The sequence below is a fragment of the Tinamus guttatus genome, unplaced genomic scaffold (assembly GCF_059628265.1).
Source record: "Tinamus guttatus ecotype Peru unplaced genomic scaffold, ASM5962826v1 Tinamus_guttatus_pri_ptg000522l, whole genome shotgun sequence".
In the NCBI taxonomy this organism is placed as follows: Eukaryota; Metazoa; Chordata; class Aves; order Tinamiformes; family Tinamidae; genus Tinamus; species Tinamus guttatus.
The window spans coordinates 1,835,479-2,123,836 of record NW_028289056.1 but is presented as its reverse complement, the minus strand read 5'-3'; the positions used below and the strand labels follow the sequence as shown (position 1 = coordinate 2,123,836).

The following is a 288,358-nucleotide window of genomic DNA, read 5'->3' as shown; positions in this document are numbered from 1 at the left end:
TTCCCTTTCCCTTCTCTGGCTGCTAAGAAGATTTCTGCTCTGCCAATATACCTTGGTAGTTACAAAAATAATATTTTGAATATATTTGCTGCCACTATTATTCACTTTAACCATAAATGTTGATAATTCCTTGATGTGACAGTTTTGCCATTTCCAGTTCAGCTGAAAGGAACTACGTGCTCGGAAAGTGCAGCTCTCCTTGTACCTTTGCCCTTTTGCTCCACCTGCAGCGTGGTGGGCAAAACAAATAGAAATATATATATATATCACACACAGAAATATATAGATCAGATATAGCAATATCTATTATGATAATACATAATTATCAAAGCAAGGTCATAAAATTATAACCTTGTATTACACTGCAGTTTTATACTATATTATTTATTTACCTGTATTTTACAGCAGCATCATTCCTCAGGACTGTGATTACCCGCAGCAGTTTCGGGGACGTGGGGCACTACGGGAGGCCGCTTCCCAAGGAAGACGTTGCGATACCCCGTCAGGGTCAGCATCAGCCCTTGCTCCTGTCAACGTCTGCGCTTGCACAACGGAGCAGGTTTGGCCTCAGCTACTGAGCGCTGCTGCAGAGCAACCGGAGCCGCTTCATTAGTGCCACTCGTTAGTGCTCAGCGCTAATCACCGTGTGGCCTCCAGGCTGTGTTAGAGGCCTTATGGCCTTCCTGCCCCGTGGCCCTTTTGGTTTGGTCCTGGAAGAGTCTCTAGCAGCTCCGTGGGAGTTCTCAGGAACCCGCTCGCCCCTTTGGTCTCCAATGAGCTGGGACCATCCGCAAACTGCTCGTGCTCCTCAAGCCGTCCGGGCCGCCAGGCCACGTGCACCAAGGAAGATCCCAGCAGCTGCCTCCCTCTCTCTTACAAATCCCCTGGCTTTTGGAGCAGCATTTGGCTCTTTTCACTGTGTTGCTCTCCCTCCCTCCCCGTGGATTGGCTGCCCCTGCTCCCACCTCGGCTCGTGCGTGTGGATGAACCACGAGCGGGAGCACATGGAGCCTGGCCCCCACGCGGCTCCGTGGTGACGCTGAGCCCGCCGTGCTCCCCGCTTTTGTCACCCGTCCCACATACCCCCAGACATGGGCAGCGCAGGCGGTTTGGTGACCCCGGTGTTTCCAGCCTGCTCCCGGGTTTCCCCATACACGCTGCAGTGCTTTGCAGGCCCTGGCATTATTTTCATACTTCTGCTATCCAAAGACGAGTTAAAATGGTTATTTTTGCAGAAATACGGAACATATGCGTATGGAAAACGAGTGCCAAGTTCATTATTATCAGTGTTATTACAGCGAACACCTAATAGCTCACCCTAGCAGAGTGCTCGCAGGGAAACGCTCGCGCTGATTATAAAGCGCTAAATCTCCCCAAGTGACGCGAATGACAAGTGAACACCTACGGACACACGCGTGACAGCCACAGCAATAAACAATGAATTAACCGCGTCTGACATATGAGGAGGAATTATTGCTTTGAAATCTTTTTCTTTCCTGCCTGCTGCAACTAATTTTTTTGATTTCTGCTATCACTAGACCATTAAGAGAAAAACAAACCCCCAAAACCTCAAAAAACCCACTTGAGATGTTTCAGTAACAGGGCAGCAAGTTGCCATCAGTTGTTACGCAGCTTCTGCAGCAAAGATGGTGCTCGGGCTGCCGCGTCGCTGCCGGCGCAGGGAGGGAGCCCGGCCTCGCCGCCCTCCTGCAGGACTGGTTTCCTTGTGGAAACAGGCACCTTCCGGAGAGCAAAACTGCTCCGGTCACTCCGGGACAGCGCGTCCCAGCAGCAGATGTTCAGCTTGGTGCACTGGCCTCTCCCCGTGGGTGCTGTGCTTGCATTATCCCCGTGCTCGTGCATGATGCTCTTCATCGAGTGCTCCATTCCCAAGCCAGATCTAGGACTGTTCTCACTCCTAGCAAAGTCTGTAAATTGGAAGTATTTAAACACAATAAGATAAGTTTGCTTCAAATATAAATGCAAAGGTGTAGATTCTAGAGACCCGGGTGGCCTGAGCACCTGGGGACATGTGGAGATAAAACCATGCCACCCAGCAGGCCCGAGCCTTCCTTCAGACCAGCAGGAACTGCAAGCACAGATATCTTAAAAAAAAACCCCAAAACGCCATGATTTCTTGCTTGGAAAAATGTTTACTGAATTATAGAATAATAATGAATGATTTGTTCCTAAGCTGCTCTGGCAAGTAAGCAGCTTGCATCCCTCCCTCATTAGTAACAACTAATTACCTTGTGCAGCTCTCATGAATAATCAGTTAGACTAGAACCTGCCTTCCACCCCAAAGTTTAGTGAGAAATAGAGTCAAGAACATAGTCAGGAAGAACATGATCATGTTAGTTATGGCCAAGTATCTCGGGACAGGGTTAAAGGCCTCATCAAAGATGAGATCACTGGAGGAAACAAATCTTTTCCAAGATTTCCAAGATTCACATCTGAACAGGGCAATGAACCTGTGCAGGACATATATTTGTCCTACATTTTCTCACATATGTAAGAACAAATCTATGAGAATTTTTACTGATGACTAACTCTGAAATTGAGCCTGTTTTATCCCTGGGGAAAAAAAAAGAAAAAAGAAAAACCCACTTCACAGACAGATTAACAATCACATTAACAGCTTGTGCTGTGCCTATGCAAGCACTGCACCCTTGTGACGAAAACTGTCCCGCAGCTCATGGTGCTGCTGTGACACCCACGATGCCCGGAGACGTGGACAGGCTTTGGCAGCCATCTGCTCAGGTTTTCCTCAAACAAAATTTCTAGCAACAAACAGACAAACAAACAAACAAACCCTGTTTGTTTCCCTAGTGCAAAGTGGGGCTGAACACCTCCAGCCCTCAAGCTCCGCTGCTCTCTGGGCAGCTCAGAAGGGCACGGACCAGCTCGGATGCAAGCAGGAATGCTGGCCTTGCAGAGCATCCTCCATCTGTGCAAGCCTTAGGTGGTCAAGGGACAATCCCATACGAACTCGTCCTGGGAAAACTGGCCATTTCCTGCCGCTCAACCACCTCCATGCAGGGTGGAGCAATTGCTTTTAAAGCAGCCACCCCCATTCTGGCGTCAAAAACAAACCCCAAGGGAGACATTTGCAGGTGCATGGACATCTCGTGCTGCCTTCCCCCTGCAAAAGAGGGAGGAAGGACTTGGCTAAACCCTGAGGACGTGGGTGTTTAAAGACCCTCCTGTAGCAAAGCTCTTCATGCTCCTCTTCATGCTGCTGTGACTGGCAGCACGAGGCCAGATCCCCGCCATGCATCCGCTCTGCCCAAGCCCGGCACTAACCATCCCTGCTTCCAATAAAACAGGTCCATCCGCAGAACTCCCAGAAATCTAGCCCCTTTCATGTGTGTCTTCCAATAATAGCATCACATACCCAGAATTATCAGCGCATTTGAAGTTCTGGACTTCATTTCCTCTGCAAGCTGTGTTTCTCTGTACTTCAGTAAGAATCAATTCTGCAGCTTTTAGTCACACAGTAAATCCCACTTACTTCTGTAAAGTATCCTAAAGTGGTTTCTAAAAGTAAAAAATCTGATAGATATTTTTAAAAAAGGTATTTTAAAATCTGCTTTTTCTGTTTCTTAGCACTGACACATTGGCAGAAGGCTGCGTCGTGATTACTTAATGCCTTCAGGCATCTTGACAGCCCAAACGCAGTGTCACTGTCCAGAAATCCCGGAAACATCCCGTACCCACAGCTCACAGACCTGCTCCTGCTGCAATTACAGCTGCCATCTAAGCTGCTCCCACGATGAGCAGGACACGGATTTGTCTGGGGGAAGAGATCCAGAAACAAGATTCTTGGAAAGAGAAAAACATGACAGCAAATGGAGAAGCTAATCTAGAGACACCCATTTTTTGCAAAACTCCTGAAAACATAAAGGGGCAAGAAGTAATAAAAGATGGAATATAGATTTAGAGAGAATTCAAGAATTTATACCAAGGAAAATGGACGGGGCATCCCTGAGCTGTCTTCTTCTTTCTAGGAAATACACTAACCTGTTGTATAAGTGCTTTGTAAAACACCTCACAGTTTTGTTATATTTTAGCTGGTAATAATTATTTTATTACCTTGAGATAATATGGTAAATAATTAGCATTGTATTTATCCACTGGCCAAAATTCTTCAAAGGCAGGTGAAATAAAGGGAAAAAGTATTAAACTAAGAGGAAAAAGTAGCCAAAATCGGGAGCTCTGTCCCTGTGGAGCCGGGACACCCCAGGGGTCCCCGCGGCCGTGACGGTCCCGGAGCTCTGGAGCAGCATCCGCGGCGGCTGGAGGCGGCTCCTCCTGGCGCGCGGGTTATTAAACCTCAGCCACTATCCACTGCAGTCCCTCTCTTTCATCAGCTCTTCTCTCCAATATTGAATTTCTTATTCTTTGGGGAAAATGGTGCACTGTTTAATAAGAAGAGCAGGTTGCTTGGGTACACCTGAGTATTGATGATTGACTCTTAGGCTTTTTTTTTTTTTTTAATAATTCAGCTGCAAGACAGGCCCAGGGTACCCAAAACACGCTGAAAGAATGCCCCAGAGAGGAAAACTAAGTTTGAAGATTTTCCTGTTTGAAGTTGGAGACCAAGAGACTGACTGCACAGCAAACCAGCTAGGGAACAAGCTCATGTTTCTATCTGGAAAAGAGGTGATTTCACCTGGGACTTGGTTCATTTGCTGACCGTGAATTAAACCAGAGAACAAAGACAAGTGAGCAAGTAATAATATCCAAGATGCTTGCTGCAAGTGGCGAGGAGAAAGGCACCAGCCGGCTCCAAGCCTGGCTTTGCCCAGAGCCCAGGCAGCCCTGAACAGGGACCGTGTTTAACATGCCGTATTTGAACACCCAGAGCATCTTCCAGAGCAAGCAAATTTTCTCCAGGAACTTAATTATAAGCAGAAGTTAATAGGAACAGGAAGCCTTAGCATGTCCATGCCCGGAGGAGAAACAAGAAGCCATTCTTGCCCATGCTGTGTCCTTGCTGACCGCTGAGCTGGCTGGGAGCTGAACCCGCCGGGCGCCAGGAGTCAGCACGGAGCAGTGCTCCTGTCTAAGGGCTCCCAGGAACGGGCAGGGAATGGCTGAGCGCGCAGGGTGTGCAGGAACAGACCTTTCTCACCACTACAGGCTTTCCTGGACATTGGACAGCCTTTCTTGCAAGCTGATCAGGCAATAGGGGAAGATGATCTGGAAGACATAAATAATATTTTTAACCTAGAAAAACTCAGTTGAATGAATTACATTTTTACAGGGTGACTTATGTTGTATATCTCCACATTTTCCAGTGCAATAGAAAATAAGATCCTAACAATAACATCTGGAAAAAGTGCTGTCATGCTCTTTGGGCTGAAGTTCATTTATGGATTACACAACTTACAACTCATCACACGAACCAGAAGTGAAGATGGATCTCCTGCTCTCCCTAGGCTTCCTCTGCCCTGGGATCTATGGCTATTTTACCAGAAAAGCTGACCTGGTTGTGGCCTCTCATTCTTTTTGTTGGGGAATTGGGGTATCTTCCGGTGAAGTTCCTTCCTGCGATAGGATCGGATGAAGCGCCGTTGCACTTCCAGCCTTCCCGAAGCGCACCGGGTGAGCAGGCCGGTCTCTGCACGGGCTCTTCCCACAAGGGCTGAGCAGCCCTTGGAGAGGCAGCTCTCTGCACACTGCAAGACCCTTCAGTAAACACTGAGGAGAGCTTCTAAAATCGCAGCTGAAGCGAAGGGTGTCCTTCCACCCTCCAGAGCGCTAAACACGGCAGCTCGGGCGTCCCAGGGCAGGTCAGAGCTGCACTGCGAGGAGCCTCCTCTTAAACACTGGGAGATGCCCCTGGCCCAGATACGCAGAATCAGGAGGACATGGGGTTTTCAGGCACTTCTGGAGATTGGTAGCAACCCTTCTGCCCAAGCAGGTCAGCTGGAGCAGGCTGTCCAAGACCAAGTACAGGCGGCCTTCAAATATCCCCATCCTTATTTTCTTCCATCTTAAAGAACGCAACTGGGTGGATAATCCTAAAGTATTAAGGGAAAATGAATGCTTTTATTTTTTTCCCCCGATAATAACTGTCTGGAAGAGAACAGTCTTTCAAGGAAAGGAAAAATCTGAAGGACATTTCTGAATTGTTTGAGGAAGCTTTGAAGAAAACCACTGACCTTTTATGTGCTGACCCTTACTGCCCAGTCTTGTAGCTTTGCCTTTCTGGCAAGCTGTCTGTAAACAAACATTTTGAACCTTTGCATTCCGCTCTTCTCACCCCTGCTCAGGCTTCATCTAGGGCAGGGCAGCTTTCGTCAGATGTTTGATTTGGGCTACTTTCCACGTGAGTAGTTAAAGAGTACAAGACATTTGGGACTGATGCAGAAATGGCCTTAAATTAAAAGTCGTGCTAGAATGGTTGAGCAGATCAGCCCAAGGAGTTCAAACTCCAAGAAAGAGAGAAGAAAGCAGTGCTCAAGTAGATGAGAAAAGGGAGAGGCTGGTTGGATGCAATGCAAAGCTGCATTTGGGAAATGCAGAATAGAGTCAGCGACAAAATGAGTTGTCAAATAGGAAGGAATTATTTTATACTCCTTTGTTATAATGCAAGCACACTATTAGATACTGATGGCGTGAGATCATGTAGGGAAAAAAAAAAGAAGTATTTTCTGCCATTTTAAGGAATGAATAGAGTAGATGTAATCATAGGTTACAGGAAGGAGAAAAAAAAACAAATAAACATTCCTTCTATTGTCAGTGGCTGGGAAAGATAATGTTGCTTCATAACAGCAATATGGTAAAATACTTTGTATCCATGAAGGCTAAAAATGCTCAGCATATTCCCTGACTATTGCTGGTTTTTAACAAATTGATATTTGGAGAGTCCTGAAAAGATATGAAAAAAAAACATGCCCAAACAAAACAGATAATGCTATGGCACTGGCAAAAAAAAAGGACTAATTCAGGAAAACATAGGTCAGTTAGTCTGCCTCATATGTACGCTAAAAAAAAAACATTCTGGTTACTCAGCAACTTTGCCCAGTCCATTCTCTGAAAATTAGCTCCCTGTCAATTAAAAAGCACCAAAGCAAAAAGCAGCCCAAACCTGGAAAGTCAGTGTCACCATGGCCACCATTCGCCTTACCTGTCTGGAAGTCCTAATTAACACCTGAGATGTACAAAATCCCCAAAAAGTGTTTTGCAGAGCAGCTCCTGCAGCTTTCTCACAGACCAAGTTCTGTCCTGGGCTGTTTATTAAGAAAGGGCTCAGAGGGAACAAATAGTTTGAAGAAGAAATCTGACAGATGAGGTTCAAAGATGATAGTAAAAACGTTGCTGCTTTCCTGGAAGCACTGGAGAGCAATGAGAACACTTGCCCAGCATGGCTGAGACGCTGCCAAAGCTGAATTGGTCCTAGCAGGACATGAAGTGGTGAGTTCTCCTTCGGGCATCAGGGTACCGGGAACGCTTTTGAACTAGAACTTCTGCCTGCTCCCATTTCTTTGGCCTCGTCCTTACATGCAGGTGGCTGCCGTGCAAGCAGAGCCTCTTTGAGGCCACCGCAGGGCAGGCGCCACTGCACCATCACCTCGTGCTGGTTCTTCTCCATGGGACCCTGCTGCTCCATCCTGCTGGGATCTGCTGCTTCAAGCCAGCGGTGCTCAGGGACCACCCGTCCGGCCTTGGCTGCAAGACACCTCATCCTGTCGTGAGCAGAGACAAGCAGACCTGGCTCTGCGGTTGGCCAGGAGAAATCCCCAGGCACCTGCAGACTTCACCTGGGACATGGCCACGTCCTGCAAGCAGCGCTGCCAGCTCATCGCGAGCCGCCTTCCATTGACCGTCCACAGCCCAATCACAATCCCGGCGGGAAGCTGGGCAGCCGGGACGGCCGCGGAGCTCCTGCCCTGCTGGTGTCCCCAGCGCGTGCCGTGCCCTGCGCCGTGCCCCACACTGTGCCCCACACGGTGCCCTGCGCCCTGCCCCATGCCGTGCCCTGTCCTGTGCCCCGTGCCGTGCCCTGCCCCGTGCCCTGCCCCGTGCCACGCGCCGTGCCCTGTCCCGTGCCACACGTGCAGGCTCGTCCCCAGCACTCGGCTGCCGGCTCCCCTCACCCAGCCGTCGTGGCGACTCGCCAGCGGGAACCGTGGCCGAACCCGGTGAAGGCTTCAGCCCATCACCATCATCAGCCTCCTCCAGCCGCCAGCCATCCCGCCCGCTCCAGGATCAGGGAAAGGCGGCGGTGCGCAGAGACGGGAATATTTGTTAACTAGAAGTCACTTTGTCAGTCGTGATCTTATGCTGACAGCTTGGTGCGTGAAAAGCAATTTTAGTTCCAATCAAAAAGAATACAATAACAAGTTTAACATTTGGAAAACTCATTACTGGAAACTTTATTAAACTTTAGGCTAACAAGCCTGATTTACTGCTTGAAAGAGCAATTTTTTTGTTTAAAAATGCAGATATAAAAAGATTTATAGTATCTAAACCAATTATGATAGTGAAATGCAGCATTAGGTATTCTAGTCTCTTTTTTTTTCCCCATGTCTCTTCTTTTTCACATATCAGTGCATCTAACTAAGCACAATGTCATTACTGCAGAGCGCTTAGCAGAGATGCTGTTATGGGGACTGAATTAAGCACGCCCTGGGAGTCGTTCTCTCTCAGGATGACACAAGCCGCCTGTTCCTCCCATACTCCAGAAGTACAACACATAAGTCACCAGAACAGAAATTCTGAAATTTCATTTCAGATTAGAGAAAAAAATAAAAAAGGAAAAACTGAACAAGAATAAAACAAGCAACAAAGATGTGAAAAAAAGAGAAAAATACAGTTCCTGCATCCCATACAAGACCTGATGCACAAAATAGCCTGCAGATCACTTTCCCTACAGGGATCAGAAAATCCCGTCTTGATTTAGTGATTGGCTTAAAAGCTGAGTCTTTATCTGCCCCCATTTGCCCTATCCACTTCTCTGTTTCATGCTAACCATTTCCATCCAAATTCAAGTCTTGTGTGCTGTGCTAGGAAGATACGTTCTGCTCTATAACACTGAAAAACTATTGCCATACTTTAGACCAGGGAAATATGGAAATGCATTTATGAACCCAATTTATCTTGCAGGCCACTAGAGCAGATGACTACATTAGCAGTGCAGTTCACTGCGCAGCTTGTCACTCATTCACGTCAATAAGGAATATATACATTTTTCCACCCAAACAGGTACAAAAATATGGTTGTGCAAACACAGCCTATGCTCTAGAAGAGTCAGGGCTCTTAAACATAATTAATTGAGGAATATACTTAAATGTCTACGTTCTAAAGATGCGTTCTTTGAGTCCCCTACTTCAGCAGATGCTTCTTTTTAAAGACTTGCTCTAATTGGCTCTGGAAGCCTTCAAGAGGAGCTGTATTTTGGTAGGGTGCTGCTGAGCACCAAGAGGCTCTGTATGGGACTTCCCAGTACTCCCATGCTTAGGCCACCAGCATCTGCTGTTGGGCATTTGAGAACTAACAACCTCAGCAGGAGAAAAGCTACTCCTCCCTTTTAAAGTCCATTTACAGGTAGAAACATCTAGCTCCAGCTCCAGCCCTGCTATGAGCCCACCTGCTCTTTCCCGAGGTCTTTTCTGCTCTTTGGGGGAAACGAGGTCGTTGCTGCTGCTCTCAGCTCCACAGAGCTCACCTGTGGGGCAGGGGTGCTTCAGTCACAGTCAGGAGCAGGTTCTTGCTGCAAAGTCAGGTTTGCTCCTTACAAGGAGGAATCTGTGGTGCTAAAGCTTCCAGCTTCCCCTCGGTGTGCAGCTGTGTCCTCACCAGGTAGGGATCACCAGGTGTAACCTCGCTATGCTAACTGCAAATGCTGGGTTATGAGTGTGTAGCTGTATGGAGTAACATGGACTTTTGCTCCCCTGAGAAACCACTTGTCCATCTCCTGAAAGGCAGACTTGCACGCTCTTGTCTGGTTGCTTGCTTATTTTTTTTTAAGCTATAGAGTTAATCGGTTTTGTTTTAGGCAGTAAAAATATCCTTATTTTTCAAATCATTAGGTAATAGATAATCTTTTTTTTTTCCTCTTGTACATATTGAAGAGACAGATCACTGATACAAAGGGCAACAGAGCTGAAGTGGGAACTCTTACTCCTACTGCTGCCAGGAGAAGCATCTTAGTCATTTTGTCAGCACATTTAAACAATAGGTGTTAAAAGGAGCTTCTCCAAAGTCAAAACACGCTATAGCTCAGATTGGCAGAAATTAGATAGTTTATTTAAGTAATTATATGATAATATCTTGGTGGAAAGAGGAATTATCTTTTAATTAACTAAGTTCAAAGTGCTTACACAACAAGGAGAGATGGGTTTCCTTAATCATACAAGTACTGTTTTTCAGATAAACTGCATCAATCAAGTTAGAGCTGTGGCTGGGTTGACCTGCTGTCCTGCCGCTGGGTCCATGGCCCTGTGCCCTTATGGTTGGACTTGGTGATCCTGAAGGTCTTTTCCAGCCATAATGATTCTATAACTGCCTTACTGTCAGTCTGGGGGCATGGTGCTTTTCTGTGGTCATATACCAAACTGTCATCGTGCAAGTGCTGTATTTACCAGGTTGACTTGAAGCAATACTGAAACAGCAGCTGCTTTAACTGCATTAAAACCTTTTCCTAAATCCTGCAGGTTTCAACATTCCTTGGGATGAGTCTGGGTACAAATCGAACCTTCCCCGAGGTCACCGGCCAGCATTTTATTTTACTGGACAAATTCTGCCTCCCTTTGAGTGCATGGACTTCTGCCTTCAGTGCAGTGCTGTGGCTCATGAAGGCTCTGTGAAGTATAATATATGTCAGATATGTAAAAAGCAAGCAGTAAGTAAGGGGAGATGTAAGAAGCGAGAGTCATAGGTACCTTAAGCTTCAGCATCCGTGTTTTCTGCGGATCCAGGTAGCGCTGTGGGCGATGGAGCAGGCAGTGAGCAGCTCTGCACGGAGATGTCCCCTGACATCAGCTTGGAGATCGCCGCCTATGCGGCATGGTCCCCAAAACCAGCGGTACCCAACTCCTGGGCCCCTTCTCCCTCCCATTTATTTTGATAAAAACTTAATTACAGCAAGATAAGTTACTTATTCTCTTTAAACAACATTATTAGGGGAAATAAGGTTTCATCTTAATTGGTGTTCTGAAGGTTATCATATAGTATATTTTTACTAGTTTAAATTATAAGAATTAAATATTCATGAAGGTCTATTGTTTGGCTCCACTGCATTTGTTTCCTGTAGTATAACTCATTCAACAATACCATATAAATGGTGTAAGTATTTTTTAATTGCTGCAATATAGTTTACAGATTTCCTCCCATATGGCTGATTGAAACAGAAGACGAAGCAAAATATCAGCCAGGGATATTTACTTAATAAACCGTGTGCTTGAGCAAGACCTCATGCTCTGCAGAATGTCATTCTTGCACTGTGTCGTTCGTGTCCAACATGAGCCCCCACGTCGTAGCATCGTCACAGCACGTCCAAGTCATTTCCTTGCTTGCGTTACAAAGTCCTTTCAGTTTACCCAGGAACTTGAGTGTGGTGCCAGCAGCGTGCGAATTGCACAGTGTCCCTGTGCCCAGCCCTGATCTTGCTCTTCCTTTTGCCACCTGCCATGGGTTTCCCCTTACCCAGTCTGTCTGAGGTGACGGATGTTTCAGTTCAATTTTTCCTGTTGTTCCAATTGTTCCCATTCCTATTCCAACTTCCTGAAGAGGTTGTTCTTTTTCAAGAGGCCATGCGCTGGAGCTGGGTTGGCGAGCGCGAGTGAGCGGCTGTTCCCAGGGCTGCTCCCGGGATGTAGCGAGGAGCGCGGGCGCCCAAGGGGCTGCTGCGATGCAGCGCCAACAGGAACCCCAAATCTGTGCGGGAACAGGCAGGGTGCTGTGTGCGCCTCTGCCCAGGCGCCTCCCCGGGACGTGGGCTGGCTACTCCTGCACTTTATTTTGATAATACAGATGATTGCTTCATCCTCTGCTCATGCTAATGATACATATTGACTTTTGCATATTGCAAATTATGCATGAAACGATCCATTTCTCTCTGCTGTAAAGAGTGTAGAAATGTTACAGGAAAATTATTGCTTTACTCCACAGCTTGCTTGGAAGAGCGAGTCCTAGAGACGCTCCCTTTTCATTCAGTGAAAAACAAGGCAACGATTCCTAGTCTGAGAGGTAAAGTCCAGGATTATCTTACTGATATAAATCTGCCTGTTTATCAAACAAGAGGTTTCTGGACAGCACAGCCTGAAGAATATTTCTGAACTTTAGCACTTACAAATGCCCCAAATAGACAATGTTGTTGTACAGATAACTAAAGTATAAGAAGTTGTGCAAAATTTGGGAAAAGAGCCAGTGTATTCTTGTCATTATTGGTCCTCTGCTGTTGTTGTTTACTGCCAAAACCTCTATCAAAATGAGGAAAATTAAGAATTCCCATCCTACAAGCTATTCTGAAATTTCCACTTTTTTTTTTTTTTTCATCTTCAGTCTGCAGAAGGGTCAGCATAAAACATATATCAATATAAAGCAGATGTGGAGTTAATACCCTCAGAAAATACTAAGAGATGTAAATCAGTCACCTTTTTGGAGGTTGTGCTGCATATATTTCAGTACATCCATTCAAAATGCTCGATTTCAGTGAGTTTTAATTGTTTTTAATGCAAGTCTTGGAGGTTTTCCTTCCGTGGCTCTCCTTAGTTGAGTTTTATTGGGTTTTGTGTGGCTAGGGGCACCTGCAATTTCTATTTCTAATGGGGATGCGTTCTCACGGGTGCTGCGGTGGCTAGCGGGAGCTATTGCCATGATGCTGGAATACCGTGGCTGCCATCTCCATCTCCAGCTGTTGGTCCTTCCTCTCCGTGTCTGGCCCAGGGCTGTGCAGGACGACGGGGTGTCATGCAGAATGTGCTGCACGAGTCTTGGTCCCTCCTGTGTGATGAGTGTGACCTACCTGGAGGAAAGGAAAAAATCTTTCTTCTCTTTTTTCTTCCTTCATTCTAATTGATTTGGGATTAGCCGTGACAGTTTCATCTTAAAGCCACATCAGTTATTTTTCCATGTAAATCCCATGTCAATACATAGTTACTTCTCTTCCTAAAAGGAATTAAATGCTGCGTTTTTTCTCCCTTTCTATCTCTCTGCATTCCCCATACTCAGCACAAATGCGTGTTCCTTAACCAGGATTTGTTCAGCAGCCAAAGGAAGGAATTTGGCAAGGTTGAGACCGGAGCCCCCTCTCACCCCTATTGCTCCCGTGGGCTGGCCCAGGGAGGGACGTATCCTGACGGCGCCGGCGATGCAGGTCACTGCAGCCTCCGGACGTGCCGCTGCTGGCTGTCCCCGTTCCTGTCCCCAACCTGGGACAGCAGCAGCGCTTGGGGGCCAGGGAAAGGGAGGGTTTGGGATGGCTGGAGCCGTCCTTGGCGCCAGTTCGGGAGGAGGCTGGGGATGGTGGATGTGGATGCGCTTTGCACGGTGACCCCAGGTCTGCCCGGCGCTCCTGCTGCAGGAGCCCGATGGTGCTGGACGGGCTCATCCTGCAGCGCCTGCTGAGCGCCCTTGGGTGCGAGACCTGGCAGAAGCCGGGCTGGGCGCCGCTTGGTTCCCAGCACATGGCACCTGCCAACAGGAAAGGAGAAGGGAAATATCATCTTGGTGGTGGGCGAAAATAGAAGAACTCGGGGTGTGCGACCAAAGCGGAGGCTCCTGGGGGACCACGGCAGGACGTCACGGTGGGGCTGTCCACTGTGCACAGACCTCACAGCACCGCGTGGGAGACACCAGGCAGGGAGCGACATCCAAGGGAGGGAGCTGGGAAGGGCTTAATACCATAATTAGCCCCAATAATTAATATCTGCTCCAAAAAGGAGCTGTTTAAGAGCCTGCCATCCTAGAAACCATGAATCTGTGCTTGTCCTTAGTCTTTAAATAATAGGCTATATTTCTATGCCATTTTAGCATAGCATGTTTCCTTTTTTTCTTCAAGTTTTTCCAAAGAATCCATTATTTCAGTAGTTCTTTCACATATTTCATTAACATTGTCTTTTATTAAAATCTTTTTGCAATGATTAGAATTGTAAATGCATGTTTAAAGAGAAACTAAAGAGATTAAATGAATGTTAATAGAATTTAAGACACTCCATTAGCAACTTTATGCTGTATTTGTAAAATTCATGAAGTAACACGTTTAATTACATATACTTATGAAACCCCAGTCTGAGGGCCTATCAGTGAATTAACATCAACATTATATGTTTAGTTTAAGTGGGAACAATACATCAATCTTCATGTTTTCTGGTGTAGCTCGTTCATCAGCGCTGCTGACGTTATGCAGAGCTGTTTATCAGATCAGGAGGGAACGATCGTTTGCCAAGGTGATAGGGAGAGAAAGCGGATCTGGCTGCCTCTGCCCCGGCTGGCCTTTGCGCCTGTCCTTGGTGGTTCTTGCTTTGGTGTCTCCCTGTGCCCAGCGTGGTCCAAAGGGCAAAAGGGGCCGTGGCAGAGCCGTTTGGGAGCCGGAGGAGCAGGGAGGCGCAGGAACCTCCCTGGCCCACGGAGGGAGCGCGGAGCCGTGTGCACTGTCCCTTGCCAAGGGAATAACAGGGTCTTCCTTCCCTCCCAGGCTTAATGTCCTCACATGAAAGGGAGGTAGAAGGGTGAGAAAAAGCATTTGCAGAAGATGAGGTGGATCCTGCCATGCTTTTATTAGGGAAGGCTTTAAAAATTGCATGGTCAAATGGCACCAATCTACCGAGAAGACGGTTCAACCCTTGGCTGCAGCAATAGCAGCAGAGCCACAACCCGTCCTGTTGCTCCTCACAGCTGGGTGAATTTTGACTCTGCTCGAGTGCCGGTGGCGATGCCATCGCTCCATGTGCAGGACGGCACGGGAGAGCCCTTGCTGCATCCGTGCTCCGGTGCTGTGTGCGCGGCCTGGTGCTGCAACGGGCCAGCCGCAGGGCCAGGGGATGGGACGGGGGCTCCGTGCTCGGCTCCCAGCACGGATGTGCCGGCAGCAGAGCCGCACTAGGGGTGTTTGTCACCTCTTCCTGGGACAACTCACCCCGTCCTGGGGTGTCCTGTTCCTGGGACAACTCACCCCGTTCCCGCTGCAAACTGCACACACGAGATGCACGAGGACGAGGTGGGGTAGCGCCTAGCGGGTGCGCGGCGCTCATCAGACCTCCTGCATGTTGCATTTCTTTCTTTTTTACCTTCCCAAGCGCTATGGCTGTGGCAAAAGGCCAACTCCTCTGGCTGTGCAGTGTGAGCCGCTGCTTCGATGTTTACTTTGCACTTTATTCCAAGTTTCCTGTCTCATTGTTGATGTCTAGTTTGAGGATTTCTCACCTGCAGAAAGCAAGTTTGCTCTCCCCACAGTTCATTTTGATCATTTAGAAATACGCTGATGCTGACCTGCAGCAGAGGCCTGTCCTTTAGCATGGGATACTTGCTCTGAAATGTGGGCTAGTATATATTTTTATTTTCCTTTAGAGCAGGATCACGTAAACATGCCCAGCTGAGGTAAAGTCTAACCACACAGAAACAAATACAAGTTCAGTGCTAAAAATGAAGCTTCTCTAACTTAAATAAAACAAACAAAAAAAGCACTGAGGAATTTAAGAGGTCCCTCAGGTGCTAGCAGTGCTACTTAAAACACGCGCAGTAAATAAACCATTATTATTTATTGATGTACAACGGCACAGTGTTTCCAGGGCTCATATTTTCGGCTGGCCCTAGGTGTGCAGTTCCTCAGTGTTAATTGCCCTGCTCTGCCTGCTTTCCCAGCTCTGGGCCCACCAGGCTCAGCTAATGGCTCCGCGGGGCCGTGCCAGGTTGTTGCTGCAGTGCTGGGCTCTGCCTGGGCCGGGACAGCACAGGGAGCACCACCAATAACGACAGCACCGCCAGTGCCACCAATAACGACAGCACCGCCAGCGCCGCTCGTAATGACAGCACTGCCAGGGACACCAATAACGACAGCACCGCCAGCGCCGCTCGTAATGACAGCACCGCCAGCGCCACCAATAACGACAGCACTGCCAACGCCACCAATAATGACAGCATCGCCAGCGCCACTAACCATTCACCACGCGCCGTGTCCCCGGGGCTCCCCTCGCCCATCCGCGGCCCCGCGGCAGAGCTGGTCGAGCCACGGGCTGGACCGGCAAAGAGGAGGCTCCTGGCTGGGGATTGTCAAAAACTGGGGCGGTCCCTGCTTGGACTCGAAGCCGAGTTGGAGTTTCCATGAGCTGTTCTCCAGAGTCGTTCACCTCTGGATTAGCTTGCCACATCCGTTCCCAAACGTTCTTGTGATTTTTCTGCTGTCTTTGCCTGTTGAGCTCCCATTTTGCAATGATGTAATCCTTTGGTTTTGCTGTTGAAGAGCTTTTAGAGTGAAAATCAACATCTTGGCCAGGTAGAAATAATCCATGATTTAGTGCCTACGGACTTATTAATATAACTGCTTCCCCTCTGCTGTTCCTGTTAATCTGATGTATTTTTTAGAGCTCTACCCTACAGAGCTCACCAAAGGCAGGTCTGTCCCTGTTAAAAGACATTTAGTAAAGGCCAGTGGACATTATGTTGTTATTTAAACAGGGTTTATTAAGTACGTATTTAAAAAGAAATTGTTGAGGGTAAGTCAATGGGAAGACTAGCTCCCCTGGGGCCTGGGTCACAATTGCATAAATGCAGATACGAATGCCTCGCTTTAATACCTTTGTGTGAAATTAGGATTTGTTTTTATTTCTTGTCCCCCTGCTCCTGCTGCTTGGTCTCCAGCTGATGTCCTAATCCTCTCTTTGTCACTTAATTGCTGGCTGCTAGAATCACTTTGATTTTGATTTCATTTGAGCAAGAAAGCAGGAACATGTTCCTTGGGAAGAAATAGGCGTCTCGGTCGTGTTGAGTGGCCGTGCGGCTGTGGCTATTGCAGCCCTGCTCCACAGTCACTGCTGCCACCAGGAAGGTGTCTGGTCTCCCAGGAACCCGGCTCTTCCCGAGATGATCCAGGCTGGGGTGGAGGCCGAGCCCCCGCCTTGCCCAGGAGCTGGTGCAGGGGCTGGAATAATGAAAGGTCAAAGGGTCCTAACTGCCAATGTCCCCAAGAAGATGAGAGGACATCCCCAGGGTTTCTGGGTGGTGGGAAGGGTGTGCTGTGGCTCGGTGGGTAGCCCGTGGGAGTTACACCGAGGGTAAGATGTGGCACCTGCACGTGTGAGATGTGACACCTGCACGTGTAAAATGTGACCCCTGCACGTGTAAGATGTGGCACCTGCACATGTAAGATGTGATGCCTGCATGTGTAAGATGTGACACCTGCCCCTCCTTGTGTCCTGCCTTGCACTTGTAGTGCTGCTTTCCCGCGGCATCAACCCAGCTCCGTGTGGAGATACAGAACGACTTGCACGGGAAGGCAGGCGGATGCACAAACTCGGTGATGTTTTATCTGCCCGTGAGACATCTGGAGGGGCTGGGTTCTTCGGACAAGGCTTGTCAGCTCTGCAGCCCCTGCCTCCCGTCGGGAGCCTTGGCAAAGGCCGCTGGATGCCAGGGCTGCTGGCGGGGCTGGAGCCCCGTGCCGGCTGCTCCGCAGAGCTCTGCGTGTCCTGTCGGCTGCAACAGGGCTCAGCCGGGGCTGTTCCCCTCCGTATGGGCCTGGGATGAGCACTGCGTCTGTACCCTTCCTCCTCAAAATACTGACAAGAAGGGAAGAAACACATGTCCTAATTAGGAAAATGCCTCATTTGGAAAATGAGCTGCTGCTGAGGTGACTTTTGGAATTTTGTCCAGTGCTGACTCCTTAAAGACATCTAATTAGTCCTTATTCTCTTCTCTTCACTGCCATGAACCTGTAGGTTCATTTTTGCATCAGTACCTTTTTTCAAGTAGTGTAAACATAATCTCCCCTCTGTTTACAAAAAGAAAAAAAAATTAAACATAATGCCATTTAAAATTAATATTTTACAGATAAGCTTATAGCTGAAGGGGCTTTATTTTTACAAGATTTGTTTTCTTCTATTTTAAAGGGCAGCAAGGATATCAAGTGTTTTCTAATACCATCAAAAAAAGCTGTCCAGTTTAATTGACGTTTTTTAATAGGATTAACTTGATACTTCAGAAAGATGAAAGATTGAGAGGGCTGGGAAGGGGAGGCTGAGTTTTATGAACATGATGAAACACAGGCAGAAACAGCAGTGGACTTCAAATGTCCTGGTGTTCTCTTCTAACACGTCCTGAACAGGCTCTCAAGACAGTAATTCAGACTCAATCTCATTTTGTCTTGAACCTATATGAAATGGAGAATGACAATCATTACGAATTTTGCTGAGCTTGGAGAGATTCTGAGGCTAAGAAAACTGGTGTAATATTAAAAATGCTGAAGCCATCACATTCGCTCGAGTGATCTGAAGAGTGTAGAGGTGAAAGTCCAGCACATAAGGAGAAACATAGTCGGGAGGTTGGATAAATTGTTTTATTTTATGGCACAAATAGCAATCTTTTGGACTAACACTTGCAATTTAAATACAGGACTAAGAATGAATATCCTTCAGTATTAGACCAGGGCTACTTGCTGTGAATGATGGCATCATTTTTATATTTGTGTGAAATAGCATTCTCATACAGTGCCCAAAGATTTTTAAGTTATGAAGATGCGATGGTGCAAGGCAGAGCAGCTTTGTGGTTGGTGTGGATGAGTTTGTTTTGTTAAACAGTATGAAACAATTCTAAAGTCCCTTGTAGATGGGATAAATGACTCAACTCTTAGTAGGTCACCCTATGTGTACTTGTACCATACCCTTTCTATGGAGATTTTTCTCCTCAAGTGTAGAAAAACACCTTTTATCATTAAAGGTTTCTGCAAGTCCCAATTCCCTTGTTCTCGGAAGCGAAGCCTGACCTGTTCCAAGCGCAACGTGAGCCCAGCAAGGTGGCACGAGCACCTCCAGGGTGACCATCTGCAACCAGATGCGGGTCTTGGGCGCCTTGGACGTGGGCGAAGGGCCGTGTTTGCCTGGGGAAGTGCTCGGAGCGCTCGTGTCGAGCGGTGACCTTGAAGCGCTCAGCGGCGCGCACCGAAACGCTCCTCTCCGCTCCTCTCCGCTCCGCTCCACTCCGAGGACGCGCACTGAAACTCGAGTTCCTCCTCGCCCGCGCGGCGACGCGGTCCAGCACCCCCGTTCCACCCCGCGCGTCCCGCTGCATCGCTGCCTCCGAGCGCTTCCAGCCGTGTTCACGGAGCTGCTCTCTGCGGACGGTTTCACGAGGAGGATTTCCTCGTGCAGGAAAAGCTCACCTCTTTCTCTGTAAGCACCAGGGTGGATGTTTCCTTTGCTGAATAACGACTGAATTTAGCTGTTTTATTTCTTAGTTTATTAGCAATGAAACTTCCTTTCTCTAGTTTAGTGTGAAATGACAGCTCATAGAGCCTCCCTCTGGAGCTGTAATAAAGAAAATGGAGAAATATTTCCTCTAGATCCCATGAAAAATAGGGCTCATCTGAAACTTGTCCATCCCACAAGATCCTGTTGGCTTGTCTTATGGAGCTTTTATTGGTATATTTAGTAAAAACTGTCATTTCTGTATGAAAGTTACAGCTGTTTGGAAACATGCAGAAAGCCCTACTGAGAATGGAAGCCCTAATCCTCCCACCGGTGTCAAGCAAGGAAGGAGGCTGTGGATGCTCAGCAGGTTTGAAGAGGCATTTTAAAATCCCGATGGCGCTAAAAAGGGAAGAACGATGGAGCAGAAAATAAAAAGCAGTGACCAGCGGGGATGCCTGACCCTGGTGGGTCTGCGTCATGCCCACGCCAGGACCCTCTCCGTGCCACCATCGTCCTCCAGCCCCTTGGTGTCCTGTGCGGAGCCCCCGGCCCAGATGGGGCTCCCGCTCCTCTCCCAAGCACTGGCTTTGGCCACGGTTTGCATGGGAAGCCAGCAACGCTAAATGCTGCTTAGAACCCATTTCCTACAATGATGTTTAAACCCTGATGGTTTAAAGGGAATAAGTCATCCTTTGAAACCTGAAGACAACTCATAACAATTAGCATTCGTACAGAGCTTTATTTTGTTCCTTGAGAAAAATCTGCCTAAAATGAGTCTACTTAGTATTCTTTTTTTATGTTCTCAGCTAGAAACCATGTTTTATAGACTATAATCCAAATTTAACCCTCATTAGTAAATTCTGGTGAAGTGATGATACGAATGAGCTTGAGCTGCGTTTGATGCATGTCCCAGTGAAAGCAATGCTGTTTATGTGTAAAGATTTTGAAAATATGCCTCTGTACTCAATTTCACTGCTTCTAGCAGTCTGGAAGGAAATAAATATTTATTTAGCCCACTCAGGGTCCGTGGTCGTGCTGTGTCCTGCCGGCGTGTCTCTGGCCAAACCAGCAGCAGAGAATGGGCATGCAGCTGAGATGCACTTAGGATTTTGTGCACTGAAATATTCCTTACGGAGCGCTCAGTGCAGGATATGTTACTGGCAGTGCAAGTTTGCAGGGATCGCGATATTGTCCATAAAAGGTCTCTGACTTGAGGGTGACAAGGACATCCTTGGAAAACGGGCAGCCGTTTCAGCCTCCCCCCTGCTGCTGCTGCTGCTCTGCAGGGTTTTCCATGAACAGGGAGTTTGGCAGTGGCTGCTGCTCTGCTCTGCCTCGTTTCTTTTCACGTTGAAATGCTGGATATGGTGATTCTTCAAACTTTCAAGAAGACTACCCTGTAAATTATGTAATTTTAGTTTTTATCCTTTTGCTTTGCCTGAGAGTAATATTAGCAAATACTACTGAGATAAGTGCATTTTCAGAATTTGCGGGCTGTAATTTCAATTTCCTCTTTACTTTTATGTCCTATTTTATCAGCAAGGCTGGGATTTCTGCCCAATGTCAGTCCACCATTGTTTTGAATAGCAGCAAATTTTCATCACTCTTTGTGTCTGCTTTTGCTTTGTTTTTCAAGTGTTTCCCTCTGATTAGTATTATGTCCAATACTCTTCAAATGCGTTTTTTTTTTATGATTTAAATGTTAGCGATAAATAGGGATAAGGAGGTGCATATTACTTACTATATGCAGCTCTGTCAAGAACTGGAAATGAGAGGCATTGATAGATTCATTGTCATAAAAATGTAGCCATTAGTAAATGGTTGTGCTATTCAATTTTGCTTTTATTCTTTCTCTGTTGAATTTTTCTATACGTATAACAGTTGCAGAAATATTTTAATCCCATTTTCTTCCTCTTTTCAATCATAGGTTTGTGTACTCACTTATTTTGCATCTTTAAAAATATATTATCTGGTGACAAAGAAAGGTTAGTGAGTGAAGCACAAGATCCTAGGCTCCCAGAGAGATCTCACCAGGTGAAGAGAAATAGTGTTATGTAAGGAGAATATGCAATATGTAAGGAGAAGCTGCCTCTAGGAAGGAGAGGATGGATAGCACTGATAGCTGCTGTGTCTTGAGCTTCGGAGGTTCTGGAGAGCAGAAAACTGAGTGTTGACGGCACTGCTGTCTGACCGTGACCAGGACGTCTCTGGGTAGCATTGCCAGCCCCCAAAGTGAAGATTAAACCCTCAAAGTGAGAGGGCATGGCCTGGCCACAGCTATGCCTGTGCACTGGTTCTCTCCAGCAGCAATGAACATCTTAGTTTTTCCTCTCTGGATCCATCAGGCTGACTAGGATGAATCCCATTGAGTGGCGGTGCAATGCGGTGGAAGAGGCTGTGGAAGGACGGGGTCCCGCGCTCTCCCACGCTCGGTACAGCCGTGGTTTTGGCAGCCTTGACTATCTCATGACCGAAGCCTACCTTGGCTCTGGCGCCAGGCCTGCCATGATCTGCTCTGCAACAAACTGCATCTGAAAACTCCTTATTTTTGCTCAAAACAAAGGTCAGGTTCCTGTTGCTTTGGCTGCATCACCCTCTCTTTGCATCTTATTTTTGTATTATTATTTTCGTCAAATATAAGGCCTTGATATTTTCTTCAAAAATTCTGCTTGCTTTAGCCCTGTCTCCTATGCCCACAAGACAACAGCAGTCCCAGCTCAGCTGGCACTGCCTTCTCTTTGCCATCCTGCTCGTGAGAGGAGCTGCAGGTTGGGACCTGCAGAGCCTCTGTGCTGTTTTCTTGGAAAACAGCTTCTTCATGTCACTTAAGCTTTCTTAAACTTCATTCTTGTCTAAAAGGGTCTTCCAGGTTGTCCAGGAACCTAACACTTTATCAGCTTGTGCGTCCCGACCACCTATCAGAGCACAGCCACGTCTGCAGGGTCACTGCAAACTCACGGCAAACCTCAGCGTCTGACAGAGTTCTGCCAGGGAAGTTCAAGGTCAGTGACAGGAACATAAAAACAAGGATTTAAGCAATAGACAGTCGGGAGATGCAGCAGGGACAGGCCATTAACGCGCCATGCTGACGTCCTGCTGTAGGGACAGGTGGTTAAAAACAGCCGTGGGGCAAATAACAGGTCTTGGGTAGTGCTGGGTGCTTCAGTGACTGCCAGGTGTCCGGCAAGTAAGTGCTGTTCATCTGCAAAAATGTCACAAAGTCAGGTAACTATTCACCCTTTGTGTAACCAAAACCTACCTGTTTTGTAATCTTGCGTTTTTCTGAATGCTCTTTTCCCTGGCCTCAGGCAGAGAATAGCAAGCTTTATGCCAAAACTCATGTTATTTTTCTTTTAATATTCTCACTTCTCGGGCTAGCATACAAACATATATATGTTTATATATATAGAATCTATTTTTCTCCTTGTCACCTCCCGGCTGTGCTCCTGCTGTCACAGCTGCTACCCTGAGCCGATCGCCATCACTCCCCGGGATGGTCAAGGATGCTGTGAGACATCATAAAAACTTTGGTAAAGAGGAAAGAACACACCCACAAGCTGCCTCTTGCTGCCCAGGCATTAAGCTCTTGCTTTGGGGGACGTTTATTTTACAAACTCAGGAGATGCCTGACCTCACCGAGCACCCACTGAGTAAGGGCAGGGACTTCTGTCCTTATTGAGCCATGCAAAAGGCAGGCAAAGAAACCTCTAGTTTTGTTGTTGTTGTTTGTTTGTTTTTTAATACTGGGTGGGTTATAAAGATTGTCTTTTTCCAGCTTTGGGTTTGCTTCTCTGGTTGCTCTTCAGGCTGGCTATCGCTCTGTTTGGGAAACTTTCAGTGCTCCAGGAACCCGTCCCCAGGGCAGCTGGCCCCGGCAGCGTCGCCGGACTCGGAACTCGCTGCCTTCCCATGGGAATCCTCCTGCCCGGGCGCTCGCTGGATCACGGCCGGGATCTGCGGGCACCATCTGCTGCAGCCCCATGACTCGGGCTGCCTGTTAATGCTCAGTGTTCTGCTGCGCCATTAATTTACCTGAACACAAATCTATGTGCTAATTATCAGCACTGCCCATTTATTACAGCTTTTTTTATTATTTTTATGTCACTTTAATGTTAATTGTTCTTCCTGATAGGACATGGTTGTTGAACAAATGTTAAATAAATGACACAGGTCTGTGTTCGATAAATGCATTTTTAATTCTTTTCCTGTTTTTTTATCTACTAATGCAAACATACTGCTTAAGATCAATCTGAGTCTTTAATAGCTTCTCGTGGCCAAGTGTCAAAAAACTTATCAAAGACCTTAAAATAAATGAGCGGTGCTGTTGTATCCCTGGTGCTCCTTGCCCTGCACAGCGCAAATTGGGGTAGGACGGTTGCAACAGAGCTGCTGGGGCAGAGTCGAGCTCGTCTTGCTGTAAGAACTGCCCTTTCCCGTCACAGGGACACTGCTTGCCTTTGTTTTTGGAGCAGCTCTATTGCTTAGGAACTGCCCTTTTTGTGCCTTGTAACCATGACCCGGTCCCCAAAGCGAAGCCTCAAAGACTCCAAGTTTCTTCCACCGCCAATTTTAGACTCTGGAGGGCGAGAAAATAACCATGTAGGCAAAAGATTACTAGGCAATTACTTCTAATTGTTGCTATTTCTACCTGCTCAGAAAAACAGGAAACAGGTTTTACATGTGAGCGATTGCTTTAATAAACTCAGCTGAAGCTTCACCATATTGGAAGATGGGTGCTGTTTACACAGGGAAATCCAAAAAGCGTTAATGCAAAATGCCTGACCTTGATATAACACTATCTATTTCTGGTATTGTAATTCATTACAATTGCAAACACCTCTAATTCAGCAGCGCAGTCATTTTGCTGGGCTCCCACGTGTGCACTTTGCAGGAAAGCTACTGCAGGTTGGCTTTCCCTTTTGCATGGGGAATTAATTAGCATTTGTTCTTATGAACATATATTTGGGTGAGGGGGAATGGTAGTTTGGACTCGTAGCAGGTCTTTGGGAGTCCTGATTCCGTTCTCTGCTCTCTCCCTCAAAAGACGGGCTGTTCAAGATAAGTTATCTCTATGTGTATGCACATAAATGCATACGTATATCTAAAAATATAAATATGTATGTATGTATATATAAATGTCCTTTCCTGTGTGCTTTGTTTTCCCTCGGTAGCCCAGACGCGCAGAGCGGGAGCGATCCTGGCAGTGGGGGAGATGCAAAGATCCTCGTGCTGCTGCTCCGCTGCTGGCACTGCTGCTCCATGAGCACATGCAGCGAAAGCGCCAGGTCTCAGCGCATGGGCAGGTTCCAGGCCATGGAGCATCCTCCGCTACTCTGGTCGTGCAGGGCCGCTCTATCCCGGACACCCGGCAGATCCCTGGGTACCACCTCCCGGTGTCTCCCGGCTCAGCCCTCCCTCAGCTCCCGCTGGGATGCGAGAGGCAGGGAGATGAGCAAGAGCATCCTTGACCTTGGTGTTGCTCTACGCACCATTAACCGCCAGGACGGATGGACAAGGAGCTCCTGTGGCTCCTCACTTCACTCCTCCGTATCCGTGCATGGAATCTCTGCTCTCCTGCGCATTCCCCAGCCGTGCGACACGATTCCGCTCGGCCGAAGCACGGCAAAGGTCGCCCTTCCCACACAGCTCCTCGCTTTAGCAGTCGCTGCCCTTTATCCTCATGCATTTTCACAATGTGCTTGTAACAGAGGTGCAAAATGCTACCTTCTCCCTTCAGATCCTGTGCGAGAATCGTGAGTCTGCTGCTTTAAAAACACAGTGTTGAAGTAATAGGTAACCTTTGGAAATCTCTCTGGCAGAGTATCGTACACCTTTACATCTCATGATTACGTGTGTTTTTGCAGAGATGTGCGGGCCTGTGCTCTGTTCTTAGGCTGCAGACGTTCCCCCGTCCCGGTGTGGTGCCTGCTCTGGGTCACTGCAGCCTGGAGCAGCCTGGGCAGTTGGAGCAGAGCTGGATACGAGCATCGTCTGCCAGAGAAAACCTGCCTTGATAAAGCAACAAGGATGGACAGGTTGGGTGCGTGCAGAATACAGCGAAAATCAGCACGAGTCTTCACCCCCATTCTGCTCCACCATCCCTAGTGCTAGGAAGAATGGTGGGTAAGAAGAGTCAGTCCCTTCTGCTGTGTCCGTTTCCACTGTATCCCGGCTCTGTAAGGCAGCTGGGAAGCGCGCAGGCGAAGAGGCGCATCCATAAACCTGGCGACGGATGAGGACAAACCCCTCCAGCCCACAGGAGCTCAGGCCAGTGACAAAACGGCTCAAGACAAGGAGCGACTGCCCCAAATCTGGTGAATTTTCGTTGTGGGGGGAGCAAGGGCAGCGGTGTTGGCTGTTCCTTGAGAATTGCAGGTGTTCGACTCATGCAGGGAGCAGTGCTGAAGCTGCTGCCTTTAGAAATCAAGAATCAGAAGCAGCTTTAGCTGCTTTCCCCGGGCTTGCTCGCTCGGTTTTCACTGGTTTTGCTTTTCTCCCATATTCCCTGGTGCAGCAGCCGCCGCGGCACCTCGTGCCCGAGCGCAGGCCCGTGCGGAGCCGGCGCTGTGGGAACGGGCCGTCTCCGCTGCGGTCCCACGTCGGCTGTCCCGGAGTTCACTGCTCCTCTCTTACCTGCCAGTTTATTTTTTTTTCCTCTCTTCTTCGCTTCTTTTTTCCTCTGGAAACTGAAACGCAGCCCTGAGTCCTGCTCTGCTGGACTGGGCAGTCCTGGGGAGCCGTGTCCGCTCCGTGTGCAGGGGACGGTGGCAGCGCCGACCTCTTTGCTTGGCTCTGCGCATTCCTGGGTCACAACCAGCACCAACGTGGGTGTCGAGTGAAGGGGAAAAAAAGGAGCAAAGAGGTGGGCCAGCTCTATCTCCAGTGTCCTTGTTTTCCCGGAATGTTGTTGCAGATATACTTCACTAATGGACACATCCCTGTGCAGCCCTCCGCAGGCTTCCAAGATCCCTCCTGGAGCTTGCTGGGACAGGGGGCTGCACTCACGCTCCCCTCGTGGCACGCTGGCAGCTCTCTCCTGCGGCTCCGTCACTCTGGCATGGTCAAAACGCTGGAAACGGCTGGCGCCGTGTGGAGAGTGTGCGGGAAGCGGAGCCTCTCCCGCCGCGGGGAGCGGACGCGGGTGAATCCCCCGGGGCGGGAGCAGCGACGTCCCTGGCAGCGCTACCATCGCCCGGGGCCTCCATCCACATGTGTGTGCCCAGGTCCTGCCACGTCCCCTCGCGGGAGGGCTCAGGGCACTCGGTGCTGCAGTCTGGGAGACAGCAGGGAGCTCGGAGCTGGAATTCAGGCCTGAGCCTCACAGCAAAGGCGGCCCTGGGGCTCGGGAATAACCAGCGTCTGCTGCTGCAGCCTCCAACCTTAGGTTGTGATAAGAAACCATTATCCTACTGTCCACCCCCGAGCAGCAGAAGAGACACTCCTTTTCTGCTCATCCTCCCAGGAAGACCCAAGTAACACAAATTTAGTCATTGATGTCAAAGTTAGTTTACTATTTCCAGAGAAAACACAGGAGAGTTCACTATCCGGGTCGCTGTACGAATCAGATTGCATGTCAAGTACAGCACGCGATGCAGCAGAGCAGCGGTTCTGCTGAGCCTGCGTGCCTGAGACAGATCGAAAGTTGGATATTTTGAGGTTTATTATTTGAAATAAGCCCACGAGCTTGCACAGTGTTATAGTTTGAAAACATGATTAATTTTAAAATGAACTGCCTTCTTGGAACACACAGAAAATTTCAAAAAAAGTAGTAAAAAGAACACTTAACAAATGCAATTAATCTGGATTGACTTGGCAGGGAAGAGTTGCCATTGATAAATTCAACAAAAACTCATTAAAACAAAATTCAGGCGGAAAATAAAAGATGTTACATAACGCAAGTAGTGCTGATTAAAAACTTTAGCCCCAAGAAGTCAAGGCCTACGTAGGTAAATCATGGGCATGTGTGCAAACTCAGGAGAGCTTATTCCTTAACAGAATCCAGGCCTAGACATGAGCAGGTTTTCCAGGGAAGCATTCCCTTTTGAGGGCCCTCTGGCTCCTGAGTCTCCTTCTCCATGGAGAAAAGGGCATGCTGAAAAGCAGATCTGTCCATTATCAGCAATTATTCTGGGTAGATTGTGAAGCGGTTTTGTTTTGCAGTCATTTTTAACAGCTCCGCTTTTCCTGCCCTGCCTGAAGCCATTTTTGGGCTGGTTTGCCAGTGGAATGGGCCAGCAGCACCTGACTCATTTGCAGCCTGATGGTCGCAGGGAAATATTGGCCTACTTAATCCCACTGAACCTGGGAACTGCCTTCCGAGAGGACCTGGAAGGAGAAGCAGGAGGGAGGGCTCCGAGATCTCGTGTGCTCTGCCTTCCCAGCCGCTCTCACGGGGGCAGTCGGACAATTAGAGCAAATTAGACCATCAGGAGGGATCATTTCCAATGCAGCCGTAATTCACAGGGATTGCAGCACTTCTGGGGAACGGAAAAGCTGCATCCAGCACAATTGCATGCGCGAGGCAGAATAAGGCTGGAAAAGATGTTCTCCCCATCCCATGGGAACGTGTCCTTTACCTCCTTGCCTCCCAGAGAGCGTCCTGCAGCAGCCACATGGACCCTGACACCTTCCCTCGATTGTGCGAATGCAGGGGAAGCTCAGGGCAAGGGCCAACTGCACTGCTTTAAGTTTTCTTTATTTTTTTAAGCTGGCTTTTCAATTGAGTAATTTATTCCTTTCCTGTACAAAGAAATAGAAAGTCCTGCCTGGCATGAAAGACCTTAATTGAGTTTCTGGGCCCTATGGCAGGAGCAGCCTCGCACCTGTGACGTCCCGGCTTTGCGGGGCTCCTCAGCAGGGCCTCTCCATGCCCAGGGCAAGGCATCCCGAGGGAAATCCTGGATCTGCGGCGCCGGCTTCGCCTGTGAAGCACCGCGCTTCAGTTTAGCTTTTAATTAACCCAGCTGCTTTGCCACGTTGCTCGTTTCGTGCCTGCAGCCGCAGCAAGAGGCCCCATCGCATCTCCGCGTGGAGTCCTGGAGCGCGGCCGCGGCGGCCGCGTCTTTGTGCTCCGTGCTCACATAATGCTCTTCGAGCACATCTATTATTTAAAAAGAAGCACTCAAGGCAATTTCAGTGCTGGGTTGCAGCGGGGGGAGCCAGGTGGTCATCCAGTGCCTCTTATTGACAGCATTTAAGGCATGATGGCTTTAAACGGTGGGGCAGTGCCTGGCAAGTACTGAGTCCTGACGCTAGTGAGATTAAAATGGAGCTGATGAGAATGACTCAGAAAACACTGCAGAGAAAGAAGCATTGATAGGAAAAAGTGGATGTCAGAGAGCTACAGGATAAATGCTGGGGTCCCTGTGGCTCCTCAACCGGTGTTTGAATGTGTTGCTTTTGCTCCCCGTGCCGTTGCAGCGCCGGTGCTCCCAGCTCTGCTTGGTTATTGCTGCAGTGGGGAGTAAAGACTGAATTCAAGCAGTGCAAACAGCCCGGTGCTGGTGTTCCCAGCAGCGGGAGCCTACGGCAACGCTGTGCTTTGGAGTCCATCGCTTCCTCGAACGAGCCCTGCTGCCCGGAGCTCCAAGGACACCCGAGCGCGGTGTCTTGTCATGGAATCCCGGGGACAGAGCCGGAGCCGCGGGGCTGCTCTCGCTGCGGAGTTTGCTGCGGAGCAGCTCTGCGCTGCCGCTCCGTGATGCTGACGGGCAGCGCTGGGGCCGGGCCGTCCCTTCCCGGCCTTTCCCCGAGGGGACGCGGCCCGCGGGGCCACGGGATGGAGGGGACGTGGAGGGCAGGTCGGAGCGCGTGCTCGGAGCCGCGGTGCCGCAGGGGGAGCGCGGGCGCACGCGGCGGGACGGTGCTCACGGTTAGCGAGCCCGGCCGCAGCCGTCGTTCCGGTTTAGGGATGCTCTGCCTTTGCTTTTCAGCTCACTGCACCCAGTCCCAAGAATCAATAAGAACTATCGGCAATGTTTTAGGGACTGAAAAATGTCATTGCGACACGGAGCAGCCACTCATCCCGGTGGGGCAGCATTATTTTTACTAATATTGCTATTTAATCTTGGATGTTACAGCGATGCGCTGCTCTAAGCAGCTCGTGTGCTGGCTTTGCAGGTGGGTGAGCACACGGAGGCACAAAGAGCTCCGCACATCCCTCATCCCGGAGCCTGCTCCAGCCTTGGTCCTTAGGAGCTCTCCCCGCACCCTCACCTAGGTTCAAGAGTCTATGTATACTTATATATATGCATATATATGTATGAGAGCACAGCTAAAGCCACACAGTCATTTTTGTCTTTTTTTTCCACTAAAATCCAAAGGAAACTGTCTTCCAAAGCACAATCTCAGGGTAGTTCTTCATTTCTCTCTTGGCTTAGACCACAAGAGCAAAATGATGGAATGATGTAAAAGGTATCAAGTGCCAATTACTTTTCCTGCTAGAGATGTATGACTCCATTATCCATTTCCTCTCTTGAACTGAACAACTTGCAAGACTGTTATTTTTTTTTTCTATCTGCTTAGGCCAGAGTTGCAGCTGGTTCAATATTTCTGTGTTGAAGTGTCTGGTATTAAATATATATATATATGAAATTGAAGTATTTTGTCAGATGGAAAGTCCTAAAGACTCCTACTCCTGATTTGCCCAGTCTGCAATCATACTTGCTACTGTTCTCTGAGTCAAACCAGTCTTTAGTTTAGTGCCAAGGACGAGAGCACAGGCTGCAGACTGGGATTCGCTTGCAGCCGCGCCGGCCGCTGCATCCAAGGGACTCTGCATCTGCATCATTAACAGCCATCATTTCCATTCTGGACCATGAGCAATCAAACTGAAGGAGCCCATTTATCTTCTGCAAACATTCTGATATGCATGTGTTAATTACATTTGAAAAGAAAATAATAATAAAACATCTGCTTAGCACAAAGAGCCTCTTTCTGCAGGAGCACCATCATAAATCTGCCATTCTACCTCTAATTTTATTAGATTTCAGTGTGTTAGCTTCAGGACTGCATCTGCAAATAAGAGCTGGGTGTGAATATCTAAATGCTTCTTAAGTACAAAGACAGCAGAACAGGAATGAGGGGTCTCTTAATTCTGAATTCACTAAATCATGCTTGAAAAACATGTTTAGAAAGCTATGTCATATCCCACTGCAGCTCTATGGCTTTTTGTTATAGTCCAGGGGAAGATTCCCCCAAAGTTTTGGCCAACTCTTTCCGGAAATTGCACGAGGAAATACATTTTATTTTATTTTATTTTATTTTATTTTATTTTATTTTATTTTATTTTATTTTATTTTATTTTATTTTATTTTATTTTATTTTATTTTATTTTATTTTATTTTATTTTATTTTACATTGTTTCTTTATTCTCTTTTTCCAGTTTGCTTCTCTCCAAGGGAGATGTAAAGCCCTTGCCTTTTGCCTGGGGACTCAGTTCCAGTGCGCTGAGGGTGTCTGTTCCTATTAGAAATGGTGCAACACATAGAAATTACATGCAACATTTCATCAAGATCTTCTGGCTAGAGCAGGATGTCCCTGTTGTTTATTGCGTTGCTTTCCTTTATTTATTTTTGGTGCGGTGCCACGCACAGATAGAGTGATCCTGAAGGAATTATGACTCATGGAGATTAGGCAATAACACAACTCCAAGAGCCATCTTGCAGAGCGCTTCTGCATCCACGTTCCAGCGAGCCGTGTCGCTGTTTGTGCTGCTGCACGGCCTCGCGCGCGCGGAGCTCTCGCTGCCGCGGGGGTTTGGGCCCGCGGGTTTCGGTGACGGCAATCGCGGTCCCGAGGGTCCCTGCTCCCAAAGCACCGTCCTGCGGGCGCCGCTCTGCCCTGCGGGGCGCTGCGGCTCCGGAGATCCCGGGATCCGCGTGCCCCGGAGCGCCCGCAGCGGGATCCCCCGCGCTGCCCGTGGCCGCTGCCGCGCGCGGCTCCGCACGGCGCCGCTCCCTGGAGCGCGGGAACGTGTCCGATCCACTGGGAAATCACACAGCAATTTGTTCAGTGGTTTAGCTGCTGAGTTTTTGTCCAAAAAGATTTCTGCTTAGCGAATGTTTTTGTTATTCCAGTAATTGTTTTTTTTTTTGGTAATTGAAAATAAAAAAGAACCCAACTCGAAAGAGTTAAATGGTAACATGAGCAAGCGGGATTATTGCCTCACAAAGGGAAAGGAGTGTCCAGTGACCATCCTCGTTCAGGAAACTCGTCTGCCAGGCGAGTTTTAGCCTTTCTGAATAAATGCACGTTTGCCTTTAGCAGGAACTCCATCCTGCAGCCGGGGACCGCTGGTCACGGAGCGCTCCAGAGGCGATGGGGGCTCCCGCGGGAGGGCTGGACACGATCCCCCTCCAGAACCGCATCCTGCCTTCCCGCTGGCCGCACGCATGGAGGGACGGGGTCCAGCCGAGCTCGGCAGCCGTGTCCCCTTGTCCCGCACATGCCCGTCTGCACCAGATTCCATGGTGGCCGTATTGGATCTGTTTGGTTTCGGCTGTGGTGCTTGGGAGGAAAGCCATTCCTGCTGGTTTTGGTGTTTGGGAGGAAAGCCATTCCTGCTGGTTTTCGTTTGGATTGTTTTGGGGCTCAGGGTGAAAACTTTCTTCCTTCACAAGTGGTGCTTCCAAAGGGACAGTTTGGGGGCTGAACTGTGTCTAATTTGGGGGGTTTCCAGTGCCCATTTGGTTTTTCAATCCCAGAACTGATAATTAATGAACCGCAGGGACAGAGATGGTGCAGGTGCCTGACGCTGGGGCCTCGTGTCCTCCCGTGACTTGCTGGAGCATCTCAGCAGCATCTCAGAAACACTCCGCTGGACATGGGGTTATCCCCATACTATTTTTTCTCCCCAAATATTCATCAGCTGGACAGGAGAGGGGGAAAAATCAACCTGACGACCTCGGCGCTGGGCTACATCCAAGTGTGATATGGGGCAAGCGGAGATGCATCCTTCACTGGTGGGTATCTCTGACCGTCTTTTCCTGTGGCAGTATCTGCAGAAGGCCCCAGGCTTTGATGTGATCAGTGATCAACAGGAAGGCAAATGGTAAAGACTCTAATTATTGGTAGACCAAAGCCCAGGCTGATTTGTGGAGAGAATTGCCATGGGAATCGCACTTAAGTTGGAGGAAAGTCATGGCTATTTGAGGAGTTACAGGAATTCACATTTAGACAGCATCTCTGGGGAGGAAAGGAAGGATAGGTGAGGCTTTGTGTCCCGAAGATCTTATTTTGACTTTCTGAATAAAATTTGATTATTTCTTCTCTCTGCCTCTGCTTTTCTTGAACTACTGGGAAATATTTCTGAAATACCCAAGCAGTACTAGAACCATCCCCTCATCTGCCAAAAAAAGAAAGTGAAAGCCAGCAAGCATTTAATGCATCAATGGAAAGTATTCCCCAGCTGCAGGTTGTTTTTATTATTTTTATTATTATTAGATCTATTCAGCCTTCCCAAGACTTGAAGGTGAATCCAGCTGACAGGGAAACCTGCCTCTGAGGACTGCAGCTTCCTCACCCTTGGGTCTGTTCTCGTGGCCTCTACATGGTGTGTCAGGCCGCTTGCCGTGCAAAGAAATTATGTGACAGATTTAGGCCAGGATCCACCACCACCAAATGGAAATAAAATCAGCCCTTAATGTTTTCCTGCTCCTAAGCCGAGCACACGACTGCTGCCCAGTGACTGTGAATAACTAGCAGGACCTGCCTCAGCCTTTGCAAAATATTAGCCCATTCAACTGCCTAAAATGTATAAAAACTATTTATTTATTTGATACAGACAGACATTGATCACGTGCAAATGGCAGAGCAGAGGTGCCCAGCTCTGGCGCACAGCGGAGCAGCAGAGCACCGAGCAGAGCTCCTGGGAGCGGAATCTGAACATGTCCCACGTCCCAGGGCCTTTCCATGCCTGCCCTTCCCCAGGAATTTCCCCACATGCAGCATCTAAGATGTTCCTGGCTATTGTTCCCATCCTGTTGAGGTCAGGAGCTGCAGGCCGATGTTCTAGCGAGCATGAGGACAGCTCCAGCTCCACGTGAGACAGAACATTTATATGAGGATGTCCCGTGTGGATTCACCCCCGCAGCCGGAGGTGGGGTTGGCTTTGCCACGCAGCCCGGCTCTCCCGCGGGACAGACTCTGGACCGCGCGGAGGAGGCGACTGTGGAGCGTGTGGGTGTGCGAGACGCGGCTGTGCGGGACCATGGAGCACGCGGGTGTGCGAGACGCGGCTGTGCGGGACTGCACAGTGTGTGGGTGTGTGAGAGGTGGCTGTGCAGGACCATGGAGCGTGTGGGTGTGCAAGATATGGCTGCGCAGGACTGCACAGCATGGGGGTGTGCGAGACGCGGCTGTATGGGACCGCAGCGCGTGTGGGTGTGCAGGACGCGGCTGTATGGGACCGCGGAGCGCGTGGGTGTGCGAGACGCGGCTGTGCGGGGAGCGGGGGTGCAGCAACCCCAGGAAACACCCTGTCTGCTGGGACCGGTATTCCTGAGGGAATGGGAGAAGAAATGAACAGGGAGAAAGTCTGATCCGAAACAGATGCTTTAAAGCCGAGGAGGGTCGGCGCTGCCGGCCAGACCTCTCGCCCTCTGCAAACACAGGAGTTAGGCCGTTCGTGTCCCTCCAGGCCTTCCTTTGCTTGGAGAACCATCCCCACTGCCAGGGGGATCTACCGGGAGCGGGAATGCTTCTGCACATGCATTCTCTGAGCACTTGACTCCTCACTAAGGCAATTTTCTGAATCTTTATTGCACTTTGATTCTGGTTATCAAAGAGAAAGACTCATGGTAGTCTTGAATAAACAAGTTGCATACTTTTTTATTTCATATATTAATTGCTATGCAGACCACAAGCACTTCAGTGATGTGAGACTTCTCGCATAAGCGTATTTGCACAAAAACTGATATCTGGACTACCTATCTGCATGACTAAGTTTTAAATACTTTTTTTTTGAATATATTTGCATAAGTTCAAATATTAAATGTTTCAAGTACAAATATGTTTTGCAACAAAATTAAGGTGGCTGCTAAAGGTCTTGCTGGATTTTGGAATCTTTCCACCCAGATTAGCCCACATCACTGCGCTCCAGTGTAGGCAACTGGGGCTGCACTGGACACTCGTCCTCCGTCCTGCTCAGACACCTGCTGCTGTCCTCGGGGGCCCTTTCTGTCTGTCAGGAGGAGAAAATCAGGCTCAATTGCAATTGCCTATTTAATATACTCTTAATAATGGTTATTTTATTATGTTGTTGTATTTAGTTTTGCCTTTCAGCATCTAGCCCGTTGTTCCCATCTCTTGCACCCCTGCTCTGCCCTCACCAGAGGTGCAGGAAGCAGAGGAGGAGGAAAGGGGTGTTAGAGGAGAGCAGGGACCGGGAGCACGGGAGCAACTCCGCCCCGCCAGGTCCTGCAGCCCCAGGGACGGCGCTTTCCAAAAGGCACCAGAGCTGAGCCGGGACAGGCAGTGCCATGGGGGTGCCAGGAGGAGCCACCACCGGCTCCTTTGGAGCATCTTTTGTCAAAGCAGAAGGAAACTGAAAAAACAAACAAACAAACTACAAAACAGCAATGCTTCCACAGCAATGCAGAGAAATGTGTTTGTTTGGCAGTATTTTATGAATGAAATAGGGGCATGTGAATGGGGGGGTGTCCTTTGCCTGCCCCATCGTGCAGGATCCGGTGTGTGACTGGAAACGGTGGGGTTCCTGCAGAAACGTGGCCCTCGTGGGGAAGGACAAGCTGAGCACGGGGGTGCTCGAACCCGGGATGAGACTGAACCTGAGCCTGAACCTGAACCTGATCCTGAGCCTGAACCTGAGCCTGGGCCTGAGCCTGAGCCTGAACCTGAGCCTGAGCCTGAAAGCGACTGCTGCTAGCTCTGGCTGACCCTTGGTGCGGGGCTGGAGACGCGGCCGGTGGGATGGGAATCGAGGAGGGGACTCTAGGAGGGACAACCTTGTCCGTGGGCACCACGTGGGGCTTCATCCCCACCCCAGAGCCGTGAGCATCTGCTGCCTCCCTTCAGAGGGGGGAACTGCAGCCCGAGCCCCACTTTGTGCTTTGGGGGAGGATCTTGTTTGCTTGCTGCTTATTTGAATCCGTGTGACAGAAGCTGCTTTCTGGTGCTGGGTTTCATTTCTTTCTTTTTCTGGTACTTAGCAGCAAAAGTAGTGAAAATACAAAACAGTTTGTCCAAGCTTAGCACAGAGCCCACAGCGCCATGGGGTCAGTGTGCACCCCAGCTCAGTCCCCACATATGCACATGCACAACCACATCCATATCCATATCCATATCCGTATCCATATCCATATCCATATCCGTATCCACATTGTGGCGATGGGGACGGTGCAGGGTTCGTGGTCTGCAGGGTTCCAAAGACAGGCAGGAGCCGCAGCGGTCGTGGTGGCCCGGGGACAGGATCATTAGGAGACGATGCCCTGCTCCGGGCTCTGCTGCTGTCCATGTTCAGCAGCAAAGCCCAGACATGGGTGAGGCTCCCGGGACTGGGACGTGCCCAAGTCACAGAGTGCTGGGTTCGCTCCACCGTGCTGCGTGCCCGCTCGCCCCTCCAAGCTTCGGCATGAAAGACAAGCTTTTGGGGCGCACTGTGGTTCCAGACGCTGCACTCGCCATCTCTCTTCGTCAGGAGCCGTCGACACCTAAAATCGCAACGTTGGATCATGGCTCCAGGGCACCCGTTTCCCCAGGAAGATATCTCGGCGCTTGCTGGTTGATGACAGGATTGATTCCCCAGCTAGGAGCTGTGCTCCTGCTAACGTGATTAACACTCTGAACAGCTTGCAGTGTTCTGCTTTAGCCAAATTTACCTTTTGCTTTGTGGCAAGATTCATGTACAATTTTAATTAGACATTATATCATTACAATAGATTTGTTTTCCATCAAAAGACTGATTTCTGCACTGCAGTTGGCGTAGGCTGGGAACGCAGATCTCTAGCAATAGTTTTATGAGTAAATGCTACTACATCTTTTAACTTGAAAGCTTACATATGTGTAAACATAATCATGAGGATTTTCTAACTGATTTTCATATTCTGAGAGCAATGACAGTGTCTTAATGTATGCTGAATGGCTTGTTTTTAATTATTCACTTAGCTCTAATATCCCTACATTACTCTATCATCCTATTTAAATAAAATATGCAGAGGGGAAAGCAAAGATCCCTCAAAATAAAACCAAGTAACAAAAATTTGCATGCATTTGTTATTAAAGTGCTGGTAGCATCCTCCCATGCAAGTCCCGCCCTGGTGTTTTACGGGGCCCTGCGGAACGGCGCTGCCCGCGGCGTGGCAGAACGGGCGCTGCGCAGCCGTGCATGGCCCTGCGCTGCTGCACGTCCTGCTCTCGTCGCCCACCTCCCTTTGCACTCCTAAAACCCGGCTTTTCCCCCGACATTCCCCGCGCTTTGCGCTCTCTGCTTGGCTCCCCCTGTTCCACTGGTGCTTTGCGCAGAAGCATTTACCTCCATGCAAATGCCTTGCACATACAGTCCTGCAGCCCTGCTATTTACATCTGTTGCGTGCGCATCCCGGAATGGCACATTTTCCTCCAGCTTCTGTCGTTGCACGGCACAGCACATTTGGGCTTCTGAATAATTCATCACAATCCAATCTTGGTTATAAACTCTCGTTGCTTTTGAGCTCAGCGCTCAGATTGCAAACTGCGGGCAACAGTTTTGTTTCTTCCTGAAGAAGAAGAACAACAAAAAAGATGAATGCCTTATGAATAAATAAGTTGAGAACTTAGTGAATATTGTGTTTTTAGTGTATAGCTATAACAATGTAAAGCGAATGTCGTTAAAATCCCTGACACCCAACTTGCCTGGTTCCTCCCCACGGGAGATGGGGCAGCGGCACCGGCTCCATGGGCACCTTGTGCCGGGACACGGGTCCGGGCTCAGCCCTGGGCTCAGCCCTGGGCTTGGGCCCTTCCTGCAGTGCAGGGGGACGGGGACTCGTGCGCAGCTCCGCGCAGCTCCCGCGCTCGCAGTTCCCTGGGTGGGAGATCTTAATTTCATTGAATAGCTAGAGGTGCATCCCTCTAACAATTATTTATATAGTTATATGCAAAAGGCATATATTTGTGTTTGTGTTTGTGTATATATACTTTCTTTCTAAGATAGTAAAACATGGATCATTTTATAAAAAAGAGTTTTCTGTTATTATTTTTGCAGATGAGCAGCTCTGCTTTTCCTGCCTGCCAAGGCTGATATAGCACAGCTTGGCGGGTCTGATAGTTTGGGGGTCTGGGATTTTTTCCCTGAGACAACAGGATATTTTTTCCGCTACCCAGGATGATTTCCTGGCATGGAGCAGGAACTCGTGTCCAGGAACTGAACTGTGAAACACCAGCAACACGTTTCAGGACTCAGAGGCTTATTTTTCTTACACGAACATGAGGAGAACTGAAATATGCAACAATGCTGCCATAGTTGCATATATATAAATTTATCAAATTTTGATGCATCTGATCAGTTTTTAGAAGAGAGAACCTGTCCTTGAGTCCCTTTCTTGCCCTGCAAGCCCCACTCTCCGTTTCAGGACGATTTCCCCCGTTCTGCCTGTGCTCATCACAGAGTCAGGGGAAGGGAGCGAGTGAGAAACGTCTGGGCAAATTTCAGCACCCACCTGGCCAAGTTCCCGATACAGCTGAAGTGCAACACAGCTACAGAGACACGCTGAAACTGCGGGGTGTCAGGGTATTCTGTTTCCAGTTTCAAATTCGTATAAGTTTGTTTTTCTCCCCCTGTTTGCTTATTTGCTTTTTGGAGGGAGTTGGGTGGGGAGGCAGCTCTAGCATATAGACAGAGTTTTGTAAATACGAAAGTGAAAGATATGCCGATACTTGCAACCTGAGAGGAGTAATTTTCTTAAAAATAAATGACATTTAAGGCATCCCCCCCATTTTGCTGGTTGTTTTTCTCCTCCTAAGAGCAATGGGAGCCGCGTCCCGAGCGCCGGCCGCGGGTGCCGGCAGCGCGTGCAGGAGCAGAGCAGCTTCCCGGCCTCGCGCGGGGAACCGGATCAGCGGCCGGAGCGGCTCGAGGAGCCTCTGTGCAGGGCCTGGGCTTTGCATTTCACAGGCAGGACATCGCGCATCGCCCGCTGGGATGCTGCTCTTTTCCTTCCTTTCTTTTTAATTGTATACTTTAAAAAGTCTAAGTAAAATTAAAACAAACATAGCCATGAGATGAGGACTAGCTGATTCTGTGTGTCCAGAAATGTGTGCATTTCCCCTGGAACAGCAGCTGGTTAAAATGTAGGGCAGTATCTCCCCTTCCCGAGCCCTTAGACCATTGCAATGCTGCGACCGCTGCTAACGACCACTGTTATCAGCAAGCTGGGAATCTATTAGGGGATTTATCAGTAAGCTGCTCCTGAGCTGTCGGCTCAGCCCGTTTGCCAGGAGCTGCGTGCCAGAGGACAGGACCTGCACTGTTTGCCATACAGAGCACCAAGCCAGACTGCTTTCTAATTGATGTACAGCTACAGGGAAACCTTAATAACAATAAAAACAGTAGCAATACTCATCGTCACCACCATAGCCCAAGTCTAGTGAAGGATGTAGAGCTGCACGCACTAGTGTGGAAAGGAGCCAGCTGGTGCTTTGCAATCTGTCCGTCATGCTCGCGCTGCAGAAAGTCGTAGGGGGGATCCTGAGCGTGTGTTTTGCAGGAAAATCCTAGCAGGGAACCCAGCGAGCTGTGTCCTCACCTGGTGCAAACACTGCTGTTCTGCTGTGCCCCAGACGGGGAAGCAGCAGCAATGCCAGGCTGGATGGGTAAGGCTGCTCTTGTGTTATGTTGTTTCCTGAAGTATTGCAATTTGAAGTATTATCTCCATGCCCATTACAAACAAAAATGTGTCTCACTTTGATCACTTTGTTTACTTTAGAATTTGGTCTAGTTTATATCACCTTTTGAATGAAAATGAAGGTGCAGAGAAGCTGATGAGCTGCTTTACTGCAGCGAGAGATATCCGCATCCTTGTGTTTGGAGCTACCACAGAGAATGACATCCCACATCCAAATATTTTTATCGCACTGACTAGTCTGAAATAGATCAGTGTAGGATAATAATGATTTATTTTTTTGCAGGGTACACATAAAAGACAGCGTACAACCAACTTTCACTCTGTTATCTCTGCCATTCCTGTTGCGAACAGTCTGTGACAAACAGAAAACTGGAGTTGGGAAATTGTCATTTTAATCCAGAAGTTTTTTCTCCGCGTTGTGCTCGCTCCGCGCTGGGAAGCGGCGTTCCCAGCTGCAGGAATCAGCAGCTCTCTGCCCTGCAGCAGCGGGGGCCTCGTCCTGCACTGCGCAGCTCGCGGGGCATCGTCTCCCTGCTGCAGTTTGCTCCTGGGCTAATACTCAGCCTTTTTTGCTTGTGATTCAGTGTGACATCTGCACGCCTGATCCTCCAGTCCTACCTTTGTACCTAAATAACCGTATATAATGGCGATTTGTCTCATTTCCCATCTCTTTTCCTCTTTTCGACGTCTAATTTTCCCCACACCAGCCCATTTTCTCCACGTTGACAGGTCCTCCACTAGTTGCGTGGTCCAAAGGCAGCTCCAGCCAGGGCCACCTGCACGTCCCTGCCGAGCCAGTAGGTTTGGGGACAGCTCAGAAAATGCCCCTTCCACGTCTCTGTCCCCTCCCTGGGGGACCCGTCCCTGCTCCAGCGGCTGGTGCCAAAGCAGGGGGAAGGTGCAGGGGGTCTGGCAATAACCCTGGCATGACACGCACCTCCTTTGCGCTCAGAAAGCCCCAAATTCCCTTACTTCTTATTTTTATGGCTCTTCCAGCATGCTTTTCCCCTTGACAAGAAGCCCAGGTAGTTGGACATACGGCGCGACAAGGTCACGCACAGAATCATCAAAATGTTACAGAAACGACTGTTGTTAGATTTTAATTTTGTCCCCGGCAGAAGTTGATATTAGAAAGAATCATTTATGAAAGTTCAAGCCTATGACATTTCTAATCAGATTTAGAGATCAAAGACCCTTTTCTTTTTGAGACTTGGCTCTTGCATTAAAATGTTAACTTCTCAGAAAATGTTTTACCATTGTGTGTGAAATACGCTGTTGTAGCTTCACAAGTGTGGAACATTTCTTAGAAAAATGCTCTAGGAAATGATTGATTTTCTTTTGCAGGGGAGTTCAGCTTATTTTAGCGAGCTACTGGGTCATCTGGAAAACAAAGTTCTGGGAAAATGACAGGTCAAAAGGACGGATGGAGACTGCAACAGTGCGGAGCGCAGCAGCTCCTCTTCACAGGCAGCCCCAAGTGGGAATTCTTTTTATATATCTCACTATTATTAAAATATCAAGTACCCTTAGCTGCCAATTAGGTAGCCTCCATGCCACAAGGGCAAATTATTTTAATTATAGGATTGTTGCACATTCAGAGATAATTTCTTTGAAAAATAAAAGAAGCCAAAATTCAGGCATTGTAGGGGAAAAAAAAAAAAAGGCTAGTTGCTTTGAGCTGAGGATTTGCAGTGAGGCGGAGGGCGGCTTGGGGAAGTGTCCCAGGTCTGGCAAGAAGCAGCAGATTCCAGTTAGATGCTGGTTAGACTGAGTCACCGTGCTCTTCATATGGGCACATTCCCCAAAAGCCGCGCTTTGCCGTAGGGGGGGCAGAGAAGACTGAAAGGGGCAAAGGCAGCAGGGAGAGGGCAAAATCCTGCAGGCCTGGAGAGCAGACACAACAAAACGTGCAGGTTCTTGGCACGTTTTGTGGCTCTGGAGGACAAATTCTGTGTCGTGGACAATGACATCACGCTCGCTTGTGAACCTGCACTCGTGGTTGACCGGGGCATCCCGGAGAGCAGCTTCAGCCCTCAGAGACAACTGCCGAGCTTCAGGAAAAAGCAGGAAAGGGGATACTGCGTCCTGCAGAATATATCCAGACTGCAGAGTCTCCAAGCGGCTTCTTACGACTTTTAATATGACAAGATGTTCTCACCAGAAAATTGTGTCCTTTATAATCCACCTCCTTTTCTGCACAGAGGAAACAAGAATTGTACAGAAGTCTTATCCAAATCTGTTGAATGAAGCCAGAAGAATTTTACAGATCCATTGAAATATGTCTCCTTTTAGAAAATGAATTGAAGTTTTATCTAGAAGAAAGTATTTAGCTGATATCTTTTGGCCAGTAATGCATTTTGAAGGTCGCACCAGCCACTGATGTCTCCAGGGACTCTGTCTTATTTTTTTATTAAATTCTTCATCGTTCTGGTAAATACCTTAGAGCTTGTTACAGCTGAAGACATCTTTAGAATACAATAACACAGTGAATGGCAGCAACGTGCCCGTTCCTGCATTTCTCCATCTCCCACTCAGCCGGGTCTTTCTCAGAGAGCTCCATGCTGGAGAACGTTCCACCTGGGGCTGACTGGCCACTGCGCACAGAACTGCAGAATATTGACCAATTCTGGCTGCGAAACGCCGTCTGTGCACAGAGAGGTGCCAGGCCTGCTGCCCGCTGACCCTGCTGCTTGCTCCAGGCTGGTTCCATCCTCACGGTCTCCCCTGCAGCTTCCCTGTCTCCCTGCCCCGGGAAACGGAGGCTCCAGCCTTGCTGCTTGCTCTGTGCAGGACTCGGCTGCTCACGTTTCCAATAGGAGGAAATTTCCCACCTCCCGGCCCTAATTCACGTTTTCCTCACCAAGGGCGTTAGTGTGAGCCCACTGGTGATATCTCAATGTCACTGCCAGGGGACAAGGCAGGGAGGCCACCTCCTATCTCCAGGGAGCGTGTGCATGTGCGTTTGTATGTATGTATACATACATATGTTTGCATGTGTATGTATGTGTGTGCATATGCGTGTAAGTGTGGCATAAATGCACAGTTTCCTGGAGCAGTATTTTGCCTTTTCCTGAGGCATAAGGACGCACCTGGCTCAGCTATTGAATTTTTCTCTTCAAAACGACAAAGACTAAAATAGGAGCTTGGCAAGGCATTAGAGACTTTGATCAAACGTACTAAGCAGTGTTAGTAATAGTAAATATTTTCCAGAAGAACCAGCAATTTATTTCACTCTTAAAAAAAAATCAATTTTTAATTTTCAAACATTTACATTTTAAATTTGTCGAAATGAAGTATTGAAAACTATTAACCATATAAAGATAGGGCAACCTGAAATTGCATTTTTCACTAAAAAAGTAAAGTTGATTTATTTCTGCTTTATTGTAATTACTATTATTATATTCACATAGCTTTCCAGCCACAGCATGAGGGAAAAATCAATTATCTGCATAACCTTGCTGGAACCCACGTGTTTTCCTGCATTCCCGGTTTCCCAGCGCTCCCCTCCCCAGCAATGTGTGGGTGAGAAGGGGGACGGATGCTCTTGCTGCTCACATTTACCTGGCGCAGGAGGAATAAGGGCAAACCCATTCATCTGTCCAAAGTCTCAGCCTTTCCGCGGGCAGCGAGAGTAATGATGTTGGAAAAGGTCAGCGGGGTGGCTGGAAAGCCGCGCGCCGGGGCGCGGAGCTGCCGGCGGCTCCGTGATGCAGGGATGCGGAGCAGACACGGTCGGGAACAGCCTGCAGCTGCATCCCGTGGGAGTCCCCGAGCCGGAACGGCTCCTTCCCACCCCGGAACCGGCCGGGGAAGGAGGCACCGCGCTGGTGGCCGGAGGCACCGCGCTGGTGGCCGGATCGAGCCATGTGCCAGGTCCGTGTCTGCCCGGCGGCCCCGGGACATCTCCCCCGGACACCGCGGGACCCCTGGAGCTGTCCGGGGCTCTCGATGGATCCAGCGTTTTGCTCTGCTCCTACTTTTTCCTCTTCCAGGTGCCAGCGGGCTGTGGGGAAGGGCTACAATGGGGATGCTGCTGGGACGGAGCCTCTGCCGCTGCCTTGGGATGCGCAGCCCGGAGTGCTAGGAGTGTCGCTTTCATAGGGCAACGAATTGGTTTGTGTCCGTGGTGGTTCCATGGTGCTCCCAGGGCAGAACGGGGACTGATCATCCAGACAAGCATCCCCATGAGAGAAGCATCCCCTGAGTCCTTCCTGCCCGTGCCAAGCGGGTGCTGATTCATCCAGGAGGACCTGGATTTCAAAGGAAAATATTATCAGGCATCAGGGTGGTTAGCTTTCAGTTAAAAATAAAGCTTTCCCCCTTCCCTTTGTTCCTCAGGCATTCAGTCAGAACAGTCTATCTTAATCCATCTGCCAGGTACTAATGGCTCTTCTTTCTGAGAAGTGATAAAAGAGGATTCAAAGGCTCCGATACCCCGACACCCGCAGCGGGAACAGCCGCACAACCACCTCACAAGAAAAGCACTAGGAAAGAGGCTTTTCCTACTGTTAATTAAGTAGAATCTGACTGCGGGTAGTTTTTTCTTTTTTCTTCTTCTTTTTTTTTTTTTCCAAATTAAAAAGAAATCATATCTGGTGGAATTATAGGTAGGAAGATTTGCCTCACCAGTGCTGTGCCAGGGTGGCATTACCACACTCATGGTGTTTTCGTGGTGGTCTTACACCCATCTGTGATGGGACCCGGTCCTTTTACTGAGTCCTAGGGAGTGAGTTCCTCATTGCTAATCCGGTCCTGCCCACAGCACCATCCATCTGCTCTTGTCTTGCAAATGAACTAGCAGCAGCTGAAACGACTAGAGTGCAAGTGAAACACCACTTACTCTTGAGGGCATTTTTGCAGCATTTGCCACCCAGTGTTGCAGCATTTGCCACCCAGTGTGTCCATGTCAGGTGCTGTTTGGTGAAATCCTACAGTGGCAAGAACCAGCGTGCGAAGAACCGACTGCAAATTACAAACTCCTTCCTTAGGACAAATGTGGTGGATTACGGCTAAAAATGACCCCAGTATTGACACCCTCGCTAGCTTGTTTTCATTGCTAATCCAAATTGAATATGAGTACAGAGATACATCCTGTATATGTTTCCACTGAAATTAGTTTAGAATTCAAACAAATAGTTGAATGTTGCATTATTATATTTGCACAGTGCTAATCTGGAATAATAGACTTGACTGGAGAATTGCAGAGGCTTCTAAACATGCACTGTTGCATAAATTGAGTGACTCGTGGCTGTTTTGCAGCCCAGTGAAGAATCCGAGGAGAGTTGGCTACACTAGAGGAGCAGCCGAATCCCTGTGCCCTTCCCTGCACCCTTCCCTGCGAGCTCTGCTTGTCACGGCCCTCCACGTCCCCTTTAAGTGCTGGGTTAAACGCATCCAAAGGACACATCTTCTGCACAAGGTCCCACATTTTAGGTGCAATGCTACAGCACTGAGCAGGGAGAACAATGGAACCAGCTTTTGACTTCGCAGTGCCCAGACTGAGGAGCTTTTCCTGGGCAGGTCGTGGATAAGCAATGCCTCGGAACTCCCTGGATAGAAAGGATGTGTGGTGGGAACAGCAGGCAAGGACGGCGGGTTTGGGTTTGAAGCAGCTCCCACGCATTTGGCAATGATGCTCTAAAATTTGTCTGTGCAAGAGTGGTAGATTTATTGGATGTTAAGCTGAGATAGAACATGTTTTTATTAATTATGATTAATAGCATATGCATTCTTAATTTTTTTATTATGGAAGTTAGCAAATAATATTGGTTATTGTGCTGGGTCTCATTAAAAGGACAAGATAAATGATATTTCCTCTTTGCTTTCTTCCTCCTTGTTTCCTCCCCCCCCAAAAAAAAAGGAAAAAAAGAGTCTTTTCAGACCTTGTTTTTAGTCTCCTGGTATATCTTTTCCTCTTCTTTTATGAAAGTGCCTAGTAATCTAGACCGCTGTTATTCACGAGGAAAGAGTGGCAATGGTGAATATCTGAGCTACAGAAACAATTGTTTTCAACACTTTTAAACGAGGATGTTCCCGTCTATTTGAGGTGCGTTTTTCCTGCTGAGGCGGCGCGGAGGCGAGGAGCAGCATCAGTATCTCCAGGTGCGGGGGCAGGGGGGCGCGTGGCCGCCCCGTGGGCTCCTCTCCCGCCAGGGCCACGGGAGCGGAGGGGCCGGGAGCCCTGGGCCAGCCCGGGCCCTCGAGGCGCTCCGGGACCGGCCCTGCTCCATGCATGATTCCAAGGCCGGAGCCAGGCGAGCGGGGCTGAGTGCTGGTGATGCTGCGGGATGCGAGCAAGGGCTTGAGCGAGGGGTGCAGAACCGACACCGATGAGACCGAAAGGGCTGCAGAACATGAGCAGTGGCAATCCTGGACACCGTGAAAACCGTTGCATCGGGTAGGACACACCAGGAGTCTCTTTCTCTCGTGTTACAAGTGCAATATGAGCAATGCATGTGATACGGTACAATCTAACGGGCAGTTGGGTTGCAGGGAGGGCAGTGCTTTGCCGTGAGCACATGCAGCTGCAGGAGGTTTGGGTGCAAAGGCTTTAATCAAAGATCTGGGCTCTTCCCTTTGCAAACAAATTAGAGACAAGAAACTGCAGAAGTGTCCCCGTTTCCCTGGATGAATGACCTGTGCTTAGACACGGTGGAGTGAGCAGTAAGTACATAGCAGTACTGATTTCTTCATTATATTCACTTCTCCTAGGGAAATTGCCGCTTGGAGATGATGCTGGTAATGATGATGGAGAGGGCTGCCAGATTATCCTCATTACAAAACCTCTCTGCAGGCTGATGGTTTGGATGGTTTTGGAGAAGGATCTCAGCAAGTTTCTGGTGTTTGCTTGTCCCAGTGCAGGAGAACAATTGCAGAATGATGCAACGGATGCAGCTCTGCTTGCAGAAGAGCCTTTTGAGCATTTCTGTATTGATTTTGTCTCGTTGTTTTGCTTGCAGAGATGTCTTGGAGAGCAGGGGTGCCGTTTTGAGCGTGCTGGGAGCACGGGGACGTGCTGCAAACAGGGCCGCGAGCTCTGCCCGGCCGGCAGCTCCCGGCACCGCGGCCCGGCAGCAGCACCAGACCCTTCCTTGCCAAAGAAAGGAGTTGGGGCATGGAAATTAAATCCAGAAAAGACAAAAAAATCTTCTTTCACTCCTCAGAATGAACTGCTGCATTACTAAAATCCACTGAACAGTGCTAATTACAGATGTTTAAGAATTTGACATGCAGTGCAGTTTTTGTTTTGGGTTAGACCAATTGTTTGAACCAAAAACATCCTCTTCTGAATTTTCGATTAACCCGGGAGCAGGAGGGGAGTAGAAGACAGAAGAGGCTCCTTGGGGCCTCTCCAGTCTCCTGCCTTTGCGCTGACTCCTGGAAAACTCCTGACGAGGGTGGAGCGAGGGCAGGGCAGGACAGGGATCTCCCACTGAGCCGGTGCACAAGCGCCTCAGTCAGGTCCCCTCTGCTCAATGGCTCTGCTCTCTTATCTGGCCATGCAGGTCCACTTAATGGGCCAGAAATTGTTAATTTATTTTTTTCTTTTCCTTTGTCGTATTTTATAAACCTGGAAACACATAATCAAGCTACCATGATGTTAAGTGCAAACTTCTGTATATCTGGCTGCATTTAATTTTAAAACACAACAGAAAATGAGACTGAATCATGTGATTAGTATCTTTGGCCTGAAATTACTGAGAGACATGAAAGAGGAAAATTTATGAGAATAGTGAGCCAAAATGACAATGACACAGAAATGTAAATGCATTTCAGTGTCACAAAATTTGAGTGTTGAAATCCCATATCAATAGAACCTGGGGAGTCAATGCTTCCAAGCTTTAGATTGAAATATTTAACATTTTCCCATGGTTTTAACAAAATAAGAGATTTTTAATTATAAATTCAGATTTGGTTTGAAATTTTCTTTGTAGAAATAAAGTAGAAGAACCAAAAGTCAAAAATCTCCAAAACATTATTTTCATATATAAAATATATCTAACGTATCATGCATGAACGCATGGTTATATATCACACGAATTACATTAGTATGGTATACAAGCATGTATCCTTTCACCGTGTACTTCTATCATGATAGTGTATACACCATCATGTATTATGCTAATGTTTATTATATGTCTTCTGGACTCGCATCCTCCCCAGGGGCTGCTCCCATGGGGGCGAGCGGCGCAGTGCGCTGTGGCCTGCGTTCCCACGTGAAGTAATCCTCCTAAATCAGCGGGAACAGAGAGCTGCGACTAGAAAGGGAATGAAGGGCCCCTGAAGTCGCAGTCTCTCGGCGCACCAGGAGGCACGGACAAGCCGGATGCACCGCTGGGGATGGGTCGCACGGTGCCTCCCTCCTGGGAGCTCTCCCCGCGCCGGGACGCGCTCCGTGCCCTCGCGCTGCGGCTCGCAGGGCAGCGACGATGCCGGTGCTGCCCCTGGTGCAGTGAGGAGCTCCGGCCCCCGCGGCTGCACAAGCCCTCCCGGCACGTCCGGGTTTCCAGGGCTGTGAGGCACAGGCGGCATCGTCGCTGTCCTACACCGGGACGGAATTCCGCCGTCCTCCCACAGCCTCTCAATTGCTTTCTCCCATACAGGTGGAGCTCCCTTCGGGACAGCCTTGGGATGTTTCACCCAAAACACCCGGGGTTCCAGGTGGAAAGGGCAGCGTGCGATGCACGCCACAACCCTTGATGTTTACTTGAGTTTAAACAGACCCCTAGGACTGTGCTATTCCCTTGGGAATAGCAAAGGGGACACACTTCTCCCACCCCTCCAACTCTTCCTTCCCTTATCCAGCTTCCCTCGCCAGCTCCGCATCCCGGCAGAGTGGGCACCGACCCATCGCATCCGCAGCTCCCAAGGTAACACAGGCATCGCTCTGCTCTCGGTGGGCTGGTTTTGCTCCTCAACAAGGACTTTCCAGCCCTCTTTTCCACATGCCTCCCAGTTTTAAGAGGGATCGTGCCGCGGCCGCGGGGCTGTCGGCAGCGCGGTCCTCGGGAGCGGCGTTATCAATGCTGCAAGGCTCGCAGTGGGGCAGCCTAACCTGAACAGACGTGTTTATCTTTATTATCGCACTGCTGTCTCTTCATTAACTTCCAGATATCTTCATGTTGCCAGGGTGGCTGCTGTCACATCTCGTGAGCCGTCGTATTAATCTTACCCAGAGCTGCCCAGCATCGCTCTGCCCTATGGCTCTCTCTGAGGTTCTCTGTTATTTCTGTAATCAGGTCAATATTACAATTCTGCATAAACACACGAGTAATGTTTGTGGCAAATGCTCATGAATTTATTATGATGGAAATTCTCCTCTTTTATATGCATGGCAATTCCCTGACCTATTATTCCACATTTTGGATGTATGGAAGGAGAAGCGTAGGCGGTTCTACATAATTTACTCCTCACTGAAAAATGCCCAGGCCAGGCCCGGTGCTGGAGCTGATCCCCTAAATGCAACGGGGTTGTGTGAACCCAGCTGCTACCTTGGCCACTGGGTTTCCCTTGGTCTCAGACTGACCAAAACGTGAATAAAAACGGCTCGCTGCAGGGGAAGGCTGGGGGAGGAAGCACTAAGGGGCTGCACCAGAGTGCGGGTCTCCATGCGGGAGCCATCCCGGTGCGAATCACCAACAGCCTTGAGGCAAACGTCTCTTGCAAAGCCCTAAATAGGGCATTTATTATCTCCGGGTTGTGGAGGCTATCTATAGCCTTTTATTAATGAAGTTACATAATGCGGGCCTGTCCCTGGAGGCATGATGTGCTGCTCCGTGCCTCGTCACAGAAGACATGGAAAGGGCTGCTGCGGTCTCATGGAATTACCTCCTGCATTTCCCTCTGTTATCCTTTCCTTTTTGCAGGGTTTTATGTTCTCGTTTGCTTGTTTTCCCTGCTACACGTCTCTGCTTTTGTGGCCAAATAATCATATCTCTGAGAAGCCCAAAATAACTGTGCATAATTACGATCTTGTTCTGCTGACTTTAGTTTATGGAATAATTGCTACAACCCAGGATAGAAAATAACCTCATAAATAAATTAAAAAGTGAGACCGTGGAATCTATTAATGTGTGCATTAAAGAGTGCTCTGCAGACGGAGTGACTTCCCTCGGGGCACGGGGCACGGGGCACGGGGCACATTGGAAATCGCTGCGGGAAGCACTTGGCAGGGATGCAGCCGGCCAGAGCACGGGCAAGACTGCTCAAATCACCGAATCCCACCGCGCTTTGAACTTAGTCGGGACAGAAACAACAGTTAAAGCTTTGGTGCTGGAATTTCTTAATTAAATCCTTACGCAAAGGCTGGAAAGAAAAGAGAGAAGCTGCTGGCTGCGTTCTGCTGGTAACAAGCCCTTCCTCTGCCAGCGAGCAAAGCCCAGTACTTCCATTCAGGGCATCCCAGAAATTAAGAAATATTCAAGAAAGGCAGAAATTAAAAAAAATAATAATAATAAAAGATAATCCTAGGTCTAAGATGACGGGAGCCGTTTGCCTGGGCCGGGGGGGAGTCTCCAGCACCAAAAGCCCCTGTGAGCAGATTCAGCCGACCAGGAGCTTCTCCATGCCAGGACACGAGAGGGGCAGCGACGACCCTGCAAACTCCCGTCTTCTAAAATTTATATTGAAACACCCTAACTCATTAAAATGTTTGGAAATGTATCGTGTGAAGCAATACAAATATTTGGTTCAGATCAGCTGGAGCATTGGTTTCAACCATTCCAAGACATGCTCCTTCATTTCTTGTGACTTTTCCTTGGATGGAGATTGCTGCTGGATGGGGGGATTGTTTTTGCACTAGAGCATTACTGTTCTTTTAACCTTCAAATGTAAAGGAAAGAGTTTTGCCTTAAAAAAAAAAACTATTTTTAAATTTCAGCATTAAATCATAATCTGTTTTTACAGGCAGTACTACTGCTTTTAGTAGCTGCTTGATTCCATTATTTTCATGAGGAGGTGAGCGGCACAGCCGCGCACGGAGACGGTGGTGACACACGGATGAGTCACTTCCTTGGGCTGCTCTTCTCCCTGGGGCTCGGCAGCATCTCCGGCTCGCGGGAATGCCAAGGAAAACGGAGCCGTGGAGGGGGCTGCCGGGTCCCACGTCCCGCACGGCCTCCTCACGGGGCCGTCCCAGCGCCCGTGGGGTCCTGCCCGTGCGATTAAAGAGGATCGTTGAGTCTCTTTCATGAGAGAGGTGTCAAACAGTAAACACGGGAAGAATAACAGCATATCTAGGAAACAAGGCAGACGGCAGGGCCACATACCTGTGCAATTCACTGCAGGAGGCTGTGTGATGAGTTTGGCCTCGGACAAGGAGGAATCGATTTTGATGCGGTGCACCAAATCATCATTTGAAAGGGGAATTCTCTGTTTTATTTAACACAAAAATGGTTATACACTACAGGGAGAGAAGTGTGTAAAAGCTCAGTGAAAAGTTTCACGCTATGGTGAAAAGTGTCATACAAAGAAGTATAAATATCAATATCAGCTTGGGAAGACTTTGACAGGCACTGGCTGCGAATCCCACGCTGTCGGGATTTCGGCCCTCATTCCGGCTGGTCGAGCAGAGGTGGCCACAGCTTTCATTCCTGTTCCCGCAGGGTCGCTGCTGACGTGCCCGTGCACGGCATTCCCAGGACAGCAGCCTGGAGCGGCCGGAGCGGCGGGAGCATCTCCAGCAGCTCCGCAGGGGAGGCTCCGGAGACGCCCAGAGCGCCTATCCCACACAGCGAAGGCGATTCGCGACGTGCCAAGCTCCGCTCACTCCATTCAGGATTAAAAAACCTGCCAAAAAATCTTCAGAAGTCTGCACAGAGACTAGCACACCCACACTTGTGCAGACATCTCCTCCTTTCCATCTCTTTTCTGCATTTGCCAGAAGAGGTAAAGAGAAGGCAGTGAAGGAAACATGCAAAAAATGAATTGATGATGAGTGAAACTTTTCATTTTTTCATAATTAAAAGCATGACATGAAAATGTGAAATGTCAAAAGAATCAACTTCAAAGCTGTATAAACTGAAACCAGCACTTTGATTTGAATATTGCTTTATGGAGAAAGACATACGAAAAGAGCTTTCTGTGTAAATATTAGAATTACAAATCACAACTTTTATGATTAAAATCATACTTTGAGTGCTATAAAATGTCATACAGCTTTCAATACTAGGACCTTGCAAAGCGGCAGAAATGCTGGATACTTTTGTTGCATGATGATGTTGGAGATTTCTCCTGTTAATGCTTTGTCCTGACTCTGACTTCTGTGTTTCCAGGCTATTGGAGGTCTTTTTTTTTCTTTCCTTTTCTGGGTATCTTTTTGCAATATACAACTGTGTGATATTCTTGTACAGAAATACCATTTAAGTAATATGCATACCTGACTGACCAGATCAGAAAATGCTTTGGGAACCTCAGAACAAGCTCTTCCATCCCCTTTTGCAAGAAGGATGCGGTTAAAGACGGATTTCTGCAGAATGGGATTTGGGATGTTTCTCCTTATGTTAGCAGCTCTGAGATAGCTTCTCAAACCAGGATCTACGAAATAATTCTTTACATGAAATGAAGAGTTTTCCTCAATACTGGTCTCTGTTATTGCATAGGTTTTGTTCTTGGCTTGCTTCTCTGTCTTCCAAAATGGGAAAGAATTCAAAATCTTGCCAACTTCCTTACAATATTTGGATAAATTTCAAAACCAAATGCACGTTGAATTTCATTGAGTTCTGCAAAGATTTGGAAAATTAGGAATAAAACACTTTTATATAAGGTTAACTCCATTGGTACACCCTTTTTTCCCTCAAGGATAGCTTCCTACATGGTCCTGATATTCCTCACCAGGAAGGGGAAGCAGGAGAAGGGCTTTGGGAATTTCCCACTAAAGAAATAAGTGGACTAAGGAGCTGTTAGCGTTGGCTTCTTTGGGATCACGGTTGCTTGGCTAAGGTAATGCCCTTTCCTTGCAGATGGGGAAAAATAAATAAAAGTGCGTGCTGAGGACGCGCAGCGCTCGCCGTGCCCGGGGCGGGCACAGGACAGGATGCAGCAGCCCGGGCTGCTTCGCACGGGCTCTGCGGGATGCAGGGCCCGGCCTTGGAACCTCTTCCTTTTTCCCTTGGGTTATGCTCATATCCACAAGATTTAGGCAATTCCTCCTCAAAGCTATGGCCTGCTCAAGGATCCAAATATAAAGTAAAATTAATTGCTGGCATATTTCAAATGACAAGTGAGAAAACAGAATGAAAATTGGAGCTTCTTATTAAGGAGAACACAGTTATTTTTAAAGGAAATATTTTCTCTTTTCTTACTATTATTGCTGAAATTCATAACAGGTGCCAGTGGGGTTGCATTGCACATATTCAAGATTCATCATTTTTATCCTGTTTGAAGTAGCATTCATTACAATAGCACAGTGAGCACATTTCCAAATGCGTCTCAGGAGCTTTGAGTAAAAGCGTCTAAATTATCCCCTCAGCTCCAGGAACTGCTCCGTGGTCGGGAGCTGAGGACGGCTGCAGTGAGCACTGCCCTTCCCGCAGTGCTGGAGCAGGACAGGTCCCGGGCGCAGGGACGTGGTCCAGACCGGCTCCTCCATCTCCAGCCCTGCAATAAGAACCTCCCTGCCCATGGTCCATGTTGCAAACTGTGTCCTAGGCACTTTGCTTTGTTGTCTTTGAATATTTGTTCCTGCTTGAGCAGGGGGTATGGGCTTGATGCTGTCTGGAGGCCCCTTCCAACCTCAGTCATTCAGTGATGTGTTTCATTGATTTTCCTCTGGCGTGGATAGCAGAGGTTGAAACAAGGCAAAATATAATTCTGCTTTTTGCTCAAGAAATGGATCAATCCCCATCTCCTGCCATTCACCTGCGGCCGCTCAGGATGTGACACAAGGTGCATTTGGAGCTCCGCGCGGTCTCCCGCGCCGGGATGCGGGATGCTCCTTGGTTCCCGCTCCCGGGCGCGCAGGGGCTCTCACGGCGATGCCGTTGCCTCCTCGCGGATCTGCACGGACAGGGGCCCTGCTCCGGGCTGCTCCGGGCACCGCGGCCTCGGCTGCCGGGTTGGCAGCGCGCTGGAGCTCGCGGGAGGAGCGCGGCCGTCCTGGGGCGTGAACCTCCCTGCACGGGGGACACGGGGACACGCGTGGGCACCGGACACCTCCCTGCACACAAGGACACGCTGCGGGGGCCACCAGGGCGCCAGGTCCTTCAGGACCCGCTCCACAGCCTGCGTCACGCAGCCCATCCCGGCGCTCATCCAGCCACGATCTAGAACGAGCTGAACTGCTCGTCAGAAAAAATGAGCAAAGCCTCGACAGAGTTCAGAATGCCATCGTCACACTTAGCAGATGCCTCTTACTGCTGTCACTGCCACTTCACTAAATGTTATAGGTTTTCTCATTAAATATTGTTTGGGAAAATAGAATTATAAACCACCAAAACACTATTAAGACAAATTAAATAAAAAGCACTGCTAACACTTCTGTGCTTTAACTGCTGTAAAGATAATTAGCAGGATAGATATTTTTAGCCTCGGATATTTTAATAATTTGTAGATATTGTCTCTGAGTAGCTGATTTAAAAAAGACTTCTGCAAAGGTGTCCTGTGAGGTGACACCATTTCCCGCAGCAGTAAATAAGATCCACAAAATCCACAGAAATCCACGAGGTCCACAGAACCGGGATGCTGCCGGCTTTGCTGAACACTCCAAATACCCGGGAAAGGAGCCAGGGAAGATTCTGCCGGTGCCTGTGGGCTGTTTCTTTGGCTCAGCTTTGGGTTAGGTTCCAAAGTGCTTTCTGGCCTCGTAAATAAATGGGGGAAACGTGGAAGTGGTTGGTCCTGTTGCAGGATCCTGGCCCCCTTGGCTCCCAGGCTGCGGCTGCACTCGGGGCCACCTCCCGCACGGGCACGTTTCCAAGAGCTCCGATCGCCTCCTGTTGCTCCCGGAGGCTCCAGCTCCTTCTCCGGGTGCTCAGGACGCACAGAGCCTCGTCCTGCTGGAGCAAACGGCCTCGGGAAAACACATCTCACCTGGAATGGGGCGGAAATGAGGAACAACATCTGCTTCTCTGCGAAATCCCGTCTCAGGCACAAATTTAGCAGGATTTTTCAATTGCTTTTTCAACACCTCCCGCACTCCTTTGAGATCAGCGAATTACGGCAGGAAGCAAGTGCATTTTTTTGCTTTTTGGAGACTCTGCAGCCCTGATATTTCAAAAGTGAGTGCTGTACTCAGGGAACTAGAGCAAATCTTGTTCTCGAGCGTATACATCCCCACCATTTTCCATTGTAAGGTACAATACAAATACAAATACAAAGGCATAATACAAATGACAATATAAATGCACAAATATTTATTAAAAAAAAAAAAGTCTAAAAGTAGGGAATGACTTGCTGGCATGCATGTATTTTTCTGGCCCTGTCTTTCCTGGCTGGTGCTCCCAGGACTTTCAAGGGCTGGAGGGTTTTCCAAGGCAGTGAAACACATGCCATGAGGCATCTCCCATGCCAGGGGTCTCCTTCCCCAAGAGACTCATTTTTTCCCATTCTGGGCCCTAAATTTATGGCCATTGTTGCCCGAGAACTGCAGTATTAAGATAATATGACAAAGGAATCTTTTTTTTTTTTTTTTTTACATTATAGTGAGCTGCCCTCTTAGCTCTGCAGCTAATTAGAGTTGTTTTTAGAAAGGTCATAAGCCAGATTTGAGCAAAGGACAAAGCTCCTTAAGTGGAATATGATGAAAACAACTTAATATAAGTGATACTTAAAGGATTTTCTGGGTTCATAAAGTTTCTCTCATTAGTTGACATATATGCATAAATACAGTTTAATTAGTACAATACATATAATGCACAAATAACTATCTGAAGGGAAAAACCATTTTGTCCTATTTTATTAACTTATACCTATGTTTTCAGCACTACCTACTTAGTGATAAATTTAAGCCTTATTAAAATAAATTGGATGTTATCACTGATTTCAGTTGAGACAAAATTTCACCTTTTGCATATAATGCAATTAGTTTGTGCATCTTTTTGTCCTGAATACGTGTAATTATTTTTGAGGATATTTATATTTTTAATTTCCGGACTCTCCCATGGCTCTGAGTTCCTTGTTTAATTATGCATTATGCTGAAGAAAAGTTCTACCAATTAAACTCTGTTTTTAGTTTAAACCTTCCACGAGGCCATTTGCTGGGTGACCCCTGGTCCGCGTGATGGGAGGATCGGTGACCAATTGCTCCCCAGCCGTTATTTTTCCGTGCTGTTCACCTCGGCCTTGGTGCACCGGAAGGTGTTTTGTATTTGCAGACACACACAGTGTTTGTCCGGCTGCTGGAGATGTCCCTGCAAGGACCGCGTCTCCCAGCGCTGCGTCCTGGTTTGTTTGGGCCACCCTGTCCCTTGCACTGCACCGTTAGCCGAGGCACAAACACAACGTGCGGCAACAGCCACGTGTTGAGTCTGCCGAGAGGGACTTGTCCTGCTGTGAAATGTTTATTCCTCAGTACCTGGACATGCTTTGATTTGGTTTGTGTTGCTAGGGAATAGATTTAGCTGCAGTGAAAAAGCAGCTTTATTCAATAGCAATCTCAACATGAAGAGATATTGCAAACTAATTACTGTCGGGTAGTTATGTGGTAATTATACTGGTATAATTGATGAACCTTTCCAGTGTAGAAAAATCCTTACTCCTAATAGCAAAAGGAAATTAATTCTGGTTTTTGTGTCTTCAAAAATGGTTTGTTGTCCAGTCAAAATACATAAGCAAACAGTCTGATACATACAGCGAGGCCGGATGCTTTTTCCTCTCCATTGCAACCAGTTGGTGCTGCATCCCGCACATCCCTCCAGGCCGTGGTCCTGGGCTTCCCGGCAGCTCCCTGCGGATGCGCTCCCGCTGCGGAGGAGCGCCCTGAAAATTCCCTGCTATGAACGGAGGCCGGAGTGCGCCAGGCTGCCCCGCTGCGGATCCGGGTGCTCTGCCTCCTCGTCACGTTCCCGCAGCGCATCCTCACATCCAAAGGGTGCAACTTTGCAAATCCTGCTTGTGAGACATGAAAGACACTACCAGCTGCCGTTGGATTCTGCTAATACACAATTACAAAGTATAGGAAAAGTACTTGCAGATTCAGACCCAAGATCTGAATAATAATAATAATAAAGCCTTTCTCTTATCCATCAGTTTTGTCTCATTCTCTAAGCCACAGTAATTGCAAGGATTAAGACCTTACTTTCTTCAGGCCGTTTGCAAGGAGCAGGTATGCAGATGGCAGGGGCCTTATCTCCGCTTGCACCAAGTGCACCGCGGTTCACTGGCGGCTTCGTGAATCCAGTGGGAGGAATCCAGAATTTCTACTGAGGAAAATAAAGAAAATAAATAAATAAATTCTCCACCTTTTGCAAAGCTGCAATATCTAAAACTATTTCACTTGGGATCCTGGAAACCACGTGGCTCAGACATTTGAAATATGGATTTCCCACTGGTTTCAAGCTTCTAAAAATGATGCGAAATTAAGGAACATTCTTTTAAGCAATTTTAATTTGTTTTGACTTTAATAATAGATTAATAATAGAAATAATAGAAATAATAGAAATATTTACTTTGCATCATCACTTATTTTATTTTAGGGAGTATGCATCACTAGTGTAGGGAGAAAAAAGAGAATTTACATTTTCAAAGTAACTTTTGGAAATGAGTTTAAATATTCATGCAATTTCCTAGAAATTTTGAAATTAAATCTATTTGTCATACTAGTAAAAAAAACACTAAGCCAGGGAAAAGGTCAATGTCATTTTATTATAGACACAACTTTCCTTTTTCTGTATTACTCTCATATCGAATCAGTCATAAGCAAGAGAACTAATAGTGCAATTCCAAGGGAAATTAATTAAGCACATACAATATTAGAAGTATCTTTTGCACAATCAATAATATTGCGTACATATTGTATATAGCCCTGAATTATTACCATCATTTTGAATACAATTAAAACCATTCATTGTTGAGTTTCTAGCAAAACTGTACAAAACTCTTACAATAGCCATTCATGTGTCACACTGCAGAAAAGCTGAGAGAAGACAGATTAAAGGAGAATAAATTGTTAATGCTTCCCCTAAACAGAGCAGATAGATAATACTTTTTTTTTTCCTTAACAGTGATAAACCTGAGGTCTTGCTGCTTCTTTCCACGTCACTGTTCGGCTGCAAATAATTGATGACAAATTGTTTATTCTGCATAAGTGTGTACAATTATACTGCTTGCTCCTGCAAATGTATCCCTGTTAAATTTTATGAAGAATGAACAGACAACAATTATTTAATCAAATAAAAAGGAGAGTTGTCAGGACTACAATTATTGAATCAAATAAAAAGGAGAGTTTTAGCATTATTTCTGACCCTTTTTCTCCTTTTTTGGGAGAATAAATTTTATAATGAGAAGAAACGGGCACCTGTGCTCCCCCTCCACAATACAATGATGGAAAGCAGCTAAAATATCTTAACTCAAGAAAATATTTGTCCAAATGAAAGGGATTTGTTTATCAGTAGGATAATGCTGCAGGCTGATGTGCCACAGGCTTCCCTGTGCAGCTGCTCCTTCGGATGTACACAAAAAGCACTAATCTTTTCCTCACTCATTATTAAACATTAAAAGTGCAGCGGAGAAAGAGAGACCCAAGAGTCCCCTTGCTGCCAGCATTAAAATAGCACCTTGGAGCAACAAGACTGCCAAAAATGGCTAGGAAAATAACAGAAAAAAAAAAAAGGAAAAAAAAGAGAAATAAAAAAGAAACTGATTTCAAATTCAGATTAGTTTCTCTAGTTGATTCAAACGTGTTTCTTTGGTTTTAATCAGGAACAGGTCTAAGCTCCCTGCTCGCCGCGCGCCGTGCACGGGCTCCTGCCGCAGCCTCCTGCGCATCCCGGCACGACCCTCTCTGGTCCCTCTTTGCGTGACCCTCGTGGGAACGGGCGCTGCGCACCGGGAATCCCCACGGCTCCGATCCCCCTCTCCCGCTTCCCGCTTGGCCGCTGCCGGACTCGAGGCCGCTGGGGCTGCAGGACGGGGCCTCCGCGGCTTTGGGCTCGCTGAGTATCCTCACGGACAGGCGGGATCATGCCCGGACACCTCGGCACCGTCTCCCTGCCCGACCCTCCGCTTCCAGGAGCTCCTCACAGCTGTCAGCACAAGTTCACTCAGTCCTAAATCATTTTCAGATTTTGTATTAATTTTTTAATCATCTGGATATGAATGATTAATATGTGTTTAACAGCTCATGAAATATTTATCCTGTTTCCCTATGCTAGGCTCTCCATCTTCCCTTGTTATCACTAGTGGGAATGAAAAATGTCTCCAAGTCTGCAGGGTGAAGCTGCGCGCGGGAGCCGCGTGCTCGGGGTACGGCCGCCCCGACCCAAACCCACGGTTCTTTCCATGATGTCCGGAGCTATTTTGATCATCACAGAGTGCGCTCAGGACAGGCCACGTTCAAAGCCAGGCTGGATCCGTGCGGAACGGCTTAGCCCGGGGCTCACTCCTTCCCGCTCGCGATACGGAAACGGCACCGGCGACTTCCCGAAAGGTGTGATTTAGCAGCACAAGTCCCGCTGCTCTTTAATCTGTTAGCAAACAGCCTCGCTACTCCCTTTTGAGTGTGGAGCACAGGCCCATAATACTAGTAAGAGCACCCATAGGTATTTCCTTTGGCTTTGCAAAAAATATGTGAAATACATCTGGAAACTGAAGCACCAAAAGTTCCACAGGAACTTAAGGAAAAATTTCTTCCAAGTGAGGGTGACGGAGCCCTGGAACAGGCTGCCCAGAGAGGTTGTGGAGTCTCCTTCTCTGGAGATCTTCAAACCCGCTTGGACGCAGTCCTGTGCCACGTGCTCTAGGTGACCCTGCGTGTGCAGGGGTTGGACTGGGTGACCTCGAGAGGTCCCTGCCAACCTTCAGCACTCTGTGATTCTGTGATTTGATTTTCAAAACAAATTTGTTTCATTCTCCCTATTTCTAGCATTTTTTTTACTTTATTTCAATTATTTTTTCTTTTTAAGACTAAGAATGTGGTCTGTGAAGGATAAGAAGGAAAAAGACATATATTCATAAATAAGTGTAAAAAACTATGGAAACATGAAACACAGCTGTGAAAAACGTGTCAGCTGAAATATTTGGCTGTTCATGTAAAAACAAATACTTCCCAAAGGGAAAAAAAAAAGGGATTTATCAACAAATATGTGTTGTGTTTACTCAACAGCACTGCCAGTTTTTTGGTTTTTACCATTTCACTCAGGCCAGACACGTCCTTCTGTTTGTCAGCACCGTCAGCCAGTCCAATTAATATTCATCAGGGCCACGTGGATGACAAATGACTCTGCATGCGGCAGGGATTTCGTTATCTTTGGCCACTCGGAGTGACAATTACTGCTATTAAAAGGCCGTAATTGCATTAAGTGGCAGGAGCACCTTGTGCTGAGCCCGTTGTGTCCGGTTTCTATCGCGAGGATTTCTCCCCTGCGCCAATGCACATCACCCAAACACTAATTTCCTGGGGACCTTCACTTGCCTCACTCCCTTGTACCAAAAATAACTGACGAGCTCATTTAGTTTTGGCCGATGAGTCTCTGTATGAATATTTATAATATTGCAAATTATGGATGCTGAAAAGTTCCAGACTCTCAAAACACTGTGGCAAAACCCCTGGGGAATAAAAACTGCCTCTTTTTTTTTGTCCTATTTCAAGACAGTTTCACACATCCTGAGTTCCCAATGTGAAGTCTAGCACTGAATGTTTAAACAGCTTAAAAGGCTTTCTGATGCTTTGTGCTTGATGAACACAAAGTCACATGCCAAAAAGGGAATGTTTCAAGAGGAATTCCCTATGAATTTATGCAGCAAAACACACTTATTAAAGTTCTTGGGTCATATATGCCTTGCATGTGCTTTCCTTTTCCAAATACATGAGAAAATACATTACCAGAACTAACAGAGTCAACTACATAAAAACATTAACTCTGCTTTTCCCTTCCAAACACCTCTGTTCACCAGCGAGATCACGGCTGGGCCCTCCCATGGGACCTCCACGAGGTCCATAGGGACCTCTCTGCACAGGGAAACGAAGCTCCCGACCTGGTGCAAGGCCTGGAAGGTGCAGGCAGCGCATGCCCAGGCTGCTCCCGCCTGCAAAGAGCCCAGCTGTGCAGGAGGGCCCAGGCAAGCCCTGCTTTAGGCATAGGAATAGGCAGGGAGGTCTGTAACGGGGATGTCTCTGTCCTTCCTGCAGCAGCGGAGTGGGCAAATACAGCAAAGGAGGAGCAAGAAAAGCCGGGGGCTGCAGTGTGAAAACCGTCGGCTCCGGGGGATCCCTCTCCTTGGTCTGCTGAGGGGGAGGTTGCTGGAAGGCCTGAAGGAGCGTCCAGAAGAACCGAGTTCTGGGGTTTCTCCTGAGAGCAGGGCTGTTGTGCAGGTTGCACCGCCACAGCCTCTCAGTGCTCACAAACCCTGTGGTTTCCTCCCAAAAAGATCTCAGCAGAGAGCAGAGATGTGCACGCTCTTCTTCGACTCAACAGTGTTTTATCCAGTCCAGTGCATAGCGCATTAATGGTGGATCAGCCAATTGGAGGCTGCTTTTAGTGCTTGAACATAACAGCCAGGATATGGAAAACGGTTGAATTAAAGCCTTTTTCTTTATAGGTCACTTGGAAGGAATAAGCTTTAAAAATAAAAAAGGAAGAGAGGGGCTGCCTGGCTCTGTGATTCTCATATCGGAAGTGGAGAGAAAAACGTGGCAAATTTTCAAAGCAGTATATGCAAGTTATATTCATAAATCCTGTTAACAAATAATAGGATTTGTGCACCGAGCCCTATGTATTTCTCAGAGAAAAATTACAAAGCAAAGCATGCTCTGACACAACTCATTTCATAATCTAAGCTTGTATGGTGGGCCCTGCCTTTTCGGAATGCTTTACGCTATAGTAATGTTGGTGATTTTGCTAGAAGTGCTCTAGGGAGAAAAAGAGCATATTGCTTTAGGAAACATGCTGGCTTTTATGATTCTTAAAGCTCTTGTAGGGCAGTAAGAGAGCCTCATTCAGGGGACGCAAGCTCCCCTGAACGCAAGTGTCACATCATAGATCCTGTCCCTGGTGGAGGTGCCGCCGTGGGAGGCGCTGTGGATTGGGCTCCCACTGAAAGTCCATGTTATGTGTTTGCCACCTGCCCGCCTCGTTTTGAGGCAGAAAAGGGAAGACCTTGAACGTGCCTTAGAGCAGGGCCCAGAGCCCACCCTGGCGCTCTGCAGAGGACACGCAGGGCGTCCCGCGGGGTCCTGGGGCTCCCTCCCGCCTCCTCCATGAGCTACGGGAGCAGAGCCAGGGAAGATGCTGGGATGTGATGCCGCTCTCCTGCCCCAGACCTAAAGCTGCCCAGGACCGGCTGCACCGCGGAGACGGAGCAGACCTGGCTGCAGGCACCACGGGCACCACGGGCACCGCTCCGCGCTCTGCTCCGGGCACCGCGGGCACCGCTCCAGGCTCCGCTCCGGGCACCGCGGGCACCGCGGGCACCAGCGCTCCTCGGCCAAGGCTGCCTCGCTGCCTTCTCCCCTCTCTTCTTTCTTGGTGCCTAACTGCCTGATCTGTAGCTCCAAATAAGCATCAATAGGACTGTACTACAACAAATTGTTTTTAATTCTCTTTAAAAAAAAAAGATCAGAAAGTGCTATTGAATATGACACTTCTAATTATATAATGTAAATTAGCTTTCTATTGGAGCTCGCAAGCTGGTAGCCAACCCATTAATGCTGCTTCAGATTCATTTTCTGCTAAGGACATAATCTTTTTATTCTCTGAGAACATCAGGAAAATGTTTTTCCTACCTTCGTGGTTAGGCTTCATATCCTTAATGCTGTTCCTTGACACCCTTTTTGGAGAGACCCTGGTTCTATAGCGTTAGATGCACTGCGAGATGTGCTCTATGAGAGCCGTTCTACACAGCAGGGTATTACTCTAATTTGCAGTATGTCCTGTCATATTGGCTGTATATTAATGTATTAAATGCTCTTTCCCCAGTCGCAACTGGGAATTTTTTAATGTAACGGAAGAAGCCAGCGCTGCCAAGCGTGCCGGGATCATCCCCAAGCCCTTGCATGAATCCCTAGCTTTGGAAATCTGCCCCGAACGTGTAATCACTGCAATAGTCCTGCACTTCATCTCAAAAGTGTTATTTTAATTAAAACGATTTCAGAAATGTTGCTGTTTCTGCTAGGTTGTCTTTGCTGCCCTCAGCAGTGTCTCCTTGTGTTGGTTGTGCTTGAAGATCTGGCGCCGCTGGAGCTCCGTTACAGGGAAATCCTGCGGACAAGCGCCCTCTAATCACCAGGAAAACAGAGCAAGAGGGGACAGGACTATAACGGAGGGAAGAAATCTCCAAATAACTGTACTTTTAAAGCGTCTGTGAGTACACCGACATAGTGCTTCACTGAGTGTGCACAAGGCACGGCACGCTGAGCTGCTAACGAGGTAGCAATCTGGCTGCTTTGGAAGTGCTGGCTATGCTTTGTGCCCGCGAGAATGAATGAAAACTGATGAGGGAAGTTCCACAAAACTTCAGCGTGAGAATTGCAGGAGCTGCTGTGCCTGGGTTAGCAGGGAGGTCCTGTAGTTGAGGCTCATTCTGAGATGCACACGCGTCTTCACAACGCTGAAAAATGAATAGTTTACAGTGGGTATCTGGGACAATCCATGTGTTTTATATTTGCTTGAATGATATATGTAGCACCAGGAAAGAATGAGAAATTGTGATTGATGAGGGAAAAAAAAAAAAAAACAGAATCAGAAAAATAGAAGGAGATACAAGATACAAGCAAAACCAGCGCACACAGTCCTTGAGTAACTTCCTTGTGGAAGGGGAGACCGGGAGCACTTGGAGCACAAGGCAGGGAGGAGAACTAGTTTCTCTGGCTATTTACACCAGCTCCTGTTTTTCCTAAAGATACAGCAAAAGGCAAGTCCATTTTCCCTGTCTGAGCTTGAACTTCATGCATATTTTAATTTACCACATTTCTACTGTCTCGTATTTGCATTCTAAGTTTATTTGAGTGGACGTCTCATACGATATTCTCCCAAAACAAATCTTGACACATTTGGTTGTTTGCCCCGCTGTGGAATACAGCTGCTGTTATCCAGTTTGTCCTGTCTCCTGCAAGCAAGCAATGCTTTCTATTTATTTGTGTTTGAAAAGAAAGTGAAATGAGTACTTCTGAAGAATGGAAATTTTGCTTTTGACTATTAAGGAAGCAGACTAAAAGAAATCACATATGCTGAATAAATCAGTGATTATGAGTTACACACGAGTGTTCCTTGGTATTGGCGCCCAGGTGAAAGGAACAGGACAGCTTTATGTGGCTCCACTGTTTCATTTGCAACCTGAACCAAGGACTTCCAAACAATAAGGGAATGTTCATGCTGGAAGATGAAGGTGGGTCTGGACCAGAACCTCAATACAGAGCATTGCAGCGGGCAACAGTTGTGTCTTCATGATGAAGCCAAAGCAAAGGCACCAGGGGCACAGGGCTGGCACCACGTGGGAGGACATTTCTTCTGCCCTTGGAGGTGCAGGAGCTGGAAAAGCAGATGAGCAAATCAAGGCAACTTAAAGTCACCTTTGCACCCTCAGCATGCTCGTATCAGTCAGGTACTGCTGTGAGTCAGTTCAGCATGTGAAACAGATAATATTCATTGGCTTTGGCCTTGGATCAAGTAAGCGCATTGGGTCCTTACAGCTTCTGGATTGATGAGGCAGCCTCGAAAATGGAGGCTGTTTCTGGCAAGGGGGAGCAGAACGCTGCTGGCAAGAACACATTAACTTGACTGTGTTGCATTTTACGAGGTAACAAAGAGCGTCTTGGTTCTGTGCCTTGAAAGTAAATAGAACAATATTTCAGTCCTCCTTATTCAGTTGTCCAAATGCACATAACCGATTTTTGCAGATAGGGATTTATGTTCCCTTGTCAGCATCTAATAAAGGAGAGCAATTGAGCCTGCCATGTATTCCAGCACTGCTGCCTTCACCGCGGCATCCCCGTGCGCGGAGCCGATTCCCGTCGCGGCTCCGTCCGAGCGGACACGTCGCGCCGGACGCGGCTATCGCTGCTCCTCTCCCCGGAGCATCCGCGGCCACGCGCTATTACGGGCCGCAAAGGCTCCTGATCTGAGACAACCTTCACTTCATTCCTGTGAGTCTCCGTGCATCTTTTGCAGTCTAAAAGCTGGTTCCGCTTGGGGCATTCGCTATCGCTCAGCAGCTGGGTTGCAATTTAATAACCTCAGAGACAGAAAGACCTGTCTCTGAAATGGTCCATTAAGCAGCTTTTGCTTGTTTTCAGTGTGGATCTTTGTTTTCAGTTGGTGCCCGTGCTCAGCCCTGGACCACCGAGACTCTCTTCTCGCTCTCAGGCTCTCCTGTTCCCAGCCCCATTGCAGGCTCCAGGCAGCACGCTGCCAGGGCAGCACGTGTGGATCAGAAATGCCAAAATTTCTCACAGAGCAGAGAGATACCCTGCTCTGACACACAGCAGTCCCCATCGCTTTAGTTCTGTGCCCTGTACGAGGAGAAACGCGGCTGTCCCACTGCCAGTGGACACCATGCTCCAGTGGTACGGCTTTTAAAGATGATTTTTTCATGTTTTATTCAGCTAGAAATTTTATTTTGGCTAGTAGGTTCTTGAGAGGAAATATAAATCGACCCAGGCTCGTGCTGGCCGGTCCGTTCTCGCGAGAGTCTCCATGAAGAATTGCTCTGCTGAGCGCGCGGAACCCCCCGCTCTCCCTGGCCTCCAGCTCTCCGTCTGCTTTACGGCTATTTTGCTCCGGTCTAATGCTAATGGAACTGCACTAATTTCGGCAGATCAGCCCCAAAAGGCAAGCGAGAGCGATGCCGCCGGGGCCCTGCTCATTTGTCACTGGCCTTAAAGGCTGAGCCAGTGAGAAAAGGAATAGTTGTGTCTACCAGCGTTGGAGAGAGGATTCTAAGAATGATTTTATTTCCATTCTTTTCTCTTTTTTTTTTTTTTGGAGAAAAGTTTCAAAGTAGTTAAAAAACGCTAAGTTGCCTGATAGTTTTATTGAAATATTTCAATTTAATCTATTGTGCTTTCTTTAGAAAATTAAAAAATCCTTATGTTTTACCCTTCCGATATCTTCACCCTACTTTCCTGATGGAAATATTTTGGACTTTCATTTTTAAACTTGCAAAATGAAACTCGGGTTGAAATATTGAAACACTTCCCTGTGCACATACTTATTTTCTTTCTTGGCATAAAAATAATAAAAAAGTAGCTCACTCCAACAGAAATAACCAACATCCCTGTATAACAAGCAGGGTTGGGTTAATGCCTCTCAGAGGAACATGATGAAATGACAACTTTTGTGATTTGTCCCCACATAGGGTCGGAGTCTGAAACCCGTGCCATAAGTGAAAGAAAAAACCACCGCTTTAGAATAACAGATGTTAAAAAGTCCCTGGTAAAACAGCTTCAGTGTGAAACCTCTGCTTTTCCATCATTATTCACCAAGAGAAAAGGCAGACAGAGACCAGGGCCTAGGTCTGCACAAAGAAGTCTAAAAAGATGTGAGTATTTCCTACATTTAAGTTGCTCCAATAAAATGAAATCCCAATCTTTTTCCATTTTATTGACTTTTTTGAGGATGTGCTATAAGTAGAATTGCACGCTGGAGGAGAACCCAGGGGGCTGGTGTTTATATAAACTCTGGAAGATTCTCTTGTGTGCAGAATCGACTGAATTCGAATGAAAAGCTGAAGGTCTGTGACATTCACAACTAAAGGATTACTCACATCATGCTGCCAGTATTTTGAACCAAAGTGTCTTCTCACATCCAGGGGTATATTCCAGGGCCAGTAACTTCAGTGCACAGAACATCTGGCTCAAAAAATAAAACAAAACAAAACAAAACAAAACAAAACAAAACAAAACAAAACAAAACAAAACAAAATAAAATAAAATAAAATAAAATAAAATAAAATAAAATAAAATAAAATAAAATAAAATAAAATAAAATAAAAGCAACAAGGCACTTTTATGGTGACAATTTGATACTACTGAATGTATTATTGTATTTTCTGGTTCATAAGACATTTATTTGTTTTTTATTCTTCATTTTACAAATCTCAGTTGAATTTTTATAAATATAACATGCAGAATTATGAATCTTATATTTACATTTACAAGTCTAAACATCAAAGAGAGCATTACATTGAACAGAAACATGGCAAGCTCAGTATTTTTCTATGGGAGGCAATGAGCTGTGTGTAAACTGATTTTAGCCCAGGTTCCCCGTGGATGAACCCGTTCAGGCAGGGATCTAAAGCGCTTCCTCCTGCCAGCATGGGCTCAGACTCAGTGTAAGCCAATCTGTGACTTATTTTTGAAGTTTTGCATGAGTGCTTTCTAGAAGGACTTTGGCAAGGGGTAAGCAATGCCTGGTGACCTGTGACACTCCTGATGCGCACGAGTGAGAGGCCGCCCTTCATGAGCACCCACAGCAGGCAGCGTTCCTCCCCAACCTCCTGGATGGGGCCACCAGGAGCTGTGGAGCGACGTGGAGCTGCTGGTGCCCAAACGTGGCACCTCGTGGGCTGCTTTGCAAGGGGTTGCGTTGTGCTGGGTCTAGCTCGCTCTCATGGGCTGCATCCTTGTCGTGGAGAGCTCATCGCTCTCCCTGTGGAGCACATCTCTGTCCTGTGCCTTCCAAAGGAAGAGGCTCACGGGATCGAGGAGCAGAGTGATGGGAAATAAAACACGAGAGGAACAGGCACAACGCTTACTCCTGATACTAACCGTAAAGCTGGACCCACTGATGGATAAAAATGTCAAATTTCTACAGTTACAGGATTAATGCTTGCCTATACCCTTCCTTTTTTTTTCTCTCTCCTAGTTGTCCTTTCAGCTCCAATAGTTTTTCTTTCCTTTGCCTCGGAATTATTCCTGATGTGTTTGCAGGTGTCGATTTTATCCTTAATCCGCTCTTTTTGGCTTGCTAAACAAGTCAAAACCTGTTTGTTGCCCCTTTCAAGACACACAGCGCATTCCCTTGGCAGCTCGTACTCTCGACGTCAGCTCCCCTGAGCTTCTTTCTTGCACATGTTGGTGCATTATTTCAGGATGAATTTTCTGCAATGTTTTGGGCAGGAGAGCTACGCTGGAATATTTCCTGACTGCCAGTTGCTACCGTTCTAGAAAATGCCTTTTCTATTTACAAATGGCTTAGGTTAATCTTCTCTCAAACTGTTGAGGAGCCCTGCGGTGCTACCTGGTGAGCACTATTTGCTGTAAAGATGTCTGAAATCAGCAGATTTGGGAACGCGCTGCTGCAGGGCGGCCTGTGCTGTGCGGTACCGCCAGGGCCCTCGCGTGGCCCCTTGTTGGTGTCACCCGGCTCTGGAGTCACCGTGGCCGCTTGCCCGCGCCGTGGCCACCACCCGGGCTCCCCCTCCGCCACCGGGACAGATCCCCCCCCTTGTCTCACCCGCTCGTTTTCTGCCGTGACAAACTGCCCGCAGGGAAGGGCTCTCCGGTCCTGCCGACAGCATGAGGAATTTAGACCTCTGCAGCTAACTCTGAAATGCCTAAAATGAAATAAGGTTAATTTTACCTCTTCTCCCCGCACCCCACCCCAAATCCCGGGAATGCTGCAGGTTGGGAAGTTGGCTAGTGCTGAGTTTCAGCATGGAACCTGCCCGTGTGTCCCGGCGAGAGACCCCTGGCCCTGGGCTAAGCAAGTGGTTCTTCTCAAAGCCACTTCCTTATTGCTCTATGAAAGAGGGGAAGATGCTTTTGAGTCTTCCTTCACTGCTGGCTTGTCTGTGCAGTTCTTCGGGGCACAGTTCTTCAGGGAAAGGTCTGCTTCTTTATTTTTCTGAAAATTAATTTATTTTTTAGGTCCAGAGAATCACAGGGATTACTAGAATCTTTTTTCTGGTCTCTACCTAGACAAGTGGAAGTCTATTCCCTTACAAAGGTTTATTTCTGTTTTTATAGCAACTAGGAAAAAAAGATACAGCCCCAGGTGTAGGACTTAAAAGCTCAATAATAACAGGTAATATTTTACAAATAATGAAAAAACTTTTTTTTTCTTCTTTTTCCCTGCACTGGCCTGTTGGCTCCACAACAGACTGAGGCTGAACTTCTATTCTTATTCAACTGATGTCTCCTTTAGGATGAGTAATATGAAGCTTCAGATGCAAAACTGCCTGCACACGAGTGGGCAATCTGCACCTCGCAGCGAGGCTGAGGCTGGAGGAGCCTCTGGAGATGGTCTCGCCACCTCCCTGCTCAGCGCAGCTCCAGACCCAAGGGTCAACGCTACATCAGCTTGCTCAGGACCATGGCTGGCCAGACTGTGAACATCTCCGGGGATGGGGACTCCACAATTCTCTTGGGAAGCTTTTCCAGTGTTCAACCTCCTCCACAGTACGAAAACAGCAAAAACAGCAACAAACTTATGTCAGACAGAACTTCCTAGGCTTCAGTTGGTGCCAGTTGCCTTTCGCTGGACACCCTGAGCAGAGTCTGCTCTAGTGCTGTTTATACCCTCCCTTCGGATACCCCCATGCACTGATGGGATCCCCCGGAGTCTCCAGCTCCCTCAGCCTCACCCCATAGGAGAGATGCTCTGGTCCCCCAGCCATCTCTGCAGCCCCACGCTGGCCTCTCCCCAGTAGCTCCATGTTCTCTGGTTGTGGGGAGCTCAGCACTGGACCCAGCACTGCAGCTGTGGCCTCAGCAGGGCTGAGCAGAGGGGCAGGATCCTCTCCCTCGATCTGCTGGCAGTGCTGCCCAATGCACCCAGGAGATCATTGGCCTCCTAGGACACAAAGACTCATTCCTGGCTCGTGGTCGCCTTGGTGTCCTTGCATGGTGTCCATGCTGCATGGCAGGAAGTTTGAGGTTTTCTCACAAAATGCCTAATATTGTCAGAGAAATGTAGAATTAAAATGAATATCTCTCTGGTTGGCAAACCGGCACTGGTGTTGGTCAGAAATTCTTTACAATGCTATTTGTGTCTTGAAAATAATGAATTCAGAAAGGAGCTAGAAGGAAAATAAAATTGAGAGTTTTGAAGGCTGGTTTCCAGCCCTCATTCTCCTGCCTTTATCTCGCAAGTAAAGACTGCACACAGGTGTCAAATGAGAAGGCTGCTCATAATTACACTCCTTAAACACTTAATAACATTTTCTTAAATTAATATATTCCCCATCTGTGTAGCATTTAAGACATTCAGCTCATAATATTGCCTAGTTTATCAGTGTCAAATGACACATACTCAATCCATTGGAGAATATTATCAACAGATAGAGGCTTAACATGCATTATTGCTCATTCAACTAATGAGTGTGATTCGAGCTAGTACTTATAATTAATAACAGAACTAAAATACCAGTTATAATGGTGATGCTAATTTAGCTTTGCACAGAAAAGCTCTGCGGATATAAAAAGAAAGGAGAAAACAAGAAGTCTAAAGCAAAGTCACTGCAGAGGAGCCCAGCACCGTGCAGCACTTGGTGGCTTTGCAGCCCTGGGACTTTGGGAGGCACCGGGGCTGCTCCTGAAAGGGCAGAGAGAGGCAGAACAGTTTTGGGGGGCAGGACAGGAGACAGAAGCGGATTCAGCAGTTGAGTTTTTATTACCAGGCTTGAAAGAAACTGGAACAATGAGTTAATCTGTGCTGAGAAGCTGGGAGGACCTGCTGGCTCCATTCCCGGCGGGTCTTGCAGAGGGACCTGCCGCTCTTTCCTAGATCCGTAAGGTCAAGAGGCACCAGGACCCTCCTGAGCAGCCGTGTTGGGAGCGGTGGCAGTGGGAGACACCTGGACAAGGTGCTGCCATGGGGCAGACCGTGGGGTGGCCAGGGCCGGGCGTGGGGACAGTTTCCCCATCCGGAGAGCCCCAGCGCGGCGGCAGTGCCAGGCGCGGAGCACGGAGCAGGGAACACGGAGCGCGGAGCACGGAGCAGGGAACACGGAGCGCGGAGCCGTGCCCACTGTTAACCCCTGTTTCCAGCCAGCCCTGCAGGAGGGACGCGCTGCGCTCGAAGCCAAGGACCCAGCATGGACCTTCCCTTGGGACTGCCCACGCTGGGAGCTGTCCGCGTGTGTCAGACGAGGGAGCGGGGCTGGCTGCGGAATAATCAGAGCTTGCTCTTATCTCTCTCACTGTTGGTTTGCCTTGGATCTTCAGCGAAATGGTACCTAAAAGCATTTGTGTCTTAATTATTTACATCACTCCTTGTAATTAAAATGCATGCCCATTCTGCTGCAGAATTTCTACTCTAACTAGCTCAGTGCCTCCCTAAATAAAAGCATGTCATTAAAATACTATCTTTTCTTTTTCTGCATGATCTGGCCTCCTTGTCATTGGTGCAATGTTACTGGAGATATAAATGCCAGAAGTTCACTTGGTCATAACCGTTTGCTGGGATATTGGACTGTACTTCAAGTCTCCAGTCCTTCAGTTGAGATTAATTTGTCTCCGAGAAGATGCTGTGCTTGCATGTTCAAGCCAGCTGGGAATAAATTTATTTGATTCTATTTAGTTTCCCCTTTCATTTTTTTTCCTAAATCAGATGTGAAGGATTTGCAGCTAAAAGGGATCAAGCGGAAGCGCGCTGCAGCAGCCCTGCACCGGCCTGCGGGCTCCCTCGGACAGAGAGGCGACGTGGCTGCCGCTTCCCATCTCTGCTCTTGTAAAACATCCTCTTGGCCTTCCCACAAACATTAACATTTAATGGGATCCATAGCTCAGTGTATGAAACAGAGATAGTCAATTTAACTAGATTTTAAAAAGGAAGCGCGGAGGCTGGGAACCTGTGCAGCACTGACCAGCCACTTCCATGGCTTCTGGGTAAGATTTAAACACTTGGAAGAGAGAGCTCCATGGGAAATTAAAACTGGAAGAGCAAGTCCAGAGTATTTTGAGATTAGTTAAAAAAGACCTTTATTTATTGGTGAGGCAAAGGGACAGCTCTGCTCAGCTAATGTTCTCAGCAGAGAAATTCATTAGGTCCTGGTTTCTTCAACGACCAGACCTTCCACGCCAGGGAATGGGCTGCAGTTCCTCTCCTGTGAAAACCTGGAGGAAGTGAATTTGGCTGCAGAGAAGGCAATGGATGAATATTCAGTCTCACATGCAAGGCAGAAGCCTTTATGGAGACTTATGTCATGGACCCAGGAGGGCCTACAGCATGGACCAAGGAGGTCCTATGCCATGGACTGCTGGGCATGGTGGTGCTAGCCCTGTCACTCCGTGGGGAATGCTGAGGAACCCATAGGCTCCGCAGGAAGCACCCTATGGCAGAAAGCACCTGGAAGAGCTGCTTTAGAAACCGCTCAAAGACCAGTGGAGGAAGAGGGACTTTGTAAGAGACACTCTTGCACCAGGTGCTGACGAAGATGCATCATGTTCAGAGCACAGCAGTTCTCATCCTTCATGGGTTAAGTGCCTGCCTTGAAATTTTGCAGACTTTGCATATAAAACTCCCTATTTTTTTCTGTAGAGAAGCCTGAGGAAGGAGAACAACCAGGTGGGAATGGCTCGGGCGCTGCAGATGCTGCTGTGGGATGGGGGTGTATTCCAGCTCGAGGTTCCTCCTACGCGATTCCCCGTGCCTCCACCGCGCACCGCGCTACCCTGGCCCGCGGGAGAGCTGCGGATGCTGCTGCTGCTGCCGTGTGTCCGTGCCCAGCGGTGCTTCCCGTCCGGGACACCCTGGGAAGCGCGGGCCGAAGCGCAGCGCCTGGCGAGCGGAGCCTCCCACAGCGCCACGGTGGAGCTGCTGCGATAAAAGGAGCATTTTTATAACATCCTTTTTAGTTCAGAAACAATGAAGGGAAGCAAAAGCATCTCAAATATGAAATATCACCAAACACTTTTCCCCTCAGCAGCATTTCTGTCCTCTTTTCCTGCTGGGAGCCCATGTGGGGCATTGAGGAGGGCTGGGGTGATGACGAGGAAGGCCCATGGACCCGTTCATGTGGACACTCCAGGTGCCTGGACTCTGACCTCGTTTGCAGTTGACAACATGAGACAAAATAAATCAGAGGAAAAAAGTCAAGGGAGATGAAAACCAGAGCACCTCCTTCTGCTGGGATGTAGTGCCAGGTGCAGGAGGCTGGACCAGGCACCTCCAAAGGTTCCTTCTCACCTGCGTTACTTCGTGTTCCTGCAGTTTCCAGCAATTCCTTCCCAAATGCCGTAGCTCTGCTGGGAGCCTCTGCTTCCCGAGCCCCTGCTGAGCACAGGGTAAATTGAGGAAGGTTCTTCCTCCCCAAGAAACCACTGGAAATTAACATGAAGCCACTGGATAAAACTGTTTTCCATGCAGGGCAGTTTCAGTGCAATACTTAGAAATTCCCAGCTTTTGGCATGTCTATTTGTTTAAACTGTCACGAGACTTTAAGAAACTTGCCAACCTAGCTGTAGGGAAGAAGCAGAGGAAAATGAGAAGAAGCAGCAAAGAAAAAGATTAAGAAAACAGACAGCCATAAGTCCCTCACGGCGTATTGCAAACTAAATTGGAGGGAAGAGGAGCATAGGAAGCGGGGTCCTGCAAGGTCTGCATTTCAGCCTCTCCCCTCCCGTTGTCTGTGGCCTGGGGCAACTCCTCTTCTTCTCTCTGTGGCAGGATATTTAGTGACCTGGTATTGGCGGGGTCTATAGAATTACCAAATTCAGGTAATTCAGGTACTGCTTTTAGGAAAAAAGTACACAGCAATCAATTTGTTATGTTATTCTCAGTAGTCTGCAAGGCAATAGAAATATTTCCAAATGAAGAATTAAAAATGAAGGTGACTGGTAGAAAATATAGCATTGCTTTGGAAAAGATAGATCATGCCGACATAACCCAATAGATTTTCTTGACGAGACAACTGATATCCTGCACAAAAGCCCATACATGTCAGTAAAGCATTTTATTATTAATGCTAGCTTAAAAGGGGATCTAGGTGGGTCTGAACCGAGGCTGAGAGGAGACATCAGTAGCTGGCATTGCAGGGAGTGGTGTTTCTCCATAGATCTTGAAGATGATCCTGGCATTTCCAGGGGTGATACAAGACCATAACTAAGTTAAACTTGCTGATGACATAGAACTATTACACCCCAGTCAGCAAAGAGTAATTCTGGTGCAATGGTGACTTTGAGAATGGCTGTAATAAATATGGGTGTCATCCAGCAGCACAAACACGGAGCTTTGCATTGATGACTCAAAGCTGAGACCTCTCCTGTGACCTGGAGGTCCTCAGAAAAGCGACAGATGGGGGGACCTTGGGGTTCCAGTAGGTAAAGGGGCTGTAACCATGGGCAGGGATGTACAAGCAGCAGTGCTCGTCTGGCACCTTGCTCTGCTCAGCGGCGGGCGTTAGGACAGTCTCCTGTCTCCACCATCCCTGTGTTTTATTTGAAATTCCAAGAGCACTTGCAGTATCTTTCTCCCTTAGCATGGCTTTTAGTGCATAATAAATAGCATAGTCAGTGATTACCGTTTGAACCCAGCGACTACTAGTGTAACACAGCTTACAAATTTAATTAAAATGGAGGCTTCGTGCGGGAATTAATAGAGACTTGTCAAGAATATGCATAATGTCAGTTACTTCAAGCTAATGCTTCGCATGCGAGATGGAGTACAGGGCTCACTGTATTGTTTATTGACAGTGCAAGATAGCGAGAAGTGCTTCTGCTTTATGCATTAACACAACTAAGACAGTAAATTCTCAGAGGGGCAGTGATCCTGATGCATGATTCCCACTTACAGAAGCCGATTATAGTGTCCTCTCTCCTCCTGGTTTGAAGGCACAAGCAGAATACCTTCCACGCCAAACGATAGGCCAAATGGTCTACTTTTCTTCTTTGCTCGAGCTCTGCTCTTCCACCACCATTGCTCCCAAGAGGCAAGGGTTGCATCCCCCAGCTTGTTGGCTGCCCTTTCCTGCCTCTCCAAAACGCCCAACCTTCCTATTTCTGTGCAAAATGCCCCCATTCTCTCTCCAGATGGGTGTAAGTGCCCTGATTGCTGCTCGTGGCTGCTTGTGCGGTCACGGCTCCAGGTCTTGAGAGACCCGTGAGAGCTTGCACAATGTGGGCACGACTCGCGGCAGCGAGGTAAAGCTTGGAAAACAAGGGCAATGATCACTACAAAGAGCAACAACAACCATTTTTTCCTAAGAGAATTAACTGAAAAGACATATGGTTTTAAAAGAGAAGACAAGGAGAATATGATAAAAGCTGATTAAAACATGAAGGGTTTGATAAGATGTATCAGAGACAAAAAGACAATTCATGAAATTCAAATCATATTTTTCACAGTCTACAGTTAGCTGGTGAGACCTGCTGCTACATCAGATTGTTCAGGCCAAGAGCCCGGTGCAATACTAGGCCAAACCACAGTTTCTATAGTTACAGCTACACTTTTCTGAAGAACGACGTCTCATTTATCAGGAATTAAGACAGCCACCAGCAAGAAGCATCTTGAGCGCAGCCCAACTCGGGTGGCAGAGCACAGCTGACCTGACTTGTGAGCTCATTGCACTTCTCTCTGGAGCAGCTCCTTGGGGCTTTTTTCCCACCTTGTTTCACCTCCAAGGACACATTACCTCTGCTCTAGCCACAGCCTCTTCTCTGGACAGTTTCCCATAGTAGACAGTGGAGCTTGTGGGGAAAAAAAAAAAGACATAAAAAGGAGGAAAATGGTGGTATCAGTATCTTCACCCTGGTTGTTCAGCCTCTAGAAGGGAGTTTCAAGTAACTTGATTTATCCAGCGGCCCTTGATGTGTCCCCTGGCTCAGTGCTGGCCCCAGGCCTGCTCAGCCTCTCCTCAGCAGCCTCGATGAAGGAGACACAAACTGAAACACAGGAATTTCCGTCGGACCATGAGGAAAACTTCATGACTGTAGCAGGGACTGAGCATTGGAGCAGGTTGCCCAGAGAGGCTGTGGACTCTCCATCCTTGGAGACATTCAAAAGCCATCTGGACATGGTCCTGGGCAATAAGACGTAGGTGACGCTGCTGCAGCAGGGCCTTTGGACCAGATCATCTCCAGAGGTCCTGCCAACCCCAGCCCTGCTGTGGTTCTGTGAGATTAATAAATAGCAGTGGGAGATAAATCCCCCTTCAGCTCAGGGAGTTGTAGAGACTTGTAAGACTGCTAATGCCTGTGGCCCTCTTTTCATCTTATTATTTTATGGTTTACTGAAAAAGACCAAACATATGAGGGGAACAGCTCTGTGTAATACTAAACAAAGGCTTTTTCCATTAGTATTTAGAGGAGGTTAACACACTTGACATGTTTAAGAAGAACTGTCCAGGGACTTCCATTAATTCATTTGACATGAGCTTGTTTGATGAATGTTGCAGCTGTACCTCCGGACTGTGTTGTTTTAAGACAGCATGTAAAAAAACAAATCAATGGCTTTTCCCATTTTTCTGCTGTCTGTGCTGCGAAGTGCCTGGTCTGTGAGAGGTTCTCGAGGAGGCTCCGCAGAGCGCGGTGACAGCAGCCCATCCGTCTCGGCCCTGCCTGGCCTTCTGCGCCCGGCCTGCCCGCCGATACTGCCGCCCTGCATCGATTTTTCTCCTCAGACTTGAGTAGCCGTGACGGGATATGCAGCGTGCTGCGTGTTGGCTGAGCCCACCTCGTTAGCTGGTGCTAACACGCGACTATGGCACGGGAATCACCTGGGTCACAGCTCTCGGTTTACTACGTGCTGCACTGAAATGCTGTTACCCAGGTGGAATAGTGCTCCTTTGTGGAGATACGGTGACTGTGTGCTCTAATATACATGGGTATTTTTATAAGTGGAGACTACTAATGCAGCTGGGGAGGTTACTAGTAATAAAATAAATACTTACCTATTTATCTATAGATACAGACACTATATGCTCAATATGGAGTAGACTATCTCAGGGTGAGGAAAATTATCAGTGTTACCGACCATCCGGAGCATCCTCCCGCCTGGGCTGTGCCCGGGGCTGGCAGAGGAGTAAAGCTGGCTCTTTTTCCTGATGCAGCTCCCCGGCTGCAGAGCGCCAGGTCTGCAGGAGCGGCCGTGGAGCAGCCCTCCAGCTCCAGCCTCGGGGCTCTGCCCAGGCCCCGCGCTTGGGCTCTCCTGGCAACACGGTTCTCTCGAGGCTTTCTCAGGTGAATCCACATGTGTCTATGGCTTTACACCCTAAAGCAAGTCCTCCCTACCCTGTTTCCAGCGCCCCTTCTGCTTCACAGAGATTGGAGGCTCCTTGGCCTTGCCCGTTGCTTCCTCTTTGCTCAGAGCTGCAGGATACTCCATTTACACCTTAAATCTTCAGCAATAAGGGCTCGCAACAGCTAATAGATGCAACACTGACTCTAAAATGATTGGTTTTAACCTTCGACTGCTCAGGTGGAGACACACACCTTGATAAGGTTAGTTAAAAACCCACCGTGTTATTGCCTTAGTTGCCCGCTCAAAAGCAAAGCTGCCTTTGAGCGTTCTTCAGAACCCGGCTCTGATTGCGTCCACCAAGATCCTCCATCTTGCATGTAATCAGTTTTTGTAATATATAATCAGTTTCTAAATATATATATAATCAGTTTTTGAAAGAGGTCTAGCATCCAAAAGGTGTGACGCTGATGCCGTGTCCTTCCAATACAGCTAACTCTGAGGCTGGAGATCCATCCCATGGGCTGCAGAAAGCTGGCGTGCGCTTGACGTGGTGTTGACGGAGAACCTGTTTTTCCATGTTCAGCGGTCGGAAGCCCAGGAGACACCAGAAGAGCAGCCTGGGGAGCAGGCAGCACCGTTGCCAGCAAGGAAGGGAACCTGCCTTTCCACATCCATCACTGCGGTTCACAGCTCTGCTGCTGTGACAATTCAATGCCCTTTGGCTGTGGGTGACACATCTCTAACCTGTGCACAGCCTTGCTCACGCTGTTGGTAGCCACTTAATCATAGGAGGGGAGTGTTAGGAATTTGATGAGCCAACAGAGCTCTTCAAAGTTGAGAGGTTTTTTTGGCCCCTCTCTGTTATGAGTTGCACACCCAAAGAGCACTGACAGGAATGTCCCCTGGTGGGGCAGGAACGTTTAATGTCACAGCAGGCAAAGGAAGCTGATGAGACTGAGCCTGCAGCCTGCGCAGGGTTAGACACAGAGGGGTGCGCAGAGGTGCTGCATCCATGGGATGAGCGTTTCGCCCAGTGCACTGCCATGTCCCCCCTCTCCTGGATGCATCCTGCAGCTCTCCTCACCTGACACAAGAAAGAGAAAAAGATATGTGCTAAAATACCTGTGGGCTGAGCGCTGGCCATTGCATGTTCCTCCATTGCATCTTTCTAATATCACCCCCTTTGCCTCAAAAAAGCAAGTTAAAAAGGGACAAACAACATGATCGTAAGGTTGCTCAGTTTGCTGCTCGCTTCTCTCCTGCTGCTTCTCTCTTCTTTTTCATCTGTTCCAGCACTGCCGGCCTAGGAGAATGGCTACATTATCCAGTAGGAACGTGCACACAAGCACGGGGGGAGCAGAGCGTGGAGCTGCACCCGGGTGAGGAGCTGCACCCGGGTGAGGAGCTGCACCTGGGTGAGGAGCTGCACCTCCATGGGCTTCATCTGGTCAGGCCCCAGCGAGAGCCTGGCACAGTACTGCAAAGGACTGCAAAAATTAGAAGACTGAAAACTTAATGAAAGGAGATGGAGAGAAATGGGAGAAAGAGTCACTGCTAGATAGCTGGGAACCTAAGGCTTTCAGTCAGTAACCATACCCAGAATTAAGAAGATTCCAGCTTGCAGGGAAACAAACTTCAGAACTAGTGACAGGGAATGAGTATTCACCGACTGTAGGTTACTTGTGCTGGGAGAAGGGGACCACAAAATGAACTGTTTATCTGGGAAAAAAGTGCAAAGACCTATGGGGGGAATTGCAACATGCATGGAAAACCATTCCGCACTCCCGTCTTCATCCATCTGTCTGGCATGTGGCTACACCTGCAGTGTCCCTGGCACACGGTGGCACCCACGGTGTGTCCCTGGCACACGGTGACACCTGCAGTGTCCCTGGCACATTGCGACACCTGTGGTGTGTCACTGGCACATGGTGACACCCGTGGTATGTCACTGGCACATGGTGGCACCTGCAGTGTCCCTGGCACACGGTGACACCCGTGGTGTGTCACTGGCACATGGTGACACCCGTGGTATGTCACTGTCACATGGTGGCAACTGCAGTGTCCCTGGGACACGGTGACACCCGTGGTGTGTCCCTGGCACATGGTGATACCTGCAGTGTCCCTGGCACATCACAACACCTGTGGTGTGTCACTGGCACATGGCGACACCCGTGGTATGTCACTGTCACATGGTGGCACCTGCAGTGTCCCTGGCACACGGTGACACCCGTGGTGTGTCCCTGGCACATGGTGATACCTGCAGTGTCCCTGGCACATCACGACACCTGTGGTGTGTCACTGGCACATGGTGACACCCGTGGTATGTCACTGTCACATGGTGGCACCTGCAGTGTCCCTGGCACACGGTGACACCTGCGGGTGTCCCTGGCAGGCCCTGGCCACGGCAGTGGCTCCCACCCAGGCTCTGGCACCTCTGTCACGCAGGAGCGGGCAGGCACCGCGGCTGCAGTTTGCGTTTCGTGGTTACACCCTTAGCTCACTGAAACGCAGCCGTGTTTCAGACACGCTCTGGCCACGCAGCCAAGCGGGCGGATGGCAGCGGGAGGCTCCTCGCTGGGACGCAGCAGCGCCCGCCCCGGCACAACCGGCAATCTGAGCTGCTGCCCTCTCAAAAACACACATGTGCGTAGCAACGGCCAAAACACGTCGTGTTTTTGCTCTTCCTCGTGAGAAACTAACTCGTTAATGCAAATTTGTTTGGCATCTGTGGTTTAGCTTGCCATAGGCAAAGGAAAGGAGTCAGGTTCAATCCAAGTTTAATTGCTACAAATGCCATTCTGGGACCCCAGGAAAACAAGGTGATTCATGCCTGCTATTAAGCTTCCCAAGTGATCACAAGCCTAAATATATGAAATAGACACAAAAAAAAGGAAAAACAGGGAGCTTTAAAGCAAATACTTGTAAGCCTTACTTATAACACAATAAACCCAAAGCCATTCTGGTTATTTTACAAGGTAAATGAGACCATGATTTATCCCTACTTAATTTATAGCAGAGACTTCCCTCGGTCTCAGAGACTCGCTCTCCTACAACCATTCCCCTTACTCGAGTCTGAGACTTCAGCCCACACTCACCTGCAGGCGACAGAGCAGCCCGGGAAAAAAGGAAGGATGAAAGAGAGAGAGAAAACAAGGAAAGGGGAAAGAAGGAAGGAAAAGAGAACAAAAAGAAAATAAGAAAAAAAAAGGGTGAGAGAGAAGGAGAGAGAAAGAAGAAGAAAGAAAGGAAAAAACAGTGAGAGAGAAACAGAAAGAAAGAGAGGAAGAGAGAAGAAGGAAGGAAGGAAGGAAGGAAGGAAGGAAGGAAGGAAGGAAGGAAGGAAGGAAGGAAGGAAGGAAGGAAGGAAGGAAGGAAGGAAGGAAGGAAGGAAGGAAGGAAGGAAGGAAGGAAGGAAGGAAGGAAGGAAGGAAGGAAGGAAGGAAGGAAGGAAGGAAGGAAGGAAGACAGGCATCCAACCACGCAGCTCAAACCAGACATAAAACAAAAAGAAATAAAACCTATACAGTCACACAAATTTTAAGCAAAATTCACCACTGACTCCAAATAACAAGAAACAGTTCAACCTAAATAATGGAAAATCAATGAGGATAAGAAACAGTCTGGGAGCTAGTGCCGGGAAAGTGGTGCCTGACATGAAAAGGGACTAAAGGCCCGAAGTCACCTTTACTTAGAGATGGATGTGAAAAATGAAAGAAACGATACTTGCTTTTTCTTGGCACATACTTTGAGATAAATGTGAGATTTTTTCCCTGTATCAGTAGAAAGTGAGAAAGGACAAGGGAGCTGCAGTGAAACCTCTCTTCTCCATGATTTATGTAACATGTACGTACCCCTTCGAACGAACACGGTAAGAAAGGCTAAAAGTTGATAGAATGAACAAAGACAGTAAAGGATATAGCTCTGACTAGCAAGAGGTGGTGTTCAAATAGAAGGGCTAAAAATGAAAATTTTGTCGCAAAAATAACTCATTTCAAATTTGGCTTCATTTCAACTTATAATAAAACCTGGAGAATAAAATTAATTCTCCACAATTCTCCACGATTAAAAATAGCTTTCTTGCACAAAAACATTTTGAGTTACCACTTCTACCGCATAGTATATTCTGCAATATTTTTAAATGAAACAAGGAAACTGAAACCCTTGTTCCCAAGCCTCGGAAGTGGCCGTTTCCCTGATGCAGGAAGCATGTTTGCTTTGTTCTTCTGTCTTTTGGTGTTTTTAGAAACCCGAACTTGGTGCAATGGACATTATTTCCCTAAGACTTTGTAATTCATTTGTATTTCCATTTCATTTCATTTTATTTCAATTGTATTTTTCAAAAGGTGTTTGTGAATGCTGGGAATAATGGCATACAAGGCTGTTTCTCCATCAGAAGGCTCAGAAATGACTTTTTGCAGTCTCTGTAGTGAGAAAAGTTGATTATTCTCTCTCTAAACAGAATGTTTGGTCATTGGGGATTTTTTTCAGAATAAAAAGTTAAGCCTTGACTTCACTTCTTGAATACTGCATCTTACATTGCAAGAGACAGCAAGGACAAGAATTATTTGTTTCTTTTTTCCCTATTCCTGTAGAGCCGGGCCCCAAAAGCACAGGGCAGCACAGGAAGGCAACCGAGAACAGATCCAAGGCGGGATGAAAAGCGCCCCGAGGAACCAGCTTGCCCATGGCAGGATCAGCGCCAGCGCCGGGGCCGACACCTCGCTCCAACTGAGGATTAGCTACTGGGAAACAAGGGCCTGATCCTAAAAAGCACAGGGGATAAAAGCAACGGTACGGACCGTGGGCCTTCTAAACAGCTCACGGCCAAGGCCGGGCTTTGCCGGGTGAGCGAGAGCCAGCGCGGGACGGGCCCGGGCACAGCCCGCGTGGAGCCTGCGTGGAGCCCGCGCGAGGATGGACGTCTGCACCCGCTGGGAATCGGAACACGTTTCGGACACGGAAACCCTGCGCTGCCTGCGACACTGCTTGAAATATCTCGATGGCTCCTTCACGCGTATTCATAAACAACTTACATCTTCCAAACATGATCAGAAGCACATGGTAATCTTTTTAGGAGTGGCATTATAGAAACAGGCATAATAGAAAACCCTCCTCTTCCAAGCTTACATCACATTCAAACACACGAAGCTGCAGAAAGAACCAGCAGTGATGGGGGTGAGGGGATTGGGAAGCATGTCCACAGTTTGCTGCTGTTTGCACTCCACAGATGTCTGCCTGTTGTGGCGACGTCTGCTGACGGGATGTCGCCGCGCGGAAGGCAGGCTGCGATCAGCTTTCCCGGCGGAACGCGTGCCAAGAGCATCCTGACGAGTCCTGCCACGAGCTGGCGTGAGTCAGGAGCACCCGGATCCTTCCACAGCGCCAAGCTACCGAGCTGCCGCGTGGCAGCAAACAAGCCCAAAGCAGAGGACACCCCACAACGGCGGCAAGAGCTGCTTCCCGAGGAGAAGAAGAGCTGGGCCAACAGAGGAGCCGTTTTGCTCTGGCTCATGGAAGAGCTCCGCAGGAAGAAGATTTCCCTTTGAAGAGCAGGAGATCCTCAAAAGTGCCTCTGCCAAACAAGAGTATCTACCCATGGATTAAGGAAACATCCGTAAGGTCTGGAAGGACACAGCTCATTTCTGTGTAGTAACTAGCAAATCACTGAGGAATGAAGAAACTCGTATTGAACTCGACCATTTGAAAGCCTGGGCTCCATTTCCCTTCTCCTAGCTAAATCAGCTCAGAAAGGCTTTGATTAGTTTTTACTTAAAGCTCTCATCATTTTGCTTCCACAAAGTTAGAAATACTTGTCAAGGAAAATGTAATTTCACTTTTCCAGTTTAAAATACTGATCCATTATGAAATGTCAATCTGCTACACTATCAAATAAAACTAAAATAGAAAATCATCAAATTTTGTTCATTCATAATAAAATCTTCTAAATCCTCGGAGTTACATTTTCTTGGGATGTTAATTTTATAAACTTCTAAGAAGATCCTGACCAGCCTGAGACTGTAATCATCACAAGAAGTTATTTACCAAGCAGGAATGCGGCACCCACTGGGATCCCTGCGGATGGGCCAGGTGGGACCGTCCCTGCTGCTCACCCGGCCGCTGTCCCGGCACCCCCTGGACGGGGCTGGTGCCCCAAGCACCGCCTGGGCAGGAGCCTTGGATGCAGTTTGCCAAAATTAATGGGGTGCTGCTGCCACCCCAACACTCCTGTGCAGCCTGTGCCAGTATCTCACAGTGCTACATTTCTAATCTCTTCTTTAGAATTACAAAAATATTACTTTGGTCCTTTTTACAGTAACCTTTGAACTACATCAAATTCAGGGTGACCTCTGCTGGGGCTGTCTCATTTAAACCTGTAAACATTCTGCAAACTCAATGTCAGAAATAGTTAAGTTGCATGGCCTCGGTGATGTTGAATCGTGGCTAACGCTTTGACTAACAGTCTCCTTTCACAGAATCACAGACTCACAGGATGGTTGAGGTTGGCAGGGACCTCTAGGGATCACCCAGTCCAACCCCTGCTCCAGCAGGGACACCCAGAGCAGGGGCACAGGGCGGCATCCAGACGGGTTTGGAAGATCTCCAGGGAAGGAGCCTCCACAGCCTCTCTGGGCAGCCTGTTCCAGGGCTCTGGCACCCTCACAGCAGAGAAGTTCTTCCTCACATGGAGATGGAACTGCCTGTGGTTCAGCTTGTACCCATGACCCCTTGTCCTGTCACCGGCCACTACTGAGAAGAGTCTGGCCCCATCCTCCCTACATTCCCCCCGCAGGTATTTGTACATGTTGGTCAGATCCCCTCTCAACCTTCTCCAGGCTGACCAGGCCCCGCTCGCTCAGTCCTTCCTCGCACGACGGCTGCTCCAGGCCCTTCACCCTCTCCGTGGCCCTGCGCTGGCCCCTCTCCAGCAGCTCCACATCCCCCCGCTCCCTGTCTCTAAAGCAGCTCCAGGGAAGCAGAGCTGGCGCTGCGAGGGAGGGACAGGCTGGCGCGGGCTGCGTCACCCCGCGCGGCTCCGAGGGACGCGATGGCATGGACGGACGGACGGATGGACGGACGGACATCATCCCACGGGGGGCTGCTCTGCGCTGCCGGACAAAGCGCGGACACGGCCCGAAGGGCACCGTGCCCGTCTGGGCACCGGCATCGAGGGCAAGGAGAGAGGAGGGCGCAGACTCAGCGAGCAACAGCAGAGCCTCCCGCCTCAGGGGCAGCCAAGCCAGCCTAGCTATAACGGTACAGGAAGAAACTGCAGCACAAAGAGGTAAAACGGAGGGCTTTGACACTGTGTTTTATCTAAAATCCATGCACGCTATTTACAGTACTTGTATTCTTTATATTACAGAACCATATTTAAAAAGTAACATTAATTTTGTGTTGTAAAAAGCCGATTGCTCAATAGAGCTAGTTGCAATCACACACTAGATGCCCTTACTTCTTCAATCTCTGTAGGAAAAGCAGGCCGGGTCTCTTAGAGGAGACGTGTTGCTGTCACCGCTCTGCATTCCTTGCTCCAGAGATCCCGCTGGAGCCCGAACCTCCCTCCCTGTGTTGAGCAAACTGCAGCCCTGCCGGCAGCACGTTCTGGAATGCTGCTCCCAGGCATTCCGGGATGCTGCTGGGGAAACACACCTGGAGAAGGAGGAAAATAATACTGACACAAGGCTGGAGCACCCTGGCACTGAGTCTCTTATTGAACCGCCTGGCAGACAGAAGTTATTCTTTTACATCTAGGTAGCAAAGTTAACAGTCGCTGCCCTGTTCCTACAGGGCAGGTCAGCAGGTCCCTGCGTTGGTTCAGAAGGGCCAAGGGGAGCATCAGGGCTCCTTGCTGCTCAACTCTCCTCTTCCCTGGTCAGTTTTGGTTAACTGGAATTTCCTCCAAGCAAGACAATTTCAGCCAACTCTCCTATACTGTTCATTTTATACTCTTTCTTTTTTTTTAAGCAAAAAGTGAGAAAATATCAAAAAGCCTCAATGCAACATTGAACAATATTGAGGAAAAGAATTCTTTACCGAGAAACAGTTTGTAGTGAAGCCACAGTAACCTGCTCAGCCTGCTCCCGAGTTCCCAGCCTGAGTTCCTGGGCGGCCAATCTGACTGCCATACTAGTTCATATTGCTGCCCTCTTATACTAGTATGACTAGTCACACTGGTAAAACACGAAGCAGCTGTTTCTTGATTCAAAGGGCATCTCCCAGCTGTGCCATAAGCCAGCACCATGGAAGTGCTCTTCATCTTGTGTGGATTTTCTTTTGTCCTTGGTGAGATGAACAAGGTGGGTAGCAAAGACAGCAGAAAACAAATAAACCTCTGGCAAAATGCACGCACACTCCAAGACAGAGAGAGCACAGAAGATCATGCACAATATGATGTGCGTATTCAGGGTTTCGATATGCCTGGCCTTAAAACAGCACGAATAGTATCTCAGTGTCATGGAAAGAAGGAAACTTCCATGCGAAGTGACTGGGGATATTGCATGGCACTGGGGACACGGAGCAAAACCTGAAAGAGACGGAGCTGCTGTCTGTATCGGCGTGGGAGGAACAGACAGCAGGGTGACACTGTGGGAAAAGACACGACGAAAAACGTAGGCCTGAAGATAAAAAATAAGCATTTCATAAATAGCAGGAGTGTTGCAAATGAGTATACCTCTAGTTCTGAGTTCCTGAAGAAGAGGAATTAGTTTTTGCAAATGGAAAGTTGCTAAATTCTTCATTAAATTAATAATGGTTTTATCTACACTCTTTCACTTGAGAACATCATTTATCCTGACACTCTCCTTTAGCCATAATCGTTCATTTGAAAGACTTTCATATAATTGTCTCAGGAATGAACAGAATTTTAGCAACAGGCTTGATCATATTTTGAGAAGCTGCTGTTCAGCACTGTTTTCCTTCCTCTTCCACTGGACGGGCATTAGCAGTGTTGATTTAACTCAGGATTTTTACTAGAATGAGCCTCGTGGGACTCTTGAGAAGCTCTGTGCTTCACACAGTAAACACGGGACTTAGAATGGAATTACATTTTCTCTAAACATAATTGCCACATCAGGAGCTGACTTTGGATCTGTTTCTGAGTGGACGAGGCTGTGGGGCCCAGTGGACCCTTTGGAAGCTCATCAGAGATCACCAGAGCTCACCAAGCTCTCCAATGCTCACCAAACTCACCAACGTTCAGCAATGCTCACCAATGCTCGCCAATGCTCACCAAGGCCACCAATGCTCACCAATGCTCACTGATGCTCACCAATGCTCACCAATGCTCACCAAGCTCACCAATGCTCGCCAATGCTCACCAAGGCCACCAATGCTCACCAATGCTCACCGATGCTCACCAATGCTCACCAAGCTCACCAATGCTCACCAATGCTCACCAACGTTCACCAAGGCTCACCAATGCTCACCAATGCTCACCAATGCTCACCAAGGTCACCAAAGCTCACCAAGCTCACCAACGCTCACCAAGGTCACCAATGCTCACCAACGTTCACCAACGCTCACCAAGGTCACCAACGCTCACCAAGGTCACCAACGCTCACCAACGTTCACCAACGCTCACCAAGGTCACCAACGCTCACCAACGCTCACCAGAGCTCACCAGAGGCCGCCTCCCAGCGCGCTCGAGTTGCACACGTGCCCCAAGCAGCAGGAACGCTCCCCAGCAGCCGTGCGGGGGGACGCAGAGATGGGCAGCGCTAAGAGCAATGAAACGGTAGGAGCAGCAGAGGACATTAAACCGGCTTTGAAAGATTAACCCCGGCCTTGTTGTGGTCCCTGGAAAATCAGACTAACCACAAGTGTCAAGGTTTAGCTCCAGAAACACAATTAGCAGGGAAAACAGGACTTTCACCAAATGGCATTATGATGGATTAAGGAGAGATTACTGCTTTGCATATAACAGCTTTCAAGAAAATAACCTTACAAAAAATAAAAAAAACTAAGAAATTAACTTGTTTTCCACTGAAAGGAGATTTGTTTGCCTTCACTGCCATCTGCCAACTGTCGCCTATTTCATAAGCAGGAAAGTTAAAACAATAATACAAACCACATTACTCAGAGCAACTTCGTTGTGGCCCTTGCCATGCAGGTGCTCCCGATGGCCCGCGAGCCGCCAGCCCTCGTCGCTCTGCACGGGGCTCGATGAACCCGCGCGTTGCAGCCTGGCGCCGTTTCCTGCTGCGCTGGTGAAGGGCACAGAGCGCCCGCAGGGCCGCGCGCTGGGACCACGCACACTCGTCACACGTGTGAGCAGAAGGTGCGGGCGCCAACCTGCCTTTCCTCAGCAGGGCATCACACAAACCCCCTGCTTAAGGTTATTAATTTTCTCACAATATGACTCTCAAATGCTGGATAAGAGAGAATTCATATTCCAGGCAGTGCATTCATTCTAATTATGTTTACCTTCCCAGTCCTTCTAAATCAGACTTGATTGCATTTAATAAGGGTTTTAAATGTGTCTTAATAATGTTTGGAATTAATACTGGTGTGTGAGTGTCTGAGGATGGCAGATCCCCAGGAGACCCTCCGAAATCTTGTTGTGATAAATAATCCAAAGCAACCACCTGTGATATTTTGCATCTTTCCTATCGATTTTCTATGCTGACAGTTTTTTTTTTAATGTGTCCGCATAGCAGAATAGTCCTGGCAGCGGCAGGTAGGAAGAGCAGTGGGCAGTTGAAGCTCCTGGCAGTTCTTCATTTCCAGGGATCTCTCACACGTCCTCCCCAGCAGCAGGCTCCGAGCTCCGAGCTCCTGGCATGGCCCCTCTCCTCAGCCTGCCCACGGACACGGCCCTGGGCTCACTGCAGGCACTCGGGCTCGTCCGAGCAAGCGTCCCGCCGGGATCCTCGGAACAAGGAGCCTTTCCGACGGAAACCGCAGGGAAAGGGTTTGCAGGCAGCAGAGTGCTGAGAGCCCTAACGAGGCTGTATCAGTGCACGGGCACGCGAGCTGCTTGGGCCTGGTTAGGAGTAGGGAGGGGATCAAGGCTCAAGGAACACGATTCTGTCCTCAAGGCATCTAAAGGAAACAACATGCAACCACCAAGAACCATTGGGTCAAACGGGAGTCTTGGCAGGTAAGTCACCCTCTCCAAGTACCTGTATCACTAACACCATACTAGGTTGAAATTGCCTCCACAACGATGCTGGAATTTGGCTATGGATGTACCAGAACCATGACCAAGGAGAATTAGAGATGGGCTGCTTATTTGGAAGGAGTTTGGCCAGACAAAGACCAGGTACAAAGGGTGCAAAAAGGCAGAAGTGTGGATTCAAAAAAATAAAGAGTAACGGATGAGCTGAGGTGGAGAACAAAGCACAGGGCATCTGCCCGTGAGCGGTGCCCTGAGAGCCTGTTCCCAGCACAGGGGATGGAGGATCCGATCCCAGAGCCTGCCGCAGGGGTGCAGTGAAGAGGGGATGGGGGGACCCAGACCTGCCCTTGCTGCCCAGCGTGCAGAAAAGGCGGCAGAACTGCAGCTCCGCAGCAGGTTTGTATATTTGATCTGGGTTTTCTTTGTAGCAACACAACCATGCACCAATACTAATAAGCAATGGAATTGTAACTCTGTATTACCTGCTGTGATATAATTGTGCAGTAATTTTGCTAATAGTAGTGGCATGTTTATTAACCATCCAGGTATGGGGAGTTTCTTAAGCAATATTCTGCTTGCTTAGCAAAAATGTGCTGCCTATCCCCAGCCTAGATCACTCCGGGCTCCTTCCATAGTCCCCTGGGGAGAGAAACGCATGATTCATCCCAAAGCCCACGTGTGTCCAAACTGGGCGAGCTGGCCGGGCTCGGAGGGGCCTGTTCCTAGGAGCTGAGGGAGGGCTGGGCAAGGAGGGGGAGCCGCGGGTGGGAATGGAGTGCGGGAGGCTGGGACACGTTGACTGCCAGGACACAGCTCCGGGAAACCCCACAGATTTCTAACAAAAGCAGCCAGCGCTACCCCTGCTCCCAGCAAGGCCTCCATGACGGCCGGGCAGCCGGTGTCTAGCTGGAAAACTGAATTATCCCCCTTGGATGAAGGAGGTATTCAGGAATAGGTCAGTGTTATTGATGCCCGTTCATCATCATCACCCGAAATGAAGGAAAAGGAGCCGGTATCCTTGCTGGGAGGGGCGCAGGCAAAACGCTTCCGAGAGCTGCAAAACGGGAGGCGCCGGGTGGCGGCGGGAGGAGCCGTCCCGGGCGGCCCTGCTGGGCTGCACGTGGCCACCAGCGCTTTGCTCCATCGGGACCCCGCTCCCCACAGACCGCGCTGAGCCCGCGTTGCCCTCTCTGATCTCCCACCCAGCAGGGCCCGTGCCCAGTGTCCATGGCTGGTGCCTGGCAAGCGGCTCCTGCGGTTCCTCCCCTGCACAGGGAGGCTGCGCTCATCGGCGCCGTCCTCGACACAAACTGGTGGGCAAATCCGCAATTCCCGCTGCAGGAATCCAGCCCAGTTTACACAAGCTTCGCTCTGGCAAAGCAAAACACACCACGGTTTGTTTCCACGCAAGCTGGAGATAGCCAGATGATTGAATGAAAATCCAGGGATTTAAGCAGAAATGTTTGCAACCTCCGGATGTGTGCGGGTAGGTAAATAGCCAACACATCCACAACACATCCTTTAGTCTGCATCCTTGTTTCTTTCCATTTCAAAGTTTTTAAGTTGCCAGAAGTAATTAAGAAAAACATGTTGTCACTTCCAACATCCTGTCATCACATTGCTAATATAGGCAAGAGATGCTGAATAGGAAAAAGTGATTTAAAAATGCCAGGATAACTGAAATTCTATGAAACTCAGGTTGCCTATTAAGCTTTAATGATTATTTAGAGTTATAAATTCACAGAATACTTTAGTTGGGAAGGGTCCCCTGCAGGTCCAGCCCTCCCTCAGAGCCAGGCCAGCCAAGAGCAGGTTGCTCAGGACCTTGTCCGCTTTTATTATGAATTACTGACTGCTGCAGTCCCCAAAGGCACATTGCGCCGTGCTGTTTATTCTGTCTGTAACGCAAACAAAAACCCCTTGCCTTCCGTTAGCTGCTCCGCGAGCAGCAACAAAACCATCTGGGAAGTCAGTTGTATAGCTACCTATTATTATTATTAGTCATACATTAATTACTTACAGTGGCTTATAAATAACAGAAAGGCTATAAATATCTAAAATGTAATTACCAAAAAACACAGCAGGCCCCAGCGAGGGCCAGGTCTGTGTTTATAACTGTCGTTATATAACTCAGCCAGCGCTCGGGATCTCACTGAACCGAGAGGTGGTAACAAATCCCATATTCCACCATGACACTGTTCCAGGACAGCGGGAATGCGGGGATGTGCTGTGGGCCAGGCAGCATCAGGCAGGACCTGCAGCGCTGTGAGAGAGATCCGGAACGGAAAGAAACCCCACGGGAAATACAAGCGGGGGGATTTTTGGAGCTCACTTAGCTGACAGTGTTGATATGACAACGGGATGTTCTCCAAAAGCGGGACTCTCCCGCGGCTGGCACCGGATACCCGTAAATCCCGGTGACGCGGAGGCGGGGAGCAGATAGGACAAGAGCTCCGTCACCGTCAGGACGGCTCTGCTCCCGCGGCCCTGCCGAGCGCTGCAGCCGCGGCCTGGGCTGCTCGTCCTGCTGCGCCGGGCAGGTCCCGCAGCCGCGCTCCCACTGCAGACCCTGCCGCGTGCAAATGCGCACGGTTACCCTGCGTGTCACTGGGCAGGTCTCGCAGCCGCGCTCCTACCGCAGACCTCACCGCGTGCAAATGCGCACGGTTACCCTGGGTGTCACGGGCAGGTCCCGCAGCCGCGCTCCTACCGCAGACCCTGCCGCGTGCAAATGCGCACGGTTACCCTGTGTGTCACGGGCAGGTCCCGCAGCCGCGCTCCTACCGCAGACCTCGCCGCGTGCAAATGCGCACGGTCACCCTGGGTGTCACTGGGCAGGTCCCGCAGCCGCGCTCCTACCGCAGACCTCACCGCGTGCAAATGCGCACGGTTACCCTGGGTGTCACGGGCAGGTCCCGCAGCCGCGCTCCTACCGCAGACCTCGCCGCGTGCAAATGCGCACGGTTACCCTGTGTGTCACGGGCAGGTCCCGCAGCCGCGCTCCTACCGCAGACCTCGCCGCGTGCAAATGCGCACGGTCACCCTGGGTGTCACTGGGCAGGTCCCGCAGCCGCGCTCCTACCGCAGACCTCGCCGCGTGCAAATGCGCACGGTTACCCTGGGTGTCACTGGGCAGGTCCCGCAGCCGCGCTCCCACTGCAGACCCTGCCACGTGCAAATGCGCACGGTTACCCTGTGTGTCACTGGGCAGGTCCCGCAGCCGCGCTCCTACCGCAGATCTCACTGCGTGCAAATGCGCACGGTTACCCTGCGTGTCACTGGGCAGGTCCTGCAGCCGCGCTCCTACCGCAGACCCTGCCGCGTGCAAATGCGCACGGTTACCCTGTGTGTCACTGGGCAGGTCCTGCAGCCGCGCTCCTACCGCAGACCCTGCCACGTGCAAATGCGCACGGTTACCCTGGGTGTCACTGCCCTGCCAGCCAGGTTCCACCCGCGCTTAGAGGAATCTATCGCTGTGTTTTTGCCAACAAATTCATTTGCAATTTATTAAAACGTGTAGGAAGATACTCTTGATGGTAACATTAAGGAACAGAAAATAGTAGGTGTTGTTAAAATGTAAGCTTGTGTCTGTAGAACGCAAACTTAGATTTTGGAAAACTCAGTATTTTTTATAAGAAAATCCCCACATTTAAAATATATTTTTCCTATTTAGTGCTAAAAAATGTATTTTTAACAATTCCATTAAATTAACAAATGAACCAATGTGTTTGCAGACCAAAATACCTAAGTCTGTTTTGACTAGTTAAGAACATCATACTGATAAACATTTTTGACACCATTTTTAGATTTTGTCTATACTCATTCTGTGTAATATTAATGATTTTAAAATTAGATGGTGCATCATTCTTTTCTCATAAAAAGTACTGTTTTTCACTTATTTTTCCCTGAGGAGTTTTGTCTATATTGACACATTCCCAGCACATGCAGTGTGATGAAACAGCATTTTCCAAAAGGTTAAATCAGATCCTATTGGAAAAATTTCAGGCAGCTCCTCTGATGAATCAGAAATGGAGATGCAAAGTATTTTCAGAGAGGGGAGGAGCACTTTGTAACAGCTTTTCATCTTCTGAGAGGCAGATTTCTGAGCAGTTTATTCTTTATTTTCCTCCCAGTGCTCACGTTCCCCCCCCCCATATTTTTATTTTGAATGCCCCCAGAGCTGCTGAATTTGAAGTGGTTTGACAGCCTGGCAGCCCTCCTGCAGACAACTTCTTCCTGCTCCAATGTGTGGACGTGGCGGCTCCCTTTTCCACATGTGCGGATGTGGCGGATCCCTGTTCCCTGTGTGTGGACATGACGGATCCCTGTTCCCATGTGCGGATGTGGCAGCTCCCTGTTCCCCGTGTGTGGACGTGGCGGCTCCCTGTTCCCATGTGCGGATGTGACGGATCCCTGTTCCCATGGGTGGATGTGGCAGCTCCCTGTTCCCCATGTGTGGACATGACGGATCCCTGTTCCCCGTGTGTGGACATGACGGATCCCTGTTCCCCGTGTGCGGATGTGGCGGCTCCCTCCACTTCTCTAATGCCAAACGTTCCCTCTGCTGTGGCTTGGGGCTGGACTCACTGAAAATACCCATTTTTGAGGGGATTTTGACGGGAGCCCTGTCACAGCGGACACAACGCGGACAGACTCGGCTTCCCTGCGCCTCATCAGAGCTCCCTCTGTCTCGGAGGCTGGTTACTGGCAGCCTTTATTTCTTCCCCTTGCATATGGAAACGAAGCTGGAGCTGCTGGAGCCCCTGCCTGGCCCTGGGCCCTGCTGGGGCCTGCAATGGGAGCCGTGAGCGCGGCAGGGACACCCTGCCTGCCCGCTCGCCCTCCTCGCGGAGACGCCCCGACGTTGCTGCGCCCTGCGACTGCGACATCCCCACATGTAATTCCCCTTGTAGAGGGCCCATCTCCAAAATGGAAAACTTAAGAGAAACTAATAATTTTCACTTCACACATATCTGCATATAAAGAACGTCAGCTTCCAGCAAGGGTGAAAAGCCACTGAGAGAGCAGCCGAGTTTTGAGAACGGAAAGCTGGCAGAAACCTGACCTCCTTCACAAGAACTAGGATTTTGCCACCAGCTGGTACTTGGCATTTCAACAATAAATTTCACTCTTCTCAGCGCAGGAGGAAGGGCGAGGGCTCGAGGCGACGCTGACGCGCTCCGGGCATTCCCGGTGCGGCCTTTGGCCGGCCATCCCTCCTGCCGCTTCCGAGCGGATAACGAGAGCTGCAGCAGGGAACACATCTGGGATACGGTTGGGGATGCAGCGGGCAGCAGGGCGGACACGCAATGCTTCACTGTGCTACTCGGGGCAATTTATTGTCCTTATGTTAGAGGAGTTGAGGGATGGGAGGCCACGACGCCTCTCTCGCCAGCGCCCTGTCCAGCTTTGCTTCCCAGCAGGACACAAGGTGCTTCTGAAGAGAAATGGGCTTTCTGCTGCTTTTCTCTCCCCCAATTCTCTTCTATAGGAGTAGCTTCTCTTTGGGATTTATTGCATGTCTCTAGATTAATCTTCCCTTTCGTGGTGACAACGCAGGGCTGTGCGCACCACAGTCAAACCAAATAGAAACTAAATGTCTAGCAGAAAACAGATACTTCACCGTAAGTGTTTCTCCCATTAGGACAAGCTCAAAGAACAGACAGCACAAAAAGGATGCGTAAGTTGTGCTATACACCAGCAAGAAGGTGCTTAGAATCCATAACGATAAAGTAAAAATGCACAGGGACTAGAACAGTGCAGAGCTTCGTGCAGTGAGGGACCCTGCTCTCTCCGACAGCTTGGAGAAAACCATTCCCTAGCAGAAGAAAAGAGCTGGGAGTGTTGAAATCAAAGTACTGAAAAATAAAAGAATAAAGACATTAGCCAGGATTCTTTATTTAGCTATGAAAGCTCTGTGGCAACATGGGAAAAAAAAAAAAGGAATAATGTTTTTCATATACACTCTAATGGACAGCTGTCATTCTTGACGGGTATTTTCAAATGAAAACAATGACAGGTATCATTCTTCAGCACTTATAGCGTGACACCCAGCAGATAACAGAATGTAACAGTATTGCAATTATTGAGTTTTCTAACAATGTCCAGCACTAAAAACTATCCCTCTACTGAAATGTAAAACTAAATCCTGCGAATAATGGGAGTTGCAGTCACTGAGGTTCATAACAAAGACAGCTTTTATCAGTTATTATTCTTTTCATTAATCCAAATATATGATCTTCAGTTTTATTTATCCCTGATAATAAGGGGTATTTATCTTTCCAGAGCACTAATCACACGATATAATGTAGTTGCCCTAGGAAATGCGACCTGATCTGTCTGGGTTACTTAAAAGCATAATTCAGTATGTATACATGTAACATTTATCAGATATTTTTGGCACACATGCACGAGGAAGTATCACTCATTTGCAGTTTGCTGTCATAAAGTGAACAAAACACTCTCTTTCAAAACCAGTAGAAAATAAAAGATGAACTTACAGGCAGAAACATTACTCCAGCACTTGGGAAAAACAGTCCGATCACGTTTGTCAATACGAAAATAGGGAACTTTACTAATTTCTACCTACAGATACTTTTTTTTTTTTTCAGCCAATGCTGCTTATACAACATGCAAATCCAGAAAGAGAAGCTCATACCTAAGCAGTGACACTTCTCACCAGGTGCTTTATTTCCTCCTGCTTTGTCAGCGGCAGGAAATTGCAGGAAGTATCCAGGGAACTTGAAACCTACCTATTCCAAATTAGGCTCACAAAAATGGCTTCAGAAATATTAAAATGCTGCTTTACAACAAAGCTCTTCAGCAAATAACCCAAGCAGCACACTATAGAAGTATTTCTGGCCCTCACCTCCTCCAAGCTCAATACCTGCATTCAGTGCTCCCCATCTTTTCCCCTGCACTACCTCTATCCCCTTACTTATTCCATCCCCTATTCCATTCTAGGAATTCCTTCTTCAAGGAAATTTATGAAATGGCTACATGGCCAAGGAGCACGCGGCACGCGGATGCCCAGAGCACGGTCCTGCCGCAGGGACACGCGGCACACGGGTGTCCTGGCCCGGGATGGTCGTGGCTAAGGACAGTCCTCTGGAGAGCACTGGTGAACATCAGCACCTCCAGGTCATGGTTCTGATGGGGTCAAAGTGACCAACTGTCAGAGCAGACCATTGACTGGAAAGCAAAGCAAAACGGAGGAGAATTAACGACCTGAGACATCACCGAGCCTGTAGGACACCCCAGGACTGTATTTTTGAAAGGTATCAACTTGTTACCCTGAGGCTGTTAGCAGTCGGGTAGAGCACGCTGGGTTCAGCATGGAGGATACGCATTAAACGCAAGAATTTGTGATTCCCAGACAGAATACTGGTAATTGCAGCTTTCATTCAGCAACTATGAATAGCAGAAAGGTTGACTAACCCGTATTTATTATGACTTAACCTGAATTCACGCAAACTATTCAAGACCATAAATAAGTTATGCGTATTTCTTGTCCATTTGTGGGCAATTTTAGAACGTATATAAAACACAGTATCAATAGCTGCCCCTCCTGCCCTCCGCTTTCGACGACAAACGTGCACGGGGGAAGCTGATCGGATTCCCAGAGCCCAATGTCTGCATTATCATTAATAAGAAATGCACCTCCAAGATCCAATTTCTGACTCAGTTCAATACAGAAGTGCATTAGACCATTAGGTTCAGAGCGTGGATGGAGCCATGATTTGTACGTTGAATACCAACTGGAGAACAGCAGATTTATCATATAGGATATTATCTTTAGGCAGTAGTCTTTTTTTTTTTTTTTCCCTTGAATGTCCTTCCTGTATAAAGCTCTCATTTTCAACTGTCCATGCATCTAATGAATGGTTTCCTTTGGGATATTTTCTTCAAACTAGCTGCAAATTGCTGATGTGTACAATCAATATTGATGTCTTTCTAAGAAGACTTGTCTTTAGAGGTTTCCTAGAAATACATCATGCTCCCTGGCATTTATTAAAGCCTTTTTTTTAATTAAATCAGTGAGTTGCAGAGCAACAGAATAATTAACAAAAGGACATGGTCATAGTCCATAGTATGTGAAATTTTATTACTCAGTCATTTTTGCAACGTCCATTTTGGGGTATTTTTTCAGCCCCTCTCACTCGTCCGCCCTGTGTCTCCAACATGTGCCACCCTCCTGGGGTCTCGTCCGTGCTGGCAGTCGTGTTCTGCACGTTGGAAGCTTTGGCATGTCTTGGAATGCAGGAGTGACGTGGAGCAGCCCAGGGGCTGAGCACGGGACATGGGGCGCAGCTTGCCCGAGGCCGGGCCACCTCCGAGCTAGGGGTGCGAGGAGGGGACCGAGCGGGAGGCGCGACCTGCTCCCACCAGCACTTGTGTCAGCGCCGCTAGGAGCTCAGTGCTAGCTAGAGCTGGGCGTGCGTTTTTGTAAACACAACCCATTTCCCTTTTTTTTCCATATATTTTTCTCAGAATTTGGCAATAATCTATTAATTAGCAGGAAAGCCAGTGACATCTACACAAAAATTGCTTGTCCCACCTGATCACCCGGGCATGCTGAGCTTTCTGCACAGGTAAAATCAAAGCTGTTCCCAAACGCGACCTATGACAAACACGGGTGGTCATTAAGGGAAAGTATTAACAGAGCAGGTCACCGATTCCATCAATTGCTCTTGACATTATTCACTTCTTGACAAAATTAAATGTTCTATGGAAAGCACATGTTCCTACAGGAACACAGAGCTTAACAAAAAAGAAATATATATATATATATATACACACATTATCTTGACACTTCAGCCAGGGAAAAATATATGCTTAAAACTGACTCAGTACATTATTTCTAAATAACTAAAGCTTACCAAAAAATAAACATTTCAAGTTCTGAAAGTTCAAGTTTAGGATTGAATTCTATTTTCTTTTTTTTTAGTTCCTCATCTTTCCTACTTTGAAGTGTACATCTCTTCAAAATGAATCACAAAATAATTTCTTTAAAATTAAGAAAATGAAGTCTCCAAAGGTTTAGGGTGCACTTTACAAATGATCATGCAAATACTGTAAGCACTTTTTTTACAAGCATGTTTTTAGAGTACCATTTTTCATTGTCCTCTAGCTCTATTTCTGCTAATGTACGCACATAGTTTACCTCCATAGTTCCATTTCTGCTTTTCCTATATTATGGAACATATTTTTTACCAAAAAAGTGACCTTTACCTGTAACCAAAACATCAGCTACAGTAGAAAGAATGCTGAAATTAGAAAAAATCCTCTAGTTAGTAAGACAACAGTCATGCAAGAAGTACAACACACTTTAGCTGCATACATTTTCATCTGGAGAAAGGCTGTTCCTCAGGTTTACTTACACCTAGATGTGACACATTTTTGGTTCCAGGTAAAAGGATGTGAATGACTTCTCACTGGCATTTGCTACAGAGTTTTGTCTGGAATGAGACAGAAATTCAGTCAATATGAAAAAAAAAACCCAAAACCCAGAAACTTATTTCAATAATATCTTGCAAACCTGAGGCAAATAAATTGCATCAGGAACTTCCCTATGAGGATAGGAATGATATAAACTGTGTTACTTGTCCTGAGAGCCAAGAGTAGATCTTCAACGTTCCGTATTTATGAAGGCTTTTAAGCCCGGTGCTAATATTTGACACCGCGAATAAGCAGCGCTCGGGGGAGCCGCATCCCCGAGGGCTCCTCGGGGTTACGAGTCGCCGTTCGCAGCCCCGAGTCCCGCTGCGACGGCGCCAGCACCGCCTCGGCGGGGCCCTGGGGCCGCCCCGGCTTCACCGAGCAGAAGCACGAGCCAAATGGGCGAAGGTGGAAGGGAAAAAACTCCAAAGCGCCGTTTCCGCCGCCGCCGCCTCCCGCGGGCTCCACGTTGAGCCCCGCCGGTGGCCGCGGAGACGCGCGGGGCGGCCCGCGAGGAGCCGGCGGGGGCGGCGGTCGGGGCCGTCGGGGCTGTCGGGGCCGTCGGGGCTGTCGGGGCTGTCGGGGCTGTCGGGGCTGTCGGGGTCGTCGGGGCGGTCGGGGCGGTCGGGGCCGTCGGGGCCGTCGGGGCTGTCGGGGCTGTCGGGGCCGTCGGGGCCGTCGCCCCCTCTCCCCCGCGGCCCCCGCGTTCGCCCCCGTTTGCGCCCCTCACCCGGCTGCGCTGCCGCCAGGGTGGAACGAGCGGCTCCTTCCCCTCCCCAGGCGCCGTTCGCAGCCCATTCGCAGCCCATTCGCGGCCCATTCGCACCCCGTTTGCAGCCCGTTCCCGGCCCGTTCCCGTTCCCGGCCCGCGGCCCGTTCGCAGCCCAGGCCGGGTGTCCAGGTGCCAGCAAAGAGGAGAGCTCGGAATTCCCGGTGTCCCTGCGCTGTTTGCCCTGTGCTGGTAGCGGCGGTTGGGCCACACGAAATGAGAGCTGTGGCCCAGCTGGGTGCCACCCGGGGCGCGGATCCTGCGCGGAGCTGGTGCTGACGGGGAGCTCGGGCTGGAGCTGAGAGCTGAGGGACCGCGGCGGGTCGGGGAGCGCGGCCGGACCGGACCGGGCCGCGGCGCGGGGAGGGGATCCCGAGCGGGTCCCGGCGCTCCGGGCATCGGGGAGACCCCCCGGCTGCCCCGCTGTCCCGCTGCCGGTCCCCGGGGCTCCCCAAAACTGCCTAGAGCCGATCCGAGCTGGCGGGGAAAAATCCCTCCTCCACAGAACGGAATACGCCAGCGATTTCATCCTGTATTTCTCTTCATGTTATTTGTAGATGCTGGGAGAATTTAAGGTTTGGGGGGGTCTCCTGAATTTCCATACAGAGTAATTTGCTATTTCTACTGTAAAATGCCTGTGTTGGAGCAAAATCAGTTGGCAAAACTTAGCTGTGGAGCTACTATATTAAAGTAAATGGAATGTCTAATCCCAAGTGTGGTTAATGCCTCTTCCTCGTGAGCGGAAAAGCTGGGGAGAAGCTACTAAAATCATGATTCTCCAGCCTAAAAACTTGTAAGACATGAATTTACCTAGATAAAATGTGTCATAAGTAAAGTTTAAAAAGTGATTTCAGGGCAATCACGCAGTTGGCATTATGAAAAAAAAAAAAAAGTAAATGATTTTGCATGAATCACAGATCTTGGTGCATACGCACGCGTTGGCTTTCCAGGTCATTCTGCTTTTATTTTTTATTTAGAGTCAGGAACGGGGGATTTACTTGCTCTGCGTGGAAGGGCAACTTCAGGCAGGGAAGAGAAGTGCAGAGGACTCGGTGATTGCTCGGATGTGTCGTGTCTTCGGCGGGTGTTTGTCTGGGGAGCGATCCTGGCCGCTAGCGCGTTAGAGATCACGTGTTGCTCCGTTTCTGAGAGGGAAGCGATGCCAGGACACGGTGCCAGAGCCACTATGTGGGTTCTCATGCAGAGGGGTCCGCTCTGCGGTAACCCCGCTTAGGTTTCAGCTTAGGTTTCCATCAAAAACAAAATAAATAAATGAAGAAGGATGGACGAAGCTGATGTGGGTTGATAAGCTCCACTTTACCTTGCCTTACCAACTAGGCCGCCTGTTTTCAGCTCTAAAAGTATGGCCTGCGAAACAGGATAATAAAGCAGAGTGTGCAGGGGCTCACCTGCACCAATGCCCCTTTCCCGCATCCGCGCTCACGCTGGAGATGCAGCCGCAGTGGCGCCAAGTGCAGCTGCGCGGGCGGAGGGCAGGAGCGGGCGCCGCGGGCGCTGTGGGTGCTACGGGCGCTGCAGGCCCTGCTGTGGGGTCTGTGGGCGCTTCGGGCACCGTGGGCACCGTGGGTGCTGCAGGCACTGCAGGCACTATAGGCATTGTGGGCGCTGCAGGTGCTGCGGATGCTACGGGCGCTGCAGGCCCTGCTGAGGGGGCTGTGGGCGCTTTGGGCACTGTGGGCACCGTGGGTGCTGTGGGCGCTGTGGGCACTGCAGGTGCTGCTGCAGGTGCTGCAGGCACGCGGGGCTGGCGGTGTCGCAGTTCCACAGCCCTCGCTGCCGCCCCGGCCCCGCAGCAGAGATGCCCAAGTCCCCGCCGCAGCAGGGAGGTCCCTCCGGGAGCGCGGTCACCCCTTGACCGCGGCGTCCTCAAGCCGAGCTGAGCGCAGTCTGCCGTTCCCCCATGCTCGTGCAAGGCCTGTGCACGCCCTTCGTCCTCCCATCCTTCGTCCTCCCGTCCGTGCCGATCCCGTGCCGCCCGGCTCCCCCCGGCCGTGCAGCTCCCTCCTCCCTGACCTGCAGCCACCACTTCCCGTTAGTTTCCCACCCCGCTGCAGCCGTGGGGCTCTCGGAAGGGCCCGAGCTGCCCGTGGTCATGAGGAGCCAGCCGGCCCGCGCGGTGCACGAGCCCCCGTCGCCCCGCGGCACTCGGCCCTTCCCGCCCGCGCGGGAGGCTGCAGCGCGGCCCCTTCCCGCCCGCGCGGCGCCGCCGGCCCGGTCGCCGCTCGAGGCGGGGGCTGCGCGCACCGGTAGGGCCTGGCGCTGCCCCCGCCAGCGCCGCTGCCGTTAATGGGTTCACTGCAAAATCAAACAGCTGGGCAAACACCGCAGCGCTGGAGCAGACCAGCACTGCGCCCTGTCACTTCTCTGCAGCTGAAACACAGGAATCTCCTGAAGAACTACAAGTAAGATGAAACAGAGGCTTTATTTCAGACTTGGGCAGCGTTCCAGAGCTTATACATTATTCATTTCTGCATAACCTAAGAACTGAGTATCAGGGAGCAGCACTGGGGAAGGCGACGGCACCCGGGGAAGCGAGTGCCTCCCTGTGACACCTGGGCACCTTCGGGAGAGCCCGAGGGCCTCGGCGCGAAACCGGCCCTTGGGGTGAAATAGGCCCCGTTTTGAGACCATTCAGGGTGTCCTGGTGTCTTCTCCATGCGGGCCAGGGGCAAGGTATGAGCGAAGTCGACAGATCCAGCACGTCGAATGCACTGGTTGGGTTAAATAACCAGCACACATGTGTACATGCACACGCATGCACACCTGGCAGGAGGGCTCTGCTGCTTGCACGCAGTTTGCCCAGCACTAAATCCTTCTGGAACAAAGTGCAGGGAGGGACCCCAGGATTTCCTGCCCTTTCAGCCTGGATCTTTCTCCGAGCTCCGTCCCCTGCCCTGCACCCTTGGTGACGCGGGCATGCGGGGCTTGGCAGATGGCTTTTTACAGGGCAAAGAGGAAAAACAGAAGGAAAAATGTCTTCAAACCTCCTGCAAATCTTCTGTGATGCTACTGTGAAATACATCCTAACATTGCTGTGTCAAATGAAACATTTTTCATTATCAGATCCTACTCAGTGTGTGCTAAAATCCTGCACCCTCCTCGTGCGCTGAGATGTCACTTGGGTGTGGAGGTGTGGACGTGCACCGTTCCACGTATTTCTGCCATGGATTTATTTGGAATTACTGGTGGTTTCTCGTGCCCGCGCGCCGCAGGGGCGCCCGCGGCTCCACGGCCCGGCGCGGTGCCCGGCGCAGCCTCCCGGCCCTCGTCAGGCTGTTTCCAGGCTCTGGGCGCCTTCCTGGGCACAATCCGGGGGCAGCGCTTCGACACGAAATGAAAAATCGGGAAAGGAAAACAGGGGTTCTCATCCAAAAGCAGCATAAAAAGACCTAAACAAACCCATAAATAGTCACAAACATTGATTTGCTGAAGATGTCAGTTGTTACTTCGAAAATGAAAAGCAGAAAAGGAAACGACTGGCAGTTAAAATCATCCTGTCGCAGAGCCAATGCTCAGAAGATGAATTCGAGCTGTATTCTGCAATTTCACCAGTGCGCACTGTGCACTCTAAAGGGTATCTGCTTGAATAATGATAAAGCAATTAAAATACCCTAACGATTTTACTATGTCTAAATATTGCAGAATGGCTACAGTAAATAAAGTTAAGGTGATCTTTCAGCATGGCTTATTTTATTATATATATAAAAATATGGATTTTGGTGCTGGGAGCTCACATAAAGGTTAGCTCTTGAAGCTCCAGCCCGTTCAATGAAACTGTGAGTCCACGCTGCAGCGAAGCGCTGGGAAGCGGGGAAGGAGGGTAGCTCAAAGTCAGGCAGGAGACAGGAACAGGCAGGAGCAGCCGCAGGAGCGTCGTGAGAGCCATGGGCTGCACGGGGGCCGTGCGCAGGGTGACGGAGACACCCTGCCCGGCGGCGCTGGCACCAGCACTGGCACCGGCACCGGCACCGGCACCAGCAGGGCCCTGCGGGGTGATGGAGACACCCTGCCCGGCTGCACCGGCACCAGCACCGGCACCGACACCGGCACCAGCAGGGCCCTGCGGGGTGATGGAGACACCCTGCCCGGCTGCACCGGCACCAGCACCGGCACCGACACCGGCACCGGCACCGGCAGGGCCCTGCGGGGTGATGGAGATGCCCTGCCCGGCTGCGCTGGCACCGGCACCAGCCGCAGCTCCCGCGCACGGAGCGGCGCATCCCGCCCTGACGGACACGCGGGGCTGCGGGTGCAGGGGAGGCCCCGCGAGGTGGCCCCTGTCCTTCCCAAGGACCCCGGTGGGGCCGCGCGGGTCCCCGCTCTGTGCCCAGCTCTGGGAACGCTCCATGTCCAGCCTTACCAGGCATCTGGAGCCGCTCCCGGAGCCGGAGCGAGCCCCAGGAATGGCGGGATGCGGCAGTAAAGTCATTGTGCACCCTCCCCAGCGCCTGGCACGTCCCAGGGTCCTTGTGCCTTTGCTGGCAGGAATGGCAGTCCTGCAGGTCGGGTTTCGTGCCTCTTTCTGGAGCTTCCCAGCGTTTCGGTCCCATTTAGGTGGTGCATTGGAGCCCTGCGTGCCGGGCGGCCTCGCGCTGTGGTGCAGGACCCCATCCTCGGTGCAGGACCCCATCCTGTGGAGCGGATATCACACCAAGCGCGCGCCCTGCTCCGAGCGCCGTCATGGACCCACGGCTCCGGCTCACCCGGCTGCGGCCTCCTCCTGACGGGACCTTTCCTTGCAGAATGCGGTCACCTCCAAGGCAAGGGGAGCTACAGTGTCGTCAGTGACAAAGCGCCTCCTGCGTCCCGCAAGGAGCCAGATGACACACAGAGCATCTCCAGGCCCCAGAGAGGGATGGATAATAAATAACGAACTAGAGAGCGTGCAGCCCCGCGCCGCACACCCGGGAATGGGGCAGTCAATGGACACGGAGGAGCAGCAGCAGCAGCCCTGGAGCAGCCGCCTCGCGGGGGGCTCTGCGGAGCCGGCGCTGCCTCCATCCGCAAGGGAAGTCGGGACACGGGTGTCAAACTACCCAACGTTGATCATTCCTGAGAAACACACGACGAAGGAAAAAAGTGATTCTCCTTCCTATTCCCGGCTCGAAGAGCGGTCGCGAGCGCCTCTGGCATGGGAGCAGCTGGTGACGGTGCACGGGGAGCAGGAGCAGGACGCGGTTCTTCTTGCTGCTCCCATGGGGACGGTCCTGGAGACGGGGAGGCCAGAGCCGGCTGCACACCAACAACGCTGCCCTGGGGTAAAATACCTCCCCAAACACTGGGCTGTTTCCCCTTACGCTTGAGACGGTCCCAGAGGTTTTGCACAGCCCAGCCCATTGCGTGCGACAGTAAATGCTAAACGTGTCCTGAACGTGTCCTGAAACAGGTCCCTGTGTTTATTCCTCACTGCCCGCCTCTGAGGGGCTCTACCGGTTTGTGTTAAGAATTAGAAGTCTCGCAGCATCCACCTCCTCCCTCTGAAGACACATTCACTTCCCTAATGGCTTTTTGCTCGGGAGGGATTTAATCTTGACCTTTTCATGTCACTTTATCTCATGAGCCGCTTTGTCTGCTTGACATTCCCCGCCGCCCTCCTCCTGCCACCTGCAGCCACACGATTATTTCATCTTTTTGTTTGTTTGCTTTGCAAGAAGAGCTCCCCATCTCGTGCTGACTAGCTGGTTTTAAGCACAGACGGGAGCAGCTCACCCTTTCCTCCATCAAATGCTTTCTTCTCGCAGCGCGATGACCTGACACAAACGTAAGCACAATAACCAGGAGGACTCTGCTGTTTTCCTTTGAAAGATGCAGCCTCCATCCCTGGGAAGGCAGGATGTCCCGGCTGGAGCACGGCACAGCCCCGGGCCCCGTGCGGGCTCTTCCATCCCTGGGAAGGGAGGATGTCCCGGCTGGAGCCCCGGGCCCCGTGCGGGCCCTTCCCCGGGCAGTGCAGGACGGGGCAGGGGCAGCCCCGCGCCCCCTCCTTAGATTCGCTAAACAACCTGCGGGTGCTTCTCGTGCCCCGGCTCTCCACTAGAAACGTGAGATAACTGTGGGACACAAGTCCTGCCATTTCCTGGAATATTTTCATATGTCCCTTTTTGAGGATACATCTCTCTCTCTCTCTCCTTTTTTTTTTTTTTTTTTTTTTTTTGCAAATAGCACAGTCATTAATAAAAAAAGCCCCCTGACAGTCCAGAGTTATACAAAATCCTTTCAAATCACGATTTCAACAGCAAAGCGAGTCCCTTGATTCACCCAGGTCACTGAGGGGAAATCCTGCTGTTTCGTAGCTCTAAGCAGCAGGCGATGTCCAGCCTTGGCCATTGCGGAGCTGGAACCGGGTCCAAGGTGCGGGACTGCGGAGGCTGCTCCGGAGAGCGGCCGGTGCCTTCCCGCCCGCTCCAGCCGGGATTGGGAGAGCGCGGAGCCGGAGCCGGGCGGCCTCGCTCCATGCGGCGCCGCTGGGAAGAGCTTCCTCCTCCTTCACGCTGCTCACGCACCTCCGACGGGGGTGCCCGTGGCACGGGGGAAAACGTTCCCCAAAAAAACAAGGAAATAAACATACCAACAGAAGATAAATGTGTGGATTTTTTTATTTTAATGCAAGCTTAAATATAAAAGCTTAAAAATACTTAGAAATACCTAAAATGCTTAAAAATACTAAAACTGCTTAAATCTGAGTGTTTCTTTGCAGAGAGCACTGGCAGCATGGGAGCTGACTGACGATCCCTGGGCTCCCACCCATTCCCGGGTCCCTTCAACACCTCCCACTGGAGAGCAGCGGCTCCCAGCCCCATCCCGGGCCTTTTCCCTGCTGTTCCCAGAGCTCCGAGCGACATGCGCCTTGGCACCCCACACACACACTTTTTTTCTCCTTTTAAGCCTGAATTTTCAGGACTGCTGGACGCAATGGAGCTGGCCCAAAATTAGTTTTTCTCTAATTTCTCGAGCAATTCTCTCCCAACATTATATGAACATATGCATATATATGTTAACACAAACAGTGAAATACGGCGGTGCAGCCTCCACACAGGTCCCCGTCCCTCTTCCAGCAGATGCCTTCACCCATTTATCACGGCGCTCTGTAGTCTGGCAGCACTGCTGATACATCAGCAAGTAACAGAAAGCAAATATTGATATTCAGAGAGCCAAGAACAGGCCATTTGTGGCTCCTGCCACACTCCTCCCCACTGCGTGCGCGATGCTGCCTTTACCCGGTGCACGCAGCCTTAGAGACACAAGTGCGGAAGCAAAACGAGTCCCATGCCTTGGAAACACTCCCATTTCCCTGGAGCCACAGCTTTACCAGTTACACCAAATACACCAATCCCAACAGGATCCGTGCTGCGCGCCGCAGGTACCAGCCGTCCCGTTTGGGTGTTGCTTTGCTTCCAAGCCTCCTCCTGAGCATTTCCGAGCTGCCCTGCACACAGTCTAAGGCAGTGGTGGTTCAGGACTGCTGGCGGCAGCACCTGGTGCCAGGGCAAGGACAGCGCCAAGGACTTGTGCTAAAGGAGATGAGGCTCAGGTGGGGCTCATGCATTCCTGCAAATGGTGCAAAAACACCCCGAGGAGCTGGGTGGGGAGGGAGCACCAGCTGCAGGGGGGTTTTTAAGCAGGGTGCAAGGCCCTTGGTGTCCTGCCCACGGGCTGTAGCAGGAGCCCTGCTCCAGGGCGGTCCAGCCCCCGCTGCAGTCACACTCAAGGTATCGGGAAGCTGCTTTGGCCAAGGGGCGCCCAGGAGGGGTAGCTGGGGGTGGAGAGGTTCCCCAAAGGGGCTGGTTTTAGGGGGGTCCTGCAGGCTTTTCCTTGCTCTGCTGTGAGCCTGTCCCATGAGCTGTGTCCTGGGTGAATGCAAGCTGCAGTGAAATACCCAGTGAAATGTGGGTATAGAGGGGAGGGCAGGGTGTCTGTATGGGGTGAACTGACCCGTATGGGAAAATAACAGCGTTCACTTGAGCCAGGCGGTAGTTACTGGGACAGGAATAAAAAAATCCCCAGCTAGCGCATGGAGGAGGATGAGGAGGGAGCTGGGGTCACCGCACCACCTCTGCACGGGCTGTGGGGCTGCGTCCAGGTTTCGGTAGTGTGAAGCTGATGCTTGGACAGTTGTCCTCAGATTTTAGCATTACAGGTGGAAAAGCTCTGCGCTGTGCAGAGCGTGCAGCAGTGCGAGGGGAAGCAGTTGAGCGGACCCGACGTGCCCTTTGGAAGTTCTTTAGTGCCCTTATCTTGATGCTGTGGGCGAGGGAGGGTAGAGGAGCCGTTCCAGCGCCAGCGGGACCCGTGCTGGTCCGTGTTGGTCCGTGCAGGGCGGGATGGAGGCGGCTGCAGGGGAGGACATGGACGAGCCGCACTGCAGGGCTTGGGGAAACAGTGACTCGGGCCAAGCTCCTGCCTCGTGTTTGGCAGATGGTTTCCTTAGCGTTAAAGGAAATAATTCGTTATTCTTTAGTGGAAAGCAGGTGCCAGCTCTGGTGTTATGGAAGTCCATGCTCATCTATGTGTTTGTTCATATAATGCTTGGCTGCTATCATTCTTCTGCCTTTTAAATGGTCCTGCCCGCGGCAGGCATCTGTATGAGATGACATTAGCCTGTCTCATCAGTAAGAGACAGGGCAAAGGTGTCTCAGAGCGGGGGAAGCCACCAGGAAGACCAGGTGAACTCGGAGCTGTTGTGCCCTGGCAGACGGGTTTTGTAAAGAGCCTGTTTGTCCCTGGTGCAACCGCTCCGTTCGGAGCCGGTGGGACCGCCCGGTCGCTCTCCCCTCCGTGCACGGCCTGCCCTGCACGCGCCGCGGTGGGGAAGGAGGGTCTCCCTGCTCAGCGCTGCCTCCCGTTTGCCCCAGCTCTTCATGACTAAAGCTGCTGCTTGTGCGGACGGTGCCTCCGAGCTGCACCGTGCACTGGGTCCCAAGCGGGGCCCCATGTTATGTAACATGAAATTTGGATGCTAAAAGCTAATCTGGAAGCAAGACACGTGCTGGCACATGCAGCTTGGGCCGCTGTCTCCGGAACACTGAGTGGCTGCGGATGCTTTTAGCCAAGACAGCAGGCGGTCCCGCTGCACCCGAGCATGCATTATTTGGGAGACAGCCCATCCACGGACTCTCCTGGTGCTCACCACGCTGCAGGGCCATTGCAAGCACCTGCCTCCGCGCTCCTGCGCCTGAACATCAGGGATGTTTAATTAGAAGGAGATGCTTTAACCAGCATCATCTCTCTGCTTCATTTGGGTGCTTCTGCGAGCGCCTGTCGAGCCCCGAGCTGCGTCTGCACCCGCTGGAGCCAGCGAGGCCCCAGGGACGGCGGCTGCTGCAGCACTGGGGGTTCCCACCTGCGTGGTGCTCAGTGCCGCTCTGGGCTCAGGTGTGCAGCTTGCAAGGGAGAACATCGCCAGGAACCCCCCATTAACCCAGGAGTCCCCAGAGGAACCTGGAACAGGCTGGTGTTTTCTCTAGGCGAAGGTCCTAGACCTCTGCTCCCAGAGCAAAGATGCTCCATCTCTTTTGTTTGCTCTGAAATGAGCAGTCTAAGGCAGGAAAAGAAAAGATCCCAAGGGCAACCCAGCTGTGGAAAGAGCACTTATGGTGAATGTGCCATTGGTTTTACCCTCCCTTGCTTTAATGCCAGGATGCTGTTTGTAGGTCGTGCCTGCAAACACAGGTAAGAGCTTGTGAGAGGAAGAGGGCACTTCCTTGTGGAAAAAAAAGGTTCCACAGCCTCCGGCAGCTGTGAAATATGAGAAAAGTCGAGATTTTCCAGCATTAAGCAGAGATTGCCTTGTGCAGGCAGAACTGCCATGCTAGAAACATCCTGAGCCTCTCCAAGGGAGAGCAAATGCCCAGAGGAGGGTTCCTGAGCAGGCATTTTGGAGGTGGCAGTAGCATGTTGCTGTGGTAGGTGTTCTTTGTGCATTATTTCTTTTCTTGTCCAAGGAATCACTATAATAAAGATGAACTAGGCTGTGTTGCACTGAATTTGGGCCAGAATTTTCCTGTCTCTTGCTGTCAGCCAGTTCTGCAGCTCTGGAGAAGCTGCCTGGTGTCCTGTCCCTTCTCGTGATCCTCCTGGTTCTGCTCAGCAGTCTAATGTGAGCTGTCGTGAGGCTACTTTCCTTCAGCTTTTATATAGGTTTAGTGCAAAAAGCAGAGTGCTGGCATGATGCTCATAGTGGATAAATCTGCTCAGGAACATAATCCATTTATTTTTAAACCAGTGATTAGTGATGTTTCCAACTTCCTTCCTAGACTTAATGATGTATTGGTCCCTGGAGCGCCGAGTGTGCTCCATGACGTGGATTTGTGTTCGTATTGGGGACACTGCTCTAGAAACATTGAGCTGCAGGTATTGCATTTACTGGCTCCTTTTCAGAGGAGGGCTGAGCGGGAAAGGCTGAGGCCAGATTTGCTTTTCTAATGGCAGGAAGCTATTTCTGGTATTGTTGTTTTTTCCCATGCAGAATTTCATTGATGTCTTTAACCAAGGAATCAGATATTGGAAAGGAGCCGTTAACATTACCAGTATCAATGAGCAAATGAGTAAATCTGGCTTTAAGATTTCTCCTGGGGTTGCAGATGCACTGAACTGATCTGCAGAGCGTAGCACATCTATAACTTTGCGAGAGATCAGCAGCATTGATCTTCAGAACGGCAGATGAGGCTGTGGAGAGGCACCCATGCATCGGCACCCTCCGTCCCTGTTTCTTCAGGGCTGTTTGTTGTCTGTGGGATTTTTCCTTCCCCTTATTTTGCCAAAACATCACGGAACCAGGCGTCTCTGGCTGCTGACTCTCACGCTGCCGGTGCTGGCACGTTTGGACCGTCTCCTGCTCGCAGCTCCTCGTGCCGGTGCCGTGTTCACCCGTGTCCTCCTCTCCACTGTGCTGAGTGCCCTAGAGCTGTCCTTGCTGCAGGGAAGGCAGCAGCCTTGGCACCGGGGATGTGTGAGTCTGGTGGGGTTTTTTTGTTTGTATTTTGTTTACTTATTTTTACTTTTTGGTAGTGTTGTAGCACATCTGCTTCTTTGCACCATCGCTGCAGCGCTCTGTGTCTCGATGCCCAGGGTGCTGCAGGCCTGGAGCGGTGCAGGCTGCAGTACAGCCCTGTGACACCAGGGATGAGTTAAGCACAGACACGATCGCTTTGCTGTGAGGAACTCGGGGAAAATTAGATGAAAGTGGCACCACCTATTTGTGCGTCTAAGGTTAGAAGCCGAGTGGGTAAGGCTGTTGGGAGAAGCTCTGTTCTGGAGCTGGTCCTGGCCATCCGTCTCCTTTCCGCAGGCTCTGCCCGCCGGCTCTGGCACAGCCCCGTTCCCAGCCCTGCTGGAGAGCAGAGCGTCTCTGACGGGCGACCCTCACCCTCGGGAATGGTGCTGGGCCCGCGCCGGCCCCCCGGGGCAGTCCCGGAATGGGGCAGTGGGTGGTGGAGGTTCCCGGGCTGGACGGTTCCTCTGGGCTCTTCTGTATCCTGTGTTCTCTGCTTGGCGTCGCCTTGCCCAGCCTTCACCCCCTCTAGAAATCAGCCGGTACTGACGCTGCTCCCTCGTTAAGGCACCACAAGAGCCGCGTTGTGTTGGTGCTGGAGACCAACGGCCTCTCTGCCGCTGATCAGGACCTTCTTGATCTACAATGGCAGGCACAGTTTAATAGACTGCCTGCTCACCTGGGATGTTCCTATGGAGCTGTTTGCGCAGCTGTTTAAATATTTTTTGATAGTGGACTATCTTGATCTTTGCCTTTTTTTGTAATATCTGTAGAGAAAAGAAGCTATAATTAAATCTTTCAGAAAGCGTTTTGGGCAGGGGGTGTTTCGTGCCGGGGTGCTCGGTGCAGGGCAGCCCCGCGGGCCCGGCTGGCACGCATGGGGGTTCTGTTTGGAGCTTTGGGCCCTGGGCCCGGTGCGGGCCCCGGTACCAGGGGCTGCCTCGACCCGGGGCAGAGCTGCCGTCCCCGTCCCACGGCGCGAACGCGGGAGGTGGTGGCACCACGCGGCACGGGAGGCCTCGCGGTGGGAAACGCATTTTGTTCCGAGGGCGGCCCGGCCCTGCCGTGGTGGCCCAGAGAGGCCCTGGCATCTGCGTCCCCAGGGGGATGCACAGCTCGACCTGCCTGGACTGCTCCCGTTGCACTGGATGTTCATCCGGAGACCTTGGAGTCCCTTCTGGACCGAATTCTGCCGGTTTCCACGTGAACACAAGTGATGCGGCGGTCTGAAGCGCGAGTGTGACCACAGGGTGTGCGAGCAGGGCTGTGCCAAGCAGCAGGCGGCTGTACGCAGCTCCGGGAAGCCACCACAGCAAACACGGCCCTGCCTGATGCCCACAGCGTCTTGCACGTGAAGGTCCGAAACCGAGAGACACTCGGTAACGTCCTGCACAGAGAGACTTATGGTGTTCAGATCCCTTATTGAACCAGAACAGATCAAAGCAGCATTTGTTTCTAGTCCATGGATATCTATATGATGATCTGGTATCGCTGCAGAGAAACAGATGAAGATATAAGTGTTCCAGCAGTTCACCAGAAGCTTAAAAACATCAGGTGAGACTTGTCCCGCCGTGCCTCACGAGGAGGGCACTTTGCTTTTAGGTACCTCCGTTCAAGCTGACCCTTTTTTAACCTGCCTTTCCTGAAAGAGCCCTTCCCTTTGGGAAGGGGAGGATGCGAGGAGGTCCCAGCCCCAGTCACAGAGCATCACCTCACCCTAGGGAGCTGCAGGGTGCTAAGGGATCCTTTTGTATGTGTTATCTACCAGTGATACATCTATTTTTTCCTAAGACTGCAGATGATGTACTGTGACTCATTCATTTCTCTGAAAACCTATTTTCTTTAGCCTCACCACTTTGGAAGCAGTTATATCAATTGCCTCTCTTTCTTGAACAATTTATTACTATTACAGCTCTCTTCTACAGTTTTAAGATGTCTGTAGCTAATGATGCAGCCTATTAAAAAGCCACTTTAACCTAAGTAACAGCAAACATCTGGCTTTATTAGTAGTGATGCAACGATTTCTATACTTTGGAGTTAAGGAAAGACTTATGTATCATGTTAGAAGCAAGAACTGAAGACGACCATTTTAAACCCAAAATGAGAAATAAGCATAGCTTTCTCCTTTGGAAAGCTATGTCCTTCTCCTTTGGAAAAGGAGAAAGCTCCTTCTCCTCAGCTCCTCTGAGAAAGGAGTAGCATTTTGGAAAATTTTCCTGAAGATTGAAAGCAAGCTCCTGGGTTTGTGTGTCTACATTTTTTTCCAATATTTCCCATTTGCAAAATTGTCATCACTTTCTATCTTCAGACTCAGTGACGTGTCTTTAAGAGCAAAGCTGATGCTAATGGGTGACAAACACAAAACTCATGGTCTCCAGTTTTGTATCTTCGAGTTAATTCCATGTTTGCTTATGCAACCAGATAGATTGCTTGAATCAGTTCTGGGACTTACAGAGCTTGAAACTGCTCTTTTTCCTGAGGTTGTGCTATTCTAGTCCAGCAGCCTCATCTACTTGGCTCTGGAGGGTTGTCATGTCCAGGGATGCACGGGATGAGCGGGAGAAGAGGTGGGTGATATTTAGGTGGGCATTCAGAGCTCTCTGGTCCTCAGCTGCCCATCGGGAGGAATCAGTACCTTGTTAGCTCATCCTTAATGATTGATCAACTGCTAACTTTATCCATGGACAGCAATAGCAGGGAAGCGCTTTAGCAGAACCTTCTTTGGGTTCACACTAAGCTCTGTGGGCTTGTCCCCCCACACGCTGTCTGCAGGAAGGTTGGTGTGCCCCGATCCTGGTGTGATGTGCACTGAGCTGCTGTGGCTCCTACACCTGCTGCTGCTACCCCTGATACCCATGGTTAGGTGGATGGGGATTTTCTTTTTTTCCCTCTTAACCTCAGGAATTACGGATAATTAATTAGTGGGTTCGTTGGACTGTCATTCTGCTCCAATACTTTCATTTTCTGACTCTGAAAACTTAGGATGTCTTCCCTAGAATTACATAGTTTATTAGATTTTATTTTTACAGTGACTTTTTAAAATATCCTGTGCGTCATAAATATTTTACACTGTTTTCACGGCAAGTGATGATCTTAACCAGACTCCAGAAGGATCCCTCAGAACCGGGAGCCGGGGCTGCAGGGCAGCGACTCTTTGGAGCTCCTGGGAGCCTGTGACAAGTGCTGGCTCTGCTCAACGCCCGGCATGGGAGCTCGTGCGCTCCTGGCTCTGCTGCGCCAGCCTTGCAGCTCGTACCCGCCGGCAGCGCCGACGTCGGAGGAATCACCCGCTCCGCTCGCGTAGCTGGAGCGCGGCCGGCTTGGCGAGGCGCGCGGTGGAAACCCCTCGTTGACGCGATGCCGGAGGAGCCTGGAGCTTCCCGCCCGCGGTGGCTCCCTGGCCGCAGGAGCCTCCGGATCCGCCCCTGCGTGGCCAGGGATGCTCCCGGCGCCCTGCGGAGCCTCGGACGCCGCTTAATCCGCTGCGTTTTGCTGAGCCGGGAGGAAGCAATTTCTCCTGGCAGCTCTGCGCTTCCAGATAACCTTTTCATTTCCTTGCCCGGGGAGAACTGCCTCGAACTTGGAGGAAAACATGTCAAACGCTGCATTTACAGAAGTGGAAAGTATTAAAACTGCCCAATAGTTATAGATCAGTTGTGAGCAAGTCATGTTACAAAGGCTGTTCCCATGTGGCCGGTCTTCTACGTTTGAAGTTAAACAGCCACTGCAGCACTCAATAGCAGCGCAGCAGATGTTGGTTTGATAATTCTCTTTAATCAGTGATAAAATGCTCAAAAAGCACGTTCATGATTTGGAAGCTGAGATACTTGCACTCGCGGTCTTTGTAAGCTCTAAGATAAAGCTTAAGCTTAAGGGCTAGGCAAAGGGAGGGCAGTGAGTGCAGCAGAGACCAATGCCAGGACTTCAGCGGGGCGCTGGGGCACACTGGGGCCCACGGAGGGTTCCCCAGGAGCAGCCCGACGGTGGCGGCTCCGCATGGAGCCTCCGTCCTCGGAGGGTTTCCGAAGGGGATGGGGCAGAGCCGGAGCAGCCCGGCCACAGCCTGGAGCCCCCGCTGAGCAGAGCCCGCCCGGGCTCCCGTCCCGCCTGGCATCGCTGCGGGGAGCACAGGGCTCCTCCTGCGGATTCACTCCATATTCGGGAATTTTCCCTGCTGAGTAGAAGTTTGGAAAGGTCTGCATAAAAATCGTGAGGGGAAAAACCGTCTAAATCGAGATTCTTCTGCATAATGATGTGCTTTCTGCAGAACTATAAATGTTAAAACAGAAAAATTACTACCTGCATTTTAGAACAAATCTCTAAAGATAATTAATGTACAGAGACTATTCTACTTGTGATTATTTCTTCAAGATGTATGGATGTTACTCTCAGAAAAGAAAGTTCTGTATTATAAAAATCTTACATGATGATAATTACATAAAAATGTGCTGAATAATATTAGAGATGTTCTGACATTTATTCTGAAAAACCCGAGAATAATGAGAGGTTGCACGGCCAGGATGTTGTTTCCCATGAATGAGGCATACAAAAATACTGTTCTGTGTGGAACAATTTATTTAAAGTAAAAGATTACTTCAGTAGCAAAAGGACAAGTGCGAGAGGTTGAACCGCTTCCCCGTAAATGCGGGATTCGGTATGGTGCTCCAGGGACCGGCTGGGAGCGGGAGATGTTGGAAGGGTGGTGGGAAGCGCTGGTCTGCGTTGGGTGGGAATGTGTCCCGGCGGCAGGTCCTCACCCCCAGTGCTTCCCTGAAGCCTTTTGCCTATGTGAAAGTATAGGAAAAATGTGCTCCATAGATGAGAACCAAAGGGAATCCAGTGGGAATATTGGTAAAAGTCACTCGAGCTTCCTTGATCGAAGGAAGAGAGAAGCTGCAATGACTTACGTGGTGGAAGTGTCCAGATCTAAAATAATACTTGACATTAATCAGTTCCTTCCTTTGAAATGAAAAGCACCCGATATCTCTGGAGCAGACGGTGTTCCCAAGTGCTGTGGTTTTGTGTTTGCTTTTCTTGTAGTCCCTTCATTTTTGATACTGCCTGGGGGAACAGTGTCCAAGGCTTTGGCTTGGCCAGGCCGGCCTGGTGGTGTCAGTAACCGAAGCAGCTCCCAGTGACCATGCGGACGATCCCGGAGCAGACCCCATCCCTCTATCCTGGACCAGTCCTGGACCTGACGCCTCCTCCTGGTCCCCTGCGGTCCTGGAGCCGCTGCCTTTGTCACGGAGGCAACGCTTTGGAGAACGTCATTCGCTAATGCAGCTTATTGCAAGGGCGAAATCTATAGGAAAGGAGTGCGTTCCCTTGTGTAAATAGAGGAGACATTTGCTGTGACAGAGCTAATTAGGCTCTTGGGAGAATTTATGCAGAACTAATAAGAAGCAGAACTAAATGTTGTCTTAATTTACCCTCAAGCTCACAAAAACGTTGTTCATTCATGTCGCACTAATTAAGCCAACAGCCGTTAACCCTTTCTGCAGAGATGGAGACCCTGGGCACCCCAGCGGAGTGGGGCCCCGCGCGTCCCGGCCGGCGCTTCCCGGTGCCCGCGCGCCCTCGGCTCTGCCCGGAGCTCCATGGCAGTGCCGGGATGTCCTGCCCTTGTCCCCGCCTCGCGCTTGGACCTGCTCCCGCGGCCGTCCCGGCTGCGTGGGATCGAGCTGGGAATCACCGGGGTGCACCTATCACGGCTCGATGTCGCCGCGGGGTCTGTGCCGCGATGGCTGCGCTGGCGGCTCCGTGCGGCCGCTCAGCCCTCCTGCTCGCTGCTCCCGAACGAGGCCTCCTGCACCCGGTGAAAGCAGAGCACGACGCGGGCCCTCGTGAGGCCATGGAGCCGGCCCGGGACAGCTCGGCAGGGCCCAGGAGCGCCTGGAGCCGGGAGCGCCCGGAGCCGGGAGCGCCCGGAGCCGGCCGTGCCGGCCCGATCGGCACCGCTCGGCACCCGCCGCACGAGCGCCCGGCTCGGGAGCGCAGCAAAACGTCCAGCTCTGCAAACGCACATGGATTCTAACCTTTAGCAGCTCAAAATGGTCTTAACTCTCTTAGTTGTATTGATGCAAAAACTCAGCCTCTACTAGATAGTATAAAACTGTTTGCTTTTGTACATACAAGAATCCATAGCGTCTGCGGACATCATGTTGCCAGGAGTATTTGTGGGATAATTCAGCAGCTTTATTACATTCATAACTATTGATTCTTGCATAAGATATGAGTAAAAATGAAATCTGTTTCATTTATACAAATATGACGCATCTGCTCATTGATTTTAATGAAGTTTGCTCTGAAGAAGGGGCAGGAGAGGGCTTGGAGGATGTGCGCCCATGGGCACTGTGGGGTCTGCAGACTAAAGTGACTGAAGATGTCCTAGAGAAGCCATCAAAATTCTGCAAGTACAAACATTTATCATTTCTAAAATTATTTATTAATTCTGAATGTGAGCTCAGTTTAAGAAAAACTCTGATAATTTTGATATAAATTTTAAGCATTTTAAGTTTTTCTAATGCAGTTTTAATACTGTATTAAGGTGATACCCAGATTTATAATTATAATGTATGAAAATCACTGCTAGCTGATAGTTTCTAATACAATATTTTTTCAGATATCAACTTCTCTCTTTTTGAAGTGGGGATATATTCCTTATAACAGTAAGATGACTGGGTAAGACCATCGACTACTCCCTGTGGGTAACAGTCTCCCCCCGTGTGTCTCCATGTGGAATCGCACTCCCGGGACGCGTGTTCGGGATAAGCTCCGCTCTTCCCAAGTGAAGCCGTTTCTGGGCTTTGGTCAGTGTCCCGTGCGCCGGAGCCTCGGGCTGTCCAGGTTCTGCCCGGGCAGCCTGGAGCCAAGCTAAGGGAGTTTTAAAACCATTCGCTATAACAAGCTGTTGTTGTGCACAACGTTGTATTTATCGGCAGACAGAATTATCATTTACTGTAGTGTGACAATTTAAGTGTTCGGATTTTTCTAAATGTCCATTCATTCTTCTTTGTCCTTCCAGGAGAAATGGTCCTACCCCCTTCTTAATAGTAACAATTTCTAAGCAAATTAGGCAATCCAACTTCCACGCAGTATTAGGAGGAAAAACAATTTGTTCTCCCACCTAGGTGTGGGGAGATTCTGGGTTGACGAAAAGGGTGGTATTTTATAAGTTTCAGCACAAATGTTTTTCTATGTTTCCTATGCCAAATGTTGTGCAGGTGGATGGAGAAAGCAGATGGGACTTTTGAAAAGCACGTTGAGGAGCTGGGTGCCGATGTCTGTGTGTCTATGGCTGCAAAAGGTTGGTGACTGCTGCCAAATCTGAAAGTAACCAGGGCAGGAGAACCAGGAGAAAGGCCAAGGTACTGCCATAGGCAACGTTTCTTCCTTGGATCTGAGGGGAAAAAAAAAAAGGAAAGTTGAAAAGAGAAAAAGAGTTACCAGGAGTGCAGTATTTTGAGTTTGGGATGAGTGTCTGATTAACCTTTAAGCTTGTTGAATGACTTAGCGTATTTGCTTAATACTCCATTTTTCCAATTTCCACTCGCAACTGTTTGCTTCAACACTCTCAGGTCTGAAAAAAATTCTCTTTCAATTTCAGCCTCATTTTTGCATATTTACCTAATAAGAAGATATGCATCAGCTCCATTTTTTGATTCGTTTTAAAGACTGTTATTGGGCACTCCTCTTTTAAGCCGTATTTTGATGTCTCGTGGTAGGCAGTGGTTGCTTTGGAGAGCGCGTTGATTTTTGTGTGTTGTTGTGCGGTAGGACTGTTGTTCTCATTCGTTTTTTAACCTTGATTTTATTGTCAGTGCTTTGGTCGGTGAGTTCCTGGTCGCAGGGGTGGACGATGTGCCCGGTGTCCTGCTCTCACAGGCTGCTGCGGGGCCGTGGTTTGCTTTGGAAACCAAGTGTGTGTTTGGTCTCAGGAAATGTGCTGGTGGGACAGATATTAAAGAGGGAGAAGCACGAGTTAAGGGATGGTGCTGTGCTAAAGCCCAATCAGTGCAATGTGCCTACAAACATAGCCAAGAAATGCAGTGTTGAAGCTATTTGTTAGAATCAGAGCAACCAGGTTTGGTAACAAGGCTGGAAAGTAGGAAAAAAATGGCTTCTTTTGGTGCTGTTTAGTCACTTGCAAACATGGTTGGGTGCCTATAGCTCAGTGAATGACCACTGGAATATTAAGCACTGTAGCCCGTGTTTTCCTTGCCTAAAGTAGCTGTTTATGAGATTATCTTCTGTTTTTCATTTGCCTTTGTAACCATGTTTCTAAGCTTACATTGCAAAGACTCGCCTGGAGCTGGTTCCTTTGAACAGGACAGCTCAGTTCCAGACACGGTGCTCCTGGTGCGTCTCAGCAAAGCGCTGGTGACGAAGGGCCCGTTGCGCTGCCCCGCGGCGTGTCCCGCGCCGGCGCCGCGTCCTTCCCCCTGGGACAGCAGGGAAAGAGCGCGCGGAGGCAGCAGCCCCTTCCAGGCGGTCACTCCTCCCGCACACGGCCAGCCACAAAACGCTCTCCCTGCTCTGAGCTCCGTCTTCCAGGAGCTTTGAGCAAGGAAATGAAAGCCAGCAGCTCGATGGCTTAAGTGTGTGTCTTGCTGTCAGTTCAGTCCTCTGGACGAGTAGAGAGGAAGTCTGCTGAGATACAGAGCAGATTTTATTCGTGCACAATTTCTTGCCCGGCTTCTCTTACCCTTGGCTGAGCTGCTCTGCTTGTCCCAGGTGCGCCTGCTCCTGCGGCGGGAGCGATCCCGCGGGAGGCAGAGACGGCTCCGCACCGGAGCAAGCACGCCGCGCACCGCAGATGCAAAGTGCCCCACGGACACGCTTAAATAACCCGTGCAAATCGATAATACTCGTGTAATTCCTGGAGAGGAGCCGCAGAAGAGCGGGCGCCTGCGTGGAGGTGTGCGAGGGTGTCCGGCCGCGGCCCCTCCGGGAATGTGGGAATGCCGGGGCCGCAGGGATGGCAGCTGCCGACGCTGGGGCTCCGTGTGCACCTTGCACCCCTGCCTGTCCTTGCACAGGGACGAGGAGGGGACGCCAGCTTGCAAAGATGACACGTTTGCATTTCCCTGGATGTACCCGGGCGCTTTTCCGTCATGTGTCACTGTACCCGCACAGGCTCCCAGCGCTGATCCATGGGCACACAGGGCAGGCAGGAGTTTAAAGCGTGAAATAAATCAAATAATTGTTCAATGTTTTAATTACAGAGACCTTTTTATTGCTGAAGATGTGCATATATAAAATTCTGATTAGTAGCACAACTATTTCCTTCATCCTCCATAGGGCCATTGCTATTTCCTAAATACCAAGCATCCTGCATGTGCAATTGGACAGGCACATTCTTTCCATTTGCTCTGCTTCAGGATGAGCAGATATATTATAAAGCCAGGCCAATAATGTATTATAAGTCTTGTTTCCTAATTTCTATCAGATTGTCCCATGTCTAGCTGCCCCTTCCATTTTATGCTGGGAAAGGAAGGTTATTTGCTGAACTTACATATTTTTGTCCTTACATACATACCTGGGGAGCATTAAGGAGAAAGTCCTCTACCGTTAAAACACAGGAAAGAAAGGAGGTGTTTTGTTCGGCACCTCTTATTTCCCTGCAGCCCCATCCCAGGCTGCTTGTGGGTTTTCCCACTGCAGCCTTCCTGGCTGGGAATTCAGCTCCTGCGTCTCTTCCCTGTCAGCTCCAGCCTTTGCTCTCCTGCAGTCCTGGCATCATAATATTTATGTAAAAGCGCAAAACCCTCCTTGCCTAAGAGGCATACTTGACTCACCATTGGGCTTCGGTGCTGATTAAAACATGAATAAAGCCTGATTGTACGAGCCTGAAGCACCTTGCCTGTGTTAGCAGCAATGTGGATAGCATGGAGGGACCCGGCCACTGTTCTGCTGTGAAGGGAAAAAAGCTGTAACAATCTGTTTTGCTTCCACAAAGCTTTTTGTTAGTTTTTGTTTTATTAGCGGCAGCCACAGGGCTGCCTCCCCGTGCGCACGGAGGCTGCTGTCCCTGCTCGAACCCGTCGCCGCAGGCGCCCGGGGAGCTGGACGGAGCTGCGGAGAGGTGCAGCCGTTCTCCTCCACATAGACCCAGGCTTTGTGTTTCATTCCCATCACATTTCGGAGGATCTAGCTGCTAATGCTCTGTTTAGCCAAAAAGGCAGCGCTCAGTAGGGAGAGAAATATCCAAAGGGATTCAAAGACCATTTCCACAAGTGGTAATGGACAGTGTGGAGCGTGGCGTTTTGGAGGCTTGCTTAAAACTGTTTTTCCTAAATTTATTTTGTTTGTCAATAGTGAAATTTAATTCATCCTTTTTTCCCTGGGATTAGCCCTCTGGGAGTTCTCAGAGTCAGCTCTTTCTTCTCTCATCCTCAGTATCATTTTCACAGTATCTGCTCCCCCATCCCAGTAGTCACCCTTCTTTTCCCAGACCATGTATCGATAACTTAAAGTGCGCAGATCCCAGATTGTCCTGGGGCTCTATGTATTCCAGATCCTGAGTGCCTGGTCCTTCTTTTCTAGAGTTCAATCAGCTACTGATCACAAGGGGACAGTGGCCTTGGGCCATCCTGTGCCAGCTTATGGGACAAGTGGAGACTCCAGCAGCCCAGGAGATACCAGGCTCGATCGTCACTAATTTTGGACATGTTGCCCACATCCTGGCTGGACTCCCCTTGGATGCAGCCAGCACCGATCTCCTCCAGGATGAATTTCCAGCAGCCTTGCCTCTAACCTTTCCTGAAATGGGTGTTTCTGGAGCCGAGGTATTGGTTTGCGTCTCCTCCATAGCCCGTGCAGTGAGCGGTGCGAGCCCGGTCATGCGACGCTCTGCGGCCGCTCCGCTGCAGAAAATGCCTCTTCTCTTGGTCTCACCGTCCATGAATGAGGCAGCTCACGACATGAAACGCTGCTCGCTTCTTTGTGGCATTGCACAGTATCTTTATCTTCAATGTTTCTGACACTTTTCCTGTTACAGTGATGAAGTTCTTGGGCAGAAAGAAACTAATAGTTTGCTCTTCTTGTGGAAAGAGTAGGGAGGGAATGCCGTGAAAATTGGAGGAAAAAATGGCTGACTTCTTTGTAGTAATAAGTGGAAGACATACGACCAAGAACTCGTGCATTCGCTGCAGGGAAGCAGTGCAGTCCCTGAGGGCTCTCAGAGCTTTTGCAGTACTGGGGACTTGTCTATTAGCGCTGCTTTGTGCCACCAGGAAAACCTGCACAAACTCCAAGGCTGTGTGGAACCGAGCAGTGCCCGGCGCTGCTGCAGGAGGAAATCTGGATGCAGGAATGACCAGAATGCAAATCAAAGCAGTCCCTAAATATTTGTGTAATAAAACTTGAAAAAATTTCAGCTTAATTTGTAGAAGGCTCAAGAGTAAGGTCTGAGCAAACATGCTCTACTCTGCGAGGAAGGAAGAAATAAAATAAAATGCAATGCAGTAAGCGTATGCAATAGGACTGATGAAAAGCTCCCGTTTTGATTTCTTTTTTTTTTTCCATATTCTTTCAGTGGTCTACCAGATTGGGTGAGTTTGCACTCTGCTTTCAGACCATTTTCCGCAGGTAATAGGCCTGTTTTGGTGCAGACTCCTGTTCCTGTCGTGTCTGACCAAGCTTTTAAAGCAATCAGCTTTGCAGGGTTTTAAAGTGTTATCCATGGACCGAGGAGAAGGTCTTGTCAGGTTTCTTTATTTTATCCTTAGTAGTGTGTCCTGAGAATGTGAGTTTTTTATAAATAAGAAAAAGTCTACTGGGACTTTTCCTTCTGACTTTGGAGATGGTTCATTTTATTTCCTTTTGGTTTTGCTTAGTGGTTTCTCATTACTGGCTGCACAAGCTGCAAGCAGCAGTACTGGGGTCTTCCATCCTGCTCCGGCTTCGGTTTAAGCCGGGTTTCATGGCCAGAAGCTGCAGCGGGAAGGACACGTGTACTGAGGATGCCAGGACACGAGGTAGCCCCCCCTCACCACAGACCTCTTCTCGAGAGGTTTCTCAAGACCTCTTGTTTTTTCCATGTCTTTTATTCCTATTTCCCTTAAAGGCAGGTGCATCTCCATCAAAGGGAGTGAAGTCTTCGAGAGCTGGCAAAGAAATCTGACCATTTTTCAGCAAAACGGAGGTTGAAAATGCTCTGCTACGGAAACCCGTCTGTGGAAATTCGTCTCCTACTGAACGCAGCTGGGGGAGAGGAGGATGCGCCTGCGGTTAAGCATCTTCCTAAGAGCAAATTCAGTTAAACCCTGCACACTGTGTTGCAGTTTTTGCAAAATAATTGTGACACAATGAGTCATCTGGATTAGTGAAAATCCTCCAATATTGGATACGGTGCAAGCGCAGCGAGAGCCCTGCCGTTCCCAGGGGGTCACAGTGTAAAAAGGATTTGCATGTCTAACTTCATTGCAGATATTTTCACAAAGCTTCTGCATAGGAAACTGCTTAGAGAGGAAATATTTATTACGTGTGCTCTGTATAAACATATTGGTTTTAAAAAAGAGTAGTCAGTGACCTGCAACCTCCCCCTGACAGTCCCTTCAATGTGATCATAGCGTTGCTTATAGGCACCTTAATGTGTCATTTCTCAATATTCTGCATAGGCTACAAAATGAAATTTAGTGGTTTTAGTCTCTCTTATATTTAGGATTCATCTCTGAGATTTTACCTACCATAAGTGGCTTTTCTGGGTATGATAAAAACAAAACATCTTAAAAGCAGAAGTAGAAAATACAGTACAAAGCTATAAAGTTATTTTAGTGTCTGCTTTGAACCATCCTGTGTTTTCTTTAGTCATAAGTTATTATTTTTATATCCAATTATTGAATATGTCTATAAAATATTTTTCCAATTGAAAAAAAAAATCCTCTAATTCTATAGCTAAATGTATGCCTAATTTATTTCTACTTTTTTTTTGAAGCTGTATTTTTTTCACTTGCACTATAGGATAGCTCTGGGCAAGGTTTTTATTTTTATTTTTAACCATATATCTTATAGTTTTTTAATGTCTTTAATCATAAAATAACTTAGATTATGTAGCTAGCTCTCTTTGTAGTTAAAATACCGAAGGAGAATATTGGCAGAATACTGACCACTCTGCAAAACACTGGGTTTAAAGGAGGCTCTTTAAGTCCTCGTTTCTTTCCAGGCTGAAGGCCATCCAGTGTGGAAGCTGGCGAGTCCCGCAGCTGCCTCGTAGGAGCGGGCGTTTTGCTCTGTGAGGTTTCCGTGCTTATTGAATTGTTTCTTTCCAGCCTTACTAAATCCAGAGCAAAGCGGTCAGCACCAGGAGTGCAGAGGCGGCCGTGCAGGGCAGCGGCTGCTGCGGGGCTCCTGTCCCGTGTCCCGGGACAGCCCCGGGACAACGTTTCACACGCTGCCTTTGCATTTACATTTGCCTTTACATTCCCTTTCTAACATTTATTTTCCAGTGCCAATGCACAGCTAATAGCAGTTGCAAAGCAGAGGCAAGAAAAGACTCCCCTTTGCTTTTGCTGTCTAATTGCAGTCGTTGCCCATCTCTGTTACCCTCTGCAGTAACAGGTGATTCTGACTAAGGGCTGTTTATTTTATTCTATTCATTTATTTGCCTTATTTTTGTATTGCTTGGGACATTTAAGGTGCAAGCCAGGACATGTCCCACAGTTCCTGTTTTAGCTAAAATCCACAGAACTACCTTTAAAAGTGTGTTCAAACCAACCTTGCGATCGTCCATGCAACACTGCCACCGAGGCCACCTGCTTTCCTGGAGACAGTCCTTTAATGCAGCAACATCCACCTGTGTCTCTGGGCATAAATACCTTCCTTTGCAGTTTTTGTTCTTGCCTTATAAATATTTCAGTGATTTGGGCTTCTTTAAGAAGTTTTGCCCTGCGCATGGAAATTGTGAGACAGATACAGGAAAATACATATCCTATTGCACATCCCAGTTCTGGAAACAGGCAGAAAATGTGCCAAGAGGAACTGCAGAAGTGAGCTGAGCCTTTGAAGCCTTTTGTGGGCAGCTGCAGGGCCTCGTCTGTGCAGCCGGCTGAGAAAAGGCTGCTGCCGAGGAGGAGTTTGTGTGCGTCCATGGGGAGGAGGAAGAGGTGCTGGCAGGGGGGTAAAAGGTGGGTTACGAATGATCAACCGTGGGGAGAGGGGGGCACTGCAGCAACACGGGCAAAAGTGGGAAAACCTCCTCCAACACGTGTGGTCGGGGGGACGTTTTGCACCCGCCGTCCTGGCGCAGCCTGAGCTGAGGCTGCTCTGGGGGGGGGGCGAGCAAAACCCAGAACATTGGATTTCTTCATCCTTGCTCCTCCAAGGAGCACTGGAATGCAGGTGCTGGAACAAGGCATAACCCCTGGCCCAGGTATCAATTTTCCCCTTGGCGATTTTACTTTCCACTTACCTTCCAGCAGCAGCATGAGAGGAAAAGAAATTCACAGATCATATCAGGAAAGCAAAATGTTTTCTTTTTAGAAAAAAAATGTTGTTTGGGATTGAGGTCTCCTCTTTCTGCTCTTGGCCTGAGCTGTCGCACTATTGCTGGTGCTCCCGTGCCGGGACCAGAGCCCACAGCGAGGCTGCTGCCACATTCCCAAACGGGTTGGCTCAGGAGCGGCGCTCCCCGGAACCCCAGGTGCTGCGGTGACGTTCCCAAACGGGTCGTCGTTCCCAAACGGGCCGTTCCCAAACGTGCACAGCCCTGGGTGCTGGTGCTGGGGGCTGTTCCCTGGCCTGGGAACTCCCCAGCTGCCCCTCAGCACTCCCGTGCTCATTAAGCTTCATGCTCACCCCAGTAATGGCAGGTAGCATTTTTCAAAATAAAATTGAGGCTGAGAAATGAGACTCCCTCCACATGCCTCTGCTTGCCCTAGAGGCAATTCATTTCTTCCTTCCCGGATATTCAGAGCGTTTTTGCAGGAAAGCTGCAGTTTCCCAATGGAAACTCATGGCTGAGCCCAGCCCTGCCGCGGGAATCTGGAATTTCAGGAAAGTGAGGAAAACCAGCGTGGCACCGGGATCCCGGTGGGACTGCTGCCCAGCCCCGGCCACACGCACCACGCGATTTCCATGTCCACCTTTTAGGGGATGTCTGAAGAATTCGTTTCCTAGTAAAGGGCTTTTTCTTTCCTTTTAGGTCCATTCATTTGCATAAATTTTCTCTCTTCTTAGTTTCAGCCAATTTCATAAAACATGACGAATTATAAAAATCCCCAGCATTTCTGCATAAGCAAATGCCACCGTAACAGAAAGAAGAATAAAAATATTGAGCTCTTTCCACCCGAGTTCGCAAGCTAACCTGATCAGCAATAGCAGATAAATAATTACCAGGTTTGCTCTGCGGCAGTGTTGAGAGATGGGGTGCGTAATGCCAGTTGAGCAAAGACTGTGATGTTTTTAGGAATTTTGCCACGATTCTTGGTGCAGGAGGGTTGTACATAGCCCCATTCTGCATGTGCTGTTGGTGTGTGCGTGGGTCCTTGCACTTCCCAATACGATGGTGCTGGAGAAGCTGTGCAGCAGCGAGCGAGGGGATGTCTGGAGGAGCCTGGATCACACTATTTGCGGAAGTTAATCCTCCCTTTAATGTGCTTTCACCTTACCACGCTGCAGAATTTAATGTCACTTGCTTGCAGGGTGGCATTTCCAATGATACACACAAAGTTAAACAACTAAAACCCCAAATCTGACATTTATGCAATATACATCCGGAATTATTTATTGCTAGGGATGGTGGAACACAAAACCTTTTCTTGGTCAATGGTGGATTGATTTAAATATTTTGGATATGGGTAGTGGAGTCTAAATTATTTTTAGCCCTGACTTAACTGCTCTAATAGGATAGGAAAAAAACTGAAGGACTTAGATGTAGGGAGAATTTATCGGGCTGCTTTATGCAGCGATGCACGGTAAATCATCGTGATTGGATGGAAATGATTTTTAAAACTCCTCTGTTTGGGCACTGTTATAACAAGGCAACTACTTTTGAAGGACAGAAGGTGATTTTAATTCCGTTTGTGTTTGCAGATATGTGATTTAAAGTACTTAAATGGCGGGGGGGGGCGGAAAGAAAGATAGAAAGGAAAAACTTTGTTTTTTGTACCCGGGGAGCGGTTTGGGTCCCCTTTGGCACCGCGGGGACCTCTCCACGGCTCCGGGTCTGGTCACGGCGCTCGCTGTGGTCACCAGGAGCTCCACGTGGTGCCGGGGGCTCCTCTCGTGGCCGTGGGGACCGGAGCTGAGGATCCAGGAGCTGCTCGGGATGGACGGGGCCATCGGAGCAGGGAGGCTCCCAGAAACGGCACTGCAGGAATGGGTTTCACATGGGTTTTCTCCTCCTGCTTCCTGACCTGCTGGTATTAAAAATAAAGCAGAGCCCCCCAAAGTTGCATTTCTGCTCAAACAAGCAGTATTTTTCAGTTATCCAAGAAGAAGAATAGACTGGGCGATTGTTAAAGCACATCTCCCCCAAAACAGTGGAGTTTGATTGCAGCAATGGGGCGATCCAGAGCCCCCAGCCCTGGCCTTGCAGCCTGCGTGCACCAGGGAGCCCTTCCAGCGGCACAGGGGCCTCTGTCCCGGTGGGAGAGGGAGTGGAAACAGCTCAGAATCCCTGTCCACAGCTGGAAACTCATCCTTAACAGCACCGAGGGCCAACCGCAGAACGGCGACCGCTCTGCCCGTTGGCATCACTGAATCGGGACCGATTTTTCCCCCTTTTTTAGAGACGGTGTGCTTGATCTAAATGCAGCCTGTCGAACGTGACACAGGAGGAGTGCTGGAATCAAAGACCCTGTGGTTCGGAGGAGGTCGGATAAGCGAGATAACAGCTCCCTCCTGCAGGACACCAAGGCCGGCGACGCTGACCGTGGTGCTCCCCATGGACAAGCTCCCCGTGTTATGAGTCACACTGCTCCAATCTCATTTCAAGCTTTTTAATAATAATAATAAAAAAGTGCTTGGTTTAGGGCTTTTTTTTTCTTTCTTTTTCCATAAACGTTTTGGAGGAATAGATAGGAAGATTAGATTCACTGTAAATAGATAAGACAGCCTCCAGCAAAAAGATGTAGAAATGATACTGTAAAAAGCAGGAAATGGTGAAAGCTGAAACCAGCACAATAAAGTTTTGCAGCCTGAATTCTGCAGCGAGGTGCAATTTCTGCACATCGCGCCCGGCACCCGGCCAGAGCCCAGGACATTCCACGCTGCCCCATCCCACCGGTGCCCCATAGGATCAACCAGCTCCAGGGCCTCCTCCTACCCCCAGACGGGCTCATCGATCTCCTTCTTGCACTGTTAAGGAATTGCGCTTGTGCATTCCTGGTGCAGAGCAAGGTGCGAGCAGCTATGCGCCTAATGCACCCATGCGATAGTACCTGTGCATCAATTTTCTTGACTTTTCCAAGTCTTAAGATTTTTTCCTCTGACGCAAGCTTCCCACTTCTGTTGTTAACTGTTTTTGCCATGTTTTGCTTTTAAGATTTGCATTTACAGGGTTTCAGTTCATGCTTTTCCCATTACTATATTTTAATTGCTTGTTTTAGCTTTCCCAAGCACCTTAACAGAGGGGCACCTTCTAAATAAAATAATTATAATTAAACAAGATTAATAACTGTTACATAAATAGCATACAAAACAAAGTCTTTTCATTTTAGCCGTTTCATTTTAAGGCTAAATGAGAGATTTAATAATGAATGATATGGACTAATTACAGGTTTCACAATCCATTAGCATCAGAGCACTACAATGCAGATCCAGGTGAGCACAGATCCCGGCAGCCGCAAAGGATTTGCTCCTTTTCCTGCCTCTCTCTTTTTTTTTTTTTTTAAGGGTGGTTTAAGAGGCAGCATTGCTGGGCTCAGCATGCAGAGGACCTGCCCCTGCGGTGTCTGGAATTGCATAACTTTGGATAACTTTGTTTCTCTGAGCTGTGCGTGTTCAGTTATTGATGGGGCTCCTTGTTGTGTGGACATCTCTTGGTGGGGTGGCAGGTCAAGCCACCAAAGCGCTTTGCAACGGCCCCATCCTATCTCATTGCTTGTCTTGCAATGAGCTGCAGGTGTCTGGTGCTGCCTCAACCTACTCAAAACCGAGGAGGAGGAAGGATAACACAAATAAAAGCTTTATGGAATGGCTCTGTGGTTGGGCTGTGTGGGGGAAACCTGGGATTACTTCGCTTATTGCTGCTTCCATAGGCCGAATGCCAGCAAGGGCAACACGCAGTGCTGACCCCAAAGACTAACAAGGATGGACACGACCCACAGCAGCCACGGGAGCTGAGATCTGCTCTGGGAAGTGCCCGGTCTGCTGGAGCTCCAGAACAAGGTCTGGGGATGCAGTGAGTGGTTTATGAATAAGAGTTCATGTGTAAGAGTTGTCTGCTCACCCTTGCTTATCTATTCGTCATCCAACTAACATGCTGGAGGACTACCAAGATGGGTACCAGCATGGGGAATTCAAGGGAGAATTTCGAACCTCCAGAGAAAAACCTCCATAACCAAAACCCATTGCCAAAATAGCGGCAAGCATCCACGGCAGACCCATTTGTGGCAATTCCTGGAGGGGCTTGTAGAGATCCGTGACCAAAATCAGAGGTTTTGCTGATAGGACTTCATGGTGCAAGTGCCAGGAAGGTCCCCAAGAGGCAAGGGGACTCACGCTGCAGACCCTGGGCAGCTGATGTTCCCCTTGGTCCCAGCGGGGAACTCGGATGTTCCCCTTGGTCCCAGCAGGGAACTCGGATGTTCCCCTTGGTCCCGTTGGGAAGAGGCGGCTGCTCCTCCAGCTCGTGTGCAGCCAGGACAACGGCCACGAGTGAGATCTGGAATTCTGCACTGCTCTCCCTGAGCTGATGAAAATCTCCTGCATAATGAGGAGATAAACTGGGAGCTTTGCAGAGAGACTTGCCGAGCTGGGAGAAATCCTATCAATCTAGAGGTGTCGTATTTGGCAGAGCAAAGCGAGAATGAATCTTATCAAACCTGCAGCGGCTGATGCCAAGCACGATATGCAGGAGGGCTGTCTTTGGCCTGTTTTAAATAGCACTGTGAGACAAAGTGCTGAGGCGGCTTTTAGGAAGGATCTGGGATGGATTTTGTCCCTACTCATTGCCACACTGAGTCCACTGAAGGAACTAGCGACTAACTCGTGCGTGTTGATGCCCGTCCTCAGAAACATCCCCAAATGCCATCTCCAAATGGGAATGCTACATCTATCACTAATTTGGAACTAGGCTTTGAGTTAAGCTGGACCTGCTGGGCTCGTGGGTGTCGCGGTGGTCATGGTTGGCCACGCTGGCCACCGTGCATAGTCCCCAAGGGTCCCCATGACCCAACAGGCCCAAGCAGCGCCTGGTCATGGGGTGGGAATGGCAGGAGACACATGGTGATTGCGGGAGTCTCTCTGGTAGCAGCAGCAGCTCGGGTTCCACTTTAGCAGAGTGGCATCCTAAGATAACTCAGCTTGAAAGAATCTTATGGAAATATCAATTATTCATTATTATTGCTTATTTTTATTATTTTGTCTGTTACTGTTGGTAGGCAATAGCTCTAAAACTTTGACAGCAATGATGCAGAAATCCCAAATCTCTATAACCTGTGGGAAAAAACCTGTCTTGGGAAGTCTCCAGCATGGCATGGGTAGGATCAGATGGAAGGGAGCTGTAGGGGCGACTGTTGAGCTTTTCTTGGAGTTAAAAAATGATCCTAAAAGACATTTTTGATCTACCACAGTTGTTCAAGCTACAAGGTTAACAGAACAGAGACAGAATCCAGAGACATTTCAACACTTCTCATTTAGAACTTGACCTTTTGTAACACAATGACCCTCTTTATAAAAAAAATGAAGATCCAGAGACTTTTTAGAACTTACCAAGTGAAACATGGGAAATGGTTGGAAAAACTCCCCATTTTAATTTAAAAATGTACAGATTTGTTCTATGAAAGCTGCTGGGTAACAGCATTTTTGTGTCTTGGCCCCACACACTCCATCGAGGACCCAGAGCCCAGCTGACACCCAAGGACCGGGCAAGGCTCCTCGCTTCTAGCAGCCAAACACGGGCCAAAAATCGACATTTTGTTCTCTCCATGGGATAGGTGAGGTGTTAGGGGAGAGCATCATGTAACGTAACAGCAGAGCATGGGTGAGAGAACTCCAGGAGTCTCCTGGAGCATCAAAGAGGAGGAAAAGTGGGCAGGTTTGGGCAGCAGAGTTTTGCCCGGTCATAGAGTTAAAGTGATCCCTAAAAGGATTCCCAGAACAAGCCACAGCTATGCCAGAGAGTTTTTCCCTTCTCCAAAGGGGCACCAGGCAGAGATCCCCCACCTAGGAGCTGTGCCAGTTGGGCCAAGATGGAAAGCAAAGCAGATTATTTTGATTTTTGCCAAATAAAATAAAATAACCCGCCCCCTCCTGTATCTCAGCCTGTCGAAGCTTTTAGCCTCTGGCCCTGGTGAACTGAGACTTTTTGTGTTCGTTTAATGAGTCCCTGAATATGGGAATAACTGTGGTAAGATGACTGATTGAAATTCTCTATAACATAAGCATATAGATAAAATTGTCTTAAAAACATAGGGAGGAAAAACAACAAAAATAAAGTAGTGGGATGAAATTTGTTCCTGGCAGCTGTTCTGCTGCACACTAACTGCTCGCTCCTCCTGATATATGTTTGGGCACGTGATTTTGTTTCTTCAACCTTACTTCTAAGTATCAGCAAAAATAACATAAAAGCATCTTCATTAGCCACAAAGGCCCTTGTTTGCATGCAGATACGGATGGGCATTTGCATATAAATAATCCATTCCACAGACATTTCTAGGAAGATAGACCTCTCTTTATGGATGTTTGTGAACACTGCAGAGGAAAAGAAATGGCCAAGTTCAAATGAAATTGCTGCTTTTTGGTGCTTGAACAGATGTTTGGGAATGCTGCTTTGCAGTTTGACCAGCTCCGGCAATTAAACAGAGCATTTGGACCATGGGAAGAAATGGAAAGTTTAATGCATCCCTGAACATCTTCTCTGTGTTCCATGGTTCCTCCTTCCAAAGCCGCAAAAACCAGAAAATGCATTTGCAAGCCCAGGCTGAAATCCTTGCACTTAACTGATAAAGCACTTTAATAAAAATAAAATCTTTTCCAAGGGAAAACAGGAAGGCTGTCTCGTTATTTCTCTAATGTCTGAGAAGAAATACTGAATTTACTGAATTTTTAGTTTTCTTTCCAAAGACTCAAAGAAGAAAGTTGATTTCCTATCATGCTGGTGATATATATGATGTAATGATTAATCAGTCTCCTAGGCATTATTCACTTCCCTTGATACGCAGGTTAGATAGCAAAGAGCTGCGCCTGATTTAGTAAGGATAAATCTGTTTATCCCTTGAAGTTATTCTGCTGTTCAGTACCATTTTTTCACAGTAAGTTTCATTTAATTTCGACTCCTGGCCAGTGGAGGATTGATACATACGACCATCTTTTAACCACCATTAACCTGATGATGTAACACACATAGAGAAGCCCATTAATTCAAATACACCTAATCAAAAAGTCATGCAAACTAAATTGGATATACAGTTAGAGCAAGAGAGGCCATCTGTTCAAACTTTCTAAGGGCTAAAGTAACTGAGATGAAGCCAATTTCAGTAAACAATAATAAAATTATGCTGCAGAACTACAGGCTCTATGCCTCACCATTTATCCCCTTTCTCTTAAATGATTATACTAAATCATGTGAATACAATTATCTTCATCCATAGATTGCCTGCTCTGCCTTCTTTTTGGCTATTAACTCCACCAACCTTTCTCAGTGAAACGGAGAGCAGGAGTCTTACAGTTGCTGAAATGGAGTAAAAAGAAATGTGTTACTAATTTCCTGACAGTGGTAATTTCAAATATTTTGCATGCTTTCTTCAAATGGTCACTACTTGTTCTGTACAAGCGAAACAGATGTTAAAGTATACAGCTGATTTGTGCATATAATGTTTTTAATACTTCTGTGTTCATGAATATGACACAATTTGGCACAAATATTATGAGTCTTGTATTGACTTGCACACATCACTGAAAACACTCGGGAAAGCTCTCAGTGAAAAAAAGTGCATTTGTTGTTCATAGAATCACAGAATCACAGAATGCTTAAGGTTGGAAAGGAGCTCTAGACGTCATCCGGTCCAACCCCCCTGCACACACAGGGTCACCTAGAGCACGTGGCACAGGACTGCGTCCAAAGTCAAAACAACTTATTTTTTCGGATGCACTAAATGTCGCTTGGCTATAACGAGACCTTGATATTGCTTTGACTGGAACCTGCTGGTGTTTCTGGGGATGCCTTGGTGGCGGGGCTGTCCGTTCCTGGCTGGACCGGCTGCACCTCCCGGCTACAACTGAGTTATCGGCAGGGCCAGGACAGCCCTCCAGCTCCCACGGAGCAAGCACAGCCCATCCTAGGTGGAACACGGCCCTCGGCAGGGGCTCGAGCCATCCCCCGCTTGGAGACGGTGTCGCCGCTTGCAGCTGATCTCAGCACGAGCCGGGCAGGCTCCCATGCCCCGGATCAGGGTAAACGCACCAGCAAGGTCGGGTCCAGGGCACAGGGATCTTCATACCAGCTCACTGCACCAAAGTGACCAGCGAGGAGGAGTTCTTCTCAAAAATCCTATTTCCCCCAGAAAATCCCGGGTGGGATTTGGGAGTGGATCACCCATGGGCCATGCCCAGGAGGCAGTTCGCAACCAGCTGGTACGTTTGGGAGGTAGGAGGTTTGGAGAGGCTGCTCCATGGCAGCATGTGGCACTGCAGCCCGCACACCACGGGGCTCTGTGGTCCAGGGCAACATGCAAACAGAGTACAGGGAGAAATAAAACATCTCCAACCATGAAGCCACAGTCCCTGGCAGTGCTGAAGAAACGTGCAGATGAAGCTCTTAGGGACGTGGTTTAGCAGGCAGGATGGTGACGGGTTTACGGTTGGACTCGACGATCTTGAAGGTCTTCTCCAACCATAATAATTCGATTCTGTGAAGATGATGAGAAACTGCAGGCTCTGAGGGCAGCGGGAAGGCGGCTCCGGTGGCGGAGCGTGGGGATACGCACAAATCCGGGAATGGGGCCGCCCTCTATCCATGCTGGGCACGAAGCGCTCGCTGCCGGGACATCGTCCTCCGGAGCGCCGCGGCAGGGACGGCGCGTTGGGGGAACCATCCCCAGCCGCAGGCGCCCGCCCACGCGCAGAGGTTTATTTAAGAAGAATTATAGTGCTGAAATATTGCCTTAATAGGCAGCAGCCTGGCACGAAGAAAACGGCATGTGACATTTTGAAAGGAACAAAAAGTAGCCACAAGGGCAAAATTATCTTTGCAGATAAGCACAGCTGAGTGCGTATGCATTGTAAGCCTGGTTCGCGAAAATATACAACACTTAAATAAATGTGCATGCAAGGCAGAGAACAATAAAAACTACAAGGGAAATGCATTAGAAGAGAGCTCTGGCTGGAAAAAGCTCTGCTTCCTGAAATCCAGCCATTCCTTAAGTGGGGAGAAGGCTTTGTTTGCCTTTTCTCAGCTCTTTTATTCACTGTGCATATGGTAAATTGTAGCAATATTAGGTATGTATAAGAGTGTTAAGACCGCACACCAGGTGCTCAGAATTTGATCATCTCTTTCATTTCCCATAAGCATGCCAATACCTTTGCATTGCCATTGCAATTTATAGGGCCCAGAGAAATATAGGCCTCTTAAACAAGTCCTGAGATCACTGCAGATTGCCTTAAATCAGCTGATATGCCACTCAGACAGGCAGAACTGACACTGCGACAGGTTTTCTGGGCAACATAGGATTTTTTCTTCCAGCTCGTAAGTGCTGAAGCCCCACAGAGTACACATGTCTCCACTGATGCTTTAGGCTATCACAAACAAAATTATAATTTGAGTCTCGTCTGCGTTTGTTTTGCTCTTCACGGACCTCACTTTTGAATTTCAGATTGCAAGGGGCAGTTTTTATTTTCTGGCAATATCTGAGGGAACTGATTATTGTTACTCATATGGGAGAATGGGAGAAGGAGCAAGCACAAGCGTGCTGCAAATGAAAGACCTGGAAAGAAGTTGGAAGGGGAAAAAAGTTTTATGTTTTGATTATGTTATGGATTTTACTTCTATTGTCTAAATAGTCCTTAGAGTTCATTTAAGAAGAAAGTTAATAAAAATAGACCCACATGGCTTTAGTCATGGCAGCTATTTCCAAATGCCATACTCAGACTTAATTATTTCTATATATTCCTGCATACTTCAAGCCATCTTTTATTCATTTATTTTGAGGCATATATAAGCACAAACAGTTTAATCTTATGTACTCTGTTTTACCTGTAGGCTAAAGAGTTACTCAGTATAGAACTCTAAAGAACTGGGTAATTTCCTGGCTTGATACCAAACCTGGTCTTTTACTGGGGAACTTCAGGAATAACCAACAAGGAAAAAAAAAGGAAAACTTTTCTTTCTCATCAGCATCAAGCAAAGAAAAAATAAAAATGATTGAACAAATGTTTCAGATTTTTTTTTCCCTAAGGAAAACACCAACTATATTTAAATGAGTCAAACCTAAAATATATTCAGAAGAAAAAAAAAGCAACAAAAGTCTTTATATGAAGAATTGAAACAGATACCAGTGTAAAGTAAAGCATTTAAATTATAATTTATTTGCTCTCTGATTTTTTGGTCGAAAGGGTCTCACACCCCCATTACAATGCCATAAAAGGTGTGACTAGCCCAAATGCACTTTGACTCCCTGCATATCTGGCGAATGCTGCTCTTGGTGGCTGAACTTTGGCATTGGAGCCGTCAGTTCCTGCTCTCCCCGCGCTCGCCTCGCTCTGCAGCGCAGGCGGCTCCTCCGACCCCTCGCGACGGCTCCTTAACGAGCACCTTTAGCACGGGGTTGTGCTGAGGGCCACTAATGATGACGGGTGGTTTCTGGACACGAGTTTGTGTGTTCACCGCTCCAGGAGTTGGCAGCCCCATACGTGGCTTGGGCGAGCAAGGAAAGGATGGCGATGGGCACACTGTGGTGAGCTGCAGATGGTGATGGGAGAGCACGCCATGGTCAACTGGGGATGGTGATGGGCACACCAAAGCAGTTGAGGATGGTGATGGGCACATCATGGTCAGCTGGGGATGGTGATGGGCACAACCCTGTCAGCTGGAAATGGTGATGGGCACACTGTGGTCAGCTGGGCTCCATCCTGCACTGGCACAAGGACCATGTGCAATGAGATGCCACAATCTGTGCTGGGCTTGCAGGGGGGCCAGGACTCCTTTTTGCACCTCCAACCTGGTTTGCTGGGCATGTCAGAGCAGTGACTAGCATTCCAGGAGACAGCGTTTGCATAATTCCCATATAAATTGCTTTCCTCCAGAGGCATGAGCTCTGATTTTAATTCAGAACCTGAACTATCGCCTGGTGATCATTTGCCTTCACAGAGCTAAAATGCTGGTGTAATTCTTTAAAAACATGTTCTCCAGATCCGCCTGTTAGTGTGGGCTTCCTAAAAGTAAAACAAGTTCTTCTTCCTTTGTGTGCACACAGTTAGCTTCCAAACCTGGCACTCACAGGACACAATTTCTTTAATAAGTTGGCATTTTTTTCTCTTTCTCCCCTCTTTGAAATGTTCTTAAAAAAGCAGATGTTTCTATTAAAAGCATCTGGTCAAAATACTTCCTAGGGAGTGATCTAAATATATATATATATATATATATATAATAAATTTCCCATGAAATAGCTGGTGTTTGCCCCGGCGTATTTCCAGGGATAGCAGGCGACGTGCCTGACATCGCCTTCCCCCGAATTCCAATCACGGCTGCAGCTTCCTCAGGAGAGAGCGGCTTTGATAGGGCGAGCGCGGCGCCGCGGAAGGGTCTGACCTCGACGGAGGGTGTCCCGGGCCCTGCCGTGAGCGCCGATTGCTGCCGGGACTGCTGCCAAAACGGGCATTTCCTGCACGCTCAGCTCCCTGTTTCCTTTTGAAATGTAACCGCTAACAGTGCAAAACCATCTTTCCTCTATTTTTCTCTGTTTCTCTACTGTCTTTCATGCTTTTCAGGAATTATTGTTCCTGATTTTTCCGCTCTTTTAACTGAGCAAGGATCCAGGAGGTGGCGGTTGTTGGACCACAACGGTGGCCATGAGAGCAAGGACCAAGGACTATTTATTCTGGGCTCGTCGTGTGCCATGAGCAGGAGTGCAGGACCCGAGCAAACGCTGTGGTGGGAGCCCTCAGGAGCCAGCCCAGCTGGGGCAGTCTGGGCTTCTCGTTGATCCTGTGGAATTAGCAAATCATGTTTTAGTGCATGAGGCTTTTTCAGCCTAAAAAAAAAAAATAAGGCTGAACAGCTCTGTGTAAATCTGGGACGTCGAAAACGAGTCGTGGGAAATAACAGTCCTTGTTTGAAGATGAATTTCTAATGAGAAATGACAAGAAACCAACCCGGTGTGGTTTGGGTAATAACACAGCAGCTTCCAGTTACGTGGAAGAGGGAAAGTGACTTTTCTGAAGTCTTTTCTAGAAAGTCATAGGGGAAACTGTGAGCACCAGTGTGTGCAGGGGAGGTCACCATGAGAAGGATTCTTTTTTTTTTTTTGGGTTGGAGGCAACTGAACCACGTGCAGAGAGTGTTTGACACGAGAACTCGTGGATTCAGGTGGCCAGGGCGATGCAAAACCCCTTCTCCTGGGCCACGCAAGACGGGACCCGCGAGCACCAGGGCGCAAGGACCATGCACGGACACTGGGGAACCCCTAATTCGAAATGGATGATGAGAATCACCAAAGAAAATGTAATTTAGGATGGCAATTTTTTTCCAGAGAATGCAGTGAGTGTTATAGCTAATTTACAATTAAATGTAAAAGGATGCTGTAATAGGAAGCCCGACATGCTCATGACTGTTGAAATAGTAAAAGTTGACACTGCAGTGAAAATAAATTACATTTATGTGGTGTTTTGGAGTAGCCCATTCGGTACAAAATAATAGCTAGAGAGAAAAAGCTTTTACAATTCTATTAGTTTTAATGGATTTGTAGATTCAAATATACTATTTATCATCTGAGTTGCATCCCAAACGAAAAGCAATATGTAGAGCTAATTAATTACCAGTGCCAGTAATTAACTATTCCCCAGATGTTTATATTTTTCCGAGATGAAAAAGGGATGCGATTTGGCAGGCGACTTTGCAGAAACTCCACACAATGCCAGGGAATAGCTGCGGGAAGGGTAAATCCAGCCCCAACGAGTGTCCGTGCGCCGGGGCCGGGAGGCTCCCGGAGCGCCGGCTCCGGGGATCGGCGGCGTTTCCGCTGCCCCGGGCCCTGCAGGGAGGCCCAGCAGGCCGGGCTGTGTCACGGCCTGCCCTGCCGTGGGGACGGGCGCTGATTAATCGCGTTATCCCCGGCTTGCAATCCAAGCCCTTTCCCAGCATCAAAGCTGCAGCCCTGGCGCCGTGCAGGCTCCAGCAAGCGTCAGCAGAGAATTAAAGCTGAAGCCGTGGTTCTCCCGGGACTGTGTGCTGGATGGATTAAATAAACTTTTCAAATGCGCTTCTAAAGCTCCAAGGCAGGAGGAGAAAAAACCCAGGAACAACAACTTGAATCTCTGACAACAGGGCCTTTATTTATCACCTGGAATAAAGCTGCTGCATTATGCATTTTAGGGATGCGTGAGCGTTGGTGCTGCTGGGGCCAGGGGAGAGGCGGTTTGCAGCGGTGCCCGGTGCAGCCGGAGGCCGGCGGGATGCAGGGCGGAACGCCCGGCGATGGAGCAGGGATGCTCGGGAGGCTCCGCGTCTCCCGCGCTGTCCTTGCCGGAGGGGAGCCCCGGGCCCAGACGTGCCGGGAAGGGGGATACTGGTCCCCCCCAGACCTCTGTCTCTGCCCCTCTCCCATGTGCACGTGGGACCTGTTCCCAACCACGGACAAATTAATTCCTGAGAACAAAATGACTTGCAACCTCTGTTTCATTCGTTATCCCTCACCCCGGCCAGAGAGGAGGGTATTTTTTTCTCCTGGGAGGAATGCAGGAAGGATCCCTCTTCCTACAGGTAAGTGTCAGGGATGTGGATAAAGTCTTTGGATTGATCCGAGGAGGCCACGCCGTGTCTCTGCATCTTCGAGCAGCCAGGGCTGCTCCTCGGGCTTCCCACCACGCTGGCCTTGGATCAAAGTCCCGCTTGGAGGCACTGGGAACACGTGAAGGTCCAATGACTTCTGCTTTGAAGCTAACACTATTTGCCTTCACAAAACTCTCTTTCCAGGCTCAAAATTCCTGGTGCAACCCAGCACTATCAATAATTCCTTGCTCCGAAGTTCGGCAGTGCCTGCAAAGCCACCGGCTGCCCCTGGAGAGGGACAGGGATCTCCCGAGGTGCCTGGCCAGGGCCAGCCCCACATGCTCGCGGTGCAGAGCTCCTTCCTCATCCTCATCCACCCGCTCCGGCTGCGCAGGGTCACCCGGGACACCCAACACTGCCCGGAGCAGGGGGTCCCACAGCTTTCCTGGGCTTCCTGCCCAAAATGAGCCAGGAATCCTTTTTGTCAGGGTTGCACTAGGGATCAGGAAGGAACAGGGACGACAGTCTGCAAAGAGGGTGCCAGCGGGCAGCCCCTTCCAGAGGCCGTTGCACCACGGCCTTCTGTGGGAATGAGCATCAGCTGTCACCGGGATGGTGCTGATCCGTCCTGCCACCCTGCTCATCAAATTCTGCATCATTCCCGAGTCCTCCTGTTGGCTCTGCTGACTTTCGTAGCAAAGGCTTGACGATTTGGGGCTGACCTGCCAGGCGCAGAATAACACTGCAGATTTATAAGTGTTGAGAGCGGCAGGTACCACGCAGGGATTTACAGGGGGAAGGTGATTCGCAGTTATAAATCACAGGTAGGAGACACATAATCATTTGTTATTAAGCAAACAGAGAATAAATCAAACACTGCATGTGCCTCTCAGACGCACTGCAGAAATGGGGAAGGCAGAAATGTGCAGAGGAGCTGCAGCTCTGCGGGTCACGGGCGGCTGCGCAGCGATATCCCGATAACCTGCATCCAGGTGGCAGGGAAAGGCTCGTGTGTGATGCTCCAGCAATGAGTCAAAAGATTCAGCAAATTGGGATGGGATCGCCAGGCCCAAAAAGAAGAAAGTTCTGCGTCTTGCATTGCCAAATCACTCATGGTTTTTGGAATAGAAATTAACAGTCTCTTCCCCTTAGGTTTTTGGTAGGCAGAGGTATGTTCACAAGTGGTAAGATTGTCCTGGAGCATTGACTCATTGGAGAAGAAGAAGAAAACAGGACCGCACCTACCTCGATTGCAGGAAAACGGCACCGGTTCCGGTGTGGAGCTCCCAGAGCCCCTCTCCCTTCCCGGCCTGCTGAGCTGCTCCTGTTAATGGAAGCAGTGCTTTAACAGGGAGCAAGGTTTAATGTTTCCAGTAAGTCCAGATTAATGTCAAATTGCCATTTTTCTTACAGCAATGAGAAAGCACTTTGCCGAGGGCGTGTCTGGTGCTGTATCTGTGCCTCCACGTGCTCCATAATCCATAGGAAATATACATATATATCTCCATAGGGAATATAATATATGCAGTGCCAGGACAGTGAGGAGCCCTGGCTTTACTGGTTCGTATCTGTGTCAAACTGCTTGGATTAAATGGTCCTGGAGCCATGGCATCATGCTATCCCGTGATGAAGCATGATATCACACTCTTTAAAGCACACTAAAGTGTGCTGCAGGATGCTAAATTTATCTGCACAAAACACGGACACCTGCTGTTACATCAGAGCTACAGTCTCATTAGTCAGGGGGAGATCGTCGTGACCAGCCTCATCGGAGGTGTGAGCAGCCTCCAAGTGCCCGGATCCGTGCGGCTCCCGCTGCTCCGCGTTAGCGGCGCCGAGAGGGGATAAACGTGTCCGTGCGGGACCGGCCGGGAGCCGGCGCCGAGCACAGAGCGGCCCTGGCGGAGGGACCACGGGGAGGTCGGGGGAAAAACCGCGTTCGGATTAAGCACTGTGCTATTGGGTTTATTATTTGTTATTTTCGTTAGTGGATCTCCAAGCCAGTCTGGAGGAGGTAGGAGATGTAGGTACACAAGCATGACCAAGCCATGCTCCTTCAGAGTGCCATTGCTGCCACCGGAATAGGCCCTCAGGGCAAAGGGGCAGCCCTGGGGAGGGGAAATCTGGAAGGTTACGCGGTGCCTTTAGAAATGCTTTTTCTTCCCCCCTCATATTTATGATATTTGCTCACGATGCAGTGCATTTTTTTAATAGAAAACTATTAAATACAAACGTGCTAAAATCTTCTTCAGAAAGTTTACACCTTTCATAATCTTCCAGAAAAATATTCTCCTTCTGGTCTGACAATAAATGTCCATGTGTACATGAAAAAAAAAAATTAAATTTAAATAACATTTTCAATTCAACACATAACGTCAGAAATGGTATTTAGAAAAACTGCAGCACAAAGACCTAATCAAAAATCAGATGCAGAGGAACAGAAAGCTAAAGCATTGTAAAGCATCCCCCATTCAGCAGCAGCAGCTCGTGTGAACTCGCACTACACCGAAACGTGGACACGTAAAAGCAGCCCGGGCTCCGCACCGAGCCGGGAGGTTCCGGATGCCGACGCGGCCGGTTCCGCTCCCGAGGCTGGGCAGGGAGCGCAGCCTCCTCCGGAGCCTCCAGGGACACTCGTCCCGTGGCCAGGGAGCCTGAGGGCTGGATGCATTTGCACTATCCGCCTGTTTTCCAAAGCAATCTACATTTTTAACAATGGCTATTTTATCACTGTGTTTTATCATTGCATGACCAAAGCTCTAGCAGTGCTGGCTTCAGGAATTCAGTGCTGGCTTCAGGAATTCCTCCTTCTTTTCCACGAAGGAAGGTGCATCCAACAGAAGGTGCATCCCCTGTGGGATTTGGATGCATCTAGCCCGGGAGGGAAGGAGCTGCTCGCGGGGCTCTTCCTTATCCCGTGCACGTGGGTCCTGCCGTGCCCCGTCCTTTCTCCCGCTGAACGTTGCCTCGTCCTCTTTGCACCAGCATCCGCAAGGCTTGGCCCCGGTCTCATCCTCCCCGTGCCTTCCCTTGCGCCCTGTTGTCTGCGCAATCCACGCAGCTCCCGGGTTAGAGCCTCGGTGGCAGTTGCACGACGTTGTATTTTCTTCTCCCGTCCCGCCCGTCCTCCCGCAGCGGTGTTCAATTCCAGCCGCAAGGTTTATGAGCGCAGCCGCGGCGCGGGTGTCACCGCAATGAAGCGGTGACGGCCCTGGCCGCTGCACAACGCCGCGTTCCTCACAGCACATTTATCACCGCGGCACCGGGCGCCTTGCAGAAAGCCATTAGGTGACGCAGCCCTCACCTGCCACTCGAGAGCCGGGTCCCCTCCGGGAGGGACGCAGAGCGGCGGCAGGAGCCAGCAGGGCTTTACATTAATTCTGGCAGCATTAACAGCAATGTCACTGCCTCTCTTCTACGGGATGTCTGGGCATTTTCAGTCACTGGGAGAGAGAAGCCGCACTTTGCTGTTTGCTGTAAAATGCATTATTACTTGGGGTCATGTTAGAAAAATGTTCTTCTGCTTATTTCACCAGGACCACGCTCGTAAGTGATGAGTGCACATGTCGTTATCTGCCCACCAGCTGCTGTCCTCGCGCTTCCCTCTGGCGAAATTCAATCAATCACAGCTCCTCATGGATCAGGGACGCGGGCCTGGTGATGGCCGGGACGCTGCTCCCCGCGTCCCTCCGCAGCGGGGCCAAACGCGGCCAAACGCGGCCGGCGGCCCCGCTCTGCCCGCCAACCCGCCAGCAGGTCTGCTGAATTGATCGTAATTATGTTTCGGCCTCAAAATTGAGGCCTTTGGAATATTTGGCCACTGAATTATATCAGAAGGCTTTGCTCTACCTAAAACAAATCTATTTCCATTTCCTCTTAACAAGATCAGGGCACCAGAATCAGGCATCTCTGCTGCATCGGCTCGGGTCCAGAAGTCCCATGCCCACCACATTTTGTCCTTTCTTTGCCCCATCCTGAGTGAATCTCTCTTCCAGTCGCTCCCCCTAGATCTTCCAGCACCCCATGGGTCACCTTCCTTGGTGCTGGACACACGAGCAGCCAAGGGCTTTGTTAAAAAGACATAGCTGCTATCTTAGAATAAGTAGAAATAGTGAGACCCGAGTGAACCTGCAATGTAGGTGTGGTTGTGCTGTGGAAACCAGCGGGTTCCCGTCCTGCCACCAGCGACGACGCAGGAGCAGGGCTGGCTCTTTGCTTCTTTCCTTTTGCTCTCTCTGCATCCTGACGCTGCATTAACTAGTGCATCAGAGCTGAAGGAAACGCAAAGGCCAGAGTTTCGGTCAACGGCAGCATTTAGTCTGGAAGCTGGACCAGTTGGTACCGCTTGTTTGGAGCTGGTGGCCCAGGGCCCATCTCCTCCCGCCCGCAGAAGAGGAGCCGCGTGGCTGGGTGACGGTGGCAGGAGAGCAGCGTCGCGCTCGTCCCCGCGCGGCACGGCGCAGCACAAGGCGAGTTTCTGCTCTCGGACCCGAGGGTGCCAATCTGCAGTTCTGCAACACAGTCTGACCGAGACCTCTGCTTTGAGCCCAACCCCCTGGCATGCACCTTCTGTGCCAGCTCCTGATCTCTTTCTTCTGCCGTGTTCCTACAAGGTGTTCACGGCACATGTGGGCAGGAAAACATGCTGTGTTTGCTTCAGAAGCAGAGCAGCTACTGAAGTCACAGATCATGTGTTCAAGGTTTGCATCAGCGGAGGGGTGCAGTAGCCTGACCTTTCCAGGAATCATCCAGCCTGCATGGAGCCTTCCCATGGGATTTGCTGAATGGCTGGAGCTGTGCTCCACCATGAGCAGGGCAGGCTGCGGCAGCTTGGAGCTGAGAATCCCCTCTGAAATGGCATTATGTGTGAACGTGCAGGTGTGCAGCGGGGTTCCCCCTCGGGCACGAGGGCAGCCTGGCAGCCACAGCGGCAGATGCTCCTCCACGGCACCAGCCACGGTGCTCGGAGCACCATCTCCAGAGGGTTTGTCTTTGCTGCTTCCTCCTTTTGTGTGCTCGTGCCTTTGTGCTTCCTTGCACTGCGGCGGCGCTGAGGAAAGCGCTTGGAAAAATCCTCAGGAAGCAGTTTCTAGGTCAGCCCAGGTTTTGATCACTCGGAGCAGCCGACTTGCCTGGCAATCCCAGGTCAGTGCAGAAGCTGCTGAATTGTCCTTGCACCGCGGTTTGCATGTGCCCATGACCAACGAGGTCTGAGACCTGCTTACTCGATTGGCGAGGTTACTTGTCACCAGTCCTCCCAACCAGCCCTCTTAGCTCACCTGGGCCCATGAACGTCCCTCCCTTTTGCTCACAGATCAGGAGATTCTTTATATTCAGCTTCCCAACTCCTCAATATATTCTCCAGTTTTCAATCCTCATCAAATTCAAATCCCTTTTCCTAATCACTGCATCGCTTCGCCAGGTTATTTCATATAAAAGAATGATAGGAATTAGAACTAGAAATATTTATTAGGTCATGCAGAACATCTCCTGCCAATGCAAGACTATTCCCAGGAGTCTACTTTCTAGCAACTTTCTAAACAGACTCAAATTAAATTAATTTTTAGACATATGTTCACAGAATATTTCCTCTGAGCTTAACACATGAATTGCAGCTGCACTGTAACAGTCAAGTAGGAATAATTTTAATGCAGAAGTCCACATTTCTCCCTAGTTACTTAGCATATCTTCTCTGGATTTCAGCAATTTTCAAGTAGCTGCAAGTAGCAAAATGGAATGTAATTCCTAGATCTGCATTCAGTGAGTGCAGAGCTGTTGGAGTTAAGCGGTGGAGCCTTGCTCCACTACGCATCAATGTGTCAGTTCTTATCTCTTGTGCTCATTTTCCTTCTGAAAGGCAGCTTTGCTGCGGATGACCTGCAGGATGCAAAGCACACGGGGTGTCCGACCCGCCTGGAGAGGCTGCGTCCGCTCGCCGTGTCCTCGCACAATGCGCTGCTTTCCCCGAAACCGCAGAGAACCGCTGCTTCAGTCTTCTTCCTGGAACACTCCTCACAGACGATGAATAGAAAATGTAATAATGCTTTAAACTTCATTTATTTTTACCCACTTGTTTTGACTAGAAAGATTTTTTATCATAAAAATCAGGTAACCTGCGGCACCTAAAACAATAAGTGCTGAGCTAAAACATGATGCTCTTTGTTAACATCCCTGCGTTAATTTGTGAATCATAAGATTTTTACTTCTGGTAAGTGCCTGGATTTCAAAATTATTAGTCTCTTGATAGACAGAGTAGATAAGTAGAGAAGCAGTCAACAAGGGATTTTTTTTCTCCTCTTTTTCTTTCTTTCAAAAGTAGCAAATGACAGAAAGACTAGACTATAATATAATTTAATAGCAATTGCAAAATTTTCAATTCTAATTGCCTGGAAATTGAATTAAAATGTTTAAAAAAAACATGTCAAGAAAACATCAGTAGAAAACCCATGAAACTTTAGGCATATTTCATATTGGAGGAGCATGAACACAAACAGCTAGGAAGCTATTCTGCATGTCAGGAAAGCAGAATTTCATTAGTGCCAGCCCATCATTTGGCGTGGAAGGACTCAGCTGCCTCGCTAGGCTGGGGGTCACTGTTTTCATGTGCAAAGCTCCATTCTGGCGCTTATTCTACAGTTTCTTGTGAAGGTTTTTAGACCCACCAGAGCGGATGTGGAGCACACAAGAGCGACAGGGTCTCTGGAGCTCTTGTCACCGTGACCAGGAGACACGAGCAGCCCACGGGGCTCAATAACGTGCCTGAACATCAGTACTCACTGTGCCGGTGCATAGGAGCTCCTAGCACAGTGCATCCCTGGCAGCCCCTTCTTGGACTGTCGCAAACACTTCTGTCCTTGGAGGCTCTGCCGATTTAGCTGCTTAAGAGCAGATTGCCACTGAACTGCAATGCAAGGGACACGTCTTCTCCCTCTCCCCCCGTGCACTTTCCGCCCGGATCACTTATAGTTAAGGCACTGAATGGGATTGGACCTAATTCAGCAGCGATTTCAGTGAGGATGCTGAAAAGGTTATTCGACTTCTGGAAATGTCTCTCTTAGCAATAACAGCCCATCATCAGCCATTAGTGCGTTACTGATAGTAAATCAGGGAAAAATTGTCAGTGATTGGTGCTTAGTTCATCTTTGCCTGCATCATTTCTCTGAGCAGAAGAACGTGCTTGCAAATGTGCTTTCTGCTCCACACGGTTCCCACTTGTTTTCCTACAAGCCAGGAGCAACCAGGCGGTGCTGGTGCCGCGGCACCTTTCAGCACCTGCGTCAGCCCAGAGTGTGTCCCGGCCGCCTCTCCAAGTGCCTTCCCGAGGGCTCAGCATCGCTCTGTTGATGGCATTACTATTACTTACAATGTCTTTTTAATTAACTTCCTTGTTCTCACTGATTTTTCTCTTGTTCAGATGTTGTTTTTGTCTTTAATTATTGTTCCATAGTTATCCTGGAGGAGAACATCTGCTGTTTTTTAAGCATCCTTTGCCCCACGGCTATCTTGCATCTTGTTGACACGTTACTTCCCTATGTTCTTTGAGCTTTCTTTCCACAATCCATTCACTTGAGTCCTTTAAAGCTTAAAACACAAAAATCCTTTCTCTTCAGGAGTATCCTTCTTCTCGACACTTTTTCCAACAAAACCTCTTCTTTGAATAATTGGTAGGCTAGTTACTCCTGCCATTAGCATCATCTATTCTTTTAGTTTCCACATAAACTGCCACATGGTCTTTTTCAAATATTGATCATACTGAAAAGAAAAGATTCTTCATCTCCAGAGCACAGACAGAGCAAGTTGTGACAGCAGAGAGCATCCCACAAGTGCATGATGACTGTCCTCAGGAGCTGGAAATAAAATTGCCATGATTTTTCTCTTTCTTCCATTTCAGCTTGCCATTCACAGCTGTTAATTTACAGGATTAATTCGTAGTCCGGCCCGATGCCGGAGCCGCTTCCGTCTGGCGCGCTGGACACAACATCTGCGATGCAGCAGCAGCAAACGGGCGTCCTGCTCCTATAACCTGCTGGAGGAATCGAATGTCACCATTTAACAACCCCTGTTTGCATGGGAAATTGGCTTTTCCACTTGCTTGTTTGTTTGCCTTTCATATTTTCTATTATGCAGTGGTGAATTGATCGTCCAGTTTTGGGAGGATGCCTTTAATTTCTGTTAATTGTGTTTATGCACAATTAGCAGTTTAGCTTGGCAGTAAACATGCGCCGGGCACACGTTTCATTGCAGGGTGGATACCACATCTCCTTAAATCCTCTATGTAATTTGCCACTGACTGCGCCCGCACCAGCTGGTGTAAGCAGAGCCCACGTGGGAAGGCGCCTCTCTTTCTTACAACACATTTACGTCCTTGCGATTCCGACAGGTGCAGCCGGTTTCTAAAGGAAATCCTCGGATGCGTTAATTAATGGGGCTTTCCCAGGTTTCCTGCGCGGCGCTGTGGTCTGTGCAGGGAGCGCGCACGGGGTCCAGTGCCGGGTGAAACTCCTCCACGCTCCAACCTCGCTGTCCTCTCCTGCACGAGCCCCAGGATGCCCCGTTCACCAAGGGCTGCTCTCCGACCTGCTGCAGGAGCCCCACAACCCCAACGGGGGAGTTTCCTTGGTACTCAGAAGGGGACGGGGGCATCGGGATTGGTCATGGTTTGCCTGCAGGTTGCACAGCCTCCACTCCCCTTAGTGGCCACAGGATTTGGGGTGGGAAACCAGATCTGCAGCAGCTCAGGGAGGTGCATCCTCACAGGCAGCTCATAGGCACTTTCTGGTGGTCAGACAAAACCCTTCTCCACTTTTGGAAAGACTGTAAGTTCTGGACCACTTTTCAGTGCAAGTCCTTTGGCAGATCCAAGAGTCATTCCCGGGATGCACTGGAGAGAAACAAGGAACAGGGACAATAAGGCTCTTTTAAAATATGAGACAAAAAGAGAGTGAGGAGTGGAAAACAAGTGAACAGAACGCAAAGATTGGGACCCCCTCGCTCTATGGACCCGAGCAAAGAGCTGCTGGGCCTTAGAACCCGCAGCCCATCCCCAGGGCCTCGGGGCTGTGTCTGTGCCTGGGCTTCTCGGCTGCACAGGAGCGTGGTCACCCACGAGCTGGTGCTCCCATTGCCACCCACGAGCTGGTGCTCCTATTGCCACCCACGAGCTGGTGCTCCCACTGCCACCCACGAGCTGGTGCTCCCACTGCCACCCATGAGCTGGTGCTCCCATTGCCACCCACGAGCTGGTGCTCCTATTGCCACCCACGAGCTGGTGCTCCCACTGCCACCCATGAGCTGGTGCTCCCATTGCCACCCACGAGCTGGTGCTCCCACTGCCACCCACGAGCTGGGCTCCTCCACGGCAATCAGCCCCACCATTCGCCTAGCCAGCTGGGGCAAAACGATGGAGAACATCTAAGGTGATGCTCCTGAGTGATAATAGTTACTGTAAGCTCTGGAAGAGCAAGAGCTGTGGTTAAGGTTGCCCCGTGCTTCCTGTGAGGAACAACACTTCAACTGATGGGAAGGAGAAGGGGGAAAAGCAGACCAAACCAAACAAAAACCACCAACCCATCTTCTGGCCTGCAGCTTTCCTGCTCTGTTTGCCTCCCGATGATTTCCTCTCCAAAACTTTCTAGTAGCTTTAATGCTTCAGAATTTCAGATCATGAATTAACATTTTGGAGAGAGTCCTGGAATCAGAAGCATGTTTCTGCCTCTGAAATGCAGTTATATGGAAAAAAAAAATAGAGTGACTAAGTCATTATTAGAAGCTCATTGGAATTGACTATAAATCTGACAGTGATTAAAATAAATTTTGGATCAGGCCCACAGAAATAGCACCAAGGAGAGGGGATTAACTGAGAACCATAAATCTGGCATTTCCTAATTTTGAGTGCCTGACTTGGTTGCCACTGTTAGTTTGTTTTATTTTTCTACCTTTGTTTTATTCCTCATCATCTTTGTCATGTAAAGAGCTGTTTGCGTAAGCAATAGCCCCTTGTGCTCTCCAAACCCTCCCTTTACAGCTGGTGATGGATTTTTTAAGAGACACCCGTGTCTGTATGCTATAATTTATGGAAGAATAGCAACTATCATACACAAATTAAGAAAGAAAACTCTCTTAGCTTTCTAGTTTTCCATTATTTCATCAAAATGCATTGAATAGGGACAAGTAACATTGTGTTCCTAACTGCTTGTAATACAGTTGGATGCTTCTCCCTACCTTTCATTGTGGGTAATATATTGCCTCCTGGAACTGCTAGATTGTCTATTTAAGACCCAAGTTTTAACCAAAGGGAGCTGGTCACACACATGATTTTGTCTCCATTGCAGGCATAGGCCGGTCTATGCGAGTTCTTCTACAGGGGAAGAGGGCACAGGAAGAGCATAGTCAATCTAAAAATCATTCCTGGGGTTAAAACTGCCTAGGAATTGAAAATGTTTTTATTTTATGGAAAAAAAAAAAGAAAAAAACAAAACAAAAAAACAGCTTAAAGAAAATATGCACCTGGGCACTACAGGCATAATCAGGAGTGCTCTCCTCCCTGCACCACGGGTCAGGGTGCACTCACCAGCGGGAGCTTGCCCTGAGCTCCATGGTCATGGTGAGAGCTTCCAGCAGGAGCAGCTGTGGAGATGGCTCCTTGCTTGGAGCATCATATCCAAGGAACAAGAAATCCAATCTCACCACTGCAGAGGATCTGATCCCAGGTTAGGAATCTGCCAGCTTCAAGATATCCAGCAACAGGGACCTGGGCCTTGCTGGAGGGGAGAGGAGGTGGACCTGGAGGTGAGAACGAAAGATCTCTTCTGCATCGTTCCTGCTGCATCAGGATTTACAAAGGCATTTCTCCCTTCCTAAGCAGCTGCTTCAGTAAAAGGTTGCTGTATATAAGTTGTTATAACACGGTATTTACTACTCATTTCTTGTTTACCTGTCATCTGACACATTCATCCTCTTTATTTTCTATAGCAAATCACTAGCTCTAGTTCTCTCATGTGCTTGTTTTTCCCTCAGCTATGACAATTCTTCATCAGCTTTTGTATTTTTTTTTTCTTGGAATTCATAAGCTACTAAATTGGCACATTGTTGTATTATGATTCAATTCTCCATGTCAGGACTGTCACCTCTACGAGAAATTCTTATAAATGTTATGGATCAGTACATCAGTGGATTACCAGGAAGAGGAGTGAATTGCCTTGAGATGAGTTGTTGAATAGTGCTGTAGCTACGATGAGCGTATCGAGGTGCGTCCGCATCCCTGCATCAGGCTACCATCTGTAGGTCATTCGGGGAAGGGCCACGGTGCCAGGAGTGCCACCCACACAGACCCCAACGGGCTGCTCTAAAGTGAGATTGGGTAGGAAGCTGGAGCTGGAAAAGGATATAGAAATCCTGGGAGAGGCTCAGAGAAATGCAATAAACGAGTAGATCATTAAGAGTTAGAGGTAGAATTAAGGCGAGATTGCAAGGGAGGACAAGACTCGGATGAGGATGGCTTTCCATCACCCTTCAGATCCTTCAACAGGCTTAGCTACAGATGGGAAAACAAATAAACAACAACCCCCTGGTGAAAAATGGCCCGTGAAGAACTGTGGGTTCCTGCCCAGGGATGGCTGCACCAAACGTGTTTTGTAGCTTGGCAGCTTTCAGTGATAGTTAGTGATTCAGCCGATTTGCTTGTTCCAATAACATCTCTAAAAGTGAAAATGTTCTTGGAAATGGTAAATAAAACTTCATTATGATGACAGATAATGCATTAAAGTGTAACAACAGTTTGTATATTAGATTCACTAGATGGTAAAATGAGGGTCATCCATCCAAATCTGCTTTGATAGGTACTGGGCCCTAAGCCTGATCCATTTTAGCACTCTAATGCAGCAATGATGAAAGCTGATTGAGCTTTGGAATAGCTGAGCACGCTTTGCTTCCTTTTTTTATTTATATTTATTTTTTGGAAGACTTACCAGCTGAGCTTATATTGACTGCACACAGAGCAGCACTCAAGCTCTATATGCCTAAGAGACCCAGGAGATGGAAACTCAGATGGATACAGACCTGATAATCCTCTCTAGATAGAGGACTCGTGAGTAAGGAACACCTCTTTAGTGGATGAGTTTTCACATTTCCGTATTGACAACGACACAGTTGTGTCTTTCCAAGGCCGAGAGGCTGGTCTGCAGGTGAGGGTCTGCCCAGGCAGGAGGGAAGGTCCAGGGCTGGGCTCCAGCGGCTCCTCCACGGACAGGGTGTGCGGATAGAGCCTCACGTGAGGCTGCTCAGGGCCATCAAACCCACCCGTGCCCTGTCCAACTCCTTGTTGCGTGTTTTGGCATTGCCTAAGTGTTGGTTTGTGTTCAGCACTTCACAAACCTTTCCTGACACAGAGAACAACCTGAGCAGACTGGAAAGTCTCCATTGTGGTGGTTATGACAGGAGAAAGGTGACACCTGACCACAGAGGAGGGCATTGCATTTGCCTTCCCCCATGTTAGGGCGCCCGAGGCCCCAGTGTCCTCTCGTCTGGCTGTTTCCCAAAGCCGGAGCTGTGGGCGGACGCCTGCTCCTGCCCTGGAGCATCTCTGTGTCCCAGGAGTGACTGCTCATCCCTCCTCCAGGGATTTCAGGTGAGACCACTGGGCTGACAGGGTCCTCTGCACTGTCAAAAACGTGGGAGCATCCGCGGGCGGTGACGGAGGTGGTGAGAGAACAAGATGGGCTGCCTCTCCCTCCCAAAAAGCAAAAGGTGACAATCCAAATACTTTTTTTTTCTTTGCTTAAACATTGTAAAGCCTGGCATTTAAGATGACACTAGCTATTCTGTATATCTTAGATGTTTATTGCTTGTGGAAGGAACCGCCAGTTAGTTAATTATGTAGATATTCTTAATTATGCCTGAGGATAATACCAAGGACAATTGAAATAAAATTACTGTAATTTTATATCAAAAACGTCTCTGCCTTTGAAATGATTAACGGCTGTATGTAAATAAGATCATGTTTTGATTCACTTTTCCATAGAATTTTATTTTCTCTAGCAGAAGATGTTAATAACAACATGAGGAAATTGAACATCGAGGTTTTACTCGGAGGCAATAAATCAACATATAACAAAGGTGAGGGGTTGAGCATAATGAAAATATTTCCAAAGATAATTACAAGTTAGAGGCATGTATTGATTGAGTGGGAAATCTCATCGTATAGACAAGGCTGGATTCACAATGAAGATAATCAGGTGAAGAACTGCTCGGTGATTTGAAAAAGGAAGAGTCTGTTGAATACCCAAAATAATTACCGTGGCGTGTCTACAGAGTGGTACAATATACCCAGAGTCAACCAACAAATCTTCCTCCAAATCAAGGCTATGTGCAAAAGCAGCCAATGACAGAAATTTGTCAAGCTGTCATTCACCAGCACCTTCTGCTTCAGGATGGTCCGTGCCAAGATCTGCAGCTCTCAGGCTGAAATTGCAGAATGATGTGTAGTGTTTCACATAAATCTGGATCCACCAGCCCAGACTCTGGCTCCATATGCCCATTTGCAATGGAGCATGGAGCCAAGGACATGCCTGGGAGGCCAGAACTCAACCCTTGAAGTTTTGGAATATTTTTTTCCGGTGGGAAGAATCTGTTTGACTGCAAGTATAGACCTGCTGCTTATGACTGTATAATGCCTATGTTAAACACGCAGAAATAAGAGATAACGGAATGTGACAGTAAGCACAGTAGAGTGAATCATCTAAGGAAAACCAAGCATCTTTCGCTCCTCATTGAAGGCTGGCTTGTGCAGAGAGGAAATGACTGCTCGGGAGCACAGACCTTCTGATGATACTCACAAACGCATGTAAGTTAATCCACTACAGTTTACCCCCTACCAGCAGAACCTGCAGCAGCCTGAAGCAGCTATAATTTGGTTATCATTCAGTCTAAAGCAGCCGGCCAAATCCAAACACGGTTGTTACCACCAGGTGCACCTTAATTTTGCGGTGCCCAAACTGCTTTAATGACGTTCTCCTTCTCTGGGTTCAGTCCCGCTGCCAGGAGCGGGAGCTGCCACCGCGGGGCCCGTTTGCGTTGCAGATGCTGCGGCTGGGGACAGCCCCGCCGGGCTGTCCCTATAACCATATAACAGCTCTCTCATGCTGTTATTTGCTGCTGGAGCCTTGTCTTTACCAACTGCTGACGTCCTGATTCTGCAGGGATTAGGAGCAGAAGCGATCTTTGGCTCCCTTGCCTAAACTCGAGCTGGTAATGAAGTCCCCGTGAAAGGCAGTTTTCAGGAAGGGCTGCTGAGTCGCATTTAAAAGACAGCTAAGCGCTGGCAAACTATTTCAGCCATCTCATTAAGTCCGAATAAACATGAGAATTTCATGTTAATTTTCATATACCCAAGTCAGAAAGCAACATAGAAGAAAACAACATAATCTGATTAAACAAATTAGGATCATGCTGTTAACGCTGCCCTTCAGTATTTATTTATTTTTAGCTGCAATGTCTTTAAAAAGTCTGTAAAAACAAGTCCTGCACATGTTACCTAACATCTAAATTCTGACTGCTCCATTCGACGCACCACCCAGCCATCAGAGTGGCTAAAAGTGCTTATTCCAGCTCAGGTTTGCACATCTGCTTATGAGTTGTTACTTTAATCCTGCTCCAGACTCTGGTTGAGGTGATGAACTCCGGGCTGAGGATGGTCCCTTGCTCTGCAGCAGGGTCCCGCATACGATCCCACCCAGGCCAAGGACATCCCCGCGGCCTCCCGCTGCTGTCACCTGCAATGGCAAAGTTGACATTTAGCAGCTTTGGAGTTTATCGTGGAAATGTTTTCATAATTAAATCATGGGAGCAATTAAAAATAAAGGTAATCTGGAAGAAAACAGGTATTTTAGGTTCACATATTTTCAGTTGTCAGCCATGATGGGCAGAGGAGTACCAAAACTGTGACAAAATTATCCAACCTTTAAGCATGCTTTTTCTTAAGATTTCCACTGTACCAAAGTCCCTGTAAACAGACAGAAAATCCGGTCACTATCCCCAAATAGCAGAGGAGCAGTTTTGTTCCTGGGCTGATTCCAGCTGTATTTCCAGGGATGAGTCTTGCTCATGGACCAAAGCATTTTCCCTGGAGGCAATTCTGCAGTGGCGGTGCCCATAAGTCTATGTTAGCCACACACTTACCTCTACGTTACACCATTGACTTCCAAGGCAACTGCCCTGTTAAACTCCAATATGGATCACTCAATAAAGCCAAGGGGAGATGATGCTGTAAAAGGGTTACTGCTGTTTTAAAGCCACTACGACGCTGCCTTTAGTAGCTCTGAGGTAGGAATCTGGGAACTGCATCAGCTCCCAGCACCTCCCCAGCCTCAGCACGGGGAGTTTGTAATGCAAATAATAAACACTTGCACATTGTTGGCATTGCAAGAACAGCAAGAGGCCAAGCGCGCCGAGTCCTGCAGTCCATTAAAGCACTGCTGCTCAATGGAGCAGGGGACAGCACACTTCTATTTCCTCATTTTTAGCAGCATTGCTGTGATTAATTTAGTTAGATTATTTTGCATGAATGTTTCTGGACTTTCCCTGTACATCATCTGCAGAGATTCATTCTTCCTCTGGGATCTATTTTACAGAATATTGCACTATTTCCATAAATTCAGCGACAGCTTGATTGCTTGAGGTCATTCTTTGTACATGCTCTGATTTTCTTTTCCTACAGCCCTGTGGATAAATCCTCTTATATAGCTTTGCCTAATGTCGATGCTTTTATCCCTCTTGTGACTCATCAGTTGATTGTGTGCATGTAGAAACGAATAAATGGGAATTCAATCGGTAATTTGGAATTTGGAAATTGCAAAGGAATTTCCAGATCATGTTGAGAAACGGTAGCGTCTTTCCAATGCGATTCCCCCTCCTACAGCTCAGAACTTGAACGGGGCTCGGGCCCTGGGCACAGCCTTGCCAAACCCCGTCAAATCACCAAGTGTGTTTATTTATATGAGAAAGTCTTTGCCCTGGGGCAGGGTAGGAGCGGAGCCCGGGCACGGAGCGTGCGGAAGCGCCGCGCGCTGCCCCGCGTCAAACACGGAGCCTCACACGGCAACCAGGGCACCGCGCGCTCCCTGCACCACGTCTAGCCACCTGGTAGCCATTTCCAACGCAAAATCATCGTCCAGGGAATGCTTGATCTTTGGTGCAGAAGCTTGATTTTGGACCGTTTTAATCAAAGGCATGGAAGAAAGAAAAAATTTCTTCTGGCTAAATTTATGCTTAATACAAATAAATAAAATGTCAAAGAATGACCTGGACAGGGCATCTAGAAGGCAAAGCAGAGTGCATGGCGATTCTGGCTTGCTTGGCTGCTGTTTCAAGCTGCCAGTGTGACTTGTTGCCTCCCTCTTGTTGAAAGAATAAACAGAGAAGAACAGAGGGGGCTTGTTATCCTGAACAGCATCAAAAAAAAAGTGTCAGCAGCCAAGGAAAAGTTCAGAAAAGAGTTTTTTGTAGGTGCCTGACTGTCAGTGAGGGATAGAAATAGGTTTCTTGAGCATTGAATGTAAATCTAAAATTGTTGGGCTAGGCACAGCAGAGCTGGCATCGCACGATGGCTAGCAAGCACAGTTCTGCATTTTGTCATAAAATCTTTTTTTTTTTCTATCAACCGTGTGAACATTGCATTCTTTGCCTACACTGGAGCCAAGTCTTCTCCACTGACATTGTTCTATAGCCTTCAAATCTCTTCTACAACTTCCAACATGAAGCCAAAGCTTGATGCAAAACCAGGATTTTTCTGCTGCCAACACCCTGGTCCTGGAAAATGGCCTGAACTCCCAATAGCAAGCTAGATTTTTCTGCTAAAATTTCCAGATTTCTGCTAATTCTGCTTTTCTGACCTGCTCTCCCCGCATTGGCAGCACTTGGCAATTTCTTCTCTTCACCTGCCAATTTAAAGCTTACCCTAACAACAGAGGTGACAGTTACATAAAGAAAGAACTTTTCTCTGTGGGAGAGGAGTCGGAGCGCGAGAGGAGCCGCCTGTCTGGAGAGGCTGCAGGAGCGACAGTCGGACAACACCGTCGTCAGCAGGAGCGCGAGGACACGGCAGCGCGTTGGTGAGGGCGCCTTGGCGCGTCGGGGAGCGCGGGCAGAGCGGAGCAGCGAGCGGCGCCCAAAGGACGTTTAACAAGGAGCAGTTACGAAACGAGGCATTGGGACGGTGCGGAGGGAGGAACCCGCGCGGAGGCACCGGCCCCGGGGCTCTGGGGCTGCTCCTGCCCTTAACCCACTCGTGGGTCGGGTCCTGCCCTGCTGGGCTGCTCCAACAACCACACCAGGCAGAGAAGGCGGCTTTGGTTAAACACAAGGCACTTTGGAGAGCGGGCGCCTGGCACCAGCACCAGTGGGCAGCCCCAGCATCAGACCGGTGCTGCTCGAGAGTAACAGCAACCCCAGAAGAAAACGTCCCGTTTCTTACGAATGCAGTGGGGAGAGGGGAGCGCCAGGCGCCGTGGTTTGGCTTGGGAAGCGCATGCGGCATGTTCACTGCAAGTTATGTACCATGTTATCCTTCTGTTGGAGCAAAAACAGCCATGCAGTCACGTTGTCAGAGTTATCTCCACCACCCAACAGCGCTACATCCAGACTGGCCTCCCACTGCGGTGTGGATTCGGGATCACCCGGAGCGGAGGCGACCTCGGGCCCACGTCTCGCGGCACTGTGAGCCGTGCTGCAACACAGGCTCCTGCCTTCCCTAAGGGAGACAAGTATGCATTGAAATCCAGGCCAGCAGCGTCTCCGTGGGGCGCCCTTTGGGATCCTTTCCTTGCACAGCGGCTGGACTTCCTTTCCTGTTCCCGGCTCTGCTCCTGAGGATGAGCAGGTCCGAGCGGGCCGCGTGGCCAGTCCTCGCTGCCACCGGCACGGGGTGAGGACCGGCGGCACCAGTAACGAGCGGCGCACAGTGAATATTTATGAAACATTACATCACATAGAAATTATAGGTTATTTAAATTTAATTTGCATCTATACTATCAAATCGGCTTATTATATGGCAGAAATGTGCCAAAATTAAATTCATAATGCACATTACAGCAATTTGAGCAAATTGTACCTTGAAGCAATTTGTATTTAAAATGCAGTCTGTGCGCGTCTTCGCCTTCCTGCCGCCTGTAAATAAATTCACAGAGTATTTCCAGTGACAGCCATGGTGTTCCAGTTGCAAATTGATGTAGTCTGAAACAAAGAACAATTACCACTTAAACAGATCCTGTGGTACACTAAATCTTAAAGCATTTGAATGCCCTGGAAAAAAAATAAAAAGAAAAAAAGAAAAAAAGTGATTTTTCTTTTTCCCTTAATCTGCAGCAACAGTTGTTGTCAGGAGGAAGCGACTGTGAAGAACCACCGGCCTGTCCACAACCTGCCCCTGTCCCTCCCACACGTCACCTTAAATCAGTCACAAAGCTCCCCCGAGCTGAGACAGTCATTGAAACGCATGAGATTCATCAAAACACCGTCCCTAAAACGTTCAGTCCTCTGCTTCAACCCAAGTCCTGAAGAAAAAAATCTATATACAAAAATATGTAGATAATAAAGGTAATAAATATATATATATATGCACATTTACCTTTACCTGTGAGGTTGCAATTAGTTTATATATTTATGTAAAAAAAGTATATATATGTAAGACTTAAGGTATATATATGTAATCCTCTTTTAAACACGCAGAGAAGAAGGTAGTAACATTGTCCTGCTGCTTAGTAGAGTCATGGAAAGGGACAAAGGACCCAGAAACACAAACGCGTCTTCAGGGACGGAGCTCCAAAGTGTTGAAAAGGAGCACACTGCTATGCGGGAGCTGGGGCGGACCTGGGTTATACTGGGTCTCACTTTCTATTTCCATCAGATTATCCCCAAGATAAATTAGATATGAGGGAGGGGAGAGGTTGATTTTCCCCCAGCTGTCTGAGTCAAGCAATTCCTTTTTATAAACTACCACTGAATAGGTCTCATGGTCAGTAGGAAGCACAGTGTAACTAGGAGATTTTTCTGTAGGACAATATTGATTTCAAAGTGACAGATTGAACCAGAAAATTTCCATCCGAGCTGACATTTATTTTAGCTTTTCATTTCAGGTGCTGCAATGTTTCATTCTTAATTAGCATTTTGAGACTTGCCCTTCTAAGCTGCTTCCTTAAATCTTTCTCCTTCCATTTTGCATAGCAGCTTTCGCAGCCCTTTGGGCTGCAGATAAGCCTGGGAACATGGGAATTCCCTTGGGATGGGGGTTGCTTCGCGATCGGAAACGCTTTCCCGCTTTTCCTCCCGCGACGCCCCGACGCCGCGTGGCTGGAAGGAGCCTTCCCACGGCGCCCGCACACCCGCATCCCGCAGACACCGCTCCGCTCCGCTCCGCACAGCCCTGCGCGGCGCCAGCAGCCACCGGCACCGCCAGGAGCGAGGCCTTGAAGGACAAGGGTCTCTAATCCCCTCTGCTCCTGGGACTCGTCGTCTCTTTTCCAAAGCACCTTCTGTCCCTGCGGAGAGGCAGCCTGTCTTCCAGGGCACATAAATGGGGATGAGCTGATGCATTTCCCACAGTACGGGATTAATTTGGGGCTTCGGCTATAAATCCTAAAAAGCTGGTTATAGAATTTACATTCCTTCTGCATAATAGATATTAATGCATTCCTTAAATCCACATATTCCTGCAGGGCTGCTTTCCCTTTCGCTCCAAGAATCTTTGTCCCGCTGATGCCTCCGTTAGTAACAGCTGCTCTAGAGACAGTTTTAAAACCCTGGATAGAATAAATCACACCTGTCTGCAAATAAGGCTTCTTTGGTGCTGAATGTAACAGTGTGACCATGAAAGACGCACAAAACAGGGCTAACGAGTCAGTTATTCCATGGCTAAATTCTACGACACGCAGCGCCGGAGCTGGGCCCCTCCGCGGGGCTCTCGCCCTCCTTCTCCCGCGGGTGCTTTCGGGATTGAAGGTGCAGCGTTTGCACCGGGCGCTGCCGGCTGGACTCAGCTCCCTCCTTCCCCAAGGGGAACGCAGCCCTTGGGGCTGCAGGGCCCCGGTCCCGGGAGCAGGAGGCTCCGCTGGCTCCTTCCCCTGGCTCTGAGCAGGGAACTTGGCTCTGCCGTGGGCTCCGCAGCCGCGGCCAAGCGCCCTTGGCCTCCAGCACCGGCTCCCACGGGAGAGGGTTCGCGGGATGCTCCCGGTGAACCAAGGTGCTGCCAGGTCAAGTGCAGAAAGGCCAGCTGCTTTGCAAAACACATTTTTCAAATAGAAAATGATGCAGAGTGCTCTGTGCCTTGCACTATGCAACATTTTCTAGTTCAGGGGGTTCAGATCATGAGGACAGCAGACCTTAACGGAGTCCATGTACTTTTTCTCTGCAAAAGGTGAGGAAGAACAGTTCCGGTACATTGTGGAGCCAAACGTGTATGTGAAATTTCTGCAGTACTTGTTGCTGTGCTAGAAATGTTCAGGGTCTCCCATCCCAAAAGCAAGTGAAAATGATTAAACAATGTATGAGTGCTAATAAAGCTGTTCTGAAAATTCCTCTGGCAGCACATTTGCTCCATAAGGAGAGACGTGGTGATGGATACTGTGCGTGCGGAAGCTTGGTAAGTTTGAAGGATGCCTTTCTTTGCCTTCGGTAGCTAAGGCCCCTGATTACCCGAGGTCACTAACGCTGCCTTGGCACTCTCCATCATGTAGCACATTAAATCTGGTGCCTTGGCCAGACTCCTCTCCCGTCAGCCCGCCTGCAGTGTGCCGAGCAACGATCCGTGACACTCCGGGTTCATCCAGGAACAGCCTCATCGCTACAGCAGCGGCATTAAACACTTGTCCAGCTACCCGTCCAAATTACGCTGATGACCGTACGGTTGTGGTGAGTGAAATTAATAGTCCAAAACGTCGGACACCTCTTCCAGCCGGGAGCCGGCAGGTCCGACCCATCCCGTGGTGCCGCCCGGTGCCGGCCCGGTTCCCACGGCTCCGTCCCACGCAGCAGAGCGCTGTGACCCGCTTCCCACAGCCGGCTGCAGCACTCAGTGCTCCCAGGAAGGGAAAACTCATTTCCAAAGAAAAATTCAGTGTTTTCTGCACATCCAGGAAAGCGATGATTTCAGCTTTTTGACTGCAGAAAGTGAATAGAAAGGTTGAACACGAGCTAATCTCCCAAGCAGAGCTGCTGTGCTCCATAAGGTATCGACAGTCAAATAGAGAATCGAAAACCTTGGGGTCAGTGCAGCAAAGGCCATTTTATTTTCACTTCTAAAATATTGAATCCAGTGAGCTATGAAAGTGAGTAATTGCCCATGCCTTTATTTAACATATGAAGTGACAAAAGAAGATGAACTTTCTGTCTAGGGACGAGGCTGTCCTCTTCACAAGCTGCATTACCAAAAGCATCATCTAATCCATTTTTAACCTGATAGTGAGCATGCTACACCCCGATGGCTTCGGGCTGGATTTCAAATATTAATGGCATGCAAGGAACAAAAGATAAAGACGCCTCTCACCCCTGAACAACAGAGGCCCTGTGCAATACATGATAGTCAGCAGTGCTCCAGTAATTCAGTGACATTTTGGCATTGCCTACTTTGCTCTCGTTACTGCATTTCGGTATCAGGTTTCCCCAGGTCAGCAGCATAATTACGTGACAGACAGATAATTTTGCCGTATTTTTACCAGTGACGTAGACCCATTCAAAGAGAAAGACAGACAACTTTTTTCCCTTTTCACAAATGCAGCATAAAAGACACGAGGGAGTGAAACCTGCTGTACTTTGGATGCCTATGAATAAATCCAAGAAGACAGCTTGGATCTCTCAACCCATATAGAGCTGTCAGCTAAAGAGAAGGAAAAAGTCAGGGAGTAGATTAAGCTGATCATTCACTTTGAAGATGATTTTATCCACTATGGGATTTACCTGACCATCGCATTTATAATTTTTAAGAGTATATTTAGAAAAACACTGGTTGTTGGCACTCTTCTCAAGCCATAAAGACCAATGACCCCCTTGGAGCCTTGGAAACAAGGACACTTAGCAGCTTCTAAGATTTTTGGTCAATCTCAGAGCTGTCCGAACGACACAAACCAGAGCTATATTCTTGGAGTTTTTCCCTTTTCCTATTGTTTTCAAGACATTTCTCATAGTGCACTCTATTTTGTATGCTGGAGACCTAGTACTTAAAAACTGGTTTTCTATTCCACTTAAACACATGCACACTCCTGTTAAGCCTAAGTAAATCTCATTTTCATCTAATAAGCAAAACTTTTAGGACAGGATACACAAAATAAATTGTACAAAATACCGCAGACTTTCATGGCAGGTCAGGTCATGACAAGTAAAGTAATATATTTTGTTGTTCTTCATTAAGTTCAGCCCTAGGGTAACCACACTCTTATCAATCCATAGGAGTTACTGAAAACAACTTAAAAGGAATGACTGCAGTGCTGGCCAGGAGACATTTGTCACACACCGTGTGGAATTAGTGGGATTAGTGGAATTAGAATCACAGAATCATTATGGTTGGAAAAGACCTTCCAGATCATCGAATCCCACCGAGCCTCTGCCCTCTTGGGCATCCAGATCCATGGCCAGAGCTGTTGGACACTGGAGCAATGGAGCCCATTTTGCTCTATAATAGCTCTGTTTCTATAGGCATTTGCTCTCTAAATATCCTTATCCTGATGACAGAATGAGCTTTCACTGGGCGGAGGAATATGAAGGCACCTGGAAGAGCTTTGGTTAAAAGGAGAGAAGTGGAGAGTATGTAGAAGTTTTATTGCTCAGAAAAGGTTCAAGATAATTGAAAGATGTCTGCTGTCAGGGAAAATTAATAATATTATTCTCCTTTTAAAACCAAAGATTTCTCCGGTGCCTTTCCTTTCCTTCGAGTGAAAGCAGACCTTTGTGGTTGGTGCTACTGTAGGTCACGGAAGAGACAGCAGCGCTCTCAGATGAAAAATATGGAACACTTTAAAATTCCAGTTGGTTGCGTGTAGGGTCACTGTATCATAGTACAAAGCCTGACTATTAAAAAGGAAAAGGAGAGTGTTCCTTCAAGGTTGGCATCACCCTTCTTAGAAGTTCTCAGCTCAGAAAGCGCAAATCTCAAGTTTTGTTTTTCATAGCAGCGGGTTTAAAAGCTGGGTCTTTAGCATCGTCTCTCTTCAAAGGCAGCGAGACAACCCGAGTTTCCAGTAATTGTGGATAATCACACAGCAGTGAAGGACACAGACAGTCTATTAAAGCAGCGGAGGTTTATGTGCTGAAAACTGCCGCCTCCTGCTATGGCCGACATGAGCAGCGATGCCAGCGCGGATCTGCCCCGAGGCTGGAGCATCGCGGGGAGGGAAACCGAGACCCGCGGGATGCGCTGGAGAAGGGGGCTCTGCGCAGTGTGTTCTTGGCGTGTCCCCGGCATCCCCAGCGTGTCCCCAGCGCGTCCCCAGCGCGTCCCCAGCGCGTCCCCGGTGTCCCCAGCGCGTCCCCAGCGCATCCCCAGTGCGTCCCCAGCGCGTCCCTAGTGCATCCCCAGTGCGTCCCCAGCCGACGGGCCCACTCGCGGCCCTGCAATCGGGTCACCAGGCGCCAGAACCTCTCCAGCTCCCGCGGATCCAGGAGGGGGTTTCTACCCTCCGGTGCCCTGGCCGGTGCAGGGCTCCTTCCAAGCACAGCCTCGGGAGCCGGGAATACGTCGCGGGCTCCTCCTGCCCGGCTTTCCGGAGCTGCCACACTGCACGGGGAACGCCTTGGCGCAAGCCGCTTGCCTTGAAACTGCCTCTCATTTAATGTTTTCCTTCACATTTTGCATCATGGCACTAGTGAGACGACACAACACAAGAGGCCATGCCAAAAAACATAAGCGAAATGTCAGCAAACCAGCTTACACAGAGATCGGCTCTAAAAGGAATTCCCCTCTGGTAGCCCCATCTTCCATGGATTTATTCATGACCTACCTCCTTGCAATTTGTAAAGAACTATATATACTCTTTTGCCCTTTTTTATTATTTTTCTACCATTTCTTAGTCCCTGTTTGCTTTTCGTCTCTTACCAGACAGGTACCTTTCTGCTCCTCATTTGAGAAAATATATAGAGGAACAAGGGAAGCTGCAGCACAGGATGACAGGATCATTGGGAGCACAGAGCAGCTTCAGTAAAAGGAGCAAGGAGGTAGATTTGTGATTTAATTGTGGGATTTGTCGGTACCCAGACCTCATCTTCAGTGCATCGCCAGCAACAGAAACCTGAACATTTATTGGATTTAGCCCGATGTTGAGAGGAATGTTGATAAAAGCTGCCAGTGGGCCTCAGGAAAAGCAAAAATAATGGTGAAAGCTGCGGAGAGGCGGAACCAGGGTTATGCACAGTGGTCACACATAGGATGGGGATTTCTAACATAAAATGATGAGAGCGGAGATGCAACCAGAGCAAAACAGGAGCAGAGCAGAGCTCCTGGGGAGCGGGACGTGCTCCAAGAAGAGCCTAATGAGGGTGGATGAGCAAGCGGGGGCTGCCCAAGGACGTGACTGCTCTCTGCAAGCACATCAAGGGGAAAAGATCAAGGAGGGCGGAAAAAAAAGCAATTTATTCCAGAAATAATTCTGGCATAAGAACAAATGATGATAAACTGGCCATGAATAACTATATTCCACAAAAGCATGATCTTGACATCAGAAAAAAAATGCCTAAACATTGCAGCATTCAGATTGATGAACGGCCTTCCAAGCGGAGCAGCTTCCAAGCAAGCTGCGTTTCTTGCTTTTAACCTCAAAGAGTTCTTAAAAAGGAATAATTTCCTGTGAGATCAGGATGCTGGACTTGGAGCAGGAGGGCCAGACTAGTCACAGCTTAAGCATTAACAACAGAATAATAACTTACATTAGGTCTAGTGGATCTAAGCTACAATATATTAAAATTGATTGCATCTTTGCAAGGTAAGTGCACAAACTTGTTGGGTGGACAAGGAACTCTGCTATTTTAGTTGAAATGTTTTTATAGACGACTGGACTCACTCCTTTTCCTATATGCTTTTTTATAAAGTAAAGTTTGTTCTGTACATGCTTCAACAGAAATTAGATACCAAACTCATGTTCATGTACTGACTACAGTAATAGAACAAAATGTTTAATGTTCTTGACTTTGGGAAGGGTGAAGAAATGAAATTCAAACCTAGGGATTAAAAAAATAAATAAACCTAGGGATTTATTTGTAGTTTTGTAGTTTGTAGGGATTTAGTTTTGTAACTACTGTAAGAGTAATTTTCATAGAACTACTAAAAAGACACAGTACCATTAAAATAAACCAGGACATTATCTTTTTTAATCTCAGTCATAGCAATAAGTTTTTCAATGAAAGTTTACATTATGGAAAAACTTTTGGCTTGGATGGGATGTCAACATGGAACTGGCGTGGAGGGCCAGAGAAGCACGTTGAGAGCCCGCTTGTGTGAGATCTAAATTCTGCTCTAGCTCATAAAATTTCATAGATTTTCTACTATTTTTCATTTCCATTTTTCTCATTTAGAGCAAGCCATTTTCCAAAAAATCTTCACATGAAGTAATCACAAATCTGTTTTTCCCACAGCATTCATTTTTGTTTTCTTCTTGAAGTCCTATAATCTGTGTTTGCAACAGACTACAGGAAAACAGACCAACATTCATTTACAAGTATATTAGACTTAAAAGGCAACAAAATGATCCATAAGTGCAGAAATATGTTCTACCAGCAAATGGTTGAGAAAATTGTATGCATTTGAGAAGTGTGTTTGGAATTTTTAATCAAAGGCCCTGAATATGTGTTCAGTTTTGAGGAGCACCTTGCAGCAAGCCCCGCCATGCCCAGGGATCACGTGCAAAGCTCCGCAGTGACACGGGATGTTGCTTTTCCCGCTCGGGCTTCCTGGCCATGGGATCATCCCTGTGTCCCGTGGCGCAGGGACTGGGATTACTCAGAAGCACCTTGGTCTGCACAGTGCCCGGTTCCCAGCATCCTTGACGCCAGGTTCCTCCCTGGCCCTGTTATCCCATGTATTATTTATGCCCTGGAGCATTTCCTGGTGGAACCGAATGGGAAATGCTTGACTGATTTTCCCAAAGGAATGTGCATCCGTGCAGGTGTAGGGGACACCTTAGGGAAAATAGGGACAAAGAGACAGTGAGCAAAATCTGGATTGAAACGGATCCCATGTGTGCACAGCTCGTGCTGCCGTCGTGCCGCACGCACCGGCGAGCCCGTTCCCTGCACATCTTATCCCTTCCTTACACGGCTCTTCCTGCAGTCCCCAGACCTTGGCCTAGACGCTCGGGATGAGGATCCGCCGGCTGAAGCACCCGCTGCAGCAGGGAGCACCTCCTGCACAGCTGCGGTTTGGCAGAGCAGCTAAAGCACCCGAGCAGAGGCCGCAGAACGAGGCAGCCGCGGCACAGAGAGCGGGGCGAGCTGCTCGGACCAGCCCCCGGGGCCGGCGCTGGGAGGCGGCTCTGCCCACACCTGCACGTGGGCCCACGGCGCGCGGGGCGCTCGTGTCGGACACGCCGAGGGGCAGCCCTGGTCGCTGCAGCGCATGCGGACTGTCTGCTGCAATAAATCCTGTGGTGCATGTAAACCATGGCAATAAATCCCAAACCACCCCGTAAGAACGCCCGGAGCCCCGCGGAGCTGTGATCCCTTGAGAAATGAGCGTGCAGCGCCTCACCGCGATGCCAGGGCTGCAATCCGGACGGCTGGAAACGCCTCCCCTCGGTCTCCCCGCTGCATCTCAGCGTGGCCTTGATGTCACGGGAGATGGAAATGTCCTATTTGTCCAAGGGAAGTGGCAAGGCGGGAACCATCCATCTCTGCTTGTGCCGCTCTCCTGGAAGCTCCCGGGCTCTGCGGTTACATGTGGTTATGGCCCTGCCTGCGGGAGACGGACAAGAATCCTGCATTTCCCCCTAAGAGCAGGGGCAGCGAGTGGGGGTTTCAGCGGCAGCAGCCCGGGAATCAGGGACGGGGATGTCCTGTCTTTATTCCCAGCAAAGACGATTTTCCGAGGTACGGGCACCAGGCGACCCGTGCCGGGAGCGGAGCCGCGGGAAGGGGCGCCCGGCCGGCACACACACGTGTCCCCGCGCCTCTGCTCCGCTCCCGGGTCACCCACAGCACTCGGCTCTAAGGCGAGAAGGGGGCACTGCAAAGTCCTCATATCATTGGAGTTCTGGGGTTTTGGTCTGGCTCGTTTGCATTATTTTTGTTTTAGTATAGCAGCAAAAAAAAGTCCCCCATAAAGTATGAGTTGATATTGAAATGAAATTGGTCAGAACAAACACCTAAATCAAATTTACAGGCAGAACGGAAGTTTTATTAGGAACTGGGAGGGTAAAATTTGTATTTAAAAATCCTGTTAAGTGGTAAAAGACGTTTACTGTTCATGGCAGATGTCAGTGACACTTACAAAGCGTTTCAGCGTTATATATGAGAAATCCGTGTCTGCGAGGTCTCCCTGTGGCACCGTCCCGAGCAGGAGCATCCCTGGGGCTGCAGAGCTGCCTGGAGCTGCCCAGAGCAGGGAGACGGCGGCTGTTGGCCTCCAGGATCAACCCGAGCACCCCGAGAGCGGCTGCCGACCACCCGCGCCGCGTCCCGACCGCGCGGCTGCCCGCGGGCAAGGGGGGCACCGCCGCCACCACCGCGTGTTCTGTGAACTCTGCTTCCGTCTCAAAAGGTGCTTAAAACACTTCAGTTACGGAGGTGATTCTCCGTTGGAGATTAAATAAATTACCAAGAGCTCCAGTCACTTACACGAAAACATACATCTCGTCTTATCAAAGGAGAGGGCCATTTTCATCAACACAGGAAAAAGTAAAAGCAAAGCAGGCAGACAGAGAAGGAAAAATCTCCAAGAAAAGCGTATGACATGGTTTTGATTCAAACATATCGCCTCATGCTCAAGAAGGGGCAGATGGAGGGTTTAAAAAATAAGACTTCTCTTTCCTCGGCATTTGTTTGTGACTGCTGGAGAACCAGTCGCTGCTGGAGGGCTGCAGGATGGTTTGAGGAGCAGAGCAGGAGTGACCTGTGACACGAGGGGTGACCGCAGCCTGTTGCACAGGCTGATTCCTAAAGGAGGGACCAACCCTGTGAAGACCCAACAGAAGCCACTGAGCTCCTGGCTAAATCATGGGGAATTTTCCACTCCAAACATGGGGACGTCTTGGATCAGCTCGTCCTTCTCGGCCAGCTCACACGTCTCTGCAGAAGTTCAGCTTCCCAGCTGATTTCCCTTGCCCAAAAGGCCTTTCTTGAAAATGTTGAAAATAATATCCTTTAGCACGCCAGGCTTCCTTTTCATTGATTTTCCCAGAATTGGGGAGCACCATGGGAGCCATGGAGAGCGGCCTTCCCGCATTCCCGTGTGTCCTGTCCCTGGGAGCCATGGAGAGCAGCCTGCCCGCGTTCCCGTGTGTCCTGTCCCTGGGAGCCATGGAGAGCGGCCTTCCCGCGTTCCCGTATGTCCTGTCCCTGGGAGCCATGGAGAGCGGCCTTCCCGCATTCCCGTGTGTCCTGTCCCTGGGAGCCTTGGAGAGCGGCCTTCCCGCATTCCCGTGTGTCCTGTCCCTGGGAGCCTTGGAGAGCGGCCTGCCCGCATTCCGTGTGTCCTGTCCCTGGGAGCCGCATGGAGGGGCCTTCCCGCATTCCGTGTGTCCTGTCCCTGGGAGCCTTGGAGAGCAGCCTTCCCGCATTCCCATGTGTCCTGTCCCTGGGAGCCGCGCGGGAGCCGCCACCAGCCCAGGCCCCACGCGGACGATGCGTCCATGGACACTGCTCGGAGCAGGACCCCGCGTCCCAGCAAGGCGCCCTTGCGGCACAGACGCTCTCTTGCTCATTTCCGCACTTTTCCACTCTCCCTCTTTCCCTTCTGCTCCTACCCCACCTAAGCTGGCTTGTTTGTTTGCAAATAAGCCCGAGTACCGGTTTCCTAAACCACCAATTAGCTGATACGGTGCTATCCACAGAGAAGTTATAACCAGCAGAATGAAGCAGTAATGCAAAAGAGCATCAATCTTCCTGCAGTGCTAAATCCACCCACACAGGCGGTGAAGACAGACGAGAGAGGTTGAGCCCACGAGTTAGTTAATGCGTGTCCTCGGAGGAGCGGATTCAGGCAGCTTCTCACGAACGGCCTCAAGCGGGTCAGCGAGACCGAGGCGGGGAGCCCAAAGCTGGACACTGCTCTGGCCCACCTTGGTCCCGAGGAAGAGGCAAAGGGAGACAGCGCTAAGCAGGGTTATATTTCTGAGGCATTACCAACGTCTGGTGCTTTGAGACCACACAGAAGCAAGGAAGACGCCTTCAGAAGTGCGACAAACATTGTGACAGCGGCACAAGGACCTGCTCTTCCCCCACTCCAACAACACCGGGTCAGAAGAGCTCTTGTTTTCTTATTGTCAATGCTCAAAACTGTTTCCTTTTAGCACTGAATGACCTGATCGGCTGCAGGGCCGGGCGGAAGACACTGTTGGCGGCTGCTGGAGCAGAGAGGTAGGATCAGAGCATGGCCAGTGAGGAAAAGGCTCGGGAAGAGCAGCTCTGCTCACTTGCCATGGAGCCATCAGAACACTCAGTCATTGTGGCATCCAACGGGGAAAATGGCAAAAAACCTTGTTTTTTTCAAATATAGAATTGGATGCAGCCCCAGATGCCTGAAACCTCGCAGAATCCCCAGAATGAAAACCAAGGAAAAAGCAGCCGTGTGACAGGAGACTCAAGGAGCTGCTTCCAGCCCCATCTAACATAACCTCAATGGACAATTTGGAGATCAGGGGAAGAGATCTGAAGGGAACAGTTGTACATGAAAAAGGTTTCACACACCAAGTGGCTGAAAGCTGGTGTTGTACAAACTCATCTTGGACATAAGATGTAGTTTTGTTGGGATTGACATTCCCAGGAGCAGAGGATGGGCAGGGAACGGGGGAACCCACCCAGTCGGAGCCGTCGGGAGCCGCTCACCTTCGCTTAGCCCATAGGGCACCCAGCTGAGCAAAGCGTCCCTGCATTTATTGGCTTTTTCCATAAGGAAAAATGCACTGTTGATGCAAAAGCACTTGTATGAGTGAGTGATGGCTGACAAGGTGGTGAGCTAGAGCTGTTCTTTTTTTGCTAAGAGGTAGTAAGGAAAGACCTTTTTTTCTCTTAACATGGTAAAGAAAACATGCCACAACTTGGGTGATCACAGGATCACTGAACCCCGGGGGCCACAGGGACCCAGCAGGGCTCTCGCCCAACCGCTTGCTCCAGGTGGGATCAATGCCCAGGTCCAAGGTGGCTTCCCAGAACTTTGCCCAGGAGGCCTCAAAATCCCTTCCAAAGGCCAGAGCTCCATTGAGGAAACCTTCCGGGGCTCCCCATGCACAGCAACGTCAGCACCAAAGAGCAGCATCTCCGGTCAGCAAGGAAACTGAAGAGGACTGAGCCAGGAAAGCAAAGCCCCTGCAGAGAGCCCGTGTGCTCTGGAAGTGCAACCAGGCCAGCCCGACACGGGAGGGCTTCAGCACGGAGAACGGCGAGTGCATCCGGACGTCGAGACAACGCGAGGGCTCAACGCCCCAAGCAAAGTTCTGTCTTGGAGGAAACAGAGATGATTCATTTTGCTTGACCTTACTCAGGGGATTTTAGATAGCTCTTTTTTTTCTTGCCTGGTTAAACAGCTTCATTTTTGTTTTGCTTTGAACTCTTTTGTCTCTTTTTGTCCCTTTATTTCTTTTTCACTATTATGGAAGGTTAAAAAAAGAACTATGATAGGGAAAAAATATTAAATATTAGGTGGCAGTGAAATTAAATATTTCTATTAAAGTAAATAAAACTAATCATTTCTATATATAAACTAAAATATCTATGAAAAGTTGTCATTTTCTTTAGAAATCCTTTTTTTTCCATTAGTAATAATACTCCATGGGCTCTATAGATCCTAAAAAAAAAAAAAGGTACAATAAAGTATTATGTATTCTCATGACACAAAAAGTCCCCTCCGAGGGTCACAATCCAGTGTTGCCACCTCCACGGGATAAGCACATGTGTCCTCATCAGTCCGGTCCTGCGAGTGCAATAACGACCAGGCAGTTCCGCACACCGTTTTATCACATACGGGTTCATTAACGTTGTCTGATTTCCACCGTAGAACCCGTTTGCACCACGGCTCAGCTGCCAGAGGGCTTTGCCTGGACTGCACTGAGACACCTAGCCCTGCATGCTGACACACACATGTTTAATTAGTCTATAAAATAAATTAGTATTATAAAATAAATTTTTCTATATTCTAAAGATATTTGGCTGAAAGATTTTTTTTGAACTGTTGTCAAAAAAAATATTGATTGGTAGTTATTTTTAGGGCTGTTTCCATGATTTAAGTATAATTTAAAATAATCTGTTTTGGTATCAATCTTTTTTCCCATGTAAACATGGATATGATTTTCTTAACTACATTTATCTTATATATATATTAGCACTCCTGGCTTATTTCACAGAGTATGTGACTTTGTAAATAGATGCACTCAAGATTTCCTGGTGAACAAAACCAGGATATATGTGCTTTTTAATGCAGAATAGGCATTAGAAACTGCCTAAAGAAAGTCTTAACCCAATTACATTGTAGTCTGCAAGAAATAAGCATAAGGATTTAGAAGGTTTCTCAAAAAGGCCATAACCACAAGTAAATAAAGGATCTCAAAACACGCAAAAAATAAATCTATGGGAGAAATTCTGTGTTTCCAAAGGCAGTTGATCCTGTGGGAGGGCCTCAGCCAAAAGGCAGCTCTGTATGGGAAGGGGAGAGGGAGGGAACGTGTTTTTGTGGATTGTTTTTAAAGAATCCGCATAATTCCAGTTATTAAAAATTATTAGACAAATTCTGAGACATAAAAGCTAATTTAAAAAAAAGGATTTTGCACTTGTTTTTCTCCCCATCAACCAAACAACAGTTTAAGAAGTAACTTTGATAAAGTTACTTGCAAACACTGATCATTTTCCTCTTATCTGCATTATTTAGGCGATTGCTAAAATGCCCAAATCATTATTTTCTCAGAACTTACTTATAACTCCTTAGCAGAAGCAGCACAACAAGTGAGAAGTACCACTTTTTTAAAAAAGAAAAAAGCTGTTTGAACCTAAATGGTGGCTTTGTGTGAGTATATAAAACACTGCTCAGGAATGACCCGGTGGTCCCAATTCTTAGCACAAAGCAAGGCAAAGCTGGAATAGATGCACATATACGTATATACACACACCTATATATGTATAGCGGCTCCTTCCCAGGCGGACGGTCCTTAGATCGGGCAGAAAAGCAGCGGGGAGGCCGTTATGAAGCGGAGTTACCTCTCGTGCCCGTGACGCGCTTTTCGGCCCGGTAAAACGCAGCGCCTGCTCGCGCGGTCCCTGCTCCTCTCCTGGCATGCGGAGCTGCCGCGTGGGGCTCCACCAGGACAGGGGTGATTGATAGTTTAAACCAGCTCAACCAGGACAGGGGTGATAGTTTAAACCGGGACAGGGCTGCAAGCGCAACCTGCACAACGTCTCATCACGAGCGCCGCGGCGCTGGGAGCGGTGAAGGGAGACGGATGGATGGGTGTTGAACACATCCCGCCTCGCCTCACCCTGTCCCTGCACAGAGACCCGCGCGGAGCTCCCGGCGCTGCCGGCACCCGGGCAGCTCCATTCGTCTTAGTTTCACTGACATTTTATATTTCTTCAGCAACAGCATGTGATGATACATGTGTGTGCGTATATTTACAGTTACCCACCTACATATATATATTTTCTTTTACAGAGGACTATGCGATTTATAACCCCAGGGGCGCTGGGGAAGCAGGAGGTCCCTGGGCACGGCCGTGGGGATGGAGGTGACGAATGTCCCCAGCTCGGGGAGACACCCTCGGCCCGAAGGATGAGATTTCGTGGAATAAAACTGGAAGATCTGCACCAAAAACCACTCAGCGCCTAATGCATGCGCAGCTCTGAGTAGAGGCCGGGATATTTACAGACAGGCATGGATGTGGGTTTGCCGAGCCTGTAATCCCGGTTTTGAAGAAATCAGTCAAAATTAAGCAGTTAGATCTTGACCCCCTGAATCACCAGCTGCGTGTTTAACTTCCCCACGGATGAGACGATGCAGAGCGAGGTGGAGGGGAAGGAGCGCGCGGCGCGGGCGGCCGCCCTGCGCGTTGGCCCCGCGCGCTGCCGTCCCGTCCCGTCCCGTCCCGGCCGCTGCTCCCGCGCCTTCCCGCCCGTCCCCCCGGTGCTCCGGACACCTCCCCTGCTCCCGGGGGCCTCTTCTGCCCAGCCCCGGCAGGCAGCACCACACGAGAGAGCGGCTGCTACCTGCCTTCTTCCTGCCGGACACCCGCGACCTGCTCGGGAATGGCTCGGACAGAGGGTTTCTCCGTGCAGGAGCAGCCCGGGTGCCCACCCTGCTGCTACGGGACATGAGTTGGACAACAGTGCTCACAGTGACACCTTCGTCACCGCCTGTTATTCCCGAGGCTGTTGCTTCCGTCACTGCCCTGGGCCGGGGAAGCCATGGAGCAGCTGGCCCCGAGCGAGGGCGTTGCAGGATCGATAACTCTTTGGTGATATAAAGTGCCATAAATCCCCCCGCCGGGTTCGCGCCGGCGCTGCCCGATCCCGCAGGTGCCCCGCGGCCGCGCGGGGACCAGGCTGCAGCGGAGCGGAGCGGGTCGGCCCGGTCCCTGCGTGGCGGCGGCAGCAGGCCGGGCTCACCCAGGTGCCCAGTTTACTTGGCTGAAAGCTATAATCTGCAAAATTGGGCTGAATTCTGCACTTTTGGTTGTTATCATTAAGATGGAATTAATTTGCAGGAAATTTCTAAATCTTTACTGTAGAGCATACTTCATACATATTCTTTTAACATAAAAAAGTTGTTTTAATTGGAAATTCTGCTGTTTTCATTTCGCTTTCCAATTCTGAGCTCGCCGCTACATGGTTCTGGTTTTAATTTTCGCTAGGAAAGAACCTTCATCTATTTCCAGCTCCCCGTCCCCCATCCTCTTCCTGGCGGTGCTTTGGGGTCCCCTTCCCGCCCCACACGGGCAGCGGGACGGGAAAGGCGCTGCCGCCCGGCCCCTTCCTGCCGAGCGGCCCCGTCGGGACGGAGGGCTCTGCGTGCTCGGGATTACCTGATCCAACGCAGGAGCGGAGCCGGTTATGACAAATCAGCGGCTGCCGCCCCGGTGCAGGGGCTTGGCACGCAGCACGCAGGGGTTATTTCCCCTCCCTCCGTATATCCATATTCCACATCTTTATTAAGACAACCACATGTGAGTGCGGGGGGTGCAAAGGCCGCTCACCCCGACCTTCCACGGCGCAGACAGGGACACCATCGAGCAGCCGAGAAACCAGCCAGCTCCACCTTGGATTTGAAAGTGCGGTTTTTATTGCAAAGTGTTCTTCATTCTTCCTAAGATTAGGCCCTAAGGCTAACAGGAAAGGACACCTTTTTGGGGGGAGGAAAAAATACCATAAATTTTAAAGTATTGAGGATAATTTCTGCAACCTCTAGTCTGATCTGATTCTAAATGAATACGCAAGAGACTTACCACTGATTTAAAGGAAAGTTATGATTCGGGCAGATTTCCCTCCAGCAATGAAACCTTTGCCAAACAGCTACAGGAATTTGTCTGGAGCTTCTTCATTCCGGCCTCGCAGAGGAGCCCGGCGAGGGGGCAGGCGAAGGCAGCGGCTCCGTGGGCCTTTACTGCACCCCGCGAAACCGACTCCTGCATCTGCCCGTGTCTAGATCAGATACATCCTATTTTTCATCTGTGTGTACTGTGTGTATTTTAAAAAAGCAACCCAAATCTCCTCCAATCTTTTTCAGGAGTAATACACTTATTTCCATTTCCTGACTATGGCAGATAACCTGTGAGAAGCATTTTATTCAATCTCGTGTTTGGAATGTAAATACAGGATGCATAACGATATATTCTCTCAGGGCCCCAAAAATGAAACTTCTGCTGTTTGCGACAAGACCTGTCAAAATTAGGAACATGTTAATTGCACCAACAGTCTTGCTAATCATGGTCGGACATCAGGCTGACTGCGCAGGGCTGCAAGATTTGAACCAAACTCTTCTGCGCTGGAAAACATCTTGTGTGTGGTTCCATCTCGATAGATAAAAAACAAAGACAATATACATGTAGATAAACAGATAGATATGTATACATATGACAAGCTTTGCTTCGTATGTACATATACATATACACAGGAAGCAAAGCTAAGGAAATATGGTATACTCTGTGGAAGACTTAAAAGATTCAACAGATTTATCCTTCTTCAACTTTTAAGTTTCCAAACTTAAAATGTGTCTATCCATCAGATACTAAAAAAAAATTATTAAAATAACCGCCGACAGAGCTGCAGTTAATCAAACTTCAGCTCCGCTCACACCGACTAAACCTATTGATTTAATCTTGCCATGAATGTATCTCTCTAAGTCATTCTTTTTCCTAATTAAACAATTCTTGTATTACGTATTTGTATAAAGAATAAATTAGTTGCAACTGCTGCTGTTTCCAAGCTTAATCAATACACTTGCTTAGCTATTTTATATTTCAGGATTTTTTTTTCATTTAGCTGTTCTGATCTGAGAAATTCTCAACCTCAGACTACAATTTTGTTCTTTGAAAAAATGACACTTCTGTTACATTTGTCTGGTCTTTCATATATTGGAAGTATTTTGCTTAGCATCATAACAAAATTCAGAGCTTTTTGCCTCCTTGAGCAGGGAAACCTAACAGAGCACAACTGGCTTGGCAGTTACTGCAGAGGGTAGCAGTTATATATATGTAATACACATATATGTGTACTCTGATATAGACTCTTCCCAGGGGCTCCATTGCCAATGGAGGAGAATTAACCCAGCGGAATCTGCGGATCCCGGAGAGCCCCCGTGTTGGCAGACACCAAATCCCAGTTAATCCGCAGCGGGAGCAGGTCTGATCCTGGTAGCACCGAGGTCAGCAGACAGGGCGCTTCCAACCACCCTTCAGAGGAAAGGCCTCTTTACCAGAGCATCGCTATTCCGTCCGCCAGGCCAGTCCTCTCCACCAGATACTGGTGCATGGCCCATCAAGACCCCGGGGCTCCCGGTTGCAGGACCGGGTGGGACACGGGGCACCCGACGCGCCGAGCGGGTTGAGCGGAACCGCGAGCGAAACCCGAGGCGCCACCGAGACGCTGCGGCCTCCTCTGCGGCTGGACAACCTGCTTCCCAGACTGTGACTGAATAACTCCATCCGAACAAAAGACACTGCTTTAAAAGTAATGTTTTCAAACAAGCGCATTTTGAGCTGGCTCCAATAGTCCTGTGACAGAGCCCTAGTGCCTTGAGGGAAAGACCTAACACATTAATTATTATTACTATTGCTATTTCTGGATTTAGTCTCCATGGTAATAGTACAGTTCTTGATCATGCCAGGGGAAATTTGGGTTTGATTTCAGCGCGATGGGTTCAGGTTGATGATGTTGATGCAACAACATCCAGAGCCTCATCAGGCTTCCTGTTGGATGCAAGATGCAGATTTTGCCTGTAATCTTTGCGTCAGCTCTCGGAAAGGGTAAGGTGTGAGGCCGCGGGCTCTGCAGGGTCCGTGGGTTTGGATGGAGACACGGATTAGATAGGGCAAAGGGGGTTGCCCAGACCCCGATGTGAACGTGCTGGGGAGCTGCTTCCAGCCGTCCAGGGGTGTCAGAGAACCGAGTTGGTGCTGTTGAGAGCAGCTCAGCGACTCAAAGCTTTTCTAGGACATACTCACGGTGATCTCTGCCTGCTGACAACACAGCTCCTGCTCGGGGAAAAGGGAACGCCCCGTCCCGCTGCGCCTGGTCGCGTTCCTTCACACGGGTGCAGAGCGGGGCCGGCCACACCACCCGCCCCGCTGCCCGGTGAGCACGAGCCCGCCGGAGCAATCCTGGCTGCGTAAGAGCATGGAAAACAACTGCAAAAACACGGAAGAAACCGTTCAGGTGAAGAGCACTGTGACACGAACACTTAGTGTCGGAAAAGCTGTCATTAATTTAATGTCCACGACATTAATTTAATGTCTCTGTCCACGTGCACGCACAAACTAGCATCACATCCACGTTCATCTTCCCCGATCCAACGCCAATACTATAGAACGCTCCTGGCAAGCCCAGGATCAGGCAGGTGCATGTTTTTTTAAGTAGCATCTCCGCAGTGTTCTTCAGAATATTCTCATTACTTGTAGTCTCGCTAGCCAAATTACCGGAGTTTGCGAACTCACAGGTATTTCACATTTGTAGCACAGTAACTGTGTTTTGCCTTTTAGAAGTGGAAAATTAATTATCACGTTTAAAGAGCTACCATTATAAGCTAATACAGCTTGAATAATTCCCATCTATTATGTTCTGCAGGTTTTTGACACTTTTTCCTAGATTTGCTGCCCTACCTGCAGTTTCTAGTGTCTCGTGAACACACAGGGACCTACCCGGAACGGGTATTTCCCAAGCCACAGAGAGGCCCTGCTGACTGAGGAGCCGTTTGGACGGTGATGGGGAAGCCCAGCGGAACCCGGACGCGCTGCAGGACCATCCGCTCGCCCTGACTCCGCGTCTGCAGAGACAGCGACCGCTGAAACCAGCTGGTTACGTAACGGAGCGCATCACCTGTTGCCTGACATTGGCAATCGACTCCATCCGCCGAGGCGGCCAGGCACGTCCAACCCGTGCCCGGGCCAAAGAGCACAGACACCAATATGAGGATGCTGCAAATGGCGTTTAATATACGCAGGCTGGATCTTATAATGGTAGCAAAGGCGGAAGCATGCCTATATAGCCAATAAGCGTTGCTCTTTACCTAATATGGCATATGCCTTAGTTCCCTATTCTTCCCGTACATCGCGAGATCTTCCGAGCGCCGTACCCTACAATCACCCCCCGCTTCTCCATCTCGCTCACAGTGAAGCAGAGCTTGTGACGGCAAAGCCGCTGCTGCTGGGAATAAATACACTCTTCAGCTTTGGGATCACATTTGTTTCAGCTTATACCACATTTACAGTTTTATCTGTGTCTTGCAAAAAGTGGCTGCAGTTGCACTCAGTGAGACAGCTTTTATGTATCAGCGTATCCTACAGCTTCTTCCCTGTAGGCTTTTCTAATCAGGCCTGCAGAGAGATGGGGACTAAGGACCTGAGGTATTTGAATCCCACTGAAAAATCAGGCACCTCTATCAGATCTTCAACTAACAGATAAGGTAGAAAACAGTTGAAAACTTGACTGAATTTACTGAAGACACTTGCCAGAAATGTTAACCTTACACTATTAGTTCTGATTTTTTCAAGCAATAAAAACAGCCTTGTAGGTTTTCCACCCACAGAATTTTAATTACACTATCTAAAACTAGCAAACTTCCACTCTTCAAAGCCTCTGCAGGACTCGGAGACAGAATGATTCAGTGACAAATGTCTGAGTTTGAGTAGCAGCATCCACAGACACCACAACGGTTGGCAGGAGTGGAAGTAGCTCGCCAAGATTTCCTTACCAGGCAGCTCTGGCAAAGCTCTGGCAAAGGCAGCCCTGGGGAGTTTCACCCGGCTGAGACGGCCAGGGAAAGCACCAGAGGATGGACAGGACAGCGAAGGGAGCCTGCAAAGGAGAGCGTGTGCGAAGAGGAGAGTTTGGAACACACTGGTGCAAACTGTGCACTTGGGGCATAACCTGGCAGCGACACGGCAGGGCTCACAGAAACTGTGCAGTCTCCAATAAATGCACAACCACATCAGACTTCAGGGGAAAAAAACAATCCAAATGTTTCCAAAGATTGTACAAAATAAGCCTAGAAAAGACCTCAGTTCACCTTGCCTCACAAGCAGCAGTGCACATAAAGAGTCCAGACAGGTATTTTGCCCGTTCTCAGAGCATCTCAGTGATGGAGACGGCACGCGATGAGTTGTGTGCTGCGTGCCAGGGCACTGTAAATCTCTGTTTGCTGGAGATCCGTCCACACGCACCTACTGTGTAAGTGGACGGTGCTGTGGAGAGCACAACGACAGCGAAGGGAGCGGGGGGCCATCTCCGAGCGACGAGGAGCGCGCAGAGCGAGCGCTCTTCCTCCCTGGCACACTGCAGGAACCGCGGGCAGGAGACAGGAGAAGGAGACAGGGGCAGGAGACGGGAGCAGGAGACATGGGCAGGGGAAGGAGACACTGGCAGGAGATGCGGGCAGGAGCCGCAGGGCTGCCCCTGCACGGCCACCGCGCTCCACGGCCTCGCGGCCCCCGGCTGCACCGCGGCCGGCACCGCAGAGCGAACCCGCACCAACCCGGGGCAAACGCCGCGCTGCGCTCGCCTCTGCCGCCGCGCAGCCTTTGGGTACGCGAGCAGGGAGCTCTCACTCCTTGAAGACACATTGTGCTACTTATCTAAATGAGGTGACATGCTCAAATTTATTAAAGGGGTAACAATTTTTTAAAAACTATTAAAAAAATTGAATCTAATTTGCAAAATGTTGTAATTAACTCCACAACTCAGTATTTGGTCAGCAAATGTTTGCTGAAATCACTTTAAAAGTCCTCCTGATTTAACAAGATAATACCGACTGCCTTGCATTATAAGCTGAAATTTTTCCCATATTAACTCTTTAAACTTGACCCTTAGGATTGTGAAGGCGAAGGCAAAGATGCATTAAAAGATTAAAAGATAAGCTTATTTATTGTTTGAAGAGGCAGACCTCACTTTAGCCAGATCTCATTTGCTGACCATTTGTGCACAAGAGTGAAAAGGTGGGGGATTTTTTTTTTCATTTTGAATCCTAGTGACAGTAAAATCACAAACACTTTTAAAACAGTGACTCCCAGTTTGAAACCTTGACTAATGAGGTACAGCCTGGTTTAACAGCATTGTTCTAAAGGTTTAAAAACACGAAATTAAAATGAAATCATTAACACAACATTAACTGTAGTGGTCACGGTTTCTAAAAAGCCATTAAAATGGCTACTAAAAAGGGCCGAATCACAGCGGAATAAACCCTTGACTCATTAGAGAGCATCTTGAGGAACCCACCGAAGGATGTCGGCCAACGCAGCTGATTAGGCCTTTGCCACAGACACTTTACCAAGTGATATAGTACAGGAAAAGGAATAAAAACTTCTATAGACTCCCAGCTACTGAAGAGAGTCATCATAGATTATCGAGAAGAAAGTGATTTACGGAGCTCTGCAGTGATTACAATCTCCATTATACTAGATATGATGCCTGTTTTATACAAAACCTCCACAGAGCTTTGGGCAAATAATTAAAGCAAATAATTTGTTATTCCTTGATTAATTTTTCCTTTCTTTTTATTCTCCCAGCGAAATGTCCTTGAGCTTATTGCTTTTTCTTTGTATAAATTTATTATTCAGATGTATTCATTACTCAGATTTATTTGAAGAATACTTATATTTTAAAGCCACTTAAAGCGCAAGTCTGGAGGAGCGTGGGCCGAGGGCAGGCCCGTGTCCCCACGATGGAGCTGCCGCGCTGCTCCCCACGCACGGCGTTCCCGGGAAGGGCTTTATCCCAGCACAGCCCGTGAGGCACCTCGGCACCGCCACCGGCCTGGGGACTCCCAACCCCGCGGTGCGGTGGTACCACGTGCCGCCCTGCGCCCTGCACCCCCGCCACAACCTGGCGCCAGCCCCCGCGGGGACCGGAGCGCTGCCCACACAGGGCTATGCCGGCACTACCCCCAGGCAGGTACCGCAGTACAAGACCACGTGCAGCTACCGTGGCACGACCCCAGCACGCAGGTACTGCGGTGCTACCCTCATGAGGATGTTGTGCGGCAGTACCCCGCGCAGCAGCACCACCGCACTGCACGCAGGTACCCACTATGCCGCCATGCAGGCACATGGAGTCACCTCCGCACAGGTAACCGTGCGGCAGTACCCCACGCAGCAGCACCACCGCACTGCACACAGGTACCCACTACACCGCCATGCAGGTACACAGAGCTACCTCCGCACAGGTAACCGTGCGGCAGTACCCCGCGCAGCAGCACCACCGCACTGCACACAGGTACCGCACTACGCTGCCATGCAGGTACATGGAGTCACCTCCGCACAGCTGCCGCACACGGAAATACCGCGGCAAAGTTGCACCGTGGCCCCACAGCACAACCCCCAAACGGAGGTACCACGGCACTACCCCACCCACGGTCCCGCAAGGCCACCCGACAGTTACCACGGAACTACCCCCACACCCATACCCTGCAAGAAAAGACCATGACGCTGTCCTCACCCGCACAAGTACCATGGTGCTACCCCACACAGGCACTGCGGCTGTACCCCACACACACGTACTGCTGCACTACCCAACACGGAGGTACCACGGCACCACCCCCCACACAAGCACCTGTGGCTGTACCCCACGTTGAGGTCACTGCTGCCTACTGGAGTTACCATGGCAGTACCCCACATGCACATACCATGACTGTACCCCACACGGAGGTACTGCCGCGTTACTGCCACAGGGAGGTACCGTGGCTTTATGCCACAGAGAGGTACTGCTGTGTTACCCCCACAGGGAGGTACCATGGCAGTATCCCACATGGACATACCACGATGTTACCCCACACAGTGGTACAACGGCACTACCATGGTACACAGAGGGAACCCAGCATTGCCCCCAAATGGAGAATCGATGACACCATCCCACACGCGGGTACCACAGCACTACCCCACACGCATGAACCATGGCCATACCCCGCCCCAGAGGGACGCGACTGTACCTTACGTGCAGAGACCACAGAGCTAGCAGGACACACACAAGCTGAGGCGCTATCCCCGCTCAAAGGCACCACGGCACTCCCCTTACATGCAGGTATTGCAGTACTATCCCCAAAGGCAAGTACCGTGGTGTTACCCCACGCAGCAATACTGCAACATTACCCCGTCATGGAGATACCACAGCAGTGGTACACACGCTTGGAGGTACTGTGGGGCTACCCCCACACAGGGTTTATGGTGCTAACCCCCCTAACAGGTACCACAGAGCTACTCCCACACAGTGCTACAGCACAAGAAGGTGCTACACACTGGGGTACCATGGCACTACCCACCCACAACTACCGCGACGCTACCCCACCACGGTGCCATAGCACAATCCCCACCCACAAGTACCACAACGCTACCCCACCGCGGTACCATGGCACTACCCACCCACAACTACCGCGACGCTACCCCACCACGGTGCCATAGCACTATCCCCACCCACAAGTACCGCAACACTACCCGACCGCGGTACCATGGCACTACCCCACCCACAATACTGCAACGCTAGCCCACAAGAAGGGACTGTGACACTGCCCCACTGTGCTACCACGGCACTACCCCCACCCACAGGTACCGCGACGCTACCGCACATGAAAGGACCACAACGCCCGCCCACAAGAAAGGACCGCGATGCTAGAGGTACCATGGCAATACCCCACATGCAGGGATCACGGTGCCACCCCACAATGGGGTATCGTGGCGCTACCCCACCATGGGGTACCATGGCGCCACCCCATAACGGGGTATCATGGCGCCACCCCACAATGAGGTATCATGGCGCTGCCCCACCACAGAGTACCATGGCACTACCCCACAATGGGGTATCATGCTGCCACCCCACAATGGGGTATCATGGCGCTACCCCACAATGGGGTATCATGGCACTACCCCACAATGAGGTATCATGGCGCGACCCCACAATGGGGTATCATGCTGCCACCCCACAATGGGGTATCATGCTGCCACCCCACAATGGGGTATCATGGCGCTACCCCACAATGGGGTATCATGGCACTACCCCACAATGAGGTATCATGGCGCGACCCCACAATGGGGTATCATGCTGCCACCCCACAATGGGGTATCATGGTGCTACCCCACAATGGGGTATCATGGCGCGACCCCACAATGGGGTATCATGCTGCCACCCCACAATGGGGTATCATGGCACTACTCCACAATGGGGTATCATGGCGCCACCCCACAATGGGTATCATGGCGCCACCCCACAATGGGGTATCATGGCGCCACCCCACAATGGGTATCATGGCGCTACCCCACAATGGGTATCATGGCGCCACCCCACAATGGGGCACCATGGCGCTACCCCACAAAGGGGTATCATGCTGCCACCCCACAATGGGGTATCATGGCACTACCCCACAATGAGGTATCATGGCGCTACCCCACAATGGGTATCATGGCGCCACCCCACAATGGGGCACCATGGCGCTACCCCACAATGAGGTATCATGGCACTACCCCACAATGAGGTATCAGGGCGCTACCCCACAAAGGGGTATCAAGGCACCACTCCACAAACAGATTATCATGGGGCTACCCCACAATGAGCTAACATGGCGCCACCACCAAATTGGGGTATCATGGAGCTGACCACCATATGGTACCACGGTGCCACCCCACAACGCGTTGTCATGGGGCTAGTCCACAATGAGGTATCAAGGTGCCGCCCCATGTGGGGCACTGAGGAGCAGGGTCTCTGGAGGTGGTCAACACCTTTATTCAGGGTTAAACACCACTCAGAGAGCTCCCAACGCCAGAGCAGCCCCCACCCTGCCCGGCAGCACGCGGAGCCCAGCAACCCAACCAGCCAATCAGCTGGGGCCAGGCGCCGACCACATGTGAGGCCGTCCAATGAGCTGCCCGGTCATGAGCGGCCGCGTGGCTGCAGCTCCCGCTTCTCCCGCTCAGCCCCCATCTGCTGAGGAGACACTGCCCGGCACCGGCCCCAGGCTGACCCCAACAGCCCCACAATGGGCTGTCATGGCACTGCCCCACATGCAGGCACGTGGTGCTACCCCACAATGGGGTACCATGATGATACCCCACAATGGGGTATCATGGCACTACCCCACAATGGGGTACCATGGAGCCACCCCACAATGGGGTATCATGGCACCATCCCACAATGAAGTATCATGGCACTACCTCACAACAGAGTATCATGGTGCTACCCCACAGGCAGGTATCATGTAGCCGCCCCACAATGAGGTATCACGGCACTACGCCACTATGAGGTATCAGGGCGCCTCCCCACACACAGATAACATGGCACTACCCCACACACAGGTGTCATGGTGCCTCCACACACCAAGGTATCACGGCCCAACTCCACAATGGAGTATCATGGTGCTCGCCCACATGCAGGGACCATGGTGCTACTTCAAGACAGGCATCATGGCACGAGCCTACAATGAGGTACCATAGCACCACCCCACAATGAGGTAACGTGGAGCCACCCCACAATGAAGTATCATGGCACTACCCCACAATGGGGTACCACGGCACTACCCCACAATGTGGTACCACGGCACTACCCCACATGCAGGTCATGGTGCTACCCCACAATGAGGTACCATGGCGCTACCGCACAATGGGGTATCATGGTGCCATCGCACAATAAGGTACCATGGCACTACCCCACAAGTACATTTCATGATGCTACCCCACAATGGGGTATCATGCTGTTACCCCACATGCAGGGACCATGGTGCTACCCCCAAGACAGACATCACTGCACTACCTCACAATGAGGTATCATGGCGCTACCGCACAATGCGGAATTGTGGACCTGCCCTACACGCCGGTAACACGGCTTTGTCCCACATGCAGGCACTGTGGCGCTACCCCACGATGAGGTATTGTGGCACTGCCGTAAACATGCTGGTAACATGACCCTGCCCCACATGCAGCTGGCATGGCGCTACCACACGATGCAGTATCGTGGTGCTGCCACACACACGCCGGTAACACGGCTCTGCCCCACATGCAGGGTAGCGTGGCGCCGCCGCACACACGCCAGTAACACGCTACTCCACACGCAGGTATCGTGGCGCTGCCCCGCGATGAGGTATCGTGGCGCTGCCACACAGTGTGGTATCGTGGCTCTGCCCCACATGCAAGGTAGCGTGGCGCTGCCCCGCGAGGAGTTATCACGGCGCTGCCGCGCCCACGCCGGTAACGCGGCGCGGCGCTGCCCCGCGGTAAGGCGGTGAGGTGCCGAGGTGCCGAGGTGCCGCCCGCCTCCCCGCCGCAGCCGCCCCGCCGCTGCCCGCACGCAGATAAAATGGCGCCTCCCCACACGCAGGGAAGGCGGCTCTGCGGGGCGGGGCCAGCGGGACAGGGCGGGAAGGAGCGGCCCAATCAGAACGCACGAGGCGCCCAGCGGCAGGCGCGATTGGCCGAGGCCCGCGCGGCGGGCGGGGCGGGGCGGGGCCGTCCCTCCGCCTCCGGCTCCCGCGCGCTGCCGCGGCGGGGGGGCCCGGGGGGACCTGAGGGAGCGGGCGCGGGTCCTGTGGGGCCGGGGGCGCCGTGGAGGCCCTCGGGGTCTGCCGGGGCTCCATCCGCTTCGGAACAAACAAACAGACAAACTGATGGGCCTTCTGTGGTAGAAAAACTTCAGAAACGTCGGCCTCCTAAAACGTTGGGGTTTTTTTTGTTCGTTTTGTTTTTTTTGCGAGTAGCACATTATAAGGGAATTAAATCGAGCATTCTGCCAGATTCCATATGTCCTTATAGGAAATTGTCCCAGGGGATGTGTGAAAGAGTTCGGCTTATTGTCGACAGGGAAGAATGCAAGGGTTTGTCTGCTGTGTGCGTTGTATTGCGCAGGAGAAATATGTAAACCAATTTTAAACAGGCAATTAGAACTAGGAGCAGCTTAGCTATGGCAGCATGGGGCCTAGCAGAAAGTCATTTCCTGCTAAAAAAAAAAAAAAAATAGCATTTGAAGAGCGTACTTTTGCTGCTGGAATCCATCCGCTGTCTGAGCTGGGGTGCTGAAAGCTAGGCTGGTTTTCCTAAGGAAGATGCGGAAAGGGGGTTTCATCTCCTTCATCCTCCACTTGGAAGGGCTGAGCAGCTGCGGGGCCTGGTGGCGGCTGGCACTGCCGCGGTCCCCGTCCATGGGTCCGTCTGAGCCCTCCGTCCCTGTGTCACACGTCCTCCGGTATGCTGGAAACTGCAAACAGTTCCTGCTTGCAAAAAGATAGGTTTGGGGAACGCTGTTAATTGCCCATAAGGCGACCTGGGAGGCAGACAGCAAGGAGCGCGCGGGGACGCCGTGGCCTCCCTCCCCGCGGGACCGCAGGCCGTGGCCCGGGACGGCGCGCGGAGCAGCCGCGGTGCGTTCGGGTGAGCAGCCCGAGTGGAGCTGCCGTCCGGGGGCTTTCCAGGCCGTAATGCGCTCAAAGCACCACGTATACATCACAGCTCTGGGCTGCCACGTATATTTGCGGTTTCGAACTGTGAAAATATCACTCAGCTCAGATCACCTTATTCCAGAAAAAAAAAAAAAAGGATATTTTTTTCTTAGAGCCTGAAAAATGTGTGAAGAATCTGCATGCTACCCTCCTTTACTGAACTGCTTTCCAGTCTTTTTGTTCTTCTCTTCTGTATATTGCCCTTTCCATTTATTTCTGTTGTCCTTTAAGCTACTGTGCAACATCCTTAAAGCCGTTTCTATCCCCATAGACTTTCAGAGGAGTGAAAAACCAGACAAGGATTTCCTGGGTTACAAATAGAGCAGCCAAGTAGTTCTGTGCTGTCCCATCAGGTCCAGCAGGGTATCCTGGCAGCCGTTGGGCAGGTGGATGGTAGGGATCTGGACGACAAGGTGACCATGAGGCAGCAGTTGCCCTCGTGGCCAAGAAGGCCAATGGGATCCTGGGCTGCGTTAAGAAGAGCGTCTCCAGCAGGTCGAGGGAGGGGATCCTGCCCCTCTGCTCAGCCCTGGTGAGGCCACATCTGGAGTATTGTGTCCAGTTCTGGGCTCCACAGGACAAGAGGGATGTGGAGCTGCTGGAGAGAGTCCAGCACAGGGCTACAAGGATGATCAGGGGCCTGGAACATCTGCCCTGTGAGGAGAGGCTGAGGGGCATGAATATTGGAAAGTATTGTATGTCAGTTTGCTTTTACTCCAGCTGCTTCTTAAAATGATCACCAGTCTCTCGACAGCTTTCCGAGTACATGAACTTATTCAGCAACCCTGCATCTTATCTGTCAGTGGGAAATGCAATTGGAGAGTCCGGAGCTGTGCTGGAAAAGCAGCTAAACACAGAGCTCCCATTATGCCATTCCTGCCAAATACAGGGCCACAACCACACTACCCAGGGATTAACTGCAAAATTGCCCGTGTCACCTATTGACATTATCACTTAGCTATCGAAATTGAAGCAAGACTTAGCACAGGGAAGTTCTGTGGTGAGTCTGTGCACAAAATTGGATCAGGTAATCACAGGCGCCCTTCTGCCTCTGGAATCTGCGCTGTTGGCATCATTAGAACATCTTAGGTGCTTGATGTGTGTAAGATACAGCAGTAAGCTCAAGACGCTAGTAACATGCGTGTTTTTAACAGTAAATAGGCTCTCTTTTCCCCAGAACGCGGCAGTGTTCCTCGGTCAGGGCGGCAGCTCCGTGGCCCCGGTGCCGGCGCGGCGGGCGGCAGGACGCGGTGCCGGATCTGCCCCCGGCCCTCGCGGAGGGGCCGTCCCGGTGCCGCTGCCCTGGGCGGGCAGGGTGCACCGTGCCGGGGCTGTCGGCCCGGGAGGGTCCCCGTGGCTTTTCCTCCATTGCACAGCGTGACGCTTCCTGGGAGATTCCCAGTGGATGGGGAAGGAGGGCAGCGTTACCAGGACTTGGATTTCGAGCAGTTCCTCTAAGGCATTAACTAGTGAGTGAGGACAGCCTTATTTTCCAGGGAACACGTTCTGCTGGAACACACACAGATCTTTGCCCTAGTGAGTGCTGGGTGTCCTCCTTTTAGCATCAACCTTCAAGGCTGCAGTTGGGCTCCTCGGGTCAGCGCCGTTTCTCAGCACAGCTCGTGCCTGGGGGAGTCCGTGTTAGTGCAGGTGCGAGGTGGAAACGCGCCCGGGCCACGCGCCCCGCACCATGGTGTGGACATGGACAAGGATACGGACACGCACACGGACACAGACACACGGACACACACGGATACAGACACACGGACACACAAACAGACACGCACACGGATACAGACACACGGACACGCACACGGACACGCACACGGATACAGACACACGGACACGCACACGGATACAGACACACGGACACAGACACACGGACATGCACACGGATACAGACACACGGACACGCACACAGGCACATGGACATGCACACGGATACACACACACGGACACACACGACGCTTCTCGCTCCTGGCTGTAGAACAGCCCCGCAGGGCCCCGTGTCTACGGCACCTTCCGTGATGCCGCATCAATAACACCCTATGGGTGAGCAGCTTTGTCTTTTCTTTCTTTTTGGTCTGCCAAAGCATCGACAATGATTTTTCTTAAAAAATGGACAGTAAAAACTCTTGCAAGTCAGATTAAGCTTTCTGTTAGACCCTTGAAGCCTTATCGTGTTCATAGTGAGCCCTCACCACACAGAGCAGGGCAATCTCAGGTGCCGTAAAGCAATATAAGTTTCTAATTGTGTTTGCTCGGACCAGCCGGGGATCTCGATTAAAACTAGTTCAGTGTGTTTAAAAGATGTAACAGACTGAGGATTTCCTGCCTTACGCCATCTGCAAAAGTAAAGCTGTCCAAAAGTTAGTTATTACTGCAGAAAAAAAACCCTTTCAGTATGAATATGTTGAGTGAGGAGTTTCCATTTTTACATTATCCCTTCTTCAAAGTGAAGCTGAGGCAATAGGCCTGCGATTTAAATAACATGAATATGACTCTGAGATCATACCATGCAGGCGGCAGTGCTGATGATAGAATTTATTCTCATTTATTCTTTTGCTGAAGAGATTTGAAGCTGGATACTCACCATGAAAAAGCCTGGAAGATTTCTGATCAGAAGCTGTGTGTATAGACTTTCCTGGAAATAGTCCTTGGGAATGCATGATTTGAAACCCCCTGAGTCATGGATAAATATCCGTATCTCTCCGTTCAGCCTGTGTGTTACAAGTCACTCACTGAACTGGGGTGTTTTGGATGCGCAGAGGAACTTTCCAAGCCCTGATCAAAGCTGTGCTCACGTTTTTCCAGGAATACTGGGCCAGGATTGATGTCTGCACACACCGGACTTGGGACAGCCGCGACATCCTGGGTTAGCTTAGAGCGTCATGGGGAAAAACCTGCAAATTACCCGGAGGGTTGGAAAATGACCTTGCTCTTACCTGCTATAAATTCAGACCTGGTGTTCCACTGGTTGGCATCTAATCTACTGTTTAACAATAAATGGGTAAAAAGAACACACTGTGAAAAATAATTGCATTTTGTGATTATGAACCCAGAAATCAGTTATTAAATAAACCTTTTTTTATGTAACAATGCCGTAAAAACACTTCCCCTGACACAAGAGTGTGTTTTTGGCTCATCCCGCCGACCCTGGCGGCGCAGCAGGCGCGCGGGGCCGCGGGAGCAGGACGCGGTTCCCGTGGGATGGGGCGGCTGCGGCCGCCTGTCCCCGGTGCTGAGCGTGGCCGGGTCTGTGCGGGTCCGTGCAGGGCCGTGGTGCCACCGGGGAGCGGGGCCGTCCTGTCCCCAACACTGAGCGCGGCCTGTCCCATGCCAGGGCTCTTTCCCGAGCAGCCCCTTTGCCCCTGCGCCGTTCCTGGCTCCCGCAGAGGCAGTGGGGCGAGCAAACCATGTGGCCCGTGTGTCTGCACTGGGCAGCCCGGGGGTTGTACTGCAGGTGGGAGTTCATCTAATGTCCCTCAGGCTGCCTGAAAAATCAATGGCTTTTCCAGTCCTTTGTGTCCCATTAGGAGCTGGGCGGCCCCCAGGCTTGCCTAGAGCCTGGGGCCAGGGCTGCCCGTGAGGTTTGTGAGGGCAATGGGCACGGGGAGGATGTGGGCAATGGGCACGGGGAGGATGCGGGCAATGGGCATGGGGAGGATGCGGGCAATGGGCATGGGGAGGATGTGGGCAATAGGCACGGGGAGGATGTGGGCAATGGGCATGGGGAGGATGCGGTCAATGGGCTTGGGGAGGATGCGGGCAATGGGCACGGGGAGGATGTGGGCAATGGGCTTGGGGAGGATGCGGGCAATGGGCACGGGGAGGATGTGGACAATGGGCACGGGGAGGATGTGGGCAATGGGCACGGGGAGGATGCGGGCAATGGGCACGGGGAGGATGTGGGCAATGGGCATGGGGAGGATGCGGTCAATGGGCACGGGGAGGATGCGGTCAATGGGCTTGGGGAGGATGCGGGCAATGGGCACGGGGAGGATGTGGGCAATGGGCACGGGGAGGATGTGGGCAATGGGCACGGGGAGGATGCGGGCAATGGGCACGGGGAGGATGCAGCCCCAGCAAGGCGCTGCCTTTGAGCTCACCCGGGGTCTGCTAATCGTGTGCTCCTGAATCACAGCCCGCACGCTGAAAGCACCGCGCTCCTCCTGGGTCCGTGTTAAATGGAACACGACAGGGGACAAAACCCCACAGAATGGGAGACCCGGAGCTCAGTGTGAGCTGTGTCCGATTCATCGAAAGTTAATTATAGGGCTGAAAGTAATGCTTGAGCTCCCGAGTAGTGCGATTGCAGACAGTTTATGAGCAGCAGGTGTAAGGAAAATAAGTGGAAAATGTTGATAACAAATATATCTCAGCCAAGTTGTTGTTCAGCTGTGCAGCCCTAGCCCTTGGTGCAAGAGCAGCCTGGTGAACACGAAACCCCGTGCGCGGGGGAGCCGCAAACCCCTGCCGGGGGGTCGTCCTTCCCGTGGAGCGCGGCACGGCCGCGCCGGGGCTGCACCGAGGGGTTTGCAGCGATGCCACGCGTGCAGCACGGCCGCTCCGGGGGTGCATGGAAGGGTTTGCAGTGGTGCCGCACGTGCAGCACGGCCACCCCATGGGTGCATCATACATCGGAAGGGTTTGCAGTGGTGCCGCACGTGCAGCACGGCCACCCCATGGGTGCATCATACATCAGAAGGGTTTGCAGCGATGCCACGCATACAGCACGGCCACCCCATGGCTGCATCGTGCATCGGAAGGGTTTGCAGCAGTGCCACGCGTGCAGCACGGCTGCTCCGGGGGTGCACCGTGCATCGGAAGGGTTTGCAGCGGTGCCACGCGTGCAGCACGGCCACCCCATGGCTGCATCGTGCATCGGAAGGGTTTGCAGCGATGCCATGCATGCAGCACGGCCGCTCTGGGGGTGCATCATACACTGGAAGGGTTTGCAGCGCCGCAGTACATGCAGCACGGCCACCCCATGGGTGCATCATACATCGGAAGGGTTTGCAGCGATGCCACGCATACAGCACGGCCACCCCATGGGTGCACCGTGCATCGGAAGGGTTTGCAGCGGTGCCACGCATGCAGCACGGCCGCTCCGGGGGTGCACCGTGCATCGGAAGGGTTTGCAGCGGTGCCACGTGTGCAGCACGGCCACCCCATGGGTGCATCGTGCATCGGAAGGGTTTGCAGCGGTGCCACGCATACAGCACGGCCACCCCATGGGTGCACCGTGCATCGGAAGGGTTTGCAGCGGTGCCACGTGTGCAGCACGGCCACCCCATGGGTGCATCATACATCGGAAGGGTTTGCAGCGATGCCACGCATACAGCACGGCCACCCCATGGGTGCACCGTGCATCGGAAGGGTTTGCAGCGGTGCCATGCATGCAGCACGGCCGCTCCGGGGGTGCACCGTGCATTGGAAGGGTTTGCAGCGATGCCACGCGTGCAGCCGGCTGCGCAGGCCTTGCAGCGACGCTCTGGGCTTTCGCTTACCCCCCAGCACATTCCTGGGACCCAGGCTGTCTCTTTCCGTCCTGGCACTGCCTCCTTGCGCTTTGCTGCCATAACAGAGCAGCCGTAGGGCACTAGCCGGGCTCCGGGCTGAGGAGGGAAGGGTTGGGGCACAAACGGCGCTGGGGGCTCCCCGATCCTGGGAGCGGGACCGTGATCCCAACCTCGAGGCGGCTCCCGGACCCCGCACTCGCCGGCGTCTCCGTGCGTTTCTCCTGCTGGTCGTGGGCCCCTCTCCCCCGCCGCAGACACCGCACGTTGCCCCGTGTGCCGAAGAGCTGCCCCCGCCTTGGTGTCCCCCCCGCTCCGTGTCCCCGACCGCAGGGGCTGCAGGGCTCCGGCCGGAGAGCCCCCCGCTCTGTGCTGAGCAGGTTTCCCCTCAGTCCTGTTTATGTGAGCCCCCACCCCAGCACTCAGCATGCTCTGGCATGGTGTGATTAAAAATGAGATTACGTTAATAAAAATAATAATGATAATAATAGTTAAGATGCTCTTACCTTATTAAATCGTGTGTGAATGTGTTATCTGGGCCAGCACTGAGATCTCACGGAGCAAATCCGCCCTGGAAGGCTCCCGCGCTCCCCTGGGATGTCTGTGGCTGCACCTCTGCGTTTCCTGGGTTGCATCGTTCCCGAAAGCCGGGAAGCTCCAAGGCTGCCAGGGACGTTCCTGCCCCGGAGAGTCCCGAGGGGCCGGGAACGGGCAGGCGGAATCAGAGGAGCCAAGGAGGAAGAGGCAGTTTTTAACATTGTCATAAACAAGTATTTATTTCAGGCGTTGATATTTCAAAGCGCTTCACCTCAACCATTAACATACCGCTTCTTATTTCAGTGCTGACACTTTCTATTTGAAAGCAGGCACACGTGTAGAAGGAAAGAAGTTTTTAAGGGTTAGCTAGTCCCAAACCAAATAAAAATGAACTGGACTAGTATTTTCAGGATTTTCAGTTCCTTGGGGCGTTTAGAAGACTGTGTTTGGGTTCGGTACGGCTGCCGGACAGCACGGACAGGGAATGCCAGCAGGGATAGGGAATACCCCTCCATGGATACCAGAGGCTGCGGCTGAGCCCGGGTCGGCAGCAGGACCAGGCGAGAGACGTCCCAGGCTACGAGGATGATCAGGGGCCTGGAACATCTGCCCTGTGAGGAGAGGCTGAGGGAGCTGGGCCTGTTCAGCCTGGAGAAGAGAAGGCTGAGAGGGGACCTGAGCAGTGTCTAGAAGTACCTCAAGGGAGGCAGTGAGGAGGATGGGGCCGGCCTCTTTTCACTGGTGGCCACCGACAGAACTAGAGGAAACAGCCGGAAACTGAAACACCAAAAGTTCCACAGGAACTTAAGGAAAAATTCCTTCCCAGTGAGGGTGCCAGAGCCCTGGAACAGGCTGCCCAGAGAGGTTGTGGAGTCTCCTTCTCTGGAGATCTTCAAACCCGCTTGGACGCAGTCCTGTGCCACGTGCTCTAGGTGACCCTGCGTGTGCAGGGGTTGGACTAGGTGACCTCGAGAGGTCCCTTCCAACCTGGCGCATTCTGTGAGTCTGTGATTCTATGAAACGCTGCTGCTGCCTTCTAAAGCCAGGAATTCCTCCAGAAAAACAAGAGCAAGGGTCATTTAGCAACCCACTGGCTTGTAGCAAAGATGTGATTCTTCGTATTTTATTTAGGCTACAACTTTTATCTGTACGGCTGGTTCTGCGTTTGCCTGAAGACACAGGCATTGGGCAAGAAGGAATGACCGGGTTTTAAAATGACTTCCGCAGCACGCTGATATTTCAGAGCTATTCTCACACCAGGAAGGGGGGAAAAAAAAGTGGGAATAAAATGATTCTAAATAAATAACGTACGTCCTGAAACGACCTTGCAATTCACACAAAATGTGCAGACAAAATGCTCAGTTGGCCTGTGTGTTTGTATCTTTTAACAGATTTCTTCTCCATTCCTTATGCGAGCCAAGATATAATAGATGCTCAAGCTTTTCTTCCTTTCTTTTTCCCCAGATTAATTTTCTTTTCATTTATTTTTGCCTTCCAGATGTTAAAAGACGAGATTTGCTCTCTAGGCTATCTGCAATACCCACTTACCTTGGCTCACCCAGGCCCCTGGAAGCTGCAGCTCTGCTCGGTCTTGTTGCACCTGCCTGGAACTCCACAATGAAGGGCCTTCCCTTCCCTTCCCTTCCCTTCCCTTCCCTTCCCTTCCCTTCCCTTCCCTTCCCTTCCCTTCCCTTCCCTTCCCTTCCCTTCCCTTCTTCCCTTCCCTTCCCTTCCCTTCCCTTCCCTTCCCTTCCCTTCCCTTCCCTTCCCTTCCCTTCCCTTCCCTTCCCTTCCCTTCCCTTCCCTTCCCTTCCCTTCCCTTCCCTTCCCTTCCCTTCCCTTCTCTTCCCTTCATGATGGGGCTGTTTATCTCCGTGTCACCATTTGTCTTTGCAGCCTGGGCAGGGTTTTTAGTACCTTTCTGTGCCTGATAAGGCACTATTCATTCACACTTTTCCCATCGCCATGGAAACCTGGAAATGGGAAATGAAGTTTCCTGCTCCTCTCCACCTCTGGGTGCTGCATTTCTGCATCGTGCGAGTGCCTGGGGAGAACGGGGCCAACGCGGACACACGTGTCTCAAACAGGGCCCCGGCGCTGCTGGGGGTCGGGCTCGTGGCCCCCGGGCGCCCCATGGAGCCGGTGGCACCGCGTGGCCCTGTCCGTGCCCAGGGCCGTCCCGCTCCTTCCCCCTCGCTGTCCCCAGTGCCCCATGGAGCCGGTGGCACCGCGTGGCCCTGTCCGTGCCCGGGGCCGTCCCGCTCCTTCCCCCTCGCTGTCCCCAATGCCGAATGGAGCCGGTGGCGCCGCGTGGCCCTGTCCGTGCCCGGGGCCGTCCCGCTCCTTCCCCCTCATCCCAGGCACCTCCGGAGGCGGCCGGAGCCCCGGGCAGGTCCCAGGCCCGGGGAAGGGAGCGCTGAGCGCGGCAAGGGGAGAAGGAACCTGCTGTAGGGAAGGAGGCGGCTGCAGAGGGGTCTGCTCCAGGCACCCAGCGCCGGAACGCTCTGTTCTAGGGTGATCATCTGCCTGTTCATGGTGTGCAGAAATTTCTCCGTGCAAAAATATAGGAACCTTAAGATACCTGTGACGCTATATAAACACTTAATTAAAAATGCTAAAGCAGGAAGGCATTAATATTCTAAGGAAGTTTCCTAACAATTCTGATATATTTTCTTGACTTGTCTACAGTGTTAGAAGAGCTACTGCTGAACAGCAGATGGTCTCAGGCCAGGAAATTACTAACAGAGTGGAACAAGTTGAATTACAATTGGTTATTTCTTGCCAGGTTTCTAATCTGAGCCCTGCGAGGTGTTAAGTGCCCTCAGCTCCTGATGAAATGAGGGCTGATGGCATGCGGCACTCAGCTGGATTGGGCACTGCATACATAATATAATTTTTCTATTTCAGAAACGCAATTTCTGATTCAGGCTTTTAGAGCACGCGTTAAAGCCAGCTCAGAGGGCCCGAGCAGGGGAGCTGCAGGAGCCTCAGCACCCCAAAGCGCCGGTGCACGGGGCCCTGCACTCACCGCCGGGCTGCCCAACACGATGCACCGCGGGCAGGGGAGCTGCAGGAGCCTCAGCACCTCAAAGCGCCGGTGCACGGGGCCCTGCGCTCACCGCCGGGCTGCCCAACACGATGCACCGCGGGCAGGGGAGCTGCAGGAGCCTCAGCACCCCAAAGCACCGGTGCACGGGGCCCCGTCCTCACCGCCGAGCTGCCCAACACGATGCACCGCGGGCAGGGGAGCTGCAGCAGAGCCTCCGTGCACGGCGCCCCGCGCCTGGCGCAGAGCTGGGCCCGGGCGGGTGCGCTGCGACGGGGGGAAGGACGCGCATGCAGCCGGGATAGCGCTGCAGGGTGAGGAGGAAAAGCGTCCGGCAAAACCAGGGCGAGTCCTAGAAACAAACACACTGTGCTGGGAGCAGGTGAGATCCCTGCCTTTCTTTATGGCACGGGAGGGAGGAGAATGAGTTGGGAAGATATCCACAAAAAACACAGGAGAGGCAGGCGGCCCGTTTCAAATGCCTCCATGGGGTAGGGGCGCGCGGGCTGCACGCAGAGCCCCTTCCCGCACGGGCTCCCTGCGAGCGGCTCCCAGCCACGCTCCAGCGGCGCCGCTCTGCTCGGGAAGGCCCTGGCTGAAGTGCCCTGCCTGACCCGTCTGGTCAACAGTCACCTCTGTTCCCCCGCGGGTACATCCGCACCTCTGAACAACACGTGTGTGCACATGTACGCATACATGTGTGTGTGTGCAAACGCTTGTGTCCGTGTACATCCCCCGGGATGGCGCCTGGCTCGTGCCCGTGCAGCAGGGCCGGGACGGCAGGGACAGGCCACGCGCTCGGGACGCTCTCTCGCTTCTCCCTGGTTAACAAGGTGCCTTCCCAACACAGGGCACGGGGCTCACAGCACCTGCCTGCTCTCGGGGGCAGCCCTGTCTGCCTCCCTGTCACTAACGTGCTCTTCAAAGGGGATAAGTGAGGGGCGACCACGGGTCCCCCCACCAGCCTCAGCCCCTGCCTCGGTGCTTCAAGGGCAGCCGGCCGCTGCCCCTGGCTGAAGCATTTCATAAATGAAACTCTTGCTAGCTTGCCCCGTTTACCCGCACAGGTAAGGGGAAGGCACGGGAAAGTTGCAGCGTTTTTCCTTTCAGTTAAGCAGATACATTGGGGAAAAAGAGGAAGCGACGTGAACAGGGGGAGGCAGCAGGACAGCGACCTGCCCTCCCGCACGCGAGCGGCTGCGGGAGCGGAGCGGCCGCCTGCGCCCCGGGACGCTCTGCAGGTGACGCCTGTGCCGGGCAGGACGCGGTGTCCCCTGCCCTGCGCCCTGCCGCGCGTTGGCTTTCGTCCCCCTCACCCCACTGAGCAACAGACCTCCCAGCTCCCAGCGCAGCGCAACAAGTGACGGCGCTTCCCACAACGGGCAGAAGGAAACACTGTCTGCATCAACTTCTTAAAGCTTATGGATCCGGTGGAAGTGCTGCAGCAGGTTGTAAATGCTGTGGGCACTGAAAAATTCCCGGTGCCCTGTGGCCGGGGAAGCTACGGGATGCGCAGACTGCGGCTGCGGGGCCGTGGAGCGACGGAGCCCTGGAGCCCTGGAGCCCTGGAGCCCTGGAGCGCCGGAGCCCTGGAGTTCTGGAGTCCTGGAGCGCTGGAACCCTGGAGCGCTGGAGCGCCAGAGCCCGGCTCTGCTGGCAGCACCAGCCAGCTAAATGCTGGACACTACTTATAGACATAGGAGGAAAATGAAAAATCACTCAGAAAAGTGCCTTGGGGGATGCCCATGGCCCCCATTCTTCTAGGGGCTGAGTAAAAGCGCCCCCATGCTCCATTTACCCTCAGAAAGTAAAAGCAATTTTTTTTAAAATTATTTTGCTTGATTTACCCTCAGAAAGTAAAAGCATTCTTTTTTCTTAGTTATTTTTGCGTATAACCTCTGGCTTTGCAAAACCCCTGGCCAGCAGTGAGTCTGGGGCAGACGTGGGGAAGTGGCTCTCGACCCCTTGCAGGAAGTCGCCCCTCGTTCCAGCTCTCCCCTGGCTGCCCCGGCAGCAGGACGGGAAGGGGAGGAGGGGATAAACGTGGATATTTGTGCACGGAGCCCTTTCTGCTGGTCATTTCTAAATGCTTCGCATTGCAAGATAAACCATTGCCAAAGACGCTCCCTTATTGCGTTGTGCTGGAAGTCAAATGGACACCTTCCCTTCTTTCAAGTCTTCTTGCTGACTTATTTTAACTTGAATGAACCCAAGTAATGTATTCGAGATGCTGAATTATGGGCTGCTATTTTCTTTCTGTTGGTAATTGCAGTGTATTGAGCAAAAGACTTGATAAATTGCCTCTCATAGGGTTCCAGATCAATACAAATATATATGTGTGAAAAACTTAAATTAAACCCAAGAAGGAGGTCCAGATTAATTAGGTTTATATCAAAGGCCACACTAATTTTTGCAGGCATCAAGGGAGCAACTTCTGTGTTTTATTCGGTGATAGAGCCAGCAGAGACGTGTCAGAGCAGTGTTTCCCTGAAGGAAGCGGTTTTGCTGAAATACCAGAGTTTCCTGGGAATGTGCTGATCTTGCTAATTTTTTAACAGAATTCTTACATGCAGATAAAGTTATTCTGTTGCCTCTAATTCAAGCATGCATTTTCATGGAAACTTGTGGAGCTAAGTTGTTGCTCTTTACTCCCATGTCCCTCTGCATCCCTAGGCAATCCCTGTGGCTCAGAGCAGCGCCAGAGCCCTGAGCTCTTCTCCCATCTGGGACACCCTCCCAGGAGGGTCGGGAGATGCTCAGGGCCAGGACACCCTCCCAGGAGGGTCGGGAGATGCTCGGGGCCAGGACACCCTCCCAGGAGGGATGGGAGATGCTCGGGGCCAGGACACCTCCCAGGAGGATCGGGAGATGCTCAGGGCCAGGACACCCTCCCAGGAGGGTCGGGAGATGCTCGGAGCCAGGACACCTCCCAGGAGGGATGGGAGATGCTCGGAGCCAGGACACCCTCCCAGGAGGGACGGGAGATGCTCAGGGCCAGGACACCCTCCCAGGAGGGTCGGGAGATGCTCGGGGCCAGGACACCCTCCCAGGAGGGATGGGAGATGCTCGGGGCCAGGACACCCTCCCAGGAGGATCGGGAGATGCTCGGAGCCAGGACACCCTCCCAGGAGGATCGGGAGATGCTCGGAGCCAGGACACCCTCCCAGGAGGATCGGGAGATGCTCGGAGCCAGGACACCCTCCCAGGAGGGTCGGGAGATGCTCGGAGCCAGGACACCTCCCAGGAGGGATGGGAGATGCTCGGAGCCAGGACACCCTCCCAGGAGGGTCGGGAGATGCTCGGAGCCAGGACACCTCCCAGGAGGGATGGGAGATGCTCGGAGCCAGGACACCCTCCCAGGAGGGTCGGGAGATGCTCGGAGCCAGGACACCTCCCAGGAGGGATGGGAGATGCTCGGAGCCAGGACACCCTCCCAGGAGGGTCGGGAGATGCTCGGAGCCAGGACACCCTCCCAGGAGGGATGGGAGATGCTCGAAGCCAGGACACCCTCCCAGGAGGGATGGGAGATGCTCGGAGCCAGGACACCCTCCCAGGAGGGATGGGAGATGCTCGAAGCCAGGACACCTCCCAGGAGGGATGGGAGATACTCGGAGCCAGGACACCTCCCAGGAGGGACGGGAGATGCTCGGAGCCAGGACACCCTCCCAGGAGGGTCGGGAGATGCTCGGAGCCAGGACACCCTCCCAGGAGGGATGGGAGATGCTCGGAGCCAGGACACCTCCCAGGAGGGATGGGAGATACTCGGGGCCAGGACACCCTCCCAGGAGGGACGGGAGATGCTCGGAGCCAGGACACCCTCCCAGGAGGATCGGGAGATGCTCGGAGCCAGGACACCTCCCAGGAGGGATGGGAGATGCTCGGAGCCAGGACACCTCCCAGGAGGATCAGGAGATGCTTGGAGCCAGGACACCTCCCAGGAGGGATGGGAGATGCTCGGAGCCAGGACACCCTCCCAGGAGGGATGGGAGATGTTCGGGGCCAGGACACACTCCCAGGAGGGACAGGAGATGCCTCGGCCGTGGGAAGCTCCTGCTGCCCTGTGCCAGGCACAGCGTGGCTGGGAGCCCCAAGACGCCCGCACGGAATGAGGCTGCAGATGACAGGGCAGCGCTGCCCGTCGAGCTGCTAAAGCTGCCTCTCACTTGCATTGTAAAAGCAGGAAAATTGGCAATGGAGAACGCAGTGGAAGGTGCAGCTCCCCTGCAGCGTCCGTGTCTCCTTTCGGATGCAGAGCGGGACACCCAAGTTGTGCGGTGCAGTGCCATTCCCATGTCCCATCCGCAAGGAAAGTGCCTGGCTGCCCCCAGGCGCTCCCAGCGTCCGCACGGGCCTGTACAGGCAGCCGCCAGCCTGATCCTCCCTGTGATTTGGGGCTGTAGCGCTCTCAGAGTCTCCGTGTTTTTTCCCATTCAAGGCTCTATCTGTTTAGTCTTTCCTCATGCATATGCATGTGAGATGTGAGACACTGCTGCACGGCGCCTGTTTCCCTGCCTTCAGCAGCTGATGCCGGCACTGCTGAAAGCCTACAGCTGTCTGGACAGCCTCGCAGAGATGGTGCACCGGCGCCTGTAGTGCCTAAACCAAGGGGCTCCGGCAGCGAACGCGGCCGGGAGGGACATCCCGCCGCTCCGGACGGCGCCGCTTCCCTGCGGGAGGCCGAGCTGGTGAATGGCTCAGTCTGCAGCTCCATCAATTGCAAAGTGATCAGAGAAGAGGGGTGGTCATGTGAAAGGAACTCAGGAGCGTTTGAGCTGAGGTTTAAAACACTAGACCCTGGAAGATGTATTTGGGAAATCCTTTCATACAAAAGTCTGGAAAAAAAAAAAAAAGAAAACACCTAACATGCTGCTCTCCTGTCCAGCTGCTTGGATAACATGGTTTTAATTTGGCTTTGTACATTTTAAATATTTCCTGGTTTGCACTGGAGAAGGAAGCCAACTCACCCAGATCTGACTCCCGATCTGTTCGGTTCGTCCTGTTCTGTTCTAGGGTTTTGTAATTACTTCATATCATGCAGAGTATAGGCAAGAACGTGAACCCTCCCAAACCCAGACTTGCTGTCTTCTGGTGTTGACAAGATCAGAAGGATCATCTCTCAGTCACAAATCTTAGCAAACTTGAAAGTGTTTGTTTTTGTTGCAATAGGGAATAATGACAAGTGCTGAAAAATGTCTATTTCTGAAAAAATAGAAGTGATAGCTTTAATTCACATAGAAATAGAGGAGAAGGAATACAGTAGGTATAAATAGAAGCCCCAAAATAAAGTACAGCATGTACGGTTTTGTTGTGCAGGAAGTAAGGAAAAAGCAATGGAAGTTAAAGGAGTCAGTGGAGCCCGGTGCTCAGTTCAGGAGCGCTGCTGCGGTGACGATGGAGGGTGGAAACGGGCCCGGCTCTGGCCACGGCCCCGGGTCCCCCGGCGGCCAGCGGCTCCCCTTGCGCAGAGAAACAACCGCGAGCTGCTGTCTCCGAGTCCCAGAATTATCTGGAAAACAAGCAAATAAATCTGAAACACGTTTTTTTTATATCCATTAAGCATCCTTTTAGCAATGATGACTGTACGTGAAGGCTGGTGCTTTAGCGCTTTGGGCAGTAAGCGCTGCTTCACGGGAGGACGGACTGCGGCTGCGTGAGAAAAGACGTTTGCACCGATTGCCTGATTTGCTGTCCCTGACACAAGAGGAGAGTCCCACAGAAAGAAGAGCATGGAGAGATGCACCATCTTGCAGGAGCTTTCGGTGTGGAGGGAGAACATTATTTTGTGCTTAAAGCACTTTGAGTTCTCTTTGAGCTATTGCCCCAAAAGCACTTGAGCATATAGTAATTTTTCATTAACATAAAGTTAAGGAAATCATAATTATTTCCAGGAGGGCTTCTACTTCACAAAATCACCCCAAATAAAACTGGGCAATAAGCCCTAAGCAATGAGACATGCTACTCAGATATGTCCAAGCAACAACATGGACCTTTGTATTTTATTAGTTTCAGCTGATGCTTTTTCTTTTCACCTCCCTAGCTATATAAGTGTTCTCAAGTTTAGTGCAAAGAAAAACCACCGGGTAGTTCAACACATTAATCTAAGACCTGAAGTTATGCAGTGCCTTAGAATGCCAATATTTTTGTGCTGTATTTTTCAATATCTAAACCACTAAAACTGAAAAATGTACACGGGAAAGATAGAAATATATTTGGCATCAAAACCCAGTATGTCATGTTTGAACCCTGAAAAGGGCCGTTTTCTTTCTCCATGCCGGGGAGGCTCCTGCCCTTCATTGCTGTCATCGTCGCAGGCAAACGCAAGCGTTGGGAAATGCAACGCGCGGCTAAACCAGGCGTTTCCCTGGTTTTCCTCTCTGGTTTTCCTCTCTGCTGCTTTCGCGGCTCCCTTCTCCGCTGCATGCTGCTCCCTAAGCGAGGCCCCTCTCCAGTTAACGTGGGTTTAGAGCCCGGTTTCGTGGCGCTTGCCCAGGCCCCTGTGTCGCTTTGCGGGGCAGAGGCTGTTTGGGAAACGCGTGTCCGTCCCACGGAGCAGGCGCGTGGTTCCATCACCCCAAGCCAGGAGTGGCCTTTCCAGAGGCACTTGTTCTCCGAGGTTAGAGTGGACAACACGTCTTCCTGGTCTCTGCTTGAGCAGCTCCTCAAAACGGCCTTAAAAATCCCCAGTAAAATGGTGCCAAGCTTTCCAATTACTAAAAAATGTTCATTGCTGGAACTTCTCCAAGGAAGAAAGAAAACTAATACATTCAGGGACATCTTACTTATAAAACAAGCATTATCTGAAAGGGTCTGGAAAATGCTGAACGGTTTTGGTTCAGCCCAAAGGGCCCCGTGGATTGCGGTGGGGAGCAGGGGTGTTTGGGGGCCTCATTGCACAGAGGCATCACCCGGTGCCCGCAGGGAGGATGTGCAGAGCGTGTTCAGCAGGAATAAAGCGCTGGGAGGGCTCTCGATCCGTTGGGATGAAGCGGGAATATTCGCGGGGCTCCCGGAGCCCGGCTCCCGCGCCGAGGATCCCCGTTCCGATGCGACGCAGGCAGCGCGGATCCGGGATGCGCCTGCCGGGACATCGTTCCCGGGGACCCGGGCCAGGCAGACACCGTGTTGTAGATGGTGATCGGTGCAGCAGGGAAATGCCATCGCTGCGGAGAAAAATGGAAATACGAGTAATTAATTACGAGTTCCGCTCTCTATTCAAGTGCAGGCAAATAGTGACTCAGTTAACCGTGATATTGCTACAGTCAGTCCTCTTATAATAGTTCTGTTATGCCCTTGATCCTTTCAATTAATGGTGTCTTTGCTCACTAATTGTGCCCTAGACTGCAGTTAAATTCTTGAGTATTTCTATTTTAATGTGTCTTAGAGCTCTGCAAGGTTTGGAGTGCCAACCTTTTCTTTTTTAAATTAGTTTTCAAGCACCAGTGTTTCAAGCACACAGGGGTAACATGGAAGGAAATGGGATGAGGTCTCCGCTGCGGACACGGGTGCTCTCTCACACGTGTCCCTCTGTCACCTGATCTGTAGTTGCTCTAAATGTCCCTTCCCTTCGCCTTGCCATGTCTGAGGCTCTTGGAGGCTTGACTCACACTTTTTGTAACTCCATTTTATCCTACAATTTTGGCATTTGGGATTGTTTAACATTTCTGTCTCCTGCACATCCAAGGAGGCCCAGCGAGGGCAGAAGAGCCGCGTTGGTGGCCGGAGCTCCCGGGGCTGCTTTGTTCTTCGGTTCAACGCGCTCGGGGGCCTCTCAAGCTTCACTTGGGCCCAAACCCGCCTGGTGCAGAATCCCAGAATCACAATGGCTGCAAAAACCTCCAAGGGCATCGAGCCCAAGTGCCGACCGCCCCCACCATGGCCGATAAACCGCCCGTGCGGAGGGACGGGGTGTCCCCGCGCCGCGCTCGCCGGCTGCGCGTGCGGACGCGGAGGCGACGCGGCCGTTCCTGGGACAGGAAGGTGTCCCCAGTGCGTCACTGCTCCGTGGTCCTTCCTGGGATGGGAAGGTGTCCCCAATGCGTCACTGCTCCGTGGTCCTTCCTGGGACAGGAAGGTGTCCCCAGTGCGTCACTGCTCCGTGGTCCTTCCTGGGACAGGACGGTGTCCCCACCGCGTCACTGTTCCGTGGTCCTTCCTGGGATGGGAAGGTGTCCCCAATGCGTCACTGCTCCGCAGCCGTTCCCGGGACATGCAGGCTGTCCCCATCGCATCACTGAGAGGAGCCTGGCGCTTACTGAGCTCATTGTGCAGTGCAACTAGCTTTTCCCTTAGGAATTTCATTTAATCTTTACGGCACAGCTTCCTTCAGAAAGTATGATGATCCTAATGAGTCAAATCTGCAAGTCTTCTTCTCTCTTCAGGTGGGCAGCTTAATTTTCTATATAATTAATTAATTGCAAAAACTTGTGCTCTTGATAGCAAGTTGGGGGGGAAATCAGTACTGTCCCTGTTTCCTGAGACAATTTATCTGAGGAGAGGAAGGCAATATGAAGATTGCAGAAAGGGTGAAGGTCTTTAAAACGTTCTAGCTTTAAGGAAGAGCTGCTTGAAGGGTTCTAACCCCGATACGTTATCCCTGGGGAATCTCCCTTCTCCAGCAGTGACGTGCGGAGCCCGAGGGACATGAGCTGGGTTTGATAGCAAGCGTGGACACCGGGATTGCAAACAGAGCTGGCGCTGGCCTTACACCCGTTGTGCCAGTGTCCCAGCGACGCCAGAGCAGCAAGCAGCACCTGCGCATGTGCATCAGTCTAACAAGGAAAAGGTAATAACCTGCCATTGAGCCATTTTCAGAGCCTGGAAAATAAAAGATTGGGTGACCTGAGTCAACCCCAATACCTGACCTGACCTGGGAGCATCTCATGCATTTCCCTTTCTCAACTCAGTAGCAGGCAAAATACGCATGGAAGTTAACGCACAGGAGAAAGTCCCTCAGGGTCTAAGAGGTACTTACAGAAACCTCAATAAATGTCATCGGTGTTAATGATTAAAGGGAGGAATTGAGTGATAAACCCTGAGCGCGACCCACTGTTAAAAGAAGGAGAAAAAAAAAAAAAAAGGCAAATTAGACCTACTAATGCAAAGCCCCTCGCTAAAGTGACTGCCCGATGAAGGAGCCTGGTTTCTTTGGGGCCTCCCCTCCTGCATCTCGCACACGCAGAACCAGGAGCTGCCTGTTACTCAACAGCGATCGTCTCGACAAAACACTGCTCAGCTCTAGTCAGGCGCTGAGCAGCGCTATATTGCCTAATAAATTAAAGGACCTTGGGGTCTGGCACAGATTTTTCAGATGAATATATTTAATTGCATTCCTGTTTTTTTTTTCTTAAAATAATCCTTATATAGGGCACTGTCCAGTTTCAGAAAAGCACAGGATGGGGCATTTAAGCTCTCTGTATTGTGCATGTGGATTCAGCTGCATCCCTGTTCCTCCCTGTCTGCTGGGAAGCGCAGCCCGAGGGAACACGAGCACCAGAGTGCTGTTGTGCATTGGGAAAAAACAGCTTGTAGGAGTAAAATGCATTAAGTGAAAGGCAAAAATTGTTTCCCACGATTTATGGAGGGTGACGCAGTTAGTGGAGTTCAGTGGGAAATTTTTGTGCTGCATCTTCAGTAAGGGTGGTAAAACATTGAAGATATTTCAGGAAGACGGTGAAAACTATGATGTAATTTTAGAGAAACCTCATGAATAGGTATGTTTATCTAACAGAGAAGGAAGAGAAGGGGCTTAGAGCTAGGTCTGAGCTCCGAGGAGGATTCGTGGTGGCAGGCAGGTTTCGCGTGCGTGTTTACATGGTTAATGTGCTGCGGGAGCAGGGGCTGCAGCAGGAAACCTCCATCCAGAGAGGGGCCGAGGCCGTGGGAGTCGTTTCCAGCACCGGGACGGCCGCGGTTGGAGCAGCATGGACACGTCCCCACTGCTCAGCCCGAGGAAGCCAAGTGCCAGGCAGCACTGCAATCCACACGGCGCTCCGATCCGGAACGCCGGAGATGCGGGATGTGCGCAAGATGTGTGTGGACTGCACATGGATGTGTGTGGGATGTGCACAGGATGAGCGTGGGATGCTCATGGGATGTGTATGGGATGCATGTGAGATGTGTGCGGGATGCGTGTGGATGCATGTGGGATCCATGTGGGATGCGTGCGGGATGCACGCGGGATGCGTGTGGATGCATGTGGGATCCATGTGGGATGCGTGCGGGATGCATGTGGAATGCGTGTGGATGCATGTGGGATCCATGTGGGATGTGTGTGGGATGCATGTGGGATGCATGTGGATGCATGTGGGATCCATGTAGGATGCGTGCGGGATGCATGTGGAATGTGTGTGGATGCATGTGGGATCCATGTGGGATGCGTGCGGGATGCATGTGGGATGCGTGTGGATGCATGTGGGATCCGTGTAGGATGCGTGCGGGATGCACGCGGGATGCGTGTGGATGCATGTGGGATCCATGTGGGATGTGTGTGGATGCATGTGGGATGCGTGCGGGATGCACGCGGGATGCGTGTGGGATGCATGCGGGATGCACGTGGGATGCGTGTGGATGCATGTGGGATCCATGTGGGATGCGTGTGGATCCATGTGGGATGCGTGTGGGATGCGTGCGGGATTCGCGCGGGAGGCTCTGCGCCCCGAGGCAGGGCCTGTCCCTGCGCTGCTCGCTCCGCGCTCATCCCTGCTCCAGGGCTCCCCATCCCGGGCTCTGCCAAGGTTCTCCGGAGGTTTCCTGCCCACATTTACCTTCGTTCTGCTTGTCTTATCCATGGTGCACATGGAAAACTGATTATTGTCCTGTGTTTCATGCCAGCCTTTTATGTATGTGGAGACCATTAACCATGTCCCCCAGTCTCTTCATGCTCATCATCCCCAGGGCTTGGAGTCTGTTCTCCAAGATAAGTTTTTCCTGTTTTATTTATTTATTTTTAAGTAAGTTTGTCGTTGCTGTTGCTCAGGCTCCAGTCCATCACTTTTCTACCTGAAGTGCATAAGCCATTTATTTGGCACAAAGACATGGAAATAATTATATTTAAAGAAAAAAAAATCAGAACTGAAACCCGTAAAGATGATCGCTGAGAGACTCCATTAATGCAGCGCAGCTCTATGTCCCCGTTGTGCCCCCGATGTCCCTCTGTTCCCCTCGACGTCCACCCCCCGGCTGCTCGTTGTACCAACGCGCCGGTCTCCCCCGCGCCGCTGGGAAGTCGGGAAACGCCTCGGCCAGGTACCGTCCCACAGCCAGGATGGGACGGGAACGTTGGGAAGCCTGGAGAAGCGCTAGTGCCTGCCCAGAGCAGCACCAGGAAAGGGCTCCGGCCGCACGAGGGAGCCCCGGCGGGAAGGGGGAGAGGCCGGGAAGCGCGCGAGCAAGCTGGCCGTTGTGGGGAGAAACGACGCTGAACACCACTACCTCAGGCACAAAACCAGACCAGCCCCTAAGGGGAGAGATGGAAAAGGAGCAAGATATATTGAACAGGCCAATAGAGGCCAAAGTCATAAAATGCAAGCCTGATTTCCACCTTTACCTCCACTTCTCAAGAACTGTAAGGTGATGAGTAGGTCTGTCAAAGTACTTTTAATGGAAAAGCTGTGATTTATGGGATTGTTTTGTTTTTCATTGCTCTTATTTTTGAAAATAAAAGCAAAATTTGTTGGGGAGCATTCAAGTTTTCCCATTTTTATCCTTCTGATTTGAGAAGGATGGAGAAAAGTCAAATTCTTCCATTTATTATGTCATTTAAGTAGGAGAATGCTTGAAATTTATAATTGAACAATTAAAGGTCACTAATGCTTCCAACTGGAGATGCTTAACACCTAAAATGAAATGATAGTTTTCAGATACTGTAAAAATTTGGAATCTGCAAGTGCAATGGAATGGAGAACAGATCTTCCAATAATAACGTTTTTCAAAAATTGGTAATGTTAAGTCTGACACAAAGTGTTAATCTTCAGAAAGAAGGATGAAGGAGAAGGGAGCTACCATTTCTGATGGTGCAATGCTGTTGGGCTTTATTACCATGAGAGAACATACATATATATATATGTGTGTGTGTGTGTTTTTATATTATGTGTATAATGTATAAAATATTTTTTTTCCCTGTACAAGAGACCTTTGCTATAGGGAAACGCCTTTTCCTCCCTTCCCCCCAGCTAGCTCTCGCGGTTTGCAGACCCGTGGCTTTGCAGATCAGGGATAATTTGCATTAACTTTGCCATTTCGGCTGCCCGCGATAGGGGAAGCGGCAGCGCTGGTGGCCGGGACGTCCTGCCCTGCAAGGTGCCGCGGTGCCGGGTGCGCGCTGCCCCGAGGAGCGTTTGGCTGCTGGAGGCTCCTGCGGGACATACACGGCATGAAGAGGAGGAGCGTGTGAGTAAAGCAGAACCACAGAGCCCTAACGGAAAAGTCTTGGTCTCCATGAAGCCCGTGCCGCGGCAGCGTGTCTGAAAAGCCTATAAGAAGTCTATAACTTATCTATTTTATTTTTCCCATGAAAAAATAAGAGTTTCGAGCCTTGAAAAATTTATTAAACGCCCATGCTGATCTGATGCTGCCCCTGTGTAGGTGCAGTCCTGTGCTAAAGGCAAGCATGGGGTGTGTGGGAGTGAACCATCAATTCAAGTAACTTCATTAGCATGATTGGTAATTAATCCTCTGTTAATTCATCCTTCTCTGTTAAAGTGGATATTCACACTGCCACACACCACGGCTGACAAAAAGGCAAAGGAACGTTTTGGTCCCCGATTCGTGTCCAGCAGACAGAGCAGCGAGTGGACGAGTGCTTTGGGCTGCGATAACTAACTGAGGAGTCCAGCTCCACTCCGTCACTGAAAGGACTGATCCTTCCCACATGAGAGTCCGTGACAGACGCCTGGTCTGTGTGGTTATGGGTGCCGGGGGAAGCGGACATCCTAAGGATGCGCATTCGGAGGTGGGAAATGCCCTGGGATATTTCCCTGGAACCATGCTGGACCCCGCAGCAGGGAGAGCGTCCCCCAGGTTCCAGGTTGGGGAATAGTCCAGTCGGGATCAGGAACCAGTTTAATTGCATTGATGGAGAAAACCATTAAATCTGTGCAGCCTCAGCGCAGACTGGGGAGGCCGTTTGTGTCGACATCCTTCAGCCTCTCCGTGGCTCCGTAGCGATGGTTTTTTTATCTCTTTTGAGAGTTCCTGTGAAGCTGGGCAGAAACTGGCGAGCGGAGAGCGGGAGGGCTTCTCCTTCCACTGAGCACAGGAAGGGCAACCCCAGACCCCGCGGAACCCGGGTCGGGTTCCAGTGTCCCCGTGCAGAACCTCACCGCGAAGAAGCCGTTCTGAGCACAACCGCGGCGATCCTGCCGGGGCAGGGGGCTCTTCGGTGCGCTTGGTTTCCAAGTTTAAGGAAACACCATCTTGGCCAGCCAGCAAGGTGCAAGAGCGGAATGAGGCTCGTTTGTCCAAAGCTGAAGTCGCCTCTTCCTTCCCAGTGACTTGTCCAGCCAAGAATCTCCATCCTTGGAGACACCTGCTGCTGGAGGGGACAGTCCCGGGCAGCCTGATGCAAGTGCGAGCTCAGCTGAGCGGGGTTTGGAGCAGCGCTCTCCAACAGGAGCTGCTCTGTGATTCCAGGAGTGCGGAAGAATCCCCGAATCGCAGGTGAATGTGGGTGGGAAGGGGCTCCCGGGCGTCTCTCCTGCTCAGGTTGCTCAGGTCGGTCATGCTTTGAAGGTCTTCAAGGACAGAGGATCCACAACTCCCCCTTTTTTTTTTCTTTTTTTTTTTTTTCCTCTGAGTGCTGCTAGTGTTTGACTAATTGTAAAGACATTTTTCCTTGTATCCAATGGGAACTTTTCATGTTCCAGCTCGTGCCCATCGCCTCTTGCCCTATCACTGCTTTGAAAAGAGTCCAGCTGCAGCTTCTCCACCAAGTCCCATTAATTGCAGGCTGCAGCAAATCTTGTGACTTGTCCTTCCTCCTGTGCTCTGGTGACAGCAACTCTGTCCTCCTTCTCATCACTCAGGAGAGCAGTCCAGCCCTTCCTTCCTTGGCCTTGTATTGCTGCTATTATTCTAGAAAATGGTGCGTTTTTGCAACCCAGTTAACGGCATAATAACTTATTGGAACATTTCAATCATAATGGAAAAGGCTTCGTATTGCACTGAAACGTCCCCTGCTCATTTGTACTGATTATTAATGGACGCTTTAGACAGGATTCTTGTTTTCGTGTTTTATTAAAAAGCATTAAAATTATTGCTCATAAAAAATATATGGCGTTTTGAACTTTTGCTACTGCTGCAGGGACAGATAAATACTCTGATTATCTTAGGGGCCGGGGAAATGAAGCGGCTGCTTGTGGCGTGGCCAAGGCTGAGCAGGAGCCCGTGCCAGCCCCGGCAGCCCTCGTTCCCGAGGCTTTTCCCTGCAAAGAGCCACGGGTTGGGATGTCATCCCGCATGGAGCGGGGCTTGGGGCTGGGCCCTCCATGGCTGCTGTGCCCCTTCGAGGACCTGGAGAACTAACCTAAAAGCTAAAAGGAGGAGGGCGTTGTATGGAGAGCATTGGACCCGCGTGTGGGCTCAGTCTCTGCATCAGCACCAGCGTTTCCTCTGTGAGCACCATGGGTGAGGGTGCAGCATCATGCCTGGTGTTCTGCTCCTCTCAAACAGGAGAAATTTAGGGGAAAAAGTCCTGTTTCTGACAATGTTTTGGTTTAATTATCTGATTCTTGGTCCTTTGAAAAGCCATATGTGGGCAAGCCGGGCCCCACTGCACTGAGCTGCACTTCTGGGGGAAAAGAGCCCTGTCCTGCGTGCGGGCCACCAACCCACCCACAGAATTATACTGGAATATATAACGAATAACCGTATGGTGATGGTTACCATCACCAAGAAGCATCCTCAAACTGTTGCTGTCCTCAGCACTTTGCTATCAGTTGATTATTTTAATGTTGTCGGCACCATCAATAGCCCTTATGGCCATAGCTGGCCTTACAGTGGGTAAACTGCGAAGTAAATATATCAAACAATATGAAGAACTTACAAATGTGCTATTTCCATGTGGACTTTTTTTTTTTTTTTTGCACTTTCTAGGCCATTTGTCTGCTCCATGCAGTATTTTTTCACAGCCTATTTCCATCTGTTCCCCCAGAATTGATAATGTTCTGCACAGCACTTTCTAATCCCGTGCACAAAGCTGCAATTACACGCCACTCACAACTCGCACCTAATGCATGGTAAAAACATGAAAAACAAAAGCTCTTTTCCGATTGTTCCCTAGTCTAGGTATTTTGAGATGTTTCCTTTCCTTTTTTTTTTTTTTTTTTTCATATCTGGCAGTCAATTTACAGCGCGCCTTACTCTTTCAGCAGTAAAAAATACACTTTATTTTGTGAGGTTGTGATGGAGAAATAATAGTGTGGGAAAACAACATGTCCTTAACCACGAGCACCGCCTGCAAAGCCGGCCGAGCGCCCCGCGTCCCGCGCTGGCCCTGCGGATCACAGCGCTTCTCCCGTCAGCGCTGGAGCGCCGGCTCCGGAGCCCCCAAGGGCAGCGCCGTCCCCGAGCCCTGGGCGACCCGCGGGCCCCGTCCCAGCCCGGTCCGGTGCAACGCGGGGAGCACGAGGAGCTGCGGCTCGCGGCTCCGGGCAGCCCAACCGTCCGGATGGAGAGTTCCCCTCGCCCGGGACAGTTTGCTGCACTGCCGGCCGCAGCGCGGGGAGCTCTGAAACCGCAGCGTGAGCAACTGGGAACGCGGGTGGGAATAACGCACTGGGAATAATGCACTGGGAATGCTGGTGGGAGTAACACACTGGGAATGCAGCTCTGGGAATGCAGGTGGGAGTAACGCACTGGGAACGTAGCTCTGGGAATGCAGGTGGGAGTAATGCACTGGGAATAACACACTGGGAATGCAGGTGGGAATAACACACTGGGAATGCAGTTCTGGGAATGCAGGTGGGAATAATGCACTGGGAATGCAGCTCTGGGAATGCAGGTGGGAGTAATGCACTGGGAATAACGCACTGGGAATGCAGGTGGGAGTAACGCGCTGGGAACGCAGCTCTGGGAATGCTGATGGGAATAATGCGCTGGGAACGCAGCTCGTGGGGGTGGGTTTGGTGCCAGCCCGGCGCGCGGGGCAGAGCCATCGGGAGCTGCCCGGTGCAGCCCCATCCTTTGCAGTTTCTGCAGGGTTTTCTCTAAGGCTGCTGCTTTTCAGCTCTTTCTGCTCGCTCGGAGCTCCCCTTGCCTCCCGCCTGAGAGGAAGGGCGATTGCTCCTCCTGGAAGGAGGGTCCACAAACAGGAGCCAACACTGTTATTAACTTAATCCCGCTGCTATTTACCCTCCTCGGCTCGAGGCTGGCCGAGCAGGGCTGGCTCTGCTCCAGGGAGAGGAGCCCACGCTCCGGTCAACATTGATGTTGGCCAAAGCCAGAGCGGGCCCTGCTGTCTCCATCTCACTTTATCATTAAAAAAATACACGTAGGGCATCACGCGACAGCCTTCCACAGGCGCGGGTCGGTGCTGGGAAGGACCCAGGCCATCCAGCTCCAATGCAGCTGGGGAGAAGCCGCATCTCCCCTTGCAGCCCTTGGCTCTCGCTGCTCCGTTGGCCTTGCCGTGGATGCGGGAGGGGAAGGATCAGGCACTCGTGGGAGCGCAGCCGGCTTGTGCGGACACGGATGCTTATTTAGGAGCGGGAGGAGCGAGGAGCGCTTGCTTGAGGAAAACGTTGCGATCCATTAAGCAGATATTGCAGATAATAACTTTAATACACGGGGATAAAAAGCCAAGGTTATGAATAAGCGACGGAGCTTTCAGATGGTGCTACGGAGAAACGCAGGAGGCATCACCAGGTCTGAGGGTGCTCTTCAGGCAGCCCGGAGAGGTCCCTGGAAAGCTGCTGAGTGATGAATTCCATCCTCCCCAGAATCACGGAGGTCGCCTCCAGTGAGCCCATTGCTCCAGCTGCACCAGGTGCCTCCCTCTGAACCCCAGGAAAACGGTCCGGAGCGATTCCCGCTGTTGGCTCCGTCCCGGCCCCTCTCGGAGCGGCCGCAGCGGGGCCGGCGTCTCCCATCAGGCGCGCAGGGAGCTCGGCGCCGCTCCAGGAATCCTGCGCACAACCCGGCGCCGCTTCCTCCTCCATCTGCCCGCCAGGTCCCTGCGTATGCTTGGAATTTGCCAACTGAAATTCACTGTTTGCCTCGTACCTGCGAGTCTTCTGGAAGCTAATAACATTTGTTTACATTTTTTCCTAGCAAAACTTTATTAAATAAGATTTTAAGCCTAATTAAAGCATTTCAGGATTTCTGCTTCCTGTCACCCAAAGATAAGTCCAGAGTGTAAAATGAGGTAATTGCCAAAGAAATCCAGTATATATTTATAGAAGTTTTTATAATGTCTTCATTGTTTTAATTTCAGTTCTATTTCCTTTTATGATATGTTTTAAAGGAAAAAAAAAACATGCCAGCTCTGGGAATTGTGAACCTAGTACATTTAATAAAATAATAAATTGCAAGCTGTAAATGTGTTACATATGGCAGGCAGTGCAGTTAGACACCATCATTCAAACACCATAAACCAAAAGAGCACACAAAGAACAACTCACCTTGACTATTATACAAATTTACTACAGATATAATCTCCAGAAAAGAGACCTCAGAGCAAATTTATGTTTTTGTAGGTGCTTTACCTTTACCTGGGTGTAGGATGCCGTATTTAGGAAGCAGAGAGGAACGTCTGTCCTGGCAGAGGTTGCGGGGACCTATTTCATCTTTTTCTGAGTCTGAGGTGTTCACAAGAGATTAATGTTGCTGTTAATCAATAGCATCATCAAGGTAAAAAGAACGTGCTATTTTTTTTGTTCACAATCCTCTTCCTCTCTCCATGCTCAGTGCCAGGTCCATTTTGGGTGCTGCTGGCATTGTGCCCATGCTGTGGGTTGCAAATTTACAATAATCTGCTTTAATAAGAAAATATATATTTATTTATATTATTATGTCGGATGTGTTAGTTATCTGGTCCTTGCAAATGGTTATATCAGCAAAGGAGCCAAGAACTGTCCTATACAGCTGGAAAGGCTGGTCCAGATCCTCTTACATGTTGTGTAGCCAGATATGGTACATGGGAATCTCCTGTTTCAGTTCTTGTTACCCTAAATCTTGGTTGTTTCTACAAGCTCAAGACTGAGAAGCCTGCAGCGAGACGCACACTTGTCGTTGCTTTTTATTTTATACAAATCTTCCCTGTTTTCTTCCCAGCAGCGCAGCCCATTCGCGGCATGGCTTGGCATGCAGGGAATATCTCTGGGATAACCATTTGAGAAGAGCTGGAGAAGAAGGGATTAGGAACTGGCGATGTCTGGACTTTTTCCTTTAAGGACAAGATTTGCTGCACCAAAGGATCTGGGAGAAGGCAGCAACGACATCTCTGAGAGCAGAAAATCTTGAAAGTTCAAAGGAGGATTTGGAGAGCTGGAAATATCTGCTCATCAGCTCGTCCTGGAGATACAAGCTATGAAGTGCTTCTGAGGGCTCAGTTGTAATTGTTTCTTATAATAATGTTAATGAAACGCCTAAATACTGCTTTGGTCTAATGCTAATGGGGTGGAAAATGGAAAAAAAAAGAAAAAAGAAAGAAAAGGAAGGGGAGAGGAGGAGTGTGCAGCGCAGGGAGGTGCCTGGGCTGCGGGAGGGAGCTCACGGTGCTGGGACCTGCAGACGGACGAGGCTGCGGCAGCCGGGACCTGGAGGCTTTGGGGCCCTGGAGACGAGGGCAGCGATGCTGGAGGCTGTTGCTGCAGCAGGAAACGCCTTTTGGATTCTTTTTTCAGTCTGTATCTTCCTTAAATAGCAAGAAAAGCAAAGCAGACGATTGCATTTTGCATTCTCTAGGTGTGCCTCCTAAGGCAAATACAGCACCAAACGGAGATCCCCTGCACAGAGGTGCTAAGCGCATCCTCATTAGCTCCAGTAATTTCTCAGGCTAATCCAGCCTCCCCTTCCCCTTCCCTGGTGAATTAATCCTCTGACTTGCAGAGATGCCTCTGCAAATGATCCCGATCAGAATCGCAATCTGTTCGCTTTGCCAGGACACGTCCCGCGAGACAGCGAGATTCACGCCTCCGGTTCCACGCTCCAGCTGCTGTTTTTATCCCGTTTTAAGGAAGTGTCGCTCATCCGCAGCCTTTAGACATGAAGCAGCTTCTCCCCCCGTCCTGCAGTGCCATGGACTCCGCTTTGATGGGGTCAGGGTTTGATGAGCAGCAGCATCTCCTATTAGCCCCGTTAACCCGGGGGAAACAGGCTGCAGGCCCGGGACCACTTTTTCTTTCAGGAAAAGAGTGATGGAGATTCATTAAATACGCAAATGGGAGATTAATTAAATATAGAGAGTTTTAATAAATTATTTCATGGCCTCAAACAAAGATGATAATGTCAGCTACTGAAGATTTACACCCAAATTGGTGATGTGTCTTCAGTTTTAGTAACTTCTTAGTGATTTAGTTAAGTTATTCACCTAAGTAGTTTTATCAACTCCATTACACCATTCAAATCATATTTTGCCATGGGAATGAACAACCAGTCTTCTTTGAAGCTTAGATACAGATGAACAGTGAATATTTCAGCTAAGTTAATGAACTTAAGTAGTGAAGAAAATTCATGGACGTACATAGCTAATGATTAGAAGTGAGGAATACCTGTCCCAAACAAACTCTCCTACAAAGCTTCTTTGGTTCTTCTTGTTGTTTTTCATAAACAGGTGGGAGTTACTGAAAATCAATATTGAGAATTGCAAGGTCAGGAGGATCCTCTCAAACTTGGGTCTTAATTTCAGGGCCAATTTGCCTCGGGTCCCAGTAATCAGTTATTTGAGTTTTAGCAGATCTGACAGCTAATTAATTATAGAGGAAGATTGGAGACCGGACAGCAGCAGTGGCACAGGAGAATTCATCTTTTCTGTCAACTTTCTAATCTGTATCCATCCTCCTGGCACGCGGAGAAATACTTCTAGCAAATCCTTGTCCATCTTCTATCTTCAAAAAGGAAATCAAACATGACATAAACAATTTCCCCCATGGTCTCTGGGAAATGCGCTCTTAAAACCAAAACATGAAAATAAATTAGCACTTCCACGTGAGACATCCTCTTTTCCAGTCCTGCAGCTGGTGTTATACGACACGCGCAGGGGCGGTTCGGGCTCCAGGCGTGCGGAGCGGGTGCGGAGCGCGATTCCCGCCGGAGGGACCGCGACGGGAGCAGGGACGGGGCGCGGGAGCCCTCGGCAGGACAAGTCTCCCTGGTTCACATGGAGCGTAGGTGCGTTCCGGGCCCCGGGACACGGCTCTGAGCAGCAGCAGGAAGGGGACCAGCAGCGCTATAGACGCAGTGCACCCCGTGGCGAAGGGAGGGCGTCTGTCCCTTCCCTTTGTTCCCATCCCTGCACGAGGAGAAGATGGAGACGCATCCTCTGACATGCAAGTTTAAGACAAAAATTGCCTTGCCTACAACAGTAGGAGCTTCCCTTCCCTAAGGCTTTTATGTGACTTCATTAGTGCCCACAAAACATCTCAGTGTCAATTCACATTCACTCTCCTGGTCTTTTCCCTTTCATCATCTCCCATATAAATTTTCTTTCCAATCTTTTAATATATTAGCTAAATAAAAGAGCCCAGGAAGCACATAACTGCCTTCATTCATAATTCAGACGCTCTCGCTGCCGCGGGAGGAGCGCGGGCTCCTCTCGGCCCTCGCCCGTGCGCTAACGAAGAACATTGGCACCCTCGTTAACGCCAGCCCGCGCGGCCGGGACCCGGGAGCTGTCGGCAGGGAGCAGAGAAGGGTGGAAAAAGGATGAAATCAGCCATGGAAGCAACGGCCATGGCAGGGACCAGCACCAAGGCCAACACCGGGGGAAATGCTTCTGATGGGTGAGGAACCGGTGAATTACCACCTCTGTAGGGGCCAAACAGGCACTCCTGAGCATGGACACAGGCCATTTGAGGCAAAAGAAGGAACATCACCTATACACGTTCAAAAATACTGTGTAGGCACAAGGCATTTCTCCTTCCTGCTCCTTGAGGTAGGGCAAGCAGTGCTACCACGGGCTGGCTGGGGCTGAGGTGGTCCCTTCAAGACGTGATCAGAGGAGGTTCTGAGCACCATGAGAACAGCCATCAACAAAGGAAAAGGAGACCGGACCTGACATGAGGACAGCCTAGAACATCAAGCTAGTACTTACCAAAGAGAAGGCCCAAGGGAACTTTGCTCACAATTTGCAACTTTTAACGACAAAAAGAACATGATGTTGATAGGGGACTTTCCAATCTATTTGAAGAAAGGCAAACAACACCTAGATGGGAACCTAAACGAATGCATGTTAAGAATAGTTTGAGGTCTGCAGGATGACGGACATTTGTTAATATGCTTGCATGTTTATTAAAAATATAAGGAATAATGTCTAAAAGCTGTGACACCTTAGCCATAACTGGAGTTTTAAAAATCCTAATGGGATTTCATTTTAAGGGAAAGCTTACCCTGAAGCAGAAGCACATTCAGAGAAGCTCTACAGTCTTAACTAGATGGGAGGCATGATCAAACATGATCAAACCAGTCCCCCAGCCTTTTAGTCCGTGACTCAGATGGTCTCAGATGCACAGCAGTCACACGGGGATGGGCTAAGCTTGCTGAAGTCCTTGGGTCTGCATGTGGCACCACTTTTAGTATCTTGTGGATTCCTTACAGAGCTACATACATGACTAGGCTTTGAGGAATCCAGGCAATATTGTCTGTATCAGCTGAAAAGAGGCCTGATACAAGGCCTCACACCACCTTGCTAGAAGCAGCAGGTCCATAGTTATGGAGTCGGGTCTTCACAGACAAATCACTCCTCTTGTGCCGCGTCCCTTCTCTTTTCAGTCCCCCAGGCTGCCCTCAGCACCCACAAAGCTGCAGAAAACCATTTTTCACACAGGCCATTGCTGTAGGTCCCAAACAAGGTTATCTTGGGGCAAACGAGTGGAGATCTGTTCCACAAGACGTGCTCTTTTCTGATGGAAATTTGGGAGCTTGTGCCTTGCTAGGCTATGGTAAGATACTCCCCAGCCGCTCTAAATTCCACTAATAGCCTACAAATACCAGATAGGTTTCATTTAAATGTATCATCAGCACTGGTTTTTGAGGACTCTGATAACAACTTAGCAATACAAAATAAACCAGTATTTGATCTGCTTGACAATGTATTGGAAATTTAAAGTTGATCTTAATTCATCGCTGCTATAAAGTACAGTATTTGTTACCTCTACAGATTGCTCTATAGAAATATCAAGTTCAGTTTCTATGACAACAAGAGTCATAAATGCCAAAATTCTTCCTGTTCACTTCTTTTTTCAGCTCGAGGATGAGTCATTTATTCCAGTCTTTCAAATTAACCGTTTTATCTCCCTGGAAAGGGTAACCCGGAGGGCAGGTGCCCCTGCGGGCGGCCGAGCTCCTGCGCTCCCGGAGAGCCAGGGCAGCCGCGCTGTGTCCTTACAGCCTGCATCCCCAGCAGGATGGAAGCATCTCCCGTGAGAGGCTTTTCCTGCAGGAAAGAGCTCTGAAGGTCCCTGAAATGCAAGGGAAAGCAGCAAAGGAAAGCCCAAGCATAAGCTGAAAGCAGCAACCCTCCAGCAACCACATCTCATTCAGGACTGCTCAGAAAGGCTGGAGCATCTGAGCGCTGCACCAGCAGCCAAAGGGATCTGTTTGTGGTCCAGGAATAGGCTGAGCTGGTGGTAGCACCTTGCATACATGCAGCTTACGCTTATGGGTGCAAATTTCCCTGCAATAGAGCAGGAGATTAAGCGCTGCAGACGGGCTCCAAGCCTTGCAGCTGCGATCAGCCAGGCAGCTTGGTGTGTGCAGCTGGGCAAGCAAAATGCAGGGAGCTGGGCCAGAGCCAGGCAAAACAGAGGGATGAGATTCCCGCCCTCCCCGATTTCCCGTGCATTAGGAACACCTGGTGCAGCAGCACACGGGGAGCACCGGCCGTTCCGAGCCCCGGCTCCTGCCCACACGGCCCCTCTCCGGCCGCCCCTCCAGCTTTCTGCTACTCTGCCCCCGCCTTGGAATAGGAAAAATCCATTTCCATCTTAATTATACAAGAAACTATGCAAAGTACTGTAGCCACATAGTTTATGGGACTACGCAGGACATATATCCCATAAGCCGTGGCAGAACAGGGTCCTTTATTGCTTCTGTAGGCTGTAAATTGTAGAAATCACTTTAAAATTCCTCTCATAGGCCACTTCTTTTTTTCTCTCTTCTTCACAGTCCTGTCTCAGTGCAGTTCTTCTTCCCTCTGTGCCCCACAAAGACACTTGGAATAAAACTGCAGCATTTTCCTGACTTTGAGCAGACCAAGTTGGGGCAGGGCCTCATCCAAAGGAGTTCCTTGCACGAGGGAGCTCAGTTTTAGGGGTTGTTATGGGCTCACTGGCAATGCTGTTCTAAAGGCCAGGGAGAGGCCGGTTTTCCAGGGAGAGGCCGGTTTTCCAGGCGAGGAGGCCGGTTTTCCAGGCAAGCAGGCCGGTTTTCCAGGCGAGGGGCTGGTTTTCCAGGGAGAGGCTGGTTTTCCAGGCGAGCAGGCTGGTTTTCCAGGGAGAGGCCGGTTTTCCAGGCGAGGAGGCTGGTTTTCCAGGCGAGCAGGCTGGTTTTCCAGGGAGAGGCTGGTTTTCCAGGGAGAGGCCGGTTTTCCAGGCGAGCAGGCTGGTTTTCCAGGCGAGCAGGCTGGTTTTCCAGGGAGAGGCTGGTTTTCCAGGGAGAGGCCGGTTTTCCAGGGAGAGGCTGGTTTTCCAGGCGAGGAGGCTGGTTTTCCAGGGAGAGGCTGGTTTTCCAGGGAGAGGCCGGTTTTCCAGGCGAGGAGGCTGGTTTTCCAGGCGAGGAGGCTGGTTTTCCAGGGAGAGGCCGGTTTTCCAGGCGAGCAGGCTGGTTTTCCAGGGAGAGGCTGGTTTTCCAGGGAGAGGCCGGTTTTCCAGGCGAGGAGACTGGTTTTCCAGGGAGAGGCTGGTTTTCCAGGGAGAGGCCGGTTTTCCAGGCGAGGAGACTGGTTTTCCAGGGAGAGGCTGGTTTTCCAGGGAGAGGCCGGTTTTCCAGGCGAGGATGCTGCCGGCGCTCCGCGCTCCCGACCGGAGCTGCTGCCCGGCACGGCCGCGCCGCGTCCCGCGGCTCTTCCCTTCTCCCGCACCCGTCTCCGGCACGGCCCGTTCCCGACGAGTCGCTGCGGCTCCGGGCACCTGCACCCAGCGGGATCCCACACATTCCTCCATCCGCACAGGAGTCAGGCAGGGGGGTGCATCCGAAATCCTCCCTGCTCTGACACTTCTCCCTTGCAAACCTAAAATACAGATAGTCCCTAGCAATAAGGGTAGCTGGTTGTACATGGAGTAATCCCAAGCGTGGCACCACGTGCTCTGCCCTCTTCTGACTGCACGTTTAAATCTGCTGAAAATTTTTTTGGTGTGTGTGGCACTGCATAAAGGATGGCATCCTAAGACTTATGTGTAAGCAGGCTGAGTTTAAACACAGGTGTGACATTAATTTTGGTATTTGGTGGCTCCCCAGTCCCTGAATACATAGCACAAATATTCATTTAGGAACAGCTCTCTGGATGAGACCAATATATTTGCTGTCACAACGTAACACATATCTAACTTTAATGAGGTTATATAGGAGTAATATTCAATGGTAGAAACGACATGTAGAATATAATTAAATCCCTTGTAGAAACATCTGCAACCTAAATGAGGCTTCCTTCATGGGAGGCTCACGGAAAGCAATGCATCCTCTCGTCTTTGCTGTGGAGGGACCACAGCCCATAGCAAGCAGAGCAGGAAGCACCAAGCCAGCCCTGGGACTCGTCTGCTTGCCTGAAACCTTTGCCTGAAACTCTTCAGATTGCATCACTGAATGTTTTTTGATTGCATCACTGCATGTTTTTTGATTGCATCATTGCACTTTTGCCTGATCTTTCCTTCCCAACACTGGTCATGGAGGCATTTCCTTCCTTCCCTGCCTGTTCTTCTGGACCACAAGATCATTAACATGATGAAGAGGAACATTTTGACTTGTTTTTTTGTTTGTTTGTTTTTTTAAGAAGCAATATGAGATCGATTTTTTTGTTCTATTTCTATTATTAAATGTGGAAATTCAGGAAAAGCGTATTGTTGTTCACAATGGAATTTACATCTTTATTCTTTCTTTGCACTGCTGTGGTCCGCTGCAGGCATTTCGTTTGCAGCCCCACAAAATCTTTAATTCATTTGCCCTACAACAATGCGCCCAAGCAGGGGTTTGGGGATTACTGCAAGAAGCCAAGTGCACTCAAAACATGGCAAGTGTCTGAGCACAGATTATTTTGTTACAAAGCTGAGATCTATGGTAAGTGTGCACTGAAACTCAGCTCCTGAGGTGGGCCATATTTCAGTGAACAAATCCGGGCTGGAAGTAAAAGGTTTCCAACACAACAGCAGGAAGCTACTAAAAGTTTCATGGGAGAAAAATGGGAGAAAATACAAAGGATTTGAAAGGGAGTTATGAGCTAAAGAAAGCAGGTCTGTCACGGGAGATCCTCCCCACCGCAGACCATCCTGTGTTCGAGGCTCTGGAATGGATCTGCCTGAATCTGCACACTGAAGCCTCAATTAAGAGATACGTCTTCCACAATTCTTATTTTCAGTCAGTTCCACTTTTCATTTTTGTTTTCACTAGAACTTGCCTCTTCTTGCAGCCTCTGGTGCCTCCCGTCCTCCCCCCCAGCCACCACCGTTCGGCACCGGCCGGGACGCTCAGCCGGGACCCTCGTGCTCGTGGGAGATTCCCTTTCCCTTCAGACACCTCCAATAACCGGTAATAACCTTCCTCAGCTTGTAAGATATTCATCCCAACGTATTTCTTTTCATCTCTAAATAGATGGTAATTTGTTTGTATTTCTTTGCAGTTCCACTTCTCAATATTATTACCAAGGCCTTATCATGTCTTGGCTTCCCCATTTTACTGGTTTGCCACCAAGGTACAATATTCTATGTAGTCCACATAGAGCCATTTTTATTCAGAAAAGTGTGTTTTCCTCACAAATACCCACATCGAGCACCCGGGCAGGGAAACGTGGGTGCAGCTGAACATGTCCCGATGCACGATACAAACGTTTGCCAAACATCATACGAGCCGTGTGGCCTGGTCCTTAAAACTAACTTATCTCTTTAAGCAACGGTTCCTGGACATTCAACACACACAGGCTGCTGCACAGAGGGCATGTAAATACATAAGTATTTTCAGCCTCAGGGAACACCCAAGTTACATTTCTAAATTTTGAGCAAAATCAGAATGTAGCTAGGTGGGAATAAAAGCAAACCCCAATGCATGCAAATAGAAGTGACGTGGGATTCAAACGTTGTCTCAGCAGAAAACCAGACGCATGTACAAACAGAGCCATGGAGCCCAAACTACGCATGAGATGTCTGGATTGCGGCCACCTCCGTATTTACAAATGCCAGCGGGAAGCTCTGCTGGGCACAGCGCTGTGTCCCCCTGTGTCACACACGGGGACCCCTCGTCCCATGGGTGCTGGGCACAGCGCTGTGCACCGCGGTCACACGGGGACATGGGGACCCCTCGTCCCACGGGTGCTGGGCACAGCGCTGCCCCCCGTGTCACACACGGGGACCCCTTGTCCCGTGGGTGCTGGACACGGAGCTGCCCCCCAGTCACACACGGGGACCCCTCGTCCCATGGGTGCTGGGCACGGTGCTGTGCACCCCGGTCACACGGGGACATGGGGACCCCTCGTCCCGTGGGTGCTGGACACAGCGCTGCCCCCCGGTCACACACGGGGACCCCTCGTCCCGTGGGTGCTGGGCACAGCGCTGTGCACCCCGGTCACACGGGGACACTGGCCCCGCTCACCCTCCTCCCCACGGCCCTTCCCCAGCTCCCGGTTTCTGCCGCGCAGCCGGGACGCAGAAACCAGGACACATCTGCATTATTTATGATGCACTTTCTGCGGAGGAACCCGCTGCAGCCCTGACGCAGCGCCGCTCATGAAGGGCTCTGGCAGCAACAGATTTGACCTAAATTTTTTGCCAAATGCAAAGCATATGTTCACATCATGAATATATCATGAGTTGCAGGCAGTTAAAGGACGGGGCTTGGTTTCCTCTTTCCTGATTGCATAAGAATGACGTGGTCCATATCCTTGCTCAATATACCCAAAATTTTAAAAGCGGACACTTTCAGAAATGTTGTTTTTGGCCTCGTTGGGGCAGGAAGGCCCTTGCAGGCGCTCTGCGGGGATGCGACGCTGCCGCGGGGCTGGCAGGGTGCAGTGTCCTGCATGCTCTTGCATCCCAAACACTGCCCGTCTTGGCTTTCCCCTTTGCAGCTGGATGGTGCATGCACGTGCAGGGACAGCCCTCCACAAAGGGATTTCGTTTCACCTCTCTCATGTTCCATGTATATTAATTGCAGGGGAAATCCAAAAGAAAACTACTACTACTACTACAAAAAAAAAAAAAAAAAAGAGAATAAAAGAAAAAAGCAACTACAGCAAAATGGGCAAACTCTGGCTTTTGTGCTGAGCAACAGGAATTAGCAATATCAGGAATCCGGGAACACCTGACGCACTGGAGGCCATACCAAAAACTGTCTGCATTCCCCGGGAAGAAGTGCGATCAGATTCTGCTTTTTTTTCTTTCTGTGGCACAAGGCCAGTTCTTTATTGTTTAACACAGATTTATTCTGCTGAAAAATAAACAGCCTGACAGGGAGATACGGTCCTGCAAAGCCAGACATCACACCACACACCCCTCCCGTGCACAAGCCTGCACACGTATGGGGCTCTATGCAAGGCAGCACGTTTGTCCCGAGCAAGACGAAGGCAACTGAACTTCTCCAAGCTCTGTGTCCCTCGACAGGCTGCTGCCACACACATGAGCACTGCAGAAAGCCCCCGAAGGCAGCAAATTGATAAAAGCACAGGCAAAAGTTTCCAAGAAAGGTCTTTGCACTAGAAAGCTACAGCATGGCTGTTTCTTGAAGAGTTATCTGGAAAAAGCCAGTGTATTTAATGAAAATATTAAAGCAACTTCAAAGAAGAGAGATAGCCATATTCAGGCATGGACAACGGTGCTGGAAATATTTTGGGATGCTGCAACACTTGAAAAGGCACTTGAGCATGAGAGTCACTCCACGTCGAGTGACTAAACACAGGCGTCCTTGAGACGAAATCACCGCGGTTTGGGGCTGCCAGTTTGCAAAGCCAAACGCGCTGACGTGGGTTCCTAAGGGCAGCAGGGCTGCAGCTGCGTTGCAGTGAGCCATTGCATGCACGCTCCGTGCGGGAACATCCCCATCCACCTCCCCGTTGGCTCTTTGCCTTGCTTCCCTTTAACAAGACCGTGTTCCATGCGTTTTGCATCCACCCAGGATGCTGGGCCTGGAAAGGGGGCATCCTGTAACGCTCCTTGTCCGCAGGCCAGGACTGCCTTGGACACGACCCCTGCGGTGAGCACGGACAGGACACAAATCTCTGCCGTTCGCCGCGCCGCCTGGAACGGGGATTGGACGTGTGATCTTCAGCTGATTAATAACCCCGGGAACAGATTTATGGACCTGGGCAGAAGTCTCTCAGCCCATCCAATATGTCATGCCAGCAGCCTAAATAAAAAAGCTGGATTCTATAGTGCCTCTTATGCCCCTGCTGTCCCCAGCACCAGATTTATGGACTCAGAGCCTGGCAGAAGTGCCATCATACTCAGCCTCGCATGGACTTGGCCCTGGGGCCGCTGAGGCTTGGAAGAGGGGAGATATTCCCAGCGCCTGGACCTCGCGAGCACATCCAGGGTGTTTGCCCCAGGCAGCGTTTGCCAGGAATATTTGCAAATTGTTTTAAAATTTCCCCTGTGCATAATGCTATTTTTCCCTTCAGTTATGGACAAAGGTGAACAAATCTTGTCAAAAAAACCCCAAAACCCTTTGGTTTGTTCGTCCTTCAGCAGGGAGAGGTCCCGCTGCTGCTCCGCGCGGGAGCAGATCCGCTCCGCTCCGCTCCGCGCCGCCGTGGGGGATTTTCCAAGGGAACCTCCGTGGATTTCCCCGCACGTCTCAGGGGAGTGCTGCTGCTCCAGGGATGATATTTTCATGTGCTTCAAATGCAGCAACATGGTGCTCGTTTGCACCTGATTTGCATACTGCAAAGGTGCTACCGAGCGGGGAATTCAGTGCTCCCATCCATCCTCGCTGCTTTTCCATCTCCTGTGCATATGCAATAATTTGTACTCTAAGAGATGTTCAGTGACCTCTTTTTTTTTTTCAATGCGAGAAATGTTTTCATTAAAAATAAAACAGCAGATACATCAAGACATTTCCTCTTGTAAAGCCCCATGTTCTGAATATAAAACAGGAATAGCCAGTCCTTACAGAGCTTTCTTATCATGCTACACACCAAAAGCAAGAGCAAGCAAGAGGGAGAGGCAGGCTGGAATATTTCATAACACAGATAAGACAAACTTCTACGCAGGACTTAGGACTATCCAGTGAAAATAATTTAAATAAATAGATTGATAACAACAACAACAACATTCTCTTTGCACCATTTTGTTTGCCTCAACAAACAAAAAATACTGTTCTGCACAAAGGATATAACAATTCAAGTTTTTTGAATGCATGTGGTCCCTGTCTATAAAAAAACATGCAAGAGCATCACACCAATGCCAAAGGTTGTCCAGATTCAGGTTACCTGAAATAAATCTGCATTTTTTTTCCCTTCTTGCCTCTTCTCCCTGGCTACCTGTTCAGATGAGATACAAAGTTCAGCAACTCTCATATTCTAACCCAGTACTCAGAATTTCTGAGGACATAAACAGTGATAAGTCAATTTATAAATAATAGTCTTTAGTTTGAGCAGGACATGGGCAGCAAATTTATGAGAGGGTGCTAATGTGGAGTAGCTTGTGGATAATTTTTACAAGACAGAAACCTAGGACTTGACCCTATAAAGACAGGTGCTTGCTTTAAAAACTTGATTAATTCCACTGAGGAACCACTTATATGCTTAAAGTTAATCACTTTGTCTTAATATATGCTGAATCAGTATCTGAATGTAATTTAAGAAGAAAATTTGGAGCTCCATTTTTGGTAGCTATTCGCTGCAGGGCCCGCAATACATTCCTCTCTGGTTGAAGGTATGAAGCCTCATTTGCACTGTGAATATTTATAACTGTGAATTTAAATTATCTCTTTTTCAATAAAGAAGCTTAATAGGCTATGGATGGTTAAATCATTTGCCGGAAAATCCTCACAATGTGAGCACAAAATAGGAACACAAATATCGGAGCAGATTCATGCGGCGTTGGAAAGGGCCTGGGCAGAATGCACAGCAGCTCCCTTGATCAGCTATTGTCTTACTGGGGTCTGGCTAAGGTGGAGCTCAGACAGCATGAAAATTATTTATTTCCTCCATTTTGTGTAGACTGCATTAGTATGCTGACACTAAACTTGTGGGCTCTGTTACGAATACGCCTTGTTGGTTACAAATTGCGTTGGAAGTATTCTGAAATGTTAGAGTTGGCTGAAGTATCAAAAAAACCCTGAATTGTTAATATTTTTACAAATAGAAGCTGTCAGGTTTGTTGAAGATGATTCATAAATTCATACCATTCTTCATCTGATGGAATTCACTTCGCTGCCAAATAAAGGGGATTATAGCTCACAAGTCTCTGAATTTTCCATTAATTTAGGGTAAATAATAATTCAGTTGAAAAGTCATACCGCTAATTACTCCAATTTAAAGAGCATTTCAATTACCTAATTGAAGGACAAAAATAGTGCACTCAATTTAGGTGGTCAGTCACAGTTCAGGAATAATGAATTGTAAATGATTAATACAGAAACAGTCATAATCTGAAAATGATTCCTTTGAATAATCTAATGGGTAGCTGGCAACAGTGGCACTGGGGGAAATAATCCAGAGCAATCAGCTCCAAGAGGGTTACCAGCTTCGCTTTAGAATACGGCCCTCGTGGAAAGTGCAGGTTTCCGCAGCATTTCCCCGGATGGCTGCGGTCTCCTTGGGAAGTCGGGCAGCTGTTGTGCTCCAGGCCCATTTACCCCAAATCCAGGCATTTTGTTTCCCTGGAGTGACGGGAGGCAAAGCGCCTTGGATCATCCAGGCAGGCAGCAAGGGCAGATCCGTATGAATTCATTGCCTGGCTGCTGCCATGCGAACACAGACACGGGTCCGGCTCGGAGGAACGATCCAGGAATCCGTGAGCAGCCCCGGCTGTGATGGGAATCCAGGAGGCAGGACCGTGAGGCCGAGGAAGGATCCCAGCAGGGGATCCTGGAGACGGGGCCGCTCCGGAGGAGGCTCCGCGTCCCGCAAGGAAAGCCCCGCGGCGCGGGCAGTTCCTCGCCTGTAAACGGGATCACTTCCAAGGGCCGGTTGAGTCCGTAATCAATTCCCCCTCAGAAGGCGGCCCTGAGATGCAAATCCTGGCTGCTTTCCTAGGTTAAAAGGGGCTAAAACGGCGCAGAGGAAGCTCTGCATGCGGCCGTTGGCAGGAGGGCTCCAAGGAGCTCGGCGGCAGCTGCAGAGTTTCCGCTCGCTCCCTTCTGTCTTTTGGCTTGATTTGTGAGCAGGAAAACTCCTCTTCCCCACGCTAAGAGTCAGACCCTGCTTGTCCTGAATATTTTGTGCCAACCTCAGCTTTCCCTTGGGGTATGGGGACTCCCCTGCTGTACTGCAGAAGGGCACTTTGCTTTCCAACAGCGCAGACCCTGGGAATGTTGTGGATGTATCGGATGTATTACGGATGCACTTTGCCATGCGATCCGTGAAGGTCTGACTTGCACCGGGGAGAGACAGGGACACCACAGCCCCATGCGAGCCTGAGCCAGCAATGCAAGAGGAGGACCTTCCTCTTCTCTCTTCCACCAACCCTCCACTTGCAGTTTTCATTTAATTTTCATCTCACCTTTCATTTTGAGTGGAAAAGAACGCTTTTCAGCCTCGGCTTACAGAAGCAGCAGCGTGTCTGGGACGATGCTCAGCGCTCGGCTCCCGCGGAGGGCGGTGGGACGGGTCCTCGGCCGCCTGTGTGGATACAAACCCCGTCTGTGTCCGAGTTAGTCCCCCCATGTTCTTCCAGAGGGGCTGCTGGCGCTGCCCCCGCGCAGCCGCGATGGGCATCGATGTGACCAGGGCTGCGAGGGCCGGGCTGCCATCGCCGCGAGGATCAGAGCGGAGATGTCGGCAAACACGGCCCCGGAGCAGGTAAATCCACCTCCTGCAGAGCCTACCGGGATGCGAAAGGGCCCTGAGCCGGCGCTCCAGAAACCCGGCTCTGAGGGTAGTTAATGGGAAGGTGAGAAAGAGGAGAGGGAAGGCTGTTACTGGGACACAAGTCACTAAGCAAATGTTGGCCGTTTCATTTCAAGCAAACCTTTTCTGAAAGGAAGGAAAAACAAAAATAAAGAGCACTTTTTAACTCTAACTTCCAACTAGAAATGTTAGACTTCCAAAATCTGAGCTACACGAAGAGGAAGCGCTGCAGTGACGGCCGTGAGAATGCATTTGCTTAAGCCACAAAATGCCCTTTCCTGCAAGTACTGTAAAACGTTGAGAAGTTTCAGTTTGTCATAACTAATACACTTGGAGCTACAAATCTTTCAGAAAGCATGAATCACTGTTTAATTTCAAATCCTATTTAACATCTTCCTAAACCCCTAAGTTATATAAACTGCATCTAAAAAATTATTCCGTATTAAAACGTGGAGACTGTTTCCTTCCTTCCAATACTCTGCAAATCTGATCTGTAATCCTTACAGGCTAAATTCAGCAAGGTAGAAAATAAGGATTCTTTGCATTTGGATTAGACCCTAAATGTCAAGCATTTCCATCACTTTATATGTGCAGAGATGATGTTAAGAAATAAAGTGCTCCAGCATATTCAAAGGCTGAGCGCAGTGTAATACTACTTTTTTAGGAACTCTTTGCAGTAATCTCTTAATTTAAGATATAAAACTTGTTGTGCTCATGGAGGGCTCCAGTTCATGTGGGCAAGCACAGTTCTGTCAATAAGACTTTCAAAATTCCGTTCTTTTTACCAGTAGGTATGAAAACCAGAGATTGTTGTTATTTGTATGCGCTTTTCTTTGCTTCAGATTTTGTATAAATTATTTGACTTGGCAATTCCCAGTGATAATAAATTGTACAGTTTAATTACACGCTGCATGAAACTATTCCCATTTGTCAATTTTCATGTTCCCACATAAGAAGCTGTTTTTCCAACTTTTTTGAAAGGGGATTTTTTTTTACACTTTTATCTCAAGTAACTGCCAATCTTATCATGGCACATGAAGCAGCAGCTCCTGTCCTGAAGCTGCTGCTTTGCAGCCTCCCTGCAAATTCCTTTTCTCCCTTCAGCATTGCTGGTCCAGGCGGGACAAAGTGTTTCGCACAAAGAGGCGCCTGTTAGATCTCATGGAGGAACAGACGAGCGCTATCGAAAACTGGAGGTTTCACAGTGCCTGCACTAACCTTCTCCAGCGCGGGCACAGCAAGGCTTGGCGAAACTGGGAACGAGCCAAGGAAGCCCTCCGGGAGCTATACTCATAGCTGGTATCATGAATGGTGGATTAAAAAGAAGAACAAAAATCCCTCATTCGACTTAGTTAAATGTGTCTTCTTTCTCTCTGAATGTGCAATTTCATGCAATACCAAGGAACATACCCACCACGGGAAGAGAAGCCCTTCCTGCTGTTTCCCTCACCCAGGCTCTCACCCACACCAGAGTTCTCCTAATAGTTCTGATTCTAGAGGCCAGAAATTTCCTTTTCCATTACTGGGAGTTCCAGAGAAGCCCCAGCACAGGGAAAGGACCAAACTCCTCCTCCTCAGGGCTGCCCTTGGCATGGAGCACCCAGCTCCACAGCCCACGGGCCATTTATATTTAAGCACAAATGGGGAGCCAAGTGCCAAGGCTTGGGACCACGGGGCAAAGCCTGCTGAGAACAGCAGAGGAACAGCACGGCCCCACGGTCTGCATGCAAAAGGTAAAAACATTTGCTCAGCAACAGCAGTTTTACTCTTTTTCCTTTTTTTCTGGGAAAAAAAGAGTGAATTGGCACTTTTTGGGTGCACTAACCCTCGTCGCTGCCATGCTGCCCCATGTTTGGTCCAGCCAGGTCCCACAGGAGCCAGTTGCCATCTGGTCCTGTGTGCTCCCGTGCGGGCTGCTCGGAGCAGTGACAGCCGCTGGAACATGGTACGGAATGTACGGGTTGTGGTACGGAATGTGCAGGTTGTGGTACGGAATGTACGGGTTGTGGTACGGAATGTACGGGTTGTGGTACGGAATGTGCAGGTTGTGGTACGGAATGTGCGGGCTGTGGTACGGAATGTACGGGTTGTGGTACGGAATGTGCGGGTTGTGGTATGGAATGTATGGGTTGTGGTACGGAATGTGCGGGCTGTGGTACGGAATGTACAGGTTGTGGTACGGAATGTATGGGTTGTGGTATGGAATGTACAGGTTGTGGTACGGAATGTACGGGTCGTGGTACAGAATGTGCAGGTTGTAGTACGGAATGTGCGGGTTGTGGTATGGAATGTGCGGGTTGTGGTACGTAATGTATGGGTTGTGGTATGGAATGTACAGGTTGTGGTATGGAATGTACAGGTCGTGGTACAGAATGTACAGGTTGTGGTATGGAATGTACAGGTTGTGGTACGGAATGTGCGGGTTGCGGTACGGAATGTGCGGGTTTTGGTACAGAATGTGCGGGCTGTGGTACGGAATGTGCGGGTTGTGATATGGAATGTGCGGGTTGTGGTACGGAATGTACAGGTTGTGGTACGGAATGTATGGGCTGTGGTACGGAATGTACAGGTTGTGGTACGGAATGTGCGGGTTGTGGTACGGAATGTACAGGTTGTGGTACGGAATGTGCGGGCTGTGGTACGGAATGTGCAGGTTGTGGTACGGAATGTGCGGGTTGTGGTATGGAATGTGTGGGTTGTGATATGGAATGTGCGGGTTGTGGTACGGAATGTACAGGTTGTGGTACAGAATGTGCGGGCTGTGGTACGGAATGTGTGGGTTGTGATATGGAATGTACGGGTCGTGGTACAGAATGTACAGGTTGTGCTGCTGCACACGCGGTCTGCCTGTCGCGTGAGCCACGGGAGCGCTGCAAACGCACCGCGCTTGTCTCAGCTACGCCGAGAAATTTTCTGGTTGGTTTTTGATACCCCAGAGGTCTTAGCAGCATTTCTGACATAATTTGGCTCAGTTTTATAAAGTTCAGAAGGGCCTTGACTGCTGGTTCCTTCATATTATTTAGAAACGAGCACGGCCAGTGCTTGAGGGGTAGCACTGCCGCGAGCCGCGGAGCGATGCGAACGGTGCGGAGAGCGAAGCTGGCCTTTCCCTTGCTGTTTGCGGTGTCACACAGGTACATCAGGAGCCACCAAAGGCTTCTCATTTTTTTCCCTGTAAAGGCTTGATTATTTTTTCTCTCCTCTTCCTTCCATTTGTTTCTCTTTATTCTCTTCTCTATTCAGAGCACTTCAGAGCTATGAGCACCTTTTAATACTGGATCTTGAATATGCAACTTACGGTTCCAGAATTAACCTAGTGATTAATAATTTCCTGGTAATTAATGAATATGTATGCAGGGGGTGGCAGTGCTCTCTGTGATCCAGCTCACTGCCTCTGTGTCTCTTTCTGCTTCATGCTAGAAAAGCAGAACACATTCAGTCATAAAAATTAGGGAAAGCCATCAGAGATGTTGTACAAGCAAATCAATGCATTTCCAGCAGATTACGAAGCATGTCCTGCAGATCACTTATATTTAGAACAGTAGGAAAATCCCTTGCTGCGTCTGAATGATGCCAAATGAATGAATCAGTTATTTGGATAAAATGTGATGGACACACCACTGCTACATCCCACCTGTGAAGATTTAACAGTTATGAATCTGTGGCAGGGTCTCTGATGGGGCCCATAGAATCACAGAGTCACAGAATGCTCAAGGTTGGCAGGGACCTCTCGAGGTCACCTAGTCCAACCCCTGCACATGCAGGGTCACCCAGAGCACGTGGCACAGGACTGCGTCCAAGCGGGTTTGAAGATCTCCAGAGAAGGAGACTCCACAACCTCTCTGGGCAGCCTGTTCCAGGGCTCTGGCACCCTCACTGGGAAGGAATTTTTCCTTAAGTTCCTGTGGAACTTTTGGTGCTTCAGTTTGTGGTCATTGCCATCATTCCCAGGCGGTTGCAGCTGGAATCCGGAGGTCCTGCCCTGCGCTCTTAGCACCGCGGTGGCCCAGCTCCCGGATCCGGGAGCGCAGCATCCCTTCCTGCAGGGACACGGAGCGGGATCCAGCTCCTCTCCGGCCGGCCGGGCTCGGGGGAGGCTCCGACACGGGCTCCATGGGCAGCTCCGCGCTGCTGCTCCGGGACGCCCGCGTGCCCGTGGCCAGCAGATAGCGCCCAGCCAAAGGGCTGCCCACGAGCTAATCGAATCCAGCGCCAGTCTCGAAATGCACTTGTTCCTCCTAACAGCTCCCTTGGTTCTTCATTCACCACCATGCTTAAACTCTAATGACACTGGTTGCTTTGAGACTTCAAGTAAGGAAATTTTAATAAAAGCTTGACTTGATGTTATTCCACTACAAGCTCTGCGCTGAATTAAACATAAGGCAGAGGAGATATGTTGACAGTACCTCAGCATGAAGTTCTGCTGGCCAGAGCTGAATACGGGTAAATAGTTTTATGTCATTTTCCTTAAGGCTCATTTCCAGCTTTCAATCAATCTTTCATAAAACATGGCTGAAGTGTAGGATGCATTATCATGGCCAGTTGTCTGAAATGTGTGGGTATTGCTAATTTGGAGAAATGAATCACTTGTCTTTCTCATTTTGTCATTAAGGTGTTAGCCTACACTGAAATATAGCCAGAATATAGCATGCCTAATGTACACAGCACAGAAAATGGATACGTGATAAAAAATAATAGCTAAATAATCTATGCAGTCCACTGACTGTAGGTGTGACTGAGCTGTAACTTTCTGCAAGTCTGCATCTCTAATACTACAACTTTATTCCTTGGTAAAATTACATATTTACCAGACAAAGTAAATGCCACAGACTTGATTTGTTTGGAATGAAGTGTGCAAGGGCGCTAAGTTGAGAACTATCATCTCTGCTAAAGAAGATGCAGACACGCACAGGACCAGAAGTGGCTGGAAGACTGGCTGGAGGAACTGGCAATGGCCGGTACAGAGGAGTTATTAGCCCTGAAGCAACCAGAGAAGCTCTTTGAGGGTTAGTCCTGCAATCACTCAGCACTTTCCTTAATGAATTGCAAGAAGAGCTGCAGAATGCTAAGGAAGCCGCGGGCAGCGCAGCAGCGGGATGGGATGGAGACGGAGGGGCCCTGGCAGCAGGAGCATCCTGCTCCCCGGGGAGGAGAGGAGAGGAGAGGAGAGGAGCCGCCGGGATCCAGCGCTGCCGGTGTGCGGACGGCCCCGAGGAGCCCCCGGACCTCCCCGGGAGCAGCACCCGCTCCCAGCTCCTTGCAGGAAAGCAGCATTCCGGCTTGGGCAAGGCCAAATCACAGGGAACAAAGATCCTGCTTACGGGACCATCCTAAATGAGAGCTGCAAAACAGAGATGTAATATATAGTGCAGCTCAGAAATGAAATATAATGCTTTTCATGGACTGTTTATCTGTGAAAGCCTGAGGTTGCATTTGGCTGAGGAGGTCTCCCCTCTACCATATTCCAGTTAATTTAAGCAATGCATTGATTTGCACAGTTGATAAATCTCCCTCAGTGCAACAGCATGCACTGTTACAGTCCCACGCGCAGGACAACAGAATTCCATGTCAATGGGACAGTCGCTAGGCTAAACGTTCTCGGCTGTTCCAAGACCCTGGGAAGCTCATTTGGATTTTACCCAAGTGTCAGGACCTAAGTGTGAAGACCTAAAGACCCAGCGCTGCAGACACCTCAGCTCCGTCCATGCCCACAGCTGCCCCAGGCACCTCCTCGCCAGCAGGAGCGCGAGGGCTGCACATTTTCTGCAGTTTTCCCTGTGGAAGGCCTTTCCCAAAAGATTTCCACTAGGCTGTGTTAAACACGAATGACTTTTACTACTGCACAAGAAAGAGGTCCAAAAATACATTCGGTAGCACCTAGTAATTAATAATCACAGCACAGGCTGGAGGCAGTTCAGTATATTAACTTGTTAAGGTGAAAGGAGGGAAAGAAAGGTGCTGACAGCTGTTATTGAATTAGGAAAAAGAAATCACAACATGGAAGTTCATTAACGTTTTCCATTTGACTTAAAAGGTTCTCTCCTCCCAAGGGTTTGAGGGAACAGTTTCACTGGGTTAAAAGCTATCTATCAAGAAGTTTATATTGCTAGCATTTTCTGGATGTGACCATCAGCCAGACCAAACTCCCTTTGTCACGAGACTGCACATCCGCACGCGCCTGACACGTCGTCCCCGCGCAGCCCGAACCACGAGGGCTCCTCAGCGCCAGCTCGGGCACAGTGTGCCACATCCGGGAGCGTGGGCCCTTCCAGCGGCTCCTTGGTGCCTTCTCAGGAGGCCCCAGCACAGCCACTCTTCTGCTCCGGCCACAAAAGCCAACAGGAAAAAGCCTAAATTGATAAAATAGACTGCTTGTGATTTTGCAGGAGTTAGCGAAGCATCAGTCTGGGAGGAAGACGGATGATCCGCTCTCCCAGACAGGATAAACATGGTGATGGAATGGATGGCAAGAAAGTGAGAGCGATTTAATCACATTCACCCAGAGTCTCACTCACTCCCTCAGAAACTTTTCCCCTTTGCAGAGAGGCTCTGTGGCCTCCCTGGAGATTGGGAGACGTGTTTGAAATCGCAGCCCAGGCCCTATCGAACTAATCAGAATTTCACATTGCTGAAAGCCTCTGGTTTGCCTGTTTGCTCAGTGGTACAGAACGGAACGGTCCCTTTGACTTCCTCCAGATTAATATTTTTTTTCCTGTGGTCTTTCTAGCCTAGTAGTTTGCTGTCTGGCTGTAATAGTTTTTTGTATTTTTTTCTGTACTTTCAGAGGTGATAAATTGCAGTATATTAACATAATGACATAAAATTTGTTGCTATTAAAATGAAAATAAACAAACTTTAAAAGTAATTTAATTTTAAGTGGAAAATAATGGATACTATTGAAATGCCCAAACACAACTTATTACTCACCCCCCATCTACATTTTATTCATGCTTTTTCAGGAATTAAACAAAAATGAATCAAAAGGCTCTGTAAAAGCATTCTGAACATATGCTATGCTAATTGAATATTACAAAAAAAAAAGATATCTTAAGGCTTTAAAAAAAAAACACTTGTATAGGAGTTTATCTTCAGATGCTCAGAATTTTCTATCAAAATTTGCTTTGTTTTTAAAGTACAGTTTCTAAAGTACAGTTTCTGCAGAAGTGATCGGGACCGGGATGTCCAGGGCCGCTGATGTGACACAGCCATGCCGGGGAGCTGCGGCTGTACCGTGGGAGCAGGATGCTGTGGAGTAAGGATACCAGCCAGGAAAACAAGCAGGTAAAGCACATGGAATACATCTGGACTGAGGAACTCAGCTTGTTAATATTTGCAATGTTTTTTTGTGAATTATTCAACACACGCACACACAGATAGAGTATTTTGAAAAGTTATCCCAACAGAGGATGGAAACAGAAGTTTTCCCTCTTGCTCTGGTCCTGGTATCGATTGCCTGTGTGCTATCCTGCATCCCGTGTGTGCTGTGATGGTGCCGTAGCCCCGCAGTTACAGCACGTGTCCCGGGGGCTGAGGCGGGAAGGCTGCACGAGGGCAGCCCGCACTCGGTGACCCATAACCCAGCGTTTCTGTACCGCGCTGGGCAGGGGCTGCGCTGCAATCTCTACCCTATCGCTTCCCTTTGGCGGCGGCCGTGGAGGTCGCTCTCACGGTGACCCAAACCCGGACCCTGCGGTCCCACGAGGACAGGGGACCAGGGGACACGCTCTGGCCTCGGCACGTGCCAGGGCTAGCTGGTGGCTGTTTCCCCGCTCCATACATCAATTATAAATACACGTATACACACACGCACAAACCTGCACCGTCCTGACGCAGGCACGTTTGGCACCTATTGGTCTGCTTGTGGCCTGGGATCGTCCCCCACGTGCCGCAGCCCGGGGTGTCTCTGCCGGCGGGTCCGGGACCGCGGCCTCCTCCTCCTGCTCCGCTTCGCTGCAGCGGCACCACGGGCCCGAGGGCAACGGAGAGGCCTTGAAACGCGGAGAACGGGGAAGCAAGCGGAGTATTTAGCTGCACGAGCAGCTATTTTCTCAAGGAGTAAAAATGTACGGCAATTAAGAAGAGAAAAATACTGCTGCAAAAAATCAGTGGTGTACGTGGTTCACTGATAAGGTGTGATTTCTGGCTGCTTCTTCAGTGAGACCGCATCCCCCTGAGTTTTGGGATGGCGAAGCGGTTTTGTGATCTAGATCACCCTGCTTCTTTCCCTAGCTCTGCATTATACATGAAACAAGCTAAAATCCCTTTCATCCTGTGCGGCTGCCGTCCCCGCAGCCTGTCTTTAAGTGAGTTCTCCGTCAAGCCTTCAGGAAAAGCAACATTTGTGAGATCTTAAAGCACAAACCATTCAAGTGGATATTTCAAGTGGGATGAATGTGGTAGTAGGATATAAAAAATGATTACTTAAGCTTTGAAATGCTCTATGTTTTGATTTTTCTTTCCTAAAGGTCACAAAAGGTTTAAATGGTGAAGAATAAAATGACAAAGAAATGAAGTGAAAAAAAAAAAATTAAAAGCCAGTGTAGTAATGTTTTCATTTTTTTAAGAGCCAAGGACTAGATTTCAGACTCCACATGATCATTAGGGTCCCTGGCATTGTAGGCTGCCTACAAAGAGCCTGTGCTGTGACAGGGTTTGTAACAAAAGCTGAAGATATTGCAAACACAACGCATTCTCCCAGCATCTCCATCTGATTGCTGCTCTCGGCTCTGCATCTCCTTTCAGCTGCCACACCAGAAGAATCTATACATGCCACTAATGAATTATTAAAAATGGCTTTATAAAAAAATCACAGGAAGACCCTTAAGTTCAACTCTGCTGCCAGGCTGAGTGAATTCTGCACATTTCCAGAAGGGCAGGAGCGTCGAGCTGCCCTGGCAGCAGCATCTTGTACTGCCACCACGGCCCTGACCTTTCAGCGTGTCACTGCTGCCAGCGCTGCTGCCGTGACGGGGACATCAGCGATCCTGGCGCACAGTCGAGCTCTGCGTCGCACTCGGTTCCCTCTGCAATCCCATAATGGGCAAAACAGAGATTTTCATTCAGACCCGAAAGTCCAGGGACTGATGGTGTGAGATGCTCCTTCATCTCCGGGTCACACCGAACAAGCAGCAAGCAGCAGACGAGTTTACCCGAAATTCACCTGGCCTCTTTTCTTTTCTCTAAAAGCACCCCAAAAAGGCAGAGAAAGGATGCAGGGGTGTGAAAGGAGGCTGCAAGCAAGGAAAGCCGTGCTTTCTGAGCAGGAGAAAATGGCTCTTAGCTCAGAAAACGAAAGGACCCCAGAGGGAAACCCAACAAATAGTCACCCATTCTTTAGATGTATCGGCAGGAAGCACTTTGCAGACTGTTCTACAAAGCTGGAAATTCAGATTCTAACTGTGTCAGGGGATCTGAAAATCTGATTCGCTTTTTTCCTTCCGTGTCCATTCCCGATGGCCCCCAGAAGGACCCCGGCATCCACCAAGAGATGTTCCAGCGGCACCGCCGGGAGGGCGGCAGCGCCCGGAGCCGCTGACCGCAGGGGAACGGGAAGGCCGGTTCCCGTGGCCGGGAACGCCGGTTCCCGTGGCTGGGAAGGCCGGTTCCCGTGGCCGGGAACGCCGGTTCCCGTGGCCGGCAGGAGCAGCCCCCTTCTCCTTAGGGAGCTGTGCGTGACTCACCAAGGTCCAGGACTAGATGGCTCCTCAACAAGCGTCTTCACGGGTCTGCGGTAGCTACTTAGGGCACAAGCAGGTGATAAGCAAAAGGTATAAGGTGAGCGTCTAGGAAATGGTTTGTGTTTCTAATTTAATAAACTCAGATGTTTCAGAGAAAGGTACAAGATTGAAAACGAAGAGATTTACAGGTGCAGAAATGAATAATGCAGTTTGACAGCTGGAAAACAGTTTGTGGGGAGCGGAACATTAATTCTGTGTCTCATTCGCTTCCTTCCAAACACTGCGCCCCTCCCCGTGGTGCACTCAGATTCCAGCAGAGATCTGCCCAAGGTGCAAGAGACAGCGCAATCACGGGAAGGGCTCAGCGTAATCCTCGTATAAATGGATTTTTGGATTCCTCCATGACTGACAAGCATTCTGCCTGTCAGAAAGGTACTTACTGATTAAAATGACTCAATATCAGCCGAAATAAAAGCATCTGTTCTGAGCTGAGCAAACATACTCGTCTCGCTCGGGTGCTACGGCGTTAGCGAGGAGGGCTCCAGGCCAGGCACGACGTCCCACCCAGCTCATCCATTTCAGTTCTGCTGCAGATTAATCAATACGGAGTCGCGATCCACCTAATGGGGAGAGCAGTCAGAGGTATAGATCAGAGCAAAGGCCAATAACACATCTGACAACAGTCTGATGGACGTACGTCCGTGATCAGTTACACGAGGTGTCTCTTGTCACCTGCCCTCGCTGTGGATAGAGGAGGAGTCGGAAGATTCCCGTCCTGTCCTAGGGCTGAGGCCAGACGCTGCAAACGCTGCACGTTGCTGCGACAGGAGCGCGGCCCGGGCGGCACCGCGGGGGCTCCCACCGCCACGCGTGTCGGTGACCAGGACTGAGAGGCACGGCCCGTCTGGGGACACCACTGAGAGGCACGGCCACCACCACTGCGGCAAGCCACAGCGCACGGACCCTTCTGCACCCGAGCCCGGGGGCCTCCGGAAGCCGAGGGGCTGCCGAAACGTCCCAGCAGAACCGCGGGAGAGGCCCCCGGCCCGAGCGGCACCGCGGCGCTCGCCGCAGCGCGGCCTCCCCGCGCGCACGTCCTGCCGCCCGCGCGGCCTCGCCGGGGCTGCCGGCAGCGTCCCGGGGAGCGCCCCGCGGGCAGGCCGGCCTGGGCCACGCTCCGTGCCGGGAAGCGCTTCCCGGGCACCTGCCTTTGCGAAGGCTCCCGGGATCCATCCCAGTTTGCTTTTCCCAGTGACGCACAGCTGAAATGAATGCTAACATTCCCGTTTCATAACCTTCATGAATGTTAGGAAACTAGAAAAATATCGAAGGCAGATGCACACTGTTCTTTTACTGCGGCAGTTGAAATGACCCACAGATACCTAGGGCCTCTGCTGCACACCTCTTTTGCTTTCGGCATCTTTGTCTTTCCCAGAGGAAAGTGTTCTGGCTCAAAAACTGTTGCAAAGCATTCTGCAAACACTATCTCAGTCAAGATCAGCAGTCTTTTGAACTGCAGTTTGGCACAAACCACTCTGATAATAGTATTTTCCTCCTTCGGTTCTTTACTTTCATTATTCCTTCACTTTTCCCCTGCAGAAAAAGAAAAAAAAGAAGACAACGAGAGCAAAGACGAAATGATGAAGTTCCGCAGCTACGCCTGTGCTCGCCGTGTTTGCCGATGCTCTGGCAGGCCACAACGCGCCTCCCGCGCCCTGCGCCTCGCTGCGGTTTCACAGCTCTGCTCCGCGGCGCTCGGGCTGCTCCGGGGCGCACGGTGCGGCACGGTGCGGTGTGGTACGGTGTGGTGCGGTGTGGTACGGTGCGGTACGGTGTGGTGCGGTGTGGTACGGTGCGGTACGGTGCGGTGTGGTACGGTGCGGCACGGTGCAGTGTGGTACGGTGTGGTGCGGTGTGGTACGGTGTGGTACGGTGTGGCACGGTGCGGTACGGTGCGGTACGGTGCGGTACGGTGCGGTGTGGTACGGTGCGGCACGGTGCAGTGTGGTACGGTGTGGTACAGTGCGGTACAGTGTGGTAAGGTACGGTGTGGTACGGTGCGGTACGGTGCAGTGTGGTACGGTGTGGTACGGTGTGGTACAGTGCGGTGCGGTACGGTGTGGTACGGTGCGGTACGGTACGGTGTGGTACGGTGTGGTACGGTGCGGTACGGTGTGGTACGGTGTAGTGTGGTACAGTGCGGTATGGTGCGGTGTGGTACGGTGTGGTATGGTGCGGTGTGGTACGGTGTGGTACGGTGCGGTACGGTGCAGTGTGGTACGGTGCGGCACGGTGCGGTGCGGCACGGTGCGGCACGGTGCGGTACGGTGCGGTACGGCACGGTACGGTGCGGTACGGCACGGTACGGCACGGTACGGCGCGGCACGGTGCAGTACGGTGCGGTACGGTGCGGTGTGGTACTGTACGGTGCGGCACAGTACGGTACGGCACGGTGCGGTGTGGTACGGTGCGGTACGGTGTGGTGTGGTGCGGTACGGTGCGGCACGGTACGGTGTGGTACGGTGCAGCATGGTGCAGTGTGGTACGGTGCGGTACGGTGCGGCACGGTGCAGTGTGGTACGGTACGGTGCGGCACAGTACGGTGCGGCATGGTGCGGCACGGTGCGGCACGGTGCAGTGCGGTACGGTGCGGCACGGTGCAGCACGGTGCGGCACGGTGCAGTGTGGCACGGTGCGGCACGGTGCAGTGCGGTACGGTGCGGCACGGTGCGGTACGGTGCAGTGCGGCACGGTGCGGCACGGTGCGGCACGGTGCAGTGTGGCACGGTGCGGCACGGTGCAGTGCGGTACGGTGCGGCACGGTGCAGTACGGTGCAGTGTGGCACGGTGCGGCACGGTGCAGTGCGGTACGGTGCGGCACGGTGCAGTGTGGTACGGTGCGGCACGGTGCAGCGCGCAGGGTCTCGGGCCGCTCGGCCGGGTCGGGCCCCGGGGGCAGCGATTGCACCCGCGAGCTGTCGCACCGCTCATTTATCCCTCCTCTAATACTGAAAAGATCAACGCCAGTGATTCCCGTAGCGACCTGACCACGCACAGCAGCACCAAGGTTCGTTCTTTCCATTTTTCTTAAATTCCTCTGAAATGTCAACTCTTGATTTCTCTTTTTTCCCTTTTTGTCTTTTTTTTGTCTTTTTTTCTTTCTGAAACTCTTGGCAGTCATTTGAGGAGATGCATTATATGACACTACTTGTGCCTGAAAATTGAGCTGTACTTACCCTGGCCTGCCACTCAGGATTTAAGCTCCTGAAGAATTGCAGATGAAGGATCATAGCTCAGCAAAAGAACCTACTTTCCTGCAGACTGATTAGGCTTCTTGAGTTATCTTTCTCTCACATTTTTTTTGGAAGAAAGAGACAATACTACTCACTAACCGTGCAAACTCAGCAGGAACTGCAATTGCTGAGGACCCCTGGACCTCAGCCGCTCTGATTTCAGTGCCTGCAGCAAATCGAAGGAGGATGGAGAACCTGAGCCTTGAGGAGTGTCATCAATCTGCAGATAAACTTTGCGTTCAGTTACTGAATCAGAGAAGGTCATGGAATAACTCGGTGTCGAATCAATAACATGGCCAGGAATATTCAGCCTCTGATAGACTACTGAAGAGTCCAGGTATAAACTGTGTGTAAATTGTGAAGGCATGCATATATATATATATATATTTCAGTCTAACAGCAAAAGTAACAACTCTGGCAAAACTGAAGTAGCTGAAGTTACATAACCAGACTTCATTTTCTTCAAGAATTAGAAAGACATGAAATCAGTTAATACATAGAAAGTATTCTATAAATATATTTGATATAAATTCTTCACTTCTGAGTAATAAAAGCACTCAGTGCTACAGCAGAGCTGCACTGTATACGAATGTGTCCGTATTATTTTTGGCTATTGACAGCTCTGAAATGTGAGTAATTTAGGAAGCTGAAAATAGAGAACACTGGGCTTGATTTGTAAGCAAAAGCAAAGTTATATTAAAAACCCAGACAGACGGAAAATATGACTTATGATACAGAAGAAACACCTGCTTCTGCTTCTTTAGAAAATGGTTGGCAAATTAAAATGTTGTTTCTATAAAATCCCATTACAAGGCACAACCCAATGCTGAGCACCCGTTGCACGTCTCCCCCATATCCGAGGCACATGTGCTACATACACGGTGCAGGTGCCTAACAGCTACAGCTTTGGAACTGGAAAACACATTTGAAGAGAGCCTTAGTCTGCAAGGTACTTTCAGGGATAGCAGGGATAACAATACTGCAAACACGACTCTGCTGTTGTTTCTGTATCTACTCAGCAAGGAAACGTGCAATATTTTCTTGCTAATTTTAACCCACATTATCATTATTTGCATATCTTGTCTATAAAAATACGCACAGGTAGATCTAGGGGCCAGGTTAGACAGTGCCAGCTCGCCCTGCCCGGCGCACCGTCCCCAGCTCCGTGCCCAGAGTCAGTCCCGGTAGGACCGAGCCCAGCGCTGCAGCACATCCTTTAGGTTTGCCTTCATGGGAAGGTTCATGTAGTCTGCAAGCCATCAGTTTGAAGCAGTGTCATGGACTTGCTTTTCAGCTGTCCTTTTTTTAAAATATTCTTCTAATAAATGATGCTCCCCCACCCGGACAAAGGTGTGTGGGTCAGAGGGCCTGAAAGCAGAAGGCAGCAGGGCCCACGAAGCGCACCCAACCTGGGGCACGGGTGCTGAGCGTGACCAAAAGCACCAACAGACGATGCGGAATGGAGCGACGGCTGCTGGATCCCCCATGGCAGAAGCTTTGGCTTTGGAGGCTGCTCCCTGCGCCGGTGCCGCTGCAGGCACTGCCCATTGCCCCGTGCCAGCCGCCACGTGGGCTGGTGTCACCCACTGCCAGCCTTGGGGATAAATAAAGTATGTTTGGGAAGTTTAACAGAATCAGGCAAAAAGCTGTTCTCCTCCTTGGCTTTGCAGAATTATGAACAACAGAAAAAGCGAAGGCTTGTTCCCTCGCTCAGCTCCCGGGCACAAAGAAGCCAGGAGGGTCTAACCTGGGTGTCCAGGACCTCGCTCAGGGACAGAGCCGGCTGGCCAAGAACAAGCTCTCCTCTGCACAAACATTCACCATTTTACCTATTCCTTTTTGTTCTGATGGGAAATGGAAATGAAGCTTTTCAAAATAATCTGAAGGAAAAAACAAACAAAAACCAACGCCGAAACAGAGCAATGACACAGCGAGGCCAGCGCTGCGCTCGGTGGCAGATATTCCACGGTTAACGCGGGACCGCGGGACCGGATGCCGTGCGAAGCCTCTCGGTCCGCGCTGTCCCGCTTCACGTGAATTATCAAACTCTCCTTTTGTCTCCAGCAGAGCTGGGGAGTCGCTTACGAGGCAGAAGGACCCCCTGCTACTCCCTCACGAGGCGGCAGTGAAGCGTCCCCGCGCTCCCGCCCGCCGGGTGTCCTACAGCCCGTCTGGCACAAAGAACCATGTTCAACGAGGATCTCACTGCCCCTGAGAACGTCACTGGTACAAGTGCACACACGTGTGCACGCACACACACGTTATATCAGCGCATATGACCTCTGCCAACACACACAGCCCGTCATGATGGAGCCCCCCGAGCCACGGCCTACAAAACTGCATGTGGCAGTGCTGCCCTGCAGCCCGGGCAAGGCCGGCTGGACCTGACCCAGGCAAACGCCGTCCCCACACCTCAAGGACGAAGCCTTTGTAGGTATTTACAATCTCTCTACAACATTACTTCAGCTAGTTCCGTTTCTAGAACATAGCCCTGGCAAAACCAAACCAGGCAACATGAGAGGATGCAGGAGTTTCCTATGCACAAAGACTGCAAAGACATTTCTGGAACCATATATTTATATGTATGAATCATAAGCCTTTGTTAGTGCTTAGTTATTTTTTAGTGGTAGGGTCACATTTTCAATTAAAACTTTATTATTATTATGCTGCTTCCCAAGTGCAAGCTACACACGCGCTTGGAGCTGACCACCATTACAGTGATATGTGCTTGAGAACATCATTAACTCTGACAACATGTAATTATTGCTGTAAACTAATTTTAAAATGAAAAATTTTATCTTGACTGGGATATGTACTTTATTCTAGCTTATGAAGGACATATATAACACTTACAGCTTTTTTTCATTACAGGTGCAAACCAGGATCTTTATGGAGCCCATGAGCTTCGGTTTTAAATGTTCTTCTATCCAATGCCAATGTCCTTGGAACATCATAGGAATACTTAGCAATCAAAAAAAAAAAAAAAAAGGCAAACGAGATCTATGAGACTGACAGGTCTGTCTATGGCTGTCATGTTTGAAGCTTGTCTTTCTTGAATGACTCTTGCTTATTATTCATTTCTGTATCATCCCAGTGAAGTCTACAATAGTTCTAAATCACTGTTCTATTTAAAATAAACATATTTAAACACCAAATGGCCTCAGTTCTTCCCTTTTAGGTTCCCCTTCCGGACTTCTCTCTCCCCGGGATGACAGCTTGAAGCTAACAGTCTTGTCTTCCTTGCCATGCTGCCACACAGTTTGCTTCCAAGGAATACTCAGGAACGGAGATCGGAGAGGCGAGTCCGGGCTGTCGTCTCCAGCGCTGCCGCCTCCGGCCGCGGGGACGCGAGTGTCCTCTGGGTGCACCGGAGCGGGGCTCCCCTGCGGAAGGGGACACGAGTGTCCTCTGGGTGCACTGGAGCGGGGCTCCCCTGCGGAAGGGGACACGAGTGTCCTCTGGGTGCACCGGAGCGGGGCTGCCCTGCGGAAGGGGACACGAGTGTCCTCTGGGTGCACCGGAGCGGGGCTGCCCTGCGGAAGGGGACACGAGTGTCCTCTGGGTGCACCGGAGCGGGGCTCCCCTGCGGAAGGGGACACGAGTGTCCTCTGGGTGCACTGGAGCGGGGCTCCCCTGCGGAAGGGGACACGAGTGTCCTCTGGGTGCACTGGAGCGGGGCTGCCCTGCGGAAGGGGACACGAGTGTCCTCTGGGTGCACCGGAGCGGGGCTCCCCTGCGGAAGGGGACACGAGTGTCCTCTGGGTGCACTGGAGCGGGGCTCCCCTGCGGAAGGGGACGCGGCCGCGCGGCGCCGCGGGGCCCTCGCCCTCCGTCGCGGCCCGCGGGGCTTCCTCCAGGCACGCGGAGCCGCTCACCACCTTTTCGAGCCCCGTGAATTCTCACGGGTTACTGCAAGCTCATTTCTTAGTCCTGCTTTCTGCTATGGGGACACACAGAAAACCTACACCATGGAGAATCACACAGATGCTTTCCCTGCAAAACTAGCTGTTTTATCAGAGAACTAGAATGCGTTAGTTCTGCATGATTCTCTGTGACAAGCTAACCCCTGCCCTTATCTCATTTTCTCCTTCTCCACCCATTTCTTTCATGACTTTTACCTGACAAAACACACACCAACACCTCGTACCCCTGCAGGCCCCATTCTCGGCTGTTTCCCTGTGTCCCTTTGCTCCCGGGAAGCGCGGCGCTGGCTCCGGCGCCGCGGGTGAGCAGGGCTCGGTGCCGGCGCGTGGTGCCAGCCCTTCTGCTCCGGTGCCGCGGGTGAGCAGGACTCGGTGCCGGCGCGTGGTGCCAGCCCTTCTGCTCCGGCCACGCAGGGCTCGGTGCCGCCCGCTCCCGGCCGCCGCCTTCTCCACACGCTCCCGCCGCCGGCCGTTCCGCCCCGAGCCCCAACATGGCCGCCCTGCCAAAGTTCTGCGGCTCCTCAGCCATGTCCTGGCTCCAGGGCAGGCGGCAGCTCCGGTACACGGCCTGCACCGCGCTGCCCATCGCCCGCACCGCGCTGCCCATCGCCCGCCCCGTGCGCACACAGGGATTCGGGACGTGGCGTTTCCCAGGCGGGTTCCAGGGAGGACGCGACTTCCAGAGCACCCTGCAAGCTCCTCCAAGCGGCAGGAGGCTTCCATGTTTCCTGGAGCAAAGCCCGACTCCAGCTCTTGATGTCCGGATCAAACCTCTGTCTGGCCTAGCTGCGGTCTCAGTTCATACCCGAGACGGGCCTTCCACTTGGGCTCCTTATGCCAAATGTGTTTCATAATACTGAGGGCAAACCCCAAGTATTTCCATTATTTTGAAATATTTTCCCCATATTTTTATTCCATGAGAATTTTCATTTTTCCCTTTTAAGGATTATCTCTTTTCCCGAGTTCTTGTGACGGTAACTTCTGCTCATCATACAAGGCAGCCCTCTGGATTACGCTGCTCGTCACCAGTTCTGAGTCGCTCTTTGCATCCACGCACGTGCTCTTTGCGCAGCTTAAAATAAAGCCCAAAAAAGGAAGGCTGTGCTATAGACCGCTATAGACCTGTCTTAAATATATTTCTGCTTTACATCATGGATATTGATTCCTCCCTCACCTTTTCTTTGGACTCTGTGCAATATTTCTGTTTGGTTTTTCTCTTCGGTGAACAGGCATTAGAAATCATAGCTAAAGGTTTAGTTTCATGGAAAACTGATGTCTAGAAAATCTAGATTTTGATTCTGCAACTCTATCTGTAAACAGAGCATTTAGAAATACAGACATTATTAAGAGTCTATGAGGCCTAAGCATTTTCCTTGCTTTTGATTTCCCTCCCTTGTTTTATTCTCTTTTTAGTTAAAATAAATAAGTAAATAAAAGATGCAGAGGTCTGGAAAACCCAGTTTCTGCTATTCAATTTCTTTCAGTAAATATAGATTATGCAACCAATTACTTGTGTATTTCATTCACTTTGAGAAAAAGAGTGGGCTACACACATAAATATCCTTGTTCAGTACTCGGGGAAGGATTGCCAGAGACCTAGTAGAAATACGCATTGCAAGTCAAAGTATAATAATATACCAGATCTGGAATGCTCTATGGATTAGTGATGTAACAAAATAGCCAAAGGTTTGTTGGGTTTGAAAACAACAAGGGCTGGAAATTGTCTAAAACTGCCTGATAAAAGTATTAGAGGAAGTTTAGTGTGCAGTAGGTTCAGCATGTCTACAGATGGCATCTGGCCAGGTAAAACTGTTCATTATTTCTGCTAGAAACAGCTTGCTTTTCAGGGACGTTGAGAAATACCCATTTTTACAATTTTGAGACGAGTCCTACACTGGCAGTCTGGAATGGACTGCAAAAGTCACCTGAGGCACTCAGAAAAACCTGGAGCTGGTGAGGAAAAGTTAAGTTTCTCAGGCTCCTTTGGGTTTTTTGATTGATTACCAGGTAAATTGTGCTTTGACATATCCCTCTCTGGGTTCTCTGATCTCATCTGATCTCCACTGAAAACCACCTTCACAAAATGTTTTATTTTCTGTAAGATGGCAAATTTATTCTTCCTGCTCTCATCTCTCAGAGTATAAGAAACCAACCAAATTTTTCCTACAGATATCCCAGCTGTTTGGATGTTTGCAAAACTGTTCAGCTTTTCCCTAAGGTCAGAGAAATCATTCTGCAAAATTTTGGAGTAGTGAAACTCTTACTAAGGAAAAGAAATATAATGTGGAAAAGTGTTCTTCTTCCAGACAATGCGCTATCCCTGGAGCATTATCAATTCAATAGATCTGATGATATTCTGGTTCGCTTTTGACTCTGCAACTGCCATAAAAGTTATCTTACTGCCAGGGCTGCTCATCTATCACAGTTCTCATAAGGACGCTGTGTGAGCTGCAAGATATCTGAAATCACAGCAGGGAATACATATGTAAAGATATACATAGTGTTCTTTATACCGGCTACTTTACATTCGCCTCCTTTCCTGCATTTGTGAAGTTGGTTGCTCCAGCTGAAATTCACTATTTCACATTATCTTGAATTTCATCTTCCTTTATCAAAGCATTTCTATTTGCCAAGCTCATTTTTAAGTCTACTCCTATTCTCTAATAGTCTGGATCTCCTCCCAACTAGGCTTTATTTTTGCATTTACATTTACAGCTTCATTCTGCACTTCACCACATTGTGCACAGACTAAACCACATGCTAGTCATGCTGCACGTAGAAAGATGAATTCAGAATGGATCACTGGGGTAATGAGGGAGCAGAGAGCTTCTCATACAAGAGGAAGATCGCACAGATGAGCAAAATAAAGGCTGACAGCGAGTGCGATTGCTCTGCATACATACACCACGGCTAACGTCGGGGATGGAGTAATTTAGACTGCAAAGTCAGAACAGGTAGCCATGATTACATAAGGCAGAAAACTAGAAGGATGGTGATTTTGGGGGCGCACTTCTAGCCAAAGATGCAGGGCACAACAAGTCCAGCTCTTTTCCTGGATGCAGCCTGGGCTGTTTATGCACTGCATGTCTTTTCCTTCGGTTGCTTGCGACAAAATACCCTCAGCTCGGTGACCTTACTTCCTGCCCGCCCTGCGCGCCGCTGTGTTCCTGCCTGCTCCGTTTTAAGTTTTTTGGAGCTGACAGATTTCTGCTAAACGCATCACTGCTGGTGACGTGCCAGGTTTCTGACAGTAACCTGTTTTGTCAGGAAATCTCTGACCTGCTGCACCCCCTTGACAGCAGCACAGGCTGCACCAGGCTGAAGTTGTGTCCTTGGGCGCAGGAGCGCGGGGAGAGGAGCGCAGGGTGCCTGGTGCCGCCGCACAGGACACGGGCTGTCTGCCCTGCTGCCCTATTGCTGCACAGGATTTCTGCTACAAAACTGGGGAAAGCCACTGGCCTTATCTGCAGAGGAAGCCCAGGCTCGGGAGGGTTGGCAGAGAGGTGCCACACGGCTAGCAGGAGCCAACGTCTGGCTTTATTCCTGTTAATCCACAGCCGAGGGTAGGAAACGCCACGAGCAGGTGTCCCGGGCGCTGGGCACCGCTTCTCTTTGCAAGTGGAAACACTCCTCTTATCCAGAGCAGCCAGTGTCCAGAGGGAAGAGAAGCTACAGACACCTCAGTTTTTAAACAAGTGAGATGGAAAACTGGCGTTTGGACAGACAGCAATTTTCTACAGGAAATCTTTTGAACTTTTTTTTTTTTGCAATACAAAGTCCTTGTGAGAATATTTGTCAATAGTCTGAAACATTTTCTTCCACTTACTATTCCAAAGTCCAAGTCACTGAAATTGCTGAATATTAAATGAGTATTTCACCTAGGAAAGTCATACAAATGGAGCTGTAGTTTTGCTGACATTTTGGCAATATCAGCTCCTGAATTTATGTAATAGCCCAAGTTAAGCCGCTGTGTTTGTGTGCTATTTACACTGCTACATCTCTCCTACTGTCTTCTTAATTCTGGCTTTGACAGCAAGAGAAAGATCACTTCGTTTTCCCAGGGTTTGTGATCCATGATGACAACTCTATCTTTGCGGCGTTCTGATGTCTATACCATCCACGAATCAGCTAGTATTACTGTAAAACTTACTGTCACTGAGCTCTGCTTTGATGGATGACCAAAGTAGCTGCTATTCTATTCAAAGGTAAGCAGGAAACTTATAAGAAATTACTCAAGAGAAAGTAAGAAAATAATGCGCAGTTCCCAATGGCATGACAAAGTGATCTGCTTAAGTTCAGCACTTAGCTCGCTGAGAACAGGACAGAAGAAATGGCTCATCCATATTTGAATAGCTGATCACGTAGCCAACCTGACAGGCCATTTATATAGACAGATTAGATCATTGTATCATAAACTCTGGATTCTGTTCTGCCCTCAGTTACACCTTGCGTATCTCAGCTTGATGCATCCATGAAATGAAGCAACGGGACAACGTGTCTCTGCGCTTGCAGTGCTCCCAGGTCTGCAAGCGCTGCGGACGTCTGCACCGCCAGGCAAACCCGAAAAGTGTGTAACCAACGGCGGATATTTTCCAGCACTAATAATTACAACCTAGTGTATGAATATTATTCATATAATTACCAGGATCCTATTAAAAACCCATGCATATGTTAAGAAAAAAAAAAGAAAAATAAGGAGTTATAGATTAGTTATAGACTAGTCACTTCAGCTTCCAGCATAAAAGATTTGGAAGAGCCACTCCAACAAGGATTTGCAAACATCAGGGAGATGACAAGGTGATGAGTAGCAGCCAAGATAAATGTGTCAGGAGCAAATCATGTCAAAGCAATCTGACCTTCCACTATAAGGCAGTAGAACTGCTGGGAAGGGAAGTAAATGTCACATATCTTGATTTTAGCAAGGATTTTGTTACAGACTTATGAGATTCCTCTTCAAGAACCGTGTAAATTTGATCTGTAGGCTGAGTGAAGAGCTGGTGAGGTTTTTCTGCTTAGGGATGAGTCAACAGCAGCAGGGTGACAAGACGGGGGCCGCGCTGAGCGTGGCTCCGCAGAGGTGTGCGCTGCCCCGGCGCGGCTCGCGGACGGCAGCCTCCTGCCTTGGGTTCCCGGTGGCATCGAGGGACACGTTAGTGCACGGCGCCAGCGTTCGCAGGAGCCCTGGTAGACCGGGCAAATGAACGTGTCCTCCTGGGGCGCAGGGGAGGCGCCTCCTGCCAGGGAGGAGAAGCCACGTCCAGAGGGCAGAGCCGGCCCTTCTCCCCGTCCTGCCGCCCCGGGAGAGCTCCCCGGGCTCCAAGGGCTCCATGGGCTCCGTTCTGCTCGAGGGCAGCCCCTAGGTGAGCGTGGCTGCCGAGCAAGCCGCAGCCCGCGGGCACCGCCAGCACAGCGCCCTGCCGGCCCTCCGCTCTGGGGCATCGCTGAGGCCGAGAGCCTCTGCTTGAAGGCTACAGAGCAATAATTTATGGCCCGCAGAGATCCAACAGTGCCTTATTTTCTAGGTCTTTTTTCAAATTTCCATCTACTGTTATTAATATATTTCCAGAGAAATAATAAGCACATCTGATTTTTTTTTCCTATTTAAATAATTTTCAAGCGTATTTTACATATTTATGAGCACTCTCTACCTGAACGCCCCAGAAGTGAAGCCCATGTCTGGTGGGCCATGATGTGGAGTCTCCCTGGGTACATGTTAATTGAGGCCGTCGCCTTGGACTAGAGTGTGTGCAGTGCAAGAAGCCACGGAGCAGAGCACGAACTTGCCGCTCCCCATGCAACTTCCTTGAGAAGAGTTTTCAAGATAAGGGCATCTTGAACTGCCCGTTCTTGCAGCAGGGAAAGCTGTAAATTGGCAACTGAAAATAATTGCAGCTTGGTGTGACGAGAAGGATCAGACTGTGCTTGCACAGTGCTAGGTAAACTCTGAATTTTATTATTTTATTATGTTTGTTAATCTTGCCACAGTGAAGCAATCCTCAAATATTACATAAAGAAATGAAAATGTCATTTAAGGTTCTACCACCTGTGTATGAGTACAAAACTAGGATAACGAGGTATGTGGAAACACTGACACGTTAGACTGAACAGCATGCTGAACTTCAGGTATAAATAGTTTGATAAAAAAGCCAGTACAGACACTCAAAATTTTCCATATCCAGAAGAAATCTACACTCTCATTTAAGACTCACCACTTAGGAATTTACTTTATTTTGCCTAGTTTGCAAAATACTCCCATGTAATTAGTACTTAATTTGAACTACTTAAAGCAATAACAGGAAAGTACCAAGAAGCAGCAGACCTGCGTATACTCTAGGTTTTAAATTCCTTTTTAATCCAAGATGAAATGACTATCTTTTATTACCGAAGGAATATAGAGACAGAAAGAAAGCGCAGAGGGATTCAGAGGAGTAAGCAGCTGTTCAGGAAAACAGTTTAACAAAAATAGCTACTGCGCTGCCTAGGTATCCTCTGGAGCCAGGCTGGAAAGCATCACCTGCCCTTGATCTAAGGGAAAAGGAAAGGCTCCCACCCACCATCTCCTCTAGGACTGCTCTTTCTGTTTGCTCTCCCACTCTTCAGTGACCTCTACCCTCTAGTTATGCACAATATCTTCCATATTTGAACAGATTAAATAGCTGAAGGAGCTTCAAAGAAGTTCAACATAAATCAAATGTATTTTCAGCTGCCGCATACTCAAATCTGGGCAACTCAGTGCCATTGGATATCAGTGAGACCAAAGACATCAACAGATCCAAAAAGGCTTTAGGGCGATTCATGAGACAAGTCCACCTGTGGCTCTTGTCTCCAACAGCCTAAAAATCCACATGCCACCAGGTTCCTTGGGCTCTAAGCCACTGTCAGCAGACATGACATTTAAAGCAGTGCTGAGAGCAATCTGTGGAAGGATTTGAGGTCTCAAGACAAAGCTTTCAGGTGATACTTAAAACAGTTCTGTGAGTTTAACCAGAAAGCCCAAAAGAACAAGGGCAAAAAAGACCTTTCTCACCTCTGCAGTCACAGGCAAAGGGGAAACCACTCAAGCAATGAATTTCCTTGCTGTATTTTCCTCCTCTTCTTCTGCAAAAGTATTGAGTCCTCATACAATGGTGTGTTTTTTCTGCCTCACTCTTTTGCCCTCCATCCTTCTCACAAAACAGCCTGCTTGCCTTGCTCCCCCATCACAGGGCACTGTTGTGGGTTTTACTTGCAGCAGAAACCATCAAACATCACAGCAGCTCCTGATCCCTGCTCAACAGTAGCTCCACAGCCTCTATCAGCTCCTTTGCATCAGAAAATGATTTCCACCTGGTCCAAATCAGCACAGCCCAGCTGCACAGGCTAAAGAGGGAAGCCTTTGCTTTGATGAGCTCTAAGGCTTTTTGGGATCACTCTTAAGCATTAAGTGCCACTATTGCACTTAAACCATGCAAGTACCTCTGCACTTGTGAGCAATACGGCTATCCTGCTGCTGGATGAGACCTTTCCAAACTAGATAACAGCAAGATAATCACCGCGGTCCCACTGACCGCGCTGGGCCGCAGCTAAACCCATCCGCCTCCCACACAAAATGGAGCTGTTCTGTCGTTCACGCAGCCGTGAAATGCAGGGGAAGCTGCAGAATAGGAGATCTACAGTTTGTATTTAAATGTCGTGAAAAAAGACAGAGAGTGTTTTGTGAAAATGGATGTTTTCTTAGGCAGCAACAGGGAGTAGGCAACATCAAAGCGAAGCCTTGGGGGTGGCCAGGCCAGAGGCGCTGACATCTTGTTTGTGCCACAGCACTGTGAAATGGCTGCCCAAGCCTGCCGGGAGGCTCTGAGCATCTGCCCGGCCCTGCCATCCTGGAGGTTCCCTCTTCCCCACATGGAGCAGGGAGCGACATGGCCGGGGGAGACCCTGCCATCTTGGAGGTTCCCTCTTCCCCACACGGAGCAGGGAGCGACATGGCTGGGGGAGGCCCTGCTGCCCCATGGGCTCCCTCTTCCCCACACAGAGCAGGGAGTGACATGGCCAGGGGAGGCCCTGCCGCCCCCATAGGGTCCCTCTTCCCCACACGGAGCAGGGAGCGACATGGCCAGGGGAGGCCCTGCCATCTTGGAAGTTCCCTCTTCCCCACACGGAGCAGGGAGCGACATGGCTGGGGGAGGACCTGCCACCCCAGTAGGCTCCATCTTCCCCCATGGAGCAGGGAGCACATTCATCCTCAGGCTGCAAGTTTCCCTGCCCTTTGATCGCTATTGACTGAATTTCCTGCATTTTCTGCTCTCCTGGGTTCCCACGAAGGGCTGCCACAACGCCGCTGCCCTGGGATGGCCCTGCGAGCAGCTGTCCACCCGTTAGAGCCACCCCACGAGCAGAGTTCGCTACATTTGGGTGTTTTTTCAAAGTGAAAAGCAAACAAAGCTTATATAAATATTCATTCTGCAGAGCAGGCATCACTCAAGTTAAGTTTTCCATAGGAGCTTTCTTCCTGAATTGTTTTTATTTTTTTAGAGCTCTGTAAAAGGCTTTGTTGGCAGAGATTTTAAGAAATACAGGGAATGAACGGCAAGGTAGCAGAATTACATTCCAGGCACACCTTAACACGGCTCATCTGTCTTCCTGCAGGAAGCCAGAATAGTGCTCGGCATCATCCACGTTTCATGTTCTACGACGCTGGAAGGACAAAGTGCTTCTGAAATGCAGCGCTTGCCTTGTGCAAAAGGGACTATATCTCCTCCGTTACTTTGGATCTTCCTCCACTGTCTTTATAGAGGAAAAAGTCTCATTAAACCTGTTCTGTTTTTCCTTCCGTGCTGAAGTTCAGAAGGGTTGTACATCAAAGCAAAAGGATTATTAGTTGGTTTCTATAGCACTAAATACTAGTGTTACAGAGTAGAAATTTGGCAAAGGCTCATTTGTGCTGTCATTGAAACCAATGCCATCTAAGATTGCAACAGAAACCTATTATTCTATTTATAACAAACGAGGTGTTATTTGTATAGATGAAGATGGTTCTCTAGTGTTTTTCCTTCCCTATGACATTTTATAAGTGGATAGTAAGTATGAAAATGTGCTACTCCATTTAACATATAATATTTTCAAATAGACATTCCAGGTCTGACTTATGCCATTTGATCCATCAATAATATATTGCCTAGAGTCTAGAAATAATGTTTTAAAAAAGCTATGTAGTTATGGGTTATTAGGATAAATTGGTTTTCAAAATAGCTTTAGTCCATTCTATCATGTTGCTCTGAGATCAATCTGGTCCACTATTATTTTCCACAGCTTCTTTCATCTAGTAATATTAGCAGAATAAACTGGATATTCCCCATGATTCTACAATGTATTCTTGATGGGTTTTTAGAAATGATTTTGATTTCACAGATACTGGTAAAGTATCAACATTCGATAAAAATACCAATATTCACCTACAAGACCAGGAACTTTCAAAGTATTGCTATTGTTGATTCATTTTCTGTGAAAAAACACTGTGTCAACCTGTGAGGTATCAGACAGACCCAGGGACCCTTCTGTACATACATAATACATATTAAACACTTAAATTCATCAGCTTTTAAGATACTCATTAGCTAAACCATTTTTCCAATTAGCTCATGTTGAAAATCTGAGTTTTACCTTAACTGTTTTAACAGGTACCATCCACAGATTATTAAAGTATTAAAAATATTAAAAATGATGAAGAGTATCAAAATGTAATACGAGAATCTTCTCAAAATGAAATTATTCTTTTATAGAAACAAAATTCACAAGTTCCTTACATCCTTTCTTACACGCATCAGCAAAATGCACTTAAAGAAATCAAGAATATATAATTAATAACCCAGAAGTAAATGCTGAATCCCCCCGAATAAACATTTCAGTTCATTCTGATGAAGCAATGGAAAGCTGAGTGGGAATGCAACAGGGAGGAGAAGAAACATGGCAGTAAGAAAACCAGAAAAGCCCAAAGAAAGTGTTTGCAAACTCCCTTGCCTTTACTGTGCAGACAAAATTATGGTTATGAGAACTGTTCAACAGACAGCAAAGCAACCTGAAACACTGAAAACCTCCGCTTTTGAGTCATTGCTGAGGCTCTGGGACCTTATCTTTCCTTTGTACAATGAAGTCAGCTTGTGAAGTTTATTGGAAAGTGCAGGGGAAACAATGTAAAACTGCAAACAAAAGCTTGAATGGAAGGCTTTCCGTGGGCAATCTCAGCAGGCTGCATGGAGCAACGTGCAGAAAAAACATTTATTGCTTAAATTATGCATCCCCATTTGTCTCAAGGTAGACTTTGAAGTGCTTTTGCTAGAAGAGTTGTGTCTTTGGAATAAATTTCTCGTTTTATTGCTGCACAGATATCAAGCAAACGGCGAGCTGCACATTTGTTTAATAATTCCTAGCAAGGCACCCCATGCTGCAATGGCTTCAGAAATGGGGTTGATTGCTGGTTTGGGCAGGTCCGGACGGAGCGCGCGGGCCGGCCCGGAAAGCGGCTGGTGTCGGGATGGCTCCGAGCGTCACCCCAGGCCAGGACCCACGTGGGGACGCTGCCACCCCCGGGCCAGCCCCGCTCCCTGGCCACGGGGACACACGGGAGCTCCTCATTTCGCTCCCGTCCCGCTTCGCGTATTCAGCTAATGGGGGATCGCTGGAAAGCGGGGTTCTGCTCCCGGCACATCTGCATCTTGTTAGACCTACAGGGGATAATCTGGAAAAAAATGGACCACAGTTTTCAAATATTTCGTGGTATCTGAAAAGATTACTTTTTTCCTGGTCCTTCCCCCTTTTCCTCTATATTTCTTGATGAATTAGTGGAAAATGCCATGGTTAGACAGATTCACAAGTTTGTTTTTCAGAACATGGCATGTCTCAGGGTGGAAGCTTTTGTTAACTGAAATTCCCTGTCCAGTTAACAGAAAAAATAAATGTGAAGCATCATTTTCCATGGAAAATAATAATAAAACATTATTGCAAGTTTGTTGTTGTTTTCCTTCCGAAATACAAAGGGATTTCCTGCTGAAAGCGTGGCACCTCGTGTGTTCATCTGTTTTGCTCGTGGCTTCCCCGGACGCACGTTGACATGCAGCGACTGCGGGGACAGACCCGCCGGGTTCCCTTCCCCGCTGCTGCAGTTGTGCCAGCAAAACCCCGCTGGGCATCAGCCCTGTGGTGGCCAGCGCCAGCCCAGGCACTGGGCACCCTGTGACTGGGCACGTTCTGCAGGACGGGCATCCCTGGCCTTGCGGCTGCTCTAGCTAAGAGCCCGTTTCAGCACTGAGCCCCGTTCGGTACCGCGGGTCTGAGAGCTACAGCCCAGGGCTCCCGGTTGGCTTCGGGTGACGGGTGTGCACAAGCAAACACGAACCAAAACGGAGTCCGTTTCTGCAAAGCACTCAGAGTGACGCAGATCTTACACCCCTCTCGGGCTATTCAGCCCTTTCAAAACACGCCGCCCCATGACAGAGCCTGCTCGATTGCTCGTCTGCGTAGGGAAACTTCCCCAGGGCTCAGGTAAGACTTGGACACGGAAGTGTCACAGCAGTGCGGACACCTCCTGCACAGAGCAGCATCCAGGATCCAACCTTCCTTTCTTATGACTTCAAACGATTTAATGAAAAACGACGCAATTTCAAAGCCCTGGTGGCACAAGTAGGGAACCAAACCAGCCTCTGGTGCAAAAAAAGTAGCAGGGAGGAAGCAGAAGCAGTCCCCTTGTCTGCAGAGCATCGTCAAAGCCTCGCTGCCCTTTGGTAACATTTTAATGCCGGCACAGAAATCCCTCATCCCGCCCGGCTTGGTCGTCTTCTCCTAATGGCCCAAACTGCAGCCCGCTTAGCTGAACCTGCGGATCTCAGGCGCCACCGGAAGGGAAATGTCCCTTTACTGGTGAAAACCCTCGTTGTCGCTGGCACTTGGTGTGTTTCCCGGGCGCGCTGCTGTTCCCTTGCTGATCACGAGCTGCTCGGGAGCGAGCCTCGGTGTCCTCGTTTGCTTTAAGAAGAGCAGACACTGCGTTCAAACACGGGATGGCAAACAGGGGAGCGCCAGCGCGTCAGCCGGGGAGCTGTCAATACCACTTACCTTCCGAATTCACTTAAAAGTTTCACATTATCGCCATCAAGGGTGATCTTTAATTTAAAGCAGGGAGTGCTTTGTGAACACTGACTTGTAATTTCTTTCAAAAAAAAGAAAGTATTGATAAATGGAAAAAAAACAGAGACCCTGCACAGAGAGGCTGTTAGCGACGTTGCCGAGTCTCAGTGCCGAGGATCTGCTCGTGTCCGTGAGGCCGGTCCCGAGCGGGAGCCGAGTCCGGCAGCACCGGGAGCTGGTTGTCACTTGTCAACCCGTGCGGGGTCCCGGGGCGTCCCCTGCGGACGCTGCTGGCTCCCGCCTTTCCTGCAGCTCCTGCTGCTCCTGTGGAGGGGCAGGTTGGTGTCCCCGAGCCGCCCCGTCCGTGACCCGTGGGCATGGGCAGCGTCTGCACGGACACCCGTGGAGCCAGCAGAGCCGGCGCCTTCACCGCGGCACCCGGGCCGGGCCCTTCCCCGGGGAGGCGGCTGCTGCGTTACCTGCTCTGAAAAACAGACCAGCGAACAAACGAGCCCCTGTGCCATGGCAAAAAACCTACGGTCCGGACTCCTGCAGCTTCGGAAAATACAGCTGTGAGGAGGAAAGGCCGCAGCGCGATGACTGCCAGCACGCAGAGAGTTCTGCTTCTCAAGGGTGTAAAGGATTGGGCAGGTAAATAAAATATTCAATTATAAAGTCATAAATAATAATGGGAGTTACTTTTGCCCTGCAAACCACTCTTATTTAACGCAGAAAACCCGCATTTTACCTTCACTTTATTGCCCTCTGCTGTAGAAGTGGGTGCCTGCGTCCGTGCTCCGCTCTCCCGCGCGGCCGCTGCGGGAGCATCCCGGAGCATCCGGAGCATCCGGAGCATCCTGGAGCATCCGGAGCATCCGGAGCATCCCGGAGGATCCCTGCACACGCTGCACGCCCGGGCTGCTGCCCTGGGGCGAGCTCCGCCCGGGATGCTCCAGGTTTTCCTGAGGCCCTTTAAAAACAAGCAGGGAGGCTCTTTAGAACATGTGGGAAAGTGCAAGGCAAGGTACCTTCAGAACGGCTTGAGCTATGGTGAAGCAGATATGAAGATTTTTAAGGAGAGAAAAAGAAAACATATGCAACTCTTTAAAGATTAAAAAATTTTAGAAATGGCGGCGAACTCTTCTTCAAGCGCTGTCGTGGTTTGTTCAGATTAACTTATCTCCCTCTCCCACAGAAACCAAAGGGCTGGAGGGAAGCACGGAGGGAGCTCAGCAAATAGTAAACAGATAAATAAACAGAAGATGATTAAGTATTTGAATTCAGACTTTACCGCCAGCAAAAACAAAAGGATATTCTAGATGTTGCTGTGCACAAACAGCTCCATTGCAGTATATATGTTTTTAAATATTTTTTTCTTTTGAACACCTTTTGAATAGTTATAAAGGAGAAAACTCATGTTGAGACCTTAATGGGAGTGAAGAAGCTCCTTTGGCTCAAGCTGTGCACACTCAAAAGGGATGAGGACATGTTCTCAGCACATGTATACATCTATACACACACAGGTATATATATATTTATTTGGGAATGTCTCCGGGCCTGCGGCGTGCCTTGCTGCTGGCCCCGACAGAGGGTCCCTATGGCCCGTGCAGCCTCGCGTGGGGCTCGGCCGCGTCCGTGTGCGCATCCACGTGCACATGGAGGCAGCTGTGCAGGAACACTGCCGGCGAGCAGTGCACCCTGCTCCAAAACGCTGCTGCTCCAAAACGCTGCTGCTGCAGGGCCGGCCCTGGCGGGGCCCTTCGCGGCCGAGCGGGAGAGCCCTGTGATCCCAGGGAAGGCCCTGCTCCTGCAGCGAGCGTTGAGCGGGATGGTGCAGCCCTGCAGCCCCTGCTCCTGCAGCGAGTGCTGAGCGGGATGGTGCAGCCCTGCAGCCCTGCTCCTGCAGCGAGCGCTGAGCGGGATGGTGCAGCGGTGCAGCCCCTGCTCCTGCAGCATGCACTGAGCGGGATGGTGCAGCCCTGCAGCCCCTGCTCCTGCAGCGAGCGCTGAGCGGGATGGTGCAGCGGTGCAGCCCCTGCTCCTGCAGCGTGCACTGAGCGGGGCGATGCAGCCCTGCAGCCCTGCTCCTGCAGCGTGCACTGAGCGGGGCGATGCAGCCCCCGGTGAGCTGCCCGCAGCCCGAGAGCCGCTGTGTCCGCAGCCCTCCAGGGAGGAGAGGCGCTTTACAGCGTTGTGGGATCTGCCCTTACAGCACCTGGGCGCCCAGGCTGGCTGCAAAAACACGGCTGCCTTTGCAAATCATTTCTGCAAAGCGTCACCCTATTGGGATGCACAGACCTTCCTTGGCTATGTGCTGGCTGTGCTAGTGCGCTCGGCTCACACTGCTGTTCCTTTTTAAGGGAACATTTCTGCAGACCCGCGCCTGTTCACGGAGGAGGACAAGGGCCCTCGGCCCGTGCGGGTCTGCCCACTCCACTTCCCAAGCGCTGGGCTCCCGAGGATCCCGAGGCCGGGAGCTCCTGTCCGCAGAGCGCTGGGAGCGTCCCGGGCTCCTGGGGAGCCTGGCCCGTCCTTCCCCAGCCTCCCACTGCGGAACATGCGGGACCTGGAAGGTGAGTCAGCAGCTGTGCTCCTCGCGAGGATCAAAGCCCCGAAGGCTACACACAGCCCTCGTGGTCTAATAAAATCATGTAATCAGCAGTTTTTTCTTAATATGCTTGTAAAAACTGGTGACTATGAGATGTGTCTGGTAGCGTGTGAAAAGGAATGATGTAGGTGTGTCAAAGCTATACTGCTAGCAGCTGGTGTCAAATTAAGATACAGATTTGCAAACCTTCCAGCAGAGAAGCAGTCCCACGGGGGAAGTCAGGGGTTAGAGTGGAAGATAATGTGCCGGGAGAAGATGCTCTCCCGTGTTGTGAGGAGGTGCTCCGGGCTCTCGCCACGGCGCTGCATCCAGCCTGGCAAACGTATTGCGCTGATAGGCTTATTCCTAATGCAACCATTTGGCAACCTAGCGAAATTGCTATGGATGTGAGCTTATGTCTAAGAATTAAGGAAGCAGCACTGCAAGGCAATGCCTGCTCAGCCAAATTATATTATTTTTTCATTAATTTTTTGATTTCTGAAGCTGTAGTATTTCACTTTCCAAGCTTTTTGCAGTAGCCGCCATAAACAGGTATATGCTGCAGCACCGAACTGTTTTTGGCTGTTTCCAGGGCTATTTTTGAAATACACGTAGAATCATATAGAATCACACAATGCTGAAGGTTGGAAGGGACCTCTCGAGGTCACCTAGTCCAACCCCCTGCACACGCAGGGTCACCTAGAGCACGTGGCACAGGACTGCGTCCAAGCGGGTTTGAAGATCTCCAGAGAAGGAGACTCCACAACCTCTCTGGGCAGCCTGTTCCAGGGCTCTGGCACCCTCACTGGGAAGAAATTTTTCCTTAAGTTCCTGTGGAACTTTTGGTGTTTCAGTTTGTGGCCATTACCTCTAGTTCTGTCGGTGGCCACCACTGAAGAGAGACCAGCACATGGACATTTAAAAGTCTGAACATCATGAGGAGTCAGGCAGGATGGGTAGGTCCAGGTTCCAGCGCACTTGGGGCATTTCCGCACACTGATTGCAGAGCACCAAGACGCAGAGCTGCACTAAGGGGCCGTGGGCTCAGGGCGATGCTCCCCCGCAGAGTCGCCCTCCCGACGCGCGGGGATCGGCGCCGTTGGGCTGCCCAGCTCTGCAGCTCCTGCCAGGCTCCGCAGAGCCCGGGGCTGCTTCCCCAGGGGGATCACCCTACCCGGTGAGACGCGACCCCAGCGCTCCCTGCGCGGGCTCCGCAGGGTGACGGGCTGCGCGTCGCGAGGGGACGAGCCGGCACGTTGCTCCTTTGTGCACGGATGAAGCAGATCCGTGCAGATATTAGCACAGCTGTGATTCAAGGGGCAGCCGAGGAACAGCACCACGATCCCAAACTCAACAGAAATTAAATGAAAGGAAATAGTGGGGATTTGTAAGGCTGAGTAATATAGACAGGAGGAAAGTAGCCAAGAAGAACAGATGAAGATACCATTATTTTATTATGAGATGATACTATGTTTTATCTTGCCATACCCAAAACTCAGATTACTTTTTTTGTACAGCTTGTCATACTAATTATGAGTCAGGGAGGCTGACGGAGAGCCTGCACGCTCCTGTAGCACAGTATCTGTGCTAAGGTACCATGTGAAGAAAGGCTAGAGCAGCAGAGAGACCAGGCCGCAAGGCAGAAGAGCGAGGCACTCACCCTGCAATGCCGGCGTCATGGTGAACTGAGAGGATGCAACTGCCTTGCTTAAATTAAAGCAGACTCCCCTTGTCCTTGGAGGAATGCGCTGTTTTCAGTCGTTTAATATCGGGCAGCAGTGTTTAGCTGCTGATCACAGACTGCAGTGGAGCAGCCGGCGATGGCTCCTCCACGTCACCGCGGTTAATGCGCGGAGTTCGGGAAGGGAGGCCACGAGCTCCGCACAGGATCCCGCAGCTTGGAAAGGCCCTCGCTGGAGCCCTGGGCTCTGCTGCCCCTCGGCACCCTCGAAACCGGCGTTCAACGGGGGGTGACCACATGCCCTGTGCTTTAGGGCTTCACCCCAGGCCATGGCCCGTGCAGAAGCTGGGGACGGTGCCCACATGCAGCAGGACCCCCCCAGCACCGCAGTGTCCCACGGGCACCCCGTGATGGCCGGGGCCTCCTGCTCGAGCAGCCGGCGGTGAATCTGGGGTGCTCATGCTGGTCGCCAGGCTCTGAACTCCCCTCATCCATGGCACGGGAAGGCAGTCTTGTGCTTGCCTGCAAGGCCGAAGCTCGCTCTCAAAACTCTATCCATCATCCTCCCTCCTCGGCTACAGGATTATGAACCGCAAAGCGCAGAAAGGGGCTTGTCTACAGCAGGCCCAGGAAGGGGTAGATCTGAGGCTGAGACACAACCGTTTGGTACCAGAGACCTTGCACATTGACCCGGGAGGTGGCCTGGCTGCATCTCTGAGAAACTCCAGAAGGCAGCAGGAAAAAACATAGTGTTACTCAGGTGCCTGAAAAGCCAGAAAACATTAGATAGGAAAGAACATGATCTGTGACAACGATGGGAGGGAGGGTGCAAGGGGGTGAGGGGCAGTGAGGATGCAGTCACCAGGCGGTTTTCCCTGTGGATCAGGGCAGCCCCACGCGGGGATGCGCTCGGACGCAGCAGCACGATGCAGTCCGTGTCCCACCGGCTCTGTTCAAGTTCAGCGACACGGTGGCCACGCGGCTCCCAGGGATCATTTTGCAGTAGGCGCAGCAGAGGCACCCGTCCCGTGATGTGTGTGTGCCTTCATCAGCTGCTGTAATTGCTCAAGAAGATTTTTCCTGATGCATTTATGTGCTCCACCTGATTAGCAGTCATATAACAGCAAGCAATTTGCCATAATATTCTGAGAGTGCTTAATTTTCTCTTTGATGAAAGAGTTGTAAATGTAGGCACCTGTGCTCAACAGTTCATCTGATTACTTGGTTCATTATTGTCATACTTTCCATTACTATTTGATATTTGCAAACAGCACTACCAGAGAGATCAGAGAGTGGGCACTGCCTAGTGCCCACAGAAAACACAGGTGCTTTTCTCATAACTAAGCAGTAATGAATTTTCTGCAGGTACCTCTCATGTTATAGCAAAGCCAGAGTTTTGTTTCAGATCAGCTGCCTTGATGCTCAGGTTCCTGGGGAAATGCACTCCTCTTTGGGAGAATAAGGATGATACAAAAGGCGAAGATACAAGAAGAGACACACAGTACCGAGCACGTTGGTGAGTGATTACTGGCCCTTATGTAATGACTTCTGGATAATGAGTAACTCTTTTCCTCAAGTTTATTGGATCCAAACTTGTTTTTCATGAAGTGTAGCCCACATGACAAAAGGAGGAGTCTCAATGAGCTGAATGACGCACACCCAAACGCCAGGACAGGGGTATTTGAAGTCCCAACCTCCCCATGTCAGATCTGTGCCTGACAAGCTTTAAGAACAGAGGTAGGGGAACAAAGCTAAGCAAATTCCTACCCCAGCATAGCCTATCTCCTAGGCCCAGGCTGCCCTGGCGTGCAGAAGACCTGTTGGTTTGACTAAAACTTGGCTGAATTTTGGATTAAAGATAATATTTGGTGGTACGTCATTATACACATACCTTTATTATAGATGAGACTGAAGCTACTTAGCAGCAGAAGTCACAGCTATTAATGCTACTCATAAAAAAATCAAATTATGTAACTTCTATATATGTCTATTTAGAAATTAAATTAGGCAGGATTTTGGAAAAGGGAAACCACCAGGGAATAAAAGTTGTTTCTTTTGTTGTGAACATCACTATAAATTTCATCATATTTGTGCATTACGGTTATTAATGACATGATTCCTGAGAAGGATGCTCATTATTGGCTTCATTTCTTACTTTACTCTCTGCTTTCACCTCTTTAGCCTTTCAGTCTTTTATTGACAGAAGGCCACAAAGATATCTTAAATGTCTCCATTCATATTGACTAGTCCTTCAAGATGAGTAATTTCAAAGGCTAGAACTGTTCAGGGAACTTATAAAATTCATTCAGATGTCTTGCTGGCTCTTCCATTAAAGGCATTCTGCAAAAGGGAGAAAAAAAAAAGCATAATACTTGTATTCTTCCTCAATATAGTTGTACAGCTGTTTGGTTACTTGCATTCAAGATGTATCTCAAGGTTTTGACACTGAAGTTCTATGGGAAAAGCACAAACAAAGCTCAGGAATATTCACCTGCTTCCAGCAGGCATTGATGCAGAGTGGCTAAAATAAGCAAGAATAAATTCAGCTGAGCATAATATTGCAGAAGGGTTTCTGGGCTCTGCCTCTACAATGCTGTTTCATGGGGGATTATATTTTTAGAAGGAGTTCCACAAATCAAAACGGGACCCAGCAGGATATCTCCCTTACTCAAAACAGAGCATTTCCCCATCTCGTTTCATAAATTCTAAATGTAAAAATTAAATTGAAAACATTTATAGCACTCAGTTTTTAATTTTCAATATTGCACTCGAATATGGTATGAATATGAGCACAATGTCCTCAGTTATATAATAAATACCTTCAAAGATACCGGTGCATGGTGAGGATCTGCGGCTCTGCAGACGGCCGGAGCCGCAGTCAGAACGAGGCCGGACCTGGAGCGGCCCCACGGGGTCCTGAGCGAGGCCAGAGCCGGAGCGGCCTCATGGGGTCCTGAGCGAGGCCGGACCCGGAGCAGCCTCACGGGATCCTGAGCGAGGCCGGACCCGGAGCGGCCTCACGGGGTCCTGAGCGAGGCCGGTCCCGGAGCGGCCTCATGGGGTCCTGAGCGAGGCCAGTCCCGGAGCGGCCTCACCGCATCCTGGACGAGGCCGGACCCGGAGCGGCCCCACGGGATCCTGGACGAGGCCGGACCCGGAGCGGCCTCGCAGGATCCTGAGCGAGGCCGGACCCGGAGCGGCCTCATGGGGTCCTGAGCGAGGCCGGACCTGGAGCGGCCTCACAGGATCCTGAGCGAGGCCGGACCTGGAGTGACCTCACTGCGTCCTGAGGGAGGCCAGACCCAAGGCAGCCTTACCGTGCCCCTGTGTCTTGTCCTTCCACCAGTTGGAGCAGAGATGTGGCCAAGCCCCTTCTGTTCCCTCCCGGAGATTCAAGGCAGTGTCCCGAGGATGCTTAAGCCTGACACATGGAGACACAGTGTGTCCCCAGGAGCCACAGCCCCTGCGCGGTGCCCAGGACAGACGGGTCCCATCTCCACCCCTTGCGCACAGAGGTCTGTGACAGAAGAGCTGCCGTTTCCCTTGGCCAAGTGGGGACATATCTGCCACGCTGAGTGCTGAGTGCACCCGATCTCTGCTCCTGCCCCACACAGAGCCCCAAGAAGCTCTGAGCAGGGTTTGACAACCAGAACTCCTCACAGGCACAGAGTTCTCATCAAACAGAGCAGCTGTTTCAGACACATTGCATTGCTTTAACAAAAAGGGAAGAAATACCATTTTTCATCAGTTTTTGCCTTGTTTCCTGGGACAGACGATAGAGATGTTGAGGATGGTATATGCAGGCATGAATGGATAAGCACGTGGCCGTGGGGACGCGGGGCTGTGTGAGAGCCCGTTGGGTCCCACTCGTGCCCAATTCCCGTGGGAAGCCCTGGGCTACTGCAGGCTGCAGAGTGCAGAACCGTGTCAGTCTGGCAGCCCTACAACGTGCTGCATCCACCAGCGCCTTCTCTTTAGAAGACAGATCTTCGCTTGCCAGCCCTCAGTCTGGGGTTTAACCTTCCCCATCGCGCGTTCTCACAGACAATTGCCACCAATTCCGAGGTTTTCTAGGGTAATTTCACAAGTATTCTAGGGTAAATATCATCAGGGAGCTTGGGAAAATCTAATTTATCTAAGCATACTTCAGTATTTTCTTTCCCTGTTATCTCCTTGTTAAAATAAATTGCAGTGAGTTGCTGGTCACAATTAACCTTTTTCGGAAGGCTATAACAGAGATACGTTGAATACTTCAGCCTTCATTTGCTCTTCTTCCTTTTCAGCACTGGACTATACATTGCTTTGTCTTTCCCTTATTCCTGATGTATTTATAGAAGCCTTTCTTTTTGCTTTTTATGTTCTTCGGCAGTTTTATGCCTTATACTTTTGATTTTATCCTTATAGTCATGAGTTTATTCCTTTATATTCATGTCTAGTCATGTGTCCTTATCTCTGCCTTTTTTTTTTTTTTTTTTTGTGGATTCTATCCCTTTTTTTTTTCCCTCAGCCTTAGAGAGCTCAGCAGCAGCTGCTGGAATGTGGCTCCTGCCTTTGCAACAGGGGGTTGTTGTCCTGCCTTTAAAGCAGTTCGTTTGGTAACAGCCAGTTCTGCTGCAGTTCATTTTCCCTTTGAATGCCCTCCCGGGAGACCCTCTCTCCTGCTTCCCCGGGTTTATAGAAATCTGCTTTTCTGAACCCTGTTATCATCATTCTGTTGCTGTCCTTCCTTCTTTTCTTTAGAATAACAAATTCCATCACTTTGTATTGTTTTATGGTCATTATCACGCAAATTACTTACCACCTTCAGCTTCTCCACCAGGCTCTTCCTTTTAGCAAATATAAAACCCAAAAGAGCCTTCTCATAATGTTTTCCCAACAGGCTCTCAGGCAACTTGTTATTTTTTATTTTTTTACTGAGGAAAGTCAACGTCCATGGGGTTACGTGACGCTGTTAGACCAAAGCCCTCCCTGGCCATCCGGAAGGGTGCGCGGGGACTCGGAGAGCTCGTTCCGTTAACACATGTGCAAGCAGCAGCAGGATCAACGTGTCCTTTGCAAATTTACCCATTGATTTCAAATGGAAGAAGAACACAAATAATCATTTTCACCAGGTTTTCAAGCCTCTGCATTGTCTACCGTCTCTCTGGCTAATTTCAATTCTTTATGCCTTCATGATAGGTATTTCTGTCTCTAACATAAACAAATCGTTATTTTTATTAAACCAAACTCTTTCTCTGAATATAGACTGAGGGTCTAGTTGCAGCTTTGACAATCAGAATTGATTTGCAGATGCTGTTAGCACTCACTTGATGAATTAAAACTCAGCCTCTCAGTCAATTTAGTTCAGAGATTTTCACCGATTTTAATTATCTCGTACTGCTTGTTGCCCATCTTGCATCCAATGGGACAGGCTAATACTCAACTGATAATTGTGTATTTGGGTAGATACTTTTCTTGACTCAGTTGAATGTTTAAGCAATTGATGTTTACATGGATAACTTAATCTTTAGATGAGACATTCAATACTTTGGATGGATAAGCCCTGCAAAATGTATTTCATTTTGTTCTGAAGTTCTTTAGTGGAGAAAGAAGAATTTGCATTTTCAGCTATGATTAAGCTCGTAGCTGAAATGCAGATCCAGAAACCTAAAACTCTTGCTTCGAAGTAAAACATGCAAGGACCAGAGCATCCCCTTACTTTTCCGTTGAGAGCAGTTAATGCATTAACCATCTTGCCTCCCATTCGGTCTCCTGTACAAATACACTGCAGATGAGAGTGAAAAGTTCTGGGTTCTGGGGGAGAAAATTCCATCCTAGTGAAAGTTGATGCCAGTGTTTCCCAATGTGGAATACGAAGTGTATCCAGAAGCATCTCCATAACATGCTGCTCTGTGATGTGCTCTGAAGCTCTGGATAACGACTTCCCAGGAAACAGTTTTGATTTCTTCAGTCAGTGTTTTCAATGGGGGGAAGTCGCATTTTGGGTTCTCTCTCCACTGTGTTGCCAATCTGAAGAGCTCAAAGCCAAAAGCAACACGCGGGTCTTTCCCCTTCGGGCCTTGTTCTTTTCCCCTTCCCCAGCCACAGTGGATAAGGACGAGCAGGACTCCAAGGGGAGGAGAAAACCACTTTCTTCTACCAACGGTGTTTCAAGCCCTCTGCCTAAGCGGTACGAATACAGTGAAATGGAAATAGGGCTCATTTAGTCCCTGCATAGACGCTGCCTGACACAAAACCTTTACAACCCGCATGGGCGGATCACCCGGACACCGCTCTGCTCCTAGCACTGATTAACTTCCTGAGCACCGAGCGGGTGCAGCAGCGCTCCATGCTGACCGTGCACCGTGCACCCGTGCACCGTGCACCGTGCCCGTCCCGCGTCCCCGCATCGATCCGGAGCGCGGCCGCCCGTGCCCGGGATCGCTCTGCGTCTCTCCCGCGGCTCCGCCGGGAAGCTGCTCCCGCTGCTCCGAGCGACTGCCGAGCACTAACGCAGACGGGAATTGGAGCACCCGAGCGACAAGGTCCGTGGCAATAAGATCTCTGTAGGGTCAGCTTTTCTCATTCCTTTCCAGGAAAAGGAAACATGCCATGTCCCTAGGAAGCAGAAAGGTCCCTTGGGAGCAGCAGGCTTGGATAGGTGTGAATTTTCCAGCAACTCGGATTTTAAGCCTGGCATTGCCCAGTAGCCGTCTGCCTGAGCACGTGCCATAGTGATGCCTGCTGCACAGTCCCTTACAGGACATGGGTTGGCTTGGCCGGTTTGCACTGAATCCTCCTGAAAGGCAGAAGCATCCCGGTGCAGGAGACACCGCGCTCCGGATCCCGACCTGCCAGCCTGGAGGCGCTTCCTGGATCCTTGGGAAGGGCGGGCAGGCCTGTGGCTGCCAGCAGAGAGGCCGAGTGTGGGACTGCAGCGACGCTCCAGGCTGCAGCGGCGCTCCTGGATGCAGCGACGCTCCAGGCTGCAGTGGTGCTCCGGGATGCAGCGACGCTCCGGGATGCAGCGGTGCTCCGGGATGCAGCGGCGCTCCGGGCTGCAGCAATGCTCCGGGATGCAGCGGTGCTCCGGGATGCAGCGGTGCTCCGGGATGCAGCAGCGACGCTCCGGGATGCAGCGACGCTCCGGGCTGCAGCAATGCTCCGGGATGCAGCGGTGCTCCGGGATGCAGCGGTGCTCCGGGATGCAGCAGCGACGCTCCGGGCTGCAGCGGCGCTCCGGGCTGCAGCAATGCTCCGGGATGCAGCGGCACAGGGCTGCAGCGGTGCTCCGGGATGCAGCGACGCTCCGGGATGCAGCGATGCTCCGGGCTGCAGCGACGCTCTGGGATGCAGCAGCGACGCTCCGGGATGCAGCGACGCTCCGGGCTGCAGCAATGCTCCGGGATGCAGCGGTGCTCCGGGATGCAGCGGTGCTCCGGGATGCAGCAGCGACGCTCCGGGCTGCAGCGGCGCTCCGGGCTGCAGCAATGCTCCGGGATGCAGCGGCACAGGGCTGCAGCGGTGCTCCGGGATGCAGCAGCGCTCCGGGCTGCAGCGATGCTCCGGGCTGCAGCGGCGCTCCTGGATGCAGCGGCTGCATCCCAGACAAATCCAATTGTCTGGTCTGGCCAGGTCAGAATTACCCCGTATCCAGGAAACCGCTGCGGTGCTTTTCAGAAAGGAAGGCAGGACCGTTCTACCCCTTCGCTTTAACACGTTTGCATAGGAAATCTGCTTGATATGTTATAGCTGGCTAGTATAAATTAGCAATACCGCAGTGCTTATCCTTTCTTGTTTTTTTCTCTTTCTGTTTTTTTTTCCATGTTTCTAAAAATGGCCCTCAATAATTAGGGTTATCAACTGATCTCTCCCAATTGTATCTAATAATGTTGAGTTTGCCTGCATAATGAAAAAGGGCTCTGTTCTGTGTTTTTTTCTTTGTGCGACTGTTATTTTAAAATTCAACAGCGAAACCAAAACATGTTGACAGAACCAGACAAAAAACCTTTAATTTTTCCTATAGCAGTTGCCCAGCTAAAGCACTTCCTTGATTAATTCTGCAACAAGAGAATGCGGAGAAACACTCCGCAATTACTGTTTATGGAGGGGAGGGGGGAAGCACTAATCAGAGTAAACCAGGAATATTATACTACATTTCCTCCTTTGCCTGAAAAGCTTAGTACATGTTATGTTGTTAAGTCTATGCAAATACAGCTCAGGACTGGTGCTTTCTGCTACCTGGAGACAAGATCAATTCTGCCCAACTCAAGGGCCGTGACTGCTGCCTGATTCTCCCTCTCGCCTCCCGGCATCCCGGGCCCGGCGCTGCCGGCCGCGGCGGCTGCTCCCAATTCCCAACTCCCGGCAGAGCTGGACGCGGCTCTTTAACCCGTCCTCTTTGCAGCTCAGGCTCCTCGGGACACACCAATATCCCAATCCCCAAGGTAATCCCAATATCCCAAGGTAATCTCCTATTGCACCTCACTCTTCTTCTAGGGAACAGCCACCAGTGCCAAAAATCAGTCCTGGCTTCAGGAATAATGAGGAACTCTTAAAAGTCGCACGTTGTCTATGATCACAAGGGAATAAATCACAGTCAGATGGAGAATCAAGTCACATAATTAAAGCGCAGAGTTAACGGAAGGTTACTCTGACAATAATTAATGTTGCTGCCTGCTTATTAGGCTGTTCTTGTAAGGAAAATGTGACTTTGTTCGGAGGAGCCCCGAGTCCTCTTCCCGTCACCCGTTTTAGGCTTCACATTAGCCACCTCTATGGCACCTTTTTCCAGGCTGTTGCAGCTGCACTTTGCTGCCAGAGGAGGTGCCAGGGAAGGTGATCCAGGCCTTAGCACCGGGTCACATTCAGAGGATACAAAGTCAGACAGAAAAGCTACAGATGGACAAAATGAGACAAAGAAATTAAATTAATTGTCTGAGCTGCACAACGAGTATTCGGGAGAGATGGGAATGTAAGACAATCTCATCAGTCACGGTTCAGTTCCCTGATTTCTACAAACCTCCTTCTTTATCATGAAAAATGTACCTGTTCTTCCTCCTGTTTAGTATAGACTCCTAATTACTTATGGCTCAAGGAAAAAAAAAATCCTGCATTTTATGCAGTTTTGCTAAGGAAGCAAATAAATATTTCAACACGTCATAAAAATTAATGGCAGAGGATTTCTTCTAATTTAAAAACAAACCTATTTTATTAACTAATTTTATTTGCCCTTTGGTAAGCTGGACCATACATCACGATGATCGTAAACCAAAGGGGCAGAGGGATGAACATCCGAGGACGTTTTCCAAGCCGAAGCGCCTCTGTTTTGCTGGTTTGATAGCGTCCCCGCAGTGCAGGACAGAAACTTTCCCTTTGACTGAACCAGCTCCTTCCTCGAGCGCATCCCAGGGCAGGGAGCAGGGAGCAGGGATCCGACCGGAACGTGCCCATGTGAGGTGACTTTGCTGGAAAGAGCCACCAAAGCAGAAACTAGAGTAGGGAGGAGCTCCCTTCCTGGAGCAAAATCGTTAACAGCAAAATACCCACTGTTTGCTTGGCTCCCAGGCGCAAGGAGCTTGGCCTCTGCTCTCGCTAACATCCTACTAGCACCACGGGTGGTTTGGATGGATAGCTTTGGCTGGATAACGACGTGGAAGTTGCAGATCTGGAGCAAATGCTGGGATGAGACAGCAGCTGTGGGCGCTGCAGACCTTGGGGCCTTGTGGCCACCACGATGCTGCGGGGCCAGGCCAGCACAGAGTCCCACCAGGTCCATGAAGAGCCCAAATCCCACCTTGGTGTCTCCCTGCCTTTCTCCTGGTGAGCGTGTGCTCCCCGGGAGCTGCACCTGCGTGCGGTGGGATGCCCGCTGCAAACGCGCCATGGGCAGCATCACCCACACGGGTGGCTCCGTCCCTGTGTCACCACTGCCAGGGCCGCCAAGCAGCAAAGCGAAACCCCTCGAGGGCCCTGAGTGCTGGGCTCAGATGCCCCTCACCCTGCTACGAGCTCCTCCAAAAGCACTGCCTGGAGGGAGCATCAGAACGGCAAACCAGCGCGCGCATCCCCATCCCAGAGCAGGAATGGAGGAAAGGTGGTTCCACCGGATCTTCACGGAGACCTCTCCAGCCCCACAGGGAGAGAGGGAGAGGGCAGAAAACACCGCAGCCAAACCGCTTGATGTGCCATTGGCAGGAAGCGAGAAAAACTGTCTCCGTGGTGGGAGCTGCTGGAGGGAGCTGTGCAAGGAGCCGGCAGCCTGCGCGGAGGCAGCGCGGGGCTCGCGCAGAGCTCGGCCGGCGCCGTTCGCACTCCAGCCCTAGCCATAAACACATGGAAATGATACAGCCAGCAGCAAGGTCTGCGGCTGTGTTCCCAGCTCCCCTAACTGCTTGTGCTGTCGAGAAAGCCAGAGGGAGGGAAAGGAGGGAAAACGCACTGTGCCTGCTCATTGCTGCCGGCCAGAACGGCCCTCGGCGCGGACGGGCACAGCCAAAGGAAAAGCAGGAGGAGCTGCTCCTGCTCCAGGCTCTCCGCCAGGGAGATGCTCCGTCATGGTCCGGAGAATCCCGGGAGAATCCCCCTCTCGGGGGCTTCCGCAGGAGACACCGCTCCGGGTCGCATTGCGATGGAGCAGGATAAACGACGGGAGCCTTTCTGCAGCCAGCAGCTGCTGGGAAAAAGGGATGAGGACCTTGTTTCATCCAGCACAGCCCCACGATAACGCGCACACGCGACACGGGCGCCTGCGGAGCTGATTTTCCCCAATTGAGGAAACCAATGAGTCTGACTAATAGGGCAGAAAAGCTGAGAGTAAAAAATGGTAAGCTGGAGATGTATGGGGGGTTCTACAGCTTGTAGCGGGAAGGAGAATAAGAACATAAGCATTTTAAGATAAATGATCCATCACCAGATGAAAATAGCAAATTAATAGCACTGTTTTTGAAAAAAAAAGTAGATATACCTTTTTTCTCTATTTGAAAGAATTTCAGAGGGACAAATTTCACATGATGGTGGTCAATTATGTTGCAGTTCCTTCACAGCCAAAGAATATTACAAACGTGTATCAAGACTGAGCTTTTTCAAAGCCCAGGCAATTTACAATGAAGAGTAGTATGAGGAAAAAAACATACTGTTATGGTGGTCAAAGATTGATATTTTTTTTCAGAAGATTGAAAAATGTGTCAGTATTCATAAAAGGCAGGCCTGAGTCCAGAAGGTTAGATATTCTGAAATAAGTCCCAGACAAAAGCAGTATAAAAGCTGCAATGAGATTCAGTTTGAGACTTAAGGGTTTGGGTGTAAATAAACCTGAAAACATGTTTTTATGGAAAAATAGATCTTGTAAAAAAAGAAGAAAAAGACATTTTATTGTTTCATGCAAGCACGATGTTTGCAGGGTATCTGGGTACTTATAATATAGCCAGACTTCTACAAGGCACTTGGTTTAGCATCACTGTGAAACCAGCAATATCATTAATCACTGAACTAAATGGCAAGTTGAGAAGGACAAAAAAGTGTTTGGGGAATCTCTATAAAATGGGATTCTTCCAGAGGCAGCTCTATCCCTGCAGCCTATCCCCGGCTTTTAACTGGTGAATGAAATACGAACTGTCTGGTTATAACGTTGGTGGATACCAGATAACATTATGCACCAGAAGTGGCACGCTGGCTGATTCAAGAAGCTGGGCACATTCAACACCAGGACCCTTAAAATTGCTCAGGAACAGGGAAGAGCTGCCGGGATGAGGTCTGTATCCAGAAGGCAATGAGTCTATGAGACACCTGGGGTAGAAGAGGTGAGGAAGTCGAGATATGGGAGCTCCATCACTGGAATCCTCCAGGTCTCATGGACATCTCCAGCCTGGGATAAGTGGATTTGGTCCTGCTTTGGGGAGGGGAAATCACTGACTTCTCTGGACCCTGCTGGTCCTCCTGACCATGAAGCCACGGGAATGGTGGCTCGAAACAACCCAATTTTGTTGGTATGGGAAGCACATACAACTGGCAGTGGGACAGCCCCAGCTTCCAAAGCTGCTGGCAAATTAGAGAGAGGGCAGAAAAGAGCTGCAGAAATAATGTGCTTATGAGAGAAAGTTCCTTATCCTGAGAGGTTTAGAGAGTTCAATCTATTTAGTGCATCGGAAAGGCGATTAGGAGAAGACCCGATTACAGCACATGAGTACCTTCACAGAGGGGAAAACAACAGGTATTAAAAGTCTCTTTAATATAACCAAGGAAAACGTTGCAAAAAGCAATGGGGAGGAGATGAAGACAGGCAAATTCCAATCACATAGGCGGCATGCTTTTCTAGGAATTAGTGTGATTGACCGCTGGGAAACAAACACCGCTGGGAAACAAAAGGTAAATAGCAATTTTTCCATTTCTCGTCTTCAGGAAAAAAAAAAAAAAAAGAAAGAAAGAAAAAAAAAAAGAAAGAAAAAAGAAACCGGGATAGAAGCTGGTTGTCCAGGATTCATCTGGCTTGACACAGCCAGCAAAACTGCACCTGGAGAACTGCAGAGCCGGCAGCCTGCCCTGCCATTTCTCTGCAGCTTTTCCAGGGAAATGACTGATTCTTCCTTACACCCAGCTCCCCGCTCCTCTCCCAGCAGCACCGGCACCAGGGGCAGCCCCCAAACCAGCCCAGCGCCCCACGGAGCTGCAGCAGGGACCTGCGGGACGGAGCTGGGACCGCAGGGGACGGGGACACTGACTGGCGCCACCCGTCACAGAGGGAATCCCATTTTGCTCATTCCCTCCACTCAGAAACACCGATGTTTGTGATGCATATGGATGTGTTTATGCATATGGATGCATTTACGGATGTAAATTATCCCTCGGCTTCTCTGCCACGTTTCCAGGCACCCAAATCAGGCGAAGGGCCATTCCCAGACTCCGCACTCCATTGGGGGTTCCCGAGGACGGGACGTGCCTCGGACCCCACTGCCCTTTGCGTCCGCCCCACACCGCGTCCGGAGCATCAGGCGAGCAGCATCCCGACTCGTGGCTTCAGCTTCCTTAAGGATACGGAGAACTTCCAGCAGATTTTTCTTGGGCACAAGAAACAGTGTGGGATCATGCAAAACCTCATCGTGGGAATTAGGGCTGAGTAGCACCACAAATAAAAACCCCACAGGAACATTTGTTTTTTTGCGAGTGCTGCACTGCTGTCTGCATAGCAGAAGTGTGGTGGATGTTCCCTAACTGATCCTGCCCTTCACCTGCAAATCTGTTAAATTAGAATTATAATTCACCATGTGACTCATGCATCTGGAGTATCAACTTATCTGGTACTGCCCGGGACCTGAGCAATGTGGTCCCTCTCAGTGCAAACTCTCCAAAAATGTGAATTTTTGGAGGTGAATTCCAGCATCATCCTGTGACATCAGCCAGGGGTCTTCAAGAATAGTAGTCCAGGGAAAATAATGCAGCCTCCCCAATGCACAGCCTTCCCAACAGCAGGAAGCCCAGACAAATCTCCGTGGCCATATATCAGTGCCCCATCTATCTGAGAAGATAGATGAAAATGCTGGAGACTCTCGCAGGATTTACGATAAACACAAGGCCCTTTCAGACAGGTCCATGTATTTCCTTTTTTTCATTTTTGCTAGACAAATACCGCAACACAAATAGGTGCCTTTAGGGTTGGGTAAACGTAGTCATCTCAGCAAGGAAACAGTGGTTTGTGTCAGTTTGGCTCTATCAATATTTAACAGCATCAGGCCTTAACACGCAAAGCTCTATAGATGTGAATGGCTGTCCGGGAAGCTGAGCTGATGTAAGTAACGCTACACGTGTCACTGTAAGCGTGGGGAGGGCGCGGGGAAGGGGCATTCCCAGCCCGGCGGTGCCGGGTCCCGCGCTGCGGATGGGGTTTGCGGCTGCTTTGCACCACCCCGTCCCGGGGCCGCCCCATCCGTCGCTGCGCGGGGCAGCCGCATCGCTCCGCTCCACCCGTCCGGCTGCCCCGCTCTCACCCCGCAGCACGGACACGTCGTTACCCCCGGCCGTGCAGCCCTCTGCGCTTCCCATGGAGCTTCCTCTCTTGCTCTAACGTCTCTCCTGCCGACGCTTTGGAGCAGGGAGTGAGCAAGGTGCCGGGGCCGGGCTCCATGGGGACATTTGAGCACACAGGGCGCAGCTGGGACAGGCTCCCCACGTCCCTCCTTCATCGCCACGGACACGCCGTGGAGTCGCGCCGATGGGAAGTTATTTTTCCCGATTATTGTGCTCTGCCGGGTGGAATCCGAGGCGGATCGCGCCATCGTGCTGCCAATAAGCAGTCAACGCCGGCGCTGCGGGAGGTGTAATAGGTTCTCATGGCAGTTCCTAGAGGATTGATTAGCACTCGGCTCATTAGCTCAATAGCAATCAATGGTTCTAAACAGCTTTGGCGCCGCTCTCGCCCATTAGAGTTATGCAATAAAAATAGCCGTGGCAGATTTACTTGGTGCACGCACGCCACGCCAGGCAGAGAGGAGGGAAGGGAAGGGCCGAGATGGCAGCACAGGGGCTCTGCCAATTGTCACCTACAGCTTCTTCTAATAAAGAAAATAGAAGAAGAAAATCTGAGAGAATCCCCATCTTTCGGTTCATCCCCATGAAAATCAACAGGGAGAATCTCCGAACCAGTTAAAGAAGGACTAAGTGCTTTCAGAAGCAGGAATAACCCATATCTAGTGCTAGGACTAGTGGTGAGCAGATTGACACAGCGAGCACGGACTGAGCTGTTGGGACTGAGGTGGGGCAGCCACGTCCACCCGGTGCCTTTGAGGAGGTCGGAGCCCACATTAGCTTGGAAGCATCTAAAGGATCAACGCACCCATGGAGAGCATCAACACGAGCACTCACCCCTGGGAATTTGACCAGAGAGTCGCTGGGCTCAGCTGACGGTGCCAACACGTGTGGGACGTGCAGGCTATGGGGCCAAGCAAGGGTCCTTTGCTCCGGTCTGGAACAGGAGACCTGCCCAATGATGGCATCGAGAGTGCAGGGAAAGCAAAGCAAACCCAGGCCTCCCTCCCCACAGCCTCGTGGTCTTTCCTCTCCCAAAATACACTTCTGATCGCTGGTTTCAAAGTGGCACCTTCTGCCCGGGGGTTGGTGGCTGTTCCGCCAGCAGCAGGAACAGCCCTGGTTTCCTGGGCGGCTCCATCCTTTGTCCCATGTGCCCGTTCTGGAGCGGGCGCTTCCCTGCCTCTGTGAGCATCCTCCCTGCGGAGCGCGCGGGAAGCGGCCCCGGCTGCAGGGCTCCGAGCGGGACCGCGAACGGAGGGCGCAGCCGTGGGAACCGCAGGACACGGGATAACAAAGAATCCTGTCTTCTGAAGAATCCAATGTCCCAATAATGAAAGGCTATGAAACGTTTTGAACCAAAGTAAGTGTCTCCCAGCCATGGCTGTGCCAGAGGGTCGCTCGGGGCGGCCGTGCTTCCCGCTTCCCAAGGATGCCGGCTGGGATGCTCTCCCGGCGACGGCTCCGCACTCGCGCTTCGGCCTCGCGTCCCGCGAGCTGCCCACAAAGCAGCCAAGGAAGCGACTGTCTCCAAACACCCCCTGCTCGAGCGCTTTACTGACTGAATACAGTGAAAAAGAGACCAAAAAAAGCCAGAAAAAGGAAAAGCAAATTTACAATGTGGTGGGAGCTGGGCCCGGTAGCAGCAGCTTCAGCTCAGGCCCCGCTTTGGTAGTTTGAGTCACGGAGCCTCAGACCGGCTGTTTGCGATGGGTTATCATCTCCTAACGAGCTGAGGGACACGCTAATGCTTTCGGACACGGGAACCTTTTCATTCCTCCTCATAAGCTTTTAAACCAAATACACTGTGACAGTTCTCTTTTAAAAGGTCCAGAAAGGAGCCTTCACTTTTTAAAGCAGTTTTAACAAAACAACTTAATCTCCAAGAAATTAACTATAAAAGCATGTTGGTAGGTTCAAAAGTAGCGTGATCCTTTTGCAAAATATTCACAGAAGGAATACTTAAACATTGAGTTAAAATACCAGCTCTCATGGCTGTGGCCTATTGGTAAGCACTCTCCTTGGCCAGCCAACAAACCAGCACATAGCTTAATTAATCACATAGTGTGAAGTGTGGCTGTGCCCTTATAGCAAAACCTGCATGAGATCATTTAGGGACACGTGAAGGTCAGACCCTGGGAACCAGACTGCAAAAACCTTTGGAGCTGCAAGTGTTAATGGGGTGTGATTTTGGGAGGAGGAGATGCTGCTGGGAACAACAGAAAACATGGATGCAAAACAGCAAGGAAAAGCCTGTGCTCCCAACCAGGGCTTGGATGAAGGGTCTTCTGAAAGGCACCACCACCAACCCAGGGAGCGCCACCAGGGCCTCAGAAACCTCAGAAACCTCCCCAGGCCTCCAGGCATTCACCTGTCAAAGTCCTGATTATACTGAGCAGAATATAAGGACATAGGCCTTGGTGAAGCAGGGAAACAGATATTCAGTGTTTCATTTTCCAATCTGCATGAAAAAGCAGAAACAACAGGAAGCTAGTAAATGAGATTATCTTATTCTATACTTTTTCCCCCCTGCAAAATAGCTGAGTCAGCCCAAAGCCTTCCTGTCACACCTGTATTATCTGAGCAGCCCAGAGACATTTTGATGGGCCCTTGATAAAGGGCTTGAGAAGAGACAGAATTTGCCTGGTGCTAGTTGAGTAATCAGCCAATAACCATCTGATAGATAATAAGTAACCCAGAAAATAGTATCCATGAATGCAACTATAGGTCACTTACCAAAAATGAGTCGTAACACAGGGACATTTTATACCTTATCTACTACAAGTATGACAGATAAAATGTTTATTTTAAAAAGAGGACTGAAATTCACACAGTCTCAATTCCTTTGCTCTCTTCCCCCCGCTGCCCAAGTCCTATAAATTTGGGATTATGCAAAATATCCACCTTATTTTGAAAAATATTCTTGATCTTTTGCAAGTGTGTTCAATACTGGAAACTAATTTTAAATCATTAAGTCATATAAGACTGCTAAAATATCAGTGGAATTTCAAGACAGATTGTATAAGGGAAAAATTAAGTTTCCATAATTGTTAATATAGTTAGATGTAAATAACATGTCATTTTGGAGCAATTGCTTTATGAATCTCTAAGTCTTATTTAATTAATCAGTGCAATTTGCATCAGTGACAAACCACATATTCAGCAGATTTAAAGATGCAAATTCTATTATGTGAGCATTAAGTGCAGCTTTATCAAGGATTTAATAAATAACAGCAATATTCCAATATGACAAACTCATAAGGAACTTGGCTGAAAGGGGCATAAACTGCGACACAATGGCATTTTTAAATCAGAACACAGTTATTTCCAAGAGTCTTGGAGGACAAAAAGCAGTGTCTGCTTCTGCTCTTTAAATCAAAAATGGCATTGGTTTTTATAAACGCAGGTGGAAAAGACTGAGCACCAGGAGGGCTCTTCTGAGGAACGTGGAACCGGGGGCATGTTTTGACCATGCTTCTGCACAGCATGATGGACAGGGATTTCTAGCACTCGACCAGAATCCCAAAGAGGATAAAACAGCAAAAACAAGTAAAAATGTGGACTAAGAAGAGGGGGAAACAGATTAGTCTGGTACAAGAGTGTTTTTGTCAAGGAGAAAACATTTTGCAGAAACAGATGTCAAACTTGCAGCACATCAGAGCAAGCCAATCCATCAAGAGACAAGAGGGGAAGCGCCTTCCCCGGGAGCAGGCGTTGGTGTGAGTTACATAGCTCACGTTTGGGCACGTCAGCATCCAACGAGGACGCGGCAGCGATAGCGTCGCACCAGGACAAGGCATGGGCGCTGCTGCTGCATCATTAAATAATGCAAGAATAACAAAAAACAGGCAAAATAAAGCCTCTGGGAGACTAGAAACTATTTTTATGTTCTGAAAAGACGCTTTGAAGGTCTGCCATTGGGCTTCAGAGCCTGGAAATGCTTTGGTTGGCTCTGGCGTTGAATGCTCCTGCTTTTCGCACCACAGGATAGTCCTAGCTCGGCCGAGCTGTGGTGCAGCGAAGCACAGCCGGGTATTCAACACCATCCTCCAAGCACCGAGACGGGCTCAAAGCTCCCGTTTGGGTTAAATCCAGCGTTTCTGGTCCGGAAGCTGCAGCCGTACATGGGCAAGACGCGAGCTCCATGCTGAGCGCGTTCCGTGGGAGGAGCACATGCCTTAACGGCAGCGCGAGAACGGAATTCCCACGTGCTGCCCGTCCATCGCTGGAGAGAAATACAGCCATAAATGCCTGCTCCGAAGGCGATGCAATCTCCATTCTCACGTTGCAACGCTCTAGATTGTGTCAGATTGATCCAACAATTTTTTCCTGCAGAGCCCCTGCATGAAGCCTGCCCATCTTGCTTACAGAAACCCCACTTTTTTTTTTTCCCCCCCTCTCCTGGAGCTATTAAACATAGGGGGAAAAGAATTTAATGAAGCACAATTTCACTTTTTAAATATATTCCTTCCATTAGGTTATAATTATATGCCACATTCAGCTCAAATGGTAAAACAATTTCTCCAAAATAAAACTTTAAATACTTGCCTGTCCAGAACCATCACTCAGCACTGATGTTTTACCTACCAGTAGCAAAACACAGCATTTTGCGGGTCTCATTCAGCAGGTCTTTCCCACACGTTGCTGTTCACATAGACACGTGCCAGATACTTCCCCTCCTGTAAGAGACCTGCAAAGCCCTTTTCTGCAAGCGCGTCTTCCAGAGCACAAACCCAGACACTGGGGCACAGGGAGGCTTCCAAAATTCTGCAAACGCAGCTCAGGATGGGTCGTGCAGGTCTCCATCAATAAAACACGTTATTTGAGCTAGATCCGTCACTGAGGAGCTGAGGCCGCTCTGTGGGTCAGACTGTCCTGCTGGGCACGGGAACGCCTGGAGAGCCCCGCGCACGGGAACGCCTGGAGAGCCCCGCGCACGGGAACGCCTGGAGAGCCCCGCGCACGGGAACGCCTGGAGAGCCCCGCGCACGGGAACGCCTGGAGAGCCCCGCGCACGGGAACGCCTGGAGAGCCCCGCGCACGGGAACGCCTGGAGAGCCCCGCGCACGGGAACGCCTGGAGAGCCCCGCGCACGGGAACGCCTGGAGAGCCCCGCGCACGGGAACGCCTGGAGAGCCCCGCGCACGGGAACGCCTGGAGAGCCCCGCGCACGGGAACGCCTGGAGAGCCCCGCGCACGGGAACGCCTGGAGAGCCCCGCGCACGGGAACGCCTGGAGAGCCCCGCGCACGGGAACGCCTGGAGAGCCCCGCGCACGGGAACGCCTGGAGAGCCCCGCGCACGGGAACGCCTGGAGAGCCCCGCGCACGGGAACGCCTGGAGAGCCCCGCGCACGGGAACGCCTGGAGAGCCCCGCGCACGGGAATGCTCCAGCACTGCCGGCCTCCAAAGGGCTCCTGCGCCTTGAGACCTCGTCTGCAGCACCCGAGCCTATGAGTGCATTGAGAATTAGAAAAAATAGCTCTGATTCTCAAAGGCTACATGGTTTAGGGCATGGGCATAAATCCTCTATTAAATCACCCCTAGTGTAGCAAAAATAATAGGTGTCTTCCAGCAGGACCTTAGTTCTGCAGAGCCTTTTTCCAGGCACGTTTTTTCCTGGCTGCAGCCCTGAGCACCACCACAAAATACTGCTCTTTTCTTTCCTATTTCTAGAGTCTCACAAATCTCGCCTTTTTTATCCAGCAGCCTCACAGCCAGACCTATACATTTTCTTATCCTTTAGGATTTCTCAGTTCTTTGCTGCAGAGGTTATTTTTACAGAAATTACCAGTTATTTTGCACTTTCAGTTCCCATGCAGGGAAAGACTCTATGTTAAACGTAGGTCTCCGTGATGATATGATATTTAGCTGATATTGCTAAAACCAAATAACTCTTATGGAGAACACCATAAGTATCCTTTAACATAATAAATAAAAAAGACTAGCGGGTCTGAAACCCAGACATGACTTACAGACATCAGTATCTCAGAAGCCAGTAAAAGGAGCAAAATCCCAAGTAAAGCAAATCTGACCTTATTTCAGGCCAGGTTTCTGCAAAGACGACTCAGAGCAATTACTGCTGCCTCTCTGGGCAGTGCCCCACGTGGGGAGGCGGCCTGGCCAGGTCCTCACTGCACCCCTGCCTCCCAACCAAGCAAAGCTCCTAAGCACCTCCAGCCAGGCTGGCTTCTCTCCTGCCTTGCAGTTGCACCACGGAGAAATTATTTGCAAATAGGTGTTCCCAGACCACCTAGATCTCTCCCCTCTGGGAGAAGGAAGCTGCTCTCTTTTCCTTCCTTGGTCAATCACGTTCCCCCCATCTTGGGATTTTTACCTCTCCAGGGAACCAGCTCGTGGTGAATAACAACACAGAGGATGTGACAGACCAGCCCCGTGGTAAGAACAGCAGCCACGCAGCAGATCTCCACTCCTGTCATTCGGAATACACATGGCAAAGGCAGGGAAAGGCACCTATCTTCCAAACTGCAGCATTCAGTGGGAAAAGGAGACCTCAGAGAGCAGCTCAGAGGCAGGAGGGGACAAGAATGGCCCGGCATGGGACAAGGTTTACACAGTGCCCAGAGAGATAATGCTCATTCCCAAGGCACGCACGAGGCACAGGGGATCTCCTGTCTGCCTTGGCGCTCCTTGTTCAGCAGGAACTGCTGCTCTATCACATTTTGTTAGGTTTCTACCTAATAAAAGACCTGGCGATACCAAACTCACCAATAGAGAGGATCTGCCCCTTGGAAATCTGCACCAGACGCAGGAGAAGGTCGCCCCGCCAAGGACCATTGGAGGCAGCTCTGTCCTGCCTGGTCTTTGTGCAAAGCCTCTGGTAAAGCACACGTTGGGGCTGAGTTTCAAGGTAATTTAAAACTCTTACCTGGCCAGCTGCAGCTCGGGAGATAAAATTATCTCAACATGTGCAGATGAGAAACCCTTGGGGAAGAAGGGGAGAAATGTCCCAATTCCTGATATTAGCATTAAAATTAAACTTTGAAAGGCAGCCTGGCAGGGGAAGGCAGGAGGAAACCATCCACACGGGCTCTGCTCCCTGCCAGGCGCGGAAAGGAGCGCAGGATGGTCCTTCGAGGACACCTCTGCGCAGGCACCGCGAGGCGGGAGCATCCGCAGCCACGTTTATGGGAATAGAGAACCCCCCGGAACTGCTCTAAACAGCAAACAGGAATGCATTGACTGCTGCATCAACTCTTCCTCATTGTAAACTTCTCTATGATCTGTTTAAGCTGACTTAAGTGCTACCCGCTGCGTTTGCCTCCCCGGCACACACAAGCAGAAACCTCCCTCAATAAAACCGTCATTTCACAGGATTTAAGGTAAAGGGACACTGCAGGAGAGCAGGCCTGCGTGGCCCCGGTGCCAAGAGGTCCAACCAGCAGCCGCGTGTCCTACAGCACCAACCTGCACTTTGCCCCAGACCAAGATGTGGCCACCAGCTCCACAGATGGAGCCTGTGGGTCTGGGCTGCAGAAATGCCCTTGCATGTGGCAGCATCCGCACGTATTTGACTTGGATGGACCCAGCTCACTGCATGATGCCTACGGCTCTATACGACTGACTCTGATTCGGCGTTAACTCGCCGCTCCACCACGCTACTGAAAGACTTGCTATTCATTTTCATCAACTGCAATATCCTTCAAAGCGATGGTTTCAAATACCGGAGTGGCCCCGCAGAGCCTCAGTGCAAACATTTCTATGCAGCGATAATTCCTCGCTCGTGGTTATTCCCTTTCATTGCTCTTAATCCATTTAACTTCTGCTTTCATAACTTCTCCCTCAGTGCACGGGAGGATTTTAAGCCGAGGCTTTAGGAAAGCCTCTGTGCATGGCAGGGTCACGGGCAGGCCTCGGCTTTGCAGCATCCTGCGGTATCTGCAGCCGCAGGACCCTGCGGGATGTTGGTTCTGCTGGTCATGCTGGAGAATGACCCGGGATATCCTGCGGCATCCGCATCCTGCCCCCGGACTGGTGTAAACACCCCAGGACCTGCGCCCGGGCCAAGGGCAGCTCTGCAGGCTCTACAGAGCACGGAAAATAGACAGCGACTGAAGCTTCAGGATTGTATCGGGACTTCTGTTTGTTTATTTTAACTCTTTTCCCTATCCCTTTATTTCTCTCTGTCTTTAACAAGTGAGCTCACCACAGGACCCTCGACAAGCACGGCTCTCAACTCCAGCAGGGCATAGGAGAATATTTTAAATGAGCAAAATTGCTAAAATATCTTTCCCCCTCCCTCATATATATATATATATATTATGGCAGTAATATCTAACACATATACAATGACATGCTTTTCAATTTTGCTTTACTTAAGAAAACCCTAATTTTAACCGAAAGTGCAGTAATCTTACTATATATATGTACAATCTTTATCATACTCTGAGGGGAGATTATATTATATTGTAGCCATTTTCTAAGATTCCTTTTCCCTCCGGAACATAAAATGAAAATTAAACATTTTTTGACTTTTATGCGCAACAAAAACATGGCTTTTTGTAGTTGCATTTTAGATTCCAGAGCAATTAGACTTCAGAAGGAGACTGAAAGGGCCATTCCTGACAGATACATGAGATAGATGCAGGAAATCCTATGGATGCAGGATCAGCGAGGACACCTAGAGCAGAACATTTTGCTTTTGGTGGACAGCCAATATCTCATGACCTTTGAGTCATTGCAATAGCTGCTACCGGTTTAATTGGAATTAATTGCATTCCCCTCCTAAATACCCCCTTTTCCACAGGGTCTGCTAGTTTTCCTAGAGCAATGAGCCCCCCTTAGACCACGGGGACTGACCTGCACCTCTCCTGTAGCACAGGGGCTGCTGCCCTCTGTTCGGAGCCACGGAGCACATAAATGTGTATAAATGTGTATAAATGTGTGCAATACCAGGCTTTGCTGTGCGGCCCACGCAGGCAGAAAAGTAATTGCTTTCAAGCACCCTCAAGTTATCTCTTCAGACATGAAACCCAGCAAATATTAGTCTTATCTCACTCTGAAAATTCCTGCAAAGAGTGGGAAAACCTCAAAGCCAGAGCTGGCGGCTGCTTCGAGAGGACACGAAGGGGGCATCACCCAGGTCACCACCGAGGGTAGAAGAAAAGCCCGAACTCCCCACTTTAACATCCAGCTCTAAGTGACAGACGGGCAAGTGAAGCCATATTTGAGTTCTCAAATTTATCAGACTCACACGTTTAAAAATCCCAAACCAAAAGATTCTCAAATTCTGATGATCTTCATCAGAAAGATGGAAGGTGAACTGAATTCTTTGAATGTGTCTATATCTGGAAGCAAAATCAGACGTCAAGCTTCAGCAGGGGGAAACGGAGCCCCTTCCTGTGGGGCCAAGAAGTTCTTGGTGTAAATTCGAATAAAACATCGCAGGTTATAGTTTAAAATCTCATTAATGAAAGCATACTGTATTAAAACATTACACAGTGCAATATAGTTCCAAAATTGTGAAAGAGGAGCAAATTTCTCCTGCCTAGTGCTGCAGACTTGAGTTACGCTTGTTCCGCCCCAGCCCATGCCCTGTTCACCACTGACCTCCACAAAATTCATCCGGGCCACCAGGGACCCCCAGGGATGGTGGCCCCAGCCAGGGGTCCTGCAAACATCACTGAGGTAGCTCAAGCCCAGGAGCTCATCCAGGTCCCTGCATTTGTCCTCATTTCAGAAGTCTTAAAAATCTGCAATGGGCAGGATGTTTTCTCAGCCTCACAGAGCTCTCTTTAAAGGAAATGAAATGAACATTATTACCAAAACTCAACATAATCACTGAAATTAAGTGGGCACTTATTCCTGGATTAATTTTAGTGGAAGCAGCGCTTCCAGTTCTGCTTCCCTTATAGATCACGATGCTCTCTCCTAGCTGCTGTTTTTAAATAAAGAGCCCTTACTGAAGTCTTACTTTCTACTTTTTGGTGAGTAACACATCTGTCTCCGCACACTCCCAGCACAGTGAAACGTCCTCTCTGGACATTCACCGTGTTCCCAAGGGTTTCAGCCGCAGCCCTGTGGCCTCAATGTGCCTGAAGCTGCTGCGATTTTCACCTAACAGCTCTGTGAAATACAGACCACAAAACATGGCAAAGACATCCTGTTGTTGAAGATCCCTTCCAAGAGAAAGCAGAAACAAAGAGGGGTCAGAGATGGGTCCTTTATTAGTGACTTACCAGCCACCGCATGTAGTGCTGGTTCCCGCATCCCTCTGCTCTGAGCTGTTGGGACGTGTTGGAGAGGCCTCAGTCATTCTCCAGCATGACTAGGAGAACCAACACAACTTAAGATCACCTCCCACTAAGGCCCAGCAACCCATAACTCATGTCCTCCTGCTCCTGCAGCTTTTTGTCATTCGGATTTTGGGTTGTTTGGAGCTCTGCAGCATCCTGGGGACATCACAGCATCACTGGTTTATTCCAGGGGAGTGATGGAGGAGAAAGAGACCAGAGCTGGAGGAAGCAGTGTCCACACATGCATGATGAGCCCCTCATGCACAGCTGAGATCACACTTGGATGGCCCCAAAACTCCCTGGCAGGGCAGGCCGGGAAAGGGATTCCCACCAGGGAGAAACAGACCTGCACGCGGGATGTCCTTGCTGCGGCAGGTGGACATGCACACGTGGGGTTTTGCCAAGTTATTGGGACAAGGATCCTTCGGAAGGCGTGGAAAGATTTCTGACAGTATTTTTGAATATATTGAGGTCTTTCAAACACTTTTCCAATGATCAAGATGTTTTTTTTTCTTTTTACTAAAGCAGGTATTACACTAGTCTAAATTCACTCTCTTTCTGGCCTGATTTGGCTATGAAAGCCAAGAGACTGGAAGGGCAGTGCTGAGGACTTCTGGAGAGGCCCATGGAGATTCCCACATGGGAATGACGCCGGCCAGGACACTCAGCACCCTGGCTGCTCCCTCCGCATCACTCCCTTTTGGAGCATGTTCTGCTCTTGTCAGAGGAAGAAGCTGCTCCTCATAAGGGCTCCTCGAGGTTGGACCTTGACCAACTTAGAAAGGCTGCAGCACTCAAGAGCAATTAGAGCTTCACTGCTGAGGAGATGATGAACAAGTTGCGGCATTTTAAGAAAATCGCTAATATAGCGATATAAACTGTTGGCAGTTTTAATAAGGACCATCAGTGGCTTTGCTCTGGTCACGTATTAAAGTTTGTAATCGGGATTATAGTAGCATTACAGCAACTAAATAAAATCTATAATCCTTTTCTCATTCTAAGGAAATCCTCAACTTTCAAATTTTTCATGAAAATTACCACTCAAGCGTTTGGCCTTCCAGCTTCTGCCTACCCCTTTTCACACATTCACACTGCAAGTGGAATTGATAAAAATCCATGAAAAGTATTTTTAAAAGCATATTTGATAAAATATCCATAAGCCCTATTCTAATTTCAAGTTTACCTCCATGGCCCCAAATATGCAGGAGAAGAGCAGCACAGACGGTTCTCCTGGCACAAAGTTCTTTTTTTTTTTAGTAGGTTTTTTTTTTTTTTTTTTTTTAGCTTTTCATTTTCCATTAGGCCACTAGTGTTAAATAGATCTTGAAAACATTAACAAAACAGAATTTTACTGTTCCTAGTGCATTTACAGCCTGCGTTGAAGTAAAGAGACCTCGTTTCCTTTCCTGATGCACCCAGCCACCTTGGATATTAGAAGACACTCTGAAGTGGAAAGGACTCTGTTTGTGCCACCTGGGCAGGAGTGGGCTGAGGGTAATTTTTTTCTTATGCAAAAGGCTGCTAAATAAACAAGGGCAAATTGCACTCTGCATCCACTGAGAAAATGACAAAATGACATCAAGTTGAATGAAAGTGCAGTTAATTTAGGCTGGATTTAGGGAATAACATCGGGGCCAGAGGGCTGCTGTAAAGGCTGCCCCAGGGAGCTGCAGAGCCCTCACCCGTTTGCTCCAGGCTACATGCACTCATTTGCCTGGATTAGACTAAGATCGGCCACAGTGCGACCCAGACACACGGGCCAATTACTGCAGCTTAATGAACCGCTGGGGGTGTCGAGCGGGGCCCTCCCGCGGGTCCTCCTGGCCCTTGGCAGCGAGAGCCCAGCTGGACCCGCGCAGGCCGCACGGCAGCCCCTGCACCGCGCTGCATTGCGGGGGGAAAGCAAGAAATCAAACCAGGTGGGGGAACGAGGCATTTTCTTCATTAACACTGGCTATGCTTTCCTCCCAAAGTGTTTCCTGAGATTGTAGCTTCATCCCGCTCATGCATCATTTTGTACCACTCGCATTAGCGCAGTGCTGTGCCATTCTGGGAGCACCAGAAAGAAGCTGTTTGTTAGCAAAAAAAATAAATAAATAAAATAAAATAAAGGAATTCAGTGAGTCAGATGTGGCTATGGCAGCTTTCCCAGAGCAGGATCGTGTCGCTGCTGTACGTTCAGAGGATTTCAAAATGACAACAGAGTGGAAAAAGAAAAGTGAAGAAAGAGAGGTGAAGGGAACATTGCTAGGGACAGCAACGTTATCGTTCGGTCACGTTGCAGCATAGGTTACATCTTTTAGATAATCTATGTAAAATATATTTAAATTATGCAAAAGTAAACCAAACATTTACTGGGAGAAAAGAGAGGAGGCAGTATTCTCAAACGTACACGAGTGTGGGAATAAGGAAAACCCAAACATCGCGCTGCAAATAACATTAAAAATTAAAACAGAACAAATATCAATATGGGAGGCTGCAGGCTGGGGAGCAGAGAGGAGGTACCCGCAGAGCAAGGCTGGGGAACGAGCGTGCGACCCGGCGTGTTCGGGAGCCCAAACGCAGGCACGAAAATCACGGAAAATCACAGAAAAGAAGAGTTTCCTCAGCTGAGGATCACTTCCTTTCCTGGCTTTGCAGGAAAAACAAGAGAAGGGCCATGCCGGGTGGCCAGGAGCAGGGACCTGCTCACCTTAGCTCCCCCTTGTAAACTTGCCCAGAAACTGCTTACTTGCAGTTGTGCAAGAGAAACCATCTCCTTCCTCCTTTTTTCCAAGGAGGCATCTTGTTGTTTTGGAGTGCTGAATTCTCCGTCTGTCCCTGATAGTGGAAAACAGTGCCCTGAAAGCCATTTCTTGCAGTGCAGCTCTATTACTATCATTATTAATAAGGATTTCTTCTGTACAAGCCAACATGCAAAAATAACCTGGGGATAAGCTCTGGCATAGCTACAATTACAAACATTTAATCTATTTTCTTTTAGAGGCAGCTTTAGAAAGCATACTCCAGGCTGATTTATTCATTTAATTTCTGTTCAATTTTTAAAGTATATTTCTTTCCTTGGTCTATCTCTAATAAAACGTAAGGTTTTTGACATCAGCTACACAGGTTACTTAACCACACATAACATTGCTTCTTGACAGGCCCTGCTTTCAGAATCACATTTTAAACTTTAAACTTCAGTTTGAAATAAAAGAAAAAACACTAAAGATTTTAAAAACATGTGATTAATAAGATGGACAGACATGCGTAAGGCAAAGCTGTAGCTGATCAGCAGTTCATCGCTCCCACCAGTGGTAATATTTTGCCTATCTTTTGCCATCCATGTTACTACCCTACCTCTGACAATGAGGGTACCATTTAAAATATCTGAAGGTTCCTCAAGCAGGAATTCATCTTAAGAACAACTTTCCAAGTCCCATCAGTAATGAAACTGGTTGTGCCTCATCCTGGATGCAGGATGCACATTGGAATGTTGCTCTAGCAGCTGGGGAGGTCTGGGCAAGCCAAGGAGGCCTTAGAACCAAGCCTTAATTGCACTGAAATATTTGAAAGAGTGAAATATGGAATTATTCAGGTTAATTAACTCCATCTGAGTGGAATGCTGTATCAGCACACTTCTTTGGAAAGTTTTGCTTATTAACTAATAGCTTATATCAAAAGAACTAATGATTTCAACTTATTTTAACTCTACCAATAAGCTTTCTAAAAAGCAATTCCTCCTATTTCATTTATTGAAGGGCAAAAAGAAGCAGGTGAATAGGCACTATTTTTAACAAAGCAAGAACAAGGGGTACCACATGAAACAGAAAATACCCATCAAATTTTGGTGTGTGTATCATGGGAAACTGTAAAAGCCAAGAGAAAAATGGGTAAGAGAGGAAAAGAGACTAGACAAACTAATTGAACAAAAATTCAACAGGTGTTCCTTCTAGGAGCACCTGCTGGCACAGGACATGCACCATAGTGCTGGGTGGGAGTCCCACTATCTCAGAGTTTCATATCCCAAGTCTCCTTAAAGAGGCTAAAGCAAATTTCATGCCTATTTCCACTACAGCCTATTACTAAATAGGACCAAAAATTAAAATAAAGTATCAAATCCAAAACTCACTGGTCTCAGAAGAACTATAACTGCAAAGCTGGATCTAAAATTATTTTAATTCTGAATGGCCAGGAAAAGATGCAGATAGGTGCAGCAGAAAAAAATAATAGCCTTTTTCTCATCAAACATCATTGAGAAACATTGTGATAAGAAAAAGAAAAAAAAGAAAAAGAAAAATCAAGCTCAGATCTTGGTCAGCCTAATTACTTCCACAAGTGGAAGACAAAGTATTTCCTGTGCTGCCATCTCACAGCCGAAAATATTTAGATAAAGGCAAGATTAGTTTATTAGGCTGTACAAAATGCCTGGTTGTTTGAACAGTGAGTCAAAAAATGCAAATAAATTGTAGGCAGCAGCATTCCCTTTGAAAGGGATTTTAAAACATCTCCATGCCACATCGTTTCTCCTCTTCCAACACATCCAACAGGGCTCAGTACCGCTCTGAGCAGCTGGGGAAATCAGTGCAATTCCACACCACCTCTCACCCCAAAATGTACATTAGCATGCAAAAAGCAGGAAATTAAACATATATGTATATATTTAAATGTGTTTCTCATGGCTGAAGCAGCATGAGCATTTTGCTCCCTGGATGTGAAGCTGCTGCCAATCTTCCTTCTCCATCCCCAGCACCACCAGGTAAACATCACAACACCTTTGGACTCGGCGCTATTCCCTTCACTCCTTGCTCCAAGACCATTGCTGAACACCAGGAGTGAAAGAAACCCTAGAGGAGGAATCTGACACCTCCTCTGAGCTCTGCAGAGCCATTATTCAGATTTGGAACATGCTCAGCCCTAGGCTGCAGGACGTTGCAAGAGCCAAGGGGCACCAGCAGTGTCTCCAGTGCTGGACGCTGCTTCTGGGGCCAGTTCCTGTGCCCTTGCACCCTGGTTCCTCACATGTGCCATGTCCTTATCTGTGCACCCCGCTCACGGGGATGCCCTGGCCCTTCTTGCAGCTGCCACTTCGCCTTGCCAGACACAAAGCCCTCGGGGAGACGGCGTTAGGAAGATCTGACAGCAAAGCACCAGCACCATCCCTTCTGCAGAGCACCCCAGGAAGACGGGGTGCAGCTCCATGAAACTGGACATTAAGAGGCAGGTTGGAAACAAGCTCCATTTCCCCGCCTGCACACACATGCTGGCTCTCCTTGATCAGTCTGATCAGAAGAGGTCAGCCTGGGTCTGCATCTCTTCTGCACACGCTCAGGTTTCTCTCAAAGCCCAGGAATTAATAGAATTCTTTCCCACTGGAGCCCAGGGGAATTAAGGCTCTCAGACACATCCTCAGCCTGTATTATGTACACAGGTGCTCGGAGAAAACTGCAGAGGACAGCGTTTCCAACATGATATGTCTAATTTTAGTTTGCACATATTCTCCTCTGGGCCCAAAGGGGCTGTGTGCTTGCAGGTGCAACGTGTAGGTCTACAGAGCAGCGTGGAGCAGAGGGGACCGCAGACCAGGGCAGGCCCAGGGCTGCTCGTGGGTCTGTGTCCAGGTGCTGTGCTGAGCACTGACTGCAAACGAGACACCAAAGCCATCACGCCAGCCCTCCTCCAGAAGAAGGTCTCTCCTTAGACTGTCCAAGTCTACCAGAAATGCAGCCTAAAGTATTTAAAAATGGCTGGTAGTGACCAGCAGGGACATTGCTAGACTTCAGCATCCAGCGAGACAAGAGAAAAACACCCAAAACCTCAAAACACACAAAAAACTTTCCTTACTGCTGAGAGAGAAGGAGCAACCTAAGGAGGCTGGAAGCCCTTGGCCTGAAGGCTGCTGGGTTTCTGCTCTGGGGTGGCAGGGCCTTGGCCCTGCAGGACCAGGGCATTTTACTGCACATTACTAGAGTGTCGCCACCAGTATCTTTTCTCTTGACATGATGGAGATGAAGTGTTTGGATAGAGAGGGGTTTTCTCAGAGGCCCACGAGTTTCACTTGGTTCTGTGCCAAGGACTGGCTGAAATGGAGGCATCCCCGTGACACTGAAGCTATGATCCGGGCAAGACCCGTCCAGTGAAATGCAGGACCAGAAAGGCTGTTTCTGTTCCTAAAAAGTTCCCCTTGTAGGTCAGCATCCCACTCCCAAAGTTCAGCATTTGCCAAGCAAATAAAGTGGGGGCAGCTGCAGGACAGAAAGCGGTCACATAGCACGAGGAGAACGTGACTTGGGCA

General features: G+C 49.8%; 2 pseudogenes; both read left to right on the top strand.

Moving 5' to 3' along the window:
- The first annotated feature begins 226,406 nt into the window (after positions 1 to 226,406).
- LOC148592801 (uncharacterized) lies at positions 226,407 to 227,354 on the top strand (annotated as a pseudogene).
- Positions 227,355 to 235,882: 8,528 nt separating this feature from the next.
- On the top strand, positions 235,883 to 237,470 carry LOC148592800 (uncharacterized; annotated as a pseudogene).
- The last annotated feature ends 50,888 nt before the right edge of the window (positions 237,471 to 288,358 follow it).